The sequence below is a fragment of the Hippocampus zosterae genome, chromosome 21 (assembly GCF_025434085.1).
Source record: "Hippocampus zosterae strain Florida chromosome 21, ASM2543408v3, whole genome shotgun sequence".
Lineage (NCBI taxonomy): Eukaryota > Metazoa > Chordata > Actinopteri > Syngnathiformes > Syngnathidae > Hippocampus > Hippocampus zosterae.
The window spans coordinates 9,640,415-9,898,929 of NC_067471.1; the positions used below are offsets into that span (position 1 = coordinate 9,640,415).

At 55.5% G+C, this 258,515-nt stretch overlaps 29 protein-coding genes and 4 long non-coding RNA genes across 79 annotated transcripts in view; 23 read left to right on the forward strand and 10 right to left on the reverse strand.

The window, feature by feature from the left end:
- Positions 1–10,525: 10,525 nt before the first annotated feature.
- Positions 10,526–28,395, forward strand: LOC127593969 (peroxisomal succinyl-coenzyme A thioesterase-like). 4 transcript variants are annotated; one of them, XM_052055761.1, is made up of 17 exons: positions 10,526–10,664; positions 10,747–10,952; positions 17,155–17,417; positions 18,825–18,990; positions 22,729–24,511; positions 24,599–24,673; positions 25,100–25,179; positions 25,765–25,973; positions 26,064–26,163; positions 26,226–26,416; positions 26,496–26,659; positions 26,830–26,949; positions 27,133–27,215; positions 27,339–27,432; positions 27,571–27,651; positions 27,737–27,878; positions 28,136–28,395. In XM_052055761.1, the coding sequence occupies exons 8-17, from the start codon at positions 25,778–25,780 to the stop codon at positions 28,258–28,260; spliced, it is 1,296 nt and encodes a 431-aa protein (XP_051911721.1). In that variant the 5' UTR covers positions 10,526–10,664; positions 10,747–10,952; positions 17,155–17,417; positions 18,825–18,990; positions 22,729–24,511; positions 24,599–24,673; positions 25,100–25,179; positions 25,765–25,777; the 3' UTR covers positions 28,261–28,395. The 4 variants fall into 4 exon arrangements, with proteins under 4 accessions (XP_051911721.1, XP_051911722.1, XP_051911720.1 ...); XM_052055762.1 differs by lacking the exons at positions 10,526–10,664; positions 10,747–10,952; positions 17,155–17,417; positions 25,100–25,179 and adding an exon at positions 17,430–17,889; XM_052055760.1 differs by lacking the exons at positions 10,526–10,664; positions 10,747–10,952; positions 17,155–17,417; ... (2 more) ...; positions 24,599–24,673; positions 25,100–25,179 and adding an exon at positions 25,190–25,419.
- A 1,225-nt stretch (positions 28,396–29,620) lies between these two features.
- LOC127593971 (CD9 antigen-like) lies at positions 29,621–33,927 on the forward strand. 2 transcript variants are annotated; one of them, XM_052055768.1, is made up of 7 exons: positions 29,621–29,792; positions 32,078–32,180; positions 32,690–32,787; positions 32,879–33,055; positions 33,135–33,224; positions 33,307–33,390; positions 33,532–33,927. In XM_052055768.1, exons 1-7 carry the CDS (start codon positions 29,724–29,726, stop codon positions 33,595–33,597), a joined length of 687 nt encoding a protein of 228 aa, XP_051911728.1. In that variant the 5' UTR covers positions 29,621–29,723; the 3' UTR covers positions 33,598–33,927. The 2 variants fall into 2 exon arrangements, with proteins under 2 accessions (XP_051911728.1, XP_051911729.1); XM_052055769.1 differs by lacking the exon at positions 29,621–29,792 and adding an exon at positions 30,569–30,780.
- Positions 33,928–33,994: 67 nt separating this feature from the next.
- cwf19l1 (CWF19 like cell cycle control factor 1) lies at positions 33,995–37,800 on the reverse strand. Of its 2 annotated transcripts, none has more exons than XM_052055759.1 (15): positions 37,688–37,800; positions 37,065–37,167; positions 36,860–36,944; positions 36,682–36,766; positions 36,511–36,612; positions 36,226–36,440; positions 35,998–36,113; positions 35,850–35,934; positions 35,279–35,434; positions 35,081–35,198; positions 34,909–34,988; positions 34,622–34,831; positions 34,415–34,534; positions 34,252–34,349; positions 33,995–34,187 (listed from the first exon to the last, which is right to left on the reverse strand). In XM_052055759.1, the coding sequence occupies exons 2-15, from the start codon at positions 37,085–37,087 to the stop codon at positions 34,043–34,045; spliced, it is 1,638 nt and encodes a 545-aa protein (XP_051911719.1). In that variant the 5' UTR covers positions 37,088–37,167; positions 37,688–37,800; the 3' UTR covers positions 33,995–34,042. The 2 variants fall into 2 exon arrangements, with proteins under 2 accessions (XP_051911719.1, XP_051911718.1); XM_052055758.1 differs by having other exon boundaries at positions 35,081–35,201; positions 37,688–37,798.
- On the forward strand, positions 37,342–42,023 carry dmtf1 (cyclin D binding myb-like transcription factor 1). Of its 2 annotated transcripts, none has more exons than XM_052055757.1 (17): positions 37,342–37,646; positions 38,472–38,590; positions 38,654–38,734; positions 38,958–39,043; positions 39,119–39,239; positions 39,391–39,467; positions 39,551–39,708; positions 39,779–39,811; positions 39,909–40,018; positions 40,087–40,315; positions 40,396–40,547; positions 40,656–40,826; positions 40,908–40,984; positions 41,079–41,237; positions 41,306–41,452; positions 41,628–41,724; positions 41,785–42,023. In XM_052055757.1, the coding sequence occupies exons 2-17, from the start codon at positions 38,479–38,481 to the stop codon at positions 41,817–41,819; spliced, it is 1,845 nt and encodes a 614-aa protein (XP_051911717.1). In that variant the 5' UTR covers positions 37,342–37,646; positions 38,472–38,478; the 3' UTR covers positions 41,820–42,023. The 2 variants fall into 2 exon arrangements, with proteins under 2 accessions (XP_051911717.1, XP_051911716.1); XM_052055756.1 differs by having other exon boundaries at positions 37,343–37,646; positions 41,625–41,724.
- Positions 42,024–42,639: 616 nt separating this feature from the next.
- Positions 42,640–49,109, forward strand: LOC127593970 (coiled-coil domain-containing protein 136-like). Of its 3 annotated transcripts, XM_052055765.1 has the most exons (10): positions 43,675–43,823; positions 44,848–45,755; positions 46,072–46,207; positions 46,420–46,584; positions 46,666–46,740; positions 47,019–47,282; positions 47,439–47,565; positions 47,688–47,805; positions 47,887–48,027; positions 48,339–49,109. In XM_052055765.1, the coding sequence occupies exons 3-10, from the start codon at positions 46,156–46,158 to the stop codon at positions 48,426–48,428; spliced, it is 1,032 nt and encodes a 343-aa protein (XP_051911725.1). In that variant the 5' UTR covers positions 43,675–43,823; positions 44,848–45,755; positions 46,072–46,155; the 3' UTR covers positions 48,429–49,109. The 3 variants fall into 3 exon arrangements, with proteins under 3 accessions (XP_051911726.1, XP_051911725.1, XP_051911727.1); XM_052055766.1 differs by lacking the exons at positions 43,675–43,823; positions 44,848–45,755 and adding an exon at positions 42,640–42,761; XM_052055767.1 differs by lacking the exon at positions 43,675–43,823 and having other exon boundaries at positions 43,915–45,755; positions 47,887–48,021.
- Positions 42,704–43,753, reverse strand: tmem243b (transmembrane protein 243, mitochondrial b). The gene is made up of 4 exons (XM_052055770.1): positions 43,606–43,753; positions 43,347–43,397; positions 42,955–43,059; positions 42,704–42,857 (listed from the first exon to the last, which is right to left on the reverse strand). Exons 1-4 carry the CDS (start codon positions 43,681–43,683, stop codon positions 42,738–42,740), a joined length of 354 nt encoding a protein of 117 aa, XP_051911730.1. The 5' UTR covers positions 43,684–43,753; the 3' UTR covers positions 42,704–42,737.
- A 388-nt stretch (positions 49,110–49,497) lies between the features above and the next one.
- Positions 49,498–64,791, forward strand: LOC127593966 (filamin-C-like). Of its 2 annotated transcripts, XM_052055753.1 has the most exons (47): positions 49,498–50,034; positions 51,317–51,565; positions 51,652–51,749; positions 51,838–51,988; positions 52,183–52,301; positions 52,368–52,445; positions 52,508–52,670; positions 52,752–52,952; positions 53,087–53,224; positions 53,307–53,433; positions 53,505–53,641; positions 53,725–53,918; positions 53,983–54,096; positions 54,291–54,434; positions 54,558–54,681; positions 54,749–54,909; positions 55,020–55,110; positions 55,210–55,379; positions 55,449–55,566; positions 55,646–55,908; positions 55,995–56,592; positions 56,691–56,864; positions 56,968–57,130; positions 57,221–57,381; positions 57,449–57,616; positions 57,708–57,831; positions 57,914–58,070; positions 58,192–58,308; positions 58,769–58,958; positions 59,042–59,065; positions 59,137–59,384; positions 59,492–59,591; positions 59,662–59,802; positions 60,008–60,136; positions 60,231–60,404; positions 60,485–60,646; positions 60,733–60,936; positions 60,995–61,147; positions 61,433–61,555; positions 61,702–61,944; positions 62,015–62,422; positions 62,504–62,619; positions 62,774–62,906; positions 62,978–63,154; positions 63,247–63,465; positions 63,657–63,866; positions 64,100–64,791. In XM_052055753.1, the coding sequence occupies exons 1-47, from the start codon at positions 49,671–49,673 to the stop codon at positions 64,285–64,287; spliced, it is 8,208 nt and encodes a 2,735-aa protein (XP_051911713.1). In that variant the 5' UTR covers positions 49,498–49,670; the 3' UTR covers positions 64,288–64,791. The 2 variants fall into 2 exon arrangements, with proteins under 2 accessions (XP_051911713.1, XP_051911715.1); XM_052055755.1 differs by lacking the exon at positions 58,192–58,308.
- Positions 64,792–64,819: 28 nt separating this feature from the next.
- On the reverse strand, positions 64,820–66,638 carry tspan12 (tetraspanin 12). Its single transcript, XM_052055773.1, has 7 exons — positions 66,428–66,638; positions 66,107–66,189; positions 65,889–66,024; positions 65,742–65,807; positions 65,518–65,625; positions 65,301–65,444; positions 64,820–65,231 (listed from the first exon to the last, which is right to left on the reverse strand). Exons 1-7 carry the CDS (start codon positions 66,491–66,493, stop codon positions 64,992–64,994), a joined length of 843 nt encoding a protein of 280 aa, XP_051911733.1. The 5' UTR covers positions 66,494–66,638; the 3' UTR covers positions 64,820–64,991.
- Positions 66,639–66,951: 313 nt separating this feature from the next.
- On the forward strand, positions 66,952–70,877 carry cct2 (chaperonin containing TCP1, subunit 2 (beta)). The gene is made up of 16 exons (XM_052055771.1): positions 66,952–67,100; positions 67,683–67,757; positions 67,833–67,898; positions 68,030–68,141; positions 68,223–68,299; positions 68,387–68,499; positions 68,615–68,817; positions 68,936–69,036; positions 69,109–69,236; positions 69,390–69,493; positions 69,566–69,685; positions 69,767–69,895; positions 70,071–70,174; positions 70,311–70,410; positions 70,591–70,732; positions 70,813–70,877. Exons 1-16 carry the CDS (start codon positions 67,098–67,100, stop codon positions 70,841–70,843), a joined length of 1,608 nt encoding a protein of 535 aa, XP_051911731.1. The 5' UTR covers positions 66,952–67,097; the 3' UTR covers positions 70,844–70,877.
- Positions 70,878–71,354: 477 nt separating this feature from the next.
- On the forward strand, positions 71,355–73,494 carry nots (nothepsin). The gene is made up of 9 exons (XM_052055772.1): positions 71,355–71,435; positions 71,550–71,730; positions 71,865–71,982; positions 72,174–72,292; positions 72,371–72,570; positions 72,641–72,769; positions 72,841–72,985; positions 73,080–73,178; positions 73,264–73,494. Exons 1-9 carry the CDS (start codon positions 71,371–71,373, stop codon positions 73,438–73,440), a joined length of 1,233 nt encoding a protein of 410 aa, XP_051911732.1. The 5' UTR covers positions 71,355–71,370; the 3' UTR covers positions 73,441–73,494.
- Positions 73,495–76,789: 3,295 nt separating this feature from the next.
- Positions 76,790–91,414, forward strand: shank3b (SH3 and multiple ankyrin repeat domains 3b). 11 transcript variants are annotated; one of them, XM_052055714.1, is made up of 29 exons: positions 76,790–76,935; positions 77,075–77,156; positions 77,288–77,376; positions 79,401–79,612; positions 81,122–81,617; positions 81,955–82,026; positions 82,105–82,213; positions 82,512–82,663; positions 82,728–82,857; positions 83,071–83,108; positions 83,227–83,343; positions 83,659–83,736; positions 84,040–84,106; positions 84,235–84,457; positions 84,642–84,820; positions 84,928–85,041; positions 85,259–85,334; positions 85,419–85,501; positions 85,600–85,724; positions 85,805–85,937; positions 86,391–86,471; positions 86,549–86,566; positions 86,874–87,004; positions 87,090–87,183; positions 87,286–87,831; positions 87,903–88,187; positions 88,249–89,353; positions 89,469–89,495; positions 89,752–91,414. In XM_052055714.1, the coding sequence occupies exons 5-29, from the start codon at positions 81,126–81,128 to the stop codon at positions 90,344–90,346; spliced, it is 5,070 nt and encodes a 1,689-aa protein (XP_051911674.1). In that variant the 5' UTR covers positions 76,790–76,935; positions 77,075–77,156; positions 77,288–77,376; positions 79,401–79,612; positions 81,122–81,125; the 3' UTR covers positions 90,347–91,414. The 11 variants fall into 11 exon arrangements, with proteins under 11 accessions (XP_051911674.1, XP_051911672.1, XP_051911680.1 ...); XM_052055720.1 differs by lacking the exons at positions 76,790–76,935; positions 77,288–77,376 and having other exon boundaries at positions 76,967–77,156; positions 81,122–81,293; positions 81,414–81,453; positions 81,522–81,617; XM_052055712.1 differs by lacking the exon at positions 77,288–77,376.
- A 53-nt stretch (positions 91,415–91,467) lies between these two features.
- Positions 91,468–91,917, reverse strand: LOC127593946 (uncharacterized). Its single transcript, XR_007960558.1, has 2 exons — positions 91,763–91,917; positions 91,468–91,720 (listed from the first exon to the last, which is right to left on the reverse strand). It is a non-coding gene; the product is annotated as an uncharacterized LOC127593946 (long non-coding RNA).
- A 292-nt stretch (positions 91,918–92,209) lies between these two features.
- Positions 92,210–95,360, forward strand: tymp (thymidine phosphorylase). The gene is made up of 10 exons (XM_052055732.1): positions 92,210–92,425; positions 92,720–92,843; positions 93,287–93,489; positions 93,579–93,677; positions 93,836–93,965; positions 94,043–94,161; positions 94,229–94,391; positions 94,543–94,770; positions 94,849–94,989; positions 95,083–95,360. Exons 1-10 carry the CDS (start codon positions 92,351–92,353, stop codon positions 95,223–95,225), a joined length of 1,425 nt encoding a protein of 474 aa, XP_051911692.1. The 5' UTR covers positions 92,210–92,350; the 3' UTR covers positions 95,226–95,360.
- On the reverse strand, positions 95,340–96,336 carry lsm8 (LSM8 homolog, U6 small nuclear RNA associated). Its single transcript, XM_052055729.1, has 4 exons — positions 96,160–96,336; positions 95,858–95,898; positions 95,616–95,743; positions 95,340–95,538 (listed from the first exon to the last, which is right to left on the reverse strand). Exons 1-4 carry the CDS (start codon positions 96,188–96,190, stop codon positions 95,448–95,450), a joined length of 291 nt encoding a protein of 96 aa, XP_051911689.1. The 5' UTR covers positions 96,191–96,336; the 3' UTR covers positions 95,340–95,447.
- A 962-nt stretch (positions 96,337–97,298) lies between these two features.
- grip1 (glutamate receptor interacting protein 1) lies at positions 97,299–110,220 on the reverse strand. 3 transcript variants are annotated; one of them, XM_052055724.1, is made up of 25 exons: positions 109,958–110,219; positions 105,211–105,291; positions 105,011–105,146; positions 104,781–104,926; positions 104,622–104,705; positions 104,481–104,556; positions 104,268–104,413; positions 104,036–104,183; positions 103,798–103,967; positions 103,556–103,693; positions 103,331–103,477; positions 103,068–103,254; positions 102,818–102,963; positions 102,666–102,746; positions 102,529–102,598; positions 102,314–102,459; positions 102,090–102,234; positions 101,617–101,756; positions 101,380–101,550; positions 101,171–101,309; positions 100,956–101,067; positions 100,152–100,262; positions 99,955–100,071; positions 99,589–99,735; positions 97,299–99,514 (listed from the first exon to the last, which is right to left on the reverse strand). In XM_052055724.1, exons 1-25 carry the CDS (start codon positions 110,010–110,012, stop codon positions 99,224–99,226), a joined length of 3,330 nt encoding a protein of 1,109 aa, XP_051911684.1. In that variant the 5' UTR covers positions 110,013–110,219; the 3' UTR covers positions 97,299–99,223. The 3 variants fall into 3 exon arrangements, with proteins under 3 accessions (XP_051911684.1, XP_051911686.1, XP_051911685.1); XM_052055726.1 differs by lacking the exon at positions 109,958–110,219 and adding an exon at positions 105,490–105,701; XM_052055725.1 differs by lacking the exon at positions 103,556–103,693 and having other exon boundaries at positions 109,958–110,220.
- LOC127593954 (uncharacterized) lies at positions 105,905–109,027 on the forward strand. The gene is made up of 2 exons (XR_007960559.1): positions 105,905–106,167; positions 108,925–109,027. It is a non-coding gene; the product is annotated as an uncharacterized LOC127593954 (long non-coding RNA).
- A 613-nt stretch (positions 110,221–110,833) lies between the features above and the next one.
- Positions 110,834–114,194, forward strand: kin (Kin17 DNA and RNA binding protein). The gene is made up of 12 exons (XM_052055728.1): positions 110,834–111,078; positions 111,178–111,272; positions 111,481–111,524; positions 111,772–111,894; positions 111,971–112,155; positions 112,254–112,302; positions 112,379–112,430; positions 112,533–112,650; positions 112,719–112,847; positions 112,926–113,025; positions 113,099–113,199; positions 113,333–114,194. The coding sequence occupies exons 1-12, from the start codon at positions 110,965–110,967 to the stop codon at positions 113,390–113,392; spliced, it is 1,170 nt and encodes a 389-aa protein (XP_051911688.1). The 5' UTR covers positions 110,834–110,964; the 3' UTR covers positions 113,393–114,194.
- On the reverse strand, positions 113,657–118,871 carry itih2 (inter-alpha-trypsin inhibitor heavy chain 2). The gene is made up of 21 exons (XM_052055731.1): positions 118,761–118,871; positions 118,644–118,676; positions 118,401–118,439; positions 117,938–118,110; positions 117,762–117,866; positions 117,422–117,584; positions 117,250–117,357; positions 117,045–117,173; positions 116,851–116,967; positions 116,617–116,785; positions 116,418–116,543; positions 116,164–116,345; positions 115,911–116,096; positions 115,697–115,836; positions 115,465–115,637; positions 115,237–115,386; positions 114,957–115,070; positions 114,683–114,881; positions 114,440–114,612; positions 113,877–113,988; positions 113,657–113,804 (listed from the first exon to the last, which is right to left on the reverse strand). Exons 1-21 carry the CDS (start codon positions 118,869–118,871, stop codon positions 113,657–113,659), a joined length of 2,850 nt encoding a protein of 949 aa, XP_051911691.1.
- On the forward strand, positions 117,921–127,192 carry sfmbt2 (Scm like with four mbt domains 2). Its single transcript, XM_052055727.1, has 20 exons — positions 117,921–119,689; positions 119,757–119,801; positions 122,688–122,986; positions 123,073–123,313; positions 123,400–123,488; positions 123,562–123,811; positions 123,911–124,008; positions 124,120–124,221; positions 124,302–124,532; positions 124,604–124,730; positions 124,802–124,915; positions 124,991–125,033; positions 125,108–125,175; positions 125,282–125,415; positions 125,498–125,607; positions 125,700–125,875; positions 125,972–126,138; positions 126,205–126,444; positions 126,521–126,634; positions 126,709–127,192. The coding sequence occupies exons 3-20, from the start codon at positions 122,726–122,728 to the stop codon at positions 126,847–126,849; spliced, it is 2,706 nt and encodes a 901-aa protein (XP_051911687.1). The 5' UTR covers positions 117,921–119,689; positions 119,757–119,801; positions 122,688–122,725; the 3' UTR covers positions 126,850–127,192.
- A 2,502-nt stretch (positions 127,193–129,694) lies between these two features.
- On the forward strand, positions 129,695–133,583 carry prkcq (protein kinase C, theta). The gene is made up of 16 exons (XM_052055908.1): positions 129,695–129,824; positions 130,301–130,500; positions 130,606–130,666; positions 130,745–130,913; positions 130,984–131,015; positions 131,096–131,181; positions 131,324–131,453; positions 131,537–131,710; positions 131,779–131,936; positions 132,019–132,192; positions 132,262–132,353; positions 132,429–132,491; positions 132,584–132,722; positions 132,792–132,980; positions 133,052–133,180; positions 133,252–133,583. The coding sequence occupies exons 1-16, from the start codon at positions 129,707–129,709 to the stop codon at positions 133,408–133,410; spliced, it is 2,073 nt and encodes a 690-aa protein (XP_051911868.1). The 5' UTR covers positions 129,695–129,706; the 3' UTR covers positions 133,411–133,583.
- Positions 133,584–133,733: 150 nt separating this feature from the next.
- tbc1d30 (TBC1 domain family, member 30) lies at positions 133,734–139,893 on the reverse strand. Of its 5 annotated transcripts, none has more exons than XM_052055903.1 (14): positions 139,491–139,893; positions 138,652–138,816; positions 137,023–137,084; positions 136,853–136,918; positions 136,657–136,782; positions 136,393–136,578; positions 136,264–136,333; positions 136,084–136,182; positions 135,817–135,944; positions 135,640–135,745; positions 135,464–135,570; positions 135,239–135,369; positions 134,988–135,173; positions 133,734–134,660 (listed from the first exon to the last, which is right to left on the reverse strand). In XM_052055903.1, exons 1-14 carry the CDS (start codon positions 139,891–139,893, stop codon positions 133,739–133,741), a joined length of 2,757 nt encoding a protein of 918 aa, XP_051911863.1. In that variant the 3' UTR covers positions 133,734–133,738. The 5 variants fall into 5 exon arrangements, with proteins under 5 accessions (XP_051911863.1, XP_051911864.1, XP_051911865.1 ...); XM_052055904.1 differs by having other exon boundaries at positions 135,817–135,985; XM_052055905.1 differs by lacking the exons at positions 138,652–138,816; positions 139,491–139,893 and adding an exon at positions 137,843–138,207.
- LOC127594037 (uncharacterized) lies at positions 139,867–142,813 on the forward strand. Its single transcript, XR_007960571.1, has 3 exons — positions 139,867–140,010; positions 140,160–140,780; positions 141,739–142,813. It is a non-coding gene; the product is annotated as an uncharacterized LOC127594037 (long non-coding RNA).
- On the reverse strand, positions 141,327–145,678 carry tmem19 (transmembrane protein 19). 3 transcript variants are annotated; one of them, XM_052055917.1, is made up of 8 exons: positions 145,546–145,678; positions 144,168–144,315; positions 143,383–143,496; positions 143,103–143,240; positions 142,961–143,037; positions 142,331–142,508; positions 141,968–142,177; positions 141,327–141,895 (listed from the first exon to the last, which is right to left on the reverse strand). In XM_052055917.1, the coding sequence occupies exons 1-8, from the start codon at positions 145,549–145,551 to the stop codon at positions 141,735–141,737; spliced, it is 1,032 nt and encodes a 343-aa protein (XP_051911877.1). In that variant the 5' UTR covers positions 145,552–145,678; the 3' UTR covers positions 141,327–141,734. The 3 variants fall into 3 exon arrangements, with proteins under 3 accessions (XP_051911877.1, XP_051911875.1, XP_051911876.1); XM_052055915.1 differs by having other exon boundaries at positions 141,327–142,177; XM_052055916.1 differs by lacking the exon at positions 145,546–145,678 and adding an exon at positions 144,797–145,018 and having other exon boundaries at positions 141,327–142,177.
- kics2 (KICSTOR subunit 2) lies at positions 145,598–149,625 on the forward strand. 4 transcript variants are annotated; one of them, XM_052055911.1, is made up of 5 exons: positions 145,661–145,725; positions 146,822–146,889; positions 147,325–147,591; positions 147,795–148,089; positions 148,673–149,625. In XM_052055911.1, the coding sequence occupies exons 3-5, from the start codon at positions 147,348–147,350 to the stop codon at positions 149,490–149,492; spliced, it is 1,359 nt and encodes a 452-aa protein (XP_051911871.1). In that variant the 5' UTR covers positions 145,661–145,725; positions 146,822–146,889; positions 147,325–147,347; the 3' UTR covers positions 149,493–149,625. The 4 variants fall into 4 exon arrangements, with proteins under 4 accessions (XP_051911874.1, XP_051911871.1, XP_051911873.1 ...); XM_052055914.1 differs by lacking the exon at positions 147,325–147,591 and having other exon boundaries at positions 145,598–145,725; XM_052055913.1 differs by lacking the exons at positions 145,661–145,725; positions 146,822–146,889 and adding an exon at positions 146,947–147,225.
- A 752-nt stretch (positions 149,626–150,377) lies between these two features.
- srgap1b (SLIT-ROBO Rho GTPase activating protein 1b) lies at positions 150,378–160,591 on the reverse strand. Of its 4 annotated transcripts, XM_052055902.1 has the most exons (23): positions 160,293–160,591; positions 157,416–157,611; positions 157,278–157,332; positions 157,088–157,195; positions 156,428–156,490; positions 156,143–156,325; positions 155,953–156,081; positions 155,572–155,793; positions 155,404–155,505; positions 155,118–155,315; positions 154,972–155,056; positions 154,850–154,877; positions 154,749–154,782; positions 154,612–154,672; positions 154,436–154,513; positions 154,237–154,371; positions 154,025–154,130; positions 153,724–153,948; positions 153,567–153,646; positions 153,271–153,451; positions 152,843–152,962; positions 152,446–152,755; positions 150,378–152,373 (listed from the first exon to the last, which is right to left on the reverse strand). In XM_052055902.1, exons 1-23 carry the CDS (start codon positions 160,357–160,359, stop codon positions 151,951–151,953), a joined length of 3,189 nt encoding a protein of 1,062 aa, XP_051911862.1. In that variant the 5' UTR covers positions 160,360–160,591; the 3' UTR covers positions 150,378–151,950. The 4 variants fall into 4 exon arrangements, with proteins under 4 accessions (XP_051911862.1, XP_051911861.1, XP_051911858.1 ...); XM_052055901.1 differs by having other exon boundaries at positions 154,237–154,513; positions 154,972–155,505; XM_052055898.1 differs by having other exon boundaries at positions 154,612–154,782; positions 154,972–155,505.
- Positions 160,592–192,580: 31,989 nt separating this feature from the next.
- Positions 192,581–220,523, forward strand: celf2 (cugbp, Elav-like family member 2). Of its 10 annotated transcripts, none has more exons than XM_052055079.1 (15): positions 192,582–192,947; positions 197,960–197,995; positions 206,497–206,693; positions 208,792–208,874; positions 210,504–210,552; positions 211,837–211,971; positions 213,846–213,925; positions 215,446–215,607; positions 216,182–216,245; positions 216,968–217,108; positions 217,836–217,961; positions 219,081–219,287; positions 219,392–219,535; positions 219,619–219,773; positions 220,055–220,523. In XM_052055079.1, the coding sequence occupies exons 1-14, from the start codon at positions 192,895–192,897 to the stop codon at positions 219,744–219,746; spliced, it is 1,605 nt and encodes a 534-aa protein (XP_051911039.1). In that variant the 5' UTR covers positions 192,582–192,894; the 3' UTR covers positions 219,747–219,773; positions 220,055–220,523. The 10 variants fall into 10 exon arrangements, with proteins under 10 accessions (XP_051911042.1, XP_051911039.1, XP_051911041.1 ...); XM_052055081.1 differs by having other exon boundaries at positions 217,836–217,949; XM_052055078.1 differs by having other exon boundaries at positions 192,583–192,947; positions 217,833–217,961.
- Positions 220,524–224,300: 3,777 nt separating this feature from the next.
- usp6nl (USP6 N-terminal like) lies at positions 224,301–232,315 on the forward strand. The gene is made up of 15 exons (XM_052055057.1): positions 224,301–224,471; positions 225,882–225,974; positions 226,892–226,965; positions 227,134–227,213; positions 227,290–227,329; positions 227,402–227,482; positions 227,549–227,656; positions 227,749–227,858; positions 227,944–227,992; positions 228,049–228,169; positions 228,229–228,323; positions 228,403–228,468; positions 228,552–228,651; positions 228,725–228,877; positions 230,018–232,315. The coding sequence occupies exons 2-15, from the start codon at positions 225,971–225,973 to the stop codon at positions 231,301–231,303; spliced, it is 2,367 nt and encodes a 788-aa protein (XP_051911017.1). The 5' UTR covers positions 224,301–224,471; positions 225,882–225,970; the 3' UTR covers positions 231,304–232,315.
- Positions 232,316–232,541: 226 nt separating this feature from the next.
- On the forward strand, positions 232,542–241,296 carry cand1 (cullin-associated and neddylation-dissociated 1). Of its 2 annotated transcripts, none has more exons than XM_052055040.1 (26): positions 232,542–232,895; positions 233,568–233,643; positions 233,731–233,798; positions 234,152–234,306; positions 234,392–234,515; positions 234,634–234,721; positions 234,794–234,962; positions 235,041–235,146; positions 235,460–235,605; positions 235,740–235,891; positions 235,973–236,113; positions 236,225–236,366; positions 236,435–236,643; positions 236,723–236,891; positions 236,962–237,051; positions 237,189–237,342; positions 237,518–237,755; positions 237,940–238,128; positions 238,209–238,352; positions 238,475–238,616; positions 238,673–238,849; positions 238,926–239,021; positions 239,090–239,259; positions 239,366–239,530; positions 239,608–239,715; positions 240,100–241,296. In XM_052055040.1, exons 1-26 carry the CDS (start codon positions 232,828–232,830, stop codon positions 240,322–240,324), a joined length of 3,711 nt encoding a protein of 1,236 aa, XP_051911000.1. In that variant the 5' UTR covers positions 232,542–232,827; the 3' UTR covers positions 240,325–241,296. The 2 variants fall into 2 exon arrangements, with proteins under 2 accessions (XP_051911000.1, XP_051911001.1); XM_052055041.1 differs by having other exon boundaries at positions 238,475–238,610.
- Positions 241,297–241,437: 141 nt separating this feature from the next.
- Positions 241,438–245,514, forward strand: LOC127593583 (ras-related protein Rap-1b). The gene is made up of 8 exons (XM_052055134.1): positions 241,438–241,760; positions 242,775–242,844; positions 242,982–243,050; positions 243,481–243,537; positions 243,635–243,775; positions 243,918–244,061; positions 244,142–244,242; positions 244,319–245,514. Exons 2-7 carry the CDS (start codon positions 242,788–242,790, stop codon positions 244,226–244,228), a joined length of 555 nt encoding a protein of 184 aa, XP_051911094.1. The 5' UTR covers positions 241,438–241,760; positions 242,775–242,787; the 3' UTR covers positions 244,229–244,242; positions 244,319–245,514.
- A 159-nt stretch (positions 245,515–245,673) lies between these two features.
- mdm1 (Mdm1 nuclear protein) lies at positions 245,674–250,219 on the forward strand. Of its 2 annotated transcripts, XM_052055100.1 has the most exons (11): positions 245,674–246,595; positions 246,941–247,034; positions 247,105–247,188; positions 247,277–247,428; positions 247,581–247,781; positions 247,860–247,948; positions 248,165–248,234; positions 248,837–249,012; positions 249,080–249,393; positions 249,463–249,525; positions 249,729–250,219. In XM_052055100.1, exons 1-11 carry the CDS (start codon positions 246,587–246,589, stop codon positions 249,836–249,838), a joined length of 1,362 nt encoding a protein of 453 aa, XP_051911060.1. In that variant the 5' UTR covers positions 245,674–246,586; the 3' UTR covers positions 249,839–250,219. The 2 variants fall into 2 exon arrangements, with proteins under 2 accessions (XP_051911060.1, XP_051911061.1); XM_052055101.1 differs by lacking the exon at positions 247,581–247,781.
- Positions 250,220–252,124: 1,905 nt separating this feature from the next.
- LOC127593578 (uncharacterized) lies at positions 252,125–254,596 on the forward strand. Of its 3 annotated transcripts, XM_052055127.1 has the most exons (5): positions 252,125–252,879; positions 253,140–253,306; positions 253,527–253,598; positions 253,675–253,908; positions 254,270–254,596. In XM_052055127.1, exons 2-5 carry the CDS (start codon positions 253,184–253,186, stop codon positions 254,381–254,383), a joined length of 543 nt encoding a protein of 180 aa, XP_051911087.1. In that variant the 5' UTR covers positions 252,125–252,879; positions 253,140–253,183; the 3' UTR covers positions 254,384–254,596. The 3 variants fall into 3 exon arrangements, with proteins under 3 accessions (XP_051911087.1, XP_051911088.1, XP_051911086.1); XM_052055128.1 differs by lacking the exon at positions 253,140–253,306; XM_052055126.1 differs by lacking the exon at positions 252,125–252,879 and having other exon boundaries at positions 252,934–253,306.
- Positions 254,597–255,339: 743 nt separating this feature from the next.
- On the forward strand, positions 255,340–256,604 carry LOC127593581 (interferon gamma-like). The gene is made up of 4 exons (XM_052055130.1): positions 255,340–255,518; positions 255,624–255,695; positions 255,841–256,080; positions 256,324–256,604. Exons 1-4 carry the CDS (start codon positions 255,369–255,371, stop codon positions 256,450–256,452), a joined length of 591 nt encoding a protein of 196 aa, XP_051911090.1. The 5' UTR covers positions 255,340–255,368; the 3' UTR covers positions 256,453–256,604.
- Positions 256,605–257,527: 923 nt separating this feature from the next.
- Positions 257,528–258,515, forward strand: part of LOC127593592 (uncharacterized) — an 18,130-nt gene continuing 17,142 nt past the window's right edge. Inside the window, exons 1-2 of the long non-coding RNA XR_007960452.1 lie at positions 257,528–258,319; positions 258,421–258,515. The exon at positions 258,421–258,515 is cut by the window's right edge and continues 54 nt beyond it. This is a non-coding gene — a long non-coding RNA (uncharacterized LOC127593592). The remainder of the gene's footprint in view (positions 258,320–258,420) is intronic.

Below are 258,515 nucleotides of genomic sequence, written 5' to 3' on the forward strand. Positions count from 1 at the left end.
TTCTTTTACTCTGCACACCCCCCCCCCCCCCAAAAAAAAGAAAAAAGCAATTGGCAGGCGGAAAATCACAAAATAAGTCAAAGAATTCAAGTGTGGAGTGTCTCACATTTGGCATTCGGTATTTTTGTGACGACTAAGTGGCGCGCTGCAGCTTTTTGCAATGAATTCAAACCTTTTTGTCCTTTGAAAAAAAAAAATGGGCGATTGTTTCCGGCAATTTCTGTCAGCCTCTTGACCACAATTGGCACAATCTGGTTTCCGCATTATACGCTCACGTTATTCCGCGCTTTGGTCGGATGTCGGATGTCAAAGTGCACCGCGTGGACTTTGTTTCTATTTTATGTGTGGATAAATCGTAGTTTTTTGCGCGCGCTGCCGCTCATCAGAAGACGACGAGTCCTCGTCAAAGTTGAGGCTCCCAAAGTGAGCGTCGACATTTAACGAGGCCTCGTCTGTGCGTCGGACTTAAGCTTCTCGCCGAGGATACTTTGAAGCTCCTGAAAAGCAACCTGGACGTGATTGGACGTCATCGGAGGCGGGCCAGCCGAGCCTTAAAGGCGGCGGCGGCGGCGGCGGCGGCGGCGGCGGCGGCGGCGGCGGCAGCCTTTCATGTTGGCAGTATCCTGCTGCCTTTCATGTGCTCGCTATCTGGAATTAATTGCTTTTCAAAGCGCTGGCGAACGTACCGCATGTTGCAACCCCCCCTCCCCCCCCCCCCTCTGCATTTGTTTACCCTTTTGCACACGCTAATGCTCTCAAGCCCAACAGCGGCGTTGCGCCGTGTACGAGCTTCTACGGCGCCACGCGACGCCGGTGGTATTGACGGGCAAACAAAATGGCCGCTTCAATCGCGTGATCATTCTTAAAAAAAATTTGACAAGAAAAATAAGATGACAATTTGATCTTATTTTGGTGGGAGGGACAGTGGGGGAGGGGTTCTATTGTCAACGTTGCCCGACAAGTTGGCCGCTGCTGCTCCAACGAGCCTCCAGCCGCACCTGCGTCTGGTTAGCGGAGGCGCTTCCCGTTTGGCTGGTCTTTGCGTTCTGGGGCGCAAAGTCGCCGGCTGCCGGCCCGGCGCGCTTTTGCTCCATTTTTGTGCACGAAGGCGCGCCGGCGCCGGCGCCGCGTACGTCTGCGCGACGCCACCGTGGCTAATGTGTTTATACAAGGACCCCCTCGCATTCCACGCTAAGAGCCTCCGCTAAGGGCCTCTCGCCGACACACAGGCCCGTTCTCAAATATCCATTGTGGCATTATCCCGTCGCTTCGGCGAGGAAGAGGAGGGGGGGGGGGCGCTTGGGGTCGCCAGGACATCCATCATCGGCCGGCGGGCCCGTCACATGAGCCGGGACGGCCGCGCTCGGGCTTCCCGACGGCTCGCGTTGGCGTGAGCTCGCCGCCGCGCTCTTCTCCGCCGTTGCGCCGTTTAACGACCTTTCTCTTTGCTTTCTTTTCAGATGATGCCAAAAGGCGTGTGAGGTGCTTCCTGTTTGGGTGCGAGACGCTCTTCATTTGGGAGCGCACACCTCGGGTCAAAGGTGCGTCCCGTGAGGCTAAATCGCCACTTTTTGCCAGAAAGCTGGAGATTCGAACCTTGAACTTGCAAACGGTGAGGCTAACGCGCTAATGCGCTAATCCGGGTGCGGAAATGAACTGAAAAACGTTTATTTCTTTTTCCAAACGCTTTTCAATAACGCGGCGGCAGATAAAATGGCAGCCGTGGAGATGAGAGCAAAAAAAAAAGAAAAGAAAAGCCAAACAAACAAGAAAAATGGCGCAGATCTGTCAGCCATTGTGCTCGCTGACACGCTAATCCTTGCAGGTGTTGCGGCGCCGCGCGGCGTCGGCGCCCTCCCGCCGCCGCTCCGGGAACGGCGGCCGCCTGCGCGCTTTCCTCCCGGCGGCTCGCCGTCAGCCGTCACTTGGGCGGCGAGAGCGGATCCCCTTGCGGCGTCTTTGTGTCGCCCGGAGAGCGGAATGCCAGGTGCCAGCGGAGCTCAAGAGGGGACGCAGGTAAAGCCCCCCCCCCCACACCCACCCCCCGCCCTTGTTGCAGAGCCCGCGAGGTGTCAAGTGGGAGACTTTCTTGTCTTGTCGTGGCGCTGAGACGTTAAGAAAGCGTGTCAGACGCTCTTTGGCGGTTTGTTTGTACTCGGGGACGCGGCGGCGGCGGCTTACAAAACGCGACGACGTGTTTACCTTTTTCCCCTCAAAGCGCCTCACACGTCAACCTTATTAAATTTGCCAGCGCAAGAAAAAGCCGCGTCAAAAGCTTTATCGTGTCTTTTGTGGCGGGCGCTATCGCGCGGCACCGGGGGAAGAAAAAAAAAAAAGATAAACAAGGCCGAATCCCCCCCCCCCAATCGGTCCTTTTGGGTTGCGCTTGGGTTTGTCGTGGCTTTGTGACAGATGTCAAAGATGCGTTATTGTGGCATGATGGATCACTTGTTCAGTGATGCGGGCGCATCAAAGCCAGTCGGCCTCTCGCGCACTTCGTCCCGACGGGATCCAAATCCGCGTCCGCCATTTTTCGACTCGTTTGAAGCCGAACGTCGTCGGCCGTTGGATTTGTTTCCATTTGGAAAACCATTTGGAGTCGTCCCCGTTTGGAAGAAGTCGAATGCAAACTTCCCATCCAAGGGCACCCTGAGCAAGTTTGCGGTGGCTGCCGTGTCAGCGCTGCGCTTAAAGCAGCCGCAAAGATTAATCGCGGGCCAACGCGCTCGCCAGCGTCTATCTGACGCTCGCAAACAGATTAAAAAGTGCCGACGGAGTGATGCATTGCAATTGTCGTCGCCGCCGTGCGACACAGATCCTTTTCGCATCAAAATACTCGCCTTTTTCTTTTTCTCTCTCGTCGCGCTATCGGCGCTAATCCCGCGCGTGGTCGCATTTGCAGCGCCGGCAAATAAACAAAAAAGCCGCAGGAGGAGGGCGGCGGAGGTGCGTCGACTGCCCCCTTCCTCGTGCAGTTGAGGACAACCAACAGATGGCGCTTTGGTTACACAGTGACCGGTTTTAGGCTAGCCGCACGCTAACGATCTCGTCGTCCGCCGCCGATCTCTTTTGCTACGAAATCCGCCTCGATGCGAAGCTGAACTTGACCTTGCGGAGTATCGAGATGCTCCTAAATTGAGCCCCCCTTTCGCCTGATTAGAGCAAGTCGGCGAGCGGCGACGGCTCACCGGCGCGCCAAACCCGAGCGCCGATGTAATCGTCGGACGCGGTTTTTTTTCTTGAAAGGACACAAAACGTCTGACATGAAAAGAGCCCAATCGGCCCAGCGATCAGCCGGCGCGCGAATGAAGGCGGCGTCATTGTGCGCGCCGTGTCGCCATTGTGCCGCCCCCGCGCTGATAGAATACGCCGCCGCCATAAAGAAAGCCAACGTCGCCGAGGGTCGCGCGGCGTTTTTTTTTTTTTTTGTTCCGCGCGCTCATCGGCGCCGCCCGGGGAATCGCGACAAAGCGGTCGGGATCAGGCCGGCTTTCCGCTTCGAGAGACGAGCGCGGGTCTTTGGATTAGCGGCGAGCGCTAATCAGCGTTTGTCTCACCTGAAGCCACCGCGCTCGTCTTCACCTTCTTTAAATTAATGGCTGCTCGGCATAAGCCGGCCTTTGTGGCGCCCGGACGCCGGCGTTTTCGTCGCTTTTAACGACTTTGTCGAGCGAGGCCCACGTCCGACGTCCCGCCCGAGATGAAGATGACAGCCGCGCGCCGTGGCTTTGCCAAATTATTGTTCGCCCGTGAGTTAAACCAAAGCGCTCTTTGCTGAGCGGAAAGTGAACTTGCCAGCGCCGCCCCAAAACTTTATTGGGACGTTGGGCCGGACGTGAGAAGAAAGGCCGTCGCCGGACCGGCTCTCGCCGTGTTTGCGCGGCGCTAATTCCTCACACCTTCCTTCCGATTGCGGGCGGTTGGCGGGTCTTACTGTAGCTTGACACGCCGGCGTCTCAAAGCTCTTCATTGTGCGCGCTCAACTTTTGAAAAGGAAATCCGTTGTGTCGCTTAATTGCATGTCAGGCCGCATCCCGCCGACGTTTGAAATGAGCAACGACGCTGCTGCTCTTTGTGCGCGTGGCAGGAGGAGCTGCAGGAGGTGAGCTTTGTCTTTTGCAGCTTTTCTTGCGCCGGAGGTCATCGACGTGCTGTTGACGGCGAGGGCGCGGATGGGGGGGGGGATTAAACCGGGGCCGTTCCGCCTGCCCCCCCCCTCTTTTGATTGGGACTCTTAATTACACGGCCATAATGTGCGTCCGGCCTTTGAAAGCCGAAGCGTTGCGCGTCGGCCAATTAGCAAAGCCGCCGCCACCGTCGCGCGGACGCCGCCGTGAAGGCTGGCATTTCAGCAACCTCGGAGGGCAAAGGGCCGCTCGGCTGCGGCTGGGGGACTATTGCAGGCAGGCGGGGTGGGGGTAGGGCGGGCGATATACTGGATGTGCTATTTGTGCTATTTCGCTGATAGGCTGCGAATCGGGATTTCCCGCTTGGGTGCGCTCGGCGCGCTAAAGCCGCCGGAGCGAGGAGGCTAGGCAAAGTGGCTAGCGCACACGTGCTCACTTTTGCACAAGCTCATCAAAGGCGTGTTTGCCGCCGCGGCGGCGGAGAGAAGCCGTTTTCTTTCTTCCATCCCGAAGAAGCGCAGCTCCACCCGCCTTCAACTATTGGATCAAAAGACAATCAAAGGTTCCGTTCCGAGAAATGTCCTCGGATCAAAAAGAAGAGAAAATATGGAAGCCGTTTCGTTAATGAACGCATTTATTGATATTATTGACGACTCGGCGCTCCATCGGACTCCTTTTCTCTTGGCGAAGCGTTTGCGGCACAACGGGAATGATAAATGTGGCGACTTGCGCTTTAATTAAAGTTGCCGGCGCGGCCCAAAAGTTAAAAGGGAGGTGGGGGGGGGGGGGGCGGGGGCGGGGGGGTTGCAGCCGTGGCGTGAAAGTGGGCAAATGATCAAATACAAATTAATTAGTGTTAGGAGCAGAATTGCATTTAGGAAATTAAAAGATATCCACGCGCACTCCACACTGCGGGGCCACCGTGTCATTTAGCCACACACACCCCCCCAAAGTAAAAGGCCGAGAAAAAACGGTGCGCCGGCTCTCATTTGCCACGTGCGAATGTCGGAATGTCCTCTGGGACTCAACAGAAATTTGTTCTTATGCGGGCCAAACATGCAAATTGGACCAGCGGAAGAAAGCACCCAAAGCCCCCCCCCCCCCCCTCCACCTCCCCCCCAAAATGAATAATAAAGGCGAGCAATTTTTAAGCGCAATGATGGGACCGTCCTCGTTAAGGATTTGCCACTCTTGTGCTTTAACGAGTGCCCGTCAGGTACTCAAAAGACGCTTTCCGCTGACCGCTTTGCTTTGCTGTGATGTTGCGGACCTCGCTGGGGGCCTTTCTTGGGCGTCGTCGTCGGCGTCGTCGGCGTCGTCGTCGTCACGCAGTTCCCACCGAGTTAATTAACGTCCCCGGCGACATCATCGTACACCTCCCAAAAAGACTTGACATTGAGATGGACGGATAAGTCATTAATTGCTTTTCTTATTGCCGTCGTGCCAGCGGGAAGGTCACGCCGACTTTGTGGACGGGCCCGCGGCTTCATTATGCGGCGGTGGGGGGGGGCGAGGGGGGGGGACGTTAAAGGGGTCGTCGCGCGCGGATGCAAAGTCGATTGCAGATAAAAGCGCAAAAGTAATTACACCTGAGAGGAGGCCGCGGCGCCGCCGTCTTGTCCCCCTCGCTCGCCGCGTAATTCCGACGGCGAGATGGACGCCCGCGATAGGGCGCGGGGAGGGAATACAGCCGAGATAATTACGCGCGATACTCGCCGCCGCGCGCAAAGGTGGGCGGCCAGATAAAAGGCTCGGCGGAGAGTGGCGGCGAGAAACAAAAAGGGGCGCGCGAGCGAGACAAGGCGCCGGCAAAAGGCTGCCGGGCGGAAGGCGCGGCAAACGGGCATGAAAAAAAAAATTGTGGCTTTCGGCAGCTCCGATTGGCCGCCATCTTTGCGGAACCGTCTTGTCATCATTGCGGGACACAAAACCGAGACACGCCCCCGCTCGTTTTGCACTTTTGCAAAACTCTGAACAAACATTGAGGGGGGTTGGCAGGGGGGGGGGGGTCCTCTTCTTCTCTGCGCCGAGCGACACGCGCCACTCCGAGGCGCTCATCCATCAGTGACGACGAAGGGCCCCGCGACGCCGCGGTTTCCTCTTTTAGCGGCCCCGATAAGACGGCACGCCGGCTTTTTCCTCTTACGCGCGATAAGCGGCGCAGATAGCGCTTTATGGCACGCCGCGATAAGAGCTCCCGCGGCCCGTCGAGGCGGCGCGGGGAGAAGGAGCCCAGCCGGCCCGGCCCGGCCGAGGCGGCGTTTGCGGCGGCTTATCTGACGCCCGGGTCGCCTTTCCAGTCGTTTACGTGCTAATGGGCGCCGGGCTTTCGGGGGCCGTATTGATTCCCGCGCAGGAAGTTAGCTAAGCATCTGGATCGGATGGGCTCTTCTCAAACCTTCCGAGCAATCGCGCGGAAACGGACGTGCTGATTGCGGGCGTTAGCGATGAGCCGATTTGCGCTTGCGCAATTTCACATCGTTTCGTGGCACGCTTGTTCTGCTTTGACCCCCACCCAAATAAGCATCATCTTTTTTTTTTTTTTACTGGCTTCATTTGGAATTTGGACTCTCTTGCAGTTCAATAAAATGCTTCAAATATCTCCTAGCATACAGGAAGTTGTTTTTTTTTTTTTGCTGACTATTTTGTTAATTGCTAGCTAATTACATTTTCAGTGAATTACGGTGAAAGGTTGGAGTCAAATGAACGCCGTCACTCGTCAATTAGAAATCGCAAAATCGAGAAGCTGCCGATATTTCGTGACAGACGTCAACAAAGCTTTGATTTCAGGTGCCGTTAGCTTGCGGGGGGTGTTCCTAATGAATTGACTGAGTTTTTTTTCTGAATTTCTTCCACAAATCCTCCTCCTTCGATTTGGCCCGTATTTTTTTTTGAGGGGGGGGGGGGTGTTTTCTCTCTGTTTCAAACGTGTTCTTTGTCTGACGATGTTGCAGATTCGCAGGGACCAAGAGAACCGCGTTCTTCCGTTCAAGAAACAAAGCAGACCAAAGTCATCCGACGCAAACACTTTGAGCCGTCGCAAGCGTTTCGGTGAGTCAAAGTCCATTTTGGTCAAAACAAAAGGAAGACGATGGCTGGCATATGAGGGGGGGGGGGGGGGGGGGAGGACGCAGCAAGTTCCCAAATGAATTCACAGCAGTGTCCTTAAAAAAAAATGTTGTTGTCAGTGCAGCCGCCGGGAAGGATGATGCGCAGCGCATTCAAGTGGCGCCGCCACATTCATCTTGGTGACGCGGGAATATGAGCGCGATCCCAATCGGGAGCGCGGCCGAATTTATGGAGCGCTCCGCCGCCTGCAATCGGGGGGGGGGGGGGCCTTTCACAAATAAGTAATGGCGCCGCCGCGTCCTCGTATCTCATGCACCCGGCGCATCCATCTTTCCTTCTTTTTATTATTTCAAGCCCAATGTTTGATTCGGCCTCACCTGAGATGGGAAAAAAAAATTATTTCGATAGGATAGGTCGCGTTTGTCCGAGGGAAGGCGCATATTGGATTCAAAAAGGGAAAATGTCGCCGCTCGGGACTCAATTTACTCGTTTGTTTCCACGCTTTGAATCCATCCCTCAAAGTCGGAGAGAAAAATATCTTAAAAAAACAGAAATCTCCACTAACAATGGCAGCACATCTGGTCAAAAGGTCGGCAAAGGTCACCGGTTTGGCCGCTCTTTGCTTTCCGTGTGACTTGTGGGTGGGGCCCGCTCGGGGTTTTTTTTTTTTTTTTATTATCTTTGACTTGAGATGGATCGGCGAGCACTCCGCTCCTTGACAGGCGACCTTCCTTCCTCTCAACAGTTTTCTTCCACTTTGTCCGTTGCAACTTTTCAAAGTTTTGCCACCGAAAGAAAAAAAATCCCGTTTAGGATCTGGCGCGCTTTCTTCCCCCCCCCCCCTCCTAATGAGTCTTTTCTTGGTGTTTAATTAAAGTTTTTTTTCTCTCTTTTTCGCATCTTTTGTTTCCGCATCCCCCTCAGGGATGCCAAAGTCTTCCACGCGCTCACTTTTTTTTTCTTCCCGCCCGCAAGAACGTCGATGTTATCTGCGGGTAATTTGCGCCGTCATTCTAAGAGGTCGCCGGTTGTCCCGCGACACTACTACGTCCCGAGCGACGAATATTCCGCTTTTGGTTCCACCCTCCCCTTCGTCTCCGTCATTTTTGCACCGTAGCCCTCCGTGCGATATTTTGTCATTGCCGCCATTTTGCGTTGCCGTTGTTTGTTGCGAGCCTCAACTTCTCAAATCTTGGCTGCAATCGGTTGAGTTTTTTTTTTTTTTTTCTCTCCGAACATGAAAGTGCGATTGTGACGATGCCTTCTTCCTGCCAACGGTGCTTTTCGGCATCCACGCAGACAAAAGTGTGAAGTTTCTCATGAAATTCGACCTGCCGCCGCACTCCCGAAACAGGAAGTGAATCACGTCGAGATGAGATTATTCTTCGATTATTCATACTTTTTAGGTTTTCACTCGCTGGCACTAACGACGGGCTTGTTTTTGTGCTGCTGCTTTGATTGGTTGAAGGTGAACGATAAGATGTTTTGGGGGCTTTTTTTCTTTTTTTTAAGCGCATGACTAAATGAGGTCAAAGGGAAATCTTGCCTGCCGACCTACTTTGAAGCAGGAAGAGGAACCTGACGTCATTCAAGATTTTTATCCGTTTTTTTTCTGCTTGATTCCATTTCTTGACTCATAAAATAACGAGAAAAAAAAAAACAACCGTTGTGCGCCGAGACTCAAAGGCTGTGGGTGGATGCTTTCTTTATTTTTATTTTTTAATCATGATGGAATATACATTTCCAAAAGTGTCGGTATATCTTTTATTTGAGATCTCCGTTTTTGAAATTCAATAATTGATCAATTCAAAATAACTTTGACTGCAAAGCAAATAATGCACCCAAAAAATAAAATTTAAAAAATGCATCAGGCAAGGATGGGACACTCCCTGGCCGCTCTTACGGCGGCGGCGGCCTCTTCCCGGGATAATTATGGGTGCGAAATCCTTGTCATTGCAGCGGGAAGCTCTTTAGGTAGCGATTCACCCCCCATGAATGGAAGCCTAATTAATCCACTTAATCTGCTGCATGAGATTATTGCGCACGCATGCACGCACGCACACGCGCGCGCACGGATGGCCTGTCCCCGACAATGGAGGCCCGCTGATAAAAATACATAGGCCGCCGTTGAAAAGGGTGCTGCGCGCCGTGATCGTATTGCGGGAGGAGGCGGGGGGGAGGGGGGGGAAACGCCGATAAAAGTATATAGTGCCGCGCGATAAGGCCTCGACGGGCTGCAATAACGGCGCCGGCTGGAAATACGACGAGGTGCGCTTCCTGTGATGGGAAACGCCCACTTCCTGTTTGCGCGACCTCTCGCCAAGGAACGTGAAAAGAAAGATTCGTCAAAAGATTCCTCGAAGATGCCAACGCCTCCCGGCTCTCGCTTGCGCTTTTGCTTGCGCGTGGCTTTCTGGTGCAATGAGTCAAAAAGTTGAGTCGAAAGCCCCAAATTGCTCAACGTGGCGCACTCGAGCATATTTCCACAGAGAAAGTTTCGTAGCGTGAAAAACAAAAAAAAGTCCTCCCCGAAAAAGGCAGCGCAGGTCGACCGATGGAGGCGCCGAGAATCGCCGGCAAATGGAAGCCTTTGTTTCCTTCTTTCTTTCTTTCGTCCCCCCTCCCCCGCCAGTTCAACTTCATTACGCCGGCAAATGAAGGCGTCCGTATCGTAAATAAGCGGCGTAAAGTGTGAAATGAGTGATTAAATTGCCCGTTGGCCAGCGTGGCAAATGCCGCTTGATTGTTGACGAAGGCGCGGCGTGAACGTCGTCGTCGCGGTTTAAAATCCGAATGGCGCACAAGAAAACGGCCTTCCGACAGCCGCTGATTGAAGGTGCACAAAAGAAAAGAAGAGAAGACATTGTTGAGCTTCACCGAGTGTCACCATGTGCATTTCAAACTTCATGATAGCCCCCACCGCGCATGACGGGAGGCGCCCCCCCACCTCCCCACGCCTTTTGTCCTCCCAGAGGGGCATCCGTGGCGATGGTGATTATGTCACCACTTAGTCAACTAACTGACACTGATGGGTTTGAAATGCACTCTGGCTCCCAGTGGAGCCTGTCACCTTAGCCAGATCGCCCCCCCCCAATCCCCCGGCCCCATCCCGAGCCGTGCCCCGGGTGTTGTGTTACGTTGGAGTGACGGCAAGGCCAAGTTCAACAGTTCTCAGTTGGAAGGAAGGAGTGCGGGGGGGGGGGGGGGGCGTAACATCTTCCAGTGCCACCCCCCCCACCACCCACATTCAAACTTTGGCTGCCCCGTGTCCCCCCCCCCAGTCGCAGCGGCAACCTATTGAACGTTTTTTTTTTTCCTCCCCAGGAGCCATCTGCGCTGGATGCTGCCCATTTCTTATTTCTCAAGTGTGAAGAAAAGAAAGGTGGACGTTGGCTTTTCCCGCTGGAGACCCCCCCCACCCTTGAGTTCCATCATGGCCGCCGTTGGTCTCACCCAAGTTTGCTTCGGGTATGAGCGATTTCGTCCGCCGCGGCCTCCTCCTTCCTCTGCGTTGATGCGTGCGTTCCTGCGACTCTCTTTGGCTCTCAAGGTGGCGCCGTTGTATGGAAGGAGACGGGCGGCGCGCTTCGGGGAGGCCACCTCTGCCCCGCCTGACGGCTCCAGTTACGCCAACGCACCCACGGCGCCTCGGCCCCCAAAGCCCCGAGCGGCCGGCCCCGACGACCCGTCACCTCCGACCTCCGACCCGCCCCGGTGTGGGTGTCGCGCGCCCAGCTGGATGAGGCGAGCCACCAGGTGAGGAGACGCACTCGGGAAATGACGGCGGAAGCGCAGCCGAGCGGAGAAGTTGTGATGACTTTGCCATTGTCACCCTTTTTGGAGTTGACGCTAACGCCGGTGCGGTGACGCCCGAGCACTTTGCGGCGACGGGGGTCGTGGGGGCGGGGCTCCGAGGGGCTTAGCGTCAGGGCCTCTGTCGTTGTTTGGAGCGCGAGAGCAATTAGCTCGTTAGCTAACGTGCGGATTAGGCCGGCCTCGTGGCTTTAGCAAGAGGGCGGCACGCCCCGCGACGGTCACGCCAGCAACGAGGAGGCGTCGACGCGCCTCTGATGTCCTTCGCAGCTGGCCTCGCACGTGACCGGCCGCCAAACGGCCCGTCGGACGCTTCCCGGCCGCCATTGTTCAGCGCCGTAGGAAGTTTGGGCTTTTCCGTCTGGCGACCCTCGCGTGACCCGCGCGCACAATGCGAAGAAGCCAGCCAAAGTCATTGCGGCCCAAAACCCCCCCCAAAGACTCGACAATGCAAGATAACAAATCGAGGAAGTAGTTAAAAACCGATCATGAAGATCAATAAACAAATAAATAGCCAATTCAAAAACGAGTTAAGAACCAGGAGGAACTCGGTTCACAAAATAGACAATCAAGAACCGGTCAAAAGCAAGTCGAGAACCCGATAAAAAAGGTTTTGCCTCCATCGTCGTCCAAACGGATTCTTTGGGCTTTTTTTGGGGGGGGGGAACGGAGTCGCCTTTCCGGAGGTCACCACGGGATCGGCGCCACAATGCCGCAGGTGCGCCATTCAGCCCTCTGCTTGATTAACGCCCGCCCGCCTGTCAACAAACGTCCTCGGCGGATTCCCTTACGGAACCGGCGATCCGAAGGGCCCGGGACAAAAGGCCAGGCGTCCCCCGATCCGGCCGCGGGTTCAAACCCGGAGGTCCGGCTCGGGCGGACAGGTGTTCCCATTTTACCGCGGGAGATTTCATCAACTTGATGCACTTTATGCGAGTGTCAGGACAGTGACGGAACCCGCGAGAGGCGGGGGTCATTCCCACAGCCTCTCGCGGGTAACTCAAGCGCGGCGTTTTGTGCTCCGCATTTCGCTGGCCACAAAGCCAAAGTAACGGATACACGAGAGTTTTGCTCGGCCAACCCTCCGTCCCCCAAATAAATGCGCGCGTCCGACGTTGACATTGGATACGCGCAGGATGTGGCGGCGACCGGACTTTTCGACGTCCCGCCACATGGCATCAACGGCCAATGTTGTCTTTAATTACGTCCGCGATTGGACGCCCCAGCTAGCAAACACGGCGACATCAAAAAGGTGCGCTTTAGTGCAGCGCTCAGCTGATTTGCGGCGCGCCAAGGCAAACACGGCGGAGGCCGGGGGCTTCATTCATTTGGGAGCCCCGCCCCGCCCCGCCGCGCCCCGCCGCCCCCCTTCGACCGCGGAGGGGGGGTTCAGCGCGAGGTTAGTCAAATAGAGGCGGCTCAGCCTGTGCACACTGTCCATTAACTGGGAAAACATGTGTGCCCATTGTTTTCATTCGCAGGCTAACCTCAACGGCAAAATACACACAAGCCCTGCGAAATGACTCTCAAAGCAAACAGCCCCCATATTTTTCGTCTTTCCGAGAATATTTTTCAAGGGGACCGATTGCCGAGGGAGGGTGGCGTCGGCGTGCTAAAGACGCAATTGACATTGGAAGCTATGGCCTTTTGCCTGCTCCGCTTGTTTTGCTAGCTCGTGGCTTTAACGTTAGCGTGTCCGCCATAGACAAAAGAGTCCCCCCTTCCCACCCCCAATATGATAAAACTCCTCAACTTCCTTCAACGCCGTGGCCAGCAAATTACGACGCGGCTCGTCGGCGTGAGAGTGACACCCGGACGGACGGAGGGACTTCCGAAGCGGGCGCGCTTGTTGAGCCGTAAGCAAAGCGGCTTTCGCTGACCGCGCAAAGGAAACAACGCTGTGGGAGCGAGCCGCTCACTGGCGGCCCCGTCGCTTTCAATCACGCCTGAAATACGACTCCCGCTGTCTGAGCCCCGCCAAAGTCGCCGGCCGCCGTCACATCCCTCGTCCGCTTTCACGCCGCCGCAAATGCGGCCTTGGCACAACGCGAAGTACGCGGACGCTCGACCGGCTTTCCGGTTCAAAGCTAGGAAGCGGCGAGTACCGATAGCAGGCGTGGGGGTCGGCCCCATACGGCCTTCAAGTAGGGGTATCGGGCCGCGGTTGACGATAGCGGCCGCCGAAAAAGTCCGGCGTTCGGTCCTCCTCGGCAGTAGTAGACGCCGACCTCCATTTTTTTTGCTTTTAATGTCGGCATTTGAAAAAGAATTTGGACGCGAGGAAGTCCGCTGACTTCACAGTAAACGGAGAGGAGTGCAAGTCGTCATAAAGTTCATCTCTTTGGAAAACATGGACCTCATTGCAGGTTTTGCAGGTTTTGCATTTTGACCACAAAAAAAAAAAGATGACAATAAGAAGGGCAAGAAAGGCACCCTCGACTCGCCTCAAAGTCCAAACGTTGGATAAATGTCAGCCGACGACCCCACCGACGTGCTGATTAGCAGCAGGGTGACGGACACCCGAGCCAACAGAAAGCAGAAAAAAAGAGAAACGTGTTGCGGCCCCCTCCCCCGCCCCACCGCCCCCTCCGTCCAATCACAAGTTTCCGTGTTAAAACGTCGGGATTACGGCTCCTGCAAAACACTTGGCGAGCAATTTGGAGGATTTGTCACCGAGACCAAGAAGAAGAAGAAGTTTGCGCATCAAGTCTCAACGACCCCCCCCCCCCCCCTGCCCCTCCCCCCACTGTCAGAAAAAAAATTTAAGAACATCGTGGACACGGTGGATGGATGATTTTTTTTTTAAGAGTGCGAGAGAGAGCGAGAGAAAAGAAAATAAGCGTCATTTTTTTTCCCCCTGCAGGCTGTTGATGAACATTCCCAATGTTGCTTACATAACCTTTGACCCCTCTAATGCAGTAATGGAGAGGGGGGGGGCGGGCCAACACGCAAGAGGCAGGCTGGAGCTCACACAAGCTCTTCAAAGATCAAATTGTTTGTCAAACAATAGAAAGAAAATCAAGCGCGCTTCCTTTTCAAGACGCGCCGCTCTTGTCCGCCGGAGTGGATTTCTGCGGTGCTTTCAAAGCACCTAGCGAGCGCTGCCTAGCTTGCGCCGCACGCGCGGCCAAAACAAATGACACCGTACGCGGAGAACGCAAACGGGAGAAAGCGCAGCAACCGCGCAGCTCCGAAAAAAAAGCCAGGCCGAGGGATGCCAGAGCGCAAGTTCTCCGCTCCCTCTCCATTCGAGTCGCGGCGGCGTTACGGACCAACTGGAGACGCTCGGTGGAGGTCGAAAGTGGCTCGTCCATTTCGGTTTTGACTTTTACACGACACCAAAACAAAAAAATGAAAAAGCCACGTGCGGCCAATCTGTGCCGGCGACTTTCTTTCTGCAACTTTTGCAGGCAGGCGAGTCATTACGGCTTAGCCGGCCCGTCCCGCTTTCTCCAAAGCGCGCCGCATTCTCGCCTTTCCCGTTTGCCTGCTCAACATCTTAGAAGGTTTTGCTTTCTTTCTTCTGCCCTAAACTGCGCCGCTCCGAAAATACACACAACACACTGAGGTGTGTGTGTGTGTGTGTGTGTGTGAGAGCGAAAGTGAGAAACGAGCACATTACTTCCCTCACGTCTTACAATAAATATTTCCATTTATATGCAAATGACGATCTAGTGACCAAGAAGAAGTGGATAAAGCAAAAATGGAAAAAAGCGGCTGGGGGGGGGGGTGCAGGTTTTGTTTTTTGTCGCGTGGCCGCCGTGCGACAGAGAGAAGGCGAGCGAGGCCGTCAACGATCTGGCGCCTTCTCTTATTTCGACGGCTCCCTCCAAGGTCAGCAGCGTCAGACTTTGAAATGGTTGCAAGCGACTCGCTTCCGAATCTGCGCCGGTGCGCCGCGCCCGATGCCGCCACCGTTGCGCGGCCGACGAAATCCAAAAGTTGCAATCGTAATAAAAAGTTCAATTAAAAAGTCCAATCAGCTCCTTTACAAGGACTCCCCCTCCCCAGAAAATCCTGCAAGGTAACCAAAATAAAAGTAAAAAATCTGCACTTGAACCAGAAGTCCTGTTTATTTTGGGATAAGCAATATTTTATTTTTTTAATCTTAATTGAGTTTTTTTTCCTCAATCAAAAAGTTTGAAATTTAATTTTTGAGAAAAAAAAGTCGTCATCGTAGGAAAGTAACAGCATTCCACCTCCCCTCCCCCTTTTGCATGAAAGTGTTTGTAGGTGAAAAGTCAATCAATCAATCAATCAATCATTCATTCAATCAATGATCTTTGTGTCTCCCTTGTATCCTTTGGACGACTGCCTTGAAAGCAAACTTGCAAGTAGTTGGAAGTTAGTTGAAAGTGTCGTGCTGCGCCGCGCTTTGCTGACTTCTTCCCAAATTGCTGACATAATTACACGAATGTCATTTTTTATGACTCGCGGTAGAAGGAGGCGGGTGGGGGGGGGCGGTGGCGGCGGCAGCATTTCCACTGAAGCAGATAATTAGAGTCGGAATAAAGCAGGGGCGGAATAATTAATACATCAAAACTAGATGAACTTTTTCTAATTATTTTTATTTAATCTCCATTCTAATTATTGTTCTAGTCGGCTGAGCCAGATTGCCTGCCCTCATTCACGCCTGTGAAATGCACCCGTGGCGCTCAATCCGCACGCAGCCAAACATCGACCGCGCCGCCAAATCGCGGGGTCCACCGACCCCCCCCCCCAAACCCCCCACTATGTGATTGAACCGTAATTTAAATTCCTCCACTGCAAAACAAATAATTTGCATCCACCTGCCGCACTCCTCCGCTCGCGCTTTCTTTTTCTTTCTCGGCCCTTTGAAAGCAATTGCTTCATTAGCGCCGTTAAAGAAGCGCCGACGAGCAAAAGCTGATGACCGAACGTCGCGGGCAAAAAAAAAAAAAATAAAAATAATAATAATAATTACGAGTCCAAAAAAAAAAGACAAGAAATTGTGATATTTTTTTTTCATCGTTGATCTCCGGGCGCACTGACGGCGAGTCACATGAAAAAGTTGAACAGGAAAAATGAACATTGCTGTCAATAGAAAATCTTGTGAAATTGAAACGTAATAAGAAAGAGATTCTTAATATCGTGCGAATGCGCTCCTATTTTTCTGTTTTTTTTTTCTCTTCTTCTTTTTTTGGTTTGTGCTCGTTTCGAATCGGAGACGTCTAATCTGCCCCGGTGTCATATCTGCCTTTCAAAGCGCTGACTTGCTGATATGAGAAGAAAATAAAAAGTGCGCAGCAGTGGCCGCTTCACAGCCGCTTGATGCTCAGATTGCAGAAGAAAGGGTGGGGGGCTGGGGGGGGGGGTCTTTCGGGGAGTGCGCGTCAGATTAGGAAGTAATGCAAGTCAGCTAAATAAAAGGCGAAAGCTTCATCACAAGCATGAAATTAAAGTCGTGCACGGCGGCGAGATTCAAATGAAAATAAAAAGTCGTGTTGACTAAATTCAAATTGCTGCTCGATTAAGGCACAAAACAAGATCCCATTTAATTAACATCAGATTTAATTGAGGCTCCCGCGATTCATTTTTTTTTCTTCTTCCTCTCCTCAGTAATTGAACGGCGTCGCGATTGAGGCCGCAAACATATTCCGTTTATGATGATGATTATTATTAGGATTCTTATTAGTAGTCGCGCTCTTCCTTTATGGAGCGCCATCATTAATTGAATTAAAGAGATCATCTGCTTTTGGCTGCTGCTGCTGCCGCGCATTTTTCTTTGGGAGCCTGTGAGTGAGTGAGTGAATGTGTGAGAGCGTGAGACGACATGACTCGTCTTCTGATGTTTTTGGAGGAGCGTTTGTTCGCCGCTCGTTTTCTTCCTGGGAGAACCTTCTCGGCCGCTTCTCCTGCTTTTCCTTCTTGTTCATGTCATGTTCCTTCTTCTTCTTCTTCTTCTTCTTCTTCTCCTCCTCCTCGTCGTGTTGGTGAGGATGAAAAGGCGACAGTGTGGCGTTATCAGTGTGTCGTATTATTTCTTCAGGCCACTATTTGGCGATTATCTCTTGCTGCTATCTGCTCATGTGCGGCTGTTGACTCCTGTTGGGTCTCCCACTCAGTGTGTCGCCCCCCCCCCCACCCCCCTAATCTTTCTCTCTCTCTCTCTCTCTCTCTTCAGGGGCTGCAGTGACACCGTGTGGCCGGGCGAGGAGCTGCAGCAGCAACCAACGGACTTGGAATATGAGACAGGTAAGCAGATCGAAGTGGCTGAATTTTTGTTTGCGCAAGTGTGCGTTCGTGTGTGGGCGGGTCTTTTCGTACGGCGGCCGCCCGTACGTGTCGGCGGCGTCACGCTCGGTTTGCGCTGACGTGTGCGTGCGACCTGCGCGTCTTGTTGGGGAATGCGGTTCGAGGCCTCACCCGGACTTGACCCCGACGCAGGTAAAACAAACATGGACGGTTCAAATAGTTTTCCGCTCTATGACAAACAACAATGCGCGAGCAGGTGGATCCCCGCAAGTGACAGGTGGCAATCGTCACCTGCAACAAGGAAGCGCCGATGGCGTGACCCTCTCACAGTTTGATGTGGGAAAATTCCACCTTTTATTTTGTCGAACCCGAAATGCTCATTTTAATAGACTACTTCCTGGTTTCACTCATCAGTCCGTGTTTCGGCTACTTTGCCCGTTCCCTCAACCCAGGAGGCTACTGTTAGCTTTTTACTAAACATTAGCTGCAGCGTGTCAAACCGCGTCACGTTCCGAGTCCCGACTCCTGAGTATTTCAGGCTTCCTGTGGAAGTGTCTCTTAATGCTAATGCCAATGTTAGCTTTCAGTTAGCCTTTTGCATTAGCTTTATAATCTGTAGCATTGAAGCTGGTCCGTTGATGTTTGGGCCGTGTGAGCGTCGCTTGTAAGTATCAAAAAATGGACGTCTAATCTCGTGTTTTAGCGTTTTGCACAAGCTGTCAGGTTTGGTCTTGTCTTTGAATCGTTCGGCATATCACTGGACTCGGAGTGCTCTGACTCTCAAGTTGGCCAAATCCTGCCTGTGGAAATGCTCAACATTAGCTGGAGCTGATCCAACGTGATTCTTTCATTTGATCAAATATTAGCTTTTAGCTTAGCATTAGCCTTAGGTTACTCGTGTGTTTGATTTGGAGTTAAAAAATAAAATAAAATAGAGTTGCAGAAATTGACTTGACTGTAAATTGCTTTATCTTCATGTTAGCCAAATTAGCATTGCGCTAGTGGAGTTCCAAATGGATTTGAAGTGTCACTTCAGGTTTTGCTTGCGCCGTATCATCCCGGCCACCCTCGAACCGCCGGTTCAATTAGCCATCGCGACCTTGACCGTGAAGGTCAGCTGGCTTTGGAGGAAAAAGCCTCACAAGACCACAGAGAGGAAGATGGATGTGTGTGCGTTTCACTGCCAGCGTGTGTGTGTGTGTGTGTGTGTGTGTCTTATCTGTGCAGCTTGCTGGAGTTTTAAATTATTCATCCTCCTCCTCCTCCTCCTTCGCCTTTGCCGCCTTCCACATCTCCATCACACGGCTGCCCGCATCCGCCCGGGGAGCAGGCGGTCGCCACGGCAACCTTATCGCAGATCGCAGATTTGGGGCTCCAGAAATGAAATAAAAGAGGAAATTGGCTGTATTAGCATAAGAGGAGTCAGCCCGGAGTTGAATACACACATCACCCCCTCCACGCGCACACACACACACACGCCACATCATCACCCCCCCCCCCATGCTCCCAGCAACAGCCCACCCCTCCCCTTTCTCCTTATCAGATGCCAGCTATATATTTTTTTTTTCTAATTCGACTCTCCTTTGTTCCTTCATGAAGAAGACGAATACGTGGGGGGAAGAAAAGCGTCCGTGCGTTACCTCGAGCCCAGAAGAAACCGCCGCCGCCGCCGCCGCCCGTGATTGACAGCTCACTTTATTTCCCTCCTCCTGACTTTGTTGATTCAACGGGCGCTGTTTGTTTTTGACGGAACGGCGGGCAGCTTGTGAGTAAACCGTCTCCAGCTTTGATGATTTTGAAAAGCTTTTGGAAATATGGCAAAAGTATATTTGTTGTATCTTCCCACGATATTATCTTCTGGTTGTATTGTTTGCATTTCTCTTCTCATGCGCCAGCCCGTAATGTCGGATGCCAATCGATAATGTTGGCCAGGAGGCCCCGAGCCCGCCTTCTCCCCTAATTCAAGTTAAACAGCTGACAAATAGAACCCTCCTTTTGCCCCCCACCCCCCACTCCCACAGGCCCGCTTCTGCTTCTCCCCGCACACACCCCCGGCCGGCCCCACCCACAGATGCTTATAAATGTCAACATACGCTCCCACTTAGACTGACACTCCCTCGGGGACAACAGCAAGTGTTTCTTATGCTAATCACTTATCTTCCTTTGGCGGCCAGCTTTTGGTGCGCCAAACAACGGGGGGTTGGTGGGGAGGCGGGGCGGGGCGGGGCTTCCAACGGGGGGGTTAATGAGACCACCGCATCTCAGCCGGGGTGAAGTAACCGAAACCAATCGGTGGAAGTCCAAAAGTGTCCCGTAAAAGGGAAAAACCATCCATGGATGTCAAAACTGATCCACGGAAGTCCCGAACCTACTCGAGGAGCTGCAGAACTGACTGACCCCAAACCAAGTCGTGGAAATTGAACATTGACCTTTGACCCTTGGCGGTCCGTGGCCCTTGTGTCATGTGCTGACCTTCAATTGAAAAGAAGGCCGCCCCCCTTCCTGCTGCTCTGTCTGCGTCTCACCACTCGGCGGTGCTGCCCCAAATCCGATTGAAAGCGGCGCTCACGCTTCCTCAGTGGTCCTCGCCATGTGCGGCCCACGTGCGGATTGTCACCGCCGTCGAAACACCGGGCGCCTGCGGCGACGGCCCGCCCACGCGACACCGTGTCGGCTAACGGGAAGCGAGACGGCAAGACGGGCGGACGATGCGTCTTCGCCGCTCGCCCGGGCTCCCTGGCCCCCAGCAGATAACCAGTCCACGTCCGGGATCCCATCCCGGGCGTGTCACTGGAACGGTTCTGCCGAAGGGATAGGGGGGGGGGCAGCGTGGGCGGGGCCGCCGGCGTCCCATCTTGTCCGTTCAGACGGCGCCGGTCACGCTCCTGTTATGGGAGCGCTTCACGGTCCCACGCCGCGTTTGGACCGGCCGCTCGGACGGCGTCTGAGCGCGTTGGAAGAGAGATAGAGGACCTTGGCAACAAAAGGATTCAAACGAGTGTCAAGAAGAAGAAGAAGAAGAAAGAGGCCATGTTGGGAATCGCTCCCGATTCACCGACGCCCTCAATAGCGCTGCTGTCGCCTCTGGCGTTCTTTCCTGAGGATAAAGAATAGATGCCCAAGAGCGTCACGTGCGTTTGCTCTCTTTGTGTTCAGATATCCGTCGGTTCAAAAGATGAAGATCCCGAGCACGGAGGAGGACTTTGGCGGACGCGTGTCGGAGAAAGAAAAGTGAGTGAAGTTTGAGCGTAAGGCCGAAGATGATGTGGAGGAGGAGGCGGGGGCGGGACAACAATGACAAGATGGCCTCCACGTGCGGGCCCGTCCTAATTGCCGTGTGAGGATAACGCCGGGACGAGCGAGCGTGGGCGGCGTCTGGCTCCACTTGAAAGTCTTCACGGTGGACATCACGCGGCGACGAGTGGGATTCTTCTGGTCCTCGCCGCGGTGTCGGCGTTCTGCGGCTCATCTGATTGGCCGGCGTGGGAAGCGCACAACAATTCCCGGGCGGACAATGGAAGGCCGACTCGGGCGCGGCGATGCCAGCGCAACACGCTTGTTCCCCGGCCGCGGGGGCGGGATTTGTCCCACTTTTCCGGAAGCGGCGGTGAGCGGAATGGACCCGGGAGATTGCGGCCGCGGCGCCGCTTCCCAAACGGGCTTTTCTCCCACCGTGCAATCAATCGCTCGCCGGGCGCCCCCGACACTTCCTGTTCCTTTCGTCTCCCTTTTTCCAACTCTCTTCAAGCCTTGCGATGGACAAAACGACGGTCGCGTCGTCAGTAACGTTAGCCTTGAGAATGTTCTCAAATGTGTGTGTGTACGCGTGTGTGTGTGTTAGGTGTGAGAAAAGTGAGAAACCGCGTGCGGGTCTCCCTCGCGCGAGTTCAAACGAGTCCGCCGCGTTGACCCCCGGCTGACGTCCATGTTTGGGCGAGGCTTCCACCTGAGCGTGGCGGCGTTGGGGCGCGGGCATCTTCTGGCGTCTCGCGTTCCGCTCAGACAAAACAACATTTCTCACATCAAAAGTCGTCCTTTTCCCGACCTCGCGTCGCCTCGTTTTATCGCGCCGTGCAAACTCCTTCGAGGGCCCCCCCGGGAGCGGGCGGGTCGGCACGTGCGCGTGCGAGTCCGTGAGTGATGAAGCATGTTATGTGAGTTTGTGAGTGAATGTCGTGATCAATTATATATAATGAGACATTATTTGATTTGATTATTATCCAAAAATGATTTGTCGCGATGGAGGATAAAGAATATATGTCTATTGTCATATTGCCTGTGTTGCTCCCCCGTTTGTGTTCAAATAGCTGATGTTTAAAGAGTTGTAACAGGGCAACTCTCAGTGCTAGGTGTTGGCTGGACATTGGGGGGGGGGGGGTGCGGGGGCACAAGGCATTTGCCTGTCAAACATGAACGAGTGCGAGTAGAGTGCGTGTGAGAATGACTGAGTGAATGTGTTGCGTGTGCGCGTGCACGTGCAAACAATGCAATCTCCGTGGCCCATGGCAAACAATACGCCGCCCGCGTGCGGTGTCTCGGTGTGATAAGACGAGCAAGGTAATCAATGCTGTAATGAAGGGACAGGGGGGCAGGGGGGGGGGGGCAAGCGGGGTCCTATCACGCGCACTCATCAATGGAATTTATAAAAGTGCGTGTGTGTGTGCGTGCGCTCGCTCGCTCCCGCAAACATGCATGGCAGCGTGACAAACGCACCATCTTGTGCGCGCCAGAGATAAGCACTAAATAATTGCGGCGTGACAGCCTTGAATAATGTCCAAATTAGACAGAAGGTGCACGTTATTCCACTTAAGGCAGGCCATGATGAAGATGACGATGATGGAGATACCAGCCCCCCCCTACCCCTTCCCTCCCTTTCTACTTCCTTTCAAGCACACACACGACACTCATCCCAAGTTCACTCATTGACTGCCCACACACACGCACACACACACACTCCCATCCAAATGCTCAAGTATTGGATTTGGTGGCGTTTGTGTGCGTGCAAGCCACTTTTGTGCCGCATTAACGCTTGCCGTTGGCCCGGTAGACGCAGCGGCGCTTATCAGGCCGCAGCATCTGTCGCCGTGTCAGCCGATGAGATGGAGCGGCGGGCGCGGCCCTGGCGCGGGCGCTCGCCTCAGACGGCTCCTTGCACGCGGCCGAGGGAGGTGTGCAAACAAACGGCGGCCGATAGTGTCCGTGCTTGTCACCATCGCTCACCGCCGCCATCTATCTGTCCGAGACGCCCCGAAAAGCACCCCCCCCCCCTCAGGGCACTTCTTGTGGATTTTGATTGCAAATCCATACACACGGGCACACACAAACCGACTTTTTGAGGTAGCGTTGTGCAATGTGAGCAACATTTCAGACCTTTTTGGTGTCTCTTGGTGATGTCATCGCTAGCATTATTTGTGACTGTTTGTATTACGGACTCGCGCTGCACAAAAATGTCCTGAAATTACAGCCGCGATTGTTAAATGTCATCCTCATGTGTGTGCCATAGGTGACCCCTCCCCACCATCGCTCCAAGGGCTCCCCCTCTGCGGCGGAGGCGCCCGGCTGGCCACGCCATGAGCGACAGGCGAAGAGGAGGCCGGAGAGTGGATGAGATCAAATGGAAAGATAAGCCAGGAGGAGAAATGGGGAAGTGGATGGATTGGGGGGGCGGGGGGGCTCAGTGAGGGTGGGGGAGGAAGAGTGATGTTGTTGATAGGAAACGGGAGAGGAAGGTGGCGGCCATTTTCTTCCTGCCGCTATCAGCGGACGTATGTTACCGTGACAACACGGAGACATCCACAATAGTTTAGCGACTTTGTCATGTTGACGCAAAGAAAGAGCCGGAATGGCCGCCATGACAAAACGGCGCCTCCGTTTTGTGACTTGGCTTTTTTTCACAAAATTCACAAAATTGACACACTGTCACGCCAAGTAAAACGTCGCATTGCGGATCGATGGCATCCAAAGTCCAACTCCAGCTAGGATGTCGCCTAATGGACCGAGCCAGATCTAATCACGTCCTCTCCAGCTTTCTGTGGACCGACAATATTTGGCGCGACATGAAATTTCATCCGCCGAGCAGCGCCGCGCGTGCGCCGTCCGTGCGATGACTCGCTCAATAATTCACTAGCTTGCTTCGGCCACACGCCGGGCGGCCATGTCAGTTAAACCCAACACGAGGATGTGCAAGGGTACGATTCACCAGGATTTTATTTGCCGGACTACAATCTAGAAGTGATTTTCTCAGCACCCCTATGTGTCAGACCCCGAGAGAGAGAAAAACCTGGAGCCGTCCGTCCCTGCTCGCTGGACCGGTGCGGATTCAAAGCCTCGGCCGGCGCTGAGAATCGATAAGTGGGTCCGAGACGGAGACCCGCGCGGTGCGGTCCGGTCGGGTCCTGCCCTCATTAATGTGCTGAATGCGATTAGCAGCTTATCAGAAGGACGGCAGGAGCCGCCCTCCATATCTCCACGGGCTTCCTGCGATGCCAGCGACAGAGTGGAACAGTAATGGCCGCTTGACGGACAACATCGATACGGATCCAGTTCGTTAACATTGAAAACAAAAAGGGAATAGATAGAAATAGATGTGACTACGAAAAAGTTTCACTCAATCAGCACACCGCAACAAAGGCCCACCGCGGCCCTCGCTCACCCACGAGCAGACGTTCAAGTCGAACAGCCATTTAGCGGTGCGACGGGGCCCTCGTGCGGACAAATTGTAGTACTGCATCGGGACTTTGAGGCCTCGGTGACATCAAATGGGAAACTGATGCTTTGAGTCATTGCTAGTCGAATGGTTTGCGAAACATTTCCCTCTACAATGTTTCCTTCTTGCGTCCAATCCAAACACGGCAACCTCGGACTTTTCCTTGCAAATATATGCCACGAGACTAGAACATGAGACATGTTTTACTTTTACACGGTCACTGATTGTGACTTTTCTTTCCGAGAAGGTCAATGATTCCCTCGGTTGTTCCGACTCACTGAGTGTACTCTTGATGACATGTCAGCAGCACACTTGCGAAAGGAACAAGCCGTGCGCATGAAAAATAAAATAATAATAATAATAATAATAAATCAAGAGAAGACGTGTATTTTCTTTCGTTTGAGCAACACGCCCTGCAGTGTCGCCAATTTTCTGGCACCTTTGTTGTCTTTTTGCCCTCAGGAGGGAACTTTGACCTGCCGTCTCGGAACGATCGGGCTCAACATGATGCGTGCAAAACGTGAAGGCAAGCGTGGCGAAAAAAACCCGAAGGAGCCTCAGAGCTCCAAAGGGCAGCAACGTAGGCGTGCACACCGCCATTTCCTGTGTAAGTACGACGAATCGGATCTGGTTTTGACCGTTTGGTCTTCTCTTTTGCTTTTTGGAGGACCTGTTCCGGGGAGGTTTAACCGTTGATTGAGAGACGCAGACGATCACTTGTTACATTACGTCGCATTCGTCCGTAAGTGTCGTTATTTCCTCGAGAAGCTTGAAATCATTTGTCGTTTCAATCGCATCAACCGTCCAACATTTTCATGACGACTTTAGCTTATACTTGATTTTCAGTCCTTTAGCCAAGAAATTCGATGTATTTTCCTTCCTCGAGATGTCTCGTAACTTGTGCAAACAGCCCCCGGGTCATGCCAAGCGCCTACTCGCAGGTTACAGTGAACTTTTGATTTGATTTTGAGTGCGTTCTGTAACACAAATTGATTTAAGATGCGCTCCTCTCCGTATTTTTTTAATGTGATTACGAACAACAAATGACAGATCGGTATGATTGAAGGCTGTATGTAGACAAACAGACGCTTTATTTTGCTCTTTGCCTCCCAATACTTTTGGGGCATGTGTGTTGACGTCTTTTTTTTTTGTCTACTTTGTCCCGAAGAGCATGGGGAGCTGATTTTGTTGTTCTTCAAGTTCCGGTCTTAACTTTCGGACGCACGCGCCGTGAAGGACGCTCTTTACGTGAGGCCATTGAACTCAGCGTGACCTTCGTGACGTAATCAATATGCGGCACACATGCGTCTCGTTTTGATGACCTCGCGTGACAACTTTCGCTCAATGTTCAGAAATGGTTGTTTCTTTGAAACTGCAGCCAGGTGAAGTATTTTAAGCGCCCGATTTTCACCACGGTAGCCCGACCGATGTTTTAAACTGACCGCGTAAACTTTACGCGACTTTTACGTCCAGTAGTGAGAGGAAAAGGTGAGTTTGAGAATAATTTCAGCGTATTGTTCGTGTGGACAGGATGATGATTGACGTGTGTGATGATTCCAGCCAGATGTGTGTTTATTTTACGCTGTTATGTTTATTTTAGGAGTGTTAAGGAAAGCAGGTTTTTCCTCGTACTTTCACTCCGTCATCTTTTTCAGGGATCCTTGAAAGTATGGAACTCGCCATAACATTTGATTTAATACATTTCCGGGTTTGGAAACGAATGCAGTAAAAAAAAACAACAATCATGTATTAGTTTTAGTCCCCCGTCCCCTCTGTCTCTTGACTGTATTTATTCCTTTATCCTGAAAAGTAATGAATACTTCTCCCCCGCAGACCGTCGTCCTTCATGTCCCAGGCCACCCCGCCAGCCATTCTTTCCGTTGCGCCCACGCGAGCCCTGATGGACGAGGCCATCGGGGTGCGGGTGGACAATCTGCCTCCCGGAGCTCCGGTGACCCTGCGCTGTCTGCATCACTCGGAGGACAAGGATTACTGGGAGGCGTACGGGCACTACGTCAGCGACGCCGCAGGAGTCGTGTCCGGTAACTAAAACGTCCCGAGAATGCAAACGTCTCCGCTGGCAACGGCGCCATCAAAACATGAGCTTCCTTCGCCGTTTTTGTTTCTTCCAGTCGCGGACGATGCGAGCGTAGGAGGAACTTACCGTGGAAAAGAAGCGATGGGTTTGCTGTGGAGCATGCGGCCCGTACCCGGGAGCCGCACGGGCCTCAGGTACACGCGACAACGCCGGTCAACTTTGACCCCATTGCAAGGTTTTCCTCACTTGCTGGCAGGCTGCGGAAGCGTAACGTGCGCACCCCCATGCTCTTCACCATCTCCGTGTACGGCGGCCACGTCAGCCGCGACTTCGGCAGCCGACGCCCGCTGGCAGAGGAGCTCACCGAGAGGTGGTACATGGCCCCGGGGGTCCGCAGGCTGGAGCTCAAGGACCGAGGCGTTCGAGGGACCCTCTTCATCCCGTCAGGTGGGGACACGTTCAAATGGAGAGACCGGCGCGTCACTGTCGACGGGTGACGGGAAGTCGAGCGTTGTGCCCACTTCAGGTCCGGGACCCTTCCCGGGGCTGCTGGACATGTGGGGGGGCGGCGGGGGCCTGCTGGAGTATCGCTCGGCCTTGCTGGCGTCGCACGGTTACGTTTCCTTGGCGCTCGAGTATTTTACACCCGGCGAGCTGGCGAGCGGCGATCTGGAGCTCAAGTACTTTGAGGCGAGCGCACGCACGCACGCACGGCACGTCGTTGAAATCACGCGGCAAAACATTTTCTGCAGAACAACAAAAGGAAAATGGATGGCTGAAAAAATGGCCACATGTGCATGTCTTATTTTTCAACGCAACAATGTCGGAAAGATGCTCAGTATGTGATTTTTTCCTGTCAGGCGGCCTTTGAGCTGATCCAACAGCATCCCGCCGTTGTTGCTGACAAGGTGGGAATTTTTGGCCTTTCCTTGGGCGGCATGGTGGCCATCCACATGGCGGCCGAGAGCACCGTTGTCAAGGTAAGCGTACGCGTGCCCCAGTGCCCACTTGTACTTTTTCATCCGTCAACCATTTTCTTGCCTCATTTGTCTCTCGGAGGCCGGCCATTGGGGATCGTCTTCAGCTTTCTCACAACTCAAATGAGGACAAAGAAAATGGAGGACGAGACACGCTTGACCTTGTTTCTTCTTCTTCCTTCTCAGCCTGCCTGTTGCATTTGCATCAGCGGCAGCCATCTTTACCGACGCGACCAACCCAGGTGGAATGTCCAGCAGCCGAGGTTGGAGTAGGTCGTCTGCTTCGCACGCATTTTCCAGCCAATATTTTGAAGTTTATCGACTTAAATTGATCAACCATTTTTTACCCATCTCCACTTTTTTTTTTTTTTTTTTTTTTGCCGCGACATCAGGAGCGATCGCAAGGTGCACGTGGACGAGGAACAGAACGTGATCTTGCGAGACATCAACCTGCCCATCTCCAGCGACCTGTCGGGAAAAACGGACGTAAGTTTGCGTCGGAGACGGAACGGAACGTTCACTCGCCGCTTGTCCAAAGTCGTCGTCGTCGTGGTGGCAACGAGCCGCGCCGTGAACTCCCTTTTTTTTTTTTTTTTTTTTGGGTGGCGTTGTCGTGCTTACCAGGTGAGGAGAATAAACTGTCCTCTCATGTTGGTCATCGGCCAGGACGACCAGAATCATCCGACTGCGCTGTATGCCGAGGATGTGAGTGCACACGTGCGGTGCGCCTGGTTTTCGTTTTTATTCGTGCTGATGAAAGGTTGGTTTGACTTTTTTAAAATTTGAACAGATGGAGCGGATGATGCGTTCGGTGGGCAAGGAGCACCTGCTGACCCGCCTGGAGTATCCCGACGCGGGACACCTGATCGAGCCGCCGTACTCGCCTCACTTCCGAGCCACCAACTTCATGTGGCACTCCAAGAAGGCCAAAGGTGGGTCGGGCCGGGCCCCCGTCGGCCAGACGAAACGGGGGCGTTTGAAATTCCTCTTCAATACAATGACATGGTCATGGGAGGCAGGTCAAAGATTCATTGCAACTTCAAGGTGCACGACAACCGAATTGTACTTTCAAAACCAGCTAAAAGTGCCCCCTGACATGAGGTGATTTCATGTCTTTGTTGCTTCACGGCGCACAAGGTGTTGGGGAGGGGGGCACGCTTTGAGAGCGACTTTTGTGCTGTGTGCCCAGTCACCATGCTGTGGGGAGGTCAGCCCAAAAGCCACTCGGACGCCCAGGAGGACTCGTGGAAGAAGATGTTGGCCTTTCTGCGCCAGCATCTCTACTCGCCGCACCTTCCAAGAGCCAGGATGTGAAGTCCCGGGTGGCGTCCTTTCCTCTCTCGTATGGACACGCGCTTGTTGTGCTTGGACACGCCCCCGCCCCAACGAGGTACGCCTGAACGCAGCGTTGGCGCCATGTGCTAATTTAGCCGCAAACTTGACAATGACAACCCAAATAATAAACGTCTTCACTGGACGTCGTTGATCCCGATAACGCATTTGATTGATTATATTTGAAATACATCCATTTTGATACTTGATCACGTGAACACAAGTCTTGAGTCCTCAATGGAGTTTGCGCCTTGACAAGAAGTTTTTAAGATGCTGTCTTTCAAACACTGAGAATGTACACACCGTGTTGTGGTCAGAATTCACTGTCGCAAAAATAAAGCAACTTCCAGTTCACTTTTTTTTTTTTGGAGTGCATGACAGAGCGAGAGTGGAGCTTATGAAGAATTGTTTTCTGGCCATGAAATAGGTTCTACGTGCCGACAAAATACAAATTCCGAACATCGCCATTCAAGAGCACAGGTGAGCGTTGCGAGATGAAAGAAATGCGTGAAGCGTTGCTGTCAATGGATGCGGTTCGGTAAGTCTCCGCCAGAGGGAGACATGGCGCCATTCGCTCGAGCATTAATCCCGTTGGTGCTTCACTTTCCAGTTGGAATGCGCCAGTGGAGCAACACCACGGGAACATTGTTGTGTTGCGGTTGCACATCTTCAACGTGGCAGCATGCAAAAAATGTCCTGTAGTCCGACCGCCCTCGCCCGCGTGCGCGCGCGGTTACTGAGAGCAACTGTGAAGGGGAGCTTTGTGAGGCCATAAAAGCTGACTTGTTCTGGGCAGTGGGGGGAAAAGGAAACGCGCGCGCGCAGCATGAAGGTTGTTTGTCAAAGGGGACACTCGGCTCTTTTGTGCAACCGCACGCACGCTTATACACTCCCACCAAATGTTTCAGGTGTGACAAGAAATGCTCTGCTGAGCCGCAAAGACTCCAGATCTAGGGCAGAGGGGCTCTTTTGTAACCTCTTACTGTGTAATGTTGTTGGTTTTTTTATGATAACATTGGTACATTGCCTCTGAAATATAAATTTAAATATGACTTGCACATGAAATTGCTTCCTTGTCCAAAATGACTAAAGAACGTCATTTGGTAGAAAGTTGGTCAAAAGTGATACGAGTGACGTCACCAAAATATTATTTCGAAGGGTCTCGGTACATTTGCATTTGCGAGGTTCCAAAAAAGCGAGCTGCCCTCAAATGGCCAGTGGAGAGTCCCTGAGGTGAGACAAGCACGCGCGCGCGTGTATTTTACAAGCTGCAGCAAACCAGCTGCGGTTGAGCGCTTCCGAAGAGAGTCGAAGAAAGCCGAGCGTCTCCGAGCCCGCGGCACGCCCTCAAACGGCAAGATGCTCTCCGCGCCCGTCCGTCCGCTCGTCACTTTGTCACTTGGTCAGTTTGTCAGCTGAGGAAGAAGAAGAAGAACAACAACGAGATGACGGCTTTGAGCAGCTGGGAGCTTTGCGTCAAGTACGCCCTCTTCGTCTTCAACTTTATCTTCTGGGTGAGTGAAAATATTCAATCGGGCTGGTTTCTCATCATCCGGAGCAAAAATCACCCTTGGCAATTGTCATTCACACTCGGATGACGCAGATATGTTTGCATCCAATACTCCTTTACTCGCCGTTGATGTGATTTGTATGCATAGTATGCAAGTTTGCGCTGTTCCAGCAATTCCATGATTCATACTTTTTTTCTTTAAAAATTAAGATTAAGATATCCTTTATTTGTCCCACACTGGGGAAATTTACAGCCTACGGCAGCAATTGAAATGCTAGTATGATTTTGTACATGACTCGTGGTGTCAGTGCGCGTTTTTCTGCACTTACGAGTCATTCGGAAAAGAGTCTCGTTCCAGCATAACGACGTCCAAGCAACAAGTCTAGACGCGACTTGAAGGGTGTAATTGCTACAGATGTCCACTAGACGGTGCCAATTGTCTTGAAATGTCATCCAGTTGTACGGTATTTATTAAGTGGGCGTCGCCGTGTTGTTATTGCAATTGGAAATGGCCTTGCGTATATTTGTCTTCAATTAGATTAACTAGAAAATGATCCGATGTATTTCGTTCACATTTTCGGACAACGTTTTGTTCGACTTTAACAAGAATGCTTTGAATGTAAACTCAACAATGGCCAATGCACATTTGAAACCTTTTTATCGGCGCGATTGAATTTCAAGAAAGCGCGATGGCTTGAGCTGATTGGTCCCCCATTGGGCCCCCATCCCCCACAGAAAAGCCCGCCCTCTGCCTTTGCAGGTGAGAGAGTGCAGGGTGTGGCCCCAATTTTCGCTCCTCTTCCGCTTCTTGACTTGCTCTCGTTCAGTCGGAAGCCGCGTGCGTGTTCAGGTGTTTCCACCTTTTTGGATTGTTTGTCAAGTTGTTTGAAAAAAAAAAAGTTTTTTGCCGCCACGAACGACACTTTTGCGTCACCATGGGGGCCCAGCAGTGCATCAAGTACCTGATGTTTTTCTTCAACTTCCTCTTTTGGGTATGTCTCTTTTACAAGTCCACAAAAAATAACGGCAGTGATTTTTGTCTTGTGGCTTTTGAAGCCAACTCGTGGAGTTGTGTTCGTCGACGTGTCCCTGTGCAAGATTTGAACCCTCATCAGAAGGGCTCATGGGGTACACGGCGTAAAGCGCTTTGCTTTGAGTACCCGAGGTAGAAAAGCGCTTCGGAAGTGATAGCTCGTTGAAATGTTGGTGTGTGAGTGGGATCGCTCTGGGTGTGTGTTATGTGCTTTTTGTTGGTAGTGTGTCCATGAGGCACTGGCAAATGTTTGTTTGCCGCACTCTCGTTATTGTTTTTGTTATGAAAAAAAAGTATCCAAACTTCCTCAACATGCTATCCTGGATGCCCAGGCTACTTCGTAGGACCCGTCCTCCCTTAGAGTAACGTCTCCTTTAGTTCATTTAGCTAGGCTAATGACGTATGGTGGCAGGTGACGTAGTAACGCGATTTTCCACTAGATGGCAGAAGGTAGTTAACTAACTTCAATTTGTAGTAAAATAAGACGTAATATCAGGAAACGGTACACCTTGACCATTGAAATGAGTAGATGGAACCCCCCACCCCATTAAAAAAAGCCAGCATTGTGTCAACGAATGTTTCCGAAGATGCGTCCCTCGTCTGAAAGGTTGCGCAATTCTTCCGTCCGACATTTTGACGTGCGTCAAGTGCAAGAAAATGGTGTCGAGCAACGAACGGGAAGGGAGGCTGCGAGTAGCAATTAGTGGCCGGGAGGGTGTCGGCCTCATGTCTCGTCATATCCCACGAGGCTCGCCATCATCATCATCATCGTCGTCGTGGGAGTTGGAGAGGAGACGTCAACAATGTTTGCTGGTTTCCGAGGAGACGTTGACTCATTGTGGTGAGAAGCTGCAGAAGAATCCTCCCACGACAACATTCGAGAAAAGAATACCAAGCTAGCCTGAGGGCCGCCTGTAAACAAGCCACAGCTGCTATGTCGCCAACGTGACTCATTTCTTGGCACCTTCTCGGTTTGGACTTCTCGATTGTTGCTTCCAAGATTGTCTTCTGTGACAACATAAGCATTGGCCCGACAAAATGAACAGTCGATATTCTTCTCTAAGCCAAAAGTTTGCTGCTCGCCCTTTTCTGTGCAACACATGAAGATGGGCTGCTTTCAGAAAAAAACTGCTTTTTGTGCTCTAAAAAATGGAGCTGAGTTGAGTTCATTTTTACGTATGATGTGATTGGGTCCGTCTTTCCTCAGTCACTGGAGGCATCTGAGCTGATTGTTGAATTTGCTTCTGGTTCCCTAGTTGGCCGGCACGGGCGTGTTGGCGGTGGGACTCTGGCTGCGCTTTGACACCAGGACGGCAGGACTGTTTGAGGGCGAGGGTTCGCCTTCCGTCTTCTTCACCGGTAAGAACAAAATGTCGGCTGCGCGCGCTTAGCATTTTTGCTGCGGAATAACCTGCCAAATGATGGTCAGCATTCATGCATTGTTGCTTACTTGATGCTGGCGCACAACCAAAAATGGACGTGATGAAATAGTGCGAGGTGTGCGCGGGCACGCCAGGACGAGTTGAGGCGGCCGACGCTGACAAGCGAGGAGTTGTGTCCCCGTGAGGCCAGGCGCTCGCTCCGCCCGCGCCTGGCGGCCCAACAGCGGGGCTCTTTGTTCCTCGCCGGGAATGCGTCTTTTGTGGAGGCCGGCGACCTCCCCGCCGAGGTCGCCGCGGCCCCTCGGCGCTCATCAATGCGTCGCACCAATTTCTCCCGTGTAGGCCTTGACCTTTTTACTGCCGTTTTATCCGCGGCTGCGCACGAAGCCGCTCCACCCGCGTCGACGCGGCTCACGGCCCCGAGAGGGCCCCCCAAGCAATCGCGACAAATCACGTCGGATGAATGAAGGCTGCTTTTGCCGTTAGGCGTGTACATCCTGATCGCGGCTGGAGCCCTGATGATGGTGGTCGGCTTCCTGGGATGCTGCGGCGCCATCAAGGAGTCGCCGTGCATGCTGGGATTGGTCAGTTTCGACTTTTTTTTTTTTTTTGGACATTGCATTTTTGAAAATATTTCCTAAATGACCTTTTGTTTTGTTTTGGCGGGGTGCGCAGTTCTTCCTGTTCCTGCTGCTGATCTTCGCGGTGGAGGTGGCGGCGGGCATCTGGGGCCTGTCCAACAAGGAAGTCGTGGTGACGGAGGTGACCGAGTTCTACAAGCAGACCTACACCAACTACAAGGACACCCGGCAGGAGGCGCTCAAGGAGACCCTGCGCCTCATCCACTTCGGCGTAAGAAGAAGCGCCGAGCCCGTGTGTGCGTCTTCCCACCGTTGGCCTCGTGACTCCCCTTTTGCTTTCCCGTCCGCAGCTCAACTGCTGCGGGCCCACGGGCACCGTGATCGACGCCGCCAAGGACATCTGCCCCAAGAAGGAGGGGCTGGAGGTGCTCATTACCACGGTAAGCGCAAGCCGCCGCGACGGTGCCTGCGCCTGCGCCTGCGCTCGACGCGCCGACTGACCTTTTGCTTGGCGGGCGTCAGAGCTGCCCGGCCGCCATCGACGAGGTGTTCAACAACAAGCTGCACATCATCGGAGGCGTGGGCATCGGCATCGGCATCATCATGGTGAGTGGGCGGACTGCGGCCGGCGTCGTGCACAGACTCGATCGACGCGCGCTTGTAGACTTATTCGTAAACGCTCGGCTAGCTGCACTTAAGTCTTGCGCAAACTTCAAGCCGGCTTACTTGGGACTTGTTTGCTTTCAGATCTTCGGCATGATCTTCAGCATGATGCTGTGCTGCGCCATCAAGAGATCCAGAGACTTTGTTTAACGCCGCCTCCTCCCTCCTCCCGCCTCCTAGTTCAGTAACCGACGCTTCTTTTAACCCGCCGCTGGGTGGGTGCACGCGGGACGGCCATCTTGAGCGCGTGGCGGCCACGCTCGGCGAGCCTTCGAGTCACACTTTTCACTTTCCGCCTTGCGCTCGGCACACCCGGAAAGAATCTTTTCAGTTTTGACGTCTTCCCGACGGATGAAAACACGCTAACATTTAGCCTGTTTTAATTTCATTGTGACTAACTTTTTTTTTTAATGTTGACTTTTTGTGTTGGAACTTTTTATGCCAAATAAAAGCCAAATAAATTAACTTTAAAAAAGTCAATTGTGAGGGCGTTTGGTAGCGCGGCGATGTTCCTTTGATTTTTATTCCCATTCAGAGTCGGTGAAACAAGCGGCGTGAAAACTGGAATTTATTTACACATTTTGGCACGCAAGAGTTATTCGTCCCAGGCAAAGTCGTACGGCTGAAAGGCGTCCCTGAGCCGCGCGCACGCCGCCTCCTCCTCCGCTCGGCTTTGTTTGCACTCCTTCCAGTCGGCTCGCGTCGGAATGTTGAGCAGCGGCTCGCTGGCCAGAACCTCCCTGCCAAACAAACATTGTCACGTGGGCGCCGCGCAGACGACGGCCACAAGGCGGCGCCCCTCACCTCCCGAACTGCAGCGGGAAACTCCGCTGGATGCGGTAGAAGAGCTTCTCCCCAGAGTCCAGCTCCACGTAGAAGTACGGCGTGCCCGGCGGAGCGATCTGCGCGCACGGACGGCGGCGGCTGTGAGCGAGCCGGCCGGGGGGGTCGGCGCGGTGCCGCTTACCTGCTTGAGATCGCTGTGTTGCGGAATCTCCATCAGCTCCATCTGCTGTTCCTGAGCCTGCACCACAAAAGCCTCCTTGATGTCGGCGGTGGCGCAGCGGTCCAGCGGCAGCGGCACTACCTGGCCACGAAAAACGAAGACCACTGACACCCCCCCCCGAAGGCGCGCCTGAAATGTGGAGGTGAAGATGGCTCCGTGCGTTTGTACCTGAAGCTGCAGGTGCTGGCTCCTGTAGTTCCTCTCAAAGAGCACGCAGCGCTCACCGCGGCTCTTGTAGAAGCTCCCGAGCGCCGCCTTGTACTTGTCCATCTCCTGCAGAACCTCGGAGGCCAGCTCCACCGTGGACTGGTAGTGTCCGATGGGCAGGATGAGCACGTGGCCCGCGTTCAGCCCGCCTTTGGCTAGCGCCAGGTAGCACTGCGGTCACCACAGATCAAGACTCCGGACGGCTGCGAGGCGCCCCCCCTCGGCCAACGCGCGGACGTTGTACTCACGTGAGTCCCGATGCTGACCACCAGATGTTTCTCCACCTGCGGACTCGCCAGACAAAACCAGCACTCGCCGGGGGGGAGAGCTGCACAACAACATGTGGACCACTTAGCGCCTGCACGCTCCCTCTTTTGGGAAGAGTGGGGGGGGGGGGGGGATAATTTATCTGTGAATTACGGTGCTTGCGAGGTTGCCTGTGTCCCGACCAGTTGCCCTCCAGCGGCCTCTTCCGGCCGCGCCCGCGAGCCACGCCCCCGCGATCCTGACTGAGGTCAAAGAAGAACTGAGTCCTCTGCTCCTGGATGGAAGACAAGTGAAGAAGTTACGTTTCGAGGGGGGGGGGCTGTTGCCAGCGTGACGTCACGCTACTCGCACCTCCTCCTCCGCGGTGGCACCCGAGCCGGTCTTCGGCGTCTCCCTCTTGTCTTTGGCGACCCGCCGGTACGGGTTTTCCGTCACATCCTGCGGCTGTTTGACCAGCTCCGACGGATCCATCGTCTTCATGGGGATGACGTTGAAGGCGTACAAGTACTGCACACACACACACACATTTTTTTTAAAATCATGGTTCAATTTGAATCAAATAATCGCAAGGAAGTCTACTAGACATAAGACCAAAAAATAAGTATTTATTTGAATAAATTAAATGACCAAATGAACCATAAAAATATCAGTTGAATAAAATTTCATGCAAAGTACAAAAACTTGCATGCATTCTCTTACTAAATTATTAAATGATTTAGTTGGATAAAAATTTGAATTAAACTTAACAATTTGACTTTTACAGACGTAAATGTTCTTAATAGATGCGTAAGAAAATTAGGGCAAAATTCATTTTTGTTAAAATGTAATATCCAAATTTTTTAATAACCTCATGAACGGTTTTATTTGTTTAGGAAAACCAAGTCAGCGTGAGCTCAATGGGGCAACAAGAGCATCCTCGCACCTTCTTCTTGGCGGGGTTGTTGACGGTTGCCAAGGCGATGAAGCGAGTGACATGCTGAGCGTTTTCCTGTAGAATCACGTGATTCCTAAAGAGGGGCACAAAATCTCCGTCAACACGTTTCCCCCTTTTTATTTCATCTTCAGCTCACCTGTATGGCAACCTTTCATAGTGAGCGCCTTCTAGTGCAGCAAAGTGGTATCTGGGCTTCAGTTTGTCGGCCAGGTTGGCCAAGGCGCTGCTTCCGCACGACTTTGTGTTGACTTCCTGTGACAAGCGTTTCATCGGGAAACTAAGCCCACTGAGATTTGGGGGTTTTTTTTGGGTGGGGGTTTCTGAAGAGTGCACTCAATAATACAAAATGCTTTTGAATGGTTACCGGGTTGTTAGCGTAGTGCCACACCCCCCTGGGCCACTGCGAGGTCAGAAGGATGTCGATGCCTCGGAACTTACTGCTGGCAGTCAGCGGGGCCAGCACGGCCGCCAGATCTTTGGGAGTGAAGCAGTGAGGCGGCGCCGGCTCCCGCGGGGCCTCGCGCCCGCTGACGTAGGCGATCTGCAAGCCAGACGCCCCCGTGAACACGCCGCGGCGACCTGGAGGACAGGGACACGTTTGCGGGAGCCCAGAACTAAACCTCATGCTGGACGGGAGAGCGTTTCTTACCCAAGTATGTGATGTTGTCCGCCAGCTCGCAACCATCTGCGCTGGGGAACTTCTTGGCTGTTGCCTCACTTCCTGCGCCCAGAATGTACGTCTGGATGGGAGCTGAGGAAGCACGATGGTTGACGTTAAACGTATTCATGACTTGTCAAAGTGCACATGCGCGAGTTATACCTTTCTGTACTCCACTTTTGTACTGCTGCCACTCTTCCTCGGCTTCCGGTGTCGACGCAAAGAATTCCCCAACGCACAGAAGAAGCTGCAGCAAATCAAGAGCACGCTGAACGTTTTGCACGCAAGTACTGTACGGCTATGCAATGCTGCGTTGAGATCTGGTGCGTTCCCAGCTCACGTCAAACGGTCCCGTCTTCTTCTGGATGCTTAGCACTCTGCCGAAGAGAGCTCCGAGCTTGCCTTCGACGTCCCCACACACCAAGCTGCAAAACAACAAATTCTCTGAACCTTACAGCGCGCCGATGACCGATCGTTCAAACTTAAGGTAAGTTCAGTGCACGCTCACTGTTAAATCGCGTGCAATATATGGTCGGGTGACTTACACTCTCACGGGTTTTTCTTCCATTTCTTGGTCAGTTGGAAGATATGTACAGTACCACCATTAGATTTTTGCAACTCGAACGTTCCGGACGTCTTTCGATTCCGCTGCAAACAACGACGGAACCATCGATCACACAAAAAGAAAAGACACCAGAAAGTATTACTAAATAATCTACTTTGAAAAAGGACTAATGTTTGATAAATTTAAAACGGATAATATTTAATTTTCTTTGTTTTACTTCGTATTTATTGGTGAGGAAACGCTTGTTTGCATGGGAACATATTTTAAAAGGACCACGTGGTTGCCATGATTAAGTATTACGCAAATTTGGGGGAATGAAAATCTAATCATCTTTCGTCAAGGCATCATCGTTTTTTTTTTAATATTATGTTTATTAATATATTGTAATAATGATGTGATGAATTCAATCGCCATCATAGTGAGGTATGATCGACGATATGTTGAGACTATTGGACTTTTTTTTTAACTATATGGCAACCCCTTGGCCCACATCGAGACGTCGTGCATCCTGGCACTTGCCTCCATCCTGGTAACTAGCAAGTTCCCGGACCAAAAACAGGAAGTAAGTAACTCATTCAAAAACCGAAAATGACTTTCTCTTGCCTATTCAAAAGTTTGCGGAGTCTCGGAGGGGTCCCAAACCACAAGAAATGCTCACAAACTGCTCGGTTCACGCGAGACGTCACGAGCTGCTCCTTGCTCACTAAAATGGCGCCGGGGCGTTTTCGTCTTTTCGTGGACTGGGCTAGATCGCTGGATGCTAACGGTTAGCATCGAATATGTTTGTTTCGTGTTTGAGTTCCTGAAATGAAAAACAAAAACTCCCAAACTATCGCAGTGTTTGCAAGTTCGCTGAAGTGTGTGTGTATTTTACAAGCTGTCTGTCTCATGCTAAGCACCAAAGACAACATCATGTCAAATGTATTCAAGTATGCACTTCATAAAGTGATCAATAAAACCACTGTCCGCATTGTGTCGTGTACTGTTGTAAAAAGCAATCAATGTCAATTTATTTGACGCCGTTGTCCTCTGAGTCGTTTTCAGGTGTGACCAGCAGGGGGCGCCATCGCAGTTTATTTGAACGTAAATCATCTGGGACGCAACATAAAGAAAGAAATTAACGCCTCTCACACGCTTTAACACATTTCAACTCATTAAAACACACTTCAACCTACTCATAAACACTTTAAAGTTTGATTTCTTTCACTGTCACGAAATTGATCTATACAGTACAATGCAATTTATCTTTATCGTCAAGAATAGCTGGAGATCAATGAAATGTTTGTGTCATTGAATACTCATCATATTTCACGCTCATTTCACTTACAAGTGTTGACGTCACGTAACTGCTTTTTGTTTTTTGTTTTTTTGCCGGCGGGCGGCACAGGCGCGCGATGAGCGCGGAGGTAGAGGAGCAGGATGGCGGCGCGCCGATGGAGACGGTCCAGTCGCTGACGCTGACCCAGGACAGCGATGGCAGCATCATACTGCGCTGCGCTGCCACAGGTACATCACCGTCCTCAGCTTCGTCTTCAGCTTCACACATGGCTTGTTTGTGTGTGCACGCAGTCGGCGAGAGTGAACCTCATGCGAAGAAAGCATGTGAATCAGCGGACTCGGACGCGTCCTTTTCTCTCGTCAACATGCCCGGTGAGTGAGACATCAACACGTACGTACAGTGGAGGGCTCCGACCAATTATTTTAATAATCGCTTAATCTGCCAATTAACCGATGAATGGGATCAAAAGTGTTTTTCACCTTCCATCCCTTGACTCAAAAGCGGGCATTGTTTCAAATTGAAAATGTGAAATGACCAATTGATTGCCATTGCAAATTGCGTACGTTTCACAGTGCCGCCTTTGTCTCTCTTCAGCGGCCGACAGCCGCAAGAGCTTTGAGGCTACCGTGGCGACGGCGGCGGACGACACTGTCGCTCAGGATGGCGTGACTCACATTCAGGTGGGCCAAACCTCGTGCGACTCGCAGACCCGAGCCCGCAGCGGCCTCACAGCCATGACTCGTGCGTGCGTGAAGGTCCTGTGCGGCGACGACGGCGATGACGGCGGCAGCGCCCCCGCCGAGAAGGCCGAAGTGTCGGCCGTCAGTCAGGCCTGGTTCACCACCAAAGAAGACAAAGACACGCTTGCCAACAAAGGTAAGGATGTCCATTGGAAGTCGGGGCTACTCAAGCACTCTGGAATCCCTGGCTTGATGAAAACGCTCTTTACAAACGCATTGTCGACATATTTGAAAGGAGCCTGCGCTCACTAACTTGCTGTTTTGGCCGCCATCTTGCCTTCTGTCAGGTCACAAGTGGAAACAAGGGATGTGGTCCAAAGAGGAGATCGACATTCTCATGAGCAACATCGAACTCTACGTCAAGGTGGCTTTCCTCCCGTGGTTTCGGCGTTTCCTCCGCCTCGACCGGAGAGACCCAACGTAGTCGACCTTTTGCGTGTGCGGCAGGGTCGGGGCATCGAGGATCCGGCCGAGGTCATCTTTGAGATGTCCAAGGAGGAGCGCAAAGATTTTTACCGCTCAGTGGCGTCGGGCCTGAACAGGCCGCTCTTCGCCGTCTACAGACGAGTCCTGCGCATGTACGACAACCGCAATCACGTCGGCAAGTGAGTGAGCGAGACGGGCGCGGCCGTGATGATGGCGGCGCGCACCCATGTGATGTTTGTGTGCGCTCAGGTACACGCCGGGAGAGATTGAGAAGTTAAAAGGGTGAGTCGCTCGAAAGGTCGGCGAGCAGTTTTTGCTCATACGACGTGAGCCGCAAAATAATCCAGCATCAATTTCTCGCTCTGACCTCCATGTTCAGGCTGAGGCATCGCCACGGCAACGACTGGGCCACCATCGGCGCGGCGCTGGGCCGCAGCGCCTCATCCGTCAAGGACCGCTGTCGGCTGATGAAGGACACGTGCAACACGGGTACGACCGCTCGGACTCGGCGAACGTTTTGCGGATTAAAGGTGTGGGGGGGGCGTACTGGCCCGCAGGCAAGTGGAGCGAGGAGGAGGAGCGTCGCCTGGCCGAGGTGGTGTACGAGATGGCGGCCAGCGCTCCGGGCTCAGTGGTGACGGGGGGCGTGTCCTGGGCCTCGGTGGCCAGCCGGGTGGGCACGCGCTCGGAGAAGCAGTGTCGCTCCAAGTGGCTCAACTACCTCAACTGGAAGCACAGCGGCGGCACCGAGTGGACCAAAGACGACGACCTGGGCCTCACGCGCAGGTGAGCCGCAAACGCTCAAAGCCAATTTTTGATTTCCAAGGTGCGAGCTAGGTGGGTGCTTGAAGGCGTTGCCGTGGCAGGATTTTGGAGCTGGAGGTGGCGGATGAGAACGAAATCAAATGGGAGGAGCTGGCGGGCGGCTGGAGCAGCGTGCGCTCGCCTCAGTGGCTGCGCTCCAAGTGGTGGAGCATCAAGAGGCAAGTGGCCAATCACAAGGAGATCCCCTTCCCCGGTGCGTAACCACACCAAGCGCTCGTTCGTCGCATTTCGCAAATCTTTCCAAATGATTTGGGTGAGGTACGGCGCTGCTCGCTCGCTGACGTGACCGTGGCCTCGGCAGTCTTGCTGAAGGCCCTCCACGAGGTGATGTCATCCTCGCCCTCGGCGGGCGCGCCACGCGGCCCCTCCTGCGCACCCTCGCTCCAGATCCGGCTGGGCCGTTTGGAAGAAAGCGGGGCCAGCCCGGCGCTGCAGATTCCCGTGCAGATCCCGCTGCAGATCGCGCACCTGGGTGAGACTCGCCGCCGCCGCCGGGTTTAGCGGCCCGCCGTCAGAGCTCCGACCGTTGAATCGTTTGCCCTCTGCGCCTCAGACTCGTCCGTGGCCGGCGGCGAGGGGGAGACCATCGCGCTGAATGGCGGGACCCTGCAGGCCTTTGAGATTCTTCCGGTGAGTTACAAAAAGTGACTCGCCGCTCCGCTATTCCCTCCTCTGACGATCCTGCTTTTTTTTCCCTCCCGTGACGACGGCGATGTGCCGTCAGTCGTTTCAGCTGCAGCCCACCGGCACGCCGGGCACGTACTTCCTGCAGACCGCGTCCGCTCAGGGACTGCCCCTCGGCCTGGCCAATAACGGCACGGTTACCCTGACGACAAGTTCGCCCCCCGCATCCCACGAGCACATCATCCTGCACGGCCTGGCGGTGCGTCCCGACTCGCCGCTTTCGACGCGAGATGCCGATTGAGAAAATGCTTGGCGGCCGTTTGGTAGACGGACGGCCTGTGCGCCGGCGACGGCGTCATCATCCAGACGGTGGCGGCCGAGGCGGAGACGGAGGGACGGCGGCCGGACCAGCATCTCGATCCGTCCGCGGCGACAAAGAGGAAGGAGACAACGGCCGACAGCTTGACAGACAAGGTACCCGCAAATGCGCTCGGTGTTATTTGCGATCATCTCCGCAACATACGCAGGCCGGACAATGAAATGTTCTGCCTCCGGATGTCAGATGGATCCGCAAGTTGCCATTCATACGCGATCGGATGATGAATTTATCAGTTTGGGATTCACCACGTCACATTTTGTCCATTAGCAGCTGACTCCGCCCCCGTCCGACGTGGGACATCCTGCAATGGCCGCCGGCGGCGCCGTCCTGATCGTGTCGCCGTCCAACATCGGCAGCGCGCCGACAGGTGAGGCCCGCCATCCCATCCCAGCGCCCGTGGCGACTCCACCCCCTCTTTTGTCCTCAGATCCCATCTTGGAAAACCAGGACGGTTGCGATTAGGACGAGGAGCGCAGCCCCCGCGTGCCGCCTTTGGACGTTTTCAACACTTTTTACAAGCTAAGTGCCAATTTTTCATGAAGACCACATTTTTGGGCCTGCGGTGAGATGAAGAAGAAACGTAGACTCGGTTCTGTTTGGGTTACGTGTATTTATTCCGTCTAATTAAATAAAAACCAAAAAAAAAATGGTTTTGACAATCCTAAAGTCGTGGTGTTTTGTTCCCCCCCTCCCCCACCCGAATGACGTTTCCGCTCACGAGTAGGACGCATTTGGCAGATTCGTAGGAGGACGACGCGCGTCACAAGTAGCGAGGCAAACGTGCTGACGTACTTGAATGACGTCACTTTGTGGTACGGGTCGCCAACGAGTGCACTGCTTTTTGTCCCAATAGGGAGGCCAAAGGTCGGCGATCAGACGGTGACCGGCGCACACGCGTAGAACGACTGCCACGTCACATTTTTCCCCCCCACTCTGCGCAAACTAGTCGTGAGGCAAAACTACTAGTTGACGTTTTGTAGCAAAAACAAAGGTCTCGCTGTCGACCACATCAGAAAAGCAAGAGTGGGCTCGATGATCTCGCACCAGTGCACGGGCCTTCGTTTCCATAGCAAGCCGTCAATCCCGAAGCGGCAAACAAACAAATCCAAAAAAAAAAAAAGGAGAGAGTCTTTGCATTGAAGGGCTGCCTTCATTCACGTCCACCTGAGTGTTGCGCATACGTGCGTGTGTGTGTGTGTGTGTGTGTGTGTGTGTGAGAGAGACGAGCACCGAACAAGAAGCGATGCAAGTACGACTTCTGTGCAGGTTTCCTTGCACGGTGCGCAGTGTGTAAACACGTCCTGTCCCGTCCAGACCGGAGCAGCGGCTGCGGGGGGAAAGGGCTGTTCCCGTCCTGGCTGGCGTCGGCACGCTGGTGGCTCACCTGACGTCGTGGAAGTAGAGGTTGGCACAGACGCACAGCAACACGATACAAGCCAGCTTGTAGTAGATCAGCTTGCGGAATTTGGGCTCCAGGTCGCCTTGGCGGTACCAGAAGATCTGAGAGCAAAACAACAAATGTGATGATTGGCTCAAATTATTCATTGGGGGCGGGGACAATCAGGAGGGTTTTGTGTGTGTGTGTGTGCGCGCGCACCAGCAAAATGGTGGATCCACAGGCGAGCAGGATGCAAACGGCAAAAAAAACGTTGAGCGGCCGCGGAGGCAACGACGGGAAAACGAAAGAGCTGATGACGGTCACCTGCAAGGCAAAAGCATGTTGGCGCTTCACCGTTTCCAAAATTGCCTGAAATTCGTATTTTGCGATCAAAAAGCTCATCGTTCGCTGCAACCTCAACAGAAATGTTGATGAGGCTCAATGGGAACGTGTCGAGGGGTAAACTCAACCGAGCCGTACTTTTTCGCAGCTCACACAGCCCCAAATTTCTTGTTCGAAAATGATGTGCGGATCGTCGCAGATAATATTGGGAATCAAAAGTGCCGACTCAAAATCGCAGCGTCCATGCGCAGTCGTGCGCGCGCACGTACCAGCACAACTAAGGACGTAAATCCTCCCACTGCCAAGTTGATGATGCGATCCTGGGAAAGAATAACAAAAAACACACGATTGCGTGATAAACATCAAAGCATTCAACATTTCCCTGGCAAAGTGATGGAGGATAAAGAATATATGCCCACGACTATTGTCATATTGCCCGCGTTGCTCCCCAGTACCGATCCCGTCGCATTCAGTTTGCCTCAATTTCCGTAAAATGTTGCGCGCCTCGGCAATCGAGCGTCACCGTACCCGCGCCGACGTCTCGCCGAAGAGAGGTCTGTTGTCCAGGCCGCTGGTGCCATACGTCCTGCTACTGAACTCGTCCATGGCTCATCAGCGCCGCCGCCTGCACACGCCGGGCCAGTGTCGCATGCTCGCCCCGCCCGCTCGCCTAGCGTCGCGTCAGGTTGCCGTGCGCAACGGCGAGGGGCCGGCGGGACATTTGGGAGGAGGGGGCGCCACAACACGTTTGCCTGTGGCGCAAACAAAAATGTCTCCGTTTGAAAAAGAAATGCTTGTCACGGTCTTACTGCATTCCTTTCCCACCCCCTCAAAATTGAACAATTTTGGAAATGTTTGCTACATTACAGCCTCATTGTAAATTGGAAGAAATTAGCGTTCCCCTCAAATCTACAAGCAATAGCCCAAAATTGACAGTTCTTAAAAATGGACTTTAAGAGAAAAGTGATTTGAGTGTTAGACTTCCCCTTTCTGTGTGTGTGTGTTTGTCGGGGGGGGGGGCGGAAAGAGGAAGTTGAAAGCGCAATAAATCTGGCCTGTGAATGATGCTGACCGACCTTTCACACGCGCACAAAGTGCTTGTCGTTGTGGGTCACGTGTTGGCTACTGAAACAAGAGGGCCTTTATGAAAACGCCATCTTAAAGGTCCCTAAGCGCCAAAGCGAGCGCATTCCTCCTCGGTCTTGTGATGGATGCTCAAACGTCTTACAGACGGCAAGCCTGCGGCCGCTCGACTGCTTTTCGAGTGCAAATCAACCGTGGCCATGTGCAGACTGGATGTGAATGTGAGCGTGCATCTTGTGATAGGCTGGTGGCCAGTCACTTGCTTTCTCGCTATATTGATTGGAGACCGTTCCAGGTCGTACCCGGCGGAGCCCACGCGGGCAAGCGCCGAACTATCAACCAATCAGACGGCGGCTCGCAGCCAAGATGGGGGGTACGTGTGCGCGCTATGATTTGCAGTGATCTAACCTTTGACTTGATGAGGCGACCGGTGTCACAAACCGGAAGTGGGCGCCTAAAAGCAAGGAAAACGCACACACGCACCCCTCGATCGTCAAGTGTCGAAGAGCGAGCAACGGCCGGAAGATCCTCGTGCTAGCGCGAGCTTTAGCGGGCTAATTCTTGCGCGCTGTCACTTGCTTGCGAGGCGAAGCTAACGACGCTAACAATCAGCCATCAATGCGTGTCCTAAAAAAAAAAAAAACGTTTTCCTCTAAAGCGTGTTGTTGTCGACGGACAAATGAGAAGACTTGCCTTGCCAGCTGAGCGTCACCTCGAAAGCAAAGGAAACTTTACACTACACATACACACACTTTTAGACACGCAAACGGGATCGATGAGGAATTAAAGGGCAAGGACTTGAGGCCAAGCCGTTAAAGGGGAGTGGCCGCGTTAGTGGGCCGACTTATTTCTGCGTAACTTTTACGATTACGCTCTGTTCCAAACAATAAACAGACGGAACACATAATTCCAGACATCTTGAAAAAGAGAACACGTCGTGACTAACCCCGATCAGGAAAACAATTAATGCAGGCTACATTGTGGAGCGGGGTTGGACTAAAAATAAAACAATTGAGCAAATTAAATCATTTCGGATTTTCATTGAGTTAAAAAACAACACCGATTTTTAATCACAAAAAAAAATTCTGATAGATTTGATGAAATGTTTTCTTTTCTTTTAATAATGCAACATCGACTTGTAGTAAGCGTTTACGCCTCACGGTGGAGGTAGCGATCAGGAACAAAGCAAAGACGGAAGAAAATACAGTAATGTAATGCCGGTATAAAATATCGTTCACATACGTTGACAAAATTCTTCTTTTTTGTATTAATTTTGTGAAGAGCGCGATGATTGTAAGCTGTTGCTATTTGTGCCTTCGATATTTACTCTTGAAACAGCAATTACGTATTTTACCAACGCGACCGAGTAGTCCACTCCACAAAAACACAGATTAGTTCGTTCATTTTCGGCAGTATAGTGGGCGAACAAATATGCAGTTGAAAAAAACGTATTTCGCTTCGACTGTATTTAATTTGTTTGAATCGTCGGTAAAGAGTTAATGATGACGCCATGATGGTCGACGGTGTGACGGTCGGAAGCGTCACTCCGACGATGAAGATGATGAGGAAGAGCATCTGCGGCATCATGTCAGCAGGTAAATTCATCATTCGTCGTCCCATCATATCGTGCTAATATGTGACGAGCGTGTTCAAGGTCGTTTACATATCCGGGGCAACCACCACAGCCGCAGTGCCAAGTCACAGAGCAACATGCCGACGTCACTGCTAGCATACATGTGATCACTGGAGCTGTAAGGTCACGAATTTTCGGTACGGTTTGTCCTCAGTTGGGTCTATTCCTGCCAGGGGGAGTGTGCGACACCCCGGATTGGTCGCTGGCCAATGTCAAACAACGGAATGCTCGTTAATATTCATCGACAAATGATAAACCCCTACTCGCTTACCTTTTAGGACGATGACGCAGAGGAAGAGTCTTCATGGTTGCAGCCTGCCCACAGCTTGAGGAACCCCAGGAGCAGCCAGGGCCCCTTAAACATGGACGGACTGCGGCTGCCCCCCCTCGTTGAGGAGGTTCTGGACTCCTGCGGTCAGTGGGCACAAATCACACGACAACAAATTCACTTTCAGACATGTATGAAAGAGAGAGAGCTTTTTCGGAGTGTAAGCGGGTGGGGGGAAAAAATCTGTGATGCGTGAGAGCTCATCTGGACGTCTTTCCCCGACACCAGCCCATCTAAACATTTCACGTACCTCATAGATGTCTTCAAAACCAACCATGCCCCGCATTTTGTTTGGCAGGCCAGCTAAAGGACGATATGTATGAGAGGACAGAAGATGGAGAATTGGGCGAGGAAGCGCCGGGCGTGGAGGAGCTTCGACTTCGCCTTGTGGAGCTCCTGATGGAGTTGGAGGAGACGCAGCAAGACTCACGCAGACACCAGGAGAACTTTCTGGAAATGCGCAGTGAGAAGCCTTAACTCGCCGCCTGTTATTCAAAGTTCTTCTTGAGGTTCTTCTTGAAGCTATTCTTGACGTTGTTGTCAGCCATGTTGGAGGACGAGCGAGCGGCTAGCACCCGCCAGGCAGAAGCGTTCAGCCGACAAATTGAAGCTCTGAAAGGTACCGGCCATCATGGCATGCCTACTTTTCTTAAAACTCCCATTCGAGAAATCTGTTTGAATCAATCTTTTCATATGGTTGCTGTCCACCTTCAAGTCCATGTACGAATACGCTCCTTGTCCTTTGTCGCTCTACAGCTCTTATTGTGCTAGTTAGTTTTAGCAACGTAAGATGTAGTTAGTTTTCCTTTGTTGTTGTTGTTGTTGTTTTTCAATTTTAACTTGACTTTGATTGTTAGTTTTGGTCACTATGATCACCTTGTTGCTGACTTCCCACAGCCGATTTGGCGGGCGCCCGGCAGGAGCTGGCGGTGGCCGAGCGTGAGAAACAGAGTGAGCTGGAAGAGGCCCGAGCGCAGCTGCGGTGGGCGGCCGAGGCAGCGTTGGAGCTGCAGGAGGCCGACGAGGAGGCGGCAGCCGAGCGTGAGAACGACATCGCCTGCCTACAGGAGGAACTGTGTCGCCTGCGGGCCCAACTCCAGCGCCTGCGTGACACGGGGGGCCGGCACGAGGCCGAGGTCGCCACATTGGGGACGGAGAGCGGTAAGGGACAGCGTTGCAATCACTTAACTAAATGTAGTCAACGACTGCTCCAGAAAACAAATCCACGAGGCCAGTCGATGAAGCTCGTTGGAAGTCAGGAAGTGCCACGTGGAGAGCTGAGTTTGTGGTGATTGGCATGACGCTCGTCCCCTGAAGGTGGAGACGGAGCGCTTCTGGAGGAGGAGTTTGCCTCTCTGAGCCGCGAGCGTCTTCTGCTGAGCGATGCCAACCGGGATCTGAGCTCCAAAGTGAGACAGGAAGAGCAAGAGCAGCTGGGTCACATGTGAGCGCTCCACTCGGTTGTCAATCAAAGTACAGAGCGGTCAGTACCTGTCAATCTCACCTGAAGCCCCCCCCCCCCCCCACATCCCCACCACACACACGGCCCCCACCCCTGTATGCCAGGACGGAGGACGACGTCCACATCAGTCTGTGCCAGCCCGCTCCCGGTCTTCCGGACGTCGGAGATCTTCAGATGCAGCTGCAGCGAGCTCAGGACACGGGGCTCCAGGTGCAGGCCGAGGTACCGTTACGTTGCGCGCACCTCGCAGGAGACGAGGCCTTGGTGTCATCGCTAACGCCTGTGTTTGTGTCGCTGCGCCAGTGCGAGCGCGTGAAGCGTTCACTCGGCTCACTTCAGGCTCTCCATGACAACAGCCGGCATGAGTGCGCCGCCCTGGAGGAAGAACTGCGTCGCTGCAAGGCAGAGCTGCAGCGGCTGCGTGACGAGAGGACGCAGGTGCGGGTGAGTGGCGTGTTCCGGAAGGGAAACGCACAAGTGAAAGCGATTAGTTGCTCAGATTGGGGGAGTGGTTGGGAAAATTTGCAGTTTCCTCTCATATAAATTAAATGATTTGAGCATTTTTCCCAAAGACTGTTTATTTATTTATTTATTTTAAAATGGGAGCAGGTAATGGCCGAAACGTGCTCGTCCGAGCGGCTATCGGCCCCGGCTTGTACGTGTCGCTGCCCGTGGCCACATCGCTCGGCGCGTTGACGGTGGAAGCACATCGCCACTTTCCCCGCCATCAATGTTCTCTCCTCCCCGTCTTGCAGGGTGACGCAGGAGGTTGGAACCTTGTGCCGGCGGTGGTGATGGTGGCAGCCATCTTGGTTCTGGTGGTCCCCAGTTTGACCCGAGCTTGACAGGAAGTGCCATCATGGAACGCTGCGAGCCATGGCACCCAGACACGGAGCAGGACATCAATGGATCCATTTTGGAACGTTTGACCAGAACCATCCAGACATTCGCTTTCCATTTCGCTTCTCCTCATTGACTCGTTCACTGCTAATCCATTTCAAACGGATCTTTGGCATCGAGAGCTGTCAATGGCAGTGAATGCGTTAAGGTTGTGGGTCCGACTTGTGGTGAGAGGCTATTTACACTCTGGACTGGTCGCCACCCGGCCACTTGGCACTTATCCACCGCACACAATGGACTGTTTGCCAGTGTACGTCAGGGCCCATATCGGCAAACGGACTCGTCAACAGTACTTTTTAAGGCGCAAATAGAAAAAACATAGAGCAGTCAACCGTTTATGGCAAGGCCAACAAAAGACTGGTCACCAGCATATAGAAAAATCAGGACAAATGTTGGACCGGTTCGGCAGCCGATGTGTTGGCAGTAACCACATCATCAACACTCTTATCCACGACTTCTTGGTGTAAATGTGGCATGCTTCTTCTCATTCCTGTCGCCAATGCTAACTGTTGGCCGACTTTAGTTCTACGCCCGACGTAACCTGAAGCTAACGGCAAGCACGCTCATGTAAATGATGTCACGCTTGTGTCTCGTGTAACCAGCCAATAAACCGCACTCCAATGTGACACGGTCTCCATGGTGACCAACAACAGCGGTCACCTGCGGCCTCCCTTTTCTGTCGTGCTTCTCCTCGTTAGGGTTGTGGCGGGTGAGTTGGGGAATGTCCCATTTGAATTTGGGTGAGAGAGGGCACGGTAGACCAGCACAGAGACGGGCAACCGCCACGCAGCGAGTCTTCACGCAGATTCAAGCCGGCAACCTTCAATCGGGGAGGCATTTATGCAAAGCGCTCTTTGTAGCACATAGCATGATCACAAGTAACGTTTGTGAAGCTGCAAGAATAGACCAGCTGATCACATCACGGCACCCACTGTGTCCTTCCTAAGCATGAAGTCTAAAATTAGAACTCAGCCGACACCCCCCACCCCCACCCCCCGGGTCTTCTCCCACCCGACCCCCACCCTGTCCAATGAGCTGGCGGCTGGCTATCAGGCCGCGTGTTATTATGGTCTGGCGAGAGCATTCCAGGGAGTCCTCCACTCTGAGGCACACGCTCGCTCCTTCTGAGGCGGAAACTCGTCTCGTGCCACTTTTGCGCTGGTTTGGCGCGCTCTTCGGGCACCACCATGATGCCACAGCAGCACCTCCAGACTTTGCCGCTGGACGACAATCCGGAAGATGAGCAGGAATTGGAGGAGATGCCGGCCACGGAGAAGGACCTGGCCGAAGACGCGCCCTGGAAGAAGATCCAGCAGAACACCTTCACCAGGTGGTGCAATGAGCACCTGAAGAGCGTCCACAAGCGCATGCTGGACCTGCAGAAGGACCTGGCGGACGGCCTGAGGCTCATTGCTCTGCTGGAGGTCTTGAGCCAGAAGAACATGTACCGCAAGTACCACGCCAGGCCCAACTTTCGCCAGATGAAGCTGGAGAACGTGTCGGTAGCGCTGGAGTTCCTGGAGCGACAACACATCCGCCTGGTGTCCATCGGTGAGTGTGGAATCTGGGTGGGGGGGTGGAGGGGAGGGGGTTAGATGCTCATCCCTGACCCAGCAACCACAAACTCGCTCGCACTTTTGATTGACGGCACGTTAAAAGTTCCTTTCCTGCCTAAGATGAGCTCCCGACACGGCCTCGCGGAGGTCCGGGCTCTGTTTTTCGGGGCCGTCCTGATTGACAGAGCGACAGCTGAGTTCCGCCGTCCCCCCCGAGCCCCAAACTCAAAATAGAAGCGCTTTGCTCTTTTAGGCTTTATGATACCTCGCGCCATCACATAACGCGTAGATCACAATGTCGTTTTCATCCACTCCCGGTCCAAACTGGCGAGAAGATCATGATGGAAAGCCATTTGAGTATTTCTTCCTTGTCCTCATGAGTAAGACCATTCAGCGCCTGAATAGGATGGCCGTGTCTTACTTGAAAACTGTCGCCACCCTTTGTCCTCACCAACACGACAAATTTGGCAGACATTACTCGAAAGGCAACATTTGAAAACTTGCAATACACTCGTCAGAAGGTCTCGCCAACCACATGAGCGACGGCGTCTTCAGCTGTTCCCTCTCCACAAGTGTGGACACAATGCACGGCCTTTTTCCTGGACTTTTGTGTCAGCTGTTGTTTTATAGCTGACAGGTGTGTGTGTGAGTGTGTGTCTAATAATATGAATGAATGAATAGTTTAATGCCTGAATAAGATAAGATAAGATATCCTTTGCTCCACCGACTTTGGGTCACGGGGCGACGGTTCTTTGGGGTCAGAATTGGGTTGAAATAGTCTCTCCATGGGGCTGCGGTGATGATTCCGTCCTGCGGGGGGCAGCGGGGTGCCAACAAGCCGAACAAATTGTTTCCTTGTGTGCTCATCCGTCCCACTTCCTGCTGTGGAACACTTTCCCTCCAACGTCACACGTGATCTGGGTGTTTGTCCTGTTGCCATGGGGAATGAGCTTTTGTGTGGAACAAAGAAGTCTTTTGAGTGGGCCAAGAGGAATTCTTGGCCCAAAAAGAAGGGCAAGTCAACAGGAAGTCAGGTGTTCAAATCCTCAATGAAGGGGCGGCAACTTTACCTATGTGGCTATGCTAACGAGGAGCAGCGGTGAAGATCCATCCCTCCGTCCATTTTCGAATCCGCTTCTCGTCACGAGGGGCATGGCATAGCCTAGTAGGCGGAGGGCACCCTGATCCGCTTGCCAGCCAATCACAGGGCACACATCGACAAACAACCATCCACGCAAGTATTCGGAAATATTCTGTGCTCCTCATACTCTCACCAGACTCTAAAGCCATCGTGGACGGGAATCTGAAGCTGATCCTCGGTCTGATCTGGACGCTCATCCTGCACTACTCAATCTCCATACCCATGTGGGAGGACGAGGACGACATGGATGCTAGGAAGCTGACACCCAAGCAGCGTCTTCTGGGCTGGATCCAGAATAAGGTGCCCCAGATGCCCATCACCAACTTCCACCGCGACTGGAGGGACGGCAAGGCACTGGGTGCCCTGGTGGACAATTGTGCCCCAGGTAAACCACGGGACACTTTTTGTTCACAGAGCCAGCGGAAGTAGATGAGCGCCGAACCTTAGGACGAGTATTGTGCCTGTCTTCAGGTCTCTGTCCAGACTGGGAAACTTGGGATCCAGGTCAGCCGGTGGAGAACGCCAGAGAGGCCATGCAACAGGCAGATGACTGGTTGGGCGTTCCTCAGGTAACTCTCCGCATTTCCGTGCTGACTTTTTGCTCCACCATTTGGAGAAGTTCCCATCTCGGGACCTGGGATTTTGCCACCTGTGCAGGTCATCGCTCCAGAAGAGATCGTGGACCCCAACGTGGACGAGCACTCGGTTATGACCTACCTGTCACAGTTTCCCAAAGCCAAACTGAAGCCGGGCGCCCCCTTGAGGGCAAAGACTCTGCATCCCAAGAAGGCCAAAGCCTTCGGGCCCGGTGGGTAGTACGGCAGAACTCGTGACCATGCTGAGTGGTGCGACCCTTGTCGTCTGGAGGACATTTCATAAAGACAGAACTTTCTCCCGCGGGAATGTCAACCAACACATTTTTGTTGTCGTTTTCAGTTCCTCAGTTCACCGGCGCCTTTTGTTTCCCAATAGAGAAAAATGTTCTTCTCCTCTGGGCTGCAGGCATTGAACCTCGTGGGAACGTGGTTCTCAAACCAGCAGAATTTCTGGTGGAAACGGTGGAGGCCGGACTGGGCGAGATTCTGGTTTATGTTGAAGACTTGGAGGGGCACACAGAAGAGGTGGGCACAGCAGGTCTACTGGGCTGGTTCAAAAGAAATCAAGGTCAAGGGTGTGTGTTTTTTCAGGCCCGAGTGATCCCCAACAATGACAAGAACCGAACCTACTCGGTGGTCTACCTCCCCAAAGTGGAGGGTCTCCATCAAGTAAGTTCATCAAGCAACCGCTTCCAGCAACCTGCCGTGCTCATATGCTTCCTCTCTGCCAGGTCAAGGTTCTGTTTGCAGGCCAGGACATTGACGGGAGCCCTTTCATGGTCCATGTCTCCAAAGCGATGGGGGACCCGACCCGGGTGCAGGCTCGCGGCCCGGGACTGCAGAACGTGGGAAACATGGCTACCAAGCCCACCTACTTTGACATCTACACAGCCGGTCTCTCGTCTGCTCCGTCACTTCTTCTTGGTGTCCTTGCACGGGGTCCCCTCAACGCGTGCCCCTTACTCGGCCCGCTAGGCGCTGGCGCTGGTGACGTGGGTGTGACCATCGGGGACTCAAACGGGCGGCGGGACACCGTGGAGGTGGTTCTGGAGAACAAAGGGGACAGCATCTTCCGATGCACCTACGTACCCGTGCTGGAGGGGCCGCACACCGTCTACGTCACATTTGCTGGACAGCAGGTTCCCAGAAGCCCCTTCCCCGTCTTCATTGCCAAAGGTATGACTTTGAACCCCGGTCACGATTGACTCTTGATCCCACGCGACTCGGTGCCGTGACACTGACGTGACTCGGGCTGGTACCGTCCGACTTGGACGCCTGATGGTTTGGCCCCTTGTGATTGCTCCGTGCAGCCTGCAACCCAAACGCCTGCAGGGCTTTCGGCCGAGGTCTGCAGCCCAAAGGTCTGAGGGTGAAGGAAGCGGCCGAGTTTAAAGTGGACGCCCGAAGCGGCGGAAGCGGCGAGCTCCGAGTGGCGGTGACGGGACCGAGTGAGCGTCTTCACCGCACGTTCGCAACTTTGAAGGTGACGCGCGGCCGCCTTTCAGCTCGGACTGCACGTGTTGGCTACAGACGGCCCGGAGAACCCCGTGAAGGTGGTGGAGGTGGACGGCAGCCGCTACGAGTGTAGCTACTACCCCGTCGTGGCAGGAAGTTACGTCATCAACATCACTTGGGGCGGTCACGGCATCCCGCGCAGGTGAGCCTCAAACGGGTCGCCGACGTCACCGAGTGGGGAGCGGAGTGTTCATCGCTTTGTTTTGTCTTCAGTCCCTTTCAAGTCGATGTGAGCGAGGAGGCGGGGCCTCAGAAGGTGCGGGCCTGGGGTCCTGGTCTGGAGACGGGTATGGTGGGAAAGAGTGCCGACTTTGTCGTGGAGGCCATCGGGACGGAGGTGGGAACCCTCGGTATGTCCCCGCGCTTCAAAACGCCAAGTTGGAAGAAGGACGCGGCCGAGTGAGAATGACCGTTTTCCGGGGGGGGCGGTCAGGCTTCTCCATCGAGGGTCCGTCCCAGGCCAAGATCGAGTGCGATGACAAAGGGGACGGCTCGTGTGACGTCAGGTACTGGCCCACTGAAGCCGGCGACTACGCCGTCCACGTCATATGTGATGACGAGGATGTGAAGGACAGCCCCTTCATCGCGCGCATCCTGCCCGCTGCCGTGGATCTCCACCCGGAAAAGGTGACGGCGGCGAGACCGCAACCGAGATTAAAAGTGGCTCAAGGCGCTGCTGACCATCCCCCAGGTGAGGTGTTACGGACCGGGCCTGGAACCCGTCGGCCGCATCGTCAACAAACCGGCGGATTTCACCATCGACAGCCGAGCCGCCGGCGCCGGCGAGCTCAGGCTCTACGCTCAGGTGAGGACTTGCCCACTTATCGCGGAAGTATTCCGAATCTTCATGTGATTGTTGTTCAACCCGTTGCTCTCTTGCTACTCAACCCCTCTCCATCATCTTCTCTCTCTCTGAGTGGGCCTCTGTTGTGAACCGGCGCTCCGTCAATCAAACTGAGCTGAAGAGTAATCCATCTCCTTTGTCAATGTCCCACGCAGGATGCCGAAGGCTGCCCGATAGACGTGGAGATAAGGGACAATGGCGACGAGACCTTCTTGTGCGTTTACGTCCCCACAAAGCCCATCAAACACACCATCGTCATTACGTGGGCTGAGGTCAACGTTCCCAACAGCCCCTTCAGGGTACCGTGAGCTCCGCCTCTTAACCTCTTGCTCAGTAGATCAAGACCGTAGAGTATGTCTGCGTCACGGTCGGGTGACGGTAAAACAAAAAGACATTCCTGAGTTAGATGTGTTTGCGAGCAGGTGAGCATCGGAGAGGGCAGCCACCCGCAAAATGTGAAGGTTTTCGGTCCCGGCGTGGAGAGAAGCGGACTCAAGGCCAACGAGCCGACTTACTTCACGGTGGACTGTGGCGAGGCGGGACAAGGTGAGACGCCACTTCTCCATCCTTCTTCCACAGACTGACACCTGGCCACTTGTCCCCCCCCCCTCAGGTGACGTCAGCATTGGCATCAAGTGTGCGCCCGGTGTGGTTGGACCAACCGAGGCTGGCATCGACTTCGATATCATCAAAAATGACAACGACACCTTCACGGTCAAGTACACGCCGCCGGCCCCGGGCCAGTACACCATCATGGTGCTCTTCGCCGACCAGGTGAGACGCAGAAAAAAAAACAGAAAACCTCAAGAACTCAATTACAGAGGTACCTTGCACTCGTGATGATTTGAAACAAATACTTGCGCCTTCTTTTCTTGTTAAAACAGGAAATTCCAATCAGCCCCTTTCGGATCAAAGTGGATCCTTCGCATGATGCTGCCAAAGTGAGAGCGGAAGGACCTGGACTCAACAAATTGGGTCAGCTAATGTAAAGAACAGTTGTAGAACGTCCATTTTTATTTGTATTTCTTGGATGCATGCCCGCATGAATCACTCGGATGTTTTGTTCCGGTGAAGGTGTCGAAGCGGGAAAGCCGACACACTTCACCATCTACACCAAAGGGGCCGGCAAAGCTCAGCCCGAGGTCCACTTTGGAGGCGGCACGAAAGGGGACGCGGTTCGAGACTTTGAGATCATCGACAACCACGACTACTCGTACACAGTCCGCTACACCGCCACGCGCCGGGTGAGTTGACCTCTGACTTTGTGAGCATGCGTGCGTCTGTCAACATCACGTTGTTTTGTCATTCTTCAGGGGAGTTTGTCCATCACTGTCCTCCACGGGGGCGACGCCATTCCCAAAAGTCCATTTCGCATCGAAGTGGCTCCACCTCTGGACCTCACCAAAGTTCGAGTTCACAACCTGAACAACAGTCGGTACAAGTTTTCTCTTTGCGCGAAATCCTCGCGTCATCATTCGGTTGAGGAACCATGTTGAAATGTGTCAATCAGAGGTGAACGTGGGAAAGGATCAGGAGTTCAGTGTCAGTACTTCGGGCGCCGGCGGTCAGGGCCAACTGGATGTGAAGATCGTTTCTCCATCTCACCGAGCGATTCCATGCAAGCTGGAGTCCGGCGCAGCCAATGAGCTTCATTCGGCCAGGTACATCCCGTCGGAGGAGGGGCCTTACAGTGTGGAAATCAGCTATGACGGGAACCCCATCCCGGGAAGTCCCTTGGCAGTGGAGGCCACCTTACCCCCCGATCCCTCCAAGGTGAGTTTCCCGGCTGAAGAAGACGGACGGGGCGGTGGGGGGGTGTCATTTCGTGCACGTCAACAGCATCCTTCCTGGCCTCACAGGTGCAAGCCTATGGGCCGGGTCTTGAGGGCGGCGCGGTGGGTAAACCGGCCCACTTTGCCATCGACACAAAGGGAGCAGGCGCCGGTGGTTTAGGCCTGACAGTGGAGGGTCCCTGCGAGGCCAAGATCCAATGCCAGGACAATGGCGACGGCTCTTGCTCGGTCTCCTACCTGCCCACCGAGCCCGGCGAGTACAACATCAACATCCTGTTTGCCGACCGACACATCCCCGGCTCCCCCTTCAAGGCCGCCGTCCGGTCCCCGTTCGACCCCAGCAGGGTGACGGCCAGCGGGCCCGGTTTGGAGCGGGGGAAAGCCCACCGAGCCGGCTCCTTCCTGGTGGACTGCTCCAAAGCCGGAGAGGCGGAGCTCACCATCGAGATTATTTCCCAGTCGGGCTCCAAAGCCGAAGTTCACGTGGAGAACAACGGCGACGGAACCTACTCCATCACCTACATCCCGCGATCTCACGGCGCGTACACCATCACCATCAAGTACGGCGGACATCCGGTACCAAATTTCCCCACCGGCCTGCAGGTGGAAGCAGCCCTGGACATCAGCGGCGTCAAGGTCTACGGACCCGGTGCCGAACCCAGGGGTGAGGAGAGGACAAATTCTTGGTTCATCGACTTGGAGTACTTTTTTTTTCAGGGGTACTCGACCTCTTGTCCTTCATGTTCCCCTTCTCCTCACCAGGAGTCCTGCGAGAAGTCACCACACACTTCATCGTGGATGCCAGAAGTGTTTACCAGACGGCCGGCGGCCACGTCAAAGCGTACATTTCCAATCCGTCAGGTGCCAGCACAGATGCCTACATTATGGACAAGGCCGACGGCACGTACCACGTGGAGTACACGCCTTTCGAGGACGGTCAGTGACTTGACTGGACTAACCAGCCCCCCCGAGTTGCCGTTGCTTCCAGGTCGTGTGGACGCTTGGTTCTAGTGCTGCGGGCTTTGTATTTTTTTGGCAGGTCCGCATGTCATCGAGGTGTTGTTGGATGATGAGGCAGTCCCCAAGAGTCCCTTCAGGGTGTCCGTAAGTGAAGGTTGTGATCCAAGTCGAGTTCAGGCCTACGGGCCGGGCCTGCAGGAGGGTCTGGTCAACAAGCAAAACCGCTTTACCGTCGAGACCAGGTAAGTCGACCCGACGCTCTCACGAGCTAAGATGAAGGCTTAGAAGGTTTCAAAATGGCATTCTTACAGCCCCCGTGTTGCCCTTGTCAGGGGTGCCGGCACCGGGGGCCTTGGCCTAGCCATCGAGGGCCCGTCTGAGGCCAAGATGTCCTGCAAGGACAACAAAGATGGCAGCTGTAGCGTGGAGTACGTTCCGTTCACTCCTGGAGAGTACGACGTCAATATCACCTTTGGGGGACTTTCCATTCCAGGTGCAGTGGAGCCCGTTTGGCCACTCGCCGCGTTCCCTCCCCTCAACTTTCTGCTTCATCGTTGCAGGAAGTCCATTTCGAGTCCCCGTGCGAGAGGTGGTGGACCCCACCAAAGTGCGCTGTTCTGGGCCCGGCCTCGGAAGCGCCGTTCGTGCTCAGGTCTTTCAGACCTTTACGGTGGACTGCAGCAAGGCCGGCGTAGCCCCCTTGGAGGTCCAGATCTTCGGCCCCACAGGTGGTTCCCCCCCCCGCCGTCTTCTTACAACAGGAGTGGCGTCCAAATATAGGATGAGCCTGTCCTGAAGGTGAACTTGCTGCTTGCGCAGGTGTCACCGAGCCCATCAGCATCTTGGACAACGGTGACGGGACGCATACGGTGAATTACACCCCGGCCAACGACGGCGCTTACACCATCTACATCAAGTACGCCCAGCAGGAAGTGCCTCGAAGGTGATCGGCACTCACAACAATCACCGTATCCTCTGATCAAGATGATTTTGAAAGAAAGGGGGGGGGGACATTTCCTTTTCAGTCCCTTCAAGATCAAGACCCTGCCGGCTCACGACGCCAGCAAAGTCCGCGCCAGCGGCCCCGGTCTGAATTCGTCCGGCGTTCCCGCCAGTCTGCCGGTAGAGTTCACCATCGACGCCAGAGATGCCGGCGAAGGACTGCTGACGGTTCAGATCGCGGTGAGACGCCAGAAGCGCAAAGACAAAGCGCACGTTGACCTTCAGCTTAACCGTCTAACGTGAGCACAGAAACCTTGAGCGTGACCCTGTCCCGTGTGACCTCCTGTGCCGCCGGCTGCAGGGTCCTGACGGGTGCGGGCACCGGGCTTCCGTGTTTGTGCAGGACTGGCACACGCGTGTGTGGGAATCTCATATAGTCAAGAGAACCATCCCGTTCTCCATTCTTAAGAGAGCCTGTGTAAGGGCAACAACACACACCTCCTCTGTCTTAGCAACAGCTCCTACCCGACCTCATTTCATCCGTCTGCCTCGTTCAAGAAGCAAATTGGCATCGGCATCACATGAGCTTCAATTCTCGAGTTTCTTCGGGAACTGCGTACTTGGAATCATGGGCTAATTTCTTCATCCATTTGTCTTCAACACCATCATCATCATCATCATCATCACCGCCAACTAGAGTCGTGGCTTGAGAGGTCACGTTGCTGCCACCACTGGTCTCAAACGGGAGTGCTGAGCTGGGATGGTTCGCTGTACGAGTGAAAGCAAACCGGCCTCCTCCTCTTCTTTCTAATTCATCACTTGTTCCGGCGAACATATGTCGGACAGACGAAAAGCTTGATTGTGTGGGCTGTTTGTAGACCCGTGGTGGGAAGCAGCGGTTGTGTCCAAGTTTGATCGTCTGATTTGGTAATTGTCAGGATCCTGAGAGCAAGCCCAAGAAGGCCAACATTCGGGACAACCGCGACGGCACCTACACGGTGTCCTACGTCCCGGACATGGCGGGCCGCTACACCATCACCATCAAGTATGGCGGGGACGAGATCCCGTATTCGCCGTACCGCATCCACGCCGCACCCTCGGGGGACGCCAGCAAGTGTCTGGTCACAGGTCAGACCCCTGTCGCCGCCCCCCCCCCCCCCCCTGTGCTCAATTTCACTTTTGGTCCTAATTGGCTTCTCGTTGTCCTCCAGTGTCCATCGGAGGACACGGACCAGGTGAGTGCGCGCGACCTCATTGTTGGCCCTCGTTGGCGCTTGTTGGTCCGACGCGGCATTTATCACGGCAGGGTCCGGTGTTAGCCCCGCCATCCGGATCGGAGAGGAGACGCTCATCACGGTGGATGCCAAGGCCGCCGGGAAAGGCAAGGTCACCTGCAAGGTGTCCACGCCGGACGGGGCCGAACTGGACGTGGACGTGGTGGAAAACGCGGACGGGACCTTTGACATTTACTACACGGCGCCGGAACCCGGGAAGTACGTCATCACCATCCGCTTCGGAGGGGAACACATCCCCAACAGTCCTTTCCACGTACTGGTGGGTTCCACACGAGCATGACGTTGCTAAGGAGCCTCCTCCCCACACAAAAGACTGCGTCGAGTTCCTTCTGACGTCCACTTGGTGTTTGGCTCCGCCCACTCCAGGCAACCGACGATCCCGCGGCCCCCATCGACGAGACGGAGGCGGTGCTGCGGCCGTTTAGCCTGGTCATTCCCTTCACCGTGCAGACGGGCGAAATCACGGGTGAGCCCGCTTTTGGTCGGACTCTCTGGCGAGCGGGCCGCTGACCGTGTCATCGGCGTACGCCGCGCAGGTGAAGTGCGAATGCCGTCCGGTCGCGCGGCCCAACCGCAGATCGCCGACAACAAGGACGGCACCGTCACCGTCAAGTACTCTCCGATTGAGTGCGGCCTGCACGAGATGGACATCAAGTACGAGGGCCAGCACATCTCAGGTACGCCGCTTTGTCACCGTCAACGGCAATCACCATGGTGGGCCGCCCCGAGACCGTTGTCTCCTCTCCACCACCAATGAAAAGCCTAGAAAGAGCAAGATTCGTTCCATCCATCAGAGAAGACCTCCGAGTCATCTCTGGCTAGGAGTTTTGGAAAGGAAGAAAGTTTAAAAAAAACAATTTGTGAGCTCCCTGTCCACTGCAGGAAGTCCGCTTCAGTTCTTTGTGGATGCCGTGAATAGCGGTCACGTGACGGCGTATGGCCCGGGTTTGAGCCACGGTGTGGCCAGCTCGCCGGCCACCTTCACGATCGCGACCAAGGGCGCCGGAGAAGGTAAGACGGCGGGAGCAAGCCGTCTCTAAGAGAAGCGCAGTCTGGACGACTTGCGTTTGCAATGACTGACTCCCGAGGGTCCGCTTGGGCGCAGGCGGTTTGTCTCTGGCAGTGGAAGGCCCATCCAAAGCCGAAATCAGCTGCAAGGACAACAAAGATGGCACCTGCAGCGTCTCCTACCTGCCCACGGCGCCCGGCGACTACGTTATCATCGTCAAGTTTGATGAGCGCCACATTGCCGGCAGTCCCTTCACCGCCAAGATCACCGGTACAAAGAGCCACGCGCTTGTCGATTGGCGTCCTTTGCCCTCCGGCCCGGTTCTGACGCCGGCGTGCCGGTGACCCCAGGCAACGACCCTCTGGCCACGTCTCAGCTCAACGTCGGCGCGGCGACCGACGTCTCCTTGAGGATCGTGGAGACGGACCTGGGCAGTCTGACGGCGACCATCCAAGCTCCATCGGGAAGCGAAGAGGCGTGCCTGCTGAAGAGACTCCCCAACAGACACATCGGTACGTCCGCCAAGCGCTTCTTCCAAGATGTCATGGGAAAAGAACCGCCGTTTGGCCGCTCACTGTTTCTTTTCTCCCCCGTTCAGGCATCTCGTTCACACCCAAGGAAGTGGGCGAGCATGTGGTGAGCGTGAAGAAGGGCGGCAAGCACGTGAGCAACAGCCCGTTCAAGATCATGGTGGCGCAGTCCGAGATCGGGGATGCCGGCAAGGTGAAAGTCTTCGGGCCGGGACTGCTGGAGGGACGCACCTTCGAGGTGGCCCACTTCATCGTCGACACCAGGACGGCCGGTACGTGGAAATCGCCCGCCCCTTCCTGCACTTCCTAAGCGGGCGTGCGCTTTGGCAGGCTACGGAGGTCTGGGTCTGTCCATCGAGGGTCCCAGCAAGGTGGACATCAACTGCGAGGACGTGGAGGACGGCACCTGCCGCGTCACCTACTGTCCCAGTGAGCCCGGAAACTACATCATCAACATCAAGTTTGCCAACCAGCACGTCCCAGGTAGGTAATGCAAGCGCCCTCGCCGTCAAGTTTGTCGAGTCGTGGGCCATCGCCTTTATTTATTTATTTTTTCAATTTGCATTGTGAGCAAAAACTCGAGCCCCGAGTGAGCTTCAGACACGCGTCGATTGATTGGCCTCCTAGCTGTTGGAACGGAGCAATCAATCAAATACGACAAATGCTACGTGCAACACGCTAACGCTCGACTATCTGCGTGGTCGATGGCCAGCCCGAGTCTTGCGTCAGAGCCGTGACTTCTTCCTGCGTGTGTTTCCACGGCAACAGGAAGTCCTTTCACCGTCAAAGTGTTTGGTGAGGGCAGGATGAAAGAGAGCATCACCAGGAAGCGGCAGGCGCCCGCCATTGCCACCGTGGGAAGCACATGTGACCTTGACCTCAAGATCCCGGGTAAGCCGTGACACTACCGACTCTGCTCCACCAACGGACCCCCGTTTTGACTTTTCAGGGAAACGTATCCAAGTCAAATGCCAATGCACTCAAGTATAGCAAGCAAGTATTTGTACTCTGCGGCTGACCTCGCCCTCGTTCCACAGGCAACTGGTTTCAAATGGTTTCGGCGCAGGAGCGGGCCACTCGCACGTTCACGCGCAGCAGCCACACCTACACGCGCACCGAGCGCACTGAGATTAGCAAGACGCGCGGCGGCGAGACCAAGCGAGAGGTCTGCGTGGAGGAGAGCACACAAGTTGGAGACCCCTTTCGCGATGTCTTTGGAGACTTCATGGGACGGGAAAGTAGTCTGAGCGGCTTTGGCGGAAAGTCGCCACCGCAGGATGGTACGTGAGACTACTGAGGGCCAAAATCTTCACGTTGTCCTCTGATCTGGAAAAGGTTTCCCTCCCTCAGGTGAGCCGGCCCACCAAGAGATGGCGGCTCAGGTGACCAGTCCCGGCGGCAAGTGTCAGGACGCCGAGATCATCCGCGGCGAGGACAGCACGTACAGCGTCCGCTTCGTGCCGCAGGAAATGGGCGCGCACCTGGTGGAGGTCAAGTATCGCGGACAGCACGTTCCCGGGAGCCCCTTCCAGTTCACCGTGGGTCCCTTGGGAGAGGGCGGCGCCCACAAGGTGCGGGCCGGCGGCACCGGGCTGGAACGGGGCGTGGCCAGCGTCCCGGCCGAGTTCAGCGTCTGGACCAGAGAGGCGGGGGCCGGCGGGCTCTCCATAGCGGTGGAGGGTCCCAGCAAGGCAGAGATCGCCTTTGAGGACCGCAAGGACGGTTCCTGCGGCGTCTCCTACGTGGTCCAAGAGCCCGGTCCGACGCTCTGCCCGTCAAGCGCAACCTCCCCCGATTTGCTCTTCGGCCGCTCATCTTCCTTTGCTCTTCCCCCGCCAGGAGACTATGAGGTTTCCATCAAGTTCAATGACGAGCATATCCCAGACTCGCCCTTCGCCGTCCCGGTGGCCGCTTTGTCGGACGGCGCCCGCCGCCTCACCTTCACCAGCCTTCAGGTGAGACGCCAAGCCTTTCGCGAGGTTTTTCGGGACCGGTCAGCTGGAAGCAATCCATGTTCTGCTGCGGGGAGAGATGGCGGCGCGCCTTGTTTCTGAACCTTCTGAAATGCTCTTTAGCCTAGCCTGTCAGCATGGTGCCGGTGTCCCCTAGGATTCTGGACTCAAGGTGAACCAGGAAGCCTCCTTTGCGGTGCAGCTGAACGGAGCTCGGGGCGTCATCGACGCCAAGATCCACGCGCCTTCCGGAGCCACGGAGGAATGTTTGATCGGCCAGCTGGACGGCGGTAAGACTGCCTCTGCTTTTGGGGTAACTTTTGGAATCCGGCCCGAAAGAAATGACCGCATCCGTCGACAGATCGCTACGCCATTAGGTTCGTCCCCAAAGAGAACGGCGTCCACTCCATCGACGTCCGATTCGGTGACAGCCACGTGCCCGGAAGCCCCTTCAAAATTCGCGTGGGGGAGCCCGGTCAGGCGGGAGACCCCAGCAAGGTGTCGGCTTCGGGGCCCGGCCTGGAAAGGGGGATCACGGGTGAGCGAGAAGTCGTCGAGTAAAGTCACTACGGCGCTCGGATCAGTCAAGTCCCAAATCCTCAAGTCTGCCTTGTGGTTTGTCCCCGGCAGGGGTCGCGTCAGAGTTCATGGTGAACACGTGTAAGGCTGGCAGCGGCGCTCTGTCCGTGACCATCGACGGTCCCTCCAAAGTCCAGATGAGCTGCCAGGAATGTAGCGAAGGCTACCTGGTGTCCTATACCCCGATGGCTCCCGGGAGCTACCTGATCTCCGTCAAGTACGCGGGAGCGCAGCACATCGTCGGCAGCCCCTTCAAGGCCAAAGTCTCAGGTGGGCTTGGACCACATCGCCTCTCTTGCAGAAGCCTCGGCGAGATGATTACATGCCATTTATGCTCCCCGCAAATGTCGACCCGGGTCATTTACGTGACATCTTTGCCCATTCATTGAGCCGAGGGACAATGACACCAAGATCGACGTCCGCTCCTAGAATTGTCGTCATCGCCTTGCTTCCGTCTTTAGGTCCTAGTTTGTCCGGAGGTTCGAGCCTTCGTGAGACGTCATCGGTTCTGGTGGAAACCGTCACCAACTCCTCATCGGGGATGGCCGGGCCTTTCGCTTCCCTGCCCAAATTCTCCTCGGATGCGAGCAAGGTGGTCTCCAAGGGGGCCGGCCTCTCCAAGGCCTTTGTGGGCCAGAAGAACTCCTTCGTGGTGGACTGCAGCAACGCCGGTAGGCACAAATCACACACAAGTATGTCAAGCGTACATGGAGATTGATGATTGTACGTGAGTGGTATGTTCTCCCGATTTTTAAATCCCTCAAAGCAGAAGGGAAGAAGCCCTTGAAATGAGCCCTGTGCAACTCCAGGGCCAGAAATCACTTGAGTGCGGGGCTCGATTTTGTTTGACTTCCTATGAGACCGGCAGAAAAAGAGGCCTTGATGGTCTGTGGTGTGTTCGCAGGAAGCAACATGTTGATGGTGGGGGTCCACGGCCCCCGGGCCCCGTGCGAGGAGGTCTACGTGAAGCACGCGGGCCACAGGATGTACAATGTGACGTACACGGTGAAAGAAGTGGGAAACTACATCCTCATGGTGAAATGGGGCGATGGCCACATTCCCGGTAGCCCCTTTCATGTCACTGTACCGTGAAGGCCTCTCTTTTTCCAAAGTTCTCTTGAGACAAATCCAGTTGGCAGTTGCGATGAAAGAGATTTTTCGGAATGGGCTTTTGTTCTCTCTGCGGAGGTTTTGGCAGTCGGGAAGTGACAAAGAAAGTCTTGTCGTGGCTTTGCGAACGCCACCATTGTTTCATACGTTTCCTAACAATGAAAACATTCATAAGAATGAATGAAAGGTCACACGGCCACACTCAACCGCTGCCTTCTTTGAAGCCTGACGTTGACTAGGAACCAGTCCGTTTGTTTTTTGGTCTACACGTTGTTCCATGACATCGACCGGTCGACTGGTCCGTCGTTTCCGTTGGCCTTCTATTGACAAGCAGTCGATCGCTTGTCCTTTTCGTCCCCTCGCCAAAAGGAAACAAACACCAAGAGAGGGAGAACAGCCCACCGAGCTTTTACGTGATCAAAAAGTCATTGTTGCATTTCGATGTTGTGCTCAGAAATATGTTGGTAGAATAAAATCTCTTGTGATCATTTTGTCTAATTAATTGCTTGATTCATGAATTTTTAATTGGATGTTTAATTGAATGAAATGTACGGTAGGCATACGCACAAACACACACATAGACTTGCTGCCCACATCAAAACCAGATACACAAACGTCCCACGCAGACCACCACACTATTTCGACAGTTTCAGTCATACATCTTCTCATACGGTGCCCGAATAGCGTTAGCACACCGCGCGTAAGCGCCGTTCAGCGGGCGGGCCGTGGGCCGGCGCGACGACGCCCGCCGCCGGCGAGCCCCGCGGCTCTTTGGGCCGCTTGCGTCCGTAGTGAAGCGTCCAAAGCAGCGTGAGGGTCAGGGCCATGGCCAGGATCTGGGCCACGCCCAAGGCCACGCCCAGGAAGCGCAGCAGCCGCAGCGGCGCGCTGGAGCGGATGAAAGACAACAGCTTTGGACCGCAGCCCTGGAGGTGACAAAGGTCACGTTTCATTCTCAAGGCCGGACCGAAACGGCGTCGGGAGCGGCCTCTCACCTCTTGGTGCAGATCGCTGAGGTCGTGCTGGTGGGCGCGCCGAGCGCATCCTGGGTACTGATTGGAGCAGCACGAGTCGGGAGGCCACTCCCTCTCCGTCATCTCCAGCCAGTCCGTAAAGTACGTCACTCCGCAGCACTCAAACTGCGTGCGCGCACACACACACTTGCCATGTGTGTCTGTGTGTGTGTGTGTGTGCGTCAGTGAGGCAACAAACCTCCGTCTGAAAGGTGTTCCAGGTGTGTGTGAGCCACTGATGCTGGCGAAGGCCGAAGTTTGACATCCGAAACTTTAGACTGATCATGTCTGAGCGCTGCACAGGGGGCTGAATACAGCAGGTGGCACACACGCCGTTAGCCAAGTGTGTCACTCCTCTCCTGATAACAAAACAATGCACAAACACTAACACAGCGTGTGTGTGTGTGTGTGAGAGAGAGGCACCTGCTCATAGGTCCACAGAGCGCTGGCCAACTCCACGCACAAGATGACCAACAGACTTCCAAAGTACTGCAACACAAACACACACGGTGTGTCTTAATGTGTTTTTCTATTAGCATGTCATTCACAGCCAATCAGAAGCAGCCTTACCGAGGACAGCATCATGAGGTCGCAGCGCAGAGTGCCGCACACGCCCAACATGGCCACCATCAGCAGAAAGCAACACACCACCACCAGGACGGGATGGACGACGGGGGCGAAGGTCAGCACCGCAGCCTCCTCCAGCCTGTGAGCGCGTGCACACACACACAAAACCAGAGTTGTGGTGTTGTTGTTGTTGTTGTTGTTGTGGGTGCGTGCACACCGACCTGGTGTGAGCGGTCAGAGTCAGGACAGCATTTAGGGAATCTCGAATCCATGCCGCCACTCCCAGAATGCACGCGGACATCAACTGGAAGCACAGCCACGCCCACACAAACACACACACACACACACACATACTTAGACATACCTACAAACAAGAACACGTTCAACGTATAAAGGCCCGTGTGAATTTTGCAGGCAAAATACGTGCGTCAAGACAGTCGAATGAGTGCGAGAGTCACAGAAAAGAGTCCGAAAAGTGAAAAGCGTGTGAGAAGCAAACAAAGTGGCGTCAAGCTGTCGTCCGATCGAATTGCGTTTTTTACCCAGAAGAGCACGTTGAGCGCGTAGAGAAAAAGGCGCACGCATCTCACGGCGTCCTGCCTCGCCATCGGACGCTTCGGACCTCAAATGGTTCGGACCAACGCGGCGGCATGCTGAGCTGGGCCGACCCGGGACGGTTCCGACTAATGCGCAGTCAGTTGTCCTTTGCTGGTGTGGGGGTTGGGGGTTGGGGTGGGGCGGGGCGGGGCGGGGCGGGGAGGAACAACAGGTGCTACCCGGCGAGTGCGAACTTGTAAGTCGCCCTCCCCTCTCTCTCCTCGGCCCGCGCGCACGCACTCAAAGGCGCAGAGGCTCTGGAAATAGCTCTGAGATGACGTGCGCATGCTCGGCAGGATGCCTGTTCCCGTAGAAGGTCGGCTGGAAAGAATGTGATCCCAAGTCTCCCCCCCCACCCCCCGTGGAAGCAGCTGTATAACAAAATTAATACGGAAATGTTAAAGGTACATTGTTTAGTTGATCGCTTTTATTGAGTACTGGACAATTATTTAATGCGCCACTTTGGGAAACGTGAATGCAAAAAAAAAAAGGTATTCCACTTCTCGTCTCCGGTGGGCGGCAGCAGAGCGCACTATATTGTCGACTCTTCCGGAAAGGACAAGACGAAGAAGAAGCCCACCCTTTCTCTTGTGGCTACCTTAAAACGCAGACATCATGGTGAGATGAAACTTGTTTTATTCGCTTCTTTAACTTTAAAAGGCACCGAAGCAAACGCAGAGTTTACGTCAAAATCAAGCATACAGACGCGCGCTTCTGGCAGATGATGTCTCCTGAGCAGCTTTGCCTCTCAGAGCCCCGTTAGCTGGCGATGCTAACCGGCGAGCACATGGGCGTTGTTAGCGCGCCTGTGGCTAAGATGATGCGAACCAAGATCTTAGATCTTCAACGTGACCACATTTTTTTTGTTTTCACTGTCCATCAGTTTGCGATAACGAGTGGCATCAGCAGATGTCTTTTATTGTCTGGCTTTCTTAGCGCTTAGCTTGTTAGCATCCTCGGTGAAAGCTTGTCATTCTGTCATTGCTGATGCCAGCGCCTCATCAAGGAATATGACGTAGAAAACGAATTTCGTGTAACGAAAATAATGGACTCTCGAGACGTTTCTGAGATTTAGGTCCTTTTATCGTTCGATGTGGGGGTTTTTTTGTTTTGATTGGATTCCTATGGTCTCTTTTTCTTTTGTGAGTATTGTTGTGAACTGCTTGCAAACAAGATGAACGTCGATGTGTTTTTCCGCAGGCGTCCCTGTCTATGGCCCCGGTGAACATCTTCAGACATGGAGCCGATGAAGAAAAAGCTGAAACTGCTCGTCTGGTGCGTGCGCTTGTACTTTATCCTTTAATTCAGAGTCAATATCAAGCTCATACGAGTCTCTGCTTGTCCCCACAGTCGTCGTTTGTGGGCGCCATTGCCATTGGAGACTTGGTGAAAAGCACCCTGGGACCCAAGGGCATGGTCGGTTATTCATTTCTTTGTTTTATCTTGGCTTGCTGCTGACATATCATGTGAAATGCCATAGATGGGGTAGTAAATCCTGGCATCAAAAACGTATATCGGTGAGCTGCTGCGCATGTTTTGCTTTCCAGGACAAGATCCTGCTGGGCGGCGGCAAAAGCGGCTCTGTGACGGTGACCAACGATGGCGCCACCATCCTCAAGGCCATCGGCGTCGACAACCCTGCCGCCAAAGTTCTGGTTGGTGAGTGAGAACGCCCGGTCGGGGGTGAAGTGCGCGCATCCGCAGGGAGAAGACGCATGCTTTGTTTGTGTGTGTGCGCAGACATGTCAAAGGTTCAGGACGATGAAGTCGGCGACGGAACCACGTCTGTCACCGTTCTGGCGGCCGAGCTTCTGCGGGTAAGAAGCTGAAAAGTTTTGACGTTGTAAATGTGCGGAGGGTCAGATGTAGGGACCCGGACATGCTTCCTGTCATCCCTTTTTCAGGAGGCGGAGCTTCTGATCGCCAAGAAGATCCACCCGCAGACCATCATCTCGGGCTGGAGGAAGTCCACGCAGGTGGCCAGAGACGCGTTGAGGGAGGCGGCTGTGGACCACAGGTGCTCTGCTCCGATTGGCTCTGTAATGTGTACAGCAAAGCCTCGCTGATCGGCGTATCCGGCATCCAAATCCCGCCATTTTCTTTGTGTGGCCACGGACTGCGTGTCTCCACAGCAACGACATGGCCCGCTTCCAAGAGGACCTCCTGAACATTGCGCGCACCACGCTGTCCTCCAAGCTGCTGACTCACCACAAGGATCACTTTTCCCAGCTGGCCGTGGACGCCGTCTTGAGGTTGAAGGGCTCCGGCAACCTGGAGGCCATTCACGTCATCAAGAAGCTCGGCGGCAGCCTCACCGATTCCTACCTGGACGAAGGTGAGCGGGTGCGCCGCGGGGGGCGAAAGCACCTGCATTCTGACACTCGCACGTTTGTTGTCGGGTTTTTTTGGGGGGGGGCGGTGGAACCAATTCATGAATGTGTCGTATTGTTCAGGCTTTCTGCTGGACAAGAAGATCGGCGTGAACCAACCCAAGAGGCTGGAAAACGCCAACATCCTCATCGCCAACACCGGCATGGATACGGACAAGATCAAGGTGGGTGACGGGCGGCCGGTAAGAAGATCTCGAAGACGCGGACGATGACCTCGCCGATTCTCGCCCCCGCAGATCTTTGGTTCCAGGGTGCGCGTGGACTCCACGGCCAAGGTGGCTGAGATTGAACTGGCCGAGAAGGAGAAGATGAAGGAGAAGGTGGAGCGCATCCTCAAGCACGGCATCAACTGCTTCATCAACAGGTCACTCGCCAACGTTGGCCCTCGAACAATCCGTCCTCGCTGCTCGTCTGCTTTTGATCGTCGGTTACGCTACGTGACCATTTGTTGGGGAAAATGAGATCCATGAGACACTGAAGCGATGTCGTCACTCAAGCGTGCGTGTTGACTTGGCAGGCAGCTGATCTACAACTACCCCGAGCAGCTCTTCGCTCAGGCCGGCGTCATGGCCATCGAGCACGCCGACTTTGCCGGCGTGGAGCGCCTGGCCCTCGTCACCGGTACGCGACGCCGCCGTCTCGGAACGCGCATGTCGGCCTTCTCGTAACCGCGATGGGCGCGCTTGCTCGTAGGCGGCGAGATCACGTCTACGTTTGAGCATCCCGAGCTGGTGCAGCTGGGCCATTGCAAGCTGATCGAGGAGGTGATGATCGGCGAGGACATGCTCATCCACTTCTCGGGCGTCGCCATGGGTACGGCCCGCGTGCGCGCACCCACACATAAGGAGTTCTCAAACAGACAAACGCAACTCAAGCAAAATTGTGACTCGGCAGGTGAAGCGTGCACCATCGTGCTGCGTGGAGCCACCCAGCAGATTCTGGACGAGGCGGAACGCTCGCTGCACGACGCCCTGTGCGTGCTGGCGCAGACCGTCAAAGAGCCGCGCACCGTCTATGGCGGAGGTACCCATAAAACAAAAGGGGGGGGAATCACTCGCTTTTTTAAATTATTTTTTTTACACAATAAAGTGTTTTTTGACATTTCTCAAGTGGCCTCCAAACGTTTGAGGATGTGCATGTAAGCAGGATCCTCATCATTTTGTCTTTTGAAATGAAATGTGTCGCGCTGTGTCTCAAGGCTGCTCCGAGATGCTGATGGCCAAGGTGGTGAGCGATTTGGCCAACAAGACGCCGGGGAAGGAGGCGGTGGCCATGGAGTCCTTCGCAAAGGCTTTGAGGATGGTAAAGAGATTTTTTAAAAAAAGCAAAAACAAACTTGTTTGAAGTCCAGTTGTAGAGGCTCTGGCTCAATGAGAACAAATTGGTCAATGAAAAGTGTGTTGCCCCCCCCCCCCCCCCCCCCCCTCCTCCTTGTCAGCTGCCCACCATCATCGCCGACAACGCCGGCTACGACAGCGCCGACCTAGTGGCCCAACTGCGTGCGGCACACCAGGAGAACAAGACCACCTTTGGTTTGAGTGAGTGAGCGCACAGGAACATTCCTAACTTCATCAATCATTTAGTTCTCCGATTAGTCTGCCAAAGTTCTGAGATCTTTTTTTTTTTTTTTGTCCTCACAATATCGCGAGCGTTCTTTCCATCGCCAACGTCCTCATATGGTGCTAGTAAGGACCGAGTGTTTTTTCGATGCCTTGCAGACATGTCCGAGGGCACGGTGGGCGACATGTCGGCTCTGGGCGTGACCGAGTCGTTCCAGGTGAAGCGCCAGGTGCTGCTCAGCGCCTCCGAGGCGGCCGAGATGATCCTAAGGGTGGACAACATCATCAAAGCGGCGCCCAGGTCAGTCGAACGCGCGCGGCGCCGCCGATTGGACGCAAGTGGGAATTGACCGCATTGGCGTCTGTGTTATTTGTGTGCAGGAAGAGAGTTCCTGACCACCATCCTTGTTAGAGGGAGACCAGACCGCCATCTTTATTTATCTGTTGACCTCTCAAAAGAAATGCTTCTCCTTTTCCTGTGGTCGCAGCATCCAATACGAGCCTGATTAATGGCTAGCGTTAGCCACTGAGTAGCGACCCATCTTTTGGATTTTGTTTTGTTCACACGAATAATAAACTAAGGACACATTGGCAAGCGATTTGTTTCGTGGGTTTTCTCTTTCCTTCTTCCCATCTCCATGAGCCCCGTCTGTCATTGACCGGTCACCACTGGCTTTCATTTTCATACATGCTGATCTTAGCTGGTGACCAGTTACTTTGTTGTCAAATTCCCCCCAAAATGTGTTTGTTTGTCGTTATGTCACGCAGCAGCAGGCAGCGTTGCGCTTTTCAAGTCGCAACAATCTGAAATGTCAGTGAGTCAACACCAGTGGTCGTGCACGCGTATTGATCGCGACTCCTTCCAATGTTGGCGACCGGTTACTGATAAGCCGGCTCACATCCACCTGTGATCATCGCGGAGCGGACGCAGCGGACACGATGGACGCCGTCAAGTTTCTGCTCCTTTTTCTGATGAGCTCCTCCGCTTGTCTGGCTCTGCTCAGGTAACAAATCCACCCGCGTTTCAAAATGTTTCTCAATAGACGATTCCGATTTCATTGTGTACAAGTTGGCCAAAAGTTAGCAAAGCTGATCTCGGCCACTTGCGCACTCTGCAGAGTTCCTCTACAACGGGGGCGCTCCATTCGCTCGCAGCTGCGCGCCGACGGCGTGCTGCAAGACTTTCTGCGCGAGCACCGGCCCGACGCCTTCAGCCGCCGCTACGCTCACTGTTACCCCGTCGGGTCGCCCTCGCTGCGCCTGGGCCGCTCCAGCCAGAAGCTCTACAACTTCATGGACGTACGAGCGCACACCTTGTAGTCCGTGCACCGGTTGAACCCGGTCGTAACCCCGAATGATTGACTTGGCCAACGCCTTTGATGTCATTCTTTATTCTGCAAGCCGATGAGATTTGATTGGACTTTTTTTCACAGGCTCAGTACTTTGGTCAGATCAGTCTCGGGACTCCAGCACAGAACTTTTCGGTGGTTTTTGACACGGGGTCAGCGGATCTTTGGGTGCCGTCGTCATACTGCGTCAGCCAGGCCTGTGGTAACACGCGCAACACACACTTGGACGCACACACAGAGACTGGCGCATGCGGCGTCGCAGGCGCACCCGCCGCTTGACCTCCACGTGTGTCTCTTGACTGTGTCGGAGTGGTTTGACCGTGTCCGATGATAAGAGGCCAATCGATAACCTGTTTGTTTGGTTTTTTTTTTGGTCTGGGTGGGCGCTGGCAGCGGTGCACCGCCGTTTCCGAGCGTTCGAGTCTTCCTCGTACCGCCACGACGGCCGAACGTTCGGCATCCATTACGGCTCGGGTCACCTGCTCGGGGTGATGGCCAGAGACACGCTCAAGGTTGGCGCCAGCCCTCGCGAGCGTACGTCCCCGAGGGGCCCGTCACGCCCCGTCACGCCCGTGCGTGTTGCTGCGCAGGTGGGCGAGGTGAGCGTGGCCAACCAGGAGTTCGGCGAGTCGGTGTACGAGCCGGGCTCCACGTTCGTGTTGGCGCGCTTCGACGGCGTGCTGGGCATGGCCTACCCCTCGTTGGCCGAGATCCTGGGCAAGCCCGTCTTCGACAGCGTGATGGCGCGCAACTCCCTCGACCAGCCCGTCTTCTCCTTCTACCTCAGCAGGTGGAAATCTGCGTGAAGCGCCGCGACCGCTGATCGTCCACTGACGTCACCCTTCGTTGGCGTCCCACAGGAAGTCGGGCGGCGGTCGAGAGGCGGACGGCGAGCTCCTGCTGGGCGGCACCGACGAGGCTTTGTACGACGGCCCCATCACGTGGCTTCCCGTCACCGCCAAAGGATACTGGCAGATTCTCATGGACAGGTGGCGCGGACGGCCGCTTTGCGTTTCCGTGGCGTCTCCGTGTCGCTAAGCACTCTTGCCGTGTTTTTCAGCGTGTCTGTCCAAGGCGTCGGCTCGTTCTGTCCTCGCGGCTGCCAGGCCATCGTGGACACGGGCACCTCCCTCATCGCCGGGCCCGCCGCTCACATCCTCGCCCTGCAGGAGCTCATCGGAGCCACGCCCACCGGCATCGGCGAGGTCGGCGCCGCCATCGCGTCGGGTCACGTCGCTAGCTTCTGTGCGACCTCATCATTTCGGCTCGCCTAACCGTCTGCCTTTCTGTGCGCGCCAGTTCTTCATCGACTGCGCCAGGTTATCGAGTTTGCCGCACGTGACGTTCGTTCTGGGCGGGAATGAGTTCACGCTGACGGCCGAACAGTACGTCAGGAAGGTGAGGAAGGTCCCGCCGGTCGGCGAATCGCCGGCCGCCCTCTTGGGCCCCGTCGGTCGACGTCGTGTCTCTTTGTTGCCGCCAGGAGATGCTGGGGGATAAAGAGCTGTGCCTGAGCGGCTTCCAGGCGGTGGACATCGTGTCGCCTCAGGGCCCGCTGTGGATCCTGGGAGACGTCTTCCTCACGGAGTTCTACAGCGTCTTTGACCGAGGGAACGACCGCGTGGGCTTGGCGCACGCTCGCCACCCTGCCAAGAGCTAACTTGATGCAAACGCTCCGATCGGCAGCAATAAAGACAAATGCTCTCAAAGCCTTCTGGTGGTCAACGTGACCAGTTGTTTCTGTGAAAAGGGCTTACTCGTTAGAGCGGGGTTAGAGAACTCCGGTTCCTCGGGAGACATATCCTGCCATGTTTTCCATGTCCCTCTCTACTGATTCAAATCATCTAATTCAGGTCATCAGACCATCAGCTAGCTCTGTCGAGGCCTGCAACCATCATGAACAACCGAAATCAGGTGTGTTGGAGTAGGAAGGGATCGAAAATTGTGAGAGAGCATGTTTTAGTTCACTTGTTTGGATGGCATGGTTTCAGGAGTATCTGACGGTGTGTTTGTGTCAAAATGTTTTGGTGAATTTGAGTGCATCAATTGTCTGAAGTGTGTGAAGTGTGTCACTTCCGTGGCGCAGCGTCACTTCCGGGATGTTTTGGGACTGATCTGAGACTGCGGTGGCTTTCGCGGCAAACTCAATTTTACGGTCCCCTTCGCTCGCCGACAGACAACCCGGAAGCGACAAAAAAGTCCCCTCAAAACGCAAACTTCTGCACGTTGACTTGTGAGTAACGCGACAATATTTTTTTTGTGTTTGTTGGCCAACCACAACCGGAAGCCGTTGGCCAAAAAGTTAACATGCTGGAGTGCTGTTAGCGTAACTGACTAGTAACATTAGCATGAACGACACCAGCTAGTTGTTAGCCACCTCGCCAGCTTTCAAATGTTTGAGGTCTCCGCGTCTTGTATTTTAAATTATGACCTTTAAAACGCAACAGAATGCTTCAGAGACGGTTTATACTTTATATTGGATAAAACTCTATTGTCAAATGTACTGTATGTGTAACATAGAGCACAGATGAAATTTCTTTCCTTCTACATCGTCTAAATAGGCACTGTAAGAAAGGTAGACATTTTATTTGATGTATATATGTTTTTTTAAAAGTATGTCTGAAGATATTTATTTTCCTGGGCTGTTTATTTCCGCCCTTCTTTTGGTTCGTCATTGACTTGAAATCGACTGGCGACCTGTCCATAATGTAACTGTGAGTGATTGCTGTACGACACATTGATGATGATGTCCCTGCGTGCCGTTCCACGCTCAGTGGACATGCCGTCCAACGTGGAGATCAAGGCCAAAGTCAGCCAGCCGCTGCAGTTCGCCAAGATGGTGTCCCAGCTCAGCCAATCTGAAGGCACCGTCATCAGGCAGCACGACACCTTTTTCAACTGTCGCCAAGGACGACTCAAGCTGCGGGACTTCATGGTGCGTCCGCCCGTCCGTGCGGCAGAGAAGCGCCAACGCGCCTTTGTTTTGTTCGTTTGTTGTTTAGGATGGCTCGGGTCAGCTGATTTTCTACGAGCGTCCCGACGCGGATGGACCCAAACTGTCCCGATACTCCATCAGCCCCACCTCGGACCCGACCGGCCTCAAGGTAGAAACACTTTTCCAGTTTGTGTACGTACGTATTTATGCCTGCCATGTGCATGTGTTCAGGCTGTGCTGTCCGAAGCCCTGGGTGTGAAAGGCGAGGTGCGTAAAGAGCGGCGTCTCTTTCTCATTGGTCAAACGCGGGTGCACTTGGACGCAGTGGACGGCCTGGGACACTACATGGAACTTGAGGTCTTGTTTTAGTCATCTAGTCCTCATGGCAATTTATGCTATGTGGGCCGATCATCATTTGAGCCATTTTTTTTTATTTTTTAATTTTTTTTTTTGTCACCAGGTGGTGATGCGCCCGGACCAGATGTTGGAGGACGGGCAGCAGGTGTGTGTGTGTTTTTTCCTCCCTTGTCAGATGCAGAGGAGCTGCTGAAAAGCCCGTCGAATCTCATCCTTTTATGGTGGCAGGTGGCCAAAGGTTTAATGGAAGAGCTGGGCGTGACCAAGGAGAGTTTGGTGACAAGAGCCTATGTTGACTTGCTGCTGGAGGGACACACTGACACGTAAATCACACACACGAAGCCGCGAAACTGAAAAGATTTTTCCAAAAGAATTCAACCGTGCTCATTGGAAAGCATCTCAATTTAAAATTGATCATCCAGCACACTGAGCATGGACCTGATCTTGTATCCTGTATTATTTGTTGCATGATTTTTTGATTATTTCTCATAAATACAGCTGTAGGAAAAAATAGACCAAATAAACACGAGACCTTTTTTGACATATGGCCGTTTTTCATTTTCTGCAAACAAATGCTCAAAATGAAAGGTGTCACGGTGGATTTGCGGTTCGTGTTGTAAGAAGTTTATCGAAAAATAGATTTGAACTTATTTTCATTCTTTCACCTCAAAATAATTGTTCTGTTTCATACCATATAAAATAGTTTAGGAGTGAAAATAACTGCTCTGTTTTGTTCAATCATTTGTTGGTTATTATAATGCCATTTCACATTAGAAAACATTGAAAATAAACTGTTTTACAGACCTTACAAATTTTGCCTCCATCTCATGTCACTCTTCCTTTTAAAACCAAATATTTCTACTCGCATCAGTAATATAGAAACAACAGTTCACCAATAAGAAAACCGAGAAGCAAGCTCCTTTATGTGCAATTAAGATGCCTCTGTGAGAATCAAACGGAGCAAGTGGCCTTAAGTTTCCTCTTTTTTTGTGGCAAAGCGTCGAGTGACATTGTTGTCATGGAAACCCGCGCTTGCCAGTCACGTTCAAGTTAACAAAAAAAAAAGTCACATTTCCGGAGAGCTAATTGCCAAAGAAGACTGGCGGAAAACCTCCAGCAGAGGACGCTGTAACACCGCAGCTGCAAAGACGCCATTGATTAATTTGCTCTACGGTGGTCTATTTTTTTTTGTCTCTCGTAAAGAAACGTTTTTAATAAAGGACTTTTTTTTCCCCTCGGATGTCAGGGACCGTAACTGTCCTTTGGGGCCAGAGCGGATTCTGGCCGTGGCAGCCAAGTTGCTCCAGGCAAATTGACCGATCCAGTCAAGTCAACCGTGTGTGTCTTGTGTCTTATATGCGTCGGCATATATTCTTTCTCCTCCGCGAAGGCTGACTTTGGAGTGACTGTCTTTGTGATTGTGTAGGTTTACAGAATACTGCCCCCAGGTGGCTAGTCAACTGAATTGATGCAAAAAAAATCTTGACATTTACATTACTTTGTTATTTTTGGGGTGTCTGGAACAGCTCAGTGGCTTTTCCATTCATGTCAACGTGGAAAGATAAGTTGAGATTCGAGCGTACGGAACAAATGTATTCCATTGCGGTACTTTTGAATTTTTGAGAGCCGAAATGGTGGCGAGGGAGCGATTTTGAATCGAGTCAGATTTGAATTTATTTGCTTTCCCATCATGCACCAGGTGAGCTTTGATAGGCCAGAGTGGGGCCCCCCCCACCTTCGCTGTCCGGGTGCATCGTCGTCATGGCAACAGGGCCGCTCCTCGACACCCACGCCGATCACCCCGATTCTCTCGCTGTGAAAGCCAGAGAGGGGGAGAAAAAAAAAAAAGCGAGTGAGCGAGAGGTGTGTTTTTAATCCCACGCGTTGGAGTGGGAGATGCGCATGTTCACGCGTGCACGTGCGTGCGTGGGCTGAAGCGACCAAGCAGCCTTCCACTCATCCTGCGTCTTCCTCTCTCCTCTTCATCTTCCCGTCTCTCCAGCTACTCCTCCTCCTCCTCCATCAGCTTCCTCTTCATTTTCCCATCAGTCATCAAGATGGAGAACAAGTCGCTGTTCTGCTGGGTGAGTCGCTGCACAAATGTGTGTGTGTGTGTGTGTGTGTGTGTGTGTGTGTGTGCGTGCGCGCCTGCGATCAGGTCAGCATCACAACAGCTGCTCGTTCATGTGCTCAACTTTTTTGGGGCGTCCTCCAGTTGTCTCCTTCCATTATGCGCTCTCGTGGGCGTGGCCTGTCATCCGCATGGTCGATCACGCCTGTGCGTTTACGCTAAGATCACACCAGGTAAGAGTTGTGTGAACTGAGGAGTTTCTTGAAGGAAGAGTTTGAAGTTTCCTCAGTTCAACTTTTTGTGAGGCGATGGCTTTTTTGTCCCGTGAATGCCCCCATCCTGCTGCGGTGGAGACCTGCGCTTTCCTCCTGGGGCTTCCTTGACTTCTGGCCTCTCCTCTCGCCCCTGTTTTACTTCATCACCTCTTCTCCTTCCTCCCCTCACTTCCTTGACTGCTGTTCTCCATTGTGTCCTCAGTTCTGAGACGTCCCCTTTCTTCACATCCGTTTTCATTTGCCACCTCGCCGCTCCCTTGACTGCTCCTCGACACTTGCTCCCCTCGGATCACCTCCTCGCGTCCAACACGTCTCTTTTCCTCGCCTTTCTTGCCCATTTGTCACCTCCTTGCACCCTTGACTCCTCTTTTCCTTCCCTAATTTCTCCCTCCTTTTCATTCTCGTCGCCTTCCTCACCCACTTGCTCCCTTGACACCTCCTCTCCTTCTCTCACCTCGTTTCCTCAATTCTTTCCGTCCTTCAACACGTCCTTGTTTCCTTGACTCCTCATCTCCTTCCGCACCTCGTTGTTTCTCTTGGCTCCTTTCCTCACCTCCATCTGTCCTTCCTCCTGATCTATCTCTCTATCATCCTCCTTCCTTCCTTCCTTCCCATTTCCTATTTACCTTTCCATTGTCCTCATTTTAACTCTTTTTACTGACCTCCTTGTTTTTCTTGACTCCTCTCCTTTCCTGACCTCCTCCTTCGTTTGAGTCTTCCTTTCTTTTCTCCTTCCTCTTTTTCCAATACTTTGTTTCGTCGCCTCCTCCTCATGCTTTCTCTCCTCGCTTGCATTTTTTAATATTGTTCTCCTTTCTTTTCACCTTCTGTCTTAGCCAGCCCTCACTTTTTTCCTTTTTCCTACTTTTTTTTCCTCCACCATCGCCTCATCATCTTGTGAGTGTGTGTGCGTGCGTGCGCGCGCTTGTTACGTAAGCGTGTCAGTGAGTGTGTAGGCCGCGGTCTATCTGAGAGTTGATCTGGTGCTCATGCTCGGAGGGGGAAAAAAAAGACCACTTCAAGCAGGAAGTGTCTCTCTTTGGCACATCACGTGGTTGTCATGGTAACGTGGAAGTCTTCAGAGACAAGTTTATGTCTTGTGTACACCAGGTTTTTGTGAGAATAACAACAATCCTCCGTGTTTGAGCCGCTAGTGATGTGAGAAACTTGACAAGATAAAGTGTGTGTGTGTGAGACAGAACAGTGGATCTTCTCAACTCCTGCCATTGGTTGCCATGGTAATGGGCAAGGGGAGCTCCATTTCCACTGCATATAGGTGACCACAAGTCGATCAGATTTGGATCAGCATCTGGATTGGATGGTTGTACATCTTGAATGTTTGGCTTGTAGTTCAACTCAACAGTGTCCTAAATTCATCAAGTGTTTATGCAGCGAAGCGCACGCAACCACACGCGTGTGTAAAGAACTGGCAAGTGATCTGGATCAGGATTTGGGTCTCATGGTAAAAAAATTGACAGAAAGCTCACATGATATGGATCAAATGTGTGCGTGTGGTTGCGTGCGCGTCTTATCAGAGTTGTCCAGCTTCTCACCTTTTCCTTCCTCGCGTCCGTTCCTTCGCCCACACAGACAGGAAACAGGAAGTGTGACTCAAAGGAGGTTATTGTGATTTTTGTGGAGAGTGGAGATTCTTTTTGCTTCTGACATGTCCTCTTGTTGGGGCTCTGTCTCCGTAGTGTCGTTGTTTTTTTTAACAATTGCTGATTCTTAGTTGCTTCCATTTCTTTGGTGACATTTCATGACATTTGTGCCAATTCCATCGTGGCAAATTAGCTTTTAGCTACCAAGTTAGCATCAAACCTACTCCTCGCTCGAGAACAAAATGGCTGTCCAGTATTTGTCTTCAAATGGCCGCCACCAACCTGCAGCTTTTGTTTTCTCCTCACACCCTCCCTCCCCCTTTTCCACATCCTGGCACGCCCCCCCCCCCCCCCCCCCCCCATCTTCCTCCCCCTTCCCAGGATGGGCCGACCAGTTCCCACAATAGCGTCTGAAGGTCTCCCCGCCGCCGTCCGCCCGAAACGTCCCCAGCGCCTCCCGGACGTCCAGAACGCAGATCGACCCCGTCCGAGTGGACCGGATTGGAAGCAGATCGGAAGCCTGAAGCAGGAACGCCGTCAGGCTCGGGAACAGATCGTGCTTTGGAAAAGTTGGATGGGAGTGCTGCCAATAGGTAGGAGGCTTTAGGCGACGCAACGGAACAACACACGGGATCAATCTTTGCACTAGCTGGATGCTCCCATTGAGTTGAGGAGCTTTATTCACACGAAAGTGTGTCTTATGCGCCTCCTCCGGGTGCCAAGGAGTGTTAGTTGAGGAGCTTCATGTCTTGCTTTGCCACTGCGCTCAGCAACCTCGGTTCCAAGCGATGACAAAGTGCGCTCAGGAGCATTATTCCGATCACAGATTTGCTTTGCCACCATCTGGCGGCTTTTGGCTGCCAGGGAACTATGTTGACGTGAGTCGATGTGCCTCACCTTGGCATGAGAAGTGCTTTGCCGACATCTTGGTTTAAAAGAACGATGGTGAACTCGGTAGAGGAGCACCTTTCAGGCCAAAGTATCGCGGCCATCTTGTGGCCTCTTGGTCTGGCACCAGTCCAAAAGAAAACGACAAATCTATACTTGTAGTTCTTGGGAGCAGGAAAACATTGGCTCAAAATAATGAAACTTTATCTTAAAAAAAAAAGTCTTTAGGTCTCAAAATTGCCCACTACTCGAAAGCAATGTCTTTATTTCGACAAAAATAAGGGAGCGCCACGCTTGGCTCGCCAAAATCCCCCTCACAATCATCTCGCCGCCATTTGATGATGTCCCAGATGTGTCGGTGCCCGACGGAAAAAGAGCGAGAGTCAGCAGGTAGGATGTACTTTTCGCACGGCAAACTGCGAAAAATGTGTTCGGCTGCGTTGCCGTAGCAACTGCGAGCATGTCGACCACACGCGCGCACAGAGTGACACAGTGAGGTTAGCACAGGATTCCCTGCTATTCCAGTTGCCATGACAACACGTCACTCGCCCCCTCGCCAACTCACTGGGATGCGAGAGGCCGTTCGGTGTGGGGCTTCATCAAGTGACTGGTGGTCTTCGGCAACGGGTAGTAGAGTCTCACAAACAGGAAGTAGAGAAGCGCCGGGATTGTACTTTCATTTGCTCTTGGCAGAGACTGACGGACGCCTAAAGGCAACTTTTGACACGCGACCAAGAAATTGTTCCTCGGAAATGATCGGGCCTTGGATTCTTTTTGGAATTCATTAGGGCGTGCTCGCCTGCGGTCTTGAAAAACAGGAAGTGATGTCACAATCCGCAGTTATTATTACCAATGGCAAATGCGGAGGTCGAATGATGTGTGCAACGTTGAACAGTTGGACTTTCAGAAGGTCAAATGAAGTTCGCCTGGAAAGGTTAAAAAGATGTTGACAATGAAAGCCCACTATCCTGAGTCAAAAAATAAAAAAAGGGGGGGGGGGGTAATCACTGAGTCAGAAACATAAGATGATCGATCGGAAAGCAGTCCTTTCACTCTTCACATGCTGCAAAGCTGTAAGTTTGCAATGCTATGCAAGTGCAAAATCCGCAATGCGATGTGGGCATTATTTTGGTGCGCTTTTTGCTCGCCGTATGACTTTGAACGCGTGCGGCCCGGCTTGGGTGAGTGACCGGGAGCGACTTCCTGTCTTGCAGCCACATGCCTCTGAGTCCGGCTGCTGACGCCAAACATGATCGCCCACGCCAACAGGCGGTTACTAACGGCAACCCGACAGGCTCTCCCGTCGCCCGGGACGACGACGCGGATGACGCGCCCTCTGGAAACAGCATCGTGGTCCGCATCGGCATCCCGGACCTGCAGCAGACGGTAACACACGCGCTAGCTAGCACGCTTCCGGGGCAACCAGGAGGAAGTGCCGGCCGGCCGGGCCAAAGTGAGCAAGTGTGGCATCAAACGTGTCCGTGTGTGCGTCTGTGGCTCTCTCAGAAGTGTTTGCGGCTGGACCCAGAATTACCCGTTTGGACCAGTAAGCAGAGGGTTCTGGTCACCTTGACTCAGTCTCTGTCGGATGTTTTGAACTATGGTCTCTTCCAGCCGGCGTTCAACGGCCGAGCTGGCAAGTTTCTGGACGAGGAGCGACTTTTGAAAGAGTACCCTCTCCCAAACATCACGCCCATTCCATACCTCGAGGTGCGCTTTGACCGCAGATCGTTTCACTCGAGCCAGGCCGTGTTTGGAATCACTCCCTGGCCGTTAAAGTGGAGTCCGGCCTATATATATGGGGACTATACTTTGGTCTTTTTCGTGAACAACAGAGGTTTGGTTCCAAAAACAAATCTGAATTTGGTGAAGTTGCAAAAGTCCAACCGGGAATATGTGCGTTGTTTTTCATTTGAGCGATGAGCGAACGACATCCAAATCCCTAAATCGTGTCTTGGGAATAAGCGACTGATTCCGAACACGCCTCTCAAAATGTTCTGTTTTTTTTTCTTCCCCTGTGCACTAACATTGCGACGATTTCTTCCAGTTTCGTTACAAACGCAGAATTTACACGCAGACTTACGTAGACGACAAGCAGCTGGCCAAGCTGCACACTAAAGTAGGCCACGAACTTCTCACAAAGTTGATGACAGATGAGCCAAAAACCTGCGCTGACCTACTCGTTCGTCCGTCGCAGGCCAATCTGAAGCGATTCATGGAACATGTCCACCAGAAGAACGTGGAGAAGGTTTCCAAATGGCTGGAAAAGGGCCTGGATCCAAACTTCCACGACTCAGACAGCGGCGGTGTGTACACAGTCTTTCAATGTGGCCCACCATCGCAAAATGTTGCCCATACCTCGGGTGACAAAGTTCCATAATGTGCAGAAATGGCCGCCGTGTCTGGTGGTTGTCTTTTCGATGTGACAACCAAGGGATGTTGAAAGAAAAAGAATTTTAAACTTATTAATTTAGTTTGAAATAATCCATCCATCCTCGATTGGCCCCCCCGCCGTACTTTGTTTATTGTGAGCAAGATGTCAAATGGACAATGGACATGCTTTTAATGTGAAAGTACGGCGCCGTGTGCCACTTCCCTCCTCAGAGTGTCCGCTGACTCTGGCGGTCCAATTGGAGGAGAGCTGCGAGCTCATCAAAGTTCTTCGCAGCGGCGGCGCTCACCTGGACTTCCGCACCAGGGACGGAATCACCGCTCTGCATCGGGCCGTCATGTGCCGCAACAGCTCGGCTCTCACCGTAAGAACGTTTGGGCGGCGGCGCCGACCAGCCTCGTCCGTGACTGGCTTCTGGTCCTTTGCAGACCCTGCTGGACCTGGGTGCGTCTCCGGACTACAAAGACAGCAGGGGGCTGACTCCCCTCTATCACTCCGCCATGGTGGGAGGGGCCCCCTACTGCTGCGAGCTGCTACTGCAGGACCACGCCACGCTCGGTACCTCAAATTCCTTCTGACTGAAAGTTTAGACTCTCGAAGTAGGGCTTCTCACTTGGGTTACGCGTTCAAAAGCGGCTTTAGATGCGAATGTTTGGCTTTGGTGAGGGCTTTCAAGGTCAGCTCTCAAGGCTTTCGTGGAACGGAGAAGGAACTGGGGTCGGGAACAGTTTCGGGTCGCTGCTAAAAGGTTTCTGGTTGTCCTGCTTACAGGCATGACCGACGAGAACGGATGGCAGGAAATCCACCAGGTGACAAACGCTCACTCGCCACCCACGCCTGCTCAATCACTTGCTGAAATCATCGCTTCATTTGTATGTACACGTTTAGCACACGTAATCACGCGTGCGTACGTGTGTGCGTGCCTAGGCATGTCGCCATGGGAACGTGCAGCACTTGGAGCACCTGTTGTTTTATGGGGCTGACATGAGCTCCCAGAATGCATCGGGAAACACCGCGCTCCACCTCTGCGCTCTCTACAACCAGGTAGGAGGAGGATGCATGAAAAGTGCTGCGAGGCCTCCCTCTTGTGGCCACGTTTTGAAGCGCATCTCAGAATCTTTTTTTTTTTTAGCATTTATTAAGGTGCCGTTATTTACCTTTTCCTTTCAGTCATGCTAATTGAATTTGAATTTAAAAATCACATTAAAATAAAGCTTTTCAGAATAAAGCTTCAATCTGGTTTAAGAGTAATTCTTCGGCCTGCTAAGCTACTGGATTTTAATGTTGGCGGCACTCGACTTGTATTTTGGGGAGTTTTCAGAAGTCGTGATCACGGCTGTTGTTTGCTGCCTTCTGCAGGACAGCTGTGCCAGAGTGCTGCTGTTCCGAGGAGCCAACAAGGATATCAAGAACTACAACAACCAGACTGCCTTTCAGGTCACAACTACAAATGCCTCACTTCATTTGAGGAGACAAATACGCTAGTGACTAGGCACAAACACAACAAGGAATTGAAGTGGCCAAAACTACTCAATTAATACAATAGGAAAAAAATGGAAAGTTATTTTATTTTTGTCAGGAAATGATTCACTTCCGTTCATTTCAATGGGAAAAGACATGTTGAGGTGGGAAACGCTGCGCTTGTGATTGTAACTTTTTTTAAAGGGACAATTCGACTTGACCTCAAAAGGTCTGAAGGCCAATGTACCATCTAACCAAGATGGATGTCTGTCTGTGTAGGTCGCCATCATCGCCGGGAACTTCGATTTGGCCGAAATCATCAAGATCCACAAAAGTTCTGACGTCGGTGAGTGCCGCGCCTCAGAATATTATCGGACCTGACAGCTCGATAGCTACTCTACTTTATTCATCCACTCACAAGGGAAATTGAGGTTACGAATGAGTGCTGAGGCTCTCTGTTTGTGCGTGCGCAAGCAGTTCCCTTCCGAGAATCTCCATCGTACACCAAGCGGCGCCGACTGGGAGCCATCAGGTCCCCGGCCGGAAACGGCCTGTCGTCGCCGCGCTCTCTGATTCGCTCGGTGAGCGACAACGCCCTGGAAAGCCCCGCCTCCTCCCCTGGACCGTCCCTACAAAGCCTGGAAACGCACCTCGACGCGCACACGCACTCGCTACGACGACATACGCGCCGCCTCAGGTGAGCGTGCCCGCGGCCCGCAACACGGCCGCCAAGAAATGGATGAATGAAGACGTCAAAACGTTATTTCGTTAGTAGATTTTCAAATATGCAAGATTTGGCATGCGCACGTCACAGTATTGAAAGTTATTCTCCAAAAACCCAACGTGTGACAAAACGCGCATCCGGTACATGTGATCTTCAGTCCGAGTGGCGGCGGAGGTCACGTGGAGAGCAGCCCCCCGTCGTCGCCCCCCGCCACCCCGCAGTTGAGGAAGAAGCGGCTGTACAGCGCCGTGCCGGGGCGCACCTTCATCGCCACGCGCTCCCACGTGCCCCAGGGCTCCGGAGAGATCCAGCTGCACCGCGGCGAGAGGGTGAAAGGTGACGAGACCGGCAAAGTTTGGGCGTCCATGGGAGACTTTGTTTGGTTGGGTTTTTTTTTCTTTTCCCCAGGACAAAAACTCATCATCTTGGTTTTGCATCTCCAGTTCTGTCCATTGGTGAAGGTGGATTCTGGGAAGGCAACGTGAAAGGAAGAACAGGCTGGTTTCCTGCCGACTGCGTTGAAGAAGTTCAGATGAGGCAGTATGACCCCAGGCTTGGTAAGCAATTTCAACATGTCACGTCCAATCCGATCCAAATTCCCCTTTTCGGACAATTTTACCTCCCATTTTTAAACCTATCACGCTGTCGCCCGCCGATTAAAATGTTGACTCGCACCCGAACCGCTTTGCGGCCCTGTTGTTAGTGGAAGCTGGGCGCAAGGCATGGAAGAAAGACAAAAAGTCAATTGGAATGAGAATTGAGAATGCATTTCAGAGACGAGGGAGGACCGCACCAAGAGGCTCTTCAGACATTACACGGTGGGCTCGTACGACAACTACACCTCTTACAGGTGACTTGTGCACCTCACAAAAGTCGCCCACAAGTGCTTTTATCGATGAATCGCTGCTAAAGACTCCCATCGCGTTGTCGTCAGCGACTACGTGATTGAGGAGAAGATGGCCGTGCTGCAGAAGAGAGAGAGCGAAGGATTTGGCTTTGTCCTGCGGGGAGCCAAAGGTAAGGGGGGGGCGCTCTCAGAATTAGGGACTGTCGGTAATGTGAACGCTCAGTGGGGCGCTCCTCACGGAAAGAATCTGGCTTTGTGCCGTTGCAAGCCGAGACTCCCATCGAGGAGTTTGCCCCCACGCCGGCGTTCCCCGCCCTGCAGTACCTGGAGTCTGTGGACCAGGGTGGCGTGGCCTGGAGAGCCGGTCTACGGACTGGAGACTTCCTCATTGAGGTTAGATGGTTCCCTTTTTTGGTTGGGTACAGCCGCGAGTGGCCAAGATTCTATATCGTCATCGATATTGCTGCGTGCAGGTGAACGGCGCAGATGTGGTGAAGGTCGGCCATCGCCAGGTGGTGGCGCTCATCCGTCAGGGCGGCAGCCGCCTGCTCATGAAGGTCGTATCCGTTTCCCGCAAATCCGACACCAACCTGCTCAGAAAGAAAGGTTTGCAGTGACACAAGAATATGAGGACACAAGTGCGCTAGTGCACAAGGATGCTATCTATGGTGATTTGAGGGATTCTCGGACACACGGAGGCGACAGATACAAGTAGAATAGTATACGAGGATCTAAGTGAACCCGAGACACAAGTAGACGACATGCACTCGAGCACAAGTTTGTCAGGGACACGTGAATGCTAGGACAGAAGCACACTGGACACAAGATTTGTAAACTACACGATTATTAGGACACGAGTTAACAAGGTACACTCAGACTGAAGGACAGAAGTCGACGTGAGGACGCGAGTACTGCACACGAACGAGTGCGCTGTGTCTGAAGACACAAATAGACAAGTGCAGCGGGTCACAAAAATGCTCGGACCGCAAGTCCACCAGTGTCGACTGGACTGCTGCTTTCTCACCGAGTGCTGGCATCTGATTGGTTTTCCTCTCTCAGCCCCTCCCCCTCCCAAGCGAGCCCCCAGTACTTCGTTGACTCTTCGATCCAAGTCCATGACCGCTGACCTGGAGGAGATAGGTAAAGCACAAACGTGCGCGGGCGCACACACCAAGTCAATGTGTAAGAGGAGTTGTTGACTTATTTCCTTTGTGCAGCCAGGAGGAGGCGTTTTGGTGAGTCATGTAATCATCCAGGTCACACTGCGCGACCTTTTAGACTTACCGAACGTTCGCCAAAGTGCTTCTGTTGTGTGTGGGATGAAAGATGTCTGTCTGTTCGTGAGATTACGGTCGCTTTTTGGAAAAATAGTCACAAGTGGAGTCTGAAAAATCTTTAAGCACTCACGTTGCTTTTGTAATTGAGGTTTTCTCTGCATGCAGCCATGTTGCTAATGCAAAACAAGTCACATCAGAAGTGTGTGGGGGGGCGGGATAGAATGAGGCAAAAAAAAAAGTGTTCTGACAAAACGCCGGCCTGCAGAGAAACTGGATGACATGTTGGCGGGGAACGCACAGGAAGTTGTTCTGCGGTCCCGGCCCGCCGATGACTTCCGGGCGGCCACGGTGAAGCAGCGGCCCACCAGCCGCAGAATCACTCAGGCTGAGATTAATGTAAGATTCTGGAGAAACGCTAACAAAATGCACAGCGCCGTGCTCGTCACACTTGACTGTTATGTGTGTTGGCGTTTGCTCGTAGTCGTTGTTTGAGCGCCAAGGTCTGGTCCCGCCTTCCGGTCCGGAGAAGAGCACCATGGCGCTGCCCCGAGGAATGTCCAGAACCAAAAGTTTTGGTGAGTCTTAGCCTCGCTGTTACATGGCAGCGGGGCAGAGCGGTTTGCTCGCATGATATCGTAGCCCGAGACTGACCAAATGCTGACGTGTCCACCGTCCAGGCACCCCCGAGGACGACCGCATCTCCGCTCTGATCCACGAAAGTCGCTTTCCTCGCAGCTCCTCTCTGACCGACAGCTTCATCCCGCCGCCTCCCCAGACGGCGCCGCCTCCGCCTCCATCCCCGCTCTTCCTCCTGGACTCGGGGCCGCCCCCCTCCTTCCTGCCGCCTCCTCCCCCCGCCCGAGGGGAGGGCCTGACCCGGTCCAGCTTCAAACCGGGAGCCGAGCCCAGGCTGCAGGAGCTCTCGGACACGCCGTCCAGGAGCCACGCCGAGCGCCAGAGGAAGGCCCGCTCCATGATCATCCTGCAGGATACCGCGCCTCAGCTGCAGCCCGAGTTGCACGCCGCCGCCGCCATGCACGTGTCCCCCTCGCACACTTCCACGCTGTCTCTCCACACCGCCGCCCTCGGACACTCGCCGTTGTCGCGCCGCAGAGGACGGCCCATCGAAAATCCATACGCCAACGTGGGACAGCAGGCCGCCCCGGCCAAACCGCAAAGGAGGAAGTCACCTCTGCTCAAACAACTTCCCGTGGAGGAGCAAGGTAGGTTGTTGTTGCCGCCCTGGTTCGAGACCCGAGGCGAGGTTTCCGTCACCTCCGTGTCTTGTGCACAGGGCTCAAAGACCAGGACTCAAAGTCGGAGGCCAGCGCCCCGTGCAGCCCCAGCAGGGCGGAGCTCTACCAGCAGCAGGTTCTGTCGGAGCGCGCTCGCGTCCACGGCCGCCGCTCCTCCCTCTTCCTATCCGTAGAGGGCGCCGTCTCCGACAACCAGGCGCCTCCTCTCCTGACCCAGAGTCACTCCATGGACGACCTGGGCGAGCTTCCGCCACCCGCGCCCGTCCTTTCGCCCTCGCCGACCCCGCACACGTTCCTGCACCCGCTGACCGGCAAGCCTCTGGGTAAGACTTTTGATGACACGGGTCATTTGGAGCACAATCAAACAGGTCTCCCCCTCCTCAGATCCTTCGTCTCCACTCGCCCTGGCTCTGGCCGCACGGGAACGAGCGCTCACCGCCCGCACGCCGAGCCCCGAGCCGCGACCCAAACACGCCTCGGCCTCCGCCACCCCTCTCCCCACCCCGGCCGCCAGCCCGGAGGGCCGCCATAAGCGCAGCCCGGTGCCCACCCCGCAGAGCAGCCCCGAACCCCGCTCCAAGCGCACCACCCCGCAGACCAGCCCTGAGCAGCGAAGCAAGCGGACCACCCCTCAGAGCAGCCCCGAGCTGCGCCACAAGCGCGCGGCTCCGCCTCTCTTCCCCGACGGGCAGGTGGAGCGTCCCGAGGCGGAGGGCGGAGTGACCTCGCCCGCCGGGCCGTCGCCTGAACGCTGGAGACCCGTCCCGCTGGCGAACCTGGCCAACGAGAGCCACCCGGCTTTGATTGACAGGCGGAGAAGCCTGACCGTCGGGAGCTCGGAGGAAGAGGGCGGTGCCTATACGGTGACCCTCCCGCCCGCGCTGTTGTCATCCAGCGACGAGGAGACGAGAGAGGAGCTCCGCCGGATCGGCCTGGTGACACCGCCCCCCGGTTTCGCCGCCCCACCCTCCCCCCTCGCCGTAACCCCGCGGCGGAGCGGCGAGGGCGATGCGGGCCAGGACGACGACGAGGAGCCTCGTGACGGCTCGCTGCCTCCCTCCATCAGCTTGGCGTCGCCGCCCGCACCGCCTTCCCCCTCCTCGCCGCCCGCCGGCCACCCCTCCTTGGCTCTCAAACCCCGCCTGCGCTCACCCATCGGCCGTGGCCGCTCGGCCCTCAGGGACCCCCTGCTCAAGCAGTCGTCCGACAGCGAGCTGCTCCCGTCCTCGCCCGCCTCCCCGGCGGCCACCCGCCAGCCGCGCTACCTCTTCCAGCGCCGCTCCAAGCTGTGGGGGGGCGGCGAAGAGGAGGGCCGTCCCGCCGCACTGGGCGGCCAAGGGTCCGGCTCGGCCCTGGAGTTGAGCGGCAGGGCGGAGTCGGGCCTGGACCTTGCCAACAGGCTCCACCTCCTCAACAAAGATAGCCACTCCCTGGGGGAGGAGCCAAGCCCTCTCGACCCCGGTCGCAGGTCCCCAGTGGGCGGGGCCAGGTACGTGAGCTGCGTGTGTCCATTCTGTCCATGTACGCATGTTTGCGCCAACCAGGGTCTAGCTCGAGGCGTGTATGTGTGCGCTGTAACAGAAGTGCGGTTTGTGTTTTTGCAGATGTGTGGAGAGTGGAGAGAGCAAATCGTAGGTTTTTATCTCTGGTAAACAATTCTTGTTTTTGCTCTACCACACTAACCGTTGCTAACCACTACTCCACCGTGTATCCAACCTTTGCGTCGCTTCACAAAGCTAACCGACCGTCGCGACGTTTTTCAACCAGTGTGCCAAAGCTCCTTTATGGGATGATCCTCTTGTTGTTGGACCCGACTTTCCCGCCTTACCCGCAGCAATCGCATTCAAGTTGTCGGGCGAACATGCTAACACCCGCTCGATGTCGCAGGTTGTTCTCCAGTCTGGGCGAGCTGCACACCATTTCCCAGCGCGGGTACGGCACCACCTACACGGTCCGCCCGGGAAGTCGCTACCCCGTCACCCGCCGCAGCCCCTCCCCGTCGCCCTCCCCCTCCGACAGGCCGGCGGGCCCGGGCTCCTCCCCCTCGCCCTGCTCGGAGCGCCCGGACCTGAGCTCGGGCCGCGGTCTGACCATCCTCAAGTCGTCCAGCCTCAGCCTGCCGTCGGAACCCAAGGAGGTCCGCTTCGTCATGCGCAGCGCCAGCGCCCGAACCCGCTCCCGCTCGCCTTCGCCCTCGCCGCACGCCTCCCCGTGCCCGTCGCCCGTCCTCAGCGGCCCCCTGCTGGCGCTCAGGCCCTGGAGGCAGCGCCCGCTCAGCTTGTGGAACAAGTACGACGTGGGCGACTGGTTGGAGAGCGTGGGGCTGGCCGAGCATCGCCAGCGCTTCCAGGAGCACGAGATCGAAGGCTCGCACCTTCCCGCCCTCACCAAGGACGACTACGTGGAGCTGGGCGTCACCCGGCTGGGCCACCGCATCAACATCGAGCGGGCCCTCAGGCAACTGCTGGACGCCGCCACTTGACCGCCGTCGCCGCCATAGGTCTCCTCTCTATTGCTTTTCTCCACTCAGCTCTTTGATCGCCGCGGGGCTTTCAAATCCTTTCCACCGCGACCCGTCAAGACGTGACCGCTTGTCTTGATTGACGGTCGCCATTGACTGAAAATGCCTAACGGTCGACTCCATTCGTAACGTCATCCATCTCCTCTGTCCGTCATGTCCGTCCCATCGTGTCCGTCGACCGGTTCTCATCGACTGGACAAGAAAACGTAAGTCAACTCGTCCACCTAGTTGATATTTGCAAGCCCCGATGCTAAGGTGTTAGCTTTGCCGAGACTGTGTTGGCGATCAGAGAGCTGATGTGATCTTTTTTTTTTTCCTTCCAATTATTAGTATATGTACTGAACAATATGAGTCTTGATTTTAAATATTTCTGAATATAATGGCCTGGATGCACGCAGCGCATTTTGGCCTCGGGTGTCAGGTGGCACGTTAAAGTCCCTGTCAAGTGAAAATATCTGACGCACCACAGAAAAAGAATGGTGTCCACCATCCCGCTAGATTAGAACGCTTCGTAAAGTGAGCATTCAAAATGGCGACAAATCAAGCCCTCGTCGCCTGTCTTAAATGCGCGATCTTTATCCCGCGGGCCTTTTTCTCTCTGCAACGACGGGGCACTCGAAAGCACGTCGGCTTTGTCTCCATGATGTGCGCACACTCGTGGCGAACAGCGAAGGACTCTCAAGCTGTTAGGTTGGATTCACTTGAGAGGGTTTTTAATCAGATGCCAGCCGACCTTGAAACCGGAAGCGCCTTGCAGTCGGTGCGTGAGGTTAATTTCCCTCATTTAAAGTTTATAAGCAACGATATGCTCGTGTTGACTTTATCCTCGTTTCACTTTGGGTTTTACAGTGAGTTGAATGCCCTCAGAGTTATTGATTGTCCAACAGTGCGTGTGCGCGTGTGTGTGTGTGGTACGTGTTGACTGGACATGGTGCTACATTGTTGGAAGCCATTTGTACAGAAAGTAACTTCATCATCCTTGAATCAATTGAAGCAAATCCATCAACCCAAACCCAAAAGACGAAAAACAATCAAGCAATTCGTGCATCAAGGTCGTTTGAGGACTTTCCACTATGCCATGATTTTTACCTTCCTCCATATGTGGAATTTTCTGAAACAACTTTTTCTTGCATGCGAGTTGCGCTAGTGAGAAGGACCCCTACGGTGCATTCTGAAGGTTTGGAACGCACACTAGAACATCCGAAACGTATTCACAAGCAAGTAGAATAGTTGAAACAAATGATCATTTCCGTATTCAGTGACTTAAAGCCCACACGGACGCACCGGCTCGCTGACATCTTGGAGTGTCGGTCACCGTTAGCAAACGGGACTGGGCTGACGTGCTCAAGGGCGCTAAGCTCATGTAAACATTAGGACATGGACTCGAAAGAGAAAATGTAGCTGAATAGGTTTTCCTAATTCATGAATAAGCAATAGACTGCTGCTGGTGATGAAGTCCTCATGTATCATCAAATGGTGACACGCATTAATTGAGTGATTGATTGGCTTTGTTGTTTCTTTGTGCTCTTTTCTTTCTTCGACACACACACATGCATACCAAACATGTCACGTTTCTAATAAAGGCTCATTTACTACTACGAGGCTCCCCAGGCACTGCTTTGGATACACTGATCTGTTCTTGGCACACACACAGGCACAAGTTCAGGTTGAATTCCTGGAAAAATAAAAACCGCATGAGGAGAAGTCGTTAAAGCTGACCCGTGAGTGAATGATTGTTGACCATTTTCCCAAAGCAAAAAGTTGGGGAACTCTGGTTGCTCGAGAGCCGTCTCCTGCTCCCCGTGTTCATCTCTGCGCCTTTCCGAGCTTCGATCAGACGGATTTCACACGCAACACCTTCGGGACTTGAAGCCCAAGGGGAGAGAGAGAGCCTTCATTGAAACGGAGCCAGGAGTCAATGACACTTGACCACGCCCCCTCCGCTGCCATTGGCCGACAGGTGACATGATTGTCAAGAGTTCCCCACTTCAGAAATCATTTTTTCGCCCCCGAGTCAAGTGGAGAAGTCGCCTTCCTCACGTAAGCACACTCAGATGATAATCGTGACGATGTTTTTTCACTTTGATGTGTGACTGAGTCATTTGGTGTTGTTTCTGCTCATGCTGCCTGCTGGGGAAAGATGATGGTTGTTGGTGTCACCGTCATTCTAAACACACTTTCGAGTCAACACGGTCTGTCTTTGTTTTTGTTTTGTTTTTTGGCGGGGGGCATTTCACTTTTTTTATTTTTTGGGGGTCACCTGTTTCCATCTTTTTGACAAGAGGTTCAATCGCTTGACTTTGATGTACGTGTGTAACTGTGCGTCCACGCCAGGCGGCCATGTTGTCCATCCCGGACTTGATCAGGAAGAAGCGCGACGGCCGGAAGCTGAGCGATGGCGACATTAAAGCCTTCGTCCAGGCGCTGAGCAGCGGAAGCATCGAGGACTGTCAGACAGGCAGGTCTCCCACACACACACACACACACGTGCCCCCCTTTTCACCATTTAGTCGAGGGGTGCCCAATACACCGATAATTCAACTTGTTAATTCAATGGGTCGATTTCGCACGACTTGAGACCCTGTAACAAACTCAAGGACATCTTATCGTGCTGCCCTCCCGAAGTTGAACCTTCCTGTCTCTTATCAGTTAATAAGGCCCTGGCTCCCTTTTTTGTGTGTGTTGCTCCATTGTGTGCAAGCTGTGAGAACCTTCGCCTTTGAGATCAATCGCGCGTATACTGAAATGAAACATGATAACATTAAGTTTGTCTTTCTCCATCAGCTGGCACATTTTTTTGTGTTTGTGCAAACTGCACCCTGAGCATCTTATCGGTTTCACTTTCGCAAAAACAATATTTTAAAACAAAGCGGCAAAGTGTCGGCGCGTGACCGCCCTTAGGCGCCATGCTGATGGCCATCTGGCAGCGGGGCATGGACCCGCACGAGACGGCCACGCTGACCAAAGAGATGATGCTGTCGGGGGAAGTGATGTCGTGGCCCGAGGAGTGGGCGGGGCTTGTGGTGGACAAGCACTCCACCGGCGGCGTGGGTGACAAAGTCAGCCTGGTCCTGGCGCCCGCGCTGGCCGCCTGCGGCTGCAAGGTGCCTCGGAAAAAAAAAACTCGAGTCTCTGCGAGGCGGGATGGAAGAATTCTTACTTTCTGTCTTTATTGCGATCCCTTTTTTGGCAGGTACCGATGATCAGTGGGCGGGGCCTGGCCCACACCGGAGGAACATTGGACAAACTGGAGTCTATTCCCGGTTTTATCATCCACCACTCAGCTGAGCAGGTATCTTCATCCAATTTGAAAATATCAAATGAAACTCGGTTACGTTGTAAACGTAAATGAAAAACATCCTTTTTTCCTCCCACCCACAATTAATGATGAGCGGCAAATATGACAATATTTCCAAGGGGATGCAATGTTTGTGCTCGAATATTCGTCAGGTGCGAGCCATCCTGAGCAGCGTGGGCTGTTGCATCGTGGGCCAGACGGAGAGGCTGGTCCCAGCTGACCGCATCCTCTACGCCACGCGCGACATCACCGGCACGGTGGACAGCCTGCCGCTCATCACGGGTAGCGCCCCTTGCACAGCCACCCGCCCGCCGCAAAATGTCTGCAATAACCCAACGGCCGCGGTGTCTCGCGCCCAGGCTCCATCATCTCCAAGAAAGGCGCCGAGTCGCTGACGGCGCTGGTTCTGGACGTCAAGTTCGGCCGGGCCGCTCTCTTCAAAGACTTGGCTGGCGCCAAGGAGCTGGCGCATCTCCTGGTGCGCCGATCGCTTCCCTTCCATTTTCCATCGCAGCGCTCGTATCTTCAGTGCCGGACTGTTGCAGGTGACGGCGGGCAACGAGCTGGGCATGCGCACGGGCGCCGTGTTGAGCCGCATGGACGCCGTGATCGGTCGCGCCGTGGGCAACAGTCTGGAAGTCATCGAGGCCCTGGACCTGCTCAAGGGGGACGGCCCACAAGACCTGATGGAGCTCGTCGCCACGCTGGGTAAGCCATTTCTTACGGGTGCTACGAGTGCGATTGCCCTACCCATCCCCCTTCAAAATACAATGACAAAGGGCGTTGACAAACAAAAGCAGGCAAGACATTTCAAAGCAAAGCCAATTCATTCAAAGCGGTTGACTTGAATGACCACCAGGCGGCCTCCTGCTGGCCATGACCGGTATGGCGGCCGACCAATCTGAAGGCAGACGGCAGATTTTCCAGGCTGTGATTGGCGGGGCCGCTCTCCTCAAGTTCCAGGCCATGATGGAGGCACAGGGCGTCGCCAAGGAGATGGCGAGGACGCTTTGCTCCGCCCACGCCGATTACTTCACCGTTCTGAAGAAAGCCGAGCATCAACTCGACTTGACCGCCAGCCGTGACGGTAGAAGCGCCGCCACACGTTTGATGCGACGGCCCCGTTCCAAATGGATCCCTTTCAGTTTTGTGATTGTGTTTGCAGGCGTGCTGATAGACGTGGACGGTCTGGCTATAGCGGAAGTGGTTCATAAGTTAGGGGCGGGGCGTTGCAAGGCCGGACAGCCTGTCAATCACAGTGTGGGGGCAGAGCTACTGCTCTCCCTTGGCCAGAAAATCACCAGAGGTAATTTTCCTTCCGTTTCGTTCGCCCACTCATGACACTTTGGGCATGATTCTGATCCCCCCCCCCTCCCTTTTTTTTTCTTTCTTCCCCCAGGCACTCCCTGGCTGCGAGTCCACTATGAGCAGCCGGCGCCCAGCCCAGACCAGATCGAGCGACTGCAGAGCGCTCTCGTCCTGGGATCGGACGCCGATTGGCAGAAGCAAAGTTTGGTGCAAGAAGTGATGCTCCCCGATTGACGGGTGTCGTTGAACCTGAGGTCTCATTTTCGGTGCCACCTTCGCGGAGGGCCAAATCACAATGATGACAATGTGATCTCTGTGCTCGAGGGCCACATCTTAGAAATGGGCACCTTTTTATCAGTCCCAAACTTTATTCAAGCATAAAATGTCACTGAACAGAACAAGACTCATATAAAACTAACAATTAAAAAAAAAAGACATTGTTGCGAGTTTGGAAGATCAGTGGACGACGGAGTTGAGGGGCTCGGCTCGGATGTTTCCCAGGTCCAGCGTGGAGTCCGTCTCCTCGTCGATCTCGCCGATCACAGCCCTGTCCGACGCAACAGAAAATAACATGGTGATGTCTCTCGCTCACACTCACACATCCACGGCATGCTCTGTACGCACACGTTGTCCCCCCGCACGATGTAGAGTCCCAGAACAACTTGCTCCACACCCTGACCAGAGCTGAACACGCGCTCGTGACTCTCGTCCAGGATCAAGTTGATGGTCTGGTCGAAGCCCTTGAGCGTGCCCTAAATGTAAAAGCAAACCAACGCAAACGAAATGGACACGAGGCTTCACATGATGCATATAATCTGAATGTGTATTTGTCGGGGAAGGATGGCATGAATTCACTTTCTACTCACCACGATCATCCTGCCGTCTGACGTCACGATGGCGACCGTACCTGAGGGGCAAGACACAAGTCATCCAATTAATTGACCTGCACGCACGAGGCATATGATGATGACGTCGAAGCCACGCGACGACTCCGGCACGGCGACGGCAACACCTGCACGTCGTACGGGGGAAGCCGCTAAATGCAACGCGTTAACACGAATATGACATAAGATGTCACTTTTTCAGCGCAACAAGTCATCGCAAGGTGCTACATGCCTATCATTGATCGAAAGGGAGCGTGCTCGCCAGTTAGCTCGTGATAACGTACGGTTAATGTAGCTCTCCAGCGCCGTGGACATGCTGCTGCTTTCCGCGGCCGCCTCGCTCAAGACAAGCTCTTTGGATTCCTGCAAGAATGACGGCAAAAACGCAGAGCGAGACAAAGTGGATACCGTGCGAAATAGAAGCAACAGACCGGTGAGTACGTCACGTCCGGCTACGTCACACGCCTTCGACACTCTCAACAATGGAATTATTTTTTTAAAAGAATAACATTAAATAATGTATAACCTTGCAAGAAACGCTAAGAATAATAGTCATAATAATAAACCCAAATAAAAGATATCTGCGCTGTACGTCACAATGTATTAATTTATAAATTAAATTGAGAGGGTGACGTAATCAATGAGCGACAATTGAACCTGTGAATGTTGCTGAATGACTCACGTAAATTATCTGTGAAAATTTCGGAATTTAGGCAATGAAATAGATCAGGAGTGACCAGACTACAACCCTGGCGCCATTTAATCGCATACATATGTGAAACAAATGTAAAAAAAAAACAACGCAGCGGAGATTCATGACATGTAAATAAAAAGCGGCAACATGGAATAAAAAGATGCATATTCAGGCCACTAAAGGGTGGGGGTCACCGCAGGATTGATTACAGCATTTCTTTCTTAAATGTGTTTCTTTATGCATTTATGTGTTTTGATTTTTTCTTGTCATCATTCCTGTCTTTGTAGCTTTTGGTCATTTGTAACAATTTATACTCGCAGCGGTTTTGTTTGACAAGATTTTTGTGTAATTGGTTATGGACACTCATGTGGGTCGATAGTTCTGTACCAGCTGAACAAGTTGTAAAAGACATAAGTCAAGGCATTTTGAAGGTGGTAAATGTGGAAAATTGCTCAATTTGGGTTAGGTGTAGAATTTGGCAGCGATGAATGGACCTTGTGGTTTCCTTTCTGATCTCTGACTGTAAATTTCCCCATTGTGGGACAAATAAAGGATATCTTAAAGGTGACATGAATGGAGAAAAGGTGCAATTTCGTTAACGTGAGACTTCTTGGAGTGATTTGAATCAGTACTGAAGGAAAAGAACGTCGAAATGATTTGTGTGTGCGCGCGCGTGTGAAGACTCCTCGACAATGAGACGATCAAGTCCAAAAAGTGTGTGGTAAAGGCTTCATGAGTAGTTGGTGTTTATTGTTGCTCAGTAGTCGAGCGCACAAAGAAAGGTGGAGACAGCAGGACACACAGCAGGAACGTCATGCTACCAAAGTATGAAATTTGTACAAAAATACTTTACAACATCGTCAGTGTTCCTGAAACGTTGGTTCACTCGTTCATTTGTTTGTTTGGTTGGTGAAGCTACATGAAAGTCAAATGTCCTTTTCCGACGGCAGTACAATGTGCCTCTGCGTGTGCAAAATCCTGTCACGTTGTGCACGCACAATACACGCTTACAAACAACACGTTGTGTGTGTGTGTGTGTGCACGCGTGTCTGTCTGTGTATGGCTTTCTGGCGAGCATTCCTGAAGCCACGCCCCCAAGGCCCCTTTCTTTGGGCGGAAATTGTTAACGCCAACTCTTTTTCGTTGAAGTTAGCTCAGCCGTAGCGATGAGCGAGCCCTCTGTTAGCCTTGTGCTAAGCATCTTGTTAGCCACAAGGTAGCTGTGTGCGCTTTGTTTGCTAGCCACAAGTGGGCGCCGTGGTTCAAACAGCTTCACGGCTAACTAAAATTATTTCGAGCGACCAATCGCACCCAAGCAAACGGCTGCCAATTACAAGTCAATACAGCAGCATATTCTTTTTTTTTCTTTTTTTCAGAGCCGTATGAAAATGTCGACTTCCTAATGAGGCAAGAGAGCTAGCAGCTTAATGTTGACGTCACGTACGTGTCACAGCATGTTTCCTAAAATGTTGAAATGGCTCAGAAACCACGTCGATGAGGAGGACTCAACCTTTGTTTTCTTTTTGGGACTTTGTGAGGTCCGGTCGTCATGGAAACAAACAAACAAACAAACAGAGAAAAGTGACAACACACAATTAATTAGCATAAGAATTCACAGTTACTGGAGGGAGGGGGCGGGGTCATGCTCATTTTTGGCCTGTGTGTGTGTGGTCAGAAGAGAACCAATCAGTCAGGCGTCATTGATTGATCAATCTGTGTAATGGGGTCATTGTGCCTGTCAGCCTATTGGCTGAGGGACGGTGAGGGGTTAACAGGGTGTGTGAGTGAGGGCGACGGGGGACGGGACAACACACGCACGCACCCAAGTTCAGACTTACACAGTGTGGCCAGTCAACAAGTGTAAATTTTAAAACCTCCCGCCCAAAATAATAATAACAATAATAATATTAACTGCTCAGTTTCTGTCAGTGTAATCACAATGATTCTTGAGTTTATATTCTCATGTTTTTTGTTTTGTTTTTAAACGCATTCCTCCACTCAAGGAGCATTTTCATGGCAAGTCCAGTTCCGATGCGGATACTCCATCCGCTTTGGATCAGGAGAAATCCATTCGTCTGTGCTTGGGCATCTCCTTGGAGCCAATCGGTCAGAAAGAGCGACCAATCCTCAGTCAGTGTGCTGCTGCTGCTGCTGTGCTCCTGTTAGAATTCTGGTTCCTGCTCCAGACCATGTCCCCCGAAGACCGGAGTGTGGAGGCTTAGTTGGAGTGGATCTGGATCCATAGCGTGATCTGGAACCAGGAGATTTGGATTTGGACTGGTATCAGCACGAGTCGTGGGATCTGGATTTGCTGCCAGATCAAGATCAGTAGATGAGGATTTGGAGTTGAATCAGTAGTGAGATGGCGATGATAACTTCGGTCAGGATATGCAGGTTTCGAGCGGGATCCAGAATGGGATCAGAACTGGCCTCAAGAACAGGATCAGTAGTAGATTTAGGACTTGTCATTATATCGGCATTGGGATCGTAATCCAATCAGGGATGGGGTCAGAGGGTCCAGTGGGACAGGAGTCGGATCAGAATTCAGATCAGGATGAGGACCGGCATGTGCGCGTGTGCTTTCGGGCTGCTTTCAAAACTCAAAGTTCAGAGGTTGTGTGTGGAGCACCAAGGGGGACGTAGCCCATTCAATCCTATACAGAAGTGTTGGTGACTAGCCCCGCCCCGAAGCCGGCCCCCAGCCCGTCCCCGGGTTTCTTCCACTTGATTGGCGCGTCGTCCTCGCTCGCGTCTTCTCGCCCTTCCTTCCGGTGACCCGTCAGCGGAGGGGCGTGGCCGTTGTCGGTGCTTTCTGCGTGATTGGTCAGCGGGCTGGCCGAGGAGGCGGGGTTTCGGCTGATGACCAGATCTAAGCGGTTTGATGACTCGGCGATGAGCGGTACCACCAAGCAGCAGTCGAAGTCCCGAGTGCGCACGTGGTTGATCTGAACGCATGGACCGCAACTTGTGTTTAAAGGGGAAAAAAAAGGGGGGGCCAACTGATCTTGTCCGGGCTTACCTGCAGGAGGCGGTCGTACGCTTGCAGGCCCCCGCGCTCCGCCGGGCCGCCGCCGCGGATGTTGTTGACGTAAACGCCGCGATCCAGAACGCCGTCTGACACGCTGAAACCGAAGTCCTCCAAATCGGAAGACTTTTCCAGAGTCAGCTGCGACACGTCAACACGCGTGTCCGTCAAATATCAAAAGTGCCATTTGTCAATCGTTTCGTCGCCCCCCCGCCTTTGCTTGTGACGTCATTCAAAATGTTTGGTCCCTTTTCCCCTTCCTCTTCTGTTATTGGCTTTTTTTTTTTGTCTTGAGCCGTAGTCAGCGCACCGTAAAAGCCGCTGATCACGAGGCGGAAGAAGCGAGTGTGGCGCGTTCACCTTGTGAAGTTCTACCGGCGTCTGGTTGAGGATGTCGTTGACTTCCTGTCTCATCTTCTTCATGGCGAAGGCTCGGCGCTGGGGGTCGGAGGGCAAGGTGTTGGAGCGTGGGCTCACCTAAGGGGCGGCACAGGCACAGTCAGTCAGGTCTTACTTGGCGGAGGTCACGCGTGGCAGGCGGCGGCGGCGGCGGCCACCTGGGGGCGGGCGCTGCTGCGTTCCTGGAAGCTGGCCTGGCGGCCCAGCGAGGTGCGGGCGGGGGGCGGCTCGTGGTTCAGGCTGAGGGCCGAGCCGGACATGATGGTGGCCTGGAGACGAGCGATCGCACGTTCACGTCAGCGCCACCCTTAAAATACTCGAGTCTCCTTCTGTAGTCAACCGCGTGCAGGCGCAAATGCTCGCAAAGCTCCCAGCATGCCTCGCTCAGCCGTTAACGTGGCAGACCACTCCCGAGCCGACTCGTGTCACCAAAAATGAGTTACGTGACAGCAAATCACGCTTTCATGTCGAAAAAAAGTCGCGGGGGTATTCTAAATGTCACGGAGAGATGAGCTCAAAGTCACCCTCCGCCCCCCCCCAACAAAGCCTTTCATTCAATTCATGCCACTCCATCAAAAGCCACGTCCATGTCAGTAAAAATCACATCATATCAACTCGAGGTGTTTCTAAAAGTCTCTGAATGTTCATAAATGCCCCCCCCCAAAAAAGAAGAAAAAAAAGAATTGAAGGGCCCTAAAAGTGTCACAACAAGCCAGTGAAGGGTTGCGGTGAAAAGGTGTTAGCGCGCGCGACGAAAGAGACGATTGATGAGCGCAGGTGAGGAAGAGGAAGCGCAAAGCAGGGAAGGTACCCCAGTGAGCGGCGCCGCCGTCTCCTTTTCCGGCTCCTGGAAAACAAGCCCGGGTATTTTTTCCCCCGCCTTAAGCTTTTCGTTGGTTGAAAGACTTGAGCAAGTCCCGCCCGCCCCACCCGGCACAGCATTCACATGTGTGTGTGTGTACCTCCAGTTCTCTGAGGATTCCGCTCTGTCCACATGTCTCCAGATCCTCCAGAGCCTGAGACCAGAAGTTCTCCTCCTGATCCGGTTCTGTCCCGTCATGACCCACCGTGAACCTGCGGCCCCGCCCCGCCCCCGCAGGTCAGTTGCACGCAGAGGCATAACTGTTGTCGAGTGACACGCAACCCGCTGTCAACCGCAATCTCAACGGCGGCTCACCCGCCCAGCGCGACGTGTTCCCAGTCGTCGCCGAGGCCCGACGACAGATCCGCCGGCGGGTCGCCCCGCGATCGGCTGTTGCCGGTCTTGGCGTTGCGCCACTCGTGGAAGGGGAACGGCGACGGGTGGAAGGAAGGAGCTGAAAGCAAAGGCCGCGCGTCAAGGCGAGACGGCGACGCGCTCGCCGGCGACGTCGCCGACGCACGTACCCGGGACGGCGAAGCAGGCGTCGGCGTGGGATCCGTCCCAGGACTCGACGGCGCTGCCGACGGACGGCCTCTGAGCCGTAGGGGGAGCCGCGCCGACCGCCGACTCCTCTCCCCCCTCGCCGTCGTGGTTTTCCAGGCCCGGGCCGATCACGCAGGACATTGGACCGGACACTGCGTGGACGCAAGCGCACGTTGAGGTCCGCGGCATCCCCACCCCCGCCGACGACGGGGACGTACGCTCGCCGTGCTTCTTGATCTTGAGCGTGACGGTCTCGCCCGCCTGCTGCAGGAGACTGATGGCCTCGCTCAGCGGTTTGCCCTTCAGGCTGCTGCTGTTGATGGCCAGGATGCGGTCGCCCACGTGGATGGCGCCCGTCCTGCGCGCACATTGCATCGCAAATCTCATCCTCCATCTTTGAATTGTGACGGAAAAAAAAAACAGGTTCTCTGCGCCGTGAAAGCCCTTGAACGATGCCAAAGCAAATGCGTGGCAAATTCGGGAGGGGGCGTGGGGGCGTTTGTCCTTCACAGAGCAAAAACCACCACTGGAAGGCACAACTTCTGCGCACCACACTGCCCCTAGAGGCCAACGTGCGCAGGGACAGCCCCTGATTTGAGTCGGCTCCAACCAATTGGGCGGTTCAAGGGGGACATTTGAAGGATTGTCACCCCCCAAATGCGGGGGGTGTCGACATGACGACGTTGCTGACCTCTCTGCCAGGCCTCCCTTGGTGAGCGAGGAGATGATGATGGGGTCGAAAGGCTCCTCGGTGCCCGAGATGGTGATGCCCAGGGGGCCTCCGTAGCGTTGCAGCTCCACCGTGTAGATGATGCTCCCCGACACCTCCTGCTCGTCTGGAAGGCACAGCGGGGGCGTGCGGGGGTGTGCGTGCGCGTGTGCGCGCGCGCGGCAAAGGGCGCGGCGGCCGCTTACCGGAGTTGTCCTCGTCTTTGCGTATCTTGAGCTTGACCAGGTCCTCGCAGCGCTGCAGGATCTGCGCCGCCTCCTCCATGGAGCAGGTCTCCACGCGGACGTTGTCGATGGCCAGCAGCTTGTCTCCCAGCTCCAGCGTGCCCGTCCTGCCGGCCGGCCATGCGTTGAGAAGGAAGGTCTTTTGCCAGCGCGGGGGGGCGGGGGGGGGTCCTCACCTGTGAGCAACGCTGCCCTTCTTGATGTCGGAGATGATGAGGGGGTCTCCGGCTTTCCTGTTGGATGGAGCTGCAACGGCAGCGCCGCACGTTGAGCGCACGCCCGTTCGAGACGACGGCGGCCATGATGGACTCACAGCTGATGGTGATTCCCAGCTCCACTCCCGGCTTCTTGGGCAGCTTCACGTGGAAGGTTCCGGAGGAAGGGATGACCGATTCTGGAGGAGACAAAGCGCTCATCTTCCGAGGCGAGCCCACGCGCGGCGTGCAAAGTGCGGCGCCCGCATACCGGCCACGTCGAACTCGATCTCCAGGGTGAGTTGCGCGGGAATGGAGGAGTCTCGGAGCAGCTGATTGGTTTCTTCCAAGGTGGAGTCTTCGGTGGCAACGCCGTTGATGGACAAGATCCTGTCGCCTATTTGCAGGATGCCGCACCTACGCACAGCCAAGACACACGCGCGCGGGGGCGCGTTTCCAGACGTGAGGCGGACCGGCTCGGCGGCGGACCGGCTCGGCGGCGGGCCGCTGCGCGCGTCAACCTCTCGGCGGGACTGTCGGGGTCGATGTAGGCGATGAGCGGCGGCGAGGAGAGCGTCTCGGTGGCAAAGACGCCGCCTTGCAGCTGGAGGCCGAAGCCCGCCACGCCGTCGCCCGGCAAGGTCACCTCCGTGGTCTCCGTGTGGACCACCTGACCGGCCAGGCCCACCGTGCTGGACGCCAAAGACACTGGCCCAGAGACGGAAAGACACGGAAATGATCTCGGAGGCCCGGCGAATGCGGAGCAAATGGCGAGGTGCCTCACGGGAGCTCTTGAAGTCCTTCTTCTTCGGCTTCTTGCGCGCCAGCGTCCCCCGCGGACTGGTGGGATAGGCGCTCCTGGGGACGCTCATGTTGAGGGACGACAGGCTGTAGGCCGACATGGAGCCCGGCGAGAACGTGTGGCCCAGGGCTGCAAACACAGCCGGGCGTCAGGGCGGCGACGGCGGCGGCGCTCGCGGGCTAACGCGCGGGCGAGCGGCGGACGTACACGACTCGTTCGGATGGCGGTTGTGCCACCTGGCGCCCGACTGGTCGGGATGGTACGTGTTGTAGTGGTAAGGGGGGAGGATGGGGGCGGAGCTTCCGGTCTCCCAGGGGAGGGGGCGGGGAGAACGCTGCACCTTGACTGCACACGGGCGCACATGCGGGCCGGCGTTCAGGTTAAGACGGGAGGAGGGGCGGCATTCCGCGCGTGTCGTTAGCTAGCCGTTTGTTGGCGCGCGCGGGCACCTTGCTGCGGCGCGTTGAGGGCCGGCCGGGTCCGGTGCTGCGGCAGGATCTCCAAGCGCACGTTGTGGCAGGAGGCGGACAGCAGCTGCGTGGCTTCGGCCAGGGAGCAGAACTCCATGGACTTGCCGTCCACCGACAGGATGTGATCGCCGGCGTGGAGGGCGCCGCACCTGCGCGCGCCGCCGTCCGTCAGGAGGCTAGCGCCCGGCGGGAAAGCTCACCTGGCGGGAAAGCTCACCTGTCGGCGATGCTGGCCGGCTTGACCTTATCGATGACGATGACCTGCTTGTTGCAGAAGGTGGACGAGGACAGGGCCACGCCCAGGCTGGAGCCCGTCGCCTTGGCGACCTCCACCAGCAGAGGACCCGAAGCCGAAGACACCGAATCTAATGGCGCAGGGGCAAAGGTCACGCGCGTGCGGCTCTCTTTCTCTCTCTGGCGTGCGTGCGTGCGTGCGCGTGCGTGCCGACCCATGACGGAGACGTCGTATTCCAGCAGCATGGTGGCTTCCTGTCCACTCTGCTTGAGAACGCTCATGGCCTCCCCCAGCGTGTTGCCGTGGAGACGGATGCCGTCGATACTCAGCAGACGGTCGCCGGGCTTGACGCTGCCTTCCCTACGTGCCGGCGCACCACATGATGAGAGCGAGACCTCCGACGCCGCCTTCAGAAGCTTGCGCTCACCTGTCGGCCGGCCCCCCCGAGCGCACGGTGGCGACCACGATGGGCCGACACTTGTTCCTGTCTTCGTTGGCTCCGCCTGCGCGACGCACAAGGCGCGTCAGCGGCAGCCGGCGGCGGCGGCCGAGACGAGACGAGACGCACCTCTGATGACGAAGCCGAAGCTGTTTCCCTCCTTGTGCAGCGTCACCTCCACCGTCTTGAAGACGACGCCGGAACCCTGCACGGCTGCGGCGCAAAGAGACGTCAGCGTGCCGGGCGCAGGTCGGGCGGACGCGAGGGCGAGGCGAGGCGAGCACGTACAGACGGGCGGCAGCTCGTACTCCACCTCCAGCAGCACGCGCTCGCCCACGTTCTTCAGCAGGCTGATGATCTCGTCGTGGCGGAACTTGGCCAAGTTGATGCCGTTGACGGAGCGGATGTAGTCGCCCACGTTCAGCTGGTCGCTCCTGACGAGCGGCGGGAGAGACCGGCTGAGGGCCGCCGGCGAGCCAGCCGGCGCCGACCGCCGAGCGCTGCGGGCTTTCCCTTACCTGGCGGCGATGCCCCCCGGCCTCAGATTGGACACCCGCGGCTTCCCGTCCTTGTCGATGCCGCCTGACACGGTCAGCCCCAGCGTGGTGCCTTCCTTCTTCATCAGCTCCACCAGCGTGCACCCCCGGAACTCATCTGGGGACGGCGGCGGCGTGAGCCGAGCGCCGCTTCCTCCTGGACGGCGAGGCGAGGCCCTTACCTGGTATGCTCTGCCTCCGGATGGCCAGCGCGCCGTCCGACGGACGCGAGCCCGCCGAGTGTTTGGTGTACGGACCTTCATCTGCGAGCGCAACACATAAAAAAAAAAAAGGTACGTCTCTCCTCTTGCTAGCAAATTTCTCTCTCGCACACACACACACAGGAAAGCTGTTTTGCCCCCCCCCCTTTCCCCCCACACACAAAATTGCAGTCAACATTGGCGTCACCCCCCCTCCAACGTTGGATCTCCATCGTCGTGCGCGCCTCCGTGTCGCCGTACCTTTATTCACCCTGCGCAGGATCTGACATCGGCATTTGAAGGACACGGCGATCATGATGAAGCCCCCCAGCTTGGCCGCCCGCCCGGCGCCATGCACGCCAAACGCTGCCGCTAATCCGTCGTTCGGCCCCCCCCCTCACGCGGGCGCCATGGCGTCGACGAGGATGAGGAAGGAGGACGAGGAGGGGCGGGGGGCGCTGCAGATGTGAAGCGCCGCCATGAAACGAGGAGCGGGGAGGGGAGGGGGGATGTGACGGCGCGATGACGAGGCGGAGCGGGAGGATGGAGGATGCCCGCGATGGGGGGATGGGAGGAGCGCGCCCAACGCCAGAGGATGAGAGAATGCTAAAAGCATGGCGAAGCGTCCCACATGCTGACACCCCCTCCTCCCCCCTGCCCCCAACGCTCCATTTGCGTCCTCGAGAAAATGCGCGCCGGCCCTTTTCCACCCCCCTTCACACCCCTCCCCGAGCCCCAACACTTTGCGTTGCAACACCGCCACCCGATAGGCTGCATCTGCTAAGGGGGCGTGGCCTCGTCGCACATGTCGCTCAGCGTTCCGGATGCCGACCATCTGGGATTTCATTTCACTCGCCGCGCGCGTGCCGACTAATGTTGACATTTTGTTTTCCAGACGCGACGTCGTTCCCGTAGGAAGGACGACATCCAACCACGTCGGTGAGTGTTTTACTACGACACGCGTGCCAGTCCGGCGGATGCTAAAGCCGCTTGGACGTGCCAGCCACGGTACGTTGATGTGATCATGACAGCAAAAAAAAAAAAAGAAAACTCCCAAAAAACATCAGCACGCGTGCGTCATGAGACGATCAAGGCGCACACACGCTGCTGCGGCTGTTACCATGACAACAAGCTGATGAATCATTGAGTGAACCCGCAAGTACAAAGAGCAATTTATAGACGCGAAGGCCACTTCTCTGCTCAGTGGCTGAGCCCAAGCCTTTAAAGTGCATCGGAAAATCGCATTTGCGATGACGATTTGTGTTCCCACGGGCGGGGGGGAAACGGCGAGCCTTTTGGAGCTCTCCCTTTTCCAAAGGTCGCTGACCTTTGCCTTGGCATGTCGGGCAGCATCTAGCATCACACCTAGTTAGCTAAGCGCTATGCATGTTTGTGTGGGTTTCAGAACTAAGTCGTGCTTGGGGATGTTGTGGAAATTCCTGTGGTGTGTCCACACTTGTCATTACCCACAATGCACCTGGTGGCACCTGCATGCTCTTCAATTACACTTCAAAGTGCGCACGCACGCATGAATGTCGTGTTCACGTGTAAACTGTGCGCGTGAGAGAGGTGTCTACCCGTGTCTTCAGTGTGTGTGAGATGTGAATATGTGACATGTTTGCACGCGTGAGATGAGTGTGTGTGTGTGTGTGTGTGTTTGCCTGTGCGTGTGTACACCTGCATTTGTTGCAGGTGTGCCACTCACGCAGCAGGCGCGCGCGGTACTTGCTGGTATAGAAGTAGACGTCGTCGTATCCTTCCTGGTAGTCGTCGGCGGCGCGGTACCTCCTCCCGCGCCTCCTTTGGAGCAGGCGCAGGAGCGTTAGGAAGCGCTCCATCCTCAGCGGGGGGTCGGGGGGGTGGCTAACGCACGGCTAGCCGCGAGCCCTCGCTAACGGGAAGCGGCATCCCACACAAAGAAAGTCAGCTCGGGTTTCTCCCCGCGTGCGTGCGGCGCGCACACGGGCACTCTTTTTAGCCTCGCCTCCTCTGCGGCCTCCTCCTGGCCTCCTTCGGCCAATCACAACGCTCGCGCACGCACACGCCGTGTAAATGTGCACTTGAAGAGTCAGCAGACATGACTTTTCTTCTTTTCTTCCTTCCTTGCATCCTCCTCCCCCCCGCCCACCCCCACATGCTTTGCACCATTCATTCTTCCTTTTATGACACGCGCACACACACTGGGTTCCGCCGAGGGGGAGGGGCCTGCTCCATTCAGTCAAGGATAGCCAGCAATTTCCACAAAGGAGCGCGCGAAGGAGGCAAAGTGCACAAGCCGCAGGGTGAACGCAAACGACATTTCCCACGGTGCACGCGGGCAGCGTCTCGTACATTGAAGCCGAGTGTTTCCAGTCTATTGGAGAAGAAATTGGTCCGAGCGTCACGTGGTCTAAATTAACGTCTGGCCGAAGTGTCCGAGCAGAACGAGGTCTCATTGAAAGCGGTCACGTCAAATCCAGAGTCGAGTAGAACGGAGTCGAGCGGGATCTGGTCTATTCCGAGCCCGTCTCCTCGAATGCAGCGTACTGCCACCTAGTGGGAGGGAGCAACTACTACACCTGTTTGACTCCCTAACATTATTTTGGTGCCGGGGAACTATGTTGAAGTGGCTTGATATGTTTGCTAGTTAGAGGGTCACTGTATGTCCAGTAAAATGCAGTCACGTCAAATGTACTCCAGTAAAATGTAGTTTACAGTTTGAGCCGAACGCAGCCCTCAAAGAATCGATGTCAAAAGCTTGCGTTGTTTTGCCGAAATGACGCACGCACACAAATGCAATGACTGACGCGTCATCGTTTGTGCCTTTCCCCTGAATGGGAGAAGAGCGTCGTGCCCGACCAGCGGCGCAGGCACTGACTGACATTTGGTCAGGAAGAGAGCGAGCGAGCGAGCGAGAGCTGCTAAAAATGACAAAACCGTCCTCATTTGCATAGCGCGCATTTGCATATCACTCGCAGGCCTGTGTGCCGCCGCGCCGCCATTGGCTGCCGGAGTGTGCCTTTAATCGCATTCGCCACAGGCGTCGGCTTATCCTGCCGCTCCCTCGCCTGGACGCTCTTGCGCGGCGCGCATCAATCCCATCGGCGGCCATGCTGTCAATATGATGGGGGGGCGATCTGGCGCTCAACCACAAGGGGGCGCCGGCTCCCCAGCGCGCGTTGGGGCAAACGCCACGACGCTCGAGGTGCTTTGCTTCATGGACGTCCGAATAACCTTCATTCCTAAGGGACACGCGTGCCCGATCACGAACGCGGCGCACTTGCGTACAAGCTAGTCCGCTCAAATATGGCAGAGCAGAGCAGGATGTCGCCCAGTGGAATCCAGTCCCACAGAAACTGTTGTCAGAATCCAGTCCACTTTGTATCAATTACTCTTTTTCAACATCGTCAAGTATTCAAGCCGAATGTGGTCTCGTCGTCGAGCACAGACGAGTAGAAACGCAGCCTCGCGATAGGCGAGCGAGGAGGCTCGAGTACATGATGGTCAAGTAGAAGCTGGTCTCGTATTAGGACGCCTCAGGAACTGACCTTGATTCACAATGCGCACGCACACACTTAAGAGCAAGCGCGAGCGACTTCTCAATGAAGGCCAAACAGGTGCGCACGCACACACCTACTGATGCATCACGCGTGTGTGCGCACGTATGCCGGGTGAATTCAAGCAGAAAATGACATGATGTTTGTTTGATGCCAGCAGCTCGCCACTCCACCTGGATGCTGCCCAGGGCCCAGTGCGGATGCCAGTGCAACAAATTAAGGACAAAAGTGGCGCTATGCCAACCCCCCCCCAAAAAAGAGAATTAAAATGCCGTGTTTGACAGTCTGCCTTGCCTTGCCATGACACGTGGTGGAGAAGTTTACCCCGGTCAGCATTTTATTGTTAGCCGCGGTGGTGATGAGTGAGCAACGACGCAAAATGTGTTGCACGTGAAAAAGATTCAAGTGCATGGCACGCACGCAGGTTTGCTTGACTAATCCGCAGGACAAGGATGAGCACAGTTGTGACATCAGCACCTCTTAAAGGACTCTGTGTGTGCGTCCTGAAGCACGTGCCGTCATCTCATGTGTCACACATTATCTTCGATTCAAGACTTTTCATGAATTCCCTCTTTTGTCTATTTTTATCCATTCTTACTTCGGTGTTATTTTTAAACGTAGAAACTGATCAAACTGAATCATCATCATCATCAGTGATGTGGCCGGAAATGTGCAAATGACAGCAGACTTGATGGAAGGCGAGGATCTGAACATGGAAACGACCTCACGACGTCATGAAGAACCAAGCACTTCATCTTGAGTGGTCGTGACGTCACTTTGAGTCGAAAAAAGGTGTTATTGATGAGCGTCGCCGGGGTCGCGCTGAGCGCCGTCAACGTGTGCGCTCACGAGCACAGTTTGCACACATTTCGGTCAAGCGAAGGGGGGGTGTGGGGAACGCGCGGCGAACCCGCGCCAGGTCGGCAGGTCGGCAGGTGGGTGGGCCTGCTAGCCGAGCTACCCCGCTTGCGTCACCTGCCGAATGCACCTCACGTAACGTCATGTGAAGCGCCGTCACTCTCCCTGACGTCACGTCACGCCAAGATCAGCCGCTGCGCGCGCGCGTACGCCCGTCTTCAACTTCCGCGCGCGCGACGCCAAAAGCCGGCAAACAGGCGAACGCGCACCAGCAGACAGGCACGCGCGCCTAGTCTCACCGAGTGAGCGACGGAGTGGAGACGCTGGCCGCTTACCTCCTTCCTGGTCCGCTTGCAGACAGGCCGGGATGTTCTTCTTCCATCCGGGCATGATGCACCTCAGGGCGGATAGGGAGTCCAGGGCGGCCCGCTAGTAGACACGCAGCACCAGCAGCGGCGGCAACATGTTAGCTAGTTAGCTTTAGCTTCGTGGAGGAGCTCCACCTCCGCGTGCACTTCCTCTTCTGCCTTCTCCCTCGCCTCTTCTTCGGCACGCGAGACCCCCACCGTCTCTCTCTCTTGCTCTCTCTCTCTCTAGCTGCCCCCCCACCCCCAATCTCTTTGTCTATGTCGCTCGACCCCCACCCCTTCCAAATGCAGTTTCGTGCTCAGGGTGGTCTCTGGGGGAGGGAGGCGATTTGGCTGACTAACGTAACGAAGAAGAGCGTGTCAAAACTGTAATGCACATACAATACAATACATGGCCATGCACAAAAACATTGTCATTAGAACGTTTTTGTGCATGTGCATTACAGTGTGGTCACCTGATAAAACATGAGCACTGCCAGATGGATTATTAAAAGAATCATTTCTTATTTTACATTGTTATTCATTTTCTGTATTTAAGCTTCATTTTATTCAGACGAGGGAGTTCAGAACAGATTGACATTTGCAATACCGACTTGGCAAAATCTCATCATTCATTTACTAGAATTATAATTATTAATACGGTATATGCTTTATGTGTGTTTCTTTGCGTACGTTGTTTGAAATTGCATTCATTGACTCGCTTGCATAAAATGCTTCTTTATTTCAGCATGTAAAACGTGCAGAGTACCGGTACTGTAAATTGACGACGTAATTAGGGTCACTCCCTCTGACAACCCGCAGAGGGCGCAATGTATCCGTGCTTCCTTATTATCTAAAGAAGAGGAAGACAAGCCTTCGCCAAGTTCTCGCGAGGTTAGGACGAACAACACGCGGAAGTCAACCGGAAGTCAACCGTTCGTCCCCGCGCGCTCGTCTTGTCAAAACGCGTTTTATCAGCGTTTCAACAGACCGAAATGGGGAAAGCCGATTTCCTCTCGCCCAAGGCGATAAGTAACCGGATAAAATCCAAAGGGCTCCAGAAACTGCGGTGGTATTGTCAAATGTGTCAAAAACAATGCCGAGATGAGGTGAGTTGTGCCCCAACGTCGAAGCTAATTGATGCCCCAACATCGAAGCTAGTTGCCGCGTCAAACAATTGTTTTCAATTTCCCTGCGTGTGCCACCAGAATGGCTTCAAGTGTCACTGCATGTCCGAGTCCCACCAGAGGCAGCTGCTGCTGGCCTCGGAGAGCCCACACAAGTTTATGGACTTCTTTTCCAAGTACGTTTCTTGACCAGGAATATTGTTGAGCTATTCGGTGTAAAGGAGTCTTGTAGCAAAAGGGCAGCGGGATCAAAGAAGTGGGTCGTGGGGCATTTTTGATTGAGTGAAATATGATATTGACAGACGTATCAGCTCAGCAACGTCATTTCTCAATGCTTAATTTGAACTAATCAAACGCATGTTCTGTCTTTGTTTTCCTGTGCAGTGAGTTCAAAAGTGGTTTTGTGGAGCTGCTGCGGCGGCGTTTCGGTGAGTTTGGGCCGACACGCGAGATCCGAATATTTTGCGTAACTTGTAGTGGTCCCAATTTTATTTGATTGTCAAAAGGTCACATATCCTGGTTTTGTACGGTGTGAAAGTGACATTGATTCATTGGCCATTTAAGATCGTTATGTTACTGCAGTTTTGTTTTCCGTTTTATCGGGTTTATGTATATCTTTGTTCCTACGCCCCCAGCAAAACATGATGAATTCTGTCGGCGTTCGTTTTTGTGCAGGGACAAAGCGCGTTCACAACAACATCGTGTACAACGAGTACATCAGTGACCGCGAACACATTCACATGAACGCCACGCGCTGGGAGACGCTCACCGACTTCACCAAGTGGCTCGGACGACAAGGTCGGCAAGTTCACGCTGAATGCGAAATGTCTGCGGTGGGAATGTCGTCCCCAGTTAACGGTGTCGAACAAACCAGGTCTTTGCAAGGTGGACGAGACGCCCAAGGGCTGGTACATCCAATACATCGACCGCGACCCCGAGACCATCCGGCGGCAGGAGGAGCTGGCGAGGAGGAAGAAGCACGAGCTGGACGACGAGGAGCGCAGCGCCAAGTTCATCGAGGAGCAAGTCCGCAGAGGGCGCGGGGCCAAGGAGGAGGAAGTGAGTTCATAGCAACACGAGCTACCCTATTGACGGACGCCCCCGGGAACATCGCCGCTCATCTGCCCCCCCCCCCCCCCCATCCTTTCCTTCCCTAGCAAGACCCAGTTTACACCGAGCTGAAGCGAGAGAGCGAAGAGGAAAAAGGTACATTTTCACACCTTTGATGAATATACCTGAATGTTGTCCTGATTGCGCTTGACAGGATTTCCTTCTCTCGCAGTTGCTTTCAATTTGGGGGCCGGTGCATCACTGGCTGGTCCTTCTACATCAAGGTACACATCACCGACGCGTTTCTGTCGATGTTCACTCACAAAACCGGGCGTGAAAATCATTCCTTGCTCAAATGACAAGGGCACCCTCCGTCCTCGTTGTAGTTCCCTCCTGGCCACGAGTGCTCTGGCAAAGGCGTCGTCGACAAAGAGGAAAGAGCCGTCCTCGGCGTCCGACTCGCGGGACAAGAAGCGCAAGTCGGCCCTGGAGCAGATCATCGAGGTAGCGTCTCGCGCGACTCTTGGCGGGGAGGGCGCGTCCTGGCTGACGCTCGGCACCGCGTCCTTTAGATGGAGGAGAGGAAGAAACAGCAGCAGCAGCCGCTCAAGACTGACCATTGGCTGCAGCCCAACATCGTGGTCAAGGTGGTCACCAAGAGGCTGGGGGACAAGTACCACAAGAAGAAGGCCGTCGTCACGGTAACCGCACGCGCGCACGCTCTCGCGCGGGCCAGCCCCTTTCGCGCGCACCTTGCGATGACCCGTCCGGCCCCGCAGGAAATGCGAGATCCATTCACGGCGGTGGTGAAGATGATCGACTCGGGGGACAAACTCAAGCTGGACCAGAACCACGTGGAGACGGTGATACCCGCGCCGGGTACGCGCCGCCGTTTTGCATTCCGAACCGGCAAATGGCGGACGCGTCCCAAACACGTCCCGCGTGCCCGCAGGAAAACGCGTCATGATCGTCAACGGAAACTTCCGCGACACGGAGGCCGTGCTGGAGGGCATCGACGAAAAGAACTTCTGCGCTTCGCTCACGCTCGATTCCGTAAGTGTATTTCGCTCCGTGCTGTTTGTCTGTTTACACCCCCCCCCCCCCCCCCCAAGTTCCCGGCCAAAGGTGTTGATTCTCTTGTGGCGAGAGGAACCGAGAAAGTGAAACCATGTCTTGTCCTCCTCAGGGTCCACAGAAAGGAAAGCGAGTGGACGTGGCCTACGAGGACTTCTCCAAACTGGCTTGAACATAACTCCCCCCCCCCCCCCCCTCTAAAGATCTCTACTATGTCAGAGTTCTTGACTCTCAAATCTTGACAGACGTTTCTTCATCTTGTAGCCACCGTTTATTTTGAATCACAAACAAGTCGAGGCGACAAATTGTACAGACGATGTTTAGCTTTTCAACTCAATTCAATGCGGCAAATGATTTCAACTCTAAAATGAAGCAACTCGAAAACAGGACATGAGTTTTTTCTTTTTCTTTTTCCTGGCACTTGTTGACGGCTCCTCTATTCCATCGAGACAAAGCCGTGGAGGTCCGGCACGACGTAGTCGCTGTAGTGGCCGTCGATGAATCCTTTGCCGCTGTTGTGCACGAACCAGCAGAAGACGTCGGTGCCGCGCCGCTTGTCCCGTCTGTAGTCCTTCTGCCAGCCCCTGGGGGGCGCAAGCGGCAAACGGGCGCCGTTAAAAAGCCAAACTTGGGAAGGGGTCTCGACGGTTTGGTACCTGGTGACGTGCAGCTTGTTGCCCTTCACCTCCATGGTGGCCTCCTTCTTTTGGGGGTCGGCGCCATCGTGGATGTCGGAAATGCTGACTTCGGGCTCCCGTGAGAACTGACCTTGGGGGGCCAGACGCACGCGCGCGCTCAACTTTTTCGTGTTTTGGATCAACATTAACCTCAGCACGTTTACAATAAATTCTGTGTTTTTTGCAAACGATCTCCAGTCTAAATTGATTGCGAGGAAATACAGTGGTGCCTTGACGGCTTAGTGTAAGCACAGAACTCGCTTTACTTGAATATCAAAGGAACCTCTCGTCCCCCCCCCCCAAAAAAAACACCACGCCGCCCGTATCTTTTTGTTTCAGCTATAAGGGATTTTTTTTTAAAGAAGAGAAAAATGCCGATCAGACGACGGCTCACAAGTTGTGAAATGGGGGCGGGGGGGTCTTTACATCAGGGCGCCACTGTATCTCCACTGCCTGTCACTCATCGTGTGTCTTAATTCTAATGCCGCTTGGTCCTTCACCAGGAGCAGCCGCAAGAGGTTCCTGGACAACATTGAGAGTACCTATGAGGCCGTGGACCAGCGGCGAGTAGCGGTTCTCGTTTGGGAGGTAGACGCCCAGGAAGTCCACGTTGACCGGGTGCTTCTTCCACACGCGGTGGAGAAGAACCATCACCCGGATGCCCTGGTTGACGGTGACGGTGACATGCGAGTCCTTTACGATGGAGATTCTCACCCTAGACGAGCGAGGTGGGGGAGGCAGCGATGACGTGACGAGGCGCCCTCTCCCGGCGTTCATCCGCTTACCCGTTCTGGACGACGTCCGCCGTGGCGCCCCACGTGAAGCTGTGGTTGTTCTTGCCGTCGGCGAAGGCGATGCTGTCGGTGGCGACGGCGACGCCGATGCCATCCCGCCGCGAGTGGACGGAGATGACCCCAAAGTAGGTGCTCCGCTTTTCCGTCCCCGCCGCTTTGTTGCCGATTAAGCGTCCGTTCACCGCCACGCCTGCGTGGCCGCACAAAATCACTCTTGGGCGAGAGGGGGGGGGGGGGACGTGACTCGACGGAGCCGCCGTCGTACCCGTGCCTCGGTCTGACACCAGGTTGAGGATGCGACCGGGTTCGGAGTCGATGTTGAAGCAGACGTCCATGTTGCTTTGGGGCAGGTGCACGATGAAATGAGGGTCGTTGTCCACTGGGTGAGAAAACGGGCGTGCGGAGTGACTTTGGTTTGACAATTTTGGCCGACGCCTTGCATTCGATTGCGATGATGTTTCAGGGGGAAACTGAAAAGTGTGTCGGAGAAAAAACACGGGGCGCACGCCAGGTGGCGAAGCGCAACGAGGGAGGGAAACATTTACCTAAGTTGACCCGCTTAGGCAGCGTCCAGTCCTCGGGGCCTTTTTCCGCGTGGCTGGGCGGGGCCGGCGTGGTTATTTGGACCCAGGGCGGAGGTTGGTAGACGACCTTCACCGCGGGCAAAGTCTTGGCGCCTCCTCCCATTGCGCTCCCTGCAGGCACGCGTTTTGGGGGGTGAACGGAATGCAAAAGGAGTCCCGGTGGCGCCGGCCGGGGCTTTGCGGCCGCACCCGAGCAGCAGCCTTGCTTGGGGTCCTTCGGGGCGTCGGCGAGCAGCCTCTCCTTGGTGTCCTCGCTCTCCACCAGCAGAGCCGTGAGCGGAGTGACAAACTGATGCTCGGTGGCCAGCGCCAGGATGCGCTGGGTGATCTTTCTCTTCTTGCTGGCGGTGGGCGCCAAAGACCTGACGAGCGCAAGCGCCGGGTTTGTCGCTTTGGTGCGGTTGCGGGCGTCGGGCTTTACCTCTCGCTCATCATCTGTTTGATGGTGATGTAGGCCCACAGCTGCCTGGCGAAGCCCGTGAAGGAGTGCTGCTGCTTGGCCAGTTCCTCGTCCAGCTTGGAAGTGTCCACCTCCGTCTCCAAGGTGATGTCCATCAGGGCCTGCGGGATGAGAGGACGCGCGGCGTCACGGAGGGCGAGTCACCCGGCGACAAAAAGCAAGCGGGGGCACTCACGCCGGACGCGCTGGTGAAGCCGGTCAAGGTGTCGCTCTGGGACGGTCGCACTTTGCCGGCCACCACCAGCTCGGAGCCCCCAAAGTATTTGTCAAAGTGGTTCTGCGTCACGTCGGACACAGAGTCCTCCGGGAACTGGACGGCGACCCTCCGCAGAAGAGGATTGGACACCTGGCTGTAGAACGCCTGCGGGCCACATCGGGGAAGATCACAGCCTTTCCCTTGTTTCTTTTGCTCCTCGACGCCGGCCTACCCGCAGTTGCTGAGCCGCGTCGTGGTTGGCGAAGATGCGCTGGGCGATGCCGCGGTTGTCCATGGCCATGCGCTCCAGGAAGTCGTAGTCCACGTCAAAGCCGATGCCCAGCGAGAACAAGGAGAAGTCCTCCCTCATCACCTTCTTCACGTTCTTCTGAATGGCGCTCAGCTTGATCTCGCCTGCGCGGTCACCCCATCTGAAGCGGCCGCCGAGCCAAACCACCAAACCATTTGATGCGCCGCGAGACTCACCCACCGTCGGGTCCCCGTCCGACACCAGGATGATCATGGAGACCGATCGAGGGTCGATGAGCCCCTGATTGGATGCCCTCACCAGGATCTGCACCGCTTTCATCAGCGCCTCGTTGATGTTGGTGCCTGCGGGTAGAATGTCGACGATGGGCACAGCTCCGGGCGGCTTTCCCATCCGTCCGCCTTCGTCTCCCGCTACCTCCGACGGGTTTGATGTTCTGGATGTAGTTCTTGGCGTCGGCAATTTGGACGGAGGATCCCGGGACCAGGTCTTCGCTCCAGCAACGCACGTTGTGGTTGAAGTCGATGATGCTGAACTGGTCGTCGGTCGTCAGGTCATCCAGGATGGCCCGCATCGCCTCCACCGTCTGCCAGAGAGGGACCCGAAGTCCAGCGCCCCAAACGGCCACCCGCGCCGACGCCGATGGCGTACCTGTTTCATCTTCACCCCCCACATGGAGCCGCTGACGTCGATGACAAACACGATGTTTTTCCGAAGCGGAGACATGTTGGACGGGGCGAAAAAGTGGACAAAGTGGCCATCCGAGACCTGGCGGGAGGGGCCCCATCGGTCTCCATCAGTCCCGCGGGGTTGGTCCAACCCGTGAGCGTCAGAGCGCCAGTTACCTGCAACTCGCCGGCGTTGCTGTCCCGCTTCACATCGTAGGTGACGCTCAAGGCGCCGTCGACGGCACTTTCCGTGCAGTTGTCGCACTTCCTCTGCTGCCGCAGCGTGGGCTTGAAGACCACGTGAGCCTGAGGGAAGGGGGGGAGCAGGGGTGAGGAGTGTTCCCATGGCAAAGCAAAAGCATTTCTGTGGGCTGCGTCTTGCCTTCTCTGCGCCCTGCGTCACCGCGACCAGCCCATCCAGCTCGTCACCCAGATCGCTCGACGTTTCCAGCTTGGCGATTCCATTGGGCTCAAAGATGTAAACGTCCACCTGGAGACGGACGTGGGGATTGGACCGAGAGCGCTCGGGGTTCCCGCACGCGGCGCGGCCATACCTGGAACTGAGGCACCAATCTGCCGGGTTGCAGGTGCAGCGAGTGCTGGTAGACGCCCAGCTTCCTCTGCATCATCTCCTGGTAATGCAGCTCAAACTGGATGTGGCTTCCGGGGGGGACGTGCACCTCCGTCTTGAAGGTCTCCAGTTCCTGCGAGTTCGATCTGTTGCGCGCAAACATCCAACGTGGCTCGTCAAACTCATCTTCTGCCCTCTGCTAGATTTTCCTCATCTTCCTACAACTCCAGCGGCCCCGTCCTGGCTCTGAACTGTCGTCCTCAAGAACTCGAACCGCCGTCCCTCCTCCACCATCGCACTGAAATTGGAGAGGCGCCATTTACCTGACGATGCCGGCGGCCTTCCCTTTGGCTCGCGCCTGAGCGTAGAGGTTCCTCGCCACCGTCTTCTCCTTCACCGAGCCCGTGAAGGTGATGCCGTTGACGTTCCTGAGGCACACAAAGCCCCGGACGTCAGGTGGGCGCGCTTCCCGAGCGTGCTGCTCGCGCGGCCTCCTCACATGGTGAAGTTGGTAATGAAGGCTCGCTTGGGAATCTGCACGTTGAAGCCGATGGTCTGCGCCTTGGAGCCCGAGTTGACCACCGAGCTGCGGACCGTGGTGTGGGCGAAGCGAGACGTGATCCGGCTCTCCACCTTGTAGCTCTTGACGGTGATGTCATCTCCACGGATGGCCTGGCCAAGGGAGGCAAACTTTGAGACGGCTGCTGCGGAAAGAGATTCTGCCCCCAAGGATAACTTGGTAGGGGGTCACTGATTGCCCCGCTGGCCCCTGAACCGAGACTGGCATCATAAAGCTCAAGCCGGATTCCCTGGAAGCGTCGTGGGACTGATGGAGAACCGGGTCAATAACCTGCCAGTCACGGACGGGAATGTCCCCAAACGGCAAATGATTGATCTTGTGAGATAAGGTCGAACTCTTGTCACGGTGGAGAGAGCTGAAAACAACAAGTGGAGGCTCATACCTCAAAGTCTTCCTGCTCCTCGCTGGTCAATATCGCTCTCTAAAACACACAAACAGGTCACCTGGTGCTTTTTAAAAAATGTTTTTTGCTGAAGTCATGCAGTCACTGTAATTTATGCTTTATGTGAGACAGGTACATGGATGGTTCCAAGTGGATTGCGACATCCAAAGGGTTTGCCTTTTAATCGTTTTGGGGGGGCAAATGATACGACCGTGATCCATACGCCTTGGATTTGCATCCCACCTTGTGTCTGTCGCCACCAGGCCGAGGAACCGACTTCTGTTGAGAGACGGTCGGTTGCTCACAAAAAGTCCGAGATGTCGGCATCTGTCAATCGGGACCTCCTTCAAGGCCACTCACCTCCTCGTCCTCCCATTCCCCGTCGATCACAAACTCAAAGCAGCGGCTCCCCCGGAGGACCGAGAGCCCGGCGAGGAGAAGCGGCAGCAGCAGCAGCAGCCTCGGTTTCATGGTCTTTGCACTGTGCGAGCGGCGGCTCTTTGGGCCAGAATCCTTTGCAAACGATTGAAATGCAAGCCAGCGACTGACTCCCGGATCAATATTTGGAAGCGGGTGGGAAGCAAACTTTGAAGCTTGACCCGCGCGTTGGGCCCCGAGTAAACAGCCTTGTGCTAACAGTTTGATTTTCGACGTGCGCAACGCTGACGTTGCTCGTTTCTGACGAATCAACTCCCAAAACCCAAAGAGACACTTTTAAAGCGTCACAATTGAACATCGACAAAGTTTGACATTGCAATTGCCAAGTGGCTGTACGAAGCGGTTCGACGTTCAAGAACAGAGTGCGGCAAGGCGGCATTTGGCACATGCTGCAGCAGCGTGATGAACTTTGACCAAAAAGCATCGAAAGGCAAAAGGAATCCTTTTGCTGTCATTCTCTTTTGTTTTTAATGTTTATTTTACAGCTCAAAAACCGTATCATTGTATCATTGAATTTCACTCACACTTATCGACCCTTGCAGTAACTTGTTTTGTCCACAAGAGTGTGCCAGATATGCCAAAGAAGGCCGCGACAGCGGAAATTCTGACGGTCAGCGAAGGCATCGGTGAGCACAAACAAACAGCGCCACTCACTGAGCTCACACACTCTCCTTTTTCTTCCACCTTCTCGTCCAGTGGGTGTGCAGGATCCAAACTGCGACGCGAGGATGATGAAAACGATGCTGCCGGTGTCGTTTCTGCTCCTGTGCGCCTCCTCTTGTTGCACGCTTGGCCAAGTGGAGCATTTCCAAAACGAGGACTCTGTGGATGCCCCCTTGGATTTGGACATGGTGAGTGTTTGCTTCGATTCTTCCTTTTTTTTTTTTGGAACCCAATTGACTTAACTTGTTCGTGCAGGCATCTCGCAGAGTTCCGCGACAGCTGAAAAACACCATTGTGAAGGTAGAATATACTTCTTTTAACTGGGCCACATGTTCTTTATTTGTTTTAGGACTATTCATGATTGGGGGGGGCAGTGTGCGTCAATTAGGACCGCATTACAAGTTTGCCTGTTTAGTTCATCGTTCCCCATTTTGAAGTGCAAAGGGATCCTCCCTTCAGAGGTCATTTCAATGTATTTCATTTTGTTCGAAGGAATTGAACGTGGCAAACAAAACAAAGAGCATCGTTTGGGTGTCAAGTAAGCACTTGAATCCGCTGTGAGGTGCCCTTCGGGAGCAGATTAAGGGCAAAACGCGCATGCGCCAACCATCTGTTCAACCTCCAACCCTGCACGCACGCACGCTCATCACCAAACCCCTCGAGCCTCTTCCTGGGGCTAATTATGATACAATGCGTTCGTTTGACCAGAAATGCCTTCGTGGCATTGCACGAAACGTTCCGTTTGTGAGGAAAAACGCACGTCATTGGACTTGATTCACCCACGTGGGGAATTCGCCGATGGGATTGGCACCGAAGTCACTAAATGCCGCATAAATTGAGACGTAAACTTTCCGTCTCTGTCATCTCGCGATATTTTGGGGTAGAAGTCCGTGTATGATTGGGGGATGATCACGGTGATGTGACTTTGTGTGACAGTCACGAGTTTGTGAACGGGGCTTTCCGGCATCAACCGCGAAGCCAAACTTTGGTGTTGGGGTGGGGGGGTGTCAACGATCCCTTGAGGTCTTTTTCCTTCCACGTGATCCGAGGGCATCAAAGAGACGGCGTTCAAAGTGACTTTAGTCTTTAAATTCCGTTGTGCGTCTCCGTCATAAAGCTTTGCCGTGTTGCTTGCCGCCGCTAGAGGCTCCTGTTGACTTGAACGAGAAAGGGAAGAGACGCGGATGAAGCCATTGACTCAACTACTGGAGAGGCGCTTTTTGTTGTTGTTGCCGAACGAAGAAAAGTGGACAAGAAAACACGGGTAAACGAGGAATTTCTGTGGGGGGGTTCTCACGTCTGAGCCAAGTGATCAGACAAACGCGCGCTGAATGCGTTTGCTAGTATCTTAACGTCTTAATATTTGTCAATGCGGTGTTCTTTCAAGTTCTTATTTTTTAATGGTTGAATTCAGTTGTGTCTCGATCAAAATGTCCCGAACAGCATCTGGGTCTCTGTTGGGGTGCGTGTTGGATTTTGGTAGTACAAATTACAAAGTCGCTCGGCTTCAGAGGCGAGGGGTCCTTGTTGTGCGCATGCGCAGAAGCGAGATGCCATATTGGAACGGGGGGCGGGAGCGGAGAGAAGTGCACGGCTGACTCCGGCGAGGCGAAGTGGGAGCAAACCCAGCGGGGGGGCTCCGGCCGGAAGTGTCTTTAGAAGATTGTAAAAAAAAATAATTGCGGCCAGGTAAGACAGGTGGCGAATCGGCTAAGTGGGAGGGGGCGCTTGATGCGTGTATTTTGCCTTTTTTTAACCGACTAAACGAACAGAGGGACGTAATTTTCTCTCGTTTGTAAGCGCTTAAGCTCGACCGTTGGAGCTTTGTGTGTGTGGCGGGGGGGGGGGGGTGTTTTCGCTAGCTTAACTTGCTTTAAGTGTCTCGTGCCAAACAATGCCTTCGTGATGCGGTTATTTCAACCCGGAAATGTCGCTTTTAAAGACGTGTCGAGCACCTTTTTATAAATGAGCCGACGGCAGCCACCACGGTGCCGAGTCCTTTTTTTTAGCGGTAACGAACGAACGAACGAAAGAAAGGTGCGTTTTAAAAAAAAAAGCACACGCATAATATCAAAGGCAACGTCACTCGGCCCAACATGGCGCTGCGCTTCCTAACTGCCACTTCAAAGATCTTTTGAGCGAGGAAAAAATCCAACGGCGCCGCGCCAACTTGCCACCTTGGTCTCTTTTGGTGCGCACACGCGACATTTAGTGAACTAAATTCAAAGCGTGCACGGGGCGAGTGCGTGCGGGTTTTTTTCTGCCGCAGTTTGCGATGTGCAAAGTACATGAGACGCCGGCGAGGCAGCCTGCTCCTCTGGCTCCTTTTCCACGCCCCCCCCCCCCCCCCCCCCCCCCCCCCCCCGCACCGCGTGACGACCGCACAAAACCCAAAGCGACGACGTTTCCTCTTTCACTTTGATGGCCTCGACTAAAATGTGCTCCGTCGAGCTGAGCTTTCGATGCTCGTTTCCCGTCATTGGTTTGAACTTTTGAATTTGGCAGATTCAAATGCGGCGTTCCGAGGCTTCATTTTTGAAAATAAAAGCGATCTCGAAAGGATCCCTTTTTTATGAGGTACCTGGCACAGATAAAAGCTTGTGTGGGAGGACAATGGTGAACATTGCAACATTTTTTCTATGTCTCGAATATACCATTTTTCAGTAAGCCCCTCCCCGAAACTAAAGCGCTAGTCGGCCTTTAGAAAGGACAACTTTTTAAACCAGAAAACTGCTTACTGTCAAATTCTGAAATTTTACTAAATACTGAAATACTCTTTATTTTTTTTAATCTTGAAAAGGTCCAACTTTATTGATGTCAGGTTACAACTTTGACTAAAGTTGGACGCGTCTCTTTTTTAAATCCATCTGCCGTGTACAAAGAACAAGCGAGACGACTTTGCGGCATATTTTGAGAGTGACTGGCGTCTTTCCAGTTCTGCCGCTTTGTCGCTTATCTGACGCGAACAGTCCGCGTAGGCTCCCGGTCCGCCGCACGCGTCGCTTGGAATGATAACAGCATTTTTATTTATTTGCTTACCTACTTGGAGGTTTAAAAATGGAGGTCCCGCCTTACGGGCTTGTGTTTTCCTCCCCTCGAGGGCAACGGTTGTTTTTCACATTTGTGCTTCTTGGGAACATTTGATTGGATTTGACGGTCTTGATTTTTTTGGGGGGTTTTCAGCAGAAGCGTGAGATGCGGTGACGAGGTCTGAGGTGGCAAGGATGCAGTCGCCGGCCCAGGATCAGTCAGAGGCACCCGCCGGTCCAACCGACGGGAAGGAGAAGGAGCCGCAAGAGGAGCTCCACTCGGGTGAGGGCTCTTCCCCATTCAAAAGAACTTTGCAGCGGGCGCGGCGTTGTCATTGTGCTGTTGCATCAGAGCCCGAAGGCGCCGAGGCCCGAGAGGAGGAAGCCGACTTTAACTGGCAGGAGCGCCTGGAGGAGTTGAGGGCCGTCGCCGCCCCGCACGCGGCCTTCAAACACGTGAGCCCAGCCGCAAACGCATTTCCGTCGGCCGGCGCTCATTTCAGCGGATTTGAAAGCGCGCTCTCGTTTGGCGCGGCCGGCAGGTGGAGGTGAGCCTGCGGAGCGGCTTCCAGCCGGGCATGAAGCTGGAGGTGGCCAACAAGGGCGGGGGCGACACCTACTGGGTGGCCACGGTGGTGGCCACCTGCGGCCAGCTGCTGCTGCTGCGCTTCAGCGGCTACGGCGACGACCGCAGGGACGACTTCTGGTGCCACGTCGCCACCGCCGAGCTGCACCCGGTGGGCTGGTGCGTCCGCAACCGCAAGACCCTCAGGCCCCCCCAGGGTGCGTCGCCACCCCCGTTTCCTGTCGCGCCGTGCCGTCGAGCGGCGCAAAGGCAGTGAATCGCACTGGCTTTCCTTTGTTTGCAGCCATCCGGGAGAAACGCGCAGATTGGACGGAGTTTCTGGTGGGCGACCTGACCGGCTCCAGGACGGCGCCGGCCAACCTGCTGGAGGGGGTGAGCGCCGCCATCTTGTCGTTGTGCCGGCCCAAACTCCAATCGTGTGCCCAAAGTCATTTTGTGTCCGTAGCCTCTGCGAGGGAAGAACACGGTGGACCTGATGGCGCGGGGCTCGGTCCTGGAGGTGCGCGACGCGGCCGAGCCGTTCACGTACTGGCCGGCGCGCGTGATCCGCAACGTGGGCGGGCGGCTGCGGCTCCGTCTCGCCGGCCTCTCGGACCAGCATCGGGCTCGGGACGCCTGGCTCTTCTACCTGGACGTCAGGCTGCGACCGCTGGGGTGGGCGCGGGAGAACCGCTTGGCGTTGGAGCCGCCCGCAGGTGATCAACAGACATCAACTGCCCCCCCCCCCCCAAAAAAAAAGTGGTTGCTTGAGTCATTTCTCACCCTTAGTTGCGATCACTTTTGAATCCTCACAGAATTGCGTCCTCTGAAGAGCGCCGGCGACTGGGAGCGCGCCTTGGAGGACGCCGAACGAGACGGCCGGACGAGCGCCGTGCCGCCGGAGGTGTTCAAGGTGACCGGTCGGACGCCGTCCCGCACTTTGCGATCGGTCGCGTGCTAGCGAAACGGAGCCGCCGCGAGCGCGCCAGCAATGAGTCGTCAAGTGTTGGCTGTCCCGCGGCAGGACCACGCCGACCTGCCTGCGCACGCCTTCAAGGTGGGCATGAAGCTGGAGATGGTTTCGCCGTGGGAGCGCCTGCGCATCTGCCCCGTTTCTGTCACCGAGGTGAGTCCGGCCCTCGCCGTCCTCTTTTGGCCTCCCCCCCCCCTGCGTTCGGAAGTCAAAGCGGAGCGTCCGCTCGGCAGGTGTTTGACGCCAACTACTTCCGAGTGACGGCGGACGACCCGGCGGCTGACGGCCAAGCGCGCTCGGCCTTGTGTCACGCCGCCTCTCCGGGCATCATGCCCGTCCAGTGGTGCCTGAAGAACGGCGCCGGTCTGGAGAGGCCTCGCGGCTACCAGGGGCGCGACTTCGACTGGGCCGACTACCTCCAGCGGGGCGGCGCCGAAGCCGCCCCCGACGCCTGCTTCCCCGACGTAAGCCCGCGCCCCCCCCATGAGGAACGCAGCTGCCGGCGACCAATGTGCGCATCTTGTGGCGTGTGCAGACGTGGCGGACTCGGGCCTTCGCCAAGGACACGTGGCTGGAGGCGGTGCACCCCGAGCGCCCGGCGGAGATCTGCGTGGCGCGGATCACTCAAGTGCGAGGGCGACTCTTGTGGCTGCGACTGGAAGGTGAAGCTTGAAAAAGCGCAAAAGCGCAAAAGCGGGCCCGCCGGATTTTGAGCCCGCTGGTCCGCCGACAGATGCGCTGCAGCAGTTTTGCGAGACCATCGCCGACGTGGAGTCCATGGACATCTTTCCCGTGGGCTGGTGTGAGGCCAACGCCTATCCTCTCAACCCGCCCTTCAAAGCTGCCGGTACGCGGCCATCTTTCCAAACGTGCAAAACCACTAAGCGGGGATCGAACGTTTTTTTTTCTGTCCCCGCACCAGTCGGCAAGCAGCGCAAGGTCGCCGTGGTCCAGCCTGAGAAGCAGTAAGAATTTGGGCTCTGCTCAAAACATGATTCCGAGCAAATGCGCCGCGGCTCACGTCTCGACATCCCCGCAGGTCGCCGCCGTCCGGGCCCGCCGAGCCGCCTCCCGCCGATCACTGCCAGCCTCCCCCCAATGACACAGGTGACACTGACGAATGACGAGTCGGGTCGGACGGCAATTGAATGTGTGGGAAAACTAGCGGCCGTGATGTGTTTGTCTCATGTTTTGCCCCCCTCCCCCGTGGCAGCCAACGGCCGCTACTGCTGCTCCAAGGTGTTTGTCAACCACCGCTGCTTCTCGGGGCCCTACCTCAACAAGGGCCGCATCGCCGAGCTGCCGCAGACGGTGGGACCTGGCAAGTGCACCCTGGTTCTCAAAGAGGTGAGTCAATATGGGGACTGCGGCTTGCCCCCCCCCCCCGCCCCCCCCCCCCCCCTCACACGCCGTGGCGGCCCGCCCGCAGCTCCTCAGCATGCTCATCAACGCCGCCTACAAGCCCGGACGCGTCCTCAAGGAGCTGCAGGAGCTGGAGGATCCCGGCTGGGACTGCCAGGAGGAGACTCTGAAAGCCAAGTGAGGACGGCGCGGGCTGGCTCGCCCGCCGTCTTCGGCTTCTGCCCGCCCCCGCCCAAGCCGTCTCATCTCGCCCCTCTCCCCCTGCGCAGATACAAAGGAAAGACGTACCGCTCCAGCATCAAAATCGTCCGGCTGGCCGACCTCATCCCGGACTTCTGCCGCAAAGTGTGCGTCAAGCTGCAGTGCTGCCCCAACCTGGTGGGCCCCGCGCTTGTCCCCGAAAAGTGCCCCGAGAGCTGCTATGTGCAGACCAAGACCAAATACAGTCAGTAGTCTGCTTCTGCTCCCATTTTTTGGGGACTCATTTTACTGCAGCGTGCAAAGGATCAAGAAACCATTCCTTTTTTTGACATGCGTGCAGCTTATTACTACGGGAAGAAAAGGAAGCTGCTGCCCAAGCCACACGGAGGCGAGGACGCGGCGGCGGGAGAGCCGCTCAAACCCAAGCGCAAGAAGCGCAAGAGCATCTTTGTGCAGAAGAAGCGGCGCTCTTCGGCAGCGGACTCCACCGTCGCCGGCTCGGCTCAGGTTTGCCGTCCGCCGCCGCCCGCCGCGGGGTCGTCTCGATTGCCAACGCTCGCCGTCCCGCGTCAGGAAAGCGAGGAGGATGAAGAGGACGGGGCGTCGCGCTCGGGCAGCGAGGGCACCAGCTCGGAACCCCGCGACGAGCCCACGGACGCGTCCTCGGCGGAGACCGTCGGGGGGCGCGCCGCCGCGTCGCGCAAGGCCGAAGCCGCCGGCGGTCGGGAGGCGCCGGACGGCCGGCGCAGGTCGACGCGTCGGCGCCTCGGCAAGCGCCGAGCGCCCGAAGACGACGACAACGACGACGCGCAGGTGAGAGGCCTTTTGCCAATCGAGAGAGGGTCCCAAAAGCCTCGACCAATGAATGAATACGACGTGCGGCGTACAGGAGGAGGAGCCTCTGGTTCTGGACAAAAACCCTCTGGAGTGGAGCGTGCAGGAAGTGGTCCAGTTCATCACCGGCACCGACTGCGCCTCGTCGGCCAGCATTTTTCAGGAGCAGGTGAGCCAAAGCGAGCGCCGTTGCCGCCCTCCTGCCCCGCCCCGCCCGCCCACCGTTTGCTGTCGCTGCCGCAGGACATCGACGGGCAGGCCATGCTGCTGCTGACGCTGCCCACGGTGCAGGAGTGCATGGACCTGAAGCTCGGGCCCGCCATCAAGCTGTGCCACCACATCGAGCGCGTCAAGGTGGCCTTCTACAGACAATACGCCAACTGAGCTCTTTCCAAAGCTACCCGAGAAGCTTCCAAAAGGGGCTGCTAAGGCAATTTTTGTTGAGGAGTTGAATTTTCATTTCCGGGTCGGGGAGCACTTGGGCTTTGAATTGAAACGCGACGCGGCCCATTCGTTCGTTCTTATATTTGGAGTATTTATTTGCCGGGCTTTATTTACCGTTCTGCAGAAAGTTTTTAATTTATTGCACAAACTTTACGCATTCCCAAGTGTCGCTCCTCTGGACTCCAACCAAGCCACTGCTGTATTTGTGTGTTCATCTTCTATGCAAATGTCTTGTTTGCTGAGATTTTGTGAAGCCAGGAATTAAAATTTCTATTCATTTGTATGGCCTTTGTTTGTCCTGTTTTGTTGCCACCTTTTTTAGTTTGTTTTTCTCTCGCTTGTCCTCATGAAGCCTCCAAACCTATTGATTAGTGGTTAGTAGCTTCCGGTTTGTTTCCGCCCAATCGATTAATTAGTGGTTAGTAGCTTCCGGTTTGTGTTTCCGCCCAAACGAGAGACGAAGCACTTTCACACGATGGCACAAGCGAAAAGACTTTTGACGGTAAGCGCGTTAGCATGTTGCTCGCTAGCTAACTTGACTCGGTGGGAAGTTTTAAAAGGCAACGCTGTTGTCAAAGTCGCCTTTAATTTGAAATGTCTCGATTAGAAAAGACCAGGTGCACTCTGATTACCTGACGTCGAACGCGAGGCCGTGTAATTAGCACGCTCTACTTGTGAAGACTGCTCTTTTGCTTCTTTAATCATATGAACAACGACGAGAATAATCTGGACGATGCCGGGAGGGGATTGTGGTCTCGTAGCATCTGGTTGGCCGCTGGTGAGTACAAACGATCTTTCCAATGATGTGTAATCTCCTGAACCGGAAATGGCACTTTATATGGCAGTTAAACAAGGCGTACTGACAAAAAAAAATGCGGTCTCAAAATATTGTGTTATTAAGAGTTACGGAGATGAGGAGGGGAAAGGAAGTCAATATAAACGACAGCGTGTCACTTGACGGGCACAACTGGGTTTCCTGCCTAAATGTTTTCGTCTTGACATTTGAATTCTTATTGATACATCATAGATAGATGTCGACACACACACACTCAAAGGCAGTTAGGTGAGAAAGGGCGCCGTCTTGTGGACAAAACTATCAGCGCGTCTAGGTTCATCAACGAGGGACAAAAACACAAAACAGTTCGGCTTCCGGTATTTGAGGCGCACAATGACACTTTGTCGTCGAATGGCTTGTTCCTAAAAAATGACAAAGCAAAAAAATAAGAAGAAATGATAGTACGTTTAAGTGTAGACTGTTGCAATTTGTGGGACCAACTCATAAGTTTGAAAACGGAAGCTCCATTTGATTCTTTCAAGCCAACGTTCGGGCATCGTGATGGTTTGGACAACGGTCAAGTTTGCTGGCCGTTGGTAGCGAGGCTGATGTATTGCAGGTGCGAGTCCCCCTTGTGTTGAAGGCTTCCCCACCCGCAGCGAAGCAACCCGCCTTTCCTCTCAACTTCAAAAAGCTGCAGCGCTTTCATGATCGGGAAAGCAAAGGTCTCCGGCAGCTGGCGTGCGCAGCCCCCGCGGGTGAGTGGAACCGGCCGCCTAAAATATCACCCGGCGCGTTGGAGCGGCCCGATTGGAACCCGGGGTCCCGCCGTCGGCGGCTCACGGGCGCCCGCTTTAATGCCACGCCACAATGGAGAGGAAGTGAGATAGCTTGCGAGGCGACAGGAAGTCGGTCTTGTTGTGAAGGCGGCGCACTTCCTGGATGATGGCTCATGAGCCGTGCCGTGTGTCGACTTGCACATATTCACACCGCAAAGTCGTATCGCTTGATGAGATGAGACCGTGCAGCAAATACAAGACGGATCCGATCGACTGAATCAATCCGAGGTAGGATTACGGCTCCTAAATCTTCATTCTAAATTTCAGCAAGAGATTTTGGGGGGAAACAATTGCAGGTTTCCAACTATGTCGGGGAGAGGTTGGAGGCATCCACGGTTGAATCGGGTGTAAAAGAGCACCTTTGCAACGTTGTCGAGCGGCGCCACCGAGCCGCCATTTTTGGCAGTGCCACGGAAACCGGGACCCGGTCTTCCATGGTTGCCTTCCTGAAGGCGTCCCAATACTTGCGCCCATGCGCACGAATGTCGCCGACGGGCGTTTAGGATTTCAGCTCTATTCATAGCGCCGCACGCAGGCCGCAAATATCCGCGAGGGACGAGACGCGGCTCTGTTGACAGCTGCCGTCAAGAAGAAAAAGAAAGCCGCTCAATTCTGCTGAGAGAGCGGGAACGTGCAAATTCAAAAAAAGAAAAAGTCGTCTTGACTTTTTCTTTTTTGAGTTTGGCCAAAAATTCAGCCGTGCGCTCATGAAGGTCGTGCTGGTTTCGCGTCACATGTCCGCTGCGATGTCACATGTCCTTTCTCTTCCTCCCGTAGGTCCCCCGGAGGCCGCCCCCCAACCCCATCTGCCCCCCCCACCCCCTGCTCCTCCTCCTCCTCCACCAGAACCCGTCTCGTTCGCAGCAGTGTTGTGTTTCAAGGACCGGCAACCCGAGGCCAAGGCCAAGGACCAAGGACTTGCCTCCAAGGCCAGGGAGCAAGGACTGATTTTGAAGCCGAGGCCTAGCCGAGGACAGGTAGAAAACAATGCTATCATAGCACTTCTTGCTAGGTCTTCATGATTTGCAACAGCCCTCCATCATAACCCCTTGCACTTGCTAACGCTTGAATGAAGTGTTTTTATTCAAAGAGGAGAGAGAACAGTCAGGGTACGTGTTATTTACGCTTTAAAAGCGTATGATATACATTTACGAATGAATGTTTTAGTGCAGCGCCGGCCGCCATGTCGCCCTTCCTGCGCATCGGCTTCTCCAACTTTGAGATGGACCCGGGTCTGGAGTACCACGAGGAGGCGCTGGAGCCCTACTGCGTCGTTTACATGAAGGAGGCCGTCGATACAGGTGGGACGCGGCGGCGGCGAGGACTCGACCCCAATGACCTTCTCGTGCTGTTTTCAAGCCGGGCGCGCAAAGCACCTCATCTTTGACAAGAACCTCATCTGCGTGCGCAGTCAACTTGCCTGCAACAAACGAGAGGGGGGGGGGGGGGGGTTCCTTTTTCTGTGAAAAACACAGGAAGTGACACCTCCTCCTCCAGAGTGACAGCGCACGCCTTTGCACTCCTGCTGAAAGAGCGCAAAGCTTAATGAGCGGGCGCGCGGCAGCGATGCAAGTGGATTGTCAGAACGCGTTGGGCAAAAGCAAATCCGGCAAATGTGAACGAGGGCCCATCGTGGGGCGGATTTAGTGGCGGACTTTGGGAAGCTTGGCTTCTGCTCGTTGCGAAGGGAACAGAGTTGAGCTGCCGCTGGTTGCTCAAATTTCAGCTCGCCAAAGAAAGAAAGAAAGAATGATGCTCATCCCCCCCCCCCCCGCAGAAAAGGGCCAGGTGTACAAGCAGAAGAAGCCCACCATGTACCCCCCGTGGAGCACCACGTTCGACGCGCACGTGCATGGCGGGCGCGTCATGCACGTGATGGTGAAGGACCGCACGGCCGAGCTCAAGTGCGAGGCCACCGTGGCGCTGGACTCGCTGGCCGCCCGCTGCAAGAAGGAGAGCGCCAAGCTGCACTTGTGGGTGGGTGGGGGTGGGGGCGGGCATCCTTTCGTGAGCAACGGCGCCATCTGCTGCGCTTTTTTCCAAACGCCCATTGACGATCGCCCGTGTCCTTTTCGGTCCCAGTTGGACTTGAAGCCGCAGGGTCGCCTGCTGATGGAGGCCAGATACTACCTGGAGCTCAGCGGTGAGTCGGGACACATTCAAACCATTTGAAACCAGGCCGGTCGCCAAAGAGAAGCTCGAGTCCGTCGTGGCCTTTCAGACGCGGCGGGTCAGGCCGAGGGCGATTCGGAGCGCCGGGGTCTCTTCGCCCTCCACCACCGGCGCGGCGCCATCAAGCAGGCCAAAATTCACCTGGTCAAGCGTCACGAGTTCAGCGCCACCTTCTTCCCGCAGCCCACCTTCTGCTCCGTCTGCAAAGACTTTGTCTGGTGCGTTGCCTCGCCGCTTATTTGGTTGGCGCCAAGCCATTGATGTGCAGCGCTTGCGCTTTTCCACCAGGGGTCTCAACAAGCAAGGCTACCAGTGCGGACGTGAGTAGCGCGACGGGCGTACGCCACCGCCGCCGCCGCCGCCGCGGCTCTCACCGCCGCCTCTCGTGTGCGTCGCGCAGAGTGCAACGCGGCCATCCATAAGAAATGCATCGACAAGGTCATCGCCAACTGCGCGGGCTCGGCCATCGACAGCAAGGAAACCATGGTAACCCCCCCCCCCCCCCCCAGCATTAGCAATAGCATAGGAAAGGGCCAAAGGGAGACGTTGACACGCCAAGATTGGGCGCTAGCGGTGGCCGCCTCACCCGCATGAGCTAACGCTAACGCTAGCGCGCGGCCATTTTCAGATGCAGAAGGAGCGCTTCAAGATCGACATGCCGCACAGGTTCAAAGTGTACAACTACAAGAGCCCCACCTTCTGCCAGCACTGCGGCACCCTCCTGTGGGGGCTGGCCAAGCAGGGGCTCAAATGCGAGGGTGAGAAGGGACACCCGGCGTCAAGGCGGAAAGCGCGGCGGCCCCGCCCGGCCACGCTTGCACGCTTTGTTGTCTGCCACTAGAATGCGACATGAACGTCCACCACAAGTGTCGGAGGAAAGTGGCCAACCTGTGCGGGGTCAACCAGAAGCTGATGGCCGAAGCGCTGGCCGGCATCGAGAGCCGCCAGCGGCTCGGCGCCGGAAACGCCGGAAACGCCGGCCCGCCCCAAACGGAAAGCCCTTCGGCGGGCAAAGGTACTCGCTCCGCTTGGGTGCGCTTGCGGTCCCGCGCCGTTAAACACCTTGTTCTGACCTTCCCGTAGAAGCGTTGGGGGTTTCCTGGGAGGGGCCGGCGCTCGAGGCGTCGGAGGAGGAGGAGGAGGAGGAGCCTACTTACGATTTCCCTCGGCAGGAGCAGCCCAAGTTTTCCATCGACGACTTTGTCCTGCATAAGATGCTGGGCAAGGGCAGCTTTGGCAAGGTGAAGCGCTCCGGCGTTGCAGCCCATCCGTCCCTGGTTCAAAGTCCAAGTGAAAAGCCGCCACCCATCTCCGCCTCCGCAGGTTTTCTTAGCCCAGCTGAAAAGGAGCGGCGGGTTTTACGCCATCAAGGCCCTGAAGAAGGACGTGGTTCTGATGGATGACGACGTGGAGTGCACCATGGTGGAGAGGAGGGTCCTCTCCTTAGCCTGGGAAAACCCCTTCCTCACACACCTGCACTGCAGCTTCCAGACCAAGGTAATCCTTCCCGCCTGCTCCGATGCGATGCGAGCGCAGGGTGATGCCGCGCCGCGCCTCCTCCTGCAGGAGAACCTGTTCTTCGTCATGGAGTACCTGAACGGAGGTGACCTCATGTTCCACATCCAGAAGTGCCACAAGTTCGACCTGCGCAGATCCACGTAGGCGCTCGCGTCCCGGGTTGTCTTCTGGGAGAAACCCCCCCCCCTCACGCTCACTCTCGCCCCCCCCCGCAGCTTCTACGCCGCCGAGATTGTCTGCGGCCTTCAGTTCCTGCACTCCAGAGGAATCATTTACAGGTATGTTGTGAAAGGGTGCTCCCGAGGTGGAGACGCGGCGGGCGATGAAAGAGGGGGGCTCCTTTCTTACCCCCCCCGCGTGGCGTCGGCAGGGACCTGAAGCTGGACAACGTGCTCCTGGACTCCGAGGGACACATCAAGATCGCCGACTTTGGCATGTGCAAGGAAAAGATGTCGGAGGAGGCCAGGACCTCCACTTTCTGCGGCACGCCGGACTACATCGCTCCTGAGGTGCCAAGTGGGGGTCGGGGGGGGGGGGGTGTAACCAAAGTAGCCGCTTGATTGACGGCGTGCGTTCAGATCCTGCTGGGCCAGAAGTACAACAGCTCGGTGGACTGGTGGTCCTTCGGCGTCCTGCTGTACGAGATGCTGACGGGTCAGTCCCCCTTCCACGGCCGAGACGAGGAGGAGCTCTTTCAGTCCATCCGCACCGACGCCCCCGCCTACCCCCGCTGGCTGAGTGCGGACGCCAAGGACATCCTGATCAAGGTGGGCTTCCCGCGCCGGCCGGTCCTCGCCGCGCCTTTTCTCAGCGCCTGCCGCCGTCGTCGCCCCCGCAGCTCTTTGTCAGGGAGCCCGACGAGCGGCTGGGGGTGAAGGGAAACGTCCGGCTGCACGCCTTCTTTGGCGCCACCGACTGGCGGGCCGTGGAATGCCGCAAGGTGGCGCCGCCCTTCAGGCCCGCATTGGTAAGGTTTTCACTTTTTTTTTTTTTTTTTTTAACTCTCCTGACGCAAAGTGTCTCTCTGTGTGTTGGCAGACGTCGCCCGACGACTGCAGCAACTTCGACAAAGAGTTCATTGACGAGAAGCCGCGCCTGTCGTGCGCCGACCGGGCGCTCATGAACAGCGTGGACCAGAGCATGTTCCGCAACTTCTCCGTCGTCAATCCGGGCATGGCTCACGCGGCGGCGCCCTGAGCGCCCCCCCGCGCCGCCGACCGGTCAGACTCCATCCAATGGGCGCTTCATTTCGGGACGTGTGTCTCTTTGGCCAAGTAAGAGCAAAAATGACCGCGGTCGGCTTCACCTCGGGGTCTTTGCCATCTATGCGCCTCCTTATCGGGGGGCCGGAATATGTCTGCTGCGGTGCTTTTTTTCTTGGTTGTCGTCACCTGCATGGATGTGACCTCACAAGTGTTGTAGGCTAATAAAACACAATGATATTTCGACATCAGGCCGACGACATCGTTTCTTTTATGATAGCGCATTCACGGGAGAAAAAAATGCAAAAGTCAGTGCCATTTGTTTATTTGCGTTTGCGTTGCGGGTGGAGCTTTTGGTTCGACGTGCGTCCGGCATAGAAACGAGTCGGCGGCTTCTCGGCCCGGGTGGATGTGCACCGCCGAAGGAGCCTGGCCGGCCGGCAGGCAGGCAAAAGAGTTGTCAGCGCCTCCTGGTGGTGCCATCGCCGCCGCCACAGTTGCGGCTCAGCTGGGGGAAGCAGACGGCCGGCGTCCTGGAGGTGGGGCCGTACAGACCCAGGTTTCGGGCCGCCGCCGACTTCCTGGGCTGCTTGACGGACGGGAACGGCGAGAAGGACGGCGCCGAAGATCGAGCCGAGGACCCGACGGACGAGGGGGACGGCGAGGAGGCTTGGCCGAAGCCTCCGAGCGGGTGAGCGCATTTGGGCGGCGGCGTGGAAGGCGGCGTGGGGGATGACGACGGCTCGGGCGTCACCGTGGAAACTGGAGACGGTGACGCGCTCGCGGCGGAAGGTGGAGAAAAGGGGGGGTGGGCGGAGGAACGTCCATCGGCGCCCTCGGAACTCGACGAGTCGTCCCGCGCCGCCGCCGACGGAAGCCGGGCGGGCGGGGCGTCCCAAGGCGGCTTCTGAGGTTCGTCCCGCAGGACCGCCGAGCTGAGTCGGACCTCCAAGTCTTCCACCCGTGTGGCGACACTCTCCGCGGCAGCCGCCGGCACACGCTCGGGGGAGGGGCCGCCACCCGCTCCGTCTTCCGTCGTGCCGCCATCTCCCAAGTTGGGTCCGGGCTGGGCGGCGTGCCTGCGATGAGCTCGCACGTGAGCCCGCCACGGAGAGAGCTGCCTGGTCGCAGAGCCCCCGACGCCGCCGGGAGCGCCCCGGGCCTTCCGGCCCAGAAGCAGATGATTGATGGCGCCGCCGGAAGGGTTGAGTTGGGACGGCAGGACGCGGGTGGTGGCGCACTTGTCTGCGGCAAAGGGGGAGGAGCCAGAGAAATGTTCAAGCCAGCGCGACGCAAACTCTGCTCAACTGGCAAAAGAGAAAATGCCGACGGTTACGACGACACTCCAAGAGAGAGCAAACGGCAAGTTGTGCCAAAACAGTCCTCAAAAGAAGGTGAGCTGCTCAAAATTGGGGTGGGGGCTTTTTTGAAGAAATCTCGCCATGTGCATTTTTCTTTCTCAAACCCTCTGCTTTTTCTTTCTTATTTTTTTTTTTGCAGCGCACCGTGCCAAAAGCGCTCGTCACAAGGTGCTGTCAAATTGCCCCCGCTGCGGCGCCCCCCCAGGCCCACCTGCGCGTATGCAAAGCTGCGTGGCCTGCTGCCGCTGCCGTCTCTTGATGCGAGCGTACTGCTTGGTGAGCGCCTGGATGTCGGTGCTCATGCGCTCCATCATCATGCCGTTGATGGCCGCCTGGTGCTCCGCCCTGGCTCCTCCCCCCACCGCGCCCGGGCTCAGCTCGGCCATGTCGCCCTGGTCTGGAAGCAAAAGCCGTCGGCTTGCGCGTCATCGCGAGGCCGACGCGCGGGGAGACCCGGCTGACCTTTGAGGTGCCTTTGGTATCGCTGGATCTCCGGCGCCAGCAGCCCCCCCAGCGGCCCCAAACAGCCGAGCGCCGACGCCGCCGCGTCTTCGTCGTCCAACTGCGCCGTCTCGTCGTCGCTCTCCCAGCCGCTGGCGACGACATCCCACAAAAGCGGTCACCGGCAGGCCCCCCCCCCCCGTTTCCCACACCCGAGAGCGCCCCCCCCCCCCCCCCCACACACACCTTGCAGCCGGCTTGACGGAGGTCGGGAAAGGCGTGATGTTGTACGTGTATTTCTCCCTCAGCTCGGCCAGCTGAGGGAACGGAAAGGCCGCCATGCCGTAAACCTCCTGAAAGAAATTCCCGCCCCGGTGTTGAAACGGCCTCCGGGCGTCGCATTTGCCCCCCCCCCCTTCTACCTGGATGAGGTCGGGAGGATCGATGAGGTTGCGGTCCAGCATCTCCGTCGTCAGACGACCCATCGTGCTGTAGAAGTCGTCGGCCGTCTGGCAGTACAAAATCCTCCTGCGCGCAACCGGAAGGGACGAGTTGGGCAACTTGGGCGGACGCTCGGCGGGGGAAACGGCGCCACTCACTCTCCCAGCCTCTCCCAGATGGCGAGGGCCACGCGGAAGAGCACCTCGGAGCCCTCGAAGAACACCGAGTCCCAAATCTTGAGCACGGTGGGCGCCGGCAAGCACGTGGCGAACATGGTGAGGAACCACTGCATGGTGAACACGTTGGTCAGCGGCGGCTCGTAGCTTCCTGACGGGGACACACACACACACACACACACACACACACACACACGGCCGCGATGGGTTGGCTTGACCTCCGCGCGGTAAAGGGCGATGATGTCATACCTCCCGCCTCCCTATTGGCCGCCTTCTGCAGGCGGTGCAGGTGTCGGGACAGGCGGGGAAGCTTGACGCGCAGCAGGTCTCGGAACACCGCCATGTCCACTGGCGGAGACGGCGCATGCCTGAATGTTTTTTTTTTTTTTCCTTAAAACCAAAGCGAGTTCTGTGTATGTGCTTGTGTACCTGACAGGGCCCGCAGGTTGTTGGCAAAGTAGCTCTCGGGCAGCACTTTGTCAATCAGGTAGATCATAACCTGCAGATGACATCATCATCAGGCGTGGCGAGGCCTGGCGAGGCGGCGTCATGGCTCACCTTCAGCGCGTCGCCCTCGTCTCCCTGCGTCACCAGCAGGATGAGCGCGGCCAGCACGTTGAAGCCTTGGCAGTAGCCCACCGCCTTGTTCCAGCGGGCGTAGGCCAGCAGAAGCCGCTTCAGGACCACCCTGTCCTGCTCCCCCTCCTGGCCGCAGTAGGAACTGCAACCCGTTCTGTGCAGGTCCTGCAAGGTTCCAAACGCTCGGTCCGGCGGACGACTCCCTACCCAAGTAGCGCCCGAGGGCCTCCCGGCCGCGGTTACCTTGACGATCTGGACGCCCAGTGAGTCGTCGTCCGGGTTGCTGCGCTCGTTGAAGGCGAAACGCAGCGTCTTGTCCCAGTCGATGGAGATGCTGTGGAGGTATTGGTCGGCCAGCGTCAGCCACACCTACGCACACGCGCAGCGGTGAGTGGTGCGCGCGCCTCGCTCGCCCGTGGGACGCCGGCGCGCGACTCACCCGCTTCCGCCATTCTTTGGGGACGCCGGTGGGAAGTCTGGCCACGGCTTTCAGGGCGTCGTACCACTGCGGAGCGCGGAAAATTAAAATCGCGGAAATGTCAATTGAGGGTTTCTGAAAAGGATTTTGGTCGGCTTGGCTGAATGGATGTTGTTTGTCGGAGTTTTGACCTGCTGGAATCCGTTCTTCCCAACAGAAGGTTCAATGGTGAACTTCAGCCTCGTGTCCACTCCTGCCGACATCAACAAATCCCAAGTTAGTCGTTGGGGAGGGGCAAATGCACGTCTTGACTTGCAAATGCTAGTATGTCCATTTAAATACAGAGATGTCACGAGCATGTTGAGCTAAAGTAGATTTTAACCCCCCCCCCCTTTTAAAAAGGGTTCATTTGGATGGTAAAGAAAGAAACAAGAGGGCGCCGCTGTCCCGTTTGCGCATGCGCAGACGTCCTTTGACATCGCGGTGCCGCAAACGAAGAGTGCCATTGAAATCGGAGCCCGCTCGAGACATCGACACGGCCTCCCGTTTGAAAAAGCCGAAATAAAAATGTCTCTCCATCAATTGGCGCTAGGAGCCGCCCTCCCCAGTGAGTCGAAAAGTGGCACGACCTGCTCGATTGGCCTCGTCCGCTCGCTCGTCGACATTGTCCGTCATTGCCGCTGCTTGCTCGTTGACTTTGTTTCTCTCTCTGCTTGCCCGCGGCTTTCGGGCAGGATTAGCTCACGCCAAATCCCCTTTGGTTGTCAATCACTCGCAGATTAACGCCGTTCAACAGTCGTGTAACATTGGGCACCCCGGCACGCCCCCCCCCCCCCCCCCACATCGAATTTGTTGACATTTGCACACAGGAAAAACCTTTGCGGGGAGTGACATTCGTGATGCCCCGCACCCTAAAATTTCTTATTTCCCTTTTGATAACGGTCCGACGGCGCTTGGTTTTTGGGTTTTGGTGACGTCACGTCGGCACCGACTCTCGGCGGCGCGCGTCACCTGGCTCGAGCGTGCACAGGAGCCTGGGCGCGCTCCTCGAGATGCCGTCGCGCTTCCTCAGCACGCTGCTGATGATGTCGCCGACGCCGCCCGACGCCTCCTGCCGCTGCCGCCGCCGCTGGCGGCCGCCCGCCCGAGGCCTCCGGCCGGCCGGCGACGAGGCGGGCGCGGCGGAGGCGTCGCCGCCGCCGCCGAGGCGCTCCTGCCGCATGCTGAGCCCCGAACCGCTCCGACGTGCAGTCAGCTCATGGTGGGAGAGCGGCCGCTCGATCTCACGTCGTCCGCAAAAATAAGATGAGTTTTTGGGTCCCCAAATGTCCGGGTTTGCGGATGATGCTCAACACCTCTTCCTGTTCATTCTTTTTTTTTTAACCACGTGATCAGGAGGAGGCGCGAGGATGCAGCAGCAGCAGGAGGAGGAGGAGGAGGAGGAGGAGGAGGAACTGCACCACCGGGGTGAGCTCATTCCATTTTTGTTGAATGTTGCCATCCTAATGACTACAGTCAACGGTTATGAGTGTGCTTGTAGTTAATAAAAAGAAAGCTAAGAAAGCTGAGGACGAGTTTCTCGCTCATCAAATCACAGGCACAGACCGATGAGTTTTTTGTTGTTATTTGCCACGTGTGTTATTTTGGAGCAGGTGCCTTGCAAGGCGGCGCAGACATCCAAAGCTATTCCGATTGCTTCCACATCGAGGCCATCATCATCACGTCGCATCGGTTGTTGTGAGCGCACTACCGGTCGTCTTTCTATTGCTTCATCGCTTTGCTTTTGTGTTGACGTGATGAGCGCGACGAGCGTTCCTTACGTCGTTTCTTGGAGACGGCTTGAAGGCAGGCGGTGATGATGTCGTAGTTCTTTTGCAGTTTGTTCACCAATCGGTCTCGCCGCCTCAGCTGGCGAATCAGCTTGGCCGACTGGACGCTCGTGCGGTACTTGGCCTCCTGGATGATGGCGCGGAGCTCTTCGGGCTCTGTAGGGGAAGGCCAAAAAAAACCGCGACCGCCCACAAAAGAATGTCGACTGTCAGCACGCTCGTTAGGCTTTAGTCATGTCCGAAATGTTTTTTCGGGACGGTTGGGCCCCTCCAATCCGATCCAAAGAAAACAAAAATGTCTTGATCTGCCTGGCCGGCAAGGCACCCTTTCCTGCTGTGGAGATTCTCGCACGCCGGCAGGGGGCGTGACACGAACCGGACTCTTTTCTGCGTTTGTGTGCACGACGGCTCATTCCGGTCCCCCTCCGATCACTTTGCATTGGTTGCGAGCCATATGCTCCAAACGTTGCTCGCGCGTACACGCACAAAAGACTTGGAAGAGCCTTCGAAAACGGTCCAATCGAATCCTTGAAATGGAAATGGTCCGCACTTTGCGTCGTACCTGTCTTGTTACACCACAGTGCAAATGAAACACTGACACATTTGTATACTCGACGTATCGCCTATAAAATGTGTGAACAACAGACTGTTGATGCGCGTGCACGTTCGTCGAAAATAACTGACCGCAAGAGTTGTTTTACTATCACTTTGACAGAGGACGAGCGCAGTGACAGTCAAACCGAGGCGATTGAATGCAGACTTCAATTGAAAAAAACAAACAAACCGTGCAACTCCAATCCGGTGACTGTAAAGTGATCGTTGTCGCTCACCTTTGCGTGCCAAATAGTTGACCTGGTGGCGCCTGGTGTGTTTCTCCTGGAGCTCCTGCAGGAAGCCGGAGCCGGCGTTGCAGCGGCCCTGGAAGGCATCCGGGCCGGACGCCTCGGTGGAGCTGTCCCAGCTGTCCACGTTCCTCTTGGTGCTGTACGTGTCGTACAGCTCCACCAGCAGGCAGTCGACGATGGACGTCCTCGGGGTGGCCGCGTCGTCACCGCTGTCATTGGCCGGAGGAGGAGGAGGAGGCGGCGGCGGCGGCGGCGGCGTGGGTGACGCCGACCGCGAGCCACCGGGGGAGTCGACCGGACCGATCCACCGCTGGAAGCCGGAGAAGGCGTCCGCGCCGGCCAAATCCCCGCAGATGTCAGCTCCCCAAAGTTGCAGCTCGGACGACATGGCTGGCTGAGCACACAGGAAGTTTCTCGAACTACTTTGTGCACGCGCAATTGAAGTTGTGCTCAAGGTGCAAGCTCGGAGGACGCAGATGACGCATAGCCGCGCTGCTCCGCGCAGGTAAGGACCGGCCGGCCGATCGAGGCCGCGGACACTTTTCACGATTCCTTGCTTACTTGCTTGCTTGTTTCCTTCCTTCCTTCCTTCCTTCCTGTCTTCCTCCCTCCAACTTTGACGTCCCGCGCGATTGGCCTGCCCACTTTCGGCAGAACGGACTCTGCCAAAGTTCTGCTGGCACGACAGGTGCGACGGCTTCCGACGACCAATCAGAGACCAGATCCCAAAAACACAAAAGCCACCATTCCGGTTGGCTTCCTGCGGCCACGTTGTCGTTTCTTCCTTCAAATTGCGTCGAACTGGTATTTGAAAGACCAGTTCAAAGTAATCCAAACGTGACTTGCATTACGTAACATTTTAATAGGCGTGAATTCGATGTTGACCGTGATCGATCTTTTATATTTTAACAAACTCAACAATGCGTCCGGCTAGGCTCAACAACACAAATGTTTCATGGTTTGAATAACTGGGTGACATAATTATCATCATCATCATCATAATTTAATGGTACAAAAGAGAGCAAAGGTATTACAGGAAATATTTAACGTAACTCTCGAGATTTGGGTGAGCTCCCTGCCGGCTTCCGTGGTCCAGGTAGCGTCACGTGACCAAACACGCACCAGGAAGAAGCGGAGCACACACAAAAAAAAACAAATTTGCAAGGTTTAAAGAAGTGGGTCAAGAAATACAATCCCGTTAAGAGATTTACGATGAGGTGTTGGTGTTTGGAGGGGGTCATTTTGTGCCTTTTCCAGTGAGCGTCCGTGAGAGAGGTAAGTGGCATTGCCCTTTCATGTATGGTACTGTATTGTGTTGGACGAGCGAGTTTTTGGACATTTATATGCATATATTACTTGCGCGTCATAGGAGACACATGTCAAATGGGGTTCAAAGAGGAAAAGAGGACTTTTGATAAGAAGACGCCGCCAAAGTGGACGTCTATGGCGTTGCACTTCCGCCTTCTGTGTTTACGTCATCGGGAATGCAATGCTGCGTCACTGACACGCGACTCCTAACGAGACTTGACTAACTTCAAGGCCACTTTTACACGCCACAAGCCTTGAATCCTCGTGACGGTTTGGCAAAACTGTTTTGCCCTTCACTCGTCGAAAGAGGTGACGGTGAGAAAAGAAGCAATCACGGAGCTTTGGGGGAGGGAAACAGGGCAAACAGACTTTTCTTCCTGGTTAATTTGCCTTGAACCTGACACATCAGGTCTTGAGTTTCTACTCGGGTTTAGCTATTATTTTTTACATCCAATTCCTGTGGAGTGCCCCAGCCAGAAGGAACTCTCATGAAATAATCATGATGCATTCAACTTCTTTACTTTTTACATTTTATTTCATAATGTTTTTAGAAATCCAATGCAGTATTGTAGAGTGCCATTTTCCTTAAAAAAAAAGAATGAATACAATGTGGTTGTGTGTGTGTTTTCCTGTAACAGATTCATGGCATTCCATTGATTTCTGTGAGTTAAGTTGACTTGTGCGAGGATGGTCACGGAGCAAATTAAACTTGTACCTCAAGACATGATTGTTTTCTCAATGTTTTGTCGTCGTAATCCCATCTGTGCTTTGGTGCTTGATTTCTATACACAAAACTGCACAAATGAATTCGGAAATAGAATAGTTCTGTTTCTCCTGTCGCCTCCTCGACTGGAGAAGTGTATTTATATGTATATATTTTTTTGGTCTTCATTTGTTTGTCATTGTCAACAAAATGTCTCCCTAGTGCGGCCACAAGCCCCAGGCCATCCCGGGCAGCACGAGCGCCACCAGGACGGACGAAAAGAGGTTGACGGCATTGTTGTCCAGGATGGGTCTGCCGCTGATCCAGTGCGTCGTGGGCGACTCGTAGCTCACCACCTTCCCGATGCTGGCATCAAAACCTGCCGACACACCAACACAACCCGTGACACCTTTTCGTTCGTGCGGACCGGACCGATGGCGCGCTTCTGTACCAGAGTACTGCACGCTGGCTCCCAGGAGGGAGTCCAGGAGGGAGCCCAGCAGGCCGGCCGCGCCCCCGTACAGCACCAGCGGCCACTGGGGGGCGCACTCCTGAAGCTCGTTCACGAACAGCACCTGTGAGGCCAAGTACGCCCCGCCCACTGCCAGACCGCCCAGGAAGCTGGCCGCCAGGCCCACGTGAGTCACGCCGCCGTTGGTTCCTGCCAAGCAAAGTTCAAACGTGTTCATTTCCTGTCCAAATGACACGCTTGCGAGCACGCACGCATTCCAGTCCAGGTTTTGTTTTCCACACCTGCTTGGGAGTCCTGTGAAACTTTTCTTGTGGTTTTGATTTTTATTTTTTTTTCGCTCACCTTTAGGGACCTCCTGCCAGGTGGTGATGAGCCTGGGCTGCGACGGGCTGAGGACGGGCCCCACCTCGGAGGCCCAGGTGTCACCCGCGCTGCACGCCAGCGCCCCCAGCAGCGACAGGCACATCCACGACGCCGTGTACTGCCGGCCAAAGTCGATGGCCATCTCGCCGGGGCCCACCTGCCACCGCAAAAACCACCACACGCTCGACAACGTTTCAGATTCAGTGCTCCTTTTCCATGAGGCGTTCCCCTTTCGATAACTGCCGTCGCTGCGGATTAGTGCTTCACTTTTCACGCTTCTAGTATTTTTGACGGTTCACTTCCAATTGTTAAACCATTTTTCAGAAGTAAAATTTCAGTCTAAAAGTAGTTTGCCGTTAGAAATTGAAATTCCAACTCAAATGGCAGATGAGCTTCCGTTCATTGGCGCCCTCTTGTGGCATGCGTGTGTCAGTGAATTTGAAAAAAAGAGAAAAAGAAAAAGATGCGGTTTATCTCAGAGTCCCAAAATGGCTGATTGCCAACGCGACTTAACAGTTAGTATTTCTACGTTTTGTGAAGTGGCGACATAGACGCCAGCCTTCTTTCCTCGCATTTCTGGATCTTTCCAGGTTTTCTACCGGCACTCACCTCAATCATGTAGAGCAGCGCCAGCTGCGTGGGAACGCCGCCGTTGCAAAACACCTGCACCCAGTTTCGCTGGCCCCCTGACGCAAACGGCAACCACGTAAGAAATCGGACGTCCCGCGCAAAACCGCGGCCGTCTCCCCACCTTCCTTGAAGTCGGCGTCCATCTTTTTCTTCTGCGCGGCGCCCCAGCGCGTCAGTTTGGACGAGGTGATGAAGAAGGCCAGCAGCGACGAGAAGAAACTCAAGTTGGCCATGGTCAGCACGAAGCCCACAAAAAGTGCTGACGAGACAGTACAACCGAATCCAAAGTTGCGGCGCCGCAAAAGTTGTCGCGCTTCAAAATTCAATCGTCACTTTTTTCCAGCCCAATAGAAATGAAGCGGTCCATTCATAATGGGTAAGTCAACGTGGCGCCGTCTTACCTCCTAGCGCCCCCGATGCATCCAGACTACGTCTCTTCAGGGCTCGGATGGTGAGCACCACCGGGACCAAGATGGAGAAGAGCCATCGCCATGGCGACACGGGCTGCAACGACCCTGCGTAAAAGGTGAGCGAGTACTGAAAAAACAAAAAAGGACAAATACCAAAGCCCAAATTTTTTTTTTTTTTTTTTTGGGGGACTGTCAAAGGACTCTATGCGCGCCCCATTTTTGCATTTGGGCTACAACGTCGTGATGATGACGTGCATCAGAGTTCCAAATGTAATCATTGTAAAGTTTCTGTCGGTGACGTCCTCCCTTTCAAACCTGGCTGCCCGGTAAAAAATCATCGCAGTGCCTTCATTTTTTCCCACTTTGTTCTCAATGAGCCGCAGGTCAATTGAGCTTTATTGAGGTCATAATTTTATTTTTCTCTCTGAAATTTCTGAGGCTCCAATGACCCTGGCGACTGCGGTGGAATTGTTGGAAACGCCGCAGGCCGAGCGGAGCGCCTCGAGTCGCGCGTACGACGATTCGATTTTCCTTCTTTTCGCAACGGCTTGAAGGGCTCTTTGTGCTCCGTCCTCAGTCAATCAATGAGGGCCCTTCAACGCCGCGGCGTAATCGGGCATGCACATAATGGTCTGTCGGATAACTGCGCATCAGATTATTCCGCGGAACCGTCTCGAACGTGGCATCTCAAAGCTTGGGCTGCAAAAACAAATGAGAAATTGCCGCCGTTGAATCGGGAGTGAATTTGCAGTCAACGGCGTGACTCGGTCACTGACCGGAATATATGCTGAGTGTGAGGGAAAGCATCCAGAAGAAGAGGGAAAGCGCCAAAGTGGTGCACAGCAGGATCATGTCGCTCATCATCTTGAAGGTGTCCTTCAGGGGAGGGCCGCCCGCCTCAAAGCTCATCTCGTACGTTGTGCTCTGCACCCAAAGCAAGGAGACAAAACCTTGACGCTCAAAGGCCCCGCACCTTCCATCAACTCCAACGATGCCGACGGGCTCTCCGGGAGAACAAAATGCGACAAAGATCAAACTTTGACATTTCATTTCAGACGCCGACTATTTTCCCTGGCGTACACAAGTCGGTGTTCGAAAGTCAAATAGAGACACGTGAGGCGGTTCGTGTGCCTTTCCTCACCCAGGTGCGAGTTGCAAGCGGCATCTCGAAAATTCTGACACATTTTGGTGTCGTTCAAATTTCAATGAAGATTTTCCAGGTCGGTCAGCCCCCCCCCCCCCATAAAGGTATATGTACTGTACTGCATCATTCTAAAATAATATCTCATAACTCGCTTCCACAACAGCTGCAGCTGTCAAAAAGCGCTTTAGTTTCCAGAACATGTGAACAAGAATACTGTGCCGCGGTAAACAATGACTTGAAGGAGCTTGTTTGTTCACTCACCGCGCTTGACGGGATTCATTGTCACTTTTGCCCTCGACACCAAATATCAAGCAAGAAAACATTGGCGCTACCAACGGGGGGGCGAACCAAAACAAACACAACTGTGATCTTCTAAACGACACGCGCAAAAAAAAAAAAAAAAAAACAAACGCAAAACGAGCTGTCAGGCGGACACTGTCGTTGCGGCGCACTAACCCTTACCGGAAGTCAAAGGGCAAAACTTCCGCTGACGCGCGCAAATAAAAGCGAACGTTTTTAAAGCGACAGAACCGAAATTCGGCTTCGACGGCAAATGCCGCGATTACTGAGAACATGGCGAAGGGAACCGTTTCTCAAGTTTTGTGTTGGATTATTTCATTGAATTTTGTTGCTGTTTGTATGATCGCTTCATTCCACAGGTCCCAAAGTCATGAGAAGAAACCGTCCGCTCTATTGAATTTCCATTTGAAACCCCTGATTTCTGCGGAAAGGTACGTGTTACATTATACATATGTCGATCGCTGCCTTTGATTGGCGATCGCGCTCATTGCTCAACTTGTACTTTTCAGCCTGCGGGCGGTGTCGTGTGCCCTCCGCCCATTCACAATTCGAGCCTTCAGTGCGAGTCCCATCGTTTGTGAGGCAAAGGATGAAGAACAACTCGTGTGCTCTATTTCAAATGCGTAAAGGTAAAATCACTTTCCCTTTTTGTTTTGGGACTTTTGGCACCGCCCTCGGTCAAAGTGAAAAGTAAATGACATTTGCCTCACCTCCATCCGGTGGCACTTTTGGTGTTGAAAGCGCTCGGTGTGTTTTTCCCAGGTGGGACTGCCGCCGAGTTCCGCCAAGCAGCGGTGAGCGGGACGCTCCTTTCTTCTTCTGCGTGTGCAAGGAGCACTTTGGAGTCCAGTCCTGCTTGTGGGTGGGATGCGCAGCTCCTCTTCATGAAGGCGTGAAGGGCGAGTTGTGGCGACTGCGGTTTGCAAGTACGTCGATCCCAGTTAGGACAGCGACTTTGTTTGTTGGGCACCCTTCCGCAATCCCCTTGTTACCATTCCATTTGCGCGTTCTTAATTTCGTGAAGCCACGCCTGAAGGCGGGCCGGTCACAGAATCGCTTATTTGATGTTGTTTTCCAGATTTGTTCAAATCAGTCTTACGACAGCAATGGCGATGAGGTTCCATAACCTTCCGCGCCCAGCGACGACTAGCTTTCCAATTCGGTCCGTTGGTTCGTCGTCTCCAACTTGGCGGGAAGTCGGTGACAGAAAATTCTAAGCGTTTGAAAGCGCAATCCGGGTTGGTATTTTGGAACGAAACAAAGGCGTAACCAATAATGTTTTGAAGGAAATCTTGAGAGGAGCTCAACATTCAATTTGCAGCAAGCGGGATGACGTCACGTGACGCGGCAGATGGGTCACGGCGTGGAAAAAAAAAATAATAATAAGGGAGCTATTTTCCATGCACAAGCATGCCTCTGTTTGGGCTCCCAGCGTGAAAATGTGGGGCTTTTATGAACTTCTGTAAACTCGAGACCATGGGCCTGTGGCTCTCCGATGTGGTTTCATGGCAAAATTCTGCTCTCCGCTAGAATTGCGTGTGTGCAGCCATGCGCTTTGTCTTTGCTTTGACGGCAGCATTTTGATGCCAACGACAAGCTTGAAGCCCTCTCCTGAAAAATCCTCTCATGTTCTCGGTACGGGCCATCAGCTGCTCATTTGCGGTTTGATGGTGAAGTTGCGATTAAGACGATGGTCGCCATCATCGGCTGCGCACAGTCCGACAGCGCAGCAATCACGTGTCAAGAAATAACTTCTGTTCATGGATGGAGGAACAAAAATTTAAGACTGCAGTTTGGAAAGGAAAAAAAAAGAACGGCACGAAAATCCGAATGAATGTAAGGACGCGCATTGATTTCACACCCGGATTACCCCACAGGGGAATTTGAATCCACAATTACGCAGACTCGGTCACGCCGTGGGAGACGTTTGTCATCTGGTTCTTGAATACTTGAGTTGTTTGCTAACTTATCCGTCTGTCAATCCAGGCTGCGGCTTCGGGGAAATCCCATGGAAGATGCCAGACCACCATGCGAGAACTGCACTGATGCTCTCGGTATGCCCAAAACACACACCTGAACATACCGTCAACATATCAATAGTTCAATTCGCAAAGAGAGAAAAACAACTGGAGTTCGGGTCCAGTGTTTGCGTCTATGGTAACATGATTGAGGAAAAAATACTTTTAAGTGGAACGGAAAAAGAAGAATCGTCATTTGTCACCTGTCGGTGTGTTTCGGCGCCACTTCATATTTGGTCCCTCGGGACTCGCCGTAGTTTTCCACGACGACAACATGGCGGACATGGCGGATTTGTTTTCCGTAGCCTCTCGTCGTTTTCAAAGCTGACGGATTTTCAATTCTATTGAATGCGGTTTCAGGCGAAAAGACATGTGAGTGAGTGAGTGAGTGAGTGAGTATTGCGAGAGGAACGAATGGCGTTGTATTTGCGACCCTTGAAAAAGCGCGACTTGGCGCGATTCGCTCTTTAGCTGCTAGCTAGCGCTCGACGGCCATGGCGGCGGAAGAGGCGCTTCCGCTGCTCCGGCCGGTGCCCCGCGAGCAGGCCATCCTGGAGAGCTTCTTCGCTCAGCTCGGCGTGTTCTCCTTCGACCGCGCCAAAGACTACGTGGAGAAGGAGAAAGAGAACAGCAGCAGGAGCTCCGGCGCCGTCTGGGCCGCGTTGCTGGCCGCCTTGGCTCACCTGGCCGCCGCCGAGAAGGCTTACCACAACATGACCTTCTTAGGACAAAAAACGGGTAGGGGACTGACTAAAGCTGCTTTCTCACGAAAGTTTCTCTCGGCCACACACATTTTAGTTGCGCATCTGGGTGTACACGCGGCCTCGTGTCGTTTTGTGCAACCTAGTGGCGTTTGTCTGATGAGAACTGTGGGGGGAAAAAAGTCCATTGCTTGCTTGTTACCTGCCCACTTATTTTTTTCTTTTTGTGTCGCACTGTAGGAGGTCAGTCGTTTTTCAGCCGCAAGGACTCCACGCGCACCATCTACACGTCCCTGCACAACGAGCTGCGCAAGGTGGTGACGTTGGGCCGGCACGGGCAGCAGCAGGCCTCGTCGTCGGCGTACCTGGAGGAGCTCCTGTGCCACCTGGCCGAGCAGCTGTGCCACTTGGCGCAGGCCCGCGTGGACATGGCCGACCTCTACGAGAAGATGCACGCGCTGGCCGGACAGAAGAACGTGAACGGCGAGGCGCTGGCGGCCGCGCTGGACGCCGTGATGCACAAGTACAGCTCCAAGTGAGTGCGAACGAGGGGCGGCTCGGTGGGACGGTCAATTTCCATGGGGAGAATTTCACAGGTAAACCAAATGAGAGACATTCCATGGAAATTAACTGTGAACCGGGGGGAATTACGAATCAACGTTTATCGGAGAGCATGTTTAAAAATGCAACACTTGTGAGTTGGGGGACCTGGGGGGAGGGGGCTTTTCACACAAGGAGACAAAGCACAATTAAAAGTAGGCTCAAACAAAAGCTTTGTTGGCGTAAGGGAAAATAAAGCAAAGTACAAAATCACAAATCAAGTCAACGGTTAAAACTGAGATCAGCTTTGAGGATCAATTTGGGATCCACATTCCCATTTCGGTGTGTCACTGAGGAGCGAGTCGCTCACCGTTGGAAAGCAGCCTTTTTTCCAGCCTGTGACCGGCTGAAATGGTCTTGCCATGAGGCGGCTTTTCCTTCATGCGCACCAAGAATGCTACCGGAGGAGCGTGACCTTAATTGCGGCCAACCAAACCCAAACCCAAAGCCAGACCCAAAAGCAAAAGAGCCTCCCCCGTGGCCCGCACGCGCGGCGCTGAATTGAGGATCTCCCCCAGGTTCCACCACCCCATCCTGGGCCGCGTGGAGGAAAGCTTCCAGACGGAGGTGGAGGTGGTGACGCAGCTGCTGCGCTGCCAGGCGCAGGTGTCGGAGTGGCGCTTCCTGCCGGCGCTGCTGAGCCTGCACGGCGCCGCCGTCAAGCTGACGGCGTGGGGGCAGCTCTTCCAGCGGCAGAAGGAGACCCGCAAGCATCTCTTCGGGGGCCAGTCGCAGAGGAGCGTTCAGCCGCCGCACCTGTACGCCTGGCTCCAGCGCTTCCAGGCGGCCCTCCTGGCCAAGTTCAGCTTCTACTTCCACGAGGCGCTGAGCCGGCAGACGGCGCCGGCCGACATGCGCGCGCTGACCGCCCGCGCCGCCCCCGACTACCACGGCAAGATCTGCTCCTTCGTCCGCAGGCACGACGGCGCCAGCGTGTCGCTGGTCTTCGACAACCGCGGCTCGGAGAGCTTCCAGGGCCACGGCTACCACCACCCGCGCTCGTACCGCGAGCCCCCCAAGGGCGTGGAGCAGTTCCCCGCCGTGGTGTCCCTGCCCTCGGGCGAGCGCCCGCTCACGCACTGGCCCAACGTGGTCATGATGATGGGCGACCGCGCCGCCGAGCTGGACGCGCCCGACAAGGTGGTGCACTTCTACGACGACAAGGTCCAGAGCACCTACTACTTGGCCCGGCCCGAGCCGCACTTCACCCTGGTGGTCATCCTGGACAGCCGCAAGTCCGACAGGGACCTCAACGTGGTGGCCTTCCTGCAGGAGATCTGCGGCGCGCTGCGCAACTCCAAGCCCTTTGCCACCCTCAAGCCGGGCTCCAAGGGATGAGCCCCGGCCGCCCCAAAGGGGGTTTGGGGGCGGGGCGCCTTGACTTTTCATCTGCCTCTTCATTCCGTTTGGATGGCAAGGGCTTCCCTCCCTCCGTTTATTTATTCTTGCCTCAATAAAGGTTGCAAACGCATCTTGTGGCATTCTTGAAATAATCGGTGAAATGTGACCAGGCCGGTAACGGCATGAATTTGGTGTCCAAGTCCGGTCCTGCCCGTCTTGCATCTCTCCCTGCCGCAACATACCCGATCCAAATGATCAGCGCCTCAATCGGCGAGCTCTTTGGGATGCCGACCATTTGAATCGGGTGCGCTGCAGCGGGGAGACGCGGAACGCGGGCGAGACGGCGGCCCTCCAGGAGCGCACTTTGACATCTGTGGTTTTAGGGCTCGCTATCGTTTTCATTAGAATAAAAGAGTTGGACATAGTGTGCACTTGGGGTGCTTTCACAAAAGTGGAAAAAAAAAACCAAAACAAAATGCTGTGGGCTTGAGTTGTAATTTATTTGGAATATAAATACGAGACATTGATACGATTCATTTTGGCTACTATATATGAGTTCACGTGACGGAAGCTCAGGCTTCAAACACATCAACACCAACAGACCAGAAGAGTTTTCCTCTTTTCAACCCCCCCCCCCCCTCCCCCCGCAGAACCCCAACGCATCAACATGTGATGATGCTACATGCCGAGTACATACATCCGCTTTCCTAAGTGCAAAGAACGTCACCGTGTGTTCATGTGAGATTTCTTTTCTTTCAGAGTGCTGCAGCGCTTCCTTCTGGACATGCACGTGTGGTCCGACCCCCTGAAGCCCACAAAACATGGAAAAAAAAGGCACTTTCACATTCACTCCCTCTCACATTCGCTGTGCTGTTCAAGTGGTTTTGTTTTTTTGGGGGTGGGGGTGGGATTGGGGGCATTTTCAACACGGAAGCCCCGCCCTGTTTACTTCCCGGGAGGTTAAGGTTAACTTGTGAGTTGAGTGCAGGAGTTCTCAAACTTTTGGGGTCCAGCGACCCCCCCCCCCCCCCCCCTCACAGGGGTGACATTTTTCGCCAGATTAAAGCGCAGCAAGTACTTTGTGGTATCCCCTGTCAAGTCCCATATTTTGAGACCCAATTATTTGCAGCTTCCCCCGCCCCCATTCATTTTGAAAATTATCCTCCTGCGGATTATTTTCGGCATCCCGGGGGGTCCGGAAACCCCAGTTTGAGAAGCTTTAGTGTAGCGAGCAGGTAAACCTTTTGACACGCGCATCAAGAAAGTGGCATGCTTGATTTCCATCTTGGGGCACTCAAGCCAGGCGTGAATCATTTGATGACGATTCTCGAAGATCTGCGCGTACGAGGCCAAGGCGGGCGGCGCAGGCGCGCGCCAGAAAAGTTGCCTCCGCGCACGGCACCCTGTCTGAACGGCCCCCCCCCCTCACCTCAGAAAGAAGGCGGCTCTTAGAATTCTGAAGTCACATTCAATAGATGAACAGTCATGTAAAAAAAAACATTCATTCATTCAGTAGTTAGCTGGACGTTTGGATTAGCAGCAGAACTTAGGGAGGGCAGGAGAGAGACCCCCCCCGCCCCCAAAATAAATAAAGATAAAAGGAGGAGCGATGCCAGGTCACGGCACGGTCCAACATTCACTTGACTAGAACTACTGGTTATAGGTCCCTTACTGGTTTGTCTGAGCGGGCCTGGCTCAGGCCGGCTCGCCGCTTCTGTACAACAAGAGAAGACGGCAACCTGACAACACGCAAATATCAGCATTAGCAGTGGGGGGGGGGGGCGCAAGAGCATTCAGCTGTTCTTTTGCACCACCCCCAGAAACATTCCCATCCCTCCAATTCACACTCTTTACATTAAAAAAAAAAGAAAAATCCATCGTCCAATCGGAGCCCTCCTCTATTCTCTACGTGTCCAAATATTTTTGAAAGCGTTAGGTGACAAATTGGAAAGTGGTGCTTGCGCCCCCTTTTGGAAGAAAAGAATGTTGCCCACGTGTGGGTGGCCCGGGCGGGTCTCAGCGGGTCCCAATTTCCAAACTCTTCATTTGTTGGGCTCATTCAAGGCCGTTTGCTTTCCGTTCTCAGGTTGCTCTTCGTCCCTTGATGTGGTCGCACTTGCGAAATAGGACAGAGAGAGCGCTGACATCCTCCCCAACGGCACTCATTGGAGCGGTTCTCGTGAGTATATCACGTGGGGGGGGGGCTGCACCAAATGGACGGCATTTCCCTTTTTGTACCTTGTTTTGCGAGACGAGTCAGTCAAGCTAGCGCCGTCAGTCACCTATTTTCCATTTCTACTTGACACATTCGTTGGACTGCACTGCAGCATCCGCGCCTTCGCTCGTCTTTTTGTCCGTCAAACCCTCACTCGTCCGACTTTGTACCCTCAAAATTTTTTTGGGGCGATACCCTGTTCTCCTCCCGTGGCCCCGCTGGCGCTCGCCCCGGCGTGGCTCACATGGTGCAGGATTTGTCGAGCGGCGGCGGCGGGGGTAGCGGCGGCGTGCCGCTCTTGGGCGGCACGGCCGGTTTCGGCCGCAGGGCGGGGGGCCTCGGCGGGACCCCCGCCCGAGGGGCCGGCGCCGGCTTGAAGGAGCCCGGGGTCTCCGGGGACGGGTTGGCCGGCCTCGGCGGCGGTCCCGGCAGCGGGCCGACGGGGCTGAGGGGCCCCAGGGGGCTCGGGGTGCCGGGCGTCCCCGGGGTGCCCGGCGTGCTGGGCGTGCTGTGGGGGCTCGGGGACTCGGAGGAGCACGGGGCGGTGGGGCCGTTCTTCACCTGCTCCAAGGTGTCCAGGACCACGTCCGGGGCCGGCCTGCGGCCCTGCCGCTCAGCCTGCCGGAAGTCCCCCAGGGCCGCGCTCACGGTCTCCGCGATATCCTGCGGCGGGGGGGCACAAAATCGGGGGCCTTCCGATTTACTGACCTTCCGATGGTACAAAAAGTAGCGTACCTGAGGCGGCGCGCCCGAGTCGGCGGCCCTGGAGCGATGCGAGTCGAAGCCGGAGCGGCGGACGGGCGTCTCCTCGGGCCTCCGCAGCGAGTCGCGTCGGCCGACGGCGACGGCGCCGCCGGCCGAGCGCCGCCGACGCTCCGGGCTGTCCGGGGGCGGCGTCGGGCCCCGGCCCCGCCCCAGCAGCAGGTCCCGGGGGCTGAAGTGACCCGTCACCGGGGGCGAGCCGCGTTCCGCGGCCGCCCCGTTGCCGTGGCACTCGGTGGAGCGGCCCAGCGGACGGCGGAACAAGCCCTCCGTCCGCTTCCTCCTGCGACGGCCGCGAACGGGCGTCGTTAGTCGTTAGCCACGGCCGTGAAAAGTCCTAAAATGGCCGCTTCAATCGGGGAGGAAATACCTGTGGTATGACTCCAGCGGTCGGATGTCGGGCGGCGAGCGCAGGTCTCGGGTGGACCTCTTGTCCTCGGCGCTGCTGCTCCCGCTGTCACTGTCAGCTATTTGGCTCGCGGCGTCGGCCCTAAACAAACGTCAACCAGTATTGCTGGTCACTTAAGTGATGGAAAGTCATTAGTGACAAGGGAGTTTGTCACAAGCCGCCGAGGCTGCCCGGCCAATCGGATTCATTTCCAAATGTCAATGCGCCGTTCAGCCACAGGCGGAATTTGGTCACGCGCAAAAATGGAGACGTCTCAACCTTTCGACTGGAAGTGACTTTTCACCGGTTCCGTTTTCCAGATTATATTATTTTTGTTTGTTTTTTGCCTTTTTTTCTTTTTCCTCAGACGGTCCGCCGGCGCGGCTACTTCGGGGAGAAGCTCCACTCGCCTGTCCTTCACCACGACGTACTGATGAGGCACCAGGCCGCGGTTGCCGTTGTGGTGGCCCTCCCACCAGTCGTTGGAGGCGCGCTGGAACAGGAGCAGCGTGGCCCCCTTGTTGAAAGACAGCTCGCGCCCCGAGCGGCCCACGTAGTCGAACCTCGCCACCGCCTCCACCGCCTCGCCCTCTGCCAGGGAGGCCGCGTTCAAGTCTTTTCAATCGCACACACAGAGGAAAAAAAAGAAGCGGGGACGACTGTTGCCATGGTTGCCGTTGCTACGGCAACACAGCCCCCTGCTTACCCTCGTCGCTGGTCTGGGTCTCGGCGCCGGCGTCCGGCTCCGTGTCTTCCAGGGCTCCCGGCTCGCTGAATGGACTCTCGCTGTTGGAAGCGACGGTAGAGCGGAACCGTCGGCTGTGTTTCCGGGAGGGGGGGGGGGGGGGCGAGAAGCCTCTCACCAGTACTGCTCGCCGGTCATGCAGGTCTCGTAGAGCGGGCCCGGCAGCTCCTTGGCGTCGGGGAAGATGCTGTCGTGGTGCAGGATGACGGTCTTGACCACCTCGTTGACGTGCGCCTGGCAGGCCACCTGGTCCAGCGAGTCCGGGGTGGGCAGCAGAGTCGGCCCGAAGACGATGGCCAGGTTGCCGGCGTCCATCATGTTCTCGTCGCTGTACTTGGACAGGCTGCAGGCGGAGGGCGACGGCCCATTGAAAGGACGGCAAGTCGGCGGGAGGAAGAGCCACGGCGAGTGCGACTTACTGGTTGAGGAAAGCAAAGAGGTAGCGCATCACCACCAGCGTGGCCCTCGGCACCCCCACAAGGATCTTTTGGATGCACTGGGCTCGCTCGTAGAGGTTCTCCATTCCTGCGCGCCCAGAGAGAACTTTTCCGTTGGGAAGCCTCAAGACTTCACAACCGACAATCAAATGAGCCACGACCCTCCCCGACCCCCTCCTGCGTCGGCCACTCACGGACGCAGGCGATGAGGTCGTTGAACCTGTCGCTGGGGAAGAGCGGGTTCCCCAGGCCGCGGAAGTACAGCTTCAAGACCCCCGCCACCGAGTTGATGTCGCGGTTGCTTTCCTCGTCAATCAGCGGGTCGTCACCTGCGCGCGACACCGCGCGTTCAAGAGCCGCAAGGCGCCCCCCCCGAGTGAACAAAGGGCTCACCTCTCTCGAAGGAGTTCTTGATGTCGTTGACCTCCACCTGAGAGCCGGACACCCGGAATATGCCCTGATGTTGGAGACCTGCGGCAGGGGGGGGGCGGGGAATTGGAGCGGCTCCCTCCCCGATCTGAGCCGGGACTCGGACTCGCTGCAGAATGTCGCCGGGCCTGGCGACTTACCGTGGAGGTTGATGTAGCGGATGCAGCTCTCCACCAGCAGAGGGATGGCTTTTCCCGAGTCCTGCGCACACGTGACATTGGCTCTTGGGATCCATCGGCTCAGTCGCGGATCGACTTTGGAGTGGCGCGCTAAGTACCTGGTGCTTGCTGTGCGAGTTCTTCCGCCCGCGACTGAAACATGACATGGCGCGGTCACTCAAGTGCCGTCGACGTCTGAGCGCAGGCGCGAGAATCTTACCTGGTGGTGAGCAGCTCGGCTTTGTAACCTGCCAGGGAGAAGCCGGCAATAAGTCTGGGGTGCGCCACCAAAGGAGGACGGCGCCCCACCCTCGGCGACGCCACGCTTGCGTCCTCACTCACCCTCTGCGATGGCTTTCTTGAGGACGTCGTGTTTGGCTTGCAGCTTGGACACCAGGTTGCTCCCCTCCAGGTACTCGCGGAATTTCTGGAAGAGCACATTTCTGGGTCTCGCTCGGTCCGCGGGTGCTCCCCGACGGCGCTCTCACCGTGAAGTAGAAGAGTTCCGTCTCCTGCTGGTTGGCCCGCCTCTTGGCCAGGCTGGGTTTGTTCAGGTAGCCGTCGGACACGCTGGATTTGACCGACTCGGACGAGGGACTGTGGGCGAAGCTCTGCGAGACGTCGCAGTCGTCCGGCGCCGTCATGTCCTGAAGGGCGCTCAGCGTGGCCCCCCACGTCTTCTTCACCTGCGGACCGAGAGCCGGCCGTGCCGTTGGTCCGTCCTCCGGGTACGTTTTGCTCATCGAGTCGTTTGGTCGGCGTGAGTGTTCTGACCTCTTCGTTCTCCAGTTTCAGCGACGCCAGGCGGGTCTGCAGCTGCGTCAGGCGCAAGGTGAGCTCCGCCTGCACCTGCGGCTGGGAGGCCATCTGGCTCACCTGCCGGCGAGACCAGCGCCAAGGTCACGCGGCGTCGCCACGGCATCGCCGGCGTTCTGGACCCACCGTGTCGCCCATGTGGGCCTGGAAGCTGAAGCGGGGCGGCGGGCAGAAGGCGGTGGGGTAGAGGCCCAGCAGGCGCTGGCGGTCGCGGGCGGGGTCCAGACCCTCCACGGCGCCTTCCAGGACCTCCAGACCGGCGCGCCTGGACGCCTCCAGGCCCAGTTCGGCCGACAGGTACGTCCTCAGGGCCCGGCTCAGACTGGAGTGGTACCCTAGGTCACAGCACTGGCCCCGCCCCCGCCCGCGCACGTCATAAACGGGGACTTTGCGCTCGGTCTCGGCCGCCTTCTTTTCTCTTTCTTAGCCCCGCCCACCATACTCCCTGGCTTTCGAAGTCGCCCGACGTACGACGCGCGGCGTACCCGTTGGATGCGGCCAACTCACGTCAATGATGTCGGGCAGGTCGTGTATGTAGTACTTGAAGACGGAGGCGTTGGTGGCCTCCAGGGTCAGCAGGTACTCGTTGCGCGCCTTCAGCGTCTTGACCTTGTTCTCGGAATATTTTGCCTTCCTCTGAAGGAAGCCAAAGCGGGCGTGAGAATCGATCGGACTGTCGCCTCGGGTCGCCGCCTACCTTCTCGCGCATCTTCTCCATCTTGCGGGCGGCGTTGCGCCTCTGGTGACGTTCCTCCGTGCGCAGGCCGAAGACGGGCTCGGCCGCGCCGCCCTTCGCCCGACCTTCCTGCCGCTCGGCCTCGCGCAGCTTGCTCTCGGCGTTGAGGGTCTCCACGTGGTACATGTGGTAGCTCTTCATCACCTGGGCAACGCCAAGATTCATTCTTGGGATGGGGGGGGGGGGCGACGAGAACAAAGCCGCCTTTTGGTTTTGTCAACCCCGAATGCTTTTGGAAGCACTTACGGTGTAGAGCTCGTTGAGGAGCTTCATGAGGTCTTCCTGAAGCTGGAAAACGATCTCCTTGCTCTAAACGAGGACACACCGCGCCATGAACTCCGCAGCGAGTCACATGACGGCGGCGGGGGTTGAATTAAGAATGAAGATGGCGAGTTAAAGCGGGAGGGAGGCGGGGAATTGCGTTAGCGTTTAATTAGCCGCTAAGCCCAGCCGAGCGCCTCAAAGCTGACTTGACTTTTGCCCCCCGGTGGACGACGTGCGTTCCCCAGTTGAGCGCGGCGCCTGAATAAAACATGAGGAGCTTTTTTCTTGGCGCGGCAAAGCGCCTCCTTTCCACGTGCGTCCCCAGTCCGAAGCGTAACAAGCAAACCCGGCGGACTTTGCTTGCGCAACTGCTAAAGCGGCGATTTGGACCCTTTTGTCAAAATTGGATGTCAAAATCAAATAAATTTTTGGGGCCATCATGTCGGATGGGTTGGACGGTTTGATTTGGTTTGCGTCAGGGGGCGGGGTGAGGAGGGACGGCGATGGTGCTTCCCCCCCCCCCCCAATTTTAACTCCGTTGTTTGATCAGCTTTGCAGCGCGAACGGTGCACACCAATAGCTTCGTCCCCGTCGCCGTTCTATTCTGATGATGATGATGATGATGACGAAGGGTGATCTGACCCTCTTGAGGAGGCGGGCCGAGTCCTCGCTGATGTGCGTGAGGCGGCTGATGACGTTGTTCAAGTAGAGGTCGCTGAGCGTGGCGTGGTCCTTGCTCTCCCTCCGCACCTGAACGGGCAGGCAACATTCGTAGCCGTATATTCTCCCCGTGCCTTTTTGGCGGGTGTCTGGAGCGTAGCCGCCCACCCACCTGGTTGAGCAGCAGGTACCAGCAGTTGACCGGCGACAGAAGGTTCTGGTCCTTTCTACAAGAAGCAGACAAGAGGCGCGTGTGGGCTTTGTGCGCCCGCGGGAACGTAAAAGCGTGGGTCGGGTCGGCCGTGGGTACTTGTACTGCTGGTGGTCTTTGGTGCTGCGCGTCTTGGCCATGAACCTCTCGGCCAGCTTCTCCAGGTTGCGCGAGTACTCGGTCTCGATCTCGGCCTTCTTGCGGAAGAAGTCCTGCAGGTCCTGGAGGAGCTGCACGCGCATCTCCGTCTGCTGCTCCAGACAGCGCTGCTGCTCCGCCAGCTGGGCTCGCACATCTGAGCGCGCACAAGCACACGCTTTGCTAGCTCGCTGGCGCATCTTTGCCGGCCACAATTTGGCGGCGTGGCGCGCGCTAGCCCCTGCCGCCAATCAACGCACTGATGCGCCTGCTTTACAAACGTCACATCTCGCGCATTTTTAATTTTTTTGCCCCAGCCATCTGGTAGCATTTTTGGGCCGTGGCGTAAAAAGCGTCCGGCTGCAAAAGTGACTTTTGGACTTAAGCCGACGCAGCTGCTATATCCTGTTAATGCCTCTGATGAGCGAGTGACTCCGACCCCATCTCAGGAGTCACCTTGGAGCACATCTGATGACAAATACACACACACACCGAGCGCTCCTCCAGTTGGCGCCGCAATGCCGGCGGCACGCTTGGCTGCTCGGGCCGCATCCGTCTCCAGCAGCGGGGAGGGAAACGGGCGAGAGTAGAATACACAATCGGCCGCCATCACACGCGCCCACTGAATCCTCAGGCAGCCTCTCTCCTCGGATACCTGTTGTCAAGGCAACCGCGCGGCGTGTGAAGCACGTGACGGCGAAGGCGATCTGCCGCATCCGCCTTTTCCCTTACAATGGCTTGAAAATGAATTCCACAGAGGGGGGCCGGCGGCGTTCCAATTTGCTCGTTTGTCTAGTTTCCGGCGTGCATTCCGCTCATTTCCCTGAGGTGGAATAGTGATCGGTTCAGGCGACCGGTCTATTGTTTCGGGGGTGGCGAGGGGGGACGTTTAGTCGCTATCCTCTATCTCATTTGCATGTCCCTGGCCTACAATCTGCCACATTTTGATTTTCGTGACGAGCGCCACGCCTCCGATCGGTCGCCGGCCGGCTGTCACGGCTCATTGGCGCCCGCCCGCTAAATTGGCGCGAACCTCCTGGCGGGCCCGGGTAGCCATGGCAACCGGCGGGCGGGTATTGGATGCGCCGTTTGTTTGCGTACCACTAGAGGGAGCCGGTGTACACCAAGTGCTTGAATGCGTTTATTTCCCCGTCTCTCGCTGTTGCGTAATCTTCGCTTGCTAAGCTCACGGCGCTTTTTGTCTTCTGGAGCGTGACCACTTTGCGCTTTTTCAATCTTTCATGCGTTGCTTTTTTGGGGGAACTTTGCGTCAATAGTTTATGAAGGGCAATTGCCGACACTAGGACGATTGCTGATTTATTTAGTTTGTGACTGTTGCCGCTTGGCACGTTGCGAGCCTGCGCCTTGTGGTCCCCATTCTTGTCATGCCTATTTTTTTTCTTTTCTTTTACGCTCTGCGTTACGAAAGGAGTGGAATCAGATAAGCGTCGGTTTTGCGGCGCGTTTGAAGGCGCCGCTGCGCTTGATCTTCTGTGTCGCGACGGAGTCTTGCTTTTCACGCGAGAAATTGATTGACTTGCTGAAATGGAGAACGCCCCACTTGAAGTTGCTGTCGCTTTGGTCAAATATGGAATGCGGTGGTTTCATTGCGTGAATCGGTTCCCGCCTCCTCCGAAAAGTTTTTGCCATGTTTCTCAGCGGACGTCGCGTCGCTCCTTCTGGCGTAACATTAAGCTCGTCGACTTCACGCTGCGCACTTTGACATCCACCGAGCAAAAATCCGTTTGAACGACAGACGCCCGGATTTGGAAAAACGTGTAGATCGGGCGACGCGAATGTCGAGGTGCCGCCGTCGGTCGCATGTCGGCTTTGAATGGGTTGCGAAAATTGCGGCCGCCGATTTTTGTGTTGCCACGCGCACCGCAGTGCACTGGTAGTATGCGCGCGTAAATGCTGACGGCTGTTCTTTGGATCCTCTCGGTACTCGCGTGCACCTGGCCGGTGCGCGCCTCAAATACGTACACGCCGCCTCCAGCTTTCCACCAATCGCAGGGAGGCAGACTTGCCAGGCACATAGTTACAAGAGCTTTATGTTCCGAGGAGAGGGATAGGGAAGGGGTGGGGGATTGGGGGCGGGGGGCGGAGGGGGGGTCCTCATTGCATGTGAGCGGTCATTTCAATGCAGGACATCCCTGCCTGCACATGTAAGACACAGAAGGACTCGGCTTCTTTTTTTTGTGATGAGCATGATGACAATAATGTGGATGAGAACACAATGAATGCAAATGTCTTCATTTTCATTATTTTATGTCTTGAGGTGCGCAGAATTGTCCTTGTATGTTGTCCAAAGGGGAAAAGGGAAGGTCATCTGTCACGGGGGGGAGTGAGGGGGGGGGCATTGGAATGCTGATTGTGGATGAGGTTTTTATTTTGTGTGTCCTGCTCACCTGATTGACTGCATGCAACCCGCCCCCCACCCAAAGGAAAATAAATTCAGAATGACCCATCATTTGCCACCACTATCACGAAGAATGTGCACAGATGCGACTGGATGTGGGAGGTGGGCGGCTGGCAAATGGCAAATGGGTGCTCATGTGGTTGCTTTGAAGTATCCTCATGGCGCATCTTTTCTTCCAAAAGGGCACATGATGCAAGGAGGCTCATGCTAACCGTGGTGCCCTCTGAGAGTGTGTGGGGGGGGGGGCACAGGAAGAGGGATGCTTTAGAACCCCCGCCCCCCCCGACACACACACGCACACACTTACTCCAGCCTCCCCCCGAAAGGACCTCCAGCTTCATGCAGCACTCGGGATGAACTCGTGACGGTCCCCCACCGCGCACAGCGAGCGCGCGTGTGCCGCAAGATTCCCGCCTTACCTTTCACTTGACTCTCGTAGTCCGCAAGGATCTCTTTGTCCTTTTTGCTCTTGTTGGGGTTTGACATGTCGCCTCCGCCAAGCACGTCACCGCATGCAAAATCAAATTCAATTACGAGTTAAAAAAAAAAAAAAGATTATTTCCCTCCTTCTCCTTTGGCCGCCAGCATGTTCGCCACGTCCGCGCACTGCCGCAGCCTCCACGCAGCCTCCACGCCGACGATGAGGAAGGGGAGGAAGATCAAGTCAGACGGCAATTCGCTTCGCACGTGAGCGCGCACGCCACGATGCGCACACATGAGCGGAGGCACGTGCGCGCTCCCGCGCGGCTCCGGGCACACCACGCCCACGAGGTCAACGAGCCGAGAGGACGCGCATGCGCGCGGCGAGCCAGGCGAGGCCACGTGATTGACAGGTGGAGAGGTATGTTCGCCGGGCGGGTGACGTGGCCCATCAACGGCTCGCGTGAACCTTGACCTCGCGTGAATCACGAAACTGTTGAATGTAACGGCCACGTCATGTTTACACGGCTAACGTTTCGTCATTAAAAATGCATTCCATGTCAATATTGTACCGAGCGGAAATTCAATTGGATTGACGTGCCTTTGCTTCCCTCTAGTGGCGGACTGCGAGATGTGAGCCTTTTTCCTGACGCCGTGGACAAGCCGAGGTAAAAGACGCTGCTGGATTGTCGTTATTTTATGATGTGTGTGTTTTATTGAATGTATGTCTTTTGCGTGAAGAAGATGCCACAATAAAAACAAAAGGTCCAGTTTGATGTTCGAAGAAATAGTCTTGAAATACAGCGTAATGCTCTGGATTAATTTGATGTCATCGCATGTTGTGATGCTAAACGTTGGTAAAGGCTTCCCTCTAGTGGGAAAATGGAGCCGTGGCGAGAGACTGGAACAAAATAAAAGAACCGAGCACTCGGTGAAACCAAGTCCATTTGAATTCTTGATTTTTGAGTGTGCTGATGGCTTTGCATGAACTTGGAAGACACGTTTTAAAACAAACAAAATCTAAAGAGAATGGTGTCGTACAATAAGTGATTTCTGTTTCTCGACAACTGAATTGCATTGAATTCAATGCAACGTTCTTGTCAAATGTGCTGTATGTATATGTAGCATATAACACAGATGAAATTTCTTCCCTTTCAACATAAAACAAGAGCCGCTGCGGGTGTCCGCGCCGCCATGAAAAGAAAAGTTAACAAAACTGGCTACCGCAGTGCAGCAGCGTAAGTAATGGCAAAATCAATTTGACGGTGTGTTTCCGGACACGTCCAAATGGGATCGTTTTCATTGACGCAACACATCAGCGCTCGCGTTGGAGCGTCTACGTTTGTTTTTGCCCCACTTCCTGTTTTATTGTGAAGCTTTATTCCTGCTGTATTGTGTCTGTTTAGCGTCTCGGTCAGTTTTTGCCCCACTTCCTGTTTAATTGTGAAGCATCATTACTGCTGGATTGCGTCTGTTTCGCGTCTCGGTCAGTTTTTGCCCCACTTCCTGCTTTATTGTGAAGCTTAATTTCTGCCGTATTGTGTTGTGTTCAATGTCGCTTTTACGGCGAAGTTTTGTTGCACCTGCGCTGGACTCCGTTGATTGTTTCCGGTGTGGCGGCTTCCGCTGCACACTTGCACTGTTGGGATTGTTTTGAGCCGTTGGACGTCTTTCTCCTCAAATCATTTTGTTTCTCTTTTGCCAGTTTTTTGGTTAGTTAGCTAGTTAGCTAGTTAGTTAGTTAGTTCGTGATTGGGCGAGTTATTGAGTGAGTTTTTTCCATTGAGTTTGTTGTGTTGTATTGGCAACGTTCCATTGGCTTGGAGGAGGACTGGACATTACTTTTCACTTTCATTTGATGGAAGCTGAAGACGACCTTCACGCGACTTGAACTCAGCAAGCAGGTAAGACATGATTATCTTTGAATATTTTCCGTAAGCTCTGCCATTCAAAATGACCACTGAAACAAACGTATGCATGAAAAAAAGCCCGCACACCAAGAAGAATGTCAAAATGCAGTTGTTTTGGCACCCAATGATTGCCAAGTGCATTCCTGACTGAAGAGATTCAGTCAGCTGTTTTATCTCAATAATAAATGAAAAATATGAGTCGTTTATATTGCGCTTAATTGAACGGTGTACATTGAAACGGTGACATTTATTTTGTGAATGCAAACACTTTGTTTTTCATCTTTTTTCTTTCTACCCACAATCTTGCTGCTGTAGATTGTAAATGTCCCCAGTGGGGGACAAATAAAGGATATCTCTTAACGCAAATAAAAAAGAACTTGATTACTTATGAAAACAAACCATTTTATACTCTACTAAAATAATAATAATAATAAAAAGAATGATGATGGTGATAAAAATGAACTACAGTTTACTCCAACTTTCCCATGAGATTTTGAAGTGATTTTTTTCACGTTTTGTTTTTTACAGTATGCATGCAAGCTGTAATGACAAGATGGACGCCTTCACCGTTGCGGCACAACATGCCAGGCGGCAGCACGCACTCAACTCGACAGCAAGCGGTCCAACGAAAAGAAGAACAACAAACAAGGTGAGTTTTGCTGCTTTGCTTGTCTTTGTTGCTGTTTTGCTTCTCCGTGTTGTTTTGCTTGTCTTCGTTGCTGTTTGGCTTCTCTGCATCGCTGCTTTGCTTGTTTGTAGTTGTTGTCATTTCAATGACGGTTAACGTCGATGCATCTGTGAATTGTGACAGTTGATCGCACGCCTTTGGAGAATTTAGACTTCAGTCTTGGCTGCCGCTAATAGATTTTGATATGAACTTGAAAGTTGAATCCTTCAACGGTTGCCTTTTTTCATTGTTTGAATGTCATCAGATGATTGAGCCCCCGTTGCTTCGGGGGAAGAATTTCAGCCCGCTTTTTGCCCTTTGTAGTTTGTAGTTTGACGATGCCGGTTGCTTCCTTTCAAGTTGGAGCCCCTTGTTGTCATGATGCCACTGCAATGTGGTCGTTGGCCTTCAGGTGGCAGCAACGTGCCATGACTGCAGCGCCAATGACAGCTGGCAGTAAACAAAAGAGGAACATTTAGGCGCCCCCTGGCCCCCATCCCCCTTTTCTTCTTTGCTTTGATCTTTCCTCAAGCAGTCTCGTCAAAGAGAGAGAAAAGAATTCCAAAGTTGACTCGTCTTACTGGCAAAGTTTGTTTTCATGGATTAATTTTTTGCTCGTGGTTGTCGTGTCGGCCGCTGGGAGGTCGCCGCTTGAATTGGCAGCCGGCGATGTTTTGCTGTTGGAATGCGACTCCGGCGGTGCTGTGACAAGATTTGCTCCCAGTGTATGAAACCGGCGCCTCCTTGAGGCTCCTTTTTGTTAGCCCGTCCATGGCGCGTTTGCATTGTGCGTGAAGCTGCCAATGCGGTTGATGGTTGATGCTGTGGCATTCTTTTGTGTTTTACTTTGACAGTATCGGTGCTCGCGACTGTGCAGTGCGTATCTTGTTGGGCTCGCATTTGAAATGTCACATCTATCGATCTATTTGCAAAAGGCAGGCACGTTTGCCATTTTTCCGCCGAGTATTAAACACTGGAAAAACAACCCGTCGTCGTCCGTAACGGACGCAAAATGAGCTCGTAAGCGCTCGTGCTGAATCGCCGGCCAGTCGCATCGTTATCGCTAAACCGCAATGTCGAAGCGAGCTCGTGTCTCCGTTTTGCGCGTGAAAACAACATCAAATCTAAACTGGTCAAATGTAAGTTGGCGGAAAGTTTGCGTAGCAAAACACCTGTGAACTTAATTAGCCCGTGAATAATGACGGCGCCATTGCGGATGTCCCCCAGGCTGTCGGCGACAGATAATGTCTCGCAAACTTCGAACGGAGCACTAATTGCTTTGGCGAGAGCGCCACGATTAGAATCACGCGCTCATCAAATGCACAAATAAGTATTAGGTTGACAAACTATAAAAATTCCATGTTTGTTCTTCAACCAAAGCGGGTGATTATTGTAACGCGCCGAGACGTTCGCCCGGGCAAGTAAAATTGTCCCTTATTAGCTTTATTCCAGGCCTCAAAAAGGCGGCCGATACCAGCCACCGATACTTAAAGCCCCCCCAAAAAAATTGAGGTAGCCGACATTGCATAATTCCTTCTCACCAGTAGTTGGCGCTAAATTGAGCAAATCCACAATTTTGTCATTGTGATCCCTAAAGTTTGATGTTGGAGATGTACAAGCAGCATCGGGTGTGGGGCTGGGGGGGGGGGGGCTGTGTTTAATCATCTGACGCTTAAAAGGTGACCCGCGCACACCCACCCACCACGGTGGCCTTTTACGCGGGCGGCGCTATCCAATAGGCTGCAGGAAAGAGCAGAGGGCCGCCAGTCGCTAGCGCAAGCGTCACGGCGCGTTATTTATTACACGCGGCGGCGCAGACGTGCGGATCAAAGGCTGTGGCGGCCGCGGCCAAGCGTCCAGACGGCCAATCGCAGGATCGATGGCAGGCGGGACTTGGCCGATGACCCGCTCTGAGTCCAAAGCAAGTCCAAAGCAACTTGCTTTTGCTTTGAAACGGAAAACAGGAAAACGCTCCCGATGCTTTTTGAATCATTAAGCCGTCGCAATTTGGAGGGCGTGATTAGAGCCGCAAACAAAAAACAAAAACGAAAAGTCTCTGGACGCCATGACCGACTTTTGGCGGGAATCGTCCGTTGAGTTGATTTCCCGGGCGTCCGTCCTTCAAAGTGATTTTTGTCCCCCGCCGCCGGCAACTTTGAACTTTGTATAGCGGACTCAAAGAATCTTTTGCTTTGCTAGTTGGCTGAAAACTTTCCGCCGGCGACCCCCCCCCAACCTCTGCAAGCACCTTCCTTCCTCGGCAGCCGGTCGTCAGTCAGGTTTTCCCCGCTCTAATGAACTTGGGGGGTCTCAGGGCAGCTTCTGCGCGCTTGATTAGGATCCTCATTAAAGGAAGGTCCACAGCAGACCCCCGCCCCCTCCCCTTTCTTCTCCGTCTGCGCCCACCCCCCCCGAAACCCCGCTCGCATCCAGTCAAACTGAGTGGCGTTTTTAATTATGCCAACGCCCACGTTGCGCCATTGCACGTGTGCGTTTGTAGTCACCTCTGAAAGTAATGAAGGCGCCGCCGCCGCCGCCGCCGCCGCCGCCGCCGCCTGTGTTGGCAAGTTGGCAAAACGGCGGCCGGCTCTTTATTCGTCGTCGGGCCTCCACCGAGGCACTAACGAGCGACGGCAACCGGTCCAAAGAGACCGCGAGGGAGGGAAGCGAGGACGGGGGCGGCGCGAGACGCTAAACGAGCGTTTGGGAAAGGAAAGCGCCGATTGCTCGGCTGGGCCTTCGTTTCTCTTTCTCTCTTTTTTCTTCTTTCCTTTCTGGAGGCGACGTTGAGCAGATGAGATCAGTGGCTTTGGCGAGGATGCTCGGAAAGGGGGGGTTGGGGGGGTGCGGCAAAGGAGGCTAATCTATCCTCGCTGCTAATTCCCAAAACAATGCGGCGACCTGCTCGCCGGGGTCGGACGCCAAATGTCTCGCCGCGCCGACAGAAAAATCAAAAGGTGTTTTTAGCCGCGATGGACTCTAATTAGCGCTAACGCGGTCAGCCACATGAGGCGGGGGAGTCCAGTCGGCCGCCGACGTCTACTCGAGCGACGAAAAAGCAGGCCCAAGTGGGAACGGCGCCGGGGCCTTTCTCGCCCATTTCGGCGTCCCGCGCCAACCCGGCCCGCCATCTTAAATGTCAGCCGTCGCGTTGGCATTTCGCCCACCCGCCCATCTGCATTTTATCTTTGCCGCCTCCTGCGGCGTGTCGCCTCACCTTCCCCGGTGAGCCGTCGGGCTAACGCGCCGCGACCCGGGGGAATTTATCGGCGCTCGACAGGCACCCCCGCGGCCGCCGTCGCTTAGCCCGCTCTCGGCTAATTGCTCCCTTTAATATTGGAGGCGGGGCCACATGCTCCGTGGCCCGTCGAGGCGGGACAGGAAGTGAAAAGTGCGCCCAACTACCGCTAACATCAAAACAATCGGGCGTTGAGAACGGCAGGCAAGAAGGTCACGAGTGCGCTTTTTCCTCCTCGGCCAACATTTGCCGACTTGAGTCTCGCCATGGGCCTGGTTTGTCAGGAACGGGGGACGTATTCGTCGGTGTGGAGGAAGTGGGTTGAGCTCGCTATGCCGCGGCCGATCCTCTGCTTGCGACTGCTTTTTGGCTCGCTGTGCGCTCGTCGCTTTTGAAGCGCGTTTGGCCAAGCCGGCGGCCATCTGCCATCGACACGCCGAGCCGGCGCAGATGAATCGCTCCGAAGGTATTCGTCATTGAATCCACGCGTGGAAGGGAAGCGGCTCCCCATTATCGTCACGGCTGCCAGGTGAACGCGAGACGGCTGTCAACTTATCGCCCCCCGCCCCTTTCCTCCTCCTCCCCCGCCTGCCAAATATTGCTCTCCTGACAATGTTGCTGATAATTGAATGTCCCCTGACACAATCTAGCGGCGTGATGACCGCCGCGGTGAGCCGCGTCTCGCCAGCGGAGAGAAAATTGGCTGCCTCGCGCTACCTTTGAGAGCTTAGCAAACTTTGGACAGGAAGGGAAAGCGGATCCGAATATACAATCTGGGACGGGCGCGTATCGCCGCCACGACGGAACCAACTGACGGCTTTGCGTGGGCGTAAAAAGCAGGATTGAGGAGGCTGCGACGTTCGATAATCTTCGGGCAAATCTTGAGAGTTGAATGACTCGTGTGCCGCCCTCTCGTGGTCGGCAATGGAATTACGCCCCGAATAAAAATAGTCCGCCAAATCGCGAAATCTGCCAACCCGGAACTTGCGGCGCAGCAGGTTGCTGCCTTTGTTTTTGAACTGGAGCCCAAGCGAGATTTTCTTGGGATGGAATTCATAAAAAATTGAATCTGGCGCAAATATGGGCGAGAAGTGAAAAAGGTGTGAATTTAGCAAGACGGGGATGCGACGCGAGACGAGCTCGAGCCCGCCGCTCGACGAAGCCTCCCACGGCCGCTCTTCAATAGGACGCCAAAGCCGTTTTCATTCAGCGGCAGCCGAAGCGCACGCGCGTAGCGTACGTGGCGGCGTAATTGCGTTGACAGAATTAAGGGCGAAATGCACGTGGCCGTCGCCGATGAGATTCCATTAGAAGCCATTACGTCCCCGAGCGCGACAAAGAAAAAAGTTGAGTTGCGTGGGAGCCGCGGATGGCGAGCCCCCGCCTCCTCTTCTCTCGCGCGGCGACACTAATGGACGCGCGCAACGGCGAGGCGGACCTTCCTGATGGCCCTCGTGGCGCTCGGCCGCTCGCTGGAGTGTGCGGAGGCACGTGAGCGCGGGCGTGGGCGAGAGGACTCGGCGCCGCCGCTTTCCACACACGGGGAAAGACGCTTTGCTTTTCCCATTCTGGGCCGCTTTTGAAAATGCCGTAAGATTTTATTGATTAATTTTTTTCCTCGAACCCGTTTGTATTTTTTTCTGGAGTTATTTGTAGCGAGCATGGAAATGAGCTGCCTACATGCACTGGCCCACGCGATGACCAAAACCACGCGCGATAAATCGGCAAAGTAGCGACCGATAAACATAGACGGGTCAAAAATGAACAAATGAAGTCTGCAAAGGGTTACATAGAGCCACATAAACAGTCGTGTCCTTCCGTGTCGATATGAACAAAAAAAAATCGGAAGAGGTTTGAAAAAATGAAGCGGCGATAAACGAAGCGCGAAATAGCAAGGGAGAAACGTTTTTCCAGCTTGGACCTTCAGCGTTTCTCTTCTGAATCGCAATCGCGGAATAAAAGGACGACGGCGGCGACGCTCAGCGGCAGGCCGAGTGCTCTCTTTGTGCCTTGAAATAGCAGCGCGTGACATTTTCAAGGAAACAAACACACCTGCCACGTCCTTCGCAAATCTCTGAGCGCTCAATCGCCGCTTGAATGACGGCGCGGTCGAAGCCGAGTCTGGCCGCCGCCTCGGCCTCGGGATCTGCTTCCGCCCGGGGGGGGGGGGCACACGATCCACTAAACCTCGTTTTTTTTTTTTTTCTCCTCCCGGCCCCCCTGGCACATCTTTTCACAAGCCTCCCTGACTCGGCCCTCTCCTCCCCCTCTTTTGGCCCGTCGCCCGCGGTGATGCTTCACCTCTGTAACCAGGAAGTGGGCGTGTTGAGCATGTGACCGCCGCCGTGAAGCATCTCATCGATTGCGCTCGGAGGCTGCGGATCGAGAGAGGGGCGTGGGTGGGCGGGGGGCGGGGGGGGGGGGTCGTCTCGCTCGTCTCTCATTCGGCGTTCCGTCATCCAGATTAGCTCGCTTGACATTCGGCAGACTTTGCCACGCATACGTCGGAGCGCCTCGCTCTTTATTTATCTTTTTTTTTTCTTGGGTGGGGGACCCAGCTGCCGCGTCGCGCTCCTCCATCACACACCAGTTAGCCTTGTCGGAGGCAATTAAGGCGGCAAGCACGCGGTCGGCGCGCCCGGCACCTGCCGCCGGCCTGACGGCGCGTGACGGCCTGAAATTGTCGCCGCCGCGCGGGCCGCGGGACCGGGGCCGCCCCGCTGCAATGGGCCCCCGGGCCCCGAGTTGGCCATGTCAAGTGGGGGCGCCGCCACCGGAGTCGGAGTCAAAATCTTTGTCCTCGTCGCTGAAGTTGTCATTCGGATTAGCGGCAAGCTCCGAGTACAAAACAACCTGCGCCATTCGCCCGGTGGCCACGCCCCTTCAAGGCACAAATCCAACGCGTGAATACAATCGTTAGAAACACCCGTTTCCATCTTCCGTCGCCGTTTATTTCCCCAAGTGCTGTGCTCTGGACCGAATTTTGCAAAAAAAAAAATAAAAGTGGTGGGAGGCGTCGGGAAAGGAGTTGCGAGCGCTCGCCGGCGTGACAGAGGGGCCTCTGAATGGGAAGTGTCGTGGTTTGATTGCGCGCGTCGCAGGCCCCGTCGCGCCTGTCGCCCGTCCATCCATCCGTCACACCTAGCGATCCTCGGAGACGCGCGCACGCCCACACGTCAGCGCCGCTCGCAGCGCGGGGGCGTCTCGGCGCGCCATTCATCCATCCGCCGCCATCGATTCGCCGCCGAAATCTCGCACCGTTTATTCGCATTGATTTTACGGCGCGCGCTCGGCGAGCCGTCGGACCTTTGAAGTCCATCCGTCCGGCCCGAACGAGCGCGTTCGTCAAAAGCGCGACGCCGGCTCATTTGTTTGCCCGGCCGGCTTCGTGTTTCGGGCGCAAAAAAGTGATGAATGCTCAATTTGCCGAGTTGAAAGGGGACGCGCGTTGACGTTTTAATAGTTTGCGCGCGAATAACTGCCCGCCCGCCACGAGTAGGGATGAAAACAAACGGGCGAGTCCCGAATCTCGCCCCGTGCGCTGCGTCTCGTTTATGCTTGAAAATACTTGAACGGGAAATAGAGCCGAACTGCACGTCAAAATGTAAAAAATTAGGTTTGGATTGAATTCTGTGATTCCTTTGCGCACCACAAGAGGGAGCCCGTGCGCCACCACAGCATTGTATGGAGGCAAATTTGCCGTCGCCGTGGCCCTTGCGCGTGTTTTCATTTTGTTTGCGTAGCGCCATTTTTGAGATGAAGTGCAAAGAGGCGCTTGAGAGGCAAAATGTCGGAATGTGGCTCGAGGAAAAAGTCTGTCGAGCGCCTTCCGAAGCGAGAAGGCGCTGCTTCCGACTTGAAAGTGGATGTTTGCGGCTGGCTTTTTTTGCGGGCCCCCGCGGCGCCGCCTCGTTTCGCCACGCTGACCTTTAAAAGTGAGCCTTGGCGCCTTTTTATGGCCGGCCGGGCAATAGGCGTTGGCGCGCCTGTCAAATGTGCTTAAGAGCACCCGAGCGCCAACCGTGACCAGCGCGTCGAGGTGCTCGCTCCCAACCGCTTTGGCTGTTTGAGACGCCCAAACGCGTTTGTATCCAGTTTGTATCCGGCGCTCTTGGCGGATTTGTCGGCGACACCCGCCATCGCCGTCGCCGCCACTCCTCATCACAACGTTGAGGCGGCACGGTGCCATTGCGCCGGCGCCGCTTGCCATTCACGTCACGCCGTCGCTGGCAAGCGAGCGCTCGTCTTTCCCCTTCGTGGCCTCTCGGCGGCATTTTGGCAGGCCGTGGAAGCGCTCGCCTCCCACCTTATCTTTCTTCGCACATTGGGAAGGGACGCGCCCGCCCGCCGTACGTACGGCGGCGCGCAAATGTCGCCGCGCGCGGACACTTTCACGTCCCAAAGCTGGCCGGCGTTTGTCATTTTGCAAAACAATGAACGACACCAGCTTATGCGCGCTTGACTTGGGCATCGGCGGGCCCAACTTTTGGACAAAAGTAGTGCTCTCGTTCATGGTATATGGGCATCGGAGCTCAGGAAGTCATAGGGCCACGTTTCCACCCTCCCCCGAAACCGCGCGGCAACGACGGCGATATCTTCCGGAATTTCAGCGCCGACAGGTTATCATAATCCAATTTCAGAGACAACGGCGGCAAGCGCCTGGCGGCGTTCCGAGGGGGAATGGAAAAATATGCGCCCCGGCGAATGAAATTACGCAGAGAGAAATAATTAGAAGCGACGTTGGAAAAATATCTTTTTGTCTTGTTGCGCGCATTGTGCGCTTGTCAACAGCCGCGAGGCCCTGCCGCATGCGTTCTGTTGGAGGCGTTTGGCTATAGCGCCGTCAGTCACCCTCTTTGATGGGCCGCCATATCCTCATATCAGCGCGGCGGGGAGGGAGGGGGCATCCGATTCTTTCCTTTTTTTTAATCACCATCGGCAAAGTGCGCGCAAATGGCTCTTTGCCATCCAGGCGGCCGCAATAAAAGCCGGCGGGCGGTCACGTGATCGGTCGCCCCTGATTTCCGGTCGCTCGTGAGCCGGCACCTCGCTCGGCCCCCGTTTTTATCCACGCGCGTCTGAAGCCGTGCGTGACGTCCTTCCGGCCGCTCGTGTTTGTTGAGCTGGATTTTGTCGTTTTTGGAGTGAAATGATTGATTTGGCTTCAATCGTGAATACATATTTGCTAGATTCGGATTAACCGTGGATGATGCAATGCCTGTCATTTTAAAGAGAAGAGAGAGAGCGCTTTTATTCCTTCCCAAAATTGTTTATTTTTTTAAATGGGAGATGCGGGTCACCTTCTGTCTTGATTTCCTTTCGTTGCCGCCGAACGCCACCGGCAAAGTTGTCCTCCTTTTGCCGAGCCATCTCAAGGCGCCCTTGCCTTGGGGGGCCGCAAGCTCCGGCGTACGCTTGGCCGTCGGCGCTGACACACTTTTGCATTTTGGCCCGTAACTCGGACGCCCGGTCGGCTTTCCTGGGGGCCAAAGCGACGCAAACTTGGCGGCGTCAAAGGAAACGCGGAGGCGTTTCCCACGCAGTCCGTCAGAGCGCCCCCCCCCCCTCCCCTCAACTCGCTCTCCTTTTCTTTCCTGGCAACAAAAAGTGACGAAAGAAAACAATGGCGTCCTTCTCCGGGATGCTAATTCCCATTCTAATTGCGTCAAATCGCCCCCCCCCTTTCCCACCCCCGCCCGCCTTCCTTCCTTTCACATGTGAGAAGCGCGTACGTGTGAGGGTGTTGATTAGACGGGGTAAAAATACAGCATGGAGGATTTTTATGCTAATTAGCCTTTAAACCTGCCTCACGTCAGCCGGCCCCCCTAATTAGCATCTCTCTCTTTTTTTTTTTCCCCTTCCTCCTCCGTGCCGACAGTGAAGGCGGCGCAAGGAGGCGCAGCCGTGTGAATCCCACTTTTTTTTTTTTCCTCCCTCCCTTCCGTCGTCGTCTGTTTGCCGCCTCCGAGTTGGCAAGGACTCCGTCGCCGTCTCCTCGCGTCTTTCGGCCGCCGCTCGTCTGTCATCTCGCCGCTCCTTCCCGTCTCGCTCGGTCCATCTGCTTGGCGCATCTGCGTTCCCCCCCTCCAAATTTTCCCATCAGGAGCGCTGGCTTTATTGCCGGCAGCCGTTCCTAATCATTTGCTGACTTCTTCCAAATGAGTTGTCGGCGCCTTCTTGTCGAACTTTGCGTGGACAAAGGAGCCCGCAAAGCATCGACGCCATTCCGTTGGTGATCGCGCGTTGCTTCCGCCGCGTCGAAAGGTCAAGCCCCCGCGCGGCGGCGCATCGATCGGACGCCGGCGCGGGTGTTTCGCAGAGACGGAAGCCGCGGCGCCGCCTTAATAGGCTTCACGCCAGGACGCATTCTCTATACCCCTTCGCGTTTCCCGGGGGGGGGGGCGATTGAAGCGCGGGCCCCCGCAAACCGACGGCCGCAATCTCTGGAGGACCAATTAAAGGAGACAAATTGTGCATTTGTCCCCACAAAAGTGTTGCGCTCAAAGCGAGCGCGCCGCTAAATACCCCAAAGGTCAATCATTAGCCGGTTTGCAGGGGGCACGGGAAAAAAAAATTGGTGGACGCAGCATGGGGCCAATGAATTGTGCCATCCCCCCCCCCCCGTTCTCTTTTTCCTTCCTTCCTTCCTTCCTTCCTTCCTTCCTTCCTTCCTTCCTTCCTTCCTTCCTTCCTTCCTTCCTTGTCATCAAATGTCAATGAGTGAGCGGCTGCTATTTGTTTACACGCCATGAGAAAGTCAATTTGACATCACACGTCCCCATCAAGGTGCAAAACAATGGGGGGGGGGGACATTTGCGCGTCGGCGGAGGTGCAAATAAAAAGGAAAAAGAGGTCAAGCTGCAAAGCGGCAATAGCGGCATCCGGCGGCGCCATTGATTTTCTTGCCCTCGCCATCAAGCGAATGAAAGGCGGCCAACAAAGAGTTGGGCGGGAAGGGACCCCCGCCGACCGGCGCCGCCGCTCTTCGGCCGTGCCCGACGGCCAGACTAAAAGCCGCCCCGCCGCCAGCCTCGCACTTAGATTGGCGCCCCGCTCGCTATTCTTGAGGTGGGAGGGGGGGGGGCGATACTCGGCAAGTACAACAACTTCAGATACATTTTACCAAATGGGGCCGCAACGTGTCGCTGGAAGATGTCGTGGTGAAGCAACACGTGGGGCCCCCCCCCACCATTTTTTTGGGGGGGGGGGTTCAGTTGTGTCATCAGCTTGGTTAGTGTAAGCCCAGTGTCAGTTGACGTCGCCGTCAAACCCGGGCCAAGATATATGAGGGCGGCTCCCTCTTCTTCCTAATGTTGAAAGGGGTAACGGCGCAAATTGGGGGGGGTGACGGCGCCCCCTTTGACCAAATGGGCACGCGTACGTTCCCCCGTCTTCTCCCGTTGCGCCCAATCAGTGAGAAAGGTGAGCGTTTTCGACCTTTGGTGTTGAGACGCAGCGCCCCCTGCTGCACGGGAGTATGCGAGAAGCAATTTGCCAATCAATACAATACAATACATGCTGATTCAGTCTCCTGAACCGAAAGCAGAGCAAAACTTCCTCTTCCTCTTCCTCTTCCTCCTCCCTCTTTCCTTTTCCTCCTGGCGTTGACTCCCCGAGCTGCGGCACATTTTGATGAAATTAGCCGCCGTAATTGGCCGCAGACTGCGCGCTTCTTCGGCGTCACCGGCATACACGGAACACCCACTCACAGCAGAGGCACCCCCCTCCCCCCGCCAGCCCTCCATGGCCGCGCCGCCTCCGCCGAGCATTAGACGAGTGCCTTTCTCTTAATTGCTTTCTTCGGGGAGAGAATTAACTTGAGCTGTCCTGAGTGCTCCCACATCGAATGCGTCGGGAAGAGGCGGCAGGGCCTAATCGCCGCCGTTTGCGGCGTGCAACTTTTGATGCTTCCCTCCTTGAGCCGCCGCAAAAAGGGCAAGAGGACAGTCAAGCCCCGTTAAATCGCGGGGGAATATTCCCCCCGCCCCCCCACAAAAAAAAAAACGTGTTATCTCTTTTTTTTTCCCTGCAATAAGATGTGCTGCGCAGCGGCTTAGCGATGAATATTTGCGGACTAGGAGTTGAGCGGCCGTTTTAGTCCGTTTGACATCTCGCGAGCAAACGGCAGCGCGGCCGGGGGGGGGGGGGGGGGGGGGCATCGCTTGAGGTGTCCGCTCCAGTGTTGACCCGGACTCGGACAAAGTTGGATCGAGTGCGCGGGTGTGCCTGTTTGTTTTTAATAACGCGGTGGCGGAGACCAGGAAGAGGGGGGGCGGGTGTACTATCTGTGACGGAACGCGCGTGGCTTTAAAAGGCTCAGCCCGAGCCGGTGAGTGACATGGGTGGCAGCGAACGAGCGTCGTCGGCCGGCGTGATTGGGCATCGCTTGTGGCTGGCGCGTATTATCCGATCAATGTGTTTTGGCGAAGATTTGTGTTTAGAGCGGGACGGCGCGGCCAGATGAGGCGGATTAAGCACATCAATCGCTTGTCATCAATCCGTGCGCTTGGATCTTTTGTGATCGATGGCGAAAAAGCGGCGCCTGCCACAGCGAGATAGCGCGGCGGCATCGGCTCCGAGTCGTCTGCAAAAGAAATGACCGGCGCCATAGTGTCTTTGCGCGGCAAAATGTAGCATCTCGGTGAAGCAGCATGTGGCTCATGATTTCTTTTTTTGGTACGCCCTGGTTTGTGCGTCTCTCGGCGAGGAGGACTTCCTTCCTCTCGGTCCCTGTTTAATAAAATCAAGATGGCGGCAGCGTGTGCGACTTTAATATCACGGCCGTGTGTTTTTTTTTCTTTTACTATGAATAGAAACGTGCAGAGGCGAATGAAGTCACGGGCGGGCGGCGGCGGTGGCGGCGGCGGCGTTATTGGTGGCGTTTGACTGGCAGCCTCCGTAAGCTTTGCCGCGGATATAATAAATAAAATCCCTGCGAGAGGCGGCAAATAAAAACAAGGGGATAAAGGTGCATGGCGCCACCAGCGGGTTCCTGGAAGAGGGAGAAAAAAAATAAAATAAAATAATTACCCTTGACGCCCCCGCCGTCTTTGAGCTCTTTTTCCGCCCTGATTATCTCGCTGCTGCTTTGCGCTTCGTCGTCGTCTTCATCCGCATCCTTATTCCGTCGTCGCTTTTCATCATGTCGACCCTCCTGGCACTCGCTGCTCCGTCCCCGGGGGGGCTGGGGGGGGGGGGGGGGGGCGGGCTTGGACTTTCATCCACCCCACGAAAAAAAAAAAAAGAAAAAAAAGAGAAGCGCTCCCTCAGATGCATTTGATCAAGTTTTCTCCCTCCCGCTTGGCAGGTGACACGTTTTGCGGCGGAACGATTGGCGTCGCCGCCACGCCGCGCTTCCCTGCCATCCTTTCGACTTTACAGTGGCCCATAAATCAGAAAGCGAAAAATGCCCCATAAAGCACAAGGCAACCAACGCCGCTTGAAATTCGCCACGCAAGCGACACCTCCAAGCGTCGGGAGACGGAAGCGGCGGCGTTTTGGGCCGGCCGGGGAGATTTACGGAAAGACCCGTCCGACTCCAAAATGCAGCGCGCCACAATATGGCAGGAAAGTGAAACTGAGGTGCGCCTTTGTGCTTTGACAACGCTCGCGCGTGCGCGCCTCCGTTTCACATCCTCGGCACGCTTTAATTAAATGGCGAGCGCGCGCGCGCACCTTGCACCTTTCGGCATCATCTCGGCGCCATCTCGGCAAAGTGGGTCACGACAACAAAGAGCGGAGGCGTCTCGCGACGTGTCATTAAACTTTCCCGATTCCCTCAAACGCAGCGCTATTCAGGAAGCCCATCTCGCCGCGCGCCCGTAGAATCATTTGGCCCCCCGCGCCATCATGGGGCGGAGTGCGCGCTAAACCTCGGCAATCCGGCGCGCGCGCGACGGGCCCGTCGGCCGGCAGCTTCATCTGACGACGCACCTGAGCTCAGCCGCGGGCTGGCATGCGATCCGTCTGCCGAGCGCTGTTATTTGACAGCCCGTCCTTATCCTCTCCTCTCGAGTGCGTTCCGCTTCTCTCGCCGTTGTTTTCTCCCCCCCCCCCCCCCTCCCTCCGGCGCCAACATCGGGATCAGGGCGGCCAAGCGGAGACTGTTTAACATCTTAAGAGGCGGAGAAAAGCATTCCGAGGCCCGTTTGAGGCACAGAAGGCGGCGGGCGAGGTGGAGTGGGGGGGGGGGGGCGGGTTGAGCTGGCAGCAAATTCAGATTTGGATGTCAGCCGCTCGCAGGTGGCGACGGCTTATCCTGCGCCCCCAAAGCAAGACCCAAGCTGGAAAAGCGCTGCAATTGAGGACCTGGGGTTGCCCCCCCCCCCCCCCCCCAACATTTTGGCCTCCTTCAGGCTTTCCTTTGAGATGTTGGGGAATTTTTCTTGCCGACGCCGTCCTTTGTGGAACTGGATCGCGACGGCCATTTGTGGCGACGGCGCTTTTCTCCACACAAAAGGAGAACGTGCGTCCAAAGATGGCCTCTGTCCACTTGACGTTTGTCAAGTTGATGAGAGAAAGCCCCCTGCGTTGCGCCCCCCCCCCCATTCTTCCTCCTTTTGTTAATGTGACAAATCTCTTCTAACGAGCGCGCCGCCGAGGCTCTTCCTCCATCAATCCGCCCTCGCTCAGCCGTTTCCTGACAAACTCCTTTGACGGAGGATGAAAATGGAAAACAAAGCTTTTCCCGAGCCGCCGCCGTTTGAAAGCGGCCATCGCGTCTTGACACCTGACGCCCGCTCGCACCTGTCTTGTGGAAGCGACCCCCCCGGCCCCTTTCTCCCCCCAACCCCCACAAGCCAGGCAACCATAGCAACAACAACGCCGGCCGTGTCCGCGGACGCCGATCTCCGTCTTGGGGTCGCGTGCGGGAGGCTCCTTGATTTTTCCTTGGCTCCGCGTCTGCTTTCTACCTGTCGGTGTGAAGCAACTGCCTCTAGCGAAGCGGGTCAGGCGTGCGGCGCCCTTCTCCTTCTTCTTCTCCCCCCCCCCCTCCCCCTTCTCATAGCGGTCTTTGTCGCCGCCGAGGTTTGACGGCGGAGTGGCGCGACCTGACATTTGTCTGGCTTTTCCAGGTGTTACCGTGGCGACATTGCAATTCCCCTCCTCGTGTTTCTGATGCGTCATTTGCCCCGTTGTCGCCGCGAGCGCCTCGCCCGCGCGCCGCAAAAAGCGCCGGTTGGCCATGGCAAACGCAAGACAAAGTGGAAGCCATCTTGAAAAGGAAATGAGAACCTGAGAAGGGAAGGCCCCGGCGACAAGAAGCCACCGAAATAGTCGCAGATCAGTTGATTATTTCCGTTCTTTGTATTAGCAAGTGTGCGTGCGTGTCAGTCGCCGAGCCTAATGCGGCCAGCCAACGACCCCCCACCCGGCCATCCGCCAGCCTTCCTCGGACACGCTCCCACCGTGGCTTTCTTCCTTCCGGTCGCCGCTTTGATTTGAGCCAGCCGCAGGTCGGAGGCGGGTCCCTCGGCGAGTCGGCCGCGCCATTGATTAGCGTCGACACCCCCACCGGGGCGCCAAGACGGCAGCCTCCAGACCTGGCTGCCTTGAAGTCGCTTCAGTCGCGCAGGGCCGACCCCTCGCTATTTACCCCGCCGTCCAATCCCGAAGCTCGGCGGTTCGGGCTCGACAAGGCCCCCCCCAAAGCGGTCCGGATCCCTAACTCGGGTCGCGGAGCGGGTCCGCCGGCCAAATTTAGCGCGAGCGGTTGCCGTGGAAACGCGCGGCGCCGGCCTCCCGGCTTCCTGGAAATGGAGCGTGATCGGAGCCGTATTGAAGCGCGCTTAAAAGGCCATTTGCGTGTGCCAGCTCGGCCGCAGGGCATCTTTGAATATTTGATCGGGCCGTTTTTTTTAACGAGCCCAACGGAAGCGAGGCGGCTTTGATCGGCGCGCGCGCGCGACGGGCGGCCGGGCAGGTCCGCGTGAGGGGCCGCGTCGCGCGACAAAAATGGAAAGACGCTCTTTGCGCCACTCGTCTTATCTCCGCCGACGGCGTGTTTGCTCATGCGGCAAATCGGGAGGCTCGCATTAAAGACTCTATTGACTCCTGTTAAGTGCTTAAATAAATACACTTTGGCGCGTCTCCGTATCACACGAGAGTCCATAATTGACAGTTGACATTGTGCCGTAGCGCCAATCAATCCTCCTGACGTCAGGCCAAAAGGCTAATGACTCCAATATTTACTGGCTCGGGGAAAAGAGGGCGTCGGCTGACCGTCGCGTCCCTGTCACGTGAGCGGCAGAAAATTGGACACGCTTGTTTTTTCCATGGAAACGGTTTGAATAATAATAATAATCGCAATTAAAAAAAAACAAAACATTATCGTCTCCGCAAAGAGAAATTGATGGCGTTGGAATAGGAGAAAACAAAAGCATCTTTGTCAGCAACTTGTAATCATCATGTCTCCCCCCCCACCCCTACCAAATAATGAGGCACACACGCGGGCTTGATGAGGTGTCCCGCGTGGGCATGAGGGGTGCGCAGGTGCGCCGAGCGCAGCCGCGGTTTTCTTGACGAGCGACGTTCTCTCTTATCAAATGAAATCTTGCAAAATATTAGCTGGAGCTGTCGTGATCGGCTGCAGGTATGGACAGTGTGCATGTATGCATGCAGTGTAACGGCTTGTCACCAAGAAGCAGCTTCACTTCACAACCGCACAAAAAGGTGTGAAAGAACATGCATGGAACCCCCCCAACCCCCCTCCCCCCGGGACCGCTGCCTTTGTGCGCTCGCTCGCGCGTGTGTCTCGTGTAGGCGGATGCATCCTTCTGGAGTCTTGGAGGAGAATGCTTTTTTTTTTTTGGTTTATGATCTCGAGAAAAGATGATCTTATTTAGTCGAAATGTATTGTGGTTGCCGTGGCTCCGTTGATTGCGGGGGTTTTGTTCCAGCCCCGCCAAACGCGACTCGGCGAGATCTTTTGAGAAAAACCTTTTGGATACCGTTGATACTTTGACCCCTTCCGTCCAATCGAAGAGGCTGAAAGCGGCGCGCGTGAGCGCAACAGAGGCGGGGCCCGATGAGTTAAGTGGGCGTCGGCCAATAGACCTGGCTAGCTACGACCCGCGCGAGAGATTGGAATTTGGAATTTGTTAGTCTCGGTTCAAGAACAAGCGACGGTCGGCTCGGCGTAGCGATTGCACATTGTCTTTATCCTCTTGTCGATGTGGGAAATGATCCCAACTTGACGTACTTCCGGAGCGATGACGGAGGAATGTGCCTTTTGGAGATGATGTGATGCGCACACGCCGAGGCCTCTCTCGCCGTCTGTGTTCATAGACTGCACCGTGTTTACATTCGCAATCCTCCTGACAACACTGCCGCTTTTGGTCCAGCTGTCACACACGCATGCACGCGCGCACACACACACACACACACGGCAATGCCGCCGCAGCAAAGTCCCAGTGGGCCTAATTGGCTGAGCCGGCTGAGCGCGGCACTATTATTCAGCACTTCTGACAACAACAACAAAACTCACGAGTGTGCGTGCGTGCGTGCGTGCGTGCATGTGTGTGTGTGTGTGCATGTGAATGTGTGTGTGTGAGTGACTCGAGGAAGCCCTCGCATTGTGGGTTGGGGGCTTCATCTCCTGCGCTGACACACACGTCGCTGATGGCGGCGCCGTGCAGCCTGTGACGGCTCGCCCCAAAAAAATCCACCAGCCGTCATTGAGCAGGAGAAGGGGGGGGAAAAAAAAGAGAAAGCATCCTGTGCTCTCCGTCTCTCCCGACACGCTATTTTGCTTCGAGGACCTGGCTTATCCTTGTGCCGGGCGTCCCCCCCCCACCCCAACCTCAGCTCTGGAGAGGGATCGGGCCTCCCTTTTTTCCTCTCCTTGCAATTCCATTGAAATGAGCGTAAATAATTGCCTTTGTGACGGAGCTCTTTTTTTTCCTTCCTTGTTTCCTGCCAAAAAGTCAAGGCGAATGTTGTTAACTACTCGGCAAGACTCGCTAAGCTCTCGCCTCGCTTGTTATCCGTAATGCGGGATGGCCGCGGGCTTCCGGGTCTTATTCTGCCCTCCCGTCTCTCAGCCACTTTTGTCTCGGGCCGACGATCGCCATCAGCCTCGGCGGATTAACGGCAGGGAGCTAATGAAATGTAATTACCTCCTCCTTCCGATAAGAATCGATCGGCTCGGGGTGCCTCAGAGGCGCTCCCGTCCGTCCGTCCCCATCTTTCTTCCCAGAAAGGCCGATAGTGGCGGCGTCCGGAGTAAAGCCGCCCCCCCCCCATCCGCGGGGGGATTCATTTGCCGAGCCGTTTCCACGACGATGGCGATAGCATTGACGGGTCTCGGCGGAGCGGAGTCAGATCTGTCCGATGCCGGAATGAGATTTTTATCAAACGGGCCGGATTAGCCGCGCGCGCCGGCGCCAGACTGCTTTTTGTGTGCGGACGGTACGCTGCAAAATGCTGGCCGCTTTCGGCTGCTCCCGTGGTGACTTTTGTTCAGCGGTGGGAAGTAGCAAAGTCTCGAGAGTTTTTCCAGGCAGCTCCGCTTTGTTGAAACGGATTCCGATTCCCTATTTTTTCCCGGCCGCCATCAGCTGTTAGCATCTACTTAGCTTAGCATCTTGTCATTGTCACAGTGTGAGATTTAGCCCAAACAAAAATCCAGATATGGGAAAATTGCCACAAAGGAGTTGGGCCATCAGTAAAATGCTCCGACGACGCTGCAGAAATGCCGATTGGGACGGACGGACGGAGGGTGGTGGCGGCGGGCGCAGTCGCTGGCGTGGAAACAAGAACAGGCCAGAAGAGACAAAAGGCGTGCGAATGTTCATTAAAGGCGAAATGTCAGTCATGAGCAAACTGTGGCGCTCTTTCCATCCTCACCGCATCAAATATGGATGATGCGCACACACGGCGGAACAACACTCATCTCATTAGCGCCACGGAGGGCCCCCCCCACCCCCATCCTGGTCCAAATGTCACTTTGCCCGGAAGTGACTGAAGGGGAAACGCCACACAGTCGGGCAAAAGTAAAGCTAGCGCCATCGCTGGGAGGAAAACAACATCGAGACCCAAAGTTAGACTGCCTGATTGTTGCCGTGGTAACGGCCAACCGAATGGGGCACCGCGCTCGCTTGGTTGGGGTGTATGTGTGTGTGTGTGTGTGTGTGGGGGTCGGGGGCGGGGGGGTTTCAAGTCATTACGGACTTCAGAATAGAAATGATGAATCAGCCCTGTGTCGCGAATGTTATCCGTAGTTATTTTTTGTTCCGTAGTTTTTGCGTCGGATCAAAGACACGCGGCCGCCAGCGTTGTTATTTGTCCCGCTCCAGCTATTGCCTTGACGTGGCCGTTGCTTTCGCCGATGCGAGGGGGGGGTCACCGCTACCTCCGGGTTTCACATCTCCCCATTTGGAGCGGGGCGCCGCCACCCGGGCCTCGTCATTTGGCCGAAGCGCCACAATCGATGAGACCAAACGCCCCCCGGAGGGAGCGCTTGCACGCGCGCCCTTGATTGATGTTCTGAGCTTTGTGTTTTGGGCGACCGTGTCGCGGGAGCCCCCGCTGCATTCTGGGAAAGGCTTTTGTCCACTCGCAAGCTTTGGCCGTTCCGTCGATATTTCGCCGGCCCCCGCCCACGCTCTGGGCTCCTTCCTCCCCAGCGCCGCGCGATACGAGCACAAAAAAGAAATAAGATAAAATAAAATAAAAGTGGCGCACACCGCGATCCATTAGGGTGCGCTTCTTTTGTCCGCCTGTGTCAAGGGTGCACTCGAGGACGGCGAAAGCGGACACTATTAGAATAGGATCATGAAATGTGCCAATGTGGTGGTTGGGGGGGGCATTTGCCATTCTTCCAACAAATGGTACCGTTCGGTCGATTGGTGAAACCAAATTCATTTGTCTCGTGTAATGTCTTAATGTGCCCCGTCGTTGTCGTCGTCGTCTCGGATTTGTTTCCGATCGGACGCTGCCGTCAAGTCGGCCGTTTGTCTCCCCGCGGAGAGCTCGGCGGGCCATCTGTCTCTCGGGCCGAGCGCCCCGCCGCCGTTCTCCCGTCACCACCTGTCACGTCGGCTGCGTCCAACTGTCAAACACTTTGCTGGCAGCGACGGGCCGAATGCCGCTCGCTCCCTTTGCGGCCCGCCGGACCAGGCGCGCTCCTTAGTCTCCACCGCCGCTCACTTGTGCTTCCCGAGACATTGAACCCATGCTCGCCGTTAGCCGTCGTCTCACATATTTTTTTTTACCCATACTTGCAAATCAAGAGACTTCACTCGAAATGGCCGCCACCTGATTAGCACATTGATTGGCATTGATGAGCGCGATCGGAAGTGAGGTTTTTTTCCCCGGAAAATGTTCTCCCAATCTTCTTTTTGCTTTTCCGTCGCAGATGGAGCGCCAAAAATATGCCGATCGGCGTGTGCGTTCCGCTCTTCAGAAGAATAATCAAGATGGCAAACGGGCGAGCGGACTTCATTCCGACGACCCGATGACAATTCTGCTCATTCTCGAGACAAGTTTTCGCCGTACTATTACTACGAGTACTATTACTATTCATGCTCATGCTCTAAATCCGTCCGTCTCATCTTCGCCGCCGCCGCTCTTGCGGTAATATTAGCTTTAGCGGCTAGCGGTGGTGCAGGAGAGGTTTATGGATGCTGATTGAAGGGGTCCGGTTTCGCCGCCTGGCCCCGGGGGGCGCCGGGGTTGTTTATTGCGGCGCTCGAATCGGATCATCTTCCCAGCTAACCCGCTTAGGCCTGTCACGTTAGCCGCCGCGCTAAGCAAGATGGAGGCGGCTGGCAAACGGTCATGCCGCGCGCGCGCATGTGCGTATAACTCATCACGTGGGTCTCATCCGAGGTCTTTTCTCCCAAGACCCCCCGCCCCGAATTGTAGTGGTGGTTCCTCGGTGATGTGGGGAGAGTGTCTCGGAGTTGTTTTTCCCCAATGTTGGCTGGCCCCCGCCCGAGCCCCGCCCCACCCCGCGTCACCTAATGTAGCGTTGAGATCGGAGCTTTATTAGCCGAGCCGAGGCAGCCAGCGAGTGCGTTAGCCGCGCATTCCCGCTTCCGCTCGCCAGCTCCGAAATCAAATTATCTGCTCGGCCGAGCGAAAGCGCTTCAAGGCACGAATGCTTTGCCGTTGGAGTGCCTCAGAAAACGTCGGGTACCCCCCCCCACCCCCCCAGCCCCCTTTGCCATTCGGCTGCACTTGAATTGCAGCGGGCAAAGTCGTCACTTGAGCCTTTGAAGATGTTGCCAACGACTCGCAAAGAAATGAATCGCATGAGCGTCTGTCGGTCGCTTGAAAGCCGATTTGCGCGCCGCCTGACTTCCCGGACATGAAGGGAGGGGCGTCGGCCGCCGCCGTCGCCGCCATTTTGTTGCCGCTCCGGGCGTGCCATTGGAGAAGCGGGCTTCTTGCGCCAACCCCAAAGCATGCGCAGCCATCGCCTTTGCTATAAATGTGCCACCGGCTCACGCCAACTTGAGCGAAATTTCTCTTTTGCTCCTCGCCCGCCCGCGGCGAGAAATAGTCGGCTTGTCGCTTCCGAAGCGGGCACGTTGCCGCCCAGGGTCTCCGACTGACTCGCGGCTTATTGCTTGAGCTAATTGCTATTTGCCTAGCTTTATTAGCGTCCCGCCACCTGCGCTGCCACCGTGACATTTGCCTGTCGCTCCGTTTTTTGGGGGGGGGGGGGGGGGGGGGGGTTGAAGGTGGAGGAGGAATTAGACTGCCGCCCCAGAGTAACAAACTGAGCAGAGCCAACATTAATATGTTGAATTGGAATACGCCGTTAAAAATAGCAAGTTGTGACTGTTTAGTGAGGAAGATAAACACAGCAAAAACTGCTTTCATCTGTTGTTTTTTTTTTGGGAGACGCTGCCATTTGTTGTTGATTTGCTCCATGTAGCGCGCCGGTTGAGTTGAGATTGATTTGCGAGCCGGAGCGGGGCACTCGGCGGTCACGCGACTCGCCCGCTGCCATTCGGCCTTCACTTCCTGTCCCTCGTCGCGTTTGTTCAAGTGCGGCTCTCCAAATGCCACTCCCGTTCCTTTGTTATTACCTCGGGGACAAAGCGCCGCCCGCCGTCCCGGCTTTTCAAGGCCGCGCCGCGCCGCTTGCGTTTTTCCTGCCGAAAAAGCCATTGACCCCGCGAGAGAGCTTGTGAGCGTCGCCCAAACCTGCGCGGGCGGAGTGGCGGATCGCCAGCAAAAAGTTTCGAAGCCTCGCCCGGAAAGCTCCATTAGCCGTTTCGCGCGGCTAACCTTCTTGTCGGGCAGCACGCCACATGGACGAGTGTTGCTTTGTGCGCACGATGGAAAGCTAAAATGTGTGGGAGGGGGCAGGAAAAAAAAAGGGAGAAAGGGGGGTCTTCATTTTGCTTTGTTGCACAAGCGTGTGTATTTCCCGCCCGCCGCGCCGCCCCGCGGTGTCGCCGCGATGATTGATACGGCTGGCGGAGAGCGAGTGGCGGCGAGTCATGCATAAAAGATGAGCGCACTTTATTGTGTTTTTCCTGTCGGGCCGCGGGGGGAGCACGCCACTTACGCGTTTGCGCGCAGAGTCGGGACCCCGCGGAGACCCGGAGCGCGCGGGACAGGTGCGGGTCACCCGCCTTGACGAATGAGAGCGGTCGGCGGACGGGTCGCCGTGACTACGATGAGAACCGGGAAGTGGAGCCATCGCAACGGTGCCGGGAAGTCTCGGGCTCGCCGCAAACTAGTCGACGTCCGTAGACCCAACCGGCGACGGCGTCCGCCTTCCGATCCGGCCTTGGTTGCCACGGAGACGGGCGCCGAGCTTCGGTAGCCTAGCTTGCGCTTCTCTTCTCGCGCGCGGCTCCCCTTCTCCTCTTCTTCGAGCGCGCCGCCGCCGCCATCTTGCGAGTGGCCGTCCGGGTTCTTCCGGAGGGCGTGGCCGACCAATTTGGACACGGCCAATGAAAGGCATCCCAGAGGGAATCGTCGGGTGTCAGGGAAGCGAGAAGTCGGGCAAATCTTGAGCGGGAGTCGTCGCCGAGCCTCCCCCCCGGACTCGCGTGGCATCCCCCCCCCCCTTGCGCCATCAATCGGCGGCTCTGCGCCAGTGAATGTTTGTCATTGATCGTCTTGGATTCTTTTGTTTGCTTTTTCCGGGGCCGCACTAATTGGTCCATTCTGTGCCGGCAAGACGGACGGCGCGGCCTAATACGGCAGACGTCTGTTGCTCCCCGGAGGAGAAAACAAATTAAAGTCAGCTTTTCCTCTTCTTCCTCATCCTCATTTTCGCTTCCTTCTACTCTCATGCTGATGTCGCTCGCATTAAGCCCCGATGCAGCCCCCCCCCCACCCCTTCTTCTCTTCCCTCCTCCCGCCCGCCCGCCCGCCGCTCATAAATTGCGTGAAGAAATCATTATTTTCTCATAAACGCGGCGATATTGCGATCATCGAGCGGCGCGTCACGTAAAGGCACTTTATGAGACAGCCGCGCCGTCGCTGGCGTCACGTGACCGACGCCCGATTCGCCGATGGCCCGTGAAGACCGTCGGCCCGGACGCCCGGCCCCCCCAGGCCGACCTGGCGTTCCCGTTTCCGCTCTTTCTCGCGCGCCGTCAAAACGCATCCTCGATAGGCTGACGGCATTTGAGTGCCGCCAAGCTCATTTCAGAAGGCGATTTGCCACACGGGTTGAGGCGCCTCTCGAGGTGAAGCGCGGACGGCTCAGGGGTGCGTCGGTCACGCTCCCTTGAGCCGCCGCCGGTGGCCGCGTCGAGGCGTCTCGCTTCGGTCACCGACGGCGGGCTCGATCGGCCGCCGCCTCTGGCCCGGCGTGCGCCTTGGCGCCGAGGCAGATCGTTGTCGGAAGCTCGCTTTGGATACGCCGCCGCCATCCGCTTTTGGAGCGGCCTATTTCGCAGATTCCATCTCGGAGGTTGTCTGGGGAAATGCGATTGGAGTGCCCGATTCCTTGTCGGCGTGTTCACACCAGAGCGTTTGGGGGGGGCTTTGCTGACGCCGCGGCTGCACGTCCACCGCTGGAAATGAATCGAGTGTCAGCGACCGGGCCAAAAAAGTAGCGAGCCAGGGGCGCTTGGCGTTGAGCGCCAGGCCAGCCCATTTCCGCTTGGCCGCCGAGGCCTATCTGGCGCCTCGCCGAGGCGTAGCCAATAAGCGGCAAAAGCGCAGAGGTGGAAAAAGGAGACGAGATAGCCGCGAAGCACGCTTTGGCTGGCTTTTCCCGGTTTTGCCGGCGGCGCAAAGTTGCGGGCAAAGGATTGATTTTGGTCAGCGGACGAAGTGGACCGGTGTTGACGGCTGGCGTAGGTTTCCATAGAGACCGGGCGGGCTAATCTGCCCAGCGCCGGAAGATGGAGCGGGAAGGTTGCTCCTAAAAGCGCCTTAGTCTTCATTACCGCCACGTCCCCTTTTTGATTGGCGCCGTTCATCCTGAGCGCAACGCCGCCGCCGTCGTCCCCGAAGGACAGACGGCGTTTGATCTCGTGACGCGGAAATTGGCCTCTCCTCCCACGCGCAGGCAATTTGCATTGATCCGCAGTCGCGAGGGGACAACAATTTTCACCATCAAGCCAGCACAAATTTGGTGGTGGTGGGTGGGGGGCGGGGGGGTTGAGAAAAAGATAGAAGAGTATTTCAAATGGCTTCCCCCCTTCCTTCTACCGGCTGTCACTCCCCCTCCTGGCCACTAGGGCGTACGTTGAGCCGCGCCACGGATCACGCGCGTGACTGCCACCCGCGGGCCTGGAAAGGGACGCGAATGGCCTGTGATCACGAGCGGCCTGACGAAGAAAGTGAACGAGGGGAGGCTGAAAAGCGCCTTTCATCTTGACTCAGCAAGCCGTCTTTCTCTTTTTTTCTCTTTGCGCGCTTCACCTGACCCAAATACTTGCCGTTCCTCTTTTCACCTTTTGCGCGCCGTCCCCTGGAGCCGTTCGAATTTCCTTCGCCGTTCCAATGCAAGATCTTCTGATTGCTCTCATTTGGCTCGTCCGCCGCACTCATAAAATTCCGAAAGACGCCAAAGGCCTTTTTCTGTCAAACGGAAGTAGGTCGCCGCGTCAACCCGAGGCCCGTTCTGCTGCCGAACAGCCCGACGCGTTCCGTCGCGGGAGGCGTTGACTCGGTCGCGTTGAGCGCCAAATTGGGCCTTCTTAGGGCTCGAACGTCGTCGCGTGTCGCGGCTCGACGTCTTTCTTCTTGTGGCGGCGGCGCGACGAGCGACTGGAATTTTGACTCGAATCTTTTTTTTTTTTAATAAATGCTGATAGCAAATCCTTCTCCTAGCGACTCGCTACCTGCGACACCTGATTAAATGCGGTCAAAGAGTCAATGATGCGCAGATGGATGCAGGGCCGCGCGCTTGAGTTGCATCGCGGCGACGGAAGAGGGGGGGCTGGGCTTGGGGAGATGGGGCTGGCAGATATGTTTAAAAGGGTGCACGGGAGACAGATGAGAGCGGCGGGCTGCGGGGGTTGGGGGTGGCGGGGTGAGAGCGAGCGGGAGATAATGAGAGGGAAGGGAGTCGGGGGGGGTGGGGGGGCAAGCCGGCGGAATGAGGAGATGGAGACGATTTCCTATTCCGTCAGCCGCACTCGGGCTCATTGGAGACGTTCCCCAGGCAATTACCGGGACCACCTGCTTTGTCCCGCAAAGCCGGCCCCGCCCCCGAGGAACCCGCCCCCATTGTTTCCACCCGCTGCGCTCTCCGGACGCAATCTTTGCATCTTCCCCACCTGAGCTCATTTCTCCGACGTTGTCATTTTGGGTCGACCGAGTGAGAAACGGCGAGGGCGGCCGCCATTTTCAAGCTCAGCCTTGAAACGAGGCCAAATGCGACCGACGAGGCGTCGCGCGGGCGTCCCGTTTGCCGGAGGCCGAACGGGCAGTACCGTTTTCCTCCAGCGGGGGCCCCCCGGCCAAAAATTGGGGACTCGCACGGAATGGCGGTCGGGACGGGAGGGAGCGGGCGAGAACGGCGACCGGCCGCGGCTGAGCGACCGGCGCGCGGCGCATGGCGCCGCGGGAGCTTGTTGCCATGGCTACGGCTGCCAACATCTCCGGCGGGGCCCCGGCAACTCGCCGCCCACCGTCGCCGGCGTCACTCGGCCGCCGTGCCCGCCCCGCTTCCTCTGACGCCCATCTCGCCTCCTCCTCCTCCTTCTGTTGCTGCGAAGATTTCAGCCGCGTTTTTCCTCCTCCGTCTCCTCGGACTCATTAGTGTCCTTTACAGCGGCTAACGCCGAGCGGGCCGCAATTACCGGCGCTTCAAACCGATGCTGCCTGTGTTTGATTACAGTGATCAAGGGCCAAGTTACAGAGAATAAAAGAGCGCGTGGGTTCCATAGTGCCAGTGTGGGTGAGAGGCTTTGTGCGTGCGCAGGCGCAGGCGCAGTCGGCCGGACCAAGTCCTTCAATCGCAAAACTGTCGGATTTGCCATCTTGCTCCCGAATCGCTCGTCGCGCCATCGACGGCGCCAGCTTAGGGTGACGCCACCGACAAATCCAATTCCGAACCCGCACGAGTTCTTGCGCGAGTTCTTGCGCGATCGGCCGCCGATGAGGCGAGCGATCCGTCCGCGGCATCGGAAATTTAGAGACGTGATATCGTTTGAAGGAAGGTCCGGCCTTTGTGTGTGTGAGGCCGGCGCAGAAGCTCCCCGCCGGGGCTTTTGTGGCCGTCTGCTCATGCAAATGGATGAGGCGGCCCACGCCGAGCCTCGCTCGCGCTTTGACCCGAGTGACGGCGGTGACGCGCACACGCAAAGCGAATGTGCGTGCGCGCCTGCTCAATTGGCTTGGAAAAGAGAAAGCTTTTTCTCTCTCGTCTTTTCCAGGGCGTTTGCCAGCCGTCAATGCTCAAAAATCATCACGGGAGGATTTCAGGTAGCGTCTGCGTAGACCTCGCTTTATTGAGGGGCGGTCTGGAATCCGGAACGTAAAAGCCCCCCCACTGTAAAAGCGCGCGACATAGCAACGGCGCAAAAGGTGACGTCGCTGGGCTTCTCCGTCGACGCTCGTTATGCAAATGGCGACGTTTTAGGACCCCGGCCGCCCCCTGCCCCTCTTCAGTCTGTCCTCGCTTCCCGAGTACCCTTCGGCACGGGTGAAGAGTGCGCAAGCGTCCGCCCGTCTCGCCTCCCACGCCGGCCCGAGGCGGCTCGCGTTTTGTTTGCGGCGCCCGCGTTGAAAATGTGCGCCCGTCGACCTTTTCTGAGCCGCTTCGAGTGCTTTTGGAGCTGTTTTTTCCCGGCCCTCGTCAAGTGGCGCCGCATTTGGCGCTTGGCGCCGCAAAGCGAAGCTTACCAACGCCAACCCGCTCGAAGAAAAGCCCCCGAATGACTCGCTATTTGGCAATGGAACCCTCGCTTGTGTTCACGGTGCTTTAAAAAAAAAAAAGAAAAAAACAATCCATCAATCCATCAATAAAAGGAGCCGCAGTTGGAGGCAATAAATCAGCGTTGAGACACTTGGCGTTTGCTCGCGTCTTTGCCGCCTCCGCCGGGCGGCGTCGGCAAAGCGAGCAAATGAAAAGCTCCGATGCGGGACATCAACATAATCACGCGCATAAGCGGCAGGTCGGCGAGAGCTCATAACGCCGGCGTGAGCGCGCGCGTTATTGCGTTACTCGTGTCAACGTTGCTGCGGTGATTAAAGCGGCGCGTGGCTTTATTGCTTGTAATTGTTTTGGGGTCGGGCGGTGCTCGCGGGAACGCCGCGCGCGCCCTCCATATTTGATGAAGACGCTCGGCTTGTCCTTCCCCGACACGCGTGCACGCGCCCACATTTCGGCGACCCTCCCGACCGGGGCTTGCTTTCGGTGAGCCGTCGTCAAATGGAAGTACGCCGACCCGCGCTCACCTTTGCGGCCGCGGCGAGCCGACGCCATCTATTTGCGTGCCGTCCGCTGAAAGTAATAACACGCGCGCATCAACGGCACATCGCGTTTGTGCGCGGACGAAAATGTCGACTATTGACGGGGGGGAGGCGTTGGTGTTGTGATTACGGAGCGCGGCGGAGGGGGCCTTTGGGGAGCCGGCTCGTATCGACCGCGAGGGGGTTATGATCGGGCGGCGCCAGATGGGACCTTTGACCTCGGGGCCACGGCGGACTCGGCGCCTGAGACAAAAAGGACGGAAACGAACGGCGGAGATTCTTTGCTTGTATCGACGTGTGCAAAGTGGGCCAAAATGTCGTTTGCGTCGCCAGAGGCAGCTAGCCTAATGCTAACGTAGCACGAGAAAGGCGAGCCGGAAACGAATGTGGCGGATCGGCAGCTCACGTCGCCGTGCTTGTTGGGTTGTTGTGGGGGGGGGGCGCACCGAGGCTGTGCTCACCATCGTCATTCCAGTATTGACGACGGCAGTATTTTTTTGTTTTGAACGGCGGGCAAAAATAGACGCGTGAGGATCGGAGGGGAAGTCGGCCGCGATGGCGGCGGGCGCCCGCGGCTCGGCCGGGGCGCCCTCACGCCTCCTTCCTCTCGCTCTTCTCTCGCCGAGCGAGTAGGCCGCCGCACGCATCGATTTTTCCAAGCCGCGCACGCCGGCGGAAGAAGAAGTTGATTAGGAGCAGCTCTAAATTTATCCTCCGCCTCTTCCTCTTGCCTTGGCTAAATCGCCCACTCGCCCGCCCACGCCGCTCCGGCGCCTTGGAGCCGCCTGGGGCTTTTTTCTTCATTTTTTTCTGATTTCTTTTTGCCTCGCACTTTCTCTGGACCGAGAGGCACTTCCGCTTCAACTTTTTTTTTTTTTCCCGCTCTGCAATGTTGACCGCCCAAGGAGGTCGTCGGGCAAGCTTGCGCGGCGAACCGCAAATCGCGGAGCGTTTTCAGTTTCAGTTTTTCTTTCAATCGAAATCTCGTCCGCTTGGCGCGTACGGAAAGGCGCCGCGACAAAGCAAAGGCGGGCTGGCGCTCGGCTGCGCTCTTCTTTTGGCTTCTTCCCGCTTCGACGCCTCCGATCCCGATCCGAAAGGCGGCCATTTTGTCCGCTTTGCGCGGCCGCGGCAAACGCGGCGCCTTTTGCGCATACGACTTCCTGCGCGCACAGCTTTGAAAGCATCGAATTGGATGTCCTCCGGAGAGGAGTGTCGAGGTGGGGGGGCCGCCGGGAGACGCGCAAGGCGTGGGCGCTTGGCTCCAGGCGTGATCTAACGTCCTCTGTGAAATAATCCCGCCGCCTGGATTTCACTCACACTGCGGCTCGCACGAACGCGCGCGTCCTCGCTCGTTTGGCTTTCTTTGTTTGGACTTGATGTCGTTGGGGCCGCCGATCGCGATGCCGTTGCCTAACCCCGCAAAAGCGAACGACGCCGATGTCGCGGGGGGAAAAAAGCTAAGCCGAGCGGTTTGGGGCGGGAGGGGGCTCATTTGTACTTTGACAAAATGAGCTGAAAAAGCATGTCAAGGATCAGCCCGAAGAGTTTTTCAACGGGCGTGTCCACATTTGCCTTTTGCCAAATGAGCCGCTTGATTGGCGAATACGCGTCTCGCGTCACGTGCGCCGCCCTCCCCAGCAAAACTTGATTTGACCTGTCGTTTGTCACGGCGGTGAACGTGGGCACGCCGGCGACGAATGGGCGTGCGGTGCGCTCGAATGGCTGAGCTAGCGCCATAATCGCATCGCCATTTTTTGTGGGGCGACGCACCGTGACGATTGCGCTTTTTGCCATCCTCGTTACCGTGACATCACGCACACACTCGAGTGTGACTCTTTTTTGATGGGGGGGGCGTTATTCCCCACCCCGACCCCCTGTGGACGTCACTGCGCATCCAAATGTACGTCGATGCGGCGTATCTATTTGTAGATGACGGCCGGCGTCACGCGCGCCCAGCGACACCTCCGCGCCGCAGCCACGTGAGTGTCGCGCGCAAATGAACGTTGTCAGCCGGCGCCATGCGCGTGGCGAGCGTCAAGGCGAGGGCCCGAAATAGCCCCAGAGCGAGAGCCTGTCAAGTCTCTCCTCCTCCTCCTCCTTCTTTTCCTCCTCCGCCCAGCAGGTGTCTGCCCGGCGTCTATTTCAGGCCGCCAACATGGCGGCGCGGAGGCTGCCGGGGGCTCGGCGCTCGGCCGCCCTGGAGCGCGGCTTTGGGCGGCCAACGTTGACTCTGCGCCAAGCTCCCACCAGGGAGGCGGAAGAGACGAGAGCGTCAACAGGATGTGGCGGCGCGGCTAGGCAACGCCACTTCTCTCTTTTGGGGCCCCGAGCCGACTTCCGCTTTGACACCCGCTTGTCTCAGGCTGACGACAAGCGAAAAGTCGTGGCTCCATTTCCAGATGTAAGAACGCAAGCTGCGAATGGCACCCGAGCCTCCGAGCCGCTCACCGCTTTGGCACCCTGCCGGCTTTTTAAGAGCTCACCTTTTCACAACCATTTTGTGTGTGTGTGTGTGTGTGTGTGTGCGTGTCAGGATGGCAGCAGCGGAAGCTCGCAGGCAGCGGAGGGATGGGGCGGGGATGAGATCGGTGGGGGGGGGGGGGGTGCCGAGCGAGGGAGAGAGAGTGAGAGAGAAGGCGGGCGGGCGTGCGCGAGTGCGAGAAGGCGTCGCGCCACTTCTCATCCGGCAGCAGCAGCGGCAGGACGGCTCGGCTCGGCTCGGCTCGGCTTCGCTTCCGCTTCGCATCTCGCGGCCGACGGACTTTACGTCGTCTTCTCCCGTGACGCCTTTTTGACATTTCTTTTTTTTTTTTTTCATCCGTCATTCGTTTCCGGCTTTTTTTTTTTCCCCAGCGCCGCGCCCCCCCCCCCCCCCCCCCCCTGCCGCGGAGCCCTCCCCCCTTTTTTTTCTCCCCCCCCCCCCTTTCCTGCCTGTCATCATGGTTTCTATCATTTCTGACCTGGACCCCCTGAAAAGCTGGAACGTCTTACGGTAAGCGTCGCGCCTTCGGGGGACACTTTGGGGGGGGGGGGCGGTGAAGTGAGCGGACGCCGGAACCCGGACCACCGCGTGTCCTCGCCAACCCGCTTCAAAGTTGAGTGTGAGAACACAACTCCCCCTCTCGCTCCCCCTCCCGCCCCCGCCCCCTTTCCCATCAGGAATTTTCTCCGGCGATGTTCCCGCACGGCCGACGGCGGCGGCTTAGCATCTCGACCGTTTGTTTTTTTTCCCCCTCACGCAAGTCAGCATTTTTTTTTTGGTTTGTTTTTTTTTCCCCCAACGGCGCTTCGCTCCGACTTGACAATTTTCACTCAACGTTTCTCCCGACGGCCGCTCATCTTGTTTGTCGCCAACGCAAGCACTTTCTTCTTCTTATTTTGTCCGAGCAGAGGGGGTGGAGCGCGCTAAAGGGTGCACGGGCGTAAGCTAAGGGTCACGCGCCGCCACGCAAGCTGCCATGACACACGCGGGCCTCGGCGCGCCCACGCCGGAAGGCCGCACGGCACCGTCGCGAGATGCGCAGCGAGTGGAAGGCGCCCTCTCGCAACGTAACACTCGCACGGCCACCCGTGACGTCGGCGACCCCAACGCGTACGCCCCCCCCCCCACTGTGACGTCACACATCCACGGTGTGCACCTTTTGTGGACACGCGTCACCATTGGGGTGACGGTGCTGTGCTCCTACTTTATCTTTTGTGCATATTTCTGCTGCTCATCTCTCTTTTTCACACCAGCCATGAACGCAAGGGTGGAAAATAGTTGCACGCACGCAGCGATGTGCGGACGACACGTTTCCCGGCATTGGGTGGGTGTCGGTGGACCATCGCTGCGCTTTGGGCTTCCCGCTTGATTGACTTTGTTGGACAGCGAGCGAGCGAGCGAGCCTTGTTCACTTTGTTGTTTGGGGTCGACTCCAAGAAGCGGGAAGGATCCCGTCCGTCACTGTGCAATGGGGTCAGGAATGCATGACGTCAGCCCAGCTGTCGCTCGGCGCCTCGGAATCCGCTCCGGTCCTCTTCTCAAAGGAAGGCCCAAACCTCGCTCTGGGTTGGGGGGGGGGGGGCGGCGCTGGCCTCGGCCTTGAGTTTCTCGCCGGCTTTCGCTTCCTGTCGAGGCAGCGACGAGTCACGCGGGACAAAACGACACAAATGAGACTTTGTGTGGCGTGCTGAGGCACGCGCGACCACGTGAAGCGGCGGCCGCGACGCCTCCCTCATCTTCGCTTTTCAGTCGGCGCGTCACGTGACCGGCACGCGGGCGGAGACCCGTGTGACTTCTTCCCAACGGAGGCGCGAGCGTCGCACTCGACATCGGGGCCGTTGGACTCGGGCGTCTCCGCCGGAAATTCCCACTCGGCGCGGCGCCGCGCTTGCACTAATGCGGCGCATCGGAGCGTTAACTCCCGGCCGCAATCAGCGGGAACCTCTTCCGCGGCCCCCGGGAATCCCGCTCCATCCGCCTGGCCCATTAATTCCGAGTGCTCCTTATATCCCGCCGACACCCCCCGCCCCCTAATCGCACCCCCCCCCCCCCCGCGCTCCTTCCATCATAGCCGTTTATTCCATCATCGCGCCCCGAGCCGGGCCTTCATTTTCGGCTGTAATTGGACACGCGTCCCGCGGGAAGCCGCTCGGCACGGCCCGCCGTCTCCCGAGCGTCGCCTCGCTCGATAAGCGTTCCTTTGGACGCTGGAAGATTCCGGAAGTGTGACACCTGTTAAGTGGTGTTAAAAAAATATATATATCTATATATATATATCTATATAAATCTCATTTTTTGGAGTGCGCTCCTTTTTAGTCGAGCGTCCTTCTTCTTGTGATCTGCCTTCCTACCAATTGCCGCCTGACACCCGCTGGTTCTTTTGTGTTTTGTTTAGGGGAGCCGTAATCGGCGACCCATTTGAGCACGGCAAAGCGAGAGGAGTTGAAAAAGGAGCACGAGTCATTGCGTCGGTGGCGGGCGGTGGGAGTTCAACAGCTAGCGAAAGAGTTGTGTTGGACTGCCGAGGAAAAAAGAATGCCGGCTGGAAAAAGACATTTGCATCCCGCGTGTGTGCGTGCGTATGTCTCGTGGTTTACTTGAACGTCGTGCTGCTTCAATATGGAGATTGACTCCAGTTGCGTACAATTGCAGATTCGCCGCTCCAATATGGTGACTGTGATGGCCCTCCGCTAGCTTTGCGCTAACATCCAACCAGTGGCGACGATTTTTCCGACTCCAGCGGAGCTCAGCGCTGCCCCCGGCATGCCGTGTCGCGATATGGTACTACAGGTCGACTTTCACTCGGTTGTCAAAAGACTCGACCGTTTCCTTCGATCTATCAGGAATTGAGAAATGTCCCGCGCGTGCGTAAATTGCAGCCGGCTTCCGGAGTGGCCATCTTGCCATGCGCTCTTTCTCTCGCTCTCTCTTTTAAAAAGTGAACGAAGAAGGCGCCGCGTGCGATTTTGGCATTTGCAAGCATTCCCGTCTTGGAATTCAAGCCCTCGCCCCCCCCCCCCCCCTCCCCTCCCCTGTTAATTTTTGTTTTCTCCCACCCATTCCTTGACTTCTTGAACCGTGTTGTCATCGCGCTGCGAGGAGGCCATTAACGATGTTAAATGGGGGGGGAGGGGGGGCGGTTGCCACAGCAACACAGAGTTTGCAGATGAAGGATTATTCCGGCAAGAAAAGGAGATCAGCGTGCCTCAACACCTGCAAGTCACCTTCTTCTTCTTCTCCTCCTTCTTCTTCTTGCTTTGCTTTTAGGACCAAATTGGAAGACAAGTTGAGTGTCACAAAATGTCACTTTGTTTGTTTTTGGAATTCCGCCGCCGAGGCCTCGGACTCTGCGCTTCGTCGCCTCCGCGGAATGCCGTCCACAATGGAGGTCTTTGTCCGCCGGCCGCGCCGGGGCAGCGAATTTAATTTTGTCGGCGTCGGAATTGCGCTTTGTCGCCGTCAAATGATGACGATGGCGTTCTTCCGGAGTGACTCGGCACTTTGACGCGCGATGGCGGCGCTCGTCACTTGCCGTATGCTTGGGAAGGTGTCCGGTCACCCGTCCGGTCACCCGTCCGGTCACCCGTCCGGTGCCGTCCTCCTCCTGTCAGTCACGTGATTAGAATGCCCACGAATGAGCGCTGTCTTCCGCCGCCTGTCAATCAGGCGGCCGCGAGACGGCGGCTTATTATTTTCATATTTCCGTGCGCCCATGTGCCGTCCGCCGCTGTCAGTCAAGCTGTCAAGTGTGATTTGCCCATTTTTCCCCCCCCCTCCTCTCCGTCATCCCCTCCACCGCGGGGCAACGCGGGGGTGCCGGCGTCGGCGCCAGGTGGGACGCCACTAATGGCCGCCTGGCTTTGGTGGCCGCGCGCTCGGCCAATTATTTTTCCCGACGAGACGACAGCTGCCACCTTTGCCTCCTTCTCATTGCTTCCTCTTCTTCGTCGTCCTTCATCCCTCCTCGCGGTTGACAGTGGGGTGCTCAGACCGGCCCCCGCTCCCTCCCCCTTCGCTCTCTCGCTCTCCCTTGGGGGGTCATTACACGCGCACGCACGCGCGGTTGTCGGCTTGAATCTATGGCAGTTTGGTCGCATCCGTCAGTTGCGCAAGTGGCCTTTGCTTGGGGGATTTCTGCGCACCCGAACCATATGGCCACACACACACACACACACACGAGCGGCGAGAGGAACGTAACGCCAGAACCTGTCGGTGATTTGTCTTGCCACATGCTTGTGTTTGGGGCCCGTTGCGTTGCGTTGTGGTGCTGAAGTCGAAGCTCAAAATGATCTCCATCCTTTGCATGTGCGCTTTATTGATTTATTTTTTATTTTGATGTGATTTCAGATTTTCTTGCATTGTCCGCGGTGTTGCTGCGGAGGCCGTCTCCTCTTCCACCTCCGCTCGCTCGCTATCTCCTCCTGCTGGTCCTCGGTGGCCGCCGCCGCTTTTGCTCTCTTGCTTGATGGGCAGCCGTAATGCAGGCAGATTGCGCTTATCATCCGCTCTCGTATGGTCTCACGAGATCATCAAATGATGCCGAGCGAGCGCCGAGCGGGCGGCGTGGGGGGGCGTGCGCGGGCGGCCTACCGCCGGGCCATCAAAAGCACATCACAAAGCAGGCGCTTGAAATATTCATGCGTCAGGAGCCGTGCGAGTGCCGGCGTCATGTTGGCGTGTGTTGTCGCACTTTGCTGTGATGTACGTGCGCTCCTCTGAGGTCCGCTTGCCTCAAAGTGGGATCGGAGGACTCGCCGGTTGTGTTTGGATTTTGTTTTTTGGGGTCGGGGGGGGGGGGGGGGTGGGTGGCGTTGAGGATGAGATGGAAGTTTGAAAGCAAGCGCGAGATACGAGAGCGACATTTAGCTTCACAGCCGCACCTGAATAAATCATCAAGTCAAGTTCAAGACATGGGGCGGGGGGTGCGGGGGGAGGGGAGAAGGGCCTTGGTCTCGCTCTGCTTTTGGGAACGCGAGATGGAGGTCGCTTCGGGACCGCCGCACTTGACTCACACAGGCCCCGGTGAGCTCTTTTTGGAGAGTCGCGGCCTTGTGGTCTTTTAGCCTCGCCGCAAAAAAAAAAAAAATGTGAGAAAGGAGGAAAACAAACGCAAATGAGCAGAATGAAAGGAAGCAAGAGCTTTGTGGAGCAAAGCTTCCAGGCTGTCGTCCATGAAAAAGGCCTCTCGCATCCGAGCTCGTCACTTTTCACGCTTGCGTGCGCGTCCGAGCGTCACGCTCGGCGCCGCCCCCTGCAGGCCAAGGCAACCGCAGGGGAAGGCGCGGCGGCAGGAATTGCGTTGAATGCCGTTGCCTCATCTTATTTGTTTTTGGGCGGGGCTGGGGGGGAGGCTTCCGGAGCCTTTGCCACCCTTTCAACGTGGTCACAGAAAAACAATTGCGTCGCTTGCGCGTTCCTAATCAAGCGTCCGATGAGCGGCGCTCGTCTTTTGTTGTTGCCGTTAAATCTTGTAAAAAAATCCCGATTGAATATTTTTTTTGTGTGTGTTCTTTTTGTTGCAGGCAGGACGCCGGCGACCTCGGCGGACCGCTACAAAGGTAGGCGCTTCGTGTTTTCTTGATGGCTTTGAAGCGGCACGGCTGAGAAGTGGCGCTCAAAGTCCTCGCGCGTGCGCGCGCGCTACAGTTTGATTAGCGTATGAATAGCGCCGGCGCACGAGCGGAACCGATGCAACCGAGCCCGCAAAGCTTCAGGTTCCTCTTTGGAGCAGGTGTGTGTGTGTGCGAGTGTGTCGGGCAACCACACACACACACACACACGCACACCCTTCCTGTTTAGCAATAGCCAAATGCATAATTAGCGAGACGCGCACAATGCGGCGTCCCGGTACACGGCGTCCCTTATTGCCTGACGTGACTCGCGACGTTCTCAGCGCTGCGCCGCCGCCGCCCGGGATCCCAATTGTGAATATTCATGAGCTGGAGAAGCGAGCGGCTTTGCGGGCGCGTTGCGTTTGCGTGTTTCCCGATCCCGTATTGAGGGCACGGTGGCTCGTCGCCATGGCGACAACCTTCACCTGTTGTCCTGTCAAATACGGCAGCAAAGAAAGAAGGAGGCCATGACAATTGCAAACGCGCCTCGGAGACCTGCGGCGAGCGAGCGAGCGAGGGCCTCCGGGCTGCGTCATGCTTTTGATTCTCTCGGCGCCCAATGAGTTCCAGGTCAGCGATCCGGATCGCGCGCTGAAGTGAGCCCCCCCCCCCACATTCCTCCGACGCTCACCTGTCACCTTGTTTTGTGCGTGCGTGTGTGTGTGTGTCTTCGCTCCCATTATCGCAAATGCAGTCATAAGATGACAACTTTTTTTCCTGACGACCCCCCCTGGCGCCCCCAGTTTCTTTCCTCCCAAAAGAGTAAATAGAGCCACCCAAATCAACTCATTCTTTTCTATCTATCTCTACAATCGATCTAGATTTCTATGGAGCGATCTGTAGCGGCACGGCGGCCAACTGGGGGTTCGATTCCGGCTCCAAAGCCAAGCACGGCAGGTTAACGGAATGCGAGCGCCAAAAACGTCTTTGCGGTTTTTTAACCACAGGTAAATCTCGGCGCGTCAGAAAGAAATAGTGTCTCGTTCCGTTTCCTTTTTTGCTCCAGAAGCACAAATTTTGTGTCAGCGCCGTTGTGTTGTTTATTCATCCTTTATTTCTTGATTTTTTTTTTTTGGCTGAGAGGCTCCAGATGGCTGAGAGACAGGTGAGCCAATTAGTGAGTCTCACTACATGCGGCAACATCGTCACACCGGCGGAGCGCGACAACCCACCCCCCCCTCCAAACCCCTCTGTGCGAGTGAACGCGTCCGCCGCGATGCCGCTCGCATCTTGTCAACCCGCCAGCAGGCGAGCGCCGAGCGGGTTCCTGCCGCCTCCCAAATAATCGGGCGGTGGCGAGCCCAACGCGCGTTGTTTGGCCTCGGAGTCGCTTTGCCAAAAACGGAATTGGAACGCGTCCCCGTTGCGGTCCCGCGGCGCTCCGTCGTCCAGTTTGTTAGCAACAAATGCGGGAGCTGCGCCGTAGCGGGCGTGTTGCAGTTGATTTGCTTACTGGCGAACTTGTCCCGCCGCCGCCGTCGCCGTCTCGCCGCCTACTTTGCGTGCGTGGCGGAGATAAGACGAATTGTTCGTCTCCGCCGGCTGATTGCGGAATCTTGTAGCGAATGCAATTTTTATCCCGCCCTCGCCGGGGCCCTTTCTTCCAAAGTGCCGAGTCAAGCATTTTCTGGCGCGCGGCGCGGGAAAGTCTAAATAATTCAGCTGTGTTTTGGTGCCCCCCCCCCCTCACCTTCTGTACTTGCGGCCAGAAGAATGGCAATGAGGACTTCAAGAGAGGAGAGCCACATGAGGACTTTTTTTTATTTTCGTGAATGGACTGAACGTGAGCGGAATAGAGAGCGGGCGGGTGAAGGATAGCGGGACGGACGGGGAGGGGGCATCGGCACGTGCTTTGCTCATTTGTCCGTTTTTGAAAACCCATTCCCCCCCACCGCAAAGATAGTCCATTTTCAAATATCGGTCTTATTTTCAGGGTCCAATCAATGTCGTCCCCGATTGATCGTGGCACGACAAGCGATGAGAGCGCTACTTTACAAAGAACGATACTTTTGTCAAGCGTGTTGGGCGACTGAAATGGATTCACGCCATTCGCATCCCTTCCGGTCTTTGATCCCCAAATCGCTTGTCGACCCGCCACTTGGCTCGCTGGTTTAGCGCCGCTCTTGAAATATGGCCTCCCTCAAGTCTTTATGCTCAAGCAGCCGTTGCGGGAAACGGCAACGCGCGACCCCGGGGCCCCTACCCATGGGGTGGGGGGGCGACAAGGGTTTAATCTGCCTCGGTACCGTTTCAATCGACAGCCGTCAGCGAGACACGACTGGAATACAATGCGCGACCACGCTCGGGAGGAGGTGGGGTTGGGTGGGGGGTTCAGTTAATCGATACGAGAGGTGATGAATGAGTCTGCGAAGAAGGGGGGGGGTGCGAGTCGTCGTGGAAATCCGTCACTTGCGTGGTGGTTACTTTGCCGGTCGGTTGATGGACGTTCTTCTGGTTGGGCTATTTTGCGGCTCGAGTCAGGAAGTGAAAGCGGCAGGACGGACGGACGCGAGTCCAACGGCGAGTTACCAAAAACGAATAATTAAGCGTCGCAAGTATGCGATGATTGACCGAGCAATGAGTTGTCAGCCCCAAAAAAGTAGAAAAATGCCCCCCGGCCCCTTGCGTGTTCCGCACTCCCGTGGCAGCTGCGCAAATGAAGAGCTTTGGATCATCAGCATCGAGCGGCACGCCGCGTATGTTCACGTACGTCCTCTAGATGGTAACACGCGTATTGAAAACGTCTCCCGGGTTGGGGAACGAGCAGGCGCTTGTTGTCGCCGGTGCGCGTGTGCGCGCCTGCGGTGGGAAGGCGTCCCCGCGGGAGCGCTCGAGCTGCGCCGCTTTCAAATGAAAATAAATGAGAGGCAGTGACCGCCTCTGCCTGGGTCCCACTTTAATGAGGAAAAGGATCAGCGAGGGGGGGGGGGTATTACTGGGAATTGGAAAGTGTGCCGGAGATCGGTCAGAGTTGCATGGGGGGGGTGGCTTGATGAATGGAGGGGCTCCATGGAACGGGCGCTGGCAGCCAATTACAGTTGGGGAGCGCTCTGATGCGCCTCAGGTGGAGAAGCCTGTGCACCCCCCCGCCCCCACCTCCCCTCTGCAACCCGCCGTTTCTCCGTCCGACATTTGTGTGGCGAGGAGGATCCAAACGAATGGGAATCGGTTGTGACGGGGGCGTAACCCCGCCTTTCCGCCGCCACGCTCCATTAACGGCGATCCGCGCGCGCCGTCTGAACGCTAGCTTACGCGAGTGCTTCGGCTTGAACTCCGACGCGGCCGCTTGCCGCTTTGAATTATGGATGAGCGCCTCGTGAAATATTCACGTGTGAAAAGATGGCCGCCATTTTCGGCGGGGATTCCGGCTTCCATGCTAGCGACTCGCCCCTCGTCGTTGGCGGGTCAGAAAACCTGGCGATGGGCAAACAAACGCGCTCGCGTTGATGCCACCTGGTGGCAACTCGCTGATGAGGAATCTTTTTGAATTTTTTCAGCATTGAGAGCTAATTGCAAATGACTTTGGGCGTTTTCACAGCGCACCTCCGCATCTCGTTTGCTTGCTCCACTGTTGTGTTTGCGTGTTGCGATGGGCTCGGCGTTTCTCAGTGATGGCGCGCTCTCCTCAATTCAAGAGAATTCATCCAGAAAATCAACAATCGCGGCAATCCAGCCCCGACGCCGGGCTTCTTGTTTACAGCTTTTTTCCCCTCGTCGTGATTTCCCACAACGCAACGGCGGCGCCTCGTATTTCACGCCGGATTAAAGCGCCCGCGTGCTAATTGCGCGTTGAACGCCGCGTCACCTTCGTCACCTTACTTGAAAGGTTGTTTTTATGGTTTCCAGTGGAGCAGAGAGAAAGCTAAGCCTGCCCCCCCCCAAAAAAAAAAGAAATCGCATGGCCGAGCATGACTTCCGCATAGAATCTGGACCGAATGCGAGCTTCCCTTTTTGCTCTCTTTTTTTGTGTGTGTCTGAACGGATTGCGCAGGAGGATTTGGGAGTCCAACTCGGTCCCGCCCGAGTGTGCGTGCGACACGTGATTTGGGGGGTGGGGGAGAGCTGCGAGTTTTTTGTTCCGCAAACGTGTTTGTTCTTTGCAGCCCCCCCCTCCATGCCCCACTTCGCTCCCCTTGGCTCAGCTGTGCTGTTGTCTGGCTGTGTGGTGCGTTCAAGCGCAAGCGTGCGCGTGTGCGTTTGCGCACGCGCGTGCGTACTTGTTCAAACAGCCTCGCAGGCGGGCTGCAAAGCAGCCAGCGACAGCCAGGGATGGCAGCAAATGTTGCGCACAACACTGTGAACACATTTGCGCAGAGATGCAAAAGAATCTCAGCCTTCCCATTTTTCTCCTTTGATTAGTTTTATTCTTTTGGGGGGGGTGGCAGGGGGGTGGGGTGTCACGTGGTGCTTCTTGGCCAGCTGGTCTGGTCACGCGGTGCCATTCGTGTCCAGAAGTGGCTTCTCCTCTTGTAATGTGCAATCTTCACTTCTTGGGGGCAGGGAGGGGGGGGGGGGTGATACGATCACGTAAGGCAACTTTGGAGCAATCTTGGCGACCCCACATTCCCTGATCCAAGCTGCTCCTTCTTCTTTTTTTTCCTCCCCCCCCGCCCGCATCCCCCAATGAGCCGGTCGCCAGCCGACGGCAGGTCTCGTCGGCCATTTTCAAAGGCGGCGGCCCCGAGCGCACTATTTGTCGGGCTCAGCCTCACGTCGGCGTCCCCCCCCCGGCGTGCGGCAAATGCACAATGAGGCCTGTGTTCCCGGCATATGCTCCTCTTCCTCCTCCCCGGGATCATCCAGAGTCCGCCGCTCTCGCTCTCGCTCTCGCTCTGGCTCTGGCTCTCCCCATCCGCGGCCGTCCAAGCGTGCCAAACGATTCCCGGCGTCAAGCCTCCGTCCCGGCCTGTCTGAGAGCGGCTCATTACGGCGCCAACCGGAGGAGAGCAATTCCGGATTAGGGCCCGGGGGGAGCGGGAGAGCAACGCATCTGCATAGTTTTGCATTTGAGTTGCTTTGAAAAAAGGAAGGGCTGCTTGCTGGACGCACTTGGAATGTGTGCCGGCCACTGTCGCAGTCAGGAGGGATTTGATTCTGTCTCCCTGCTATCACTGAATGACTGTAACCCAAAAAGATACAGTATTGGACCCCCCGCGTCCCCGTCCCCCCTTCTTTTTGGACTTTGAGAGCCAAATGAGCAGATCCTATTTGAAGTGGAATTCCCGTGTGAGCGCTCAGATTTGGCTCCAATATGACGTTTTTTTCCCCCCCCCCGACCATCACATCTTTCCTGGCACGCGTGATGGATGGCGGCACGGTTGTTCTTTTATTGTCGCGATGGGTGGGGGGGCAACCGCACCGACGGCTTTATTGGCACGCATGATGTAGTGGCGGAGGCACTTGAGGCGGGGGGGCGTCACTCATCATTCTGATCGAATCTGCGCAGGCGCACGCCGTCATCCGCTTCAAAGTCCGTCCGGAAAACGTAGGTCGACGTATTCCAATGTTGTACAGAGTCGCTGTCGTTTGCGAGATCTCCGTATTCACGTTGGAGAAAGAAAAACGGCAGTTGGGCAATGTCTGTTGAGGGGGCGGGGCTTATGATTTCTGCTGCAGCCCGTTTGGTTGACCAAAGTTTGCCATTTCTGCCCGTCGAAAACGGCAAAATAATCATTCCAGTGGAACCGCCGTTCAAATAGGCCATTTGGAATTTGCACCGCAGCCCGTTTAGGCATGGAAACATCTCCAGCAGGATGACAGCTGCCACCGAGGAAACGGGGTGGGGGGGGGACAGAGAGAGACGAGCCGGCCTCCGGGGAGCGCCTTGTCGCGTGTTTGTGCCCCGTCGCACTAATTGCTTTTTGTTGCCTTCGTGCGCTCGCTTATCTTCACGTCGCCAACGATGCCATGTAAGCAAGGGGCCGCGTACGAGGCCGGGCGGCCCGTCGCGTCAACCGATGATTTTCCAATTGTGTGTGTGTGTGTGTGAGAGAGAGAGGAGCAACCTGCTTGTGTCTGCTTCCATTCAAGTATGACTGCAACCCGGCGAGGCAGGAAGCTCGATGGGCCTGCACCTTCCACCGCTGTTGGCTTTGTTTTTAAATGTGCCTCTTCCCGTTAGCAAGCGCCATGTTGTCGGGAAGCAGGCGCCTTGCCAAATGATGGCGTTAACCCTCTTATGCGTGCGCTAACAGCATGTCATCTTCCGCCGCTAATGTCAAGTGGGAACAGATCCGGGCGGCGGTGACGGCTTGGCGGGGGATAGGTGGGGGGGGGGGACACTTAATAACGCCGCGCGCTCACCTCGCATGGATTCCCGCGGGCGCGCCGGCTCTTCCCGCTTCGCCGTCTATGCTGATCGGGAATAAGAGTTTGAACCGCAACCCGTTCAGGCATAAAGCGCGCTCTCACTCGGTTAAATGTTGAGTTGCGATCCTCGCCAAAATAGCGACGGCGGAGGCTCGATTCGGCTCGATCCGCCGCCGCCAGTTCAAATGACAGGGCGCCTCCCTCGAAGCGCTTGGCACGTTTGCGATGCCTCGTTCGTCCTCATCCTTCTTGAAGAATGGACACGTTGAGGCAGCGAGAGGCTTGAAATGAGTTGCGCCGCATCCTCAAAGTTGTCCCCCACCCCGCCCAAGCTCGGATTGCCTTCATTTTGCTTGCAATCAAGCGGCAAGCGATGAGGGCGGCCGCCTCACCTCCGTTGCCTTAATGATGGCGGCGCCGCATCCCGTCTTGTTTTTTTTTTTGCGCCGCCACATCAAAAGGCGCCTCCCGGCGGAGCGGCCGTTGCTGTTTGGCGCCGCGTGTTTTGGTTGCTCGTTAACTCTGTCGCTTGCCGTTTGGATCAAAGCGGCTTCGGAGGGCGTATTAGCGCGCCGCCGCCTCGCTAATGGTGCGGCGCCTCGACGGGAGGCCGCGGACGAAGCGACTCGTGAGTGACGGCCGGCGGGCGCGTGGCAGCCTCGGTGCGCTAAATTAGCAACGCTGGAGGCCGGATGTGTGGAGAATGGCTAGCGCCCTCCACGTCGGCCCTCGAAAAAAGACATTTCCTCAGTAGCGAAGACCGAGTCTCGGTGCAGCCCGTCTCGGCAGGTCACGGCGGCGCCGAGGGGATCCGATGAAAGCGAGTGGCCGTTTAACGCACTAAACTGCGTAAAAAGGCGTCGCGGGAGTGCCAAAACGGGAGTGCCGAGACAGACGGCTGCGGATTTGCCAGCCTACCTGTCGGGGGAGCGAGCTGGCAGCGGGGTGGCGGAAGCGCAAGTTGCCAACCTGATGTGAGCGATGGGATCCTTGCTAACGGCGGGTTACCTCGTTTCCCCCATTTTCCAGGCCCGGCGCGAACGCCAAACTCTCGACTCCGCCGGAGCGTCGAAGCGACGCCATCGGCGCACTTGCGCAAGCGCCGGCCGGCCGAGGGCGAAACGTTCCGGCTGTCACCATGGCAACGCGACAGCCGAAGAGGCCGGCGTGCTAAAACGCCGTTTGTGCTAAAATGCGGCCGTTTGGGAAAGAGTCGCGCTTGTCACGCGCCGTCGTGTTGTCTTCCGTTTGTGGGCGTGCGAGCGGGGGTGTGCGCGCGTCCTCATTAGCGACCGGCAGCTCGTTAGCGCACCGCTAGCCGAGCGTCAGGGGCGCCGGTGCGGCTTCATTAGCCGCCGTGACATTTATCTGATGCTTTCCTCTATCTCAGCGCGGCGTGCGTAGCGTGCGTAGCGCGCGGCCGCGTTGCCGTGGTGACCAACGTGTGCACAAACACGCAGGCGTCCAATATAATCAGCCCTTCTTCACGGATACGGTGGATGCCGCTGAACGAGGAAAGGTGCCTTGCAAGTCGGAGGGAGTGACGTGTGCAATTATGGAATCACATTCCACAAAATAAGAGCCATTTTCTTGAGGGGGGGGGGGCGTGTCATTTTTGCAGATTGTTGTTGTGTTTTTTTTTTCCTGACCCAACTATATTGACCTTGCAGCATTCCAAAGTGAGATTTGGCCCGCTGCTTGTCAACAAGATCAGTGTCCACCGGCTAAGGCCCGCCCAGCCAGTCCCAAAAAAATGGATGATTGCATCCAATCCGTTTCAGCTGAGACTTTTTTTTTTTCTCCTGAGGAAAGCGTCAATGGAGTCCATCGTTTGGCTTCTTGATTTGTCGGAAAAGCACGACTAATAATGACATTTGTTCTCGCTTTGGCTCCATCCGAAGAGCCTGGCAGAGCGCGTATGGAGCGTGCGCTATTTTTTGTTTTTTCAACAGGCCAGACATCTGTCGGCCATCTGCGCGCGCACGCGTCGCAGGAGTTTTCTGCAAAAGAAATTCATGCTTGAAAATGGCATCTTGGAACTCCCAAGACGCAATTTGGACTTTGTCATTTTCGCTCGTATGGCCACGTTTGTGTGCGAACGCCGGTAACCCGCCTCGGCGCTCTCTCTTTGTGGCCAGTAACGGCACGGCCGGCAAGATGAACGGCGCGCTGGAGCATTCGGAGCAGCCCGACCCGGACGCCATCAAGATGTTTGTGGGGCAGATTCCGCGCTCGTGGTCGGAGAAGGAACTCAAGGAGCTGTTCGAGCCCTTCGGCGCCGTCTACCAGATCAACATCTTGCGGGACCGCAGCCAGAACCCGCCCCAGAGTAAAGGTACCGCCCGCGCCCATCGCCACCGCCACCCCAAACGCCGCGACGCGACGCTCCCCTCCCCTCCCGACGCTTGACCTTCGTCACATTTGTACGGCGGCCCGTCGAGGCGCCGAGTCGGGGCCCCCACGAGTTGGACCGGACCGCGCCGTCGCCTCCGTTGCTTTCCAAATTGACGCGAAACGAGAGAAGCATGCTGGCAAATGACCAATCAGACCCCCGATGAGCGACGGCCACGGAATGAATCACGCGCATCCCGTCTATTCACACTTAATTGGGACATTTTCCACTCGATTTCTTTCCAGCTGAGCCACGGGGGTCTTTTCAAAGCGTCGTCTCTTTGCCGCGAGAGGTCTCCCGCGCCGGCCCCCTACCGAGCCCCACCGACACCGTCGCCGCCGCCACCTCCGATGACCTCGTCTATGCCATTGAAACGAGATGTTTTGCGGCCCGTTGTTGTCATCCACCGCGCGTGCTCTCGTCGGCTTCGATGGGGGCTTTTATTGGACGCGTTAGCCGCCGGGCCCCGCGAAGCCCGTCGCTTCTTTGGCCCCGTCGGCACCCGCTCACCTCCACGGAGCTCGACGCTAAAGGTCCCCGTCTCGCCGTGTTTACTTTGCGCGTCCTGAAAGGATCTCGGCGGTTCGGAGGAGGAGGAGGGGGGGGGGGGGAGAGGTCGCCGCGATGCTGCCCTCCACTTGCGCTTTGTGTCAGTAAACATTCGGCGGAGACGGGAAGTCACAGAGTTCGGCGGCGGCTCCTCATTACCGGAGACTTGCGATACGGCCCGTCTAGTTAACCCTCCTGCCACCTACCGCGTTTCCTTCCCATTTAGTCCACGCGCGCCAGTCGAATCAAAATCAATCCTCTGCCGTATAGCTTTCAGAGGCGCCTTGTTACTTAGTCCGTTTTTCTATTTTTTTTACATTCATGTATGGCGGCCCATTTAGGCGGCAAATGTTCCCTGCTTCCGTGAAGTGATTCGTGATCAATACAAGCGCTTCCTTGCGCCGCAGCGAGGACGCGCCCCCGGTCCGAGCGCTTTCCTCCAATTCCCGAGCCATCGGGCCGCGCTCGTCGCGCCGCGCAACCGCTAGCGACCTGCGACGTAGCCTCCTTCTGGAGCGCAGCCTAAAAGAATGGCCGCCTGTGTGTGTCGCTGGATTCAGAGAGGAAGCGCGCATGTGTTTGTGCTGACTGTGGTGGTCCGGGGAATTGCCTGCCCCCACTGTTAGTTTAATGCGTTTGGAGTTAATAACCAGATGAGGCGTCGGGCGAGTGAGAAATGGAGTCATTTGCTCTTTTTTTTTTTTTTCTTTTTGCATGCGCAAAGAGAAAGAATCGGATGGTGGGGGAGATGGAGAGCGAGCGAGACGAGGAGAGCCAGAGGCGTAAACACAAAGCGGCCGGCTCACGCCGTCCTCGTGTGCGCGCCCGTATTGGCGGAGGCGCACATTGTGTCGTTTATCTTAATGATGGCGCCTGCCCACATGCGGCGCACAACAAGCTTCACGTCTTCATTAGCGCGCCAGCGCACCCGGCCCGTTTAGGGGCCCGCCGAGCCCCCTTGCGGAAATCGGCGCCGATAATCGGCAAAAGTGCCAGGCGAGCGGCCTCTTAAAAAGCGGCGGCGCCTCGATTCGGAGCCGACGGCCTTCGGTGCACCAACCTGCTCCGCCCCGGACGGCTTAGCGTTAGCCATAAGCGAGGCCTTTCTTGACAGGAAAAATGCTTCCTGCGCAGCTTGGAATGAGCCGCCCCGTCGTTGGCTCCCAAACGTTAGCGCGGCCCCGCGTCCGCGTGACTGCTGACCTACATGGAATAAATGGCGCGCTCGAGACTCACGCGGCTGTCAGCGCCGCTCGCTTCGCTCATCTTAGCCCTCGCGTGCGCTTTCCGTTCTGATGCGCTCGTCGGACGCCGACGATATCCTCCCGGTGCTTGCGCCCCGTCCGCCGATGATGTTTTCAAAAGGGCTGCGTCGCACTTCGCTCTGTGAGCGTCGTCCGATCTTCGAACAAGGTGGCGTGCTCTCGGGAGGAATGGGCGCGCGAACCGACGCCCACCTGGTGACACGTGCGTGCGTGCGTGTGTGTTGCAGGCTGCTGCTTTGTGACCTTTTACACGCGGAAAGCCGCCCTGGAAGCTCAGAATGCGCTGCACAACATCAAGACCTTAACAGGGGTGAGTCTTCCGCCGCTCGTCTTGTTCTCATCTCACGCCTCCGCCAGTGTTTGGATTTGGGGCTTGAGGTGGGGGGGGGCGTTGATGTTACTCCGTGATGGCCATTTTTCCCCACTGTGTTTTTTTTCCCGGTTCTTCTCCAATTTTTTCCATTCCTAAAAAAAAAAAAAACCACGGGCGCTTGATCCTGTTTTGTAAGTGCGTTTGGGGGCGACCCGCCGCGATCCAACCCCGCGCAGCTCGCCGCCGTCTTCTGTGCGACGAGCTCGTTGGGAGATTTTCCGGCAAATGGAACGCTTTGGTTTGTGCGCAACAGATGTCCTAACGGCGGCGGGCGCCCCCGCCCCCGAAGGGATGAAGGGAAGGACGGCGGGGAACGGAGGACGCGTCCTTGCTCCCGCAGCACTTTGGCTTTGCCTTCTTTCGATGAAAGGCCTTTGATCAGCTTCCTCTCAAGGATGTTTGGAGGCCGCCGGAATGCAGGGGGGGGGGACGCGCGGCGAGCGGGGTGATGGCAACTTAGCGAGCGACTGGCAGATTTTCTTTCCTTCTTTTTTTTTTGCAAAAGAACTCGATAGGTGTGCAGGAGCTGCAGCTTGACATATTGTGACCCAAGTCATGTTTTTGTCCACCTCCACTGCGGCGCAGTGCCACGGCGGCCGCCCGCGGGCTGCCGCGTTTCCGGCGCCGATGTGGAAGGTTGTTGTTGCCCGAGGACGCGCGAGGCGGCAGAAAAGCCGACGGCGTCGCCTCCTCATCAAAATTTCATCCTCCCGTCGGCCGTTACGCGACGCGGAGAAAAGGGGGCGTGGCGGCCCTTACACGCCTGCCATTCCCACGCGCGAGTCATTAGCAAAATCAATTTGATTCGCAACACTAATTGCTGAAATGGAAGCCAAACGGGAGCAAGCACCTACCAAGAGCCCCCCCCCCCCCCAGCCTCCAATGTGTGTATGTGCAGCCATGTTCCAAGTTAGCAGTAGAAATATTGCAGCACTTTTGAAGAGATTGACGACATGATTTCTGCCGCGAATCTATTGGCCGAGGGTTTTCGTCTCGTCAGGGCGGGGCTCCGAGAGCAGAGCCGCAATGGCTGCGCTGCATGCTTCTCATTAGCCTGCCCCCCTAAGGCAGACTTGGGAACTGCCGGACGGGGAAGATGAAGAAGAGGCAGACTTGGTGTGTGAAGATGTGGGCGAGAGTGTGTGTGTGCGCAGGACAGAATTGGATGATCAAAGTCTTGTACAGCAGTATGACTGAGCCTAAGGGCGCACGCGCACCCGGATGGCGTTTGACTGTGATTGATTCGGCAGTAGATTCGGAGAATCCCTGTCATCCGTCTCGCCGCAGATCAAACGGCAAACATAATCCTCCATAAAGGAAGCGGATGCAGCGAGAATAAGAAAAGAAAAGGGGGGGGGGCGTCCCTTTCGACCCCCTCCCCGTCCATCCCTTGGGGAATTTTTTCCCGTTCAAAACATCCGGCGTGCTCGGGTCCTCGTCGGGTCACCGAAGCAAATGTGGATTCTTTTCGGGTGCGCAAACTCCGGGCCTGGTGTCCGAGTGCGACCGTGTTTTGCCCAAATGCGTTTTCATCCATCGCTGAATCTTTTTTTTCTCTTCTTGCAGATGCACCACCCCATCCAGATGAAGCCTGCGGACAGCGAGAAGTCCAACGGTGAGCGGCCGCGCGTGCACACAAAAGAAACCAAAAAAAGTCTTTTGTGGTTTTGGAAAGGAACAAAGAAATGTTTTGTTTTTTGATTGCATGAAAAATGATCCAGAAAACACCAAAAAAAAACAGTTGTAGGTGGCGACCCGAGCAGGAAAGTTGGCGCGGTGAGTTATGGAGCGCCGCGCGGTCCACGCGTATCCATCCACTTAACGATAACGACCTGGAAATAAAGCCGGCGTTAGCGTGATGAATGGCTGCCGCGGGCTCTATTAGGCCGCGCCGCGCCCGACATCGCAGCGTCCAGGCGGTTGGCAAAAAGAGAGAAAGAGCGAGCGACTGCTGTAAACCGAATGGCGCGAGGGTCCCTCACGTCGCTGCTCAAGTTGCCGCTCGGATTACCGTGAGCTCGCGATTTCACACTCTGAGCTTGGGGTTTGTTGTGAAGGAGGCCTTGTGGATTTCGCTTCCAAGCCAGCAGAAAGAAACTGAGCATTTTAGTCGCCTAAACGGGCTGTCGTCAGTCCGGTTTGTCTCCGCCAAAACACCGCGTCTCCGAGCCACCGAATGGGCTGCGGGAAATGACAAAACAAACGTTTTTGAGGAGACCGGCGGAGGGATCGGAGGACAGTTAGCTAGCTGAACGGGCTGCGGTAAGCGAAGACCGCCGCGCTACTCCGACAAACGGAAACATTCCCGCGACTTGAGCTTCTAGCGAGCTGCTGATGGCTTTCACCAGCAAAAGGGAATTTCGGAAGTTAGCCGCGGACAGAGTTTGTTGCGCTAGCACGCCAAACGAAAAGAGCTCTGAACCTCGGGCAAATTGCAGCCTAAACGGCTCGCGGCCTGAAAGACGAGGCCGGTCGCGCGCCCTTCCCCAAAGATGCGTAGCGGCCTGCGTCTCGCTCGTCACGCGATCCGCTCCGGATTCAATCAATTAGCGGCCGTCGGCGACGGCCCGCGCGCGGCGTGGCCTAGACGGGTGGGAAATGAGAGTCGGCGTAGCCGAGCGCCACTTATCTCCTTACTCCTTTTGAAAGGCACAAACAATCCGCCGAGCCGAATAAACAAGCGCGCTATTGATTTCCCCGAGCGCGGCGAAGCGCTCATGTGCTTCGCCTTGCGCCCGCCGCCGACGCTCGCCTCATTAAGAAGGAATTGGCTTTGCGGCGCACGTGCGGCCACCGACGGATGACGTCGGTGATGCGTTTGATTTTGGGGGCCGGCGCGGCGTCTCCTTCGGAAGCGCACCCGCGTGACCGCCGCTCCCTCTGTGTCCTCCCAACGCAGCGGTGGAAGACCGCAAGTTGTTCATCGGCATGGTGTCCAAGAAGTGCAACGAGAACGACATCCGGGTCATGTTCTCGGCGTTCGGCCAGATCGAGGAGTGTCGGATCCTGCGGGGCCCCGACGGGCTGAGCAGAGGTGCGTTGCGTCGCCGGCTGGCGGGAGCCGCAACAGCCCCCGGGACGGGACGTTTTGGACCTTCCCCACTCGACTCGGACCGAGACTGGCCCACGCGCGACTTTGACAGACGGACGGAATTCAGGCGACTCCTGACGACGCCGTGCCGACTTTTTTTTTCTCTCTCTCTCTCTTGAGTCACTCTTCAATTTCCTTCTCCCTCGGCCGAGTTCGGCACACGGCCAAGTCCAGTCTTGACACTTTTTAGTTGGAACGCCAAGTCATTTGGAGCGCAACAACATTTGATGAGTCAAGGTTCGTCATCACTTGACTCGACTTGTACTGTTTTTTTTTTGAGAGGGCGGGGGGCGGGGGCTGAGACTTGAGACTGACGTGTGTCCCGTTCGACGTGGACCTTGGAGTGACATCTTGGGGCTGTTGTGGCTGCTGGGAATATTTTGGCTCTCTATAGCATCTTTCCCTCTCTGCCCCGCCCCCTTTCTCCTGCCCCCCCCCCTCCCGTGCTCACTCACCCCCCTCCCCCACCACATCACTCCTCTACATGTGCTTCACCTTCCAGCCTGAACTCACTGTGGTCCCGTCGTCATCGCTCAACTTCAAATCAGCCTTTCCCCCCCCCCCCCCCTTCTCATTAGCGACGAGAAAACGTGGAGCCGCTCGAGCGCTTTCGAGGTGACAAGACGCCAAAAAGCTGAAAAGGCCTCCAGATTTGATCGCTCTCTGCTTCCATCTCTCAGTCAAAAGCTCAGACTTGCGCTTCTTGAGACTTGGCTTTTGGGGGGGGGGGGGTCTTTTGGTCTTTTGGTGACAGGGATGCAAAGTTGAATTGGCTTTGTGGGAGGTGATTTCGGGCCGGAGCTCCCTTTCAAACCCGCCGCCTGCGCTTCCCGTGTGTCCTCCTCCTCCTCCTCCTCCCCCCCCCCGTCACGCCAGCTTCAGTGTCATCCGTGTCAGCCGTGTTGTTGTTGTTGTTGTTGCTGTTGTGTGGTAACTGTGTAGCTGTTGTGGATGTTTTGCCGCCGCGTGGACTTTTTCAGCGTGCTCCACCCTCCCCCAATTCCAGAAGAAGCAGCCCGGCCGTACCCGCGTGCGCCGCCCGTAGCCGTTGGTCCTGCCGAGCTAAAGCCACCGCGGCGCCGCTCTTTTGTCCCGATCAATATTTTAGACGTGCGGGCGCTAACGCGCAGCACTTAGCCACATGGGTTTAGGCCGGCCGACAAAATGCCCCCGACCGGCTGGGCAAATAAAGCCAGCACCAAAAAGGTCCCCGCAAGTCCCGGCGCCATCGAGCCGCTCTGAAAAATGGCGAGGAGCCGTCACGCTATGAATAAAATATGGACGGGCCCGCCGGCGGGCCGAGGGAGCTCGCCTACTTTTGCTATTTTTAGGGCTGGCGAGCTCAAACAAAGAACCGACCGAAGCGGTCCCGCTGACTTTTATCACCCGTTCGCCGACCGCTGATGGCAACGGGGAGGCGGACGTCAACCCCAATGAAAACGCCCAAACGCCGCGTCCAAGCTTTCACGTCGGCTTCCTTCGTGCCCGCGGGCTTGGCGCTCCTCCGCTCGGCCGGACGGAGGGGGGAGGTGGAGTCACGCGGAAAGAGGGCGGGGCCGCGCTTGTGGCGACACCGCGCTTGCTTCCCGCTGTTGTTGCTATAGCGACCGACAACGCTCGTCGTCCCGTTCTCTGTTTTTTGGGTCTCTTGTGGGTTTTTTTACAACGACGACGTGTCCAACCCTTTTGTCTTGTTTTTGTTCTTTCTCGTCTTTCCTCCTCCTCTTCCTGCCCTTCCTCCCTCCCTCCCGCTGTCCCACCGGCCCCCCTCCTCGCCCCCCTCCCCCCCCCCCCCCCCCCCACCTCCCTCCCAACAGGATGTGCCTTTGTCACATTTTCCACCCGAGCTATGGCACAGAATGCAATCAAAGCCATGCACCAGTCTCAGACCATGGAGGTACGGTACCCTCTCGTCTCGCACTCGCCGTTTCAATGAATTTGTCTGTCCTTCGGCCCCGCGCAGGCGTACCGCTCGGCGCGCGTCCGACTCCACTTTGAATCCAATGATGGACATTCCCGAAGACTTTTTGGTTTGGTTGTTTTCTCTCCGTGGCTCTGAGCACAAAGTTCATGATGCCAAGTTGCTCCCTTTGTCTTTTTGGCCACGGCTGTCCGCGGGTGTCTTTTTGTGACTCAAATCACGGAATTCACTGTTGCTATACGTATAGATCGACGGCTTGCTGCCTTGAGGCTGCCGCACAGCGTGTGATGCTTGCGTGTGGCGGGCCCAGAGTCAATTGAAAAGCTTTCTGGCCATGATGGAAAGAGCGTCGCCATTCAGCTCGAATGCTTGTTCGCCACTCGCACTTTTTGGTGAGCAACAAGCCACTTTGGTTTGGTCAGCTGCTGCAATTTAAAAGTAATGACTTTTGCTCCCACGGACTTTTGGTAAATAGAGTCGGCTTATTGTCGTGGCTGCGTTTCAGCACGCCCGTTCATGGGTGGATGCGCGTCTTGTTTTGAGGGAGGAAAAATTGCTATTGCATGACAAGAGCTTTTCTCAGACAGTCTTTTTTTTCCTTGTTTTTCAGTCCTCCCCTCCCCCCCATTAATATATATATATTTATATATATATATATATTAGTGTGTGCATGCATGTGCGTGTATGTTGACAGGCCTGTCAGCGTCGTATCCGGCATCTCATTACAGCCTGGCATTCAGGCGCCACCTGAATGTCAGATCCAAATGAAGGCGGATGGCAAGGAGCCGATTGGCGCCGCCCCCGCGCACCCCTCGCCTGCCCTTCTGCCTTTCTGCACGCCCTCTCAAAAAAACCAAAAAAAAATCACTGGCGCAAACAAAAGCGACTTGTGCCAGTCAGAATGTTCTTGCAGACCTGTTAGTTAGTGCTCGCCGGTCATCCTGGTCGTCCGGTCGCTCTCGCCCGCATACGCACGCGCAGATGATGATGATGATGATGATGATGATGAAATAGTTGGAGAAGTGGAGAAATCTCTTTCTGGACTCGGAGATAACTGAGCCCTTGTGGAGCCCTCCGGCTTTGGAGTGGAGCTTCCTGTGTGGAGGGCCATGTGCGTGCGACCATGCGAGACATCGTTTTGCACTGTGTGTGTGTGTGCGCGCCTCAGAGAAAAAAGGGACAATCTTACAAGAAGGCCTTTTCTTTTCACCGCATGACATGATTAGATCAGATTGAATTCAAAGGGATTGTCACTGGCCCCGCTTTTGTCTGAGCATCGAGGTTGCCGGCCGCCGCATTAACGAGCGGACGCAGGTCCGCGGCGGCGTTGCATCACTTTGACTTTGAGATCAGCACCGTTTTTGAGTTGAAGATCAAGATTAGGGGCTGACTCGAGAGAGCCACGCAAATGCTTTTTTTTTTTCCCTCCACCCCTTTGAAGTGTTTCTTTTTCATGCCGCCGGTCCCCCCCGTCACCTCCCTCCTCCTCCCCGCAGGGCTGCTCGTCCCCCATCGTGGTGAAGTTTGCCGACACGCAGAAGGACAAAGAGCAGCGGCGTCTGCAGCAGCAGCTGGCCCAGCAAATGCAGCAGCTCAACAGCGCCACCACCTGGGGGAGCCTGACGGGCCTGGGCGGTCTCACCCCGCAGTACTTGGCCGTAAGGACCTCTCTTCTTGGACATTTGGCTCATAATGGGGGGGGGGGGGGAGCAAAAGATTTGCTGGCCGGCCGGCTCTTTGAATCCCACGGAAATCTTTGCCCGACGCTTTCTCGGCCACCCGCTATTCTTAGAGGCGAAGAGCTAAATTCGGCTTTTTGTTTCAGCCCAAAGGATGAGCGGTTTTAAAGGTCTTCTCGTCTTTGTTGCCATGACAACCCCCGCCGCAAAGCGTTCCCAAATTAGACATAAAGGCAACGAGCAGCGGGGGGGGGGGGGCGGAGGAGGAAAAATGAAGCGGAGTCATTTTTAGGAGCTCTCGGCGGGCCGCCGTTAAAGTCGGACTCTTTCCGCCGCTCGCTCTCATTCGTCCGTCCGTCTTTTGGCAATCGAGCCGGCGCTCGGACCGGAGCCGAAGGTTTACAACAAGGCACTCTCACGCACTCCGAAAGGAAGCTGCCTTTTTGGAACGTAGCCATCGTTAGCTCGCCAAACACACTCGCTGGCGCTCGCTGCTCAATACTCAAATTGAATCTTGGCTCTCTTTCTCATTTGGGTTTGTCTTTGTGCACAGTTGCTGCAGCAGGCGACTTCCTCCGGCAACCTGGGCGCCTTCAGCGGGATCCAGCAGATGGCGGGTGAGTCCACCCAGGGTCCGGCGACCGTCGCGCCGCGGCGTTTTGGGGGGAAGAGGGGGAGGAGCAATGAAGGCGAGGCACGCTGGCGTCCATGCGCCAGTTAAGCGCTCTTTGGTCTCAGGAGTCTCTGAGCAAGCGTCCCCGTTCCGGAACGCGTCTCTGTCGGGGAATTCTGCCACCGTGGCCTGCAATCAGTTGGCCTCCCCCGCAAGTCTTTGGACCGACTGACTGGCCTCGTCCCGAAAGCTTTGGCACCCCCGGCCGGGACTCTGTCAGCCGTTTCTCTTCGCTCGTGGAATTCTTTGACATTTGTTGCCCTCGGACTGATGAGTGGTGAGGTCAAAGGTCACACAAGTACACGGGCCATTCGCTGCTCACATTTGGACGCATCCGGAATCTGTTGTTGATTTTTATTTCCACTTACGGTCCCGGCTTGCGTGCGCCTTTTTGTCGAGGGCCGCTCACTGCAGAGTCGGTGGCATCCCGGCGCCGTTCCGGCGGCCTTGCGGCACCTGGGCGTGCCTTCCCGTTGTGCGTGTGAGTGTGCGCGCCTGTCCTTTGTGTTGCCATGGAGCGGTATATACGGCGCCACGTATATACGAGCCATCCACCGACTCGCGCGTCGTCCGGGCGACGGCGGCGGCAAGGCGCCTTGCCCGCTGGACGGCCGCGCCGGCTAACCGGACTTGACCGAAGACTGTGTGGCTCGCCTCTCTCTGCAGGTATGAGTGCGCTGCAGTTACAGAACTTGGCCACTTTGGCGGCGGCGGCGGCAGCGGCGGCGGCCCAAAACTCCGCCAGCCCGTCCACCGCCAACGCCCTGTCCTCCGGCGCCGCCTCCCTGGGAGCGCTGGCCAGCCCAGGTAACGCCGCAGCTCTCGCCGAGCCCGGCGGGAGGCGCCGTCCTCGCCATCGTTCACCGACATTGCCACCGAATGCCACCGATCACCCGTCAGCCATTCGTGTGACACCCCCTTGTCCCTCCATCCGTGCGTGCGTGAGTCCGCTTGTGTTTGCTCACCTTCTTTGGGCTTTTGTGGGTCCGCTTCGTTTGGGCCACTTCGACGGCCTCTCGGCTGCGTTGTTGGCCTGCTGTTTGCTGTGGTTACCCAAAATGCATCTTGACAATCTTTTGTGTTACGTAACGAAATCGAGGTTGCAGTATTTACAGAACAAACTTACAGAAATTATATGTGTATTGTGGATGCAAAAAATGGGAAATTTAGATTTTAGACGATTTTCTTGTTCTTCTTGGTGGAAGTCCTTATCTCACTACCGCCACCCGCTGGCCGCCGGCGGGCGCACCGGCCTGCATGGAATTACCAGTCCATCATCACCTCATGCGCTTGGGGCCGTTCCCGCTCAGAGAGCATTTGTTGTTCTTATTGTATTTGTCGTGCTCTTGTTTTATTTTTGGGGGGAGGGGTGGGGGCGGGTGGTAGGTTGTTGTCGTTACTCGCCCAACTTTTCCCGTTTTGCGGCAACGTGGACTCGCTGTCGGCTTTGGGTTTTTTTGCCGGCCGCGTTCGGCATCGCGTTCCTCATGCTGACGGCGTCCGCTCTCTTGCTCTTCCTGTGTGTGCCCAGCAGGGGGCGCCCCGGCCGGCTCCGGCGCAGGCGCCATGAGCTCGCTGACGTCGTTGGGCACCCTGCAGGGACTGGCGGGCGCCACCGTCGGCCTGAACAACATTAACGCGCTAGCAGGTAGCGTCAACAGTGAGTATTGGTGGTGCCATCTGCCCCGCGCTCCACCACGGAGAGGGGCCGTACTTTAATACCCAAATGAATCTGCCCGCCTTAAAACCTCGACGCAGGCCTTTGAAAATGAACCGCAGGCGGTGAGTCAACTGCTGCATTAATGACTAAAACCCCCTGACGGGAAGTATACATGTTGTTGTTGTTTTTCCACGAGAGGCCGCTGATGTAAATCTGCACTGACCCCTCCCCCCCTGTTTTCTGGGGTCTTCATCGGCTCTTGTGACAGGCAAGATTCCACCACATCATTCCCCGCTGACCTTTAGCGCATCCGCTGTAGTAATCCCAACACCCACACACACAGATACAAAACCTTCAACTGGGGGGGTCTTAAGCACCCCCCGTAACTCGTCCTCATTTAAACGCATCTAAACCTTAATTGAATTGCAAAGGTCAGCGGTGCAATTATCCCAGAATAAATGAGTGACCTATAATCCCGAGTGCTGCGGTGATCATTTATTTGCTCGTGTCTGACGGCGAGACGACAGGACGCGGCGCCCCCCCCCCCCCCCCCCCCCCCCCCAGACAAGTTGCACTGTGTGGTGAAAAGAAGCCGTGACATACCACTAATGAGCGCGGGGTGACTCCACTTCTGTCACCGCCCCCCCTCACCCCACAGCCGCAGGCACCACGTGCTGAGTGACCTCAAACCTTCCCCCCCTCCCTCGCCGCAGGCTGGCAAATAACAGCAAGCGGTCGATGGGACAAAAAAAAAGCAATGAAAGGACTCAATTAACTTCAAGCAGCTTTGGATTTCAAACAACATTGGAGCATTGTCGATGGAGTTCCACTTAAGTCCTGTAGGTGTCAGACTTGCAAATCCTCCACAAACTTCAGAGAACCGCTTTCAGCAACAAAGAAGAAATGAGCAGCCATTTTCCCCCACATTGAACGCAACCGCCACAACATTTCGGAGCGTCGCGGGCGACAGTTTGCGGTTCGGCCGTCACGCCGATGTGATGTTTGTGCGTCGCGGGCGTGAGAAAAGATTGTCAAAAAGGACGCGGTTGAGCTAACGAGTAAGCGCACTCTCCTCTCTTTATTGTTGGCTTTGACGTAAAGTTGCTCAAATGCTCTCAGGTATGGCGGCGCTTAACGGCGGCCTGGGCGGCGGCGGGCTGGCCAACGGGGCGGCGGCGGCCGCGGCGGCGGCGGCGGCGGCCGGCACCATGGACGCGCTGACGCAGGCCTACTCAGGGATCCAGCAGTACGCCGCCGCCGCCCTGCCCACGCTCTACGGCCAGTCGCTGCTCCAGCAGCAGGGCGCCGCCGGCAGCCAGAAGGAAGGTACGCCCAAGCTCACTCGCCGACGCCCGTGTTCGCCTCTGTTGAGTTGCCGTGACGACGGCGGCCCGCCGTGTCCCCCCCCCCCATCCGACACCACCCCGCAGGTCCCGAAGGCGCCAACCTTTTCATCTACCACCTGCCGCAGGAGTTTGGCGACCAGGACATCCTGCAGATGTTCATGCCTTTCGGGAACGTGGTCTCGGCCAAAGTCTTCATCGACAAACAGACCAACCTCAGCAAGTGCTTTGGTAAAGGCCTGCCTGTCAAATGGCTCCCGTACGGCCGGCGAAAACAAACGGCGACGCCAGCCCCTTTTTGCGCCGCTTTTCAGGCTTCGTGAGCTACGACAATCCGGTGTCGGCGCAGGCGGCCATCCAGGCCATGAACGGCTTCCAGATCGGCATGAAGCGGCTGAAGGTGCAGCTCAAGCGCTCCAAGAACGACAGCAAACCGTACTGATGTTGGCGCCGCCGCGGCCCCGCTCGGGTAAGTGCCGCTACGCGCGTGGCGGCAAAGCTGAAATCGGTTGTTGATTTGAAATCTTCCTTTGGCCCGATCGATGTGAAAGAACGACGGATGCGCAAAGTGTCACGTCGGCGAGGAAAGCCAAAAATGCGGAATAAGCTAGCACCTAGCCGCGAAACTGTGACTGTGCCGCCCGCTTTTATTTTGAAGGTCTGGCTTTTGACGCAATGCCTACAACAAGAAAATTGATGGCGGGGTTGTGCGTAACGCTCCTGTTGTTGTGCTCTCTTTGCCTCTTTCAGAACGTCATCTCTAGGCCGCCCCTTCCCCGAGAAGAAAACCCCACAAATGTACTCATTCACCACGCCGCCAGACAAAAACAAGGACCAAGGGTCTCAAGGTTGGTGATTTTTCTCACCTGAGCTGAGCCAAGCTCCCCGCCTATGCTGACGCCTACTGAACTGTTTCTTTGGATTTTCACCTTTTTTTTCTTCTTTTTTTTAATTTGTTTTTTTGCATGTGACCTCATGTGGATGTTTTGGTGAGGTGATGACCGCAATTCAATGTGAACGGAACACAAAAGCTGCACTCATTCGTACGAAAAAAAAACATTTATTTTATTTGTCTTCTTGTTTTGTTTTGGGGGGGGAGGTGCATTGGTTTTGTTTAGTTTTTTATTGTCCCCTAGCGTCTCTTCCTCTTTTTCTTCCTTTGCGTGACTTTTGACCAAAAAAAAAAAACACAAAAACAAAAACCAAAAAAAGAAATAAATACCCCATCCTGGCGGGAAAAAGGGGGGCGCCCACGCACGCGTGGCCCAGCTTAAGACTACTTCCGCACAGTTTGGACTCTGAAGCTCTTTTTACATTTTTCAGGCCGTGTAAAGTTTTTGATAAAGAGTTTCTCATTAAAGTCTATATAGAGAACCACTTTTTGTAGAGTAGTTTCAAAGGGAACAACAATGGGAGGGGTGGGGGGGGGGGGGGGGTGAATGCTACCTACTTGTGTCACCTTTTGCTCAACTGATTCCCAGACAGACAATCCGTGGTTTCAATGCACATGATGAGATGACCTATATTTTCTACTCTTTCAATGTATGGAGGTACAACCCAAAAAAAGACACGAGTCAAACAAACGTCGGTGCTTCTCGTGAGTTTTAGTCCATCATCGCAAGTCCAAGACACTTTTAATTGTGTCATGTTTCTTTTTTTCTTATTTTGGGCTTTTTTTTTTTTAATTTAAGAGAAGACTTAAAAAAAAAAAACAACAACAACAATTTACTTGAACAAAGGCCGGAGCCTTTCCTAGCAATGTGCTGCGGTTTGTTTTTTCCCTTGCTTATCTTGTTGTCGTTTAATTAGCTCTATAAAAATGAGTCAAATCTATATCGATGGAAATGAATCTATAAATCTATATCTTTAATGTCACCTTGTGGAGCATCAATGTCATGATTTGATTTGTCTTCGTGATGGCAACCAAATATTTAGATGTGTGTGTGTTTTTGTCTTATAACCGAGATTTAAAAAAAACAAACAACAACAAAAAAAACGAAAAGTGAGTTTAGTTTCAAATTGGGAAGACGCGACTTCCTGCCTAGCGCGTGTGCGTGCGTGCGTCCGTCGACGTCGTCGTCGTCGTCGTCTTCTTCTTCTTCTCTTTGTGACACGATGATGATTTGCTACCATACGTATTTTCTTCTCAGTGTTCTTCTCATATTTAAGAGGTTTTCGCTTTCAAAAGAAAAAACACAAAAGAGTTTGTTCACTTGTGGTCTTGTTGCCTGAGAAAAATGTCCTGTTTGCTTTTTATTTGGATTTTTGTTCTCTTTGTAAAAATGTACAAAAAAAAGTGCCCATGTGTCATAAATATATATATCGATCTATCTATAAATCTATATAAATATAAATCTCTATATATCTCTGGACATGTGCACACGCGCGCACGCTCTTGTGCAAGACCTCACTTTGTTGTTGTTGTTGTTATTATTATTGTTCTACTTCTTCTGGTTGTGTTGTGTGGGAGAGCCCCCGAGTGCGAACGCTTCCACGGGAACCACGCACACATCCGGGCACGCGCACACTTTGCGAACGCGCTCCTTAGCAAGCCTTAGCGGACACGCGTCTGTGTCTGTACACGGAGGCGCGAGCGCTTGCTAGCATGCACGAGCATACTGACGCGCGCGCGCACGTTAGCTTCGCCTCGGACACTCGTTGAGCACAAAATCTCCCTCCGCGCTCGCCTACTCCCCCCCCCTTTCCTCCATCCAAGGCATGCTTCTTTTGTACACGACAAGCTCGCTCACCACTGGCCTTAAGCAGGGGGGATCGCGTGCCTCGTCGCTTTTTGTCCCAACAGCAACAAGAACAGAAAAACAAAACGCCTTTTAAATGCAACCGGGAAAAAAAAAAGATGCGACGTTTTTTGGTCCAAGCGGTACATCGGACTCGACGGTTGACAGCTCTTCCAAAGCTGTTTTTTTTTCTTCTTCTTTTTAACGGAATCAGATGGCAAGACACGTTTTGATTGGTGTTTCTCAAACTTTTTTCACGGCGCCCCACCAAAGTAATCAACTGCGACATTCAAACTCGAATGCATATAGTGAGTACACACACACACACTATTATCTATCTATCTATTGAAAGATAGATATTTGTGTGTGTGTTTTTTTTAAAAAAGGTTTTGCTTTAACTGTCCACGGTCGAGAGTGATGCGCAAAAGGGTTCCTCAGAGTTTGTTTGGGACAGCAGGCGTGTGATTGGCTGACAAACGGGAAGTAAAAGGAGGCGCGTTCACTTGACAAGCACAAGCGTGGTTCCTCTCTGGTTTGTTTTGGTTTGTTTTTCAAGAGGTTGTTGTTGTTCGCGTTTTGTTTCACTTCGCCTCGGGGGCTCTCGTGCCGATTGTAACTTTGGATCTTGTCACTTCTCTGTCAGCTTTCCTGAATTAATCACATGGTTAACTAAGTGCTATTTATGGAAACAAAATGGGGAGAGAAGAAAAATCCCCAGCTTGTGGTTTCTTTGCATTTTGACTCGTCGAGTGTTTTGAAGCATCTAGAAAATGTCTGTGTGTGTGTTTTTTGCCAAATGATGCTTGTTCTTGTTCTATTTTTAGTTGTTCTCTTAAAAACTATCAAGAGTAAAAAAAAAAATTTGTAAGTGGTTTTCTTGGTTGTGTTTTTGTGGAGCGAAGCCAAAGTTGGCGTGATTTTGTGAGTTTGTTTGCCACCGCCGAGAGGGAACAACAACAACAACACCATGCCGCTGCGGGCTTTCCCATTTCTACAATCGATTGTACTTATGCATCATTTTGTACCAGTGCCACTACTTTTATACTGGACATTCAAGGAAACGGAGAAACGGAGGGGAACAAAAACCAAACCATCCCGCAAACAAAGCGCTGTCTGTGCGGCACGATGCCGTCAAAGTTAGACTTTTCTTTGCCACCGTTTATTTTCCTTTCTCTCCTCTGGGAGGGTTGCGACCTTTTTTCCCGGTGTGGTCACCGAAAGGGTCGTCGGATGGCTCCCCCAACTATTTAGTGCCCTCCAGTAGCTTGTTCTTGTGCGCATTCGTTTTGGGGAAGAACACGAGTACGAGTAGTTGTCGGGTTTGCTTTTTCGCTCTTTGGATTTCTGCCGTTTTTCTCTGTGTGAGCAAAAAAAAAAGTGTCAGCGTTTTTGTTTTGTTCTTTGTTTGGTCAACGTTTGTTCCGGTGTATTGCCTTTTTTTTTTTGCTTCCGTCTCCTATATTAAAACCATGTTTTCCTACCACTGGTCCGGCCTTGCTCTTTTCCGCGCACGGCCGCCGGCGAGCTCCGCGTGGGCTTGTCTTCTTGCCTTGGTCTTCACAGGATCTCACACTTGGCAGCCAATTTTTATTTTTCGCAAAGCAGATCAATGGAAGACATGAAAGCGTCGTCAGAGTCATGCCGGATGACGAAAAGGTAGAAATCCAGGTCACCGTCCAGAAAGATCAAAAGAAAACGGATGGACAGGAAGGTGTCAAGTGAAGATTTGCTCACAGAAAAAGGCACAAGTTAAATCGTCAGGTGAGTTTTTTTTTCATTCTTGACAGTACATTTCTAAATGCAAAAAAAACTTGTTTTGATTTAACGGTGCTTTTCTGCTCTCTTGTGGCCACTTGGGGTACTTCGCTGCAAATCCCAAAGAAGAATTGCAGCATTTATTCGGCATTCTTTGAAAGTCCATCCATCCATTTTTCCACCCGCTTTATCCTCACAGGGGGGTGGGGGGTCCGTGAGGAGGGAGCCCAGTGTTTTATTAGTAACGTTGTTCCTCTAATAGTGTCACTTTTTGACCGACAAGTGCAAAATTAAACTTCAGTAAACAATTGTGATGCACGAGTGACATTGCGAATGTTGGTGTTCTAAATGAGTTAAACTCGGTTGCTGTTTTGTCATGTTTTTGGTTGATTGGTTGTTTTTCGGTGATAAATTATAGTTTTGAAAAGTGGGAATATTTTGGGGTGGGCTACAGTGGTGGCAAAAAAAAGGGCAGGGGGACTGACGTTGTCGTCCACTTGTACTGATGCATTCAAGTGAGCCCGGAAGTGGCTCGCGGAGGGGTCGCGCGGGCGGCGCATCGCTACCTGGCTGCCTGACGTCCACCTCCGCGGCACTTTGGGAAGTGGCCCAGACTTCCTGGTACACATGGCCGGCCAGGGAAGGACCCGTGCCGGAGTCGAGTTGAACGCAAGGTGAGGCTCGGTGGTGGTCGACTGAGTAAAGGTGGGAGGGGGGCATCTGTCAGGGAGGAGGGGTTAAGGGGACACGCCATCGGCACCGCGGGCTGAATCGACTCACGGCGCTCCGTTCGAGCTTGGTCAAGTGGCAGTCCATTCAAAACATGGCTTTATTGGACTCTGTGGAGAGTCTTATTTTATTCTGCGGCTTTATTTCCACTATTCCAAAGAGCTCGATGTCAGTTTTGTCATTGTAAACTTGGTGTTTGTTTGTATTCACCGAGGCCTACCTAGCAAACGCACAAGTGTGGAGCTAGCCGATTAGCCCGAGTCGTCTTCCGATGTCTTCCTTCAAAATAATGTTCGTGTACAAATGTCATGATTGAAAAGCGTGTCGTGAGTGTAGGGAACTTCTCGAGCTGTGCTTAGCAGAGAGCCAAGTCATTGTAATGAATCGTGTGGATGAAAAACTCGTCCTAAGACGGCTAAGAAGTGTACTTCGAAATGTAAACCAGTGCAGTTCTGCTTTAGATTGGTCGACAACTTCCGCCAACGCCGCCCGTTCGTGCCTTCTCACTGGCTGTCTCGTGAGTCCCGAGCTTGCCGATTGGCCGAGACGAGCCGTCGATCAACGTGACGCGCGCGGGGTGCTCGCACACAGATGCGATGTTGGTGTCAACATAATCCAACGCTTTCCTTATTTTACGCACTTAATAAACAACGAAAAAAAATCCGAATTGACGAAAGGCGAACACGCTTCGGCGATCGATAGTGCTCGTGTTTTTTGACAATGCTTGGTCTTTGTGGGGAAGAAAGACGGTGTTGCTGTTGTGACGGACGAGAGTCAAGTTCGTGGACGAAGCTCAGGTGAAGCAATACATTTTCACAATAAGATTTCATTTCTTCTCAACAAACACGATTCTCATTCCTGTGAGGAAATGTGACATGATTGCTGACTCTGCCCTCCTGATAACTGTGACAGGAAGTGATATCACTTTGCTTGAGAGTGGTGCGTCTTTCCATCGCTGCCGTCCTCCTCCAGGGTAATGCGGCTTAGCTGCAGTTGGAGGCTTTGCGCTTAGAAATGGACTTTTATGTGTGTCAAAGTGTGACCCGGTAAACCAATACAAGACGGGGAAAACGTTATCCGGCCAGCATGCCCTGGTTGTCGTGGGCTCTGCGCCCGCCTTCCCGGTGTGTGATGCCAGCAGCAGGATGCGTCTTTAAATGACCGACCCTGTATGCGACGTCTCCACCAATTTTTAAAAGATTTTTAAAAGATGTTGAGTTTGCAGGCGCTTTCTTCCTGCCGACGGCGTTTGCTACCACGCGTCACGTGACGTTTGCTTTCTGATGGAGCAGGCCGCCGGCTTCGGCAAGTCCAAATGCGCTGGCGTCTCCAAGTCATTTTCTTTGCGTGTGCAGGTCATGAGCGCCTCGAGGAAGGAGAAAGTGGAGAACGAGCGCACCCGTCCGGAGATCGGCCCGGCGCGCCCCACCCCCGCGCTCCTATCATGAGTGAGTTGAAGTCTTCAATTTGGGAGTTTTTTTCCCGATGATTCTTAAAATGGAGTTAAACGGGCGTATTCAAAGGTCATCCCGTCGGGGCTGTTTGGATGACATGTCATGACGGTTTTCTGTCTCGTCTTGATGAAAGACGTGCGTGTACGTGTTGTCGGAGCGAGGATGCGGGCGGAGGTTCAAGACGGGAAGGAAGCTTCGCTGGATTGTGATTACATCTGGAGGCAAACGGGGCAGCGAGAGGAAATGAAGCCTGGGGGCACGAGCGCTTTAATGAGTGCTCGTGCCCACCTCCCGCCCCCAAATTTAGCGTGGAAACGAAAATCCCCCAGAATGCTCCCAAGACAAAATGCCCGTCACTCCAATGCATTGAGTCTCGTTATCCTTCAGCGGGCTTTTTCGACGGCGTGTGGCATTTTTCACGTCGGGGCGAGGAGACACTGAACTGCGCTCTTTGTGCAAGGCCCTCGTCCGCGGCGGCGCTCGGCCGTCCAACAGAGCCGGCCTTGTGCGCTCCTTCAGTCCTCGTCGTTGTTTGGCTGGGGGAATGTCGCGAGTGGGCATAAGGGCGCGCGCAACGCGTGCGAGCGCTTGTGGACTGAGATTTCTGCAAGCGTTTTTTTTTCTTTCTCCTTTTTGTTTTGATGACATCAGGACTGTCGTGTCCAAAAAGGTCAGTTGGAATTCCTTTGGTGGTGGTCGCTATGGAACCGTGACCGTGTTTGCCAAGTTGTTTTTGTGGTTTAGCTCACCCAAAAAACGACTTTGCCATTTTAATAAACACACACACACACACTATTTGCTGCGGTTCCACTTTTACCTGAGAAACTTCCAAGCAGTGGAACATTTTCAAGATGTTTTTGTTTGTCGTTTTTGTCTTCATTCTCCCTTCTATCATGTCGTGTGCGTCTCAGCGACCGACGGCGATCAGGATGCCGCCGTGAAACTGGAGCAGGAACGGGCCGCCATTGTGGCCAAATACGCAAAGGTCGGCATGCTCTCTTCTGCACATTTCACACGCGCGCGTTCTCCGGGCCGTTGACGTCTCCGTCGAGGACGCGGCTATCCGTCAAGATGCTTTTGGGGCTGCAATAGTTGTGCCGGTGGTTCCCGATCGAGTTGCCGCCGTGAAAACGTCTCGTTGTCGTCGTCGCAGGGCAAAGAGGCCACCGTGGAGCCCTGGGAGGACGTCGACTTCAACCTGTACAAGGTCACCGACCGCTTTGGCTTTGTGCAGTAAGGACGCACGCACACACGTAGAAGGGGGGGGGGTGCAAATGGCTAAAGGCCTTCCCTCTTTGTTGTTTTGAAGCGAGAAGGAGCTCCCGTCCTACGACGCGGCGGAGGAAAAGGTGCTCGGTCTGGCCCGATTCCCGGCCGCCGTCGCGGATCGCGAATAACCCCTTTTTGATTGGCCCGCGCAGCACAAGCAAACGGAGGGGCGGAGGACACCCAAGTGGCTGAAGATGCTGAAGAGTTGGGACAAGTACAAGAACAGCGAAAAGGTGATTTGTCGACGCTCGCGCGAGGGCCCCTCCCAACGTCCCACGTGGATTTGTGGTCCCGCCCAGCTGGCGCGGAGGGTCTACAAGGGAATCCCGCTGCAGCTGCGGGGCCAGGTCTGGTCGCTGCTGCTGGACGTCCCCCAACTCAAGGAGGAGAAGAAGGACTTCTACGAGGTGGGAAGCGCGGCGCTGGCGGCCTCGGTCGTTGCCGCGCCAGCGCACTGACCTCGGCGCTGACCTTGGCGCCGTCTGTGGGCGCTCCGCAGAAGCTGAAGGCCACAGCCGAGGGCTCGTCTCCGGACGTGCGCCAAATCGACCTGGATGTCAACCGCACCTACAGGGATCACATCATGTTCATGCATCGCTACGACGTCAAGTGGGTCCCCGGCGCCTCGGCTCCGCCCCATCTGGGCTCCGCCCCGTCTGGGCTCTCAGCCTTTTGTTTTGCCGTTCCTCTGCAGGCAGCAGGCCCTGTTCCACGTGCTGACGGCCTACTCGGTGTACAACAAGGTGAGCCCCCGCGCCGAGACGTCCGCAGGCAGAGCGGCAGCTTTGTGTCTTTGCAGGAGGTGGGCTACTGCCAGGGCATGAGTCAGATCACGGCGCTGCTGCTCATCTACATGAACGAAGAAGACGCCTTCTGGGCGCTGGTCAGGCTGCTGTCAGGACGCAAGCACGCCATGCACGGTGGGGAGCCGCCGACGGCCGCCCGGCCCTCGGCGCGTTCTGACGCCGGTCCCTTTTAGGCTTTTTCGTCCCCGGCTTCCCCAAGCTGATGCGCTTCCAGGAGCACCACGACCGCATCCTGAAGAAGATGATGCCCAAGCTCAAGCGTCACCTGGTGAGGAAAAAGTCACCCCCTTTGAACTTTGGCGGCGCGGTTGCGAGCGCCCAAATTGACCGCCGAGCGCCTCCCGCAGGACGGCCAGGAGGTCCTCGCCAGCCTGTACACCATGAAGTGGTTCTTCCAGTGCTTCCTGGACAGAGTGAGCGCTCGGCAAAAGGCGCGGGCCGCCTCGGGAAGCGACAAGCCGCCGTCAAGAGCCGCCCTTTTCTTTTGTCCCCCCAGACCCCCTTCACTCTCACTCTCAGGATCTGGGACATCTACATCCTGGAGGGCGAGAGGACTCTTCCCGCCATGTCCTACACCGTCCTCAAACTGCACAAGAGTGAGTCCGCCGAGAGAGAGAACGGCGCGCCTCCTTTGGCCAGCGCATGTAAGCTGGGCTGCCTTGTCCCCAGAGCACCTGCTGACGTTGACCATGGAGGAGCTGGTGGACTTCCTGCAGGTGACCTTGTCCAAAAATTTCTTTTTCCACGACGACTTTGTGGTGGAGCAGCTGCAAGTCTCCATGGCGGAGCTCCGAAGGGCCAAGTTGGAGCTGCCCGCGCCAGGTACTGCTTTTCAACTCGCAGTCGGACCACGTTTGACGTTTCCACGCGCTTGTTGAAGTGTTGCCCGGCGCCCGCTGTCGAGGAACGGGAGACATGGAGAAAATGAAAAGGGGTCTCGCTCGTTCCGAGTTGCTTATTTGTCACTCCCGGTTGACGTTCCCTCTCATTTCAGCCCGCCGAGGTTTGCAGGCTCGCCGAAATTAGAAAGGATGGCAACTCGCCGACCGAGTGCGGGGCTTCGCCGTGGCGCTTGTTGTTTGTCTTCTGCTTAACCTTCCTCTCTCCTTGCTCTTCTTCTCAACAAACCGTAGTCAAGCACTACAAAAAGGTGGCGATGAGCGGGTGCCGCATTCGCTCCTGCGACACCAACCGGTGGGATTTCCTGACTGCTCCCCCCCCCCCCCCCCCCCTCTCTCTTCCCATGTCCATCCGTCTGGCAGTGCGTCCGTCTTGTGTGTGGTTTGTCTGTCCGGCGCGAGATGCCTTGCTTTTTTGTGGAGCCCCTTCATTGGCTGGCACTGCTTCCTTCTTGTCGCCGTCATTGTTGAAATAATGCACCCCCCGCCCAAAAAATAATACAAATAATCTTGCGCTCGATGGCAATGAAGAAAGAAAAATCGTGGTAGTCACCCAGGCACCATGTTCTCCTGCCAGTTAAGAATCACCATCTTGGAGCCCCTCCCCCCCCCCCCCCCCCCCCGAGAATTTTGAGAAATTCAGCTGAACCTTGAACCATGAAACATGCTCGACCCGTCAATCCTGGGTAGACTCAAGAGGCCATGCCCAAAAGGACACAGGAAGTCGGCCATTTGGGCTGGTTTCCGAGGATCATCGCCCCCTAGAGGAGGTGTTGAAAATTGCCTTCTCGAAGGCGAGTTTGCCCAAGCAACGTGAACGTGCGCTTGTGTTGAGCGACCGCCGCCCCGTCGGCAGACTCCGGGGGGTCCCGTTTGGTCTCCCAAAGTGTCTTTCAGTTTTGTGTCACTGAACGTTAACCGTCCTTCTTCGCCAGTGGACTTGCATGACTCCATGTCCCCCGTTGTGTTGTGACTCTGCGCCGCCTCCTCCACCAACGACTTTGCCTTCCGCCGGATTCCCCCTGTGACTTTTCATTCGGTTGCTGTGTTTGTGCTCTCGCAGGTCGAGATGATGAGTTCCCCAAGAAGCCTCTCGGGCAGCTTCCCGAGATGGAAGTGAACCACGTGGCCAACGGCCAGAGCCACGCCGAGCCGGCCGAGCCCCCGGAGCCACCCGCTCCGGTGCCGAGTCGCTTCCGCCGGGACTCGCCGGACAAGTCGGTACGCCGGCGTAAGGCCGCCGACGCCGGGGACGGTCACCTCAAGGTGGCCTCCAACGGGCTGCGCTTGCCAGAACGGGGGGCCGCCACGCCCACTCCCGGGCCGCAGAGAGACGGCGTCGCCAACCGCAACCACGACCCCAACGTCGGTCCTCGTTGGTTCAAACCCTCCGAGACCAAGCTGGAAGCGGCCAAAGCCATGGCGGCCCGAGAGAACCGGCAGAAGCGGGCAGCGGCGGTGCCGCCGCCGTCTCCCGCCCCTACCCCAGCCCACGACGGCCAGGATGACGACCGGCGGGCCGAGCGCGGTTCCAACGCCTCCCAGTACGACAATGTACCGGGACCGCTGGAGCCGGAGTTTGAGATCCTGGAGCTGGAGAGACCCCCGACCAGGATGCGAACTCCTCAGAATGAGACGCCCTCGTACGACGTGGCGGCCAGAGTCGCCGGGTACGGCGGGAATGTGCTTCCGGCGCCGTCTGAATCCAGGATGCCCTCGCACCCTCCTGCGCCGTCGTTTGCCCACCATCAGCCAGCGGGAGTCCACACCCGCTTCCCCATAAATCAAAACCACTACCAGGCCCCCACTCAGGTCCCCTTATTCCACCCAGGGTTGAGACACTACAACGCGGCCGCCAGGGATCAAACCTATGCCACGACCAGGCGACCGGCCGGCACCATCTCCCCGGAGCGGGCCCTCATGGACTACGTGGCGACCCGCCGCAGGGAGCCGCCGCCCGACCGCCGCAGTCCTAGACCGCCACCCTTGCAGCTGGGGAGCCCCGCCGCCCCCATCTACCTGCAAAAGCTCACCTCCGCCGCTCACGTCCACGGCGCTTTGGACTACAGATTCGAGGGGCGCGCCGAGTACCCCCCGGAAGGGCGGATCCCCGGGTCCCGGTGGGGCCCAGAGGAACCGCCCCCGCCGCAGTCCCCAGGCGGGATGCCTCGCTCGCCCAGCTTCCAGAGAGCCCAGATGTCTCCCGTGGACACGTTTGAGTTCCCGGAGGATGAAGGCGGCGGGACGCGGCGGGGGTTCATGCCCCAACAGCTCCCCCGCCTGTTCGGAGGGAAGTACTACAGGCACGCGCAGGAGGCCTTCGCCATGCAGGAGTCCATGCTGCTCTGACCGCAGGGAAGGCTGCTCGAGCGCCCGCGCTCGCGTACCGCTTGGCTCTTTGTGCACTTCAGTGCACTGGCAGGACGGCCATTTCCTTCTCGCCGTGTTTTTTCCACTACTGACTTGGGCATGAATGCTCAGGCCGCTTCCCATGCCGGAGGCAAATCAGAGACGCGCCAGCCTCTTACCAATTTACTTTCCGCTAATTTAAAACTTACAAAGAAAGGCTGAAGATTGAATTTTATTTTGGAGTGCCAGTCTTAACAAGAGGCACGTTTGTGTGTGTGCGCGTGTGTGTTGAGGGAGCGAGATGGCTATATCTTTTTAAAGTTGCATATGCGTTTGTCAATATTCTTACAGATGAAAAGTGAGCCTCCATCTTTATTTTTTTGTTACTAGTACAAATTGACACTGGAGCTCAGTTAACACCTACTAGGATTTACTTGCAAGCAAAGGAAGGAACTCAAGTTCGCCGCGACTCGCGAGAGGACATTTTCAAACACCTCCATTTTTTTTGTTTTTGATTACAACGCGTTGATCCCTGATGAACTGATGTGCAATTTTTTGGTTTGTTTTAATGCACTGTGACTACTGGACCGTGAGGCCGCCGTCTTTTTTGTTGTTGTTGGATACAAACACAAACTACATTTGTGAGGGCTAATATTCAGTTTTTGTGTCTGGTGGCATCGCTACATTTATAATGTAACTTAGATGCTGTTATTTTGTTTTGTTTTTTTAATATGTATAATTGACATTTGTTACTCATGTTTGTCTTTGAAGATGCTCTAATCTTGACTTGGACAAGTTGCAGTCAAAGTTTGTGTGAACTCGCGTTAAGGTATTTTCTCGACGCTGTCAAGTGGATTACTGTCTTGCGGAAAGACAAAATGCGACGGTGACGCATTTGAATGCTGCGTCTTGTTTCGGCTGTCTGACATTGCTCAAGTTTTCTTTGTCCGAAGACTAACTGCACACATGCATTTGAATATTTTTGCGGAATAAACAAAGTTGAAGTGGAAAATGAGACTGTTGCTTACATTTATTTGGGTGAATTGTTACTTGGCACATCCATTGATTTGGGATTCGGGACGTCTTTGGGTTTTTTTATTCAGACAAAGTTATAGAATTCGTTTTTTTTTCTCGTCAGTCAGGTCACAAACGGGAGCCTCGTCATCATCATTTATTATTTTCGAGGTCTGTCCAACAAGTGGGTGTGCGTGCACGTGTGTGGGAAGCCCAGCAGCATCCAGTCCCGCAAACCCCGCCCCTCTTCGGCGGAGAACGGGAGTTCGATTGACACATTCTAAACGCACCGATGCCCTCTCGTCCGCCTCCACCGTCGCTGTAGCGCAAACGAGAAAGAAAAGAAAGGACGACGAGAAGGAAAATACGAGAGCGGAGGCAACAGTAGCGACCGGAATCGGAGTTGGACAAAAAACAGAAACGAAGACAAAGGGGGACGGAACCGGAACAGACGCACACACTCATTGAAGAGCGAGCACTGCGCTAGCAGCCAGGCTAACGGCTAACAACATGGCGAGCGCCTCGTATCACATCTCCAACCTCCTGGAGAAAATGACCTCCAGCGACAAAGATTTCAGGTAAAATGGCCGTTCACTCGCCACCCTTTTCCGCATTGACTCAGGTGCGTGTGCTTTGAATCGGAGAGAGAGAAACGCCTCTTGTGTAGCAGGCCTTTGAGCGTGTTATGTTAGCACTTAGCATGCCACCTGTCTGATCGTGGTCAGGTCTCCCGCTCGCAAAGAACTTGCCCTCGAAAATGCCATTTGAAGAGCCCGCTGTCCCATTTTGGACTGTTTGGCGCGCGGAATGGCGCCACGGGGTCGTGACAATGCAACACTGACGCCAACGGCTACTAGCTCATTCACAACCGGGGCTAGTTAGCCGTTAGCTGCGGTACCCCTCACCCCCCCCCCCCCCACACACACACACACACAATACAACTTGTGTCATGCTAGCATGCTAACATAGCATCAGCTGCACTTGGCGAGCAGCCACGCGAATGCGTCACATAGGCAGCCTCAAAGCCGCGGGGACGCTATAGTTGACACCCGTCAATCATCCAGGATGTCAGAAAACGTGACCAACGAATTGGCAAACTTGAACGTTGCAATGCTAGCAACCGGCGAGTTAGCAGTGAGCCCTCTTCACCGGATGCACTGTTCCGGTGGGATCATTTGTGTTCGAATGTTGCCATGTGAGCTAGCGGGTACTTGGCACCGAGGTTTTGTATGGTTTGTTGCGGTGCACAGGTTCATGGCCACAAACGACCTGATGACAGAACTGCAGAAAGATTCCATCAAACTCGACGACGACAGCGAGAGGAAGGTGGGTTCACTCCAGCGCCATTTGACACGACTTTCGTTTCCATTGCGGTCGGGATAAGTCTTGTTGTGGTGGCGCTGTGATCGACAGGTGGTGAGGATGATTCTGAAGCTGCTCGAGGACAAGAACGGAGAAGTTCAGAACTTGGCCGTCAAATGGTAACGTTGAAGAGGAAATGACACGTTTGTTTTTTAATGTGTCCGCACGCTTGTGCTTTGACTCCTTTTGCACGTCTTAACTGATCGCAACCCATCTCAACTTCCAAACTTCAAACTCTGAGCTATTCTCACGGCAAACTTTGGAAAGCCGGGCTTGGATACTGCACAAGAGTCCTTTTTAAATGGCCGTTTCTTGAACAATTTAAAAGGAGCCCAAACTCTTGGGCACGTTTGGCTCAAATCGAGTGTTGGGTGGATTGCGCAAGATGAGCTCTTCTTCAGCGTTGACGTTTCTTTTCTTTGCGCGCTCACCTTGTCGTCGCTCTGGATAAATGTCGCGCGTTTGTCGGCAGCTTGGGCCCGCTGGTGAGCAAGGTGAAGGAGTACCAGGTGGAGACGATCGTGGACACGCTGTGCACCAACATGCTGTCCGACAAAGAGCAGCTGCGAGACATCTCCTCCATCGGCCTCAAGACGGTCATTGGCGAGCTGCCGCCCGCGTCCAGCGGTGAAACTGCCGTCGCCGCCGCCGCTGTCGTCATCATCGTCCTCATCGTGACATCGCGCCCGGCGCCCGTCCTCCCCCCTTGCAGGCTCGGCCCTGGCCGCCAGCGTGTGCAAGAAGATCACGGGTCGACTGACCAGCGCCATCGCCAAGCAGGAGGACGTGTCGGTGCAGCTGGAGGCGCTCGACATCATGGCCGACATGCTGTGCAGGTATGAGTGATGGCCTTTCATTTTTTGGCCCGGCGCCTTTTGAGGGCTTTGCTCGATTTCTCCCCATCCCAAAGAAAGAATTCAACTGGTGTTTGGAGATGAAATGAATGTGTTTCAGACAGGGGGGGCTGCTGGTCAACTTCCATCCCTCCATCCTCAGCTGCCTTCTGCCTCAACTCACCTCGCCCAGGCTGGCGGTCAGGAAGGTAAGGGAGCGTCTCGCCGTGCCGCGTCTCGCCACGTTGCGCCACGCTAACCCTGCCGCCCTCGCGCCCCAGCGTACAATCATGGCGCTGGGACACCTGGTCATGTCCTGCGGCAACCTGGTCTTCATCGACCTCATCGAGCACCTGCTGAGCGAGCTGGGGCGCAACGACAACATGTCCACCACCAGGACGTACATCCAGTGCACCGCCGCCATCAGCAGGCAGGCCGGACACCGCATCGGTCAGCCCGCGCACGCGCAGGAGGCGCGCCGTCTCGACGCCGCCCGGCGCTCACTCGCGCCTTTGTGCCCCCGCTCAGGAGAGTACCTGGAGAAGATCATCCCGCTGGTGGTCAAGTTCTGCAACGTGGATGACGACGAGCTGAGAGAGTACTGCATCCAGGCCTTTGAGTCCTTCGTCAGGAGGTCACGCACGCACTCGAGAGGAATCGCGACGGACGCAGCACATCGTAGTCACCGTGACCAACATGTTGAGCAGCGTTACCACGATACTGTTAAGGGGGGGGGGCATGTGAAAAAAAGTTTTGCTTTGCTTTCATTGACATTTTTCACTTGTATCGTTGGACAAATTCCTTCCGTTCGTGTGCGGATGTCCGATAAGAAAACGGGATGAATCGGCGGCGGGAACTTTTTGGGCGGCGTATCCGACTTCTATGAAGCCGTTGAAACGGCGCACTTTGGGATGCGCACATTGACGCCACCTTGCGGGCTTCCTCAGGTGTCCGAAAGAGGTGTACGCCCACGTGCCCACCGTCATCTCCATCTGCCTGCGCTACCTGACCTACGACCCCAACTACAACTTTGACGACGAAGACGAGGATGACAACGCCATGGACGCTGAGCAGAACGATGAAGACTACCAAGGTCACCCCCCCCCCCCCCCTCCCCTCCAACGACTTGAAACTATTGTAGTCATTCGTGGCAGGCGTTTTTTAAAATTCCTTCCGGGGCTGCTCGAGTGGCCTTTCTGACGACTTTTGAACTTTGGGGCTCGCCAGGCAGCGACGACGAGTATAGCGACGACGACGACATGAGCTGGAAGGTTCGGCGGGCGGCGGCCAAGTGCCTGGACGCCGTGGTGTCCACGCGGCACGAGATGCTGCCCGAGTTCTACCGCTCCGTGTCCCCCGCGCTGGTCTGCCGCTTCAAGGTGCGTTCTTGCCGCCGCCCGCTCATCTGGCGCCCACCCACGCTTGCGCCCTCCTGGCCTCCTGACCTCTCTGGCCTCTAGGAGCGAGAGGAGAACGTGAAGGCGGACGTGTTCCACGCCTACCTGTCGCTGCTCAAGCAAACGCGGCCCGCTCAGAGCTGGCTGGCCGACCCCGACGCCATGGAGCAGGGGGACACGCCGCTCACCATGCTGCAGAGTCAGGTGAGCGCAGGAGGAAGAGGCGGGGGGGCGCGCCGCGGCTACCCGAAGCCGCCGGTGGTGACAAACTGGCTGGGGTTTGACGGCGATGCGCCGCGTGCGTGCGCCCCTTAGGTAGCCATGATCGTGAAGGCTCTGCACAAGCAGCTGAAGGAGAAGAGCGTCAAGACGCGCCAGTGTTGCTTCAACATGCTGACGGAGCTGGTCAACGTGCTGCCGGGAGCGCTGACGCAGCACATCCCCGTGCTCGTACCAGGTAGCGCCGTTAGCGACCAGGGGGCCGTGGCGGTCACCTTTGACTTGGAGCGCCCGCCCGCTTTTCAGGGATCATCTTTTCCCTCAACGACAAGTCGAGCAGCTCCAACTTGAAGATTGACGCGCTGGCGTGCCTCCACGTGGTCATGGTCACGCATCCCGCCCAGGCCTTCCACACCCACGTCCCCGCCCTGGTGCCCCCCGTGGTGGCGTGCGTCGGGGACCCCTTCTACAAGATCACCTCGGAGGCTCTGCTGGTCACGCAGCAGCTCGTCAAGGTGAACGGCCGGCGCCGGCCAGCCTCGGCCCCCGACGGCCTTTCGGCGCCTCACCCGCTCCGCCGCTTGTGACCCGCAGGTCATCCGACCCCTGGACGGCCGATCGGAAGGCTCGGAAAGCTTTGACCCCTCGCCCTACATCAGCGACCTGTTCAGCTGTACCATAAGACGCCTCAAAGCCGCCGACATCGACCAGGAAGTGAAAGAGCGCGCCATTTCCTGCATGGGACAGATCATCTGCAACCTGGGTAGTGATGGCGAGCGGTTGTTTGCGCTTCGCTCGGCTTTTCTTACTCTTCCTTCCCCCCCCCCCCCCAGGTGACCACCTCCCCTCTGAACTGCCCGGAACGCTCTTGATCTTTTTGGAACGTCTGAAGAATGAGATCACACGCCTCACCACGGTTAAAGGTCAGCACCGCCAGGAACGCGCATGGGCCGTCGGGGGGGAAACTTTACTCAAATTGGATTGGGGGAGTTGCATTTTTGGGGGGGCAAAGTGGGAGGGGGAATCGGGATAAGCCCTTGTGTTTGTTTTGGAACCAAAGCTTTGACGCTGATCGCCGGCTCCCCGCTGAAAATCGACTTGCGGCCCGTCCTCCCCGACGCCATCCCCATCCTGGCCTCCTTCCTGCGCAAGAACCAGCGCGCGCTCAAGCTCTGCACGCTCGCCGCCCTCGACATCTTGCTCAGGAACTACAGGTACACGGCTGACGCTTTAATTTAAAATAATAAAAAAAAACTGAACAAAATAGGATGGGGTCACCGGCCCTGCCCGGGTCTCCGGGCCGGTCCCGGGAGCCGAGTCCCGCCCCGCCCGTCCGCAGTCTGGCGCGAGGCGCGCTAACCTTGTTGCCGCTGTCCCCGCGGCGCTCAGCTCGGCGGTAACGCCGGTGATGGTGGACGCCGTCCTGGCCGAGCTGCCGCCGCTGATCTCGGAGAGCGACATGCACGTGTCGCAGATGGCGCTGAGCTTCCTGTCCACGCTGGCCGTCACGCACCCGTCGCTGCTGGGCCAGCTGAGCGGCGGCGGCATCCTCACGCAGCTCATCGCGCTCGTCCGGTCGCCGCTGCTGCAGGGGGGCGCCCTGGCCGCCATGTTGGACTTCTACCAGGTGCGCTAGCAAGCGTTGGATGTACACGGCAGCTTGTTTTGGAAAAGGATTTCGATCAGGAAATGGTGACAGTTGAGCTGTCGTTAGAACCGTCTTGAAACCAATCCGTGTGAACGCTGACGCGGTCAAAGTAGTCCGAGCAGCTGGGAGGTTGACGCTTCCTTCCATCCTTGCGTGCGTTCAGGCGCTGGTGTCGACCGACACGGCGGGCCTGGGCTACATGGACCTGCTGCGGATGTTGACGGGTCCGGTTTACTCGCAGAGCGCGGCGCTGCCTCACAAGCAAGCCTACTGCTCCATCGCCAAGTGCGTGGCCGCGCTCACCCGGGCGTGTCCGGCCGAGGGGCCCGCCGTGGTGGGCCAGTTCATACAGGTCGGTAACGGCGCCTGCACGTGCGCCCGCGCCTCGGCACGGGCGCCGGCGCGGCTCACGCCTTCGCTCGCGGCCGCCAGGACGTGAAGAACAGCCGCTCCACGGACTCCATTCGGCTGCTGGCGCTGCTCTCCTTGGGCGAGGTCGGCCATCACGTGGACCTGAGCGGCCAACCGGAGCTCAAGACCGTCATCCTGGACGCCTTCTCGTCCTCCAGCGAGGAGGTGACGCCCGCGCCGTCGACGCTTCTCCAAACCAGCGCACCCGACGTATTTGCGCTCTGAGAAATGCCACGAGGCGCTCAACGTTTGAACCCCGCCTCCTTCTTTTTGCCGCTCGGTCTCAGGTGAAGTCGGCGGCCTCGTACGCGCTGGGCAGCATCGCGGTGGGGAACCTTCCGGAATATCTGCCCTTTGTCCTGCAGGAGATTTCCTCGTCCAAGCGGCAGTACTTGCTGCTGCACTCGCTCAAGGAGATCATCAGTGAGTGTGCTTTGGCGCGCCCGCGTTTGTTTGCGTATGAACGGCCCCGCCCGCGCCTTCAGGTTCGGCGTCGGTGTCCGGCTTGAAGCCGTACGTGGAGTCGGTGTGGACGCTGCTGCTCAAGCACTGCGAGTGTCAGGAGGAAGGAACCCGCAACGTGGTGGCCGAGTGCTTGGGGAAACTCACGCTCATCAACCCCGAAACGCTGCTGCCGCGTCTCAAAGGATACCTGCTCTCAGGTGAGGGGGCGTCCCGGCCGGACCGCGCTCTCGCGCCGCCTTTGGCCGCGGCTGAATTTCGCGCCGGCGCCCGCAGGCTCGTCGTACGCCCGGAGCTCGGTGGTGACGGCCGTCAAGTTCACCATCTCGGACCAGCCGCAGCCCATCGACCCGCTGCTGAAGAACTGCATAGGTACGTCGACGCGCCGGCGCCAGCGGCACCGCCGCCGCCGCTCGTGACGGCGCGCGTGCGTGTGCCAGGTGACTTCCTGAAGACGCTGGAGGACCCCGACCTGAACGTGCGGCGCGTGGCCTTGGTGACCTTCAACTCGGCGGCGCACAACAAACCCAGCCTGATCCGGGAGCTGCTGGACTCGGTCCTGCCGCAGCTTTACAACGAGACCAAAGTGCGCAAGGAGCTCATTCGGGAGGTGAGCGACACCGGCCATCTGCTGCTTTAGCCGTCCCGTGCTATCGTGCCGCTTTTCTTCCTTTGCGCTTTAAATGTACCTTGCGTGCGTCTCAAACGGCGCGCAGGTGGAGATGGGCCCCTTCAAACACACGGTGGACGACGGGCTGGACCTGCGCAAGGCGGCCTTCGAGTGCATGTACACGCTGCTGGACAGCTGCCTGGACCGCATCGACATCTTCACCTTCCTCAACCACGTGGAGGACGGCCTCAAGGACCACTACGACATCAAGGTGGCTGGCGCCCTGCGGCCGTCCGTCGCCCGCGGGCTGGCCCGCCTGACGCGCTCTCCCGTCTGTCGCCCTCGCAGATGCTGACCTTCCTCATGCTGGCCCGCCTGTCCTCGCTCTGTCCCAGTGCCGTCCTACAGCGCTTGGACCGACTGGTCGAGCCTCTCAGGGCCACCTGCACCACCAAGGTGACACTCCACACACACACAGGCGCAGACGGCGATCCCTCGCTTCAAGACGTTGTGTTTTGGGGCTTGGCCTCTCTCAAAAGGAAATGCCGATGAACGTTCATGACCGCATGAGGTTTTATCATTTAAGATCTAAGCAAATACGTGCACTGCTGTCGTCTTTGTCTCCGGTCTGTAAAGTATCGTCACTCTTGACATATTTTAAACATGCTGGTCCCCACATACACTGACAGAAAAATTCCCAGCAAAGCCTCCTCCGTCCCTGTTAACCACCATAAGTGAAGGGATCACTGGACACGTTGCAATAAGGCAAGGTATCTGCAGAAGAGGTCAAAGTTGACTCTGGCATCCGTGTCCACCCAAATGTGTGTGCGCGTGCTTCAGGTGAAGGCCAACTCGGTGAAGCAGGAGTTTGAGAAGCAGGACGAGCTGAAGCGTTCAGCAATGCGAGCGGTCGTGGCGCTGCTGACCATCCCCGAGGCCGAGAAGTCGCCGCTCATGTCCGAGTTCCAGTCGCAGATCTCGTCCAATCAGGAGTTGGCGGCCATCTTCGACTCCATCCAGCGGGATTCCGGCTCGGCCAACATGGAGTCCATGGACACCAGCTAGGCCGGCCTGCGCACGCACGGACGGACGCACGATGCGACGTGGCACCCTGCTGCTGGAGCAACAACCCCGCGGCATGTTCCTATGACACTCGCACACGCACACACACACACACATAGTGACACACCCTCCTAGCGATTGGTCATTCCCATGATGCATTGCACTGAAAAGTCATGCAAACAGACAAAATTTGGCTTTGCCCCCTCCCCCACCCCCCCCAAACCCCCTCTTTTCTTTTTTGCCAAGCGGAGCGCGGGTATCGACCTGATTGACCGCCATTGTGTTATAAAGTGGGCAAGTGGCACTTCCTGCCTGAGGCCTGCTGAGCTGTGGGAGTTTGCTCGCTTTGTGTTTTCTTTTTTTGTTTTCTTTTTCCTTCTGGGACGGTGGTGGCGGACAGTTGGGTGCCACTGAAGCAGGTTGTTGCCCGTTACGGACCAATCGGCTTCTCCCGTTCACACACAAACTTGCCCTCGACGCCAACTCCTGAAGAAGGAAATGTTGGAGCGTGTTTGCAGACCCCATGGGATGCTTGTGGGCCCCACGGTAACATTTGCTGCTGGGTCTATCTGGTGAGAACTGGTCTGCTTTTGCTTATCGCCCCAAAGTATGAAGGAAAAGAAAGGTCCGTTTCTGCCCGCCTTCATACTCGCGCACACATGTCATATTTTTACATAAATAATCAGCATTATGGGCTGCATGCTGAACCAGTGTTTAGCGCGTCTCCCTCACAGTTGTGAGGATCTTGGTTTGAATCCCAGCTTGGGTGCGCGCGTGTGAGTTTTCCTGTTCCCACTCCCGCGTTCCATAAACATTCACGGGTGATGCGGGATCCACGAGTGCCGGGATTCGAACAGAGAACCTCACTTCAATCACGACGCTGCCCATTTATGAAACATTTCAAAGCTGAAGAGCTGCGGGAAGATCAAAGTTGATTTTTGGCACACAAGAAAATAAATAAAAGCATAAGTTACATTTTGTTTTGTTTCCACTTTTTGGTTAGGCGGCGATTCAAAAACAGGAAGCGTGCGTTTGTGTGCGTGTGTCAAAAGGAAGTCGCTATTCTTGGTGATTCCTTCCTGTTTGGGTGTGGCTTCGCATCCTTGCGTCTGTGTGAATGTCATTCCTTTGCTGTGTGGTGCAATGTTTGATGTGAATGTTTGGATGTACGGTGTAAGATTTTCCCGGAAGCAACCGTATGCCGACGTTTCATAGCTCACAAATATTCAGACGGTCTCGTAGACGAGTGAACCGTATTTAGTTGGCGACTACATTAACTTCCGGTACGCCACTTGTTTTGAAATGTGAAGCCGGACGTCCGCGTCTGCCTTCCTGTCGTTGACTTGATGTGGGCTGAAGAGGGAGCGGCTGGTGGTCGAGGAACGTTCGCGCGGAACCGGAGAGAAAGCGCGAGAAGAGCAGCCGACGGCTGGATGACGGTGAGGCTTGCTTTCACTCTTCCCCCCCCCTTGTTACTTGTTCCACTTTTTTTGTCGTCGGCGTGCGACTCGACGCCCCGCGAGCACTTTTGACAGGCGGCCGGGCTGGGCTGGGCTCGAGGATGGGGGGGGGGGGGGGGGGGGGCAGGCCGAAGCGCGTTGGGGCTGGTTTGCGGAAGCGAGTCGCTAAAGACGGACAGACAGTCAGGTTGTCGCGGTGCTTGTGCTTTTCTTGACGTTATGGCGGCCCGCCCGTCGGAGCCCCGCTCGGCTCCACACGCTCAGTGGGGCCTGGTGGACAGCTTGCCGGCCAGGGGAGCTCCTTGGGGCGGCCATGAAAAGACAGGAACTTCCGGCGTATTAACGACTACTTCTGTTTGTCCGTCTGTGCGCTAGCTTCCCCCATGCGTGTCTTTCCCTCTCTCTCGCGCACACACACGTTGCATTATTAGTGACAGACCCCACCTAGTTGAGTGTGTGTGTGGCGTGAGGCGTTCAGGGTCCGACAATTTTACTGCGTGCCAGAACATCCCGAGACATTCAGGGACTGTAGGACCAATCCCTTCAATATCTGATGACTCCCCGTACTTGTGGTATTTCTGAAATATACAAAATGGTGTCAGTACGTGGGTTTGTAGTTCAATAGAAGCAGCTAAAGTATGCGTCAGCCTTAGCAAACGTGTCGCAGCTTGTTGACTTTTGCAATTTTTGTCTTCCTCAACACAACATCTTCATCACCACCATCCACGAAAGCATTTGCTTACATGTGCACACACAAACACACACACGTCACCATGGCAACCCTCATTGATGCCGTGCGTGTGCTTGTGTGTGTTGGCATGTTGAATCTTGTTCCGGCAAACGCAACATTAGGCATGACTGCTATGCACATGCGCACATCAAATCAGACACACGCACAATCAGACATGATGCGATGGCCACACTTGTGACATCACCAGTTGTGTGACCATGTGACATGCTTATTCACACTTGTGTGTGTGTGTGTGTGCACAGATATTAGGTTAAGATGCGTGAATATAAGCTGGTGGTTTTAGGATCTGGCGGCGTTGGCAAGTCTGCTTTGGTAAGAAACCTTTTGTTGTTTCTTGCACGCACACACATCGAATACATCTCCCAGCACATTGTTTTCATTTGCACACCGTTGCCCTACGTCCTTGGATCTGATCTTGCATATGTGTGTGTGTGTGTGTGTGTGTATAGACAGTCCAGTTTGTTCAGGGAATCTTTGTCGAGAAGTACGACCCCACAATAGAAGATTCCTACCGCAAGGTAAGACCAGTAAATGCACCACCACAGCACTGGTACAACACACTTATTGTGTGCGTATCTCAATGTATTTTACATATTTGTGTGTGTGTGTATTTATATATATCTCCATCCATCCATCTTCCGATGGGCTTATCCTCAGAAGGGTCGCGGGGAGGGGGTGCTGCAGCAGCCTCTCCCAGCTCTCTTCGTGCAGTAGGCGGGGGACACACTAAAGCGGTTGCCAGCAAATCGCAGGGCACACGCAGACAAACGACTATCCGTGCGCACTCGCACACAATCAGCCTGCCATGCATGTGTTTGGAATGTGGGAGGAAACCCGCGCACAACATGCAAACCCCACACAGGAATGCCGGAGCCCAGATCGAACCCGCCACCTCTGCACTGTGAGCTCTCTCTCTCTATATGTGGGTGTGTGTCTTTGTGTGCGCAGCAAGTGGAGGTGGATTGCCAGCAGTGCATGTTGGAGATCTTGGACACGGCAGGCACAGTAAGTTAGTTTTATGACATCACAAATGGTGTGTTGAACGGTTGCCATGGAAACGGAGGCTGATGCGCGTGTGCGTGCGTGCGCGGGTGTTTTTCAGGAGCAGTTCACAGCCATGCGCGACCTGTACATGAAGAACGGTCAAGGCTTCGCTTTGGTTTACTCCATCACGGCTCAGTCCACCTTCAATGACCTTCAGGACCTGCGAGAGCAAATCCTCCGTGTCAAGGACACAGATGATGTACGCGCCTGCACACATGCATAGGCTTTCTCAGCTGGAGCAAACCCTATTTTTGCCTGAAACTTGAAAACGGCACTTTGGCTGCACACGAACCCAACCTGACCTTGAAAACCAAAGCGCGCGTGCCCTCGTGTGTGTTCAGGTTCCGATGATCCTGGTGGGCAACAAGTGCGACCTGGAGGTGGAGCGTGTGGTGGCCAAAGAGTCGGGCGTGGGCCTCGCTCGCCAGTGGAACTCCTGCGCCTTTCTCGAGACCTCCGCCAAGAGCAAGATCAATGTCAATGAGGTACGTGCACACACACACACACTGCTTGATGTACATCCATCCCATAGCTGTGTCATTTTATCCTCGTTGTCGATATTCAGATTTTCTATGATCTAGTGAGACAAATCAACAGGAAGAGTCCAGTTCCTGGGAGAACTCGCAAAAAGTCCACTTGTCAACTCCTCTAATGGTAGTGTCACAGGTACATGGTAGTGTCTCACACACACACACACACACACGCACACGCACACACTGACTTCCTGGATTATTGTTTGCAGCTGTGCTTACCTGTACGCCATCAACCAAGCAACCAATCAGAGGATTTCTTCCAACTTGCCCCGCCCCAGCTACATGATCATCATCAAGTCTGTCGCCAGGACAACCTCGTCTACCATGCTTCCCCGTCCTCTCCTCTGTTGCCTTGGAAACCAAACATCAAAAGACTGTCATGAGGATGAAGATGGGCTGCCCAGATGTTTCAGCTTCTTGCTCTTTTTTCTTTTTCCTTTTTTTTTTAAGTCTTTCAGACTCGATGTGCAAAGTTTTGATGTCATGACCAACATGGCTGACTTTAAGTGCGCGTGTGTGAGTGTGTGGCTCTAGTCGTACAGCATTTGTCAAATGTTGCTTATTTTGCTCATGTGATTTTATTTGTTTTTTTTAGGGGGAGAGAGCGGCAATGCGGCAGCAATAGTTTTTGCCATGAGCTCACTGTGTTAGCACGCAGCTAACCTCAGCACCTCGGTTAGCCGTTAGCGGCATACTTTAACCTCCACTTTTTAATGACAACAGTGGCAACCTTGACGATATTAGCATCTAACGGGTTAGCTCACGCTTTAACATTGACGCATGTGGCCGTGAGTGCCGCGCCGTTCTGTCTTTAGCGCTCGGCATTGCTACATGGGTGGCTGTTAGTGACGTGTTTTTGGCTTACTGTTTTGAAAAACTGCCAACAGCGGGCACGTTACGAAAAATGTCTTTCGCCACATGGAATATTACTTATGATGTTAGCTCGTGTGTGGCATTGCTCCTGTTAGCGGTTAGCGGCTTGTTTGGTTTGTTTTTTTTTCCCCTCTGCCTTCTAACGACGACTCCCAGTACCGCCGTTGACAATGTTACAGAAACAGTTATTTTGGCCCCACCCTCATTATTTTGCTTGATGGTAGGTTAGCTTGTGTGTGACCGCTAGCTGTTAGCGATGACTTTGAGCCCAGATGGACTGCCGTCGCTTCCTGCGGCGAACATGTTGCCTTTCATGACGTATTTACGGACATTAAGTATACACAAGACACGCACGTGAGACAGGAAGAGTTTGTGTTGCTATTTTGTTGTTCATGATGATGATTGTGTAGTGGGATCGTTGCGCCGCTTTTTACTCCTTGGCCTTTTGTGTCATTTTGTGCTCGACGCATCACCTCGGTGTTGATGCAAGAGGAGATTGTTGAAGCCACTAAAAGCCTTTTAAGTCTTCAAATGTGTGTGATTGTGCGCATTTGTGCATGGGAGGGTGAGTGGCCCGTCTGACTATTGTGTGTGTGTGTGTGTGTGTGTATGCGTGGGATTTAGATGTGGATGTTGTGCCGGTGTGAAAGTCTGTCTGGAGGTCTTCGTGTGCGTTTGCTGGGAATGGAGGTTGTGTGGCGATGGTGCGAATGCGTGCGGTGGGGCGGCCTCGCGTTTGTGTTGGTCACGTGGCATGCGAGCATTTGTCCGTTTGGCCTCCAGGTGACGCCGTGTCAGCATGCTCGCCACTGCGGTCGCGCGGCCACAAGGCGGCGCCACCCGTCACTGAGGCTGGTCAAGTAGACGACGCGTGACTTGAGGGCCCGAGTAGCGCCGCCCACTCGCGCCAGGATGACGCACTTGACTCGGCGTACGGCGAAACTCAACTAAGCGTAAGAAAAGTTTGTTTCCCGCATGCACGTTGACGACGTTGACCTACGGAGCTCTCGAAAGTGTCCTTTTGGTTCCGTTCTGCTCCCCCCCCTCCCGTGTCGCTTTCGCGTCGGTTTGTTGGCGCGTGTGTGTTGCAGGGGTCGGGGCGGGGACCATGTGGGTGAAGCCAAATGTAAAGTCGAAAGTTGAAAAGCCTTAAATAAAAGTGGTGCCATTTTCTAAGAGCGAGCTGACATCGTGACTCTCTCGCGTCCGCGCCGTCCTCAAATGCAGCACTTGGACAGGAGATCCGCGTAGATTTGGTCCCCACGACGTCGTACACGACTCGACGACGCAAATGTAGTGCGGAGAGGAACAACGCGATGGCGTTGGTCGCCTTTCTTCGACGCGGATGAAAGCGCGTCTCTTCCTGCTTCCTGGAGTGTTGGCGCATGCGCGCGTCTCGCTCTCGCTCCCTCCGCTGCCCTGGCAACGGCGGCGGCGTCCTATTGTCGCGCCGGTTCGCCCTCTCACAACTCGAGGTCGCCGCGACCTTCTCGTCCGTTTCACTCCCGTTGCTTCTTCTCGTTTCAAAGCGACACCCTGTGGTTGCTAAAGTGACGGGCGAGGCCGCCCGCTGACGCGTTCACCTGTCGCCCGGAAACGTCACGATGGTCACGGTAAGATTAGCGCGAGCTCGTTAGCGCGGTAGCCAGCTCAGTAAAGAACAATTAAGACGATCAAAGTGCAAGCTGCTATTTTTAAAAAAATGATTTATGATGCAATAACTATTGTTCGGTGTCTTGAACTCGCGTTAAGAAGCGCGTCGGTGCGCTCTCGCGTGGAAAGGTGAGCAGCAAGTTTGCGCATGCGCGCCGGGTCAGAGGTCCGCGAATCAGCGCGCGCCAAGTGCGGCGGGGTGTCAAGGGCTCCCGCCCCCAGGCCCCTCCTGGCTGCGAATGAGCGGCGGCCGGTTCTTTTGCGGAGATGTGCCCCGACCGCACCGCAATTTGCGTGTTTGTCAGAGTGAACGCCAGAGGAGCTTCCGACGTTCTCGGAGCCTTTCTCATTCTCCTCGGCGAAGCATCTCATCGGTCGGACGGCGCCGGCCCCACCGAGGTCAGTGTGTGATTGCGGCCCGCCGCGGGTGGATGCGTCTGCTCTTATCTTTGGATTTTTGTCCAATCAGCCGGGAGCAGAGAAGACCACCCCGCTGACGAGAGGAGATCGGGTCCCGCTGGTCCACGGGCCCGCAGTGCGGCGCTCCCCGCAGGTCCGAACCCCTGACGCGCGTTGACGCCGACCAGCTGAGGCTCATGGCGCTAACGACGCCCGCCCCTGATGCTAACGTTTGCCCGCAGCTCGCAACGAGGACAAGGACCGCAAACGCGCCGCGACTCCGGCCGGGTCGGACCGGGTTGCGGAAATTCACCCGTCGAGAAAAGCCGAGGACCACCGAGCGTCGGCGAGGAACGCGACGGACGCCGGCTCTCCTCTGCTGGCGGCGCAACAGGTGAGCCGCACGCAACTTTGTGGCCTCGGCCGAGCCCTTTCCCGCTTCGGAGCCTCTGTGGGTCCAGAGTGGCTTGGAGGTGGCCATCCAAAAATTGGCAAATGATCATGTGGCTTGCTTTGAGAGTGTAAAGGAAGCCATTTGTGCGCTAGGTGCTGCGCCGCCGCCGCCCCGCCTTTCAAACGCAGCCCGTCGCCACGGAAGCAAAATGGCAGCCTGCCGCGCGGAGCTCCTCCGTTCCCCTGGAAACGGAGTACCGCCGCAGCTTCCAGGGGAGGTCGCCGTCTCGCGGCCCCCGCCTGCGGAAACATCTGGATCGCCGCCAGAGGCATCCCGCCTTCCACACGCGCAGCGTACGCTCGCGCCCGCGCCAGTTGCCGGTCTCGTTGTCGGCGACGACGATGATGACGACGTCACTTTGCTTTGAGCAGAAAAGTCAGAAGATGAGGGAGGAGTCCGAGAAGATGGCCGCCCACCCGAGGGAAGACGCGCCCCCTGCGCAGGTGCCGCGACGACACAGGTGCGTACCTCCGCCGCCTTTAAATCCAGCCGGCGTGCGTTTGTGGTCCTTTGGCCGCCCGCGTGTGCGAACGCCAAGCCGAGTTGAGCGGCCGACTTTGGAACGCAAAGGCCAGTCGCTCACGGCTTTGTCGGAAGCTTTCCCTTGATGGCTTTCCTCGCGTTGGAGTCCGCCGCGTTGCTAATGTCAACTCTTGCCTGTGCCGCCTTCTGACAGGAAGCCGGTGACGGAATATCAGGCCAGCTTTCCCGGTCCGCTACGAGAAGCGGCGGGCGCACCCTCTCAGGTGAGTGGGGGCCATGGCGTGACTCCAAAGCCAACCGGGGTGCGCCTTATTTGCCGCCAGATCGGGAGAAGTAGCGCGCAGGGGGGAAACCGGCAAACCGCAGCGCTTCATTTCGGGGAAACGCCGCACACACACACACGCGTAGGCGCACAAACGAAATGCACAACGCGCTCAGCCCACACACACGATTGTGTGCAAGACACGCACGCACGCGTGTTTGCGCGCTGGAGCAAACCCCGGCGCGGCATACAAGAAGCGTGCGCGTGCTAACGAGCAGTTTGCTCTGCCTGCATGTTCCGTTCAGTGAAACAAAAAAAAAACTGAGTCAGTGATGTGTGTTGACTTCCTGTTGCTGTGCAGCTTGGAGGTCACCGAGGTCACACCGGCTCTTTACCAGAACTCCTGGGGGGGGGGCATTCAAAAAGCTGACTCACTTCTTCTTCTTAGAAGCGCTTCTTCTTCATTGGGGTCACATCCGCCGCACGCTCGCAGCGACGGCGGTGCGCGGGTTTACCTGTGACAGGTGTTAGCGGGCGTGAAAGGTTTCGCTGTGCGCCGCCGACGAGCCCCGCCCTCTTCTGAAGGAGCGTTGCCGCACATAGGTGGCGCTGTTGCGGCAGAAGGCCTCGTGGTACCGGCGGCGGGCGTGGGGGACCAACTTCTCCAGGCGCCACCTGAGCCAGCTCAAGTCCCGGTACAACGTCCTGTGGGAGCCCGACGGCGGCGCCGACACGGACGCCGGATCGACGCCCTCCGTGGAGGCTCTGGACCTGACCAGGTGAGCCGCGCGCGACCTCGGGCGACCCCGGCCGCTCACCCGCACTCGTGCGGCTTCCTCTCCGCAGCTGCTCCGCTTCCTCCTGCGGGCCGGCGAGCCCCGCCCGCGGCGGGCCGGCGAAAGACCACGCGGGCGGCCCGCGCGAGGGACGCTCCCCCACCTTGGAGACGGACGGCGGACCGCTTCGCAGAACGCACCTTGACGTCATCGCGCCTGCGGGGCGCGACTTGCGCGTTTACGCGGCGGACGGCGCGTTCGCTTCCGAAGGGCCGGAACTTCGTAGCCCCGACCCCCGCCGCCGGCCCGCTGATCGGGGATCGGCCCCGCCCTCCACGCATGTCATCAGAGGCTGGCTGAGACACGCCGAATTCCAACACAACGGTGAGTGGCGTCGGTCAGGCCGGCGATCGGTCGGTCGTGTTGACGGTTGCTCTGCGTGTGTGTGGTCAGGCGAGCTCGGTCTGAGGTTCCGATCGCATGCGGCTTCCTGGAGCGACCTGTCTCCTGATGAAAGTGAGTCCTTCTTGCTGAGCAATATTGCCACGCCATCCCTCTCGGCTCTTTCCCACGTGACGCCCATTTGAAGGCAAATCGTGTCGCGGCGCGTGTCGATTGTTTATCCTCTGCGTAGAAATGTACGGCGCAGTCTGTTGCATGGCTATGGAGGTGATGCTGATTGTGTTTTTTTGTTTGTTTGTTTGTTTTTTTGGGCCCAGGCGAGCGTCTGTCGGTCATGTCGAGCCGCTCGCTGGCGTCGTGCTCGGCGGCGGCGGCCGTGCTGGAGCGAGCGCAGAGGAGGCCACGGCAGTTCTGGGAGACGTGTTGAGCCGGCGCCAACTTTTCACTCGGACTCGCTCAACTTTTTTTTTTTACCCTGTGACCTTTCCACTTGAATCACGAGCATTTCTTGCATTTGGAGAGTGCTTCTCGTTCCAATTTTGCCTTGGATTGGAACCCCCTTGATTCTCACGGACGCTCTTTCATGGCCTTTCGCTGGAATTCTTCACCCCGATGTTTTCTTTCTCCACGTCTTTGTTTCCCGGATTGCGATTATTTCCGCCTCGGTTTCTACTCATCACACTAAAGTCTTTCATCTCCAATTCATTCACGACTACAAAATTGGCACGTTTGCTCTCGGGTCGGTTTTGGGCCGACGCGAGCAGGAGAGCGGAAAGTCCATCTCCGTGGCCGTCCGCGGACCAAGATTACCTTCTCGCGGCCAGCCGGCGATGTCACTTCCTGTCACGTGACGCGATGAAAGGAAAGCCCCTTGCGGAAGGTTTTGTGTGTCATCCCGGTCGCCGCGTTGCATCGATGTCGACCTGCTCCGCAAACCTTATTAGTTTGAGTGTCCGCCACGCCGACGGACTCTTTCTCACGCGCTCGGGCCTTCGCTCGCTCTCACGCACTGGAAACGTAGTCGTGATGTCACTGTTCCAGATACATTTTTTTTGTTGTTCTTTTTTGCCTGACGCTTACTTTCCTCCAGGTGACGGTAACCTCCGTTGACCTCCGTGTGTGTGCTGGGGTTTTTTGCTTGTCCTATTTTCTGGTGGGGGGGCGGAGGCTTTGCGCGTATAAAATGCGGCGGGTGCGCACGGGTCGTATCATCAGCGCGTCTTGGCCTCACCTCGTCAACGCTTCCTTTTTATTTTCATCACCACCATCGGCATGAAAGTCATCGGCGCGCTGGCGCTGCTCCTGATCGTCTGCGTCCGGCGGGGCGCGGCGGGGCCCGCCTATCAGCCGCTCAGCCAGGTTTTGAGGAGCCCGAGCACGTACCGGGCCGCCGAGGAAGTCTCGCTCCACGTGAGTATGAGGGAGACGGCAAATGTGTTGAGATTGCGACTCGGCGCGTTCTATTCGCACATGACGAAGACGAAATGGCCAAATGTCGTCGTTGTTGTTCAGGCTCAGAGGTCCGAGACGGAGGAGGAATCCGACATCAGGCTCAACGTCGCCATCGACGAGGAGAAGGTAAGCGACGGGCGTGGCGTCGCGAGCGGGCCTGGCCCGGGCTGAGCCGCTGCGGCCTGCGCTTCCCTCCAGGACCACGTGAGCATCTGCTGCCTGCACGCCAACATCCTGGACTTCTACCTGAACAACATCTTCAACCACGTCGGCGACCTCCACCCCAGAATGCACCAGCTGCACTCGGACCTGGACAGGGCCAGCCAAGACCTCAAAGAGCGCGGCTGCGTGAGTGGCACCCGCCGGCGTCTTTTTGCCTCCCCGCCGGCTCGAACCGCGCCCTTGACCTTTTTGCACCCGCCGTCCCTCCAGAATGCCACGCGCTATCGAGACCACCGGCACGTGGCGCGGTTCCGCGACAAGCTGGCCAAGGTAAACGGCACGTCGGCGTTTGTCGAATCGGCCCTGTCTCGCCATGTCACGGTGGGGCTGCCCCCCCACCCCAGCCAATGACGTGGGAGCCGAGCCCAAACAGTTTTTGCAGCGCTTTTTGCCCATTGCGCTGTCGCGCCAAAGCGGAAGTGGAGAGCTCACAGTGGAGCATTTACCTCCTAAAACTGCCCCGCCAAGTTTTGAATTGAGTGCAGGCCACATGGGCACACACACACACACACACACGATGAGCACTTTGTTGGGTTGCGTCTTTTGCAGATGGACAACGGGCGTGGGCTGAACAAGGCACTGAGCGAGGTGAACATTCTCTTCACGTACCTGCACGACAGCTGCGTCGGCGACAGCCGCTGACGCGCACAAAGCACAACTACCTCGACTACAACTGCTTTATTTATTGTCTTATTTAATCGATGACTTGCTATTTATACACGGAGACGCGGCTGTTACAGTCTTGAGACGTCCAATAAACTTTTCTCCTTCCAACAACAATAAAAAAAGACCACTTGTCATTTGTCAGGTAAACCTGGGGGGGGCGTGGCGGCGTGTGGCAGTCGTGTGTTTGGTGCACCCGAGCCCCTCCCGCCGGGTGATTTCCTCCGGGAATTTGCCACGGCAGGAAGTGATGGCGAACCCGCCTTTGCGCACGTGCGTTGGTCGTCGTCGTCCAGGTGATCGCGGGTGGGCGGTGACGTCAAAGTGCCGTCACCCGCTCACCTGGCAGGCCTTCACCAACGCCCACCGCGCGATTGACGAGGAAGACGTCGACGCCGACGCCGAGGCTCGCCGCGTTCCGCGCGCGCGCGCGCTCTTCGTCCTCTTCCGCTTCCGCTTCCATTTCCGTTTCCTCTTCCTCCGGGCGTTTGGCCTCATTCCACGTGCAAGAAGACGATCGTCGTTCGGGGAGACGGCGGCGGCCACGCTCGCCCGGTAAGCGAATCATCCGGGTAGCCCTCGTCAAGCTTTCTTTGGCGAATGACGCCAATGACGCAACCCCGCCGCGGGTGTGCGTCATTCACCAAACGACAACGAGGTGACCCCGGTGGAAAGAAGAAGAAGAAGAGAAGACCCGCTCAAAGAATCCCGCGGACCCTCAGTGGAAACCAAGTTGGCGTTGCGGCCGCCGGAAGTGGCCTTGCGGCCTCTTTCGGCTTGAGCACCTGCGCGGGTGCGCGCTCACAACTCGCGGCCAATTAGCGATTTAGCACAACTTTGCTTCGATTTGGATCACATCCACGCGTCTAGACGCACGCAGAGAAACGCGGCCATGCAGCTACACACGCACACACACACTCATGTCAGTGGATCGTTACTGTCACAGAGTGTGTGCCCCCCACCCCCGTCCCCTGACGGGTCACGGGGGGGGCTCGAGCAAAGTTTTGGAAGCACGCGGACTCATCTAGGAACCGAGGCCGCAGACCTGCTTCCACGTCATCGTGGCCCTGAGGCTTCTGCGAAAACCGACGACAACCGCAGTGACCCTGGAGTGTCCGAGCCAAGATGGAGGTGAGTGGAAATGCCATCAGGGAAGGCCCTACTGTGTGTGTGTGTGTGTGTGTGTGTGTGCGCGTGTGTGTGTGTGTGCGCTCGGGCGTGCGCGTTTCTGAGCAGCAGCACGTTTCGGAGGAAGATTCTGGTGTTTGCCGTTGAGTAGCCACAGACCACAAGGAAGCAAAAGATGCGTATAAAAGATGCGAGCGGCGCTCAGCCAATTGACCTGAAAAAGCGTCGCCGTCTCTCAGCGCTCGTCATTTGGTTCTCGTCAGGCGCCAGCCGTCTCTCGTCTTTGGTCAGCGCCCGTCTCGCCGCCATGTCCCCGCCGATCCGCTGGTGTCTGCTGCCGCTGCTTCTGGGCGCTGTGGCGGCGCGGGCCGCTCGCATGGACCCGCATCCCGAACTCAGGAAAATCCTGGAGGACATCGCCAAAGATGTGGTGAGCCCACGGCGTCCCGCGGGGGGGCCGCTACCGGCCGCTGCGTCTTCACCTTCAACTTTTGGGGGATTTTTTGACTTCTGGTGTTTTTTGGCATATCAGCATTTTGGGCCGTCTGTTTCGGCCTGTTGTTGATGTGGCCCGTGCCCCCCTTTTTTTTGGGGGGGGGGTGTGTGCGCGTGTTTCAGTTTGTTCATGTTACGGTGTGTATGCGTTTCAGGATCTGAAGAGCATGAACATCAGCACTCACCCTCCCTTCATCGGCGTCATCAGGAGCATCAAAGCGTGTCAGGTAAGGAGGACGACGCGGCGAGCGCTTCCACCGGGCGGCGCCGACGCCTTCACGCCTTTGCTCCGCTCCCCCGCAGAACCGAGAGGAGGTCAGGCTGATGAAGGCCACGTTGCACGTCTACGTGGACATCTTGGAGAGCATCCTGCGCAACGCCACCCTGCTGAGGGCCGTGCCCGACCCGGCCAGGCGGGAGCAGCTCGGGCGCAACGTGGACCACCTGACCAAGAAGATGCGCCGCCTCAGCGCCGATCTGGCCCGCCCGCGTTGCCCCGACACCGGCGATGTCCTCCATCAGCTCGCGCAGCTCAAGGTGAGGAGAAAACACTCGCTTCCTTTAGCTCGTGAAAAATCGCAAAGCCACCGGACCGTCGTGTTGACAAATCCGAATCCGTGCCGAGTTTGCCTTTTCGCCCCCTCTGCCTGCGTGGCTTTTCTCCGGGTACGGCGGTTTCCCGTCGCGTTCCCAAAAGTTCACGCAACGCTCCAAATTGTCCCCGGCTGCGATTGTGATTGTGCGGTCGCTTGTTCAGCAACCCGCTTCGACGTGTGCCCCGCCTGCTGCCCGAAAACGGCCGAGTTAGGACACCCGCGTTGGAATCATATGACAAATAAATGATCCGGAAAGCTCAATTGCAGCTCCAAAAATAAGATGAATGTGTGTGCGCCTGCAGGTGGACGACATGACGTTCCAAAAGAGGGCGCTCTCTCAGTTCCTGGAGGTGTACAACATGGCAACCGTGATTGGCTCTCGTGCTTTGGCCCCGCCCGCCGAGGCCTCGCCATGAATCTTTTTCAGCTTTTTGATTTTTTTTTTTTTTTTCCCGATCCTCCTAATTTATTGCTTTATTTAATTCCCTCCTGCACTTTAATTTATTCTCGCTAGTGGAAGGCGCAGGAACATGTTGGGTGTTGATGTTGAACATCCTCTTTTTATTGTGTGTGTGTGTGTGTGTGTATTCATCGAAATGCTGGTAATAAAAGCCCACGTCCAAAGCTCACGTTTGGTCCCTCGAAAGCGACGACTTGACTCCATCGCGGAGGGCAGCTTTTCTGCCGCTTTCTCTTTGACTCGGGGATGATGTCACGTGCCCTTTAACCTTTGAGGAGTTTCCCCCGTGCCCGCCGCCAGGGACTTTTTGCCGTCTTCCTGCTGTTGCATGATGCATATTCTTCCTGATGCTTGATCTGAAATGATGCCGAAGGTCATATCGGCTTAGGGGGGGGGGGCACAAAACCAAAACGATGTTGCGATGCATACGTCAAACAAACTCAGATCTTCGTGACCGTTAATCGTAATGCATCCGATTCAGTGGACGGCGCTCTCACTTGATGCGTTATTGGGGATTTTTTTGTAAAGAAACCGCCGGGGGGGGGGGTTAGCCGAACGCTCACCTGACCGGCGGAGAAGCCGCGTTGCGCGTCGTCAGACTGGATCCCAGCGGGGCAGGAAATTCAAGAGCGGTTCCACTAAAGCTGACGGCTTCCTTTTGGTTTCGAGAGCGCGCGCACCCGCGCCGGCGCGCCTCGGGCCTCTTCTTGTGCGGTTGTTGGCGTGCGCGTGTGTGGGAGACCCCTTCACCTTGTCCTTCTGTGAACATTGGTGATTTAAAGGAAATTGTCAACCACATTTTCACACTGAAATCATCACCTTGCGTGTGTGTGCGCGCCAGCGAGCGCATCTCCTCTTTTAAATGCGAGACCTCGCCGACAAGTCGACACTTTGTCACGTCGACATCCAAGTGGAGGCCCGGCTCGGGAATCGGACCCGCCATGCGCACAAACGCCAGAGCCCGCTTGAGAATGTTTGCCGTGGCGAGGGCCGTGCTTGGAGTCTGCGCCTACTTGTGTCTCTGTCCGGTCGGGACCTCTCATGTGCCCCTGAGGATGAACAGAACCATTCAGAACCTACTGCAGCTATATGTGAGTACTGTACTGGTGCCGGCACATGTTGGACTTGTTATATTCACCTCCTGGCTTTTCCACCACGGACAATTTTGCATTTCATTTTATTGTGTGTGTGTGCAGAAAATCCCACCCAAAGAACGTTTTAACGGCCATCCCATCTTCTCCAGAGAACTCCTGAGCACCAAGATGGAGGTCAGAGCATGTCGCTAGCCTAGCCTAGCCTATCTTCGCTTAGCTTGCACGTCCGTTCGTGGGTCTTCGATGTCATGTTTGCCTTTTGCCGCACGACACCGCATCCACTATGTGCTGCCTAGCCGTGACGGTTGCGTGTTTTCAGGCCAAGGGCGTGCTGATGTCGGCGGTGCTGCAGACGTACGAGGAGCTGCTGGAGCGCATGCTGAAGCGGCCGCCCAGCCCCGCGCCGCACCCGCCCGCCGCCACCTCCGCGCCCGAAAGCGGCGACGACGCCCGAGTTGGACTCGACTACCTGCTGAAGCGCGTGCGGGATCTGAGGAAGTACCGATATCGGGAGCAAGACAAACTTCTCGATGGCCTACACAAGCTCCAAGGCGTTCAGGTACGACGCCGCCCCTTCTTTGAAATATTTCCGTCTTCAAATTTGACACGCGTCGCAACGTACGCTTTACTTCATGTCCTCGCGACGACGTGTGTCGAGAGACAACTATCAAGCGTCCGCTTTTCAACTGCAATCTTTCTCCGGACGAGCCCAAAGAAAAGCGCGTGCGACGTGACCTAACGTGACCTAATGTGACCTAACGTGACCTTTGACCTTGTTCTCCTCTGCCGTCCGTCCCCAAAGATGGACGACCTGGTGGTCCAGAGCAAAGCATTGTGGGAGCTGCCCTGGCTGTACGAGGAGGCCAGCTCGTTGTCCGAGAGGCTCCGGGTGAGAACGTCGCGGCGCCGGCGCCACGCGCGGCGACCGTAAGCTGAAGGGATTCCTTTTCATCCGCTCACATTTGACTTGTATTTATGACCACGCTCTCCACAAACGCATTTAGGGCTCCTGGATATTTATGATGCTATTTAAGATATATTTGTGATTATTTATCAGCTATTTATTGATTGGCATGGAATAAAGACGCTACGATTCGATGGCTGTCCCTCTGTTTTCATTGACGCCCGGCCCGCCCCGCCCCGCCCCGCCCCAAAAAATAATAAAGAAAAGAAAAGCTGGCACTTCTCAGAAGAGCACTGACAAAGCCTCTACGGGCTTGGAAGGAATCTTTTTGCGATAGGAGTCGGATTGAGAGGAGAAGCCTCGCAGGAAGTGACATGGCAGCCGGTCCTCCAAAGATTTTAATTGGCCTCACAAATACAGTCCGAGAGAAAAAGTCATCAAATCGGCAGTGCGCGCGCCCGGCGTCTTGTGTGCGCGTCTGTGTGGCTGTGAGTTTCTGTGCGAGCTGCATGGCGGTGGGGGCGGCTGCGACCGCGAAAAAGAAACCCATGACAACATTGAGAGAGAAACTGAGAGTTGATGTTCACCCTCCTCCACCTTTGTCTTTGCGCGCATGTTTCGCTGTGAGTCAGCAGCGGGCACAGGAAAAGGAAACAACTTGTTGCCTTTCTAAAATGTGTCAGACATTGAGACCGGGGTGGAAGATTTCTTTTAATTGTATTCGGATTTGACAGCAAATGGAAATGTTCTCGCCCACTTTTTTTTGGAGTGCCCTCTCAATCTAAAAAAAACAAGTCAGTGGCATTCACAGGTGGAAATTGGAGCGTCACTGTTTCCGTGACAAGACGGCGGCCTTTGTGACCAGAAAATCAGCAAGACATCTCCATGCACATTGTTTTTTTTTTATTCTTCCATTCTTCACTGAGTAAGAGTCAGGTAAAAGGAAACGAGTTCTGGCACGTCGGCAAGGGGGACTCCACAAGCATGCCACAGGTGACAAAAAACCAACACCGACAGTGTCATCATCGCCACTGAAGCACTTGTTCACTTTTACAAAACCATCACATTGACAATGCCATTTGGATTTGTGTGTGTGTGTGCCGTCTGCTGTGTTGTATTAGGTCGTGTGTTTGTCTTGTGTGTTGCAAATGTCGCAGGGCTGTGTAAATTATGTTTTTTGTGTATTGTGCTGTGTCACCGGTGGTGTTGCGTCGCGCGGTGTTTGTGTGTTTGCAGTGTGCTTTGTGGGCTCGGCGTTTGTGTGCGCGTGGACGTGTGTGAGGTTTGTATTTTGTCTTGCTCGTGCTGTTTTGATCGTGTAGCGCCTGTATTGGGCCACTATGAAGTCGGCTGGTGTGTTGGTGACATCTGCTGGACGCGATCGAGCCACTTGTATTTGAGAGAGTTGCGGCGTGTACGCTGAGCTACTTTTGTGAGATAGTTTGCTCGTTCGCTTGTATACATTTGGCTTTTCGGTTTAATTTCGCGCGTATTCGTTTTTGGACTCGGTTTTACATTCCGGTGTAAATTATTTACGAGCTATTTGGCGCAATCGCGGATTTAGTTGTAAATCCGCGGGACTGCTGGGCACCCGCGTTCGAACGTTTACGGTTCGGCAACCGCGATTAAAACCACAGAAGAAGAAGGAGACCCGGAAGTGGCAGTCAATCAAACTCGGCGGCAAATTGGAAAGGAACAGAGGCGCCATCTTTAAACAGCTTCCCAACTCGTCCGTTTCAACTTCACACTGGCAAGGTGACCGCGTTCACATTGTTGTGGAACAACAAACGTTCCAAAGCTCGACGAGTGGGCGAGTTTGAGGAGCAACCAGTCGAGCTGCCAACCGACTTGAGAATTACAGACTGACTTGACTGTGTCCTGGGACTACTAGCGAGTAGGTTAACACCAATAATCACCTCCTCATATCGCTTCTGTTCTTGACCAAATAACCATTGTGACGCCATATTGTGCTCAATACTGTAACTGCGTTTACAGGTCAAAAGTCAGGTACTTTCTGGCGGCAGGGCGCTGCCGTGACAGACTTGGATGCCAGTTGGCAGTCCATCATGAACTGCGCTTGCCTGCTCCTG

What these genes read in the sequence shown, in the direction of transcription:
- LOC127593969 (XM_052055761.1), top strand. Translation starts at nt 25,778, where the DNA reads ATGTCCCAGGCCACCCCGCCAGCCATTCTTTCCGTTGCGCCCACGCGA. An exon ending in GGGAGCCGCACGGGCCTCAG is followed by an intron (nt 26,164 to 26,225) that starts GTACACGCGACA and finishes ACTTGCTGGCAG; the next exon opens with GCTGCGGAAGCGTAACGTGC. An exon ending in ACCTGTCGGGAAAAACGGAC is followed by an intron (nt 27,433 to 27,570) that starts GTAAGTTTGCGT and finishes CGTGCTTACCAG; the next exon opens with GTGAGGAGAATAAACTGTCC.
- LOC127593971 (XM_052055768.1), top strand. Translation starts at nt 29,724, where the DNA reads ATGACGGCTTTGAGCAGCTGGGAGCTTTGCGTCAAGTACGCCCTCTTC. An exon ending in TCTTCAACTTTATCTTCTGG is followed by an intron (nt 29,793 to 32,077) that starts GTGAGTGAAAAT and finishes CTGGTTCCCTAG; the next exon opens with TTGGCCGGCACGGGCGTGTT. An exon ending in TCGGCATCGGCATCATCATG is followed by an intron (nt 33,391 to 33,531) that starts GTGAGTGGGCGG and finishes GTTTGCTTTCAG; the next exon opens with ATCTTCGGCATGATCTTCAG.
- cwf19l1 (XM_052055758.1), bottom strand. Translation starts at nt 37,087, where the DNA reads ATGGAAGAAAAACCCGTGAGAGT. An exon ending in GGACAACATCACATACTTGG is followed by an intron (nt 36,441 to 36,510) that starts GTAAGAAACGCT and finishes CCTGTCCTCCAG; the next exon opens with GTCGCCGCGGCGTGTTCACG. An exon ending in TGGTCAGCATCGGGACTCAC is followed by an intron (nt 34,832 to 34,908) that starts GTGAGTACAACG and finishes TGGTGACCGCAG; the next exon opens with TGCTACCTGGCGCTAGCCAA.
- dmtf1 (XM_052055756.1), top strand. Translation starts at nt 38,479, where the DNA reads ATGAGCGCGGAGGTAGAGGAGCAGGATGGCGGCGCGCCGATGGAGACG. An exon ending in CAAGGAGATCCCCTTCCCCG is followed by an intron (nt 40,548 to 40,655) that starts GTGCGTAACCAC and finishes TGGCCTCGGCAG; the next exon opens with TCTTGCTGAAGGCCCTCCAC. An exon ending in GCTGCAGATCGCGCACCTGG is followed by an intron (nt 40,827 to 40,907) that starts GTGAGACTCGCC and finishes TCTGCGCCTCAG; the next exon opens with ACTCGTCCGTGGCCGGCGGC.
- tmem243b (XM_052055770.1), bottom strand. Translation starts at nt 43,683, where the DNA reads ATGGACGAGTTCAGTAGCAGGACGTATGGCACCAGCGGCCTGGACAAC. An exon ending in TCGGCGAGACGTCGGCGCGG is followed by an intron (nt 43,398 to 43,605) that starts GTACGGTGACGC and finishes ATTCTTTCCCAG; the next exon opens with GATCGCATCATCAACTTGGC. An exon ending in TTACGTCCTTAGTTGTGCTG is followed by an intron (nt 43,060 to 43,346) that starts GTACGTGCGCGC and finishes TTTGCCTTGCAG; the next exon opens with GTGACCGTCATCAGCTCTTT.
- LOC127593970 (XM_052055766.1), top strand. Translation starts at nt 46,156, where the DNA reads ATGGACGGACTGCGGCTGCCCCCCCTCGTTGAGGAGGTTCTGGACTCC. An exon ending in GAACTTTCTGGAAATGCGCA is followed by an intron (nt 46,585 to 46,665) that starts GTGAGAAGCCTT and finishes CGTTGTTGTCAG; the next exon opens with CCATGTTGGAGGACGAGCGA. An exon ending in CACATTGGGGACGGAGAGCG is followed by an intron (nt 47,283 to 47,438) that starts GTAAGGGACAGC and finishes CGTCCCCTGAAG; the next exon opens with GTGGAGACGGAGCGCTTCTG.
- LOC127593966 (XM_052055753.1), top strand. Translation starts at nt 49,671, where the DNA reads ATGATGCCACAGCAGCACCTCCAGACTTTGCCGCTGGACGACAATCCG. An exon ending in CAGCAGGAAGTGCCTCGAAG is followed by an intron (nt 57,832 to 57,913) that starts GTGATCGGCACT and finishes TTTCCTTTTCAG; the next exon opens with TCCCTTCAAGATCAAGACCC. An exon ending in CCTTGACCTCAAGATCCCGG is followed by an intron (nt 61,556 to 61,701) that starts GTAAGCCGTGAC and finishes CTCGTTCCACAG; the next exon opens with GCAACTGGTTTCAAATGGTT.
- tspan12 (XM_052055773.1), bottom strand. Translation starts at nt 66,493, where the DNA reads ATGGCGAGGCAGGACGCCGTGAGATGCGTGCGCCTTTTTCTCTACGCG. An exon ending in CGCTCAACGTGCTCTTCTGG is followed by an intron (nt 66,190 to 66,427) that starts GTAAAAAACGCA and finishes CTGTGCTTCCAG; the next exon opens with TTGATGTCCGCGTGCATTCT. An exon ending in CTCTGTGGACCTATGAGCAG is followed by an intron (nt 65,626 to 65,741) that starts GTGCCTCTCTCT and finishes TGCTGTATTCAG; the next exon opens with CCCCCTGTGCAGCGCTCAGA.
- cct2 (XM_052055771.1), top strand. An exon ending in TGGCGGCCGAGCTTCTGCGG is followed by an intron (nt 68,300 to 68,386) that starts GTAAGAAGCTGA and finishes TCCCTTTTTCAG; the next exon opens with GAGGCGGAGCTTCTGATCGC. An exon ending in CTTCTCGGGCGTCGCCATGG is followed by an intron (nt 69,686 to 69,766) that starts GTACGGCCCGCG and finishes GTGACTCGGCAG; the next exon opens with GTGAAGCGTGCACCATCGTG.
- nots (XM_052055772.1), top strand. Translation starts at nt 71,371, where the DNA reads ATGGACGCCGTCAAGTTTCTGCTCCTTTTTCTGATGAGCTCCTCCGCT. An exon ending in TTCTCCTTCTACCTCAGCAG is followed by an intron (nt 72,571 to 72,640) that starts GTGGAAATCTGC and finishes GGCGTCCCACAG; the next exon opens with GAAGTCGGGCGGCGGTCGAG. An exon ending in CCGAACAGTACGTCAGGAAG is followed by an intron (nt 73,179 to 73,263) that starts GTGAGGAAGGTC and finishes TGTTGCCGCCAG; the next exon opens with GAGATGCTGGGGGATAAAGA.
- shank3b (XM_052055714.1), top strand. Translation starts at nt 81,126, where the DNA reads ATGCCTCTGAGTCCGGCTGCTGACGCCAAACATGATCGCCCACGCCAA. An exon ending in TCTGCGCTCTCTACAACCAG is followed by an intron (nt 83,344 to 83,658) that starts GTAGGAGGAGGA and finishes TGCCTTCTGCAG; the next exon opens with GACAGCTGTGCCAGAGTGCT. An exon ending in CCGCGGCGAGAGGGTGAAAG is followed by an intron (nt 84,821 to 84,927) that starts GTGACGAGACCG and finishes TTGCATCTCCAG; the next exon opens with TTCTGTCCATTGGTGAAGGT.
- tymp (XM_052055732.1), top strand. Translation starts at nt 92,351, where the DNA reads ATGATTGTCAAGAGTTCCCCACTTCAGAAATCATTTTTTCGCCCCCGA. An exon ending in TGGCCGCCTGCGGCTGCAAG is followed by an intron (nt 93,490 to 93,578) that starts GTGCCTCGGAAA and finishes CTTTTTTGGCAG; the next exon opens with GTACCGATGATCAGTGGGCG. An exon ending in CTTGACCGCCAGCCGTGACG is followed by an intron (nt 94,771 to 94,848) that starts GTAGAAGCGCCG and finishes TTGTGTTTGCAG; the next exon opens with GCGTGCTGATAGACGTGGAC.
- lsm8 (XM_052055729.1), bottom strand. Translation starts at nt 96,190, where the DNA reads ATGTCCACGGCGCTGGAGAGCTACATTAACC. An exon ending in GCTGGAGAGCTACATTAACC is followed by an intron (nt 95,899 to 96,159) that starts GTACGTTATCAC and finishes CTTGCCCCTCAG; the next exon opens with GTACGGTCGCCATCGTGACG. An exon ending in ATCGTGCGGGGGGACAACGT is followed by an intron (nt 95,539 to 95,615) that starts GTGCGTACAGAG and finishes TGCGTCGGACAG; the next exon opens with GGCTGTGATCGGCGAGATCG.
- grip1 (XM_052055724.1), bottom strand. Translation starts at nt 110,012, where the DNA reads ATGCCCGGATGGAAGAAGAACATCCCGGCCTGTCTGCAAGCGGACCAG. An exon ending in GAACACGTCGCGCTGGGCGG is followed by an intron (nt 101,068 to 101,170) that starts GTGAGCCGCCGT and finishes GCGGGGCCGCAG; the next exon opens with GTTCACGGTGGGTCATGACG. An exon ending in CGTACGACCGCCTCCTGCAG is followed by an intron (nt 99,515 to 99,588) that starts GTAAGCCCGGAC and finishes CCATGCGTTCAG; the next exon opens with ATCAACCACGTGCGCACTCG.
- kin (XM_052055728.1), top strand. Translation starts at nt 110,965, where the DNA reads ATGGGGAAAGCCGATTTCCTCTCGCCCAAGGCGATAAGTAACCGGATA. An exon ending in AAAAACAATGCCGAGATGAG is followed by an intron (nt 111,079 to 111,177) that starts GTGAGTTGTGCC and finishes GTGTGCCACCAG; the next exon opens with AATGGCTTCAAGTGTCACTG. An exon ending in GCTGCTGCGGCGGCGTTTCG is followed by an intron (nt 111,525 to 111,771) that starts GTGAGTTTGGGC and finishes GTTTTTGTGCAG; the next exon opens with GGACAAAGCGCGTTCACAAC.
- itih2 (XM_052055731.1), bottom strand. Translation starts at nt 118,871, where the DNA reads ATGAAACCGAGGCTGCTGCTGCTGCTGCCGCTTCTCCTCGCCGGGCTC. An exon ending in GATTGGTGCCTCAGTTCCAG is followed by an intron (nt 117,358 to 117,421) that starts GTATGGCCGCGC and finishes GTCCGTCTCCAG; the next exon opens with GTGGACGTTTACATCTTTGA. An exon ending in GCAACGCCGGCGAGTTGCAG is followed by an intron (nt 116,968 to 117,044) that starts GTAACTGGCGCT and finishes CCCTCCCGCCAG; the next exon opens with GTCTCGGATGGCCACTTTGT.
- sfmbt2 (XM_052055727.1), top strand. Translation starts at nt 122,726, where the DNA reads ATGCAGTCGCCGGCCCAGGATCAGTCAGAGGCACCCGCCGGTCCAACC. An exon ending in CTTGTGGCTGCGACTGGAAG is followed by an intron (nt 124,731 to 124,801) that starts GTGAAGCTTGAA and finishes GTCCGCCGACAG; the next exon opens with ATGCGCTGCAGCAGTTTTGC. An exon ending in CCAGCATTTTTCAGGAGCAG is followed by an intron (nt 126,635 to 126,708) that starts GTGAGCCAAAGC and finishes TCGCTGCCGCAG; the next exon opens with GACATCGACGGGCAGGCCAT.
- prkcq (XM_052055908.1), top strand. Translation starts at nt 129,707, where the DNA reads ATGTCGCCCTTCCTGCGCATCGGCTTCTCCAACTTTGAGATGGACCCG. An exon ending in ACTGCAGCTTCCAGACCAAG is followed by an intron (nt 132,193 to 132,261) that starts GTAATCCTTCCC and finishes CTCCTCCTGCAG; the next exon opens with GAGAACCTGTTCTTCGTCAT. An exon ending in CCAAGGACATCCTGATCAAG is followed by an intron (nt 132,981 to 133,051) that starts GTGGGCTTCCCG and finishes TCGCCCCCGCAG; the next exon opens with CTCTTTGTCAGGGAGCCCGA.
- tbc1d30 (XM_052055903.1), bottom strand. Translation starts at nt 139,893, where the DNA reads ATGTCGTCCGAGCTGCAACTTTGGGGAGCTGACATCTGCGGGGATTTG. An exon ending in CCAAAGAATGGCGGAAGCGG is followed by an intron (nt 136,783 to 136,852) that starts GTGAGTCGCGCG and finishes GCGTGTGCGTAG; the next exon opens with GTGTGGCTGACGCTGGCCGA. An exon ending in TGGGCGTCCAGATCGTCAAG is followed by an intron (nt 136,579 to 136,656) that starts GTAACCGCGGCC and finishes GGAACCTTGCAG; the next exon opens with GACCTGCACAGAACGGGTTG.
- tmem19 (XM_052055915.1), bottom strand. An exon ending in CGCTGCTCTACATGATTGAG is followed by an intron (nt 142,509 to 142,960) that starts GTGAGTGCCGGT and finishes TTGCGGTGGCAG; the next exon opens with GTGGGCCCCGGCGAGATGGC. An exon ending in CTGGCAGGAGGTCCCTAAAG is followed by an intron (nt 142,178 to 142,330) that starts GTGAGCGAAAAA and finishes TTTGCTTGGCAG; the next exon opens with GAACCAACGGCGGCGTGACT.
- kics2 (XM_052055911.1), top strand. Translation starts at nt 147,348, where the DNA reads ATGGCGGCGGAAGAGGCGCTTCCGCTGCTCCGGCCGGTGCCCCGCGAG. An exon ending in CTTCTTAGGACAAAAAACGG is followed by an intron (nt 147,592 to 147,794) that starts GTAGGGGACTGA and finishes GTCGCACTGTAG; the next exon opens with GAGGTCAGTCGTTTTTCAGC. An exon ending in ATGCACAAGTACAGCTCCAA is followed by an intron (nt 148,090 to 148,672) that starts GTGAGTGCGAAC and finishes GATCTCCCCCAG; the next exon opens with GTTCCACCACCCCATCCTGG.
- srgap1b (XM_052055898.1), bottom strand. Translation starts at nt 160,359, where the DNA reads ATGTCAAACCCCAACAAGAGCAAAAAGGACAAAGAGATCCTTGCGGAC. An exon ending in CTCTTTGCTTTCCTCAACCA is followed by an intron (nt 153,949 to 154,024) that starts GTAAGTCGCACT and finishes CTCCGCCTGCAG; the next exon opens with CCTGTCCAAGTACAGCGACG. An exon ending in GACCCAGACCAGCGACGAGG is followed by an intron (nt 153,452 to 153,566) that starts GTAAGCAGGGGG and finishes CCTCCCTGGCAG; the next exon opens with AGGGCGAGGCGGTGGAGGCG.
- celf2 (XM_052055078.1), top strand. Translation starts at nt 192,895, where the DNA reads ATGGTTTCTATCATTTCTGACCTGGACCCCCTGAAAAGCTGGAACGTC. An exon ending in ACCAGTCTCAGACCATGGAG is followed by an intron (nt 213,926 to 215,445) that starts GTACGGTACCCT and finishes TCCTCCCCGCAG; the next exon opens with GGCTGCTCGTCCCCCATCGT. An exon ending in CGGGATCCAGCAGATGGCGG is followed by an intron (nt 216,246 to 216,967) that starts GTGAGTCCACCC and finishes CTCTCTCTGCAG; the next exon opens with GTATGAGTGCGCTGCAGTTA.
- usp6nl (XM_052055057.1), top strand. An exon ending in ACGACGCGGCGGAGGAAAAG is followed by an intron (nt 227,330 to 227,401) that starts GTGCTCGGTCTG and finishes TGGCCCGCGCAG; the next exon opens with CACAAGCAAACGGAGGGGCG. An exon ending in TCCAGTGCTTCCTGGACAGA is followed by an intron (nt 228,469 to 228,551) that starts GTGAGCGCTCGG and finishes TTGTCCCCCCAG; the next exon opens with ACCCCCTTCACTCTCACTCT.
- cand1 (XM_052055040.1), top strand. Translation starts at nt 232,828, where the DNA reads ATGGCGAGCGCCTCGTATCACATCTCCAACCTCCTGGAGAAAATGACC. An exon ending in ATGGCCGACATGCTGTGCAG is followed by an intron (nt 234,516 to 234,633) that starts GTATGAGTGATG and finishes AATGTGTTTCAG; the next exon opens with ACAGGGGGGGCTGCTGGTCA. An exon ending in TCACCATGCTGCAGAGTCAG is followed by an intron (nt 236,114 to 236,224) that starts GTGAGCGCAGGA and finishes TGCGCCCCTTAG; the next exon opens with GTAGCCATGATCGTGAAGGC.
- LOC127593583 (XM_052055134.1), top strand. Translation starts at nt 242,788, where the DNA reads ATGCGTGAATATAAGCTGGTGGTTTTAGGATCTGGCGGCGTTGGCAAG. An exon ending in GCGTTGGCAAGTCTGCTTTG is followed by an intron (nt 242,845 to 242,981) that starts GTAAGAAACCTT and finishes GTGTGTGTATAG; the next exon opens with ACAGTCCAGTTTGTTCAGGG. An exon ending in TCTTGGACACGGCAGGCACA is followed by an intron (nt 243,538 to 243,634) that starts GTAAGTTAGTTT and finishes GGTGTTTTTCAG; the next exon opens with GAGCAGTTCACAGCCATGCG.
- mdm1 (XM_052055100.1), top strand. An exon ending in CAGGTGCCGCGACGACACAG is followed by an intron (nt 247,949 to 248,164) that starts GTGCGTACCTCC and finishes GCCTTCTGACAG; the next exon opens with GAAGCCGGTGACGGAATATC. An exon ending in CGACCTGTCTCCTGATGAAA is followed by an intron (nt 249,526 to 249,728) that starts GTGAGTCCTTCT and finishes TTTTGGGCCCAG; the next exon opens with GCGAGCGTCTGTCGGTCATG.
- LOC127593578 (XM_052055126.1), top strand. Translation starts at nt 253,052, where the DNA reads ATGCGTATAAAAGATGCGAGCGGCGCTCAGCCAATTGACCTGAAAAAG. An exon ending in AGGACATCGCCAAAGATGTG is followed by an intron (nt 253,307 to 253,526) that starts GTGAGCCCACGG and finishes TATGCGTTTCAG; the next exon opens with GATCTGAAGAGCATGAACAT. An exon ending in ATCAGCTCGCGCAGCTCAAG is followed by an intron (nt 253,909 to 254,269) that starts GTGAGGAGAAAA and finishes GTGCGCCTGCAG; the next exon opens with GTGGACGACATGACGTTCCA.
- LOC127593581 (XM_052055130.1), top strand. Translation starts at nt 255,369, where the DNA reads ATGCGCACAAACGCCAGAGCCCGCTTGAGAATGTTTGCCGTGGCGAGG. An exon ending in AGAACCTACTGCAGCTATAT is followed by an intron (nt 255,519 to 255,623) that starts GTGAGTACTGTA and finishes GTGTGTGTGCAG; the next exon opens with AAAATCCCACCCAAAGAACG. An exon ending in ACAAGCTCCAAGGCGTTCAG is followed by an intron (nt 256,081 to 256,323) that starts GTACGACGCCGC and finishes CCGTCCCCAAAG; the next exon opens with ATGGACGACCTGGTGGTCCA.